Below are 288,358 nucleotides of genomic sequence, written 5' to 3'. Positions count from 1 at the left end.
TTCTTGCACCGTGGCCTATAGTGAAGAGAACATTTGCATCCCGTATTTCGGTCAAGTTAAAGCATACATGTCTAGCCGAAAGGACTGACATTTTCGAAAGGTCTTTTGAATGCGCAAGAAGGAAAAGATCTGTGGGCTTAAGAGAGCGGGATTCAGTAGACTAGAAGCATGCTATGTTGATTTAGGCCACAATAGAAAAAGCGCCAAAGGTACTGTTTCATATTGCATTCTGTCGTAATATTCGAGGCTTCTCACTGCAGAATAGAGATTGATGCAATAAAACCTGACAGGGCGTCTGCCGTTAAGAGGTAACTCATTACCATAGGATATCCTGGCTACTATTTAGACAAAAGAACGAAGGGAAAAGTCATGGAGTGGGGCCGCGAAAAAGCAGAGATTGAATGAAGTGAGGTAGGAAAGGCCTTAGATTTTTCTTCATTACCTGAGTGGAATTAAAGTTTTGCGCGTCTATGCAACTGAATCAGCTGGCAAGTTTATTCGTACTCCCTCTAATTCTTGTTAGTGGAGTGTATTTCCTTGGATCCGGCACACAATAGCCACCTGCTTCTACAAGCGCAAGTTCTGAGATTGGCCAGAAATTGAGACTATTTATTTCTGACCGTTTTGTGCGCTAAAGAAATATAATATAGGTTAGACGTCCAAGCATCCTGCGGACACGAAAAACGTGACTTAATTGACTTCCCACAGTGCGTGTCACAATTAATAAATTTTCTTCATTAGTATTTGTATTACCATTTTCTCTAATCGAAAAACGGGCGTTTAATAAGTGCTAGTGTTGTTACTTTTGCTATTCGGAATACCGTTCTTCCTGATTGATATAACTGCATACTCCACAGCTCATAAGCGCATTACGTTTTGTATTTTCGAAAGGGCCATTATATTTCCCACTGCAGTGCAAATATTTTCGGGCCCCAGAAGGGAAAAAATTAGAGTGTCTTTAAAGGTATTTCTTAAGAAATGAATGGAGAAAGCATACTCTTCCTACTCTTATCATTCGCGTCTTTCTCCTGCCTCCTCCCTTAATAATTTCTCTTCCCTTCTTGCTCTTGGCCTCTCATTTGAGTCATGACTAGTCATTAATAGCCATGTTAAGTGATTTCTAATCAATTATAGTCATTAAAAAAATGTCGTTAGGCATATTAGTCATTTGTAATCATTAGTAGTCATTTCAATCGTTACTACTCATTACTAAGCATTTTTAGTCAATTCTTATCAACTGGCTTTACAAGTCGAAGTGAGATATACTGGTTATTTGTGATCATTAATAGTCATTAGAAATAATTAGTCAATAATAAGCATTTTTAATTATTTCTAGTCAATTGCACTTGTGAAGCGTCATCGATAGACATCGATCATTAGTAGCGAATAAAAGTCGTAGCCAGGGACAGGCGGGTATTAAACGCAGTGTAGAGGCAGCTTGGTGTATGCCCTACTTTTTCTACAAATTATGATGCCGACACCCGGGAAGGTAATGTGAGCTCCTCCAACGATCCTTCCTGGAGGTAGCAAGAGGAACGCCAACGACCCTCCAGGAAGATACCGAAAGCTGCGCCATCGAACCCCACCGGAAATATAGAAGAGGACTACATAGAGACCCCATGGGCCGCATCAAAAGGAAACGCGTTATTCAACGTCAACGAGCTTTTCTGACTTAGGTGTTATATCGGGCAAGAGAGCTTTTGAATTCAAACGCAGCAAATATCCTTGCGCTAAAGCTTATTCAAGCAAGACTACAAGCATACAACGACGGCTTGCGTGTACTGAACGAGAAGCTGCAGGCTTTTAAAGGCGACTTTGTGCAAAAGAGGCCGCAGCTGCTCTAGAGTAAGATATAACTGCCTCTAAGATAATGACGCTTCTCTGTCACCACATCGAGACCCTTCAGGCGCCTGCTGTCGACAGCAATTGTTCTACGAAGACCGCTGTTTTACCGGAGATTTCGCCGAATCACCTTTCGACTTAACCGTTGATTCTGTCACTGAGCTTAAAGAAAAACAAGTCCAAAGTTCTACCGTGGTCACAAAGGCGTTAGCGGAGAAACCTAATTACATTCAGACGTTGCTCAGAGTCATGGATCAGAGCAATAACTAAGTGTGCCCAGAGCAAAGCCGTCAGTCACCGAGAAGCGGATGCCGTACTGTGGCATCCACCCCTTGAAGAAGCGTATCACAATCTCGAACCTACCCAGACGGGGCTCTCCGAGACTAAAAACATTGCATCGAGCCAGTTACACGCGTTCAAAAGGCGGGCAGACGCTTCCTTGTACAAGCGAGATTGTTTTCGAACCGCTATCGGAAGAATACTCTGAAAGAGCGACATGTTGCTCGTCTACCTGATGTCATACCCTTGGAGCGAGCATCGAAAGGAATTCAGAAGCAAACAATAGAGAACGATGGAAGTGCATTCAATGACTCTATGCAAGACAAAGTCAACGGCAGATAGCTTCCCTCGAAGAACTCAGAAGTGGGCCCTAAAAAAGAGGCAGAGCTACAAAACGAAGAGTTTATTTCTGATCTTATGAAAACAATGCAAGAAATGCATACTGTAACGCAGCGAGCACTTATGCAGCTCCCACAGTTGTTGAGAGAAGAAAGCTGCCCATCAAGTACCCTGTAAAAGTAGCGGCCGCTGTTTCATAAACACAGGAAAAAACAAAGGTTATTGAGCTGTGAAAGAACACGATGGAGACCGAAGGTTGTGTCAAAGTATTGCGCTGCGTTGTACTATACTGTATGCTTGAGTATTGTCAGTGTTGACGTCAAGGATGTGTGCGTAGAACTTTGAGCTGTACAGTGAACTCACCATGTTAGGAAGGTAAAGAAGATCAAATCCGATTAGGCCTAAATTTCAGTTGGCCTAATCTGCAATAAATACATCACAGTACACGGTCCCTAGGTGCAGCGCATTTGGCGAAAGCGTCCCTAACGGCAACGACAAAATATAGAACTCGAGCTCATTGCAACTTCCAAGGCAAATGTAATGGAAAACAGTTGTTCATTATGTGAACAAGGACTCAGCTAGGCAAACCTCACAACCCAAGCGATGGAAAGCGCCCTTCATCAAGCAGCTTAAATTATACAAAATTGGTGCAGGGGAGGCACCGGGAGAGCGCTGCACTTAGCAAACACGATCCTTTTATGACAGAAAAGGTAGGAGCTGAAATTTTGGAGCACTCGCTAATTTATGCAGCCCCGCGTGCACACGCCAGTGCTGACTCGTCGTCTATACGCTCGACATCGACCATCTCTCTTTTGCTTCTGACTGTTGGCTCAGCTGCATAAACGGTTCGAAAACATTGCTGGTATACGTAGCTGCCTCCTATTTTCATCAGTGTGTGAATACTACTTAGTGAGATTGCTTTTCATGCGATGGTGGAACTAGGCTTAAAGCATACTGACTGAATATTTAATACTATGGCGTGTTTTCATGGGCGGTCTATAGGTCGTTTAGCAGGTATGCACGTGCGGCCAATCGCGGCTGTAGTTACATGTTGCAAGGCGTAAAAAAACATCAAACAGTATAAATGCATATTCGACGTGAGTTTATGGACTCGTTCTCAGGAAGCCGGTGTATTTTAGTCAAAATCGCATCCGGCTATAGAATAAAAGGGGGGGGGGGGGGGGGTCGCGTGCTAGCCTGGAAAAGATACGCTTTTTTTACTTATTTTCTTTCTCACTCGTGAGGACACATCCTCTTTGCAGCCCATTATGAGAGATCCGGTCTACGCCACTCATGATGTAAAAAATTCTTCGCATTAGCAGTTCTACAATTCAGGATGTAGCTGCTGTACGTCTTAACAGGTGTGCGTTAGTACAGTTATGTAGGAAGTTCTGCAATGGCCGGATGCCTCGAAAAGTCAAGCACGCCTCTGGCCGCCTCTCTTAACTGGTGACATGGCTACGCAGTGATTGATGAGCGGCTTGCGTGACGACGCGAGTGGACGTCAAATGGCCAATTTGGCAGGTGGTCAAACTAGTTCCTCCTTTGAGTTTGTTGGGCATGTTGGAAATTGACTCACCTGAACTCTTGCCCTCCAAATCATACTTGCTACTCCATGGCAGCTCAGTCCAGCATGTTCGTAGGCTTGGTTAAAAAGGAATTCATAATTCTCTCGGGTGAACATCTTTTAAGAGGTTAGTTCGTTACTACAGGCTAATATGCTTATTAACTTATTATGATGCAGCGGTGGCGTAGAGGCAGAACATCCGCCTCGCATTCAAGATAACAGTGGTTCGAATACCGGTTTGAACGGTTCGAAATTTTCGAATCCCGGTTCGAAAGATTTGATTAAGAAACGCCTAAATATGAAAGCTTTTAATCTAACAGACTGAATGAAATTGGCAGAGATATCAAAGCTAATCTGTAAGCGCAAAATGGCCGATATAAGGAAGCGTAACATGGAGAAAGTTGAGCATGCTGTAAAGAAGGCGGGAAGCCTTAAAGCGATGAAAATGAAATTGGGCATAGGCAAAAATAAGATGTATGCGCTTAGACACAAGGATGGCAATGTCATCCCGAATATGGACAAGATAGTTAAATTAGCAGAGGAGTTCTATACTGATCTCTACAGTAGCCAAAGAAGTCAGGTCAATAATGAGATTGTCAGTAGGGAAAAGCAGTCAGACATTCCGCCAGTGACGAATGACGAGGTTAAGAAAGCGTTAGAAGCTATAAGAAAGGGATAGCAGTTGGATAGTATCAGGTAACTGTAGATTAGCTGAAGGACGGGGAGATATCGGGCTAGGAAAACTGGCCACCCTTTTTACACAGTGCCTGGTGTCATCAACGGTACCGGAACCACGGAAGAACGCAAACATTATCGGAATTCATAAAAAAGGGTACACTACGGACATGAAAAATTCCAGGCTAAACAGCTTACTGTCTGTTAGGTATAAAGTATTTACTAAGGTAATACCTAATAGAATTGGGACAACTTTAGACTGCAACCATGCAAAAGATCCAGCAGGTTTTCGGAAAGGGTACTCTACTATCGATCATATTCATGCCATCAACCAGGTCATAGAAAAAATGCTCGAAACATAATCAACTGATATACATAGCTTTCAGTGATCACAAAAAACCAAGGCGGACATGCAGACATTGCGAAATCAGGGTATAGACAAGCCGTACGGGAAAGTGCCGGAAGATATATATAGTGGCTACACAGCAACCATAGTTCTGCATAAAGAAAGTAACAAAGTTCCTATAAAGAAAGGTGTTAGGAAATGAGACACAATCTGTCCAGTACTATTCACAGCTTGCTTAGAATAAGTATTTCGAGACTTCGAATGGGAGCAATTAGGGGTAAGGGTAGATAGAGCAACCTCAGTAATCTGCGATTTGCTGATGACATTGCCTCGCTAAGTGACTCTGGAGATGAACTGCAAAGCATTATTGATGATCTAGATAGGAAAACTAGAAAAGTAGGCTTGAAGGTCTGTATTCAGAAGACTAAGGTAATGTTCAACAACCTCGGGAAAAAACAGCAGTTTAGATTAAGTAGGCGAATCTGTCTACTTAGGACAGGTAGTAACCGCAGATCCAGACGATGAAAGTGAAATAAGGAGAATAAGATTGGAATGGAGCGTATTAGGCAATCACTCGCATATTATGACTAGAAGATTACCGGTATCACTCAAGAGGAAAGTATGCAACAGTTGCATCTTACCTGTACTCACCTATAGGGCTGAAACATGGAGGCTAACAAAGAGGGTTTTACTTAAGTTGAGGACAACGCAAAGGCCTATGGAACGAAAAATTATGGCGGTAACGTTAAGAAATAGGAAGCGTGCAGAGTGGGTAAGAGAAATAACTCAAGTTACTGACATTCTAGTGGAAATCAAGAAGAAGAAGAAGAATAAGAAATGGGCATGGGCAGGACATGTAGTGCAGAGAGGATAACCGTTGCTCGCTTAGGGTAACAAACTGGACTGCAAGGGAAGGAAAGCGTAGCAGGGGGCGGCAGAAAATTAGGTACGCGGATGAGGTTAAGAAGTTCGCAGGGGTCAAGGGAATGTAGCTTGCACAGGACCGGGTTAACTTGGGGAATGTAGGAAAGGCCTTCGCCTTGCACTGGGCGTAGTCAGGATGAGGTTTTGCGGGGCAATAAAGGCACACATTAAAATGACTGGTAATAATAAGGGGCATCGAAAGTGCGCGATACAGGGCCCACAAAAGTAAACCGTTGGGCAGCAATCATTAAGGATACCTGGCCAAACCCTTAAAGGCAGACCTTAGTAGCACAAGCGCCTCTCAAGCCATAAAATACCTCTGTCAATCGAACGAATCATGAGAATATACATCTTCCTCCACAACCAGGGAGCAATCAAATCTGTTAGAGACAGTGGGCACTTCCGCCATCGCTCGGCGGCGCCGAACCAACCCCACAGAGATTGACGCCGGCTGCTGCCATATTTTTGCGGGATGAAGCGGGCGGCCGCTTTGGCCGCAAGGCCTGAACAACGTCGCCAGGAGTGAGCGCCGAGGGAAGGTCTCTTACCACCAGCTTATGATATCATTATAGTTCATGGGCAATAATATAAGCAAATAGCAACTTCGAGAAGAGTACCGTTCATGCGCATATGTGCCACGAATATGATTGATTGTTTATGAATCTTTCATATCCAGAGTTGTTGTCTTGATTCTTAGATGGTCTTCGTTGATACCTCTCTAAGATCAATTTTGCAGATTCCTTTACATCTGTTTTACGTATACGTCAGCGGAGTATCACTTCAAGCAAATAACAGCTCCTATCGAGTATATATGTCAGTCTGAATCATAATATTCTCCGCAGGCCTTGGGCGCTTTAGAAGCCGTGCCACGCGGCGTCGCAAGCACTGCGACCACGTTGTTAGATACCGAGTTCTGACAAACACGAATATATCTCTGGCGTCCATACACATTCTTGCAACCGTCCATGAATCGTATTTACCGGATATTTTTTCAGAATCTAACAGGCACTGAAAATGCTAGGTTGACCTTGTTCTATGGGAACAGATCGAAGCAGTGGAGGCATTGTCTAGCCACAGCCGATGTACACATATTGTGAGCGAGAAAAAGACCGTACAGGAACTATTGGTTCTGTTAATTCAGCTCGCTCTTCCATATAAAGGCAATATAGGAAACCTAGCTGTCTCAAAACCGAATAGAGCTGAAAGTTTGGATCTGCCCATGGTCTGAAGACGCTAGCATAGCAACTACAGCATATCGTTTCACAGTTCGCATACGTTAAAGTGCGCCTGTCTTGAAAAGCAGGGGCGGGTGCTTAAGTTGGAAATATAGACTAAGGGGAGCGGAAGCTTTGTGATCAAAATGTATATTAAGAATAGCATTTGGTTTTCAACTTCAGGATAGTTTCACGCCGGTGAGATTTAACGAGGCGAAATGCTTTTGATGGAAGTGGCAGTAAACGTGTCTGTCAGACAAACGTATCACTGTGCCTTAAGCATAGAGACTGTCCCACCGGTAAAAATGCTAACACAAAAAATGCTGTCAGCGACGCTTGAAGCAATTAAAAAAGGAAGTTGAGTTTGGAGAGATTTATTTGTTCGCATGTGCTCTATTTTAGAATATAAATGTTTTGAGGGGGTAGGATATTTAGAAGACCTTAGCTGCATTTTTCAGAACCGATATGACGCACAGGTATTAATGGCATCAAAATACTCTTTTCATCTATTTTTAATAGCGAGGGCGTTTGGGTTTCAGAGGAATTCTCTTCTTTTTTTCTTTCTTCAGAACGACATATCTGCAGGTTAACTTACATTCTTCCCGGAAAGTATTAGGCAAAGTAAACAAAATGTTCCAAACCTTTTACTCAAAACCTTTCGAGCTTTAAAACGAGTATCAATGCTTCAAGCGATAACAATATGTAGAACAGGAATGTATTAAATAACAACAAAATCTAACACAGCATCCAAAAGCATTGCTAGTCCACACAAAAGCACATTCGCTTAGAAACTTCCCAAGGTGACTTCTTTATGGACTGTCCGCAAATAATATGCCCTAAATCATGAAGCAAGCAACCTAAACAATTACAAATCTTAGTGCCATATTAGGTATTCCACTGATTTACTCTTGGTGGCAGCGAGAACTTTACATAAGCTCCGCTGTCATTTATCTTTTTGCGGTCACCGAATAAAGGTGCTTCCTCTATGCCTATGCTGCCTGCCCGGTCATTCAGTTGGGTGCAGTGGGCCGACCAAGTGGTGCCTGATCGGCTTATAATGCCAAGCACAACTTTCACGCTGAACTTCAGCATTTTCATGCATGAAATGTTCTGCTAAGCTTCTCTTTGGAGTTCAGTTAAAGCGGAGTTAACGGATAGCGAGAGATTATACACTAATCGGAAAATAAGCTTACTACTCGGACTTTGTTTAGGAAGCCATATTTAAGGCAGAAGAAATCCCTAAATGAGCTCATTATACCATGTTAGGCAGGCATGGGCGATGGTGTGTTTGAGTTTCGGTGAATGTGTGCATAAAAAGGTGCGGGGCCCGGGGTTTACCTTAATCCTCGGACCTGCTGCTAACGCTCTAAAATTTCTGCGTACGAAAGAGCTTAAGCGTGCCCTCTGATACATGTAAAGCTGAAAAGCCATTTTAACGCGAAAATGGCAGGCATTCAAACGCACACGCGTTGACGAATACTGATAATGACGTGATTCTGTAGGTTGCATATTTGAGTACGTTTTAGTGCTTGCTGCAACACAGGTCGATAAAAGCAATATCTAAATTTTTTATTCGGCGAGTGACCTGTATGTTGATGAAAATATTTGCTTTGGTTTTCGGCACAGGCAATCTAAAAGGAGAAGGAGACTTCTTCCGCACTGACTGAAAAGACAGCATGGATTCTTCTGAGACACACAGTATGGCTTTTGTGCAGGAAACAATGCATGTTTTTTATAACCACGAAGTGGTAGTATGGTGGCTATGGTGTAATGGTGGCTGGTAGTATTGACGACGATAGTTTATGGCGCAAAAAGTGGATTCAGTAGCCTCTACAACAACAAAAAAACACAAATGCTCAATCATTTCCTTGAAGTTTTCTGGAAAGTAAACAACTCGTACACATCGTACATGAATAAACCTGTGATTATGTACGAGCCAACGTGTTCCAGGTGGAAGTTTGGACACAATGCAAATTTCAGCATAATATAGTCAAGTAAAATTCGGGGTGAATATTTCGGTATTCTCGTGTGGGAGGGACGACTGTTCAGATGTCTAGCCGAGAAGGCGGTACCTCTTGTATGTTACAGTAAGCTACATGCTACATGGCATTTTACTGAATCGCCAAGTATGAGGGAAGAAAACGATCATATAAAATTAGTATTTTTCAATGACTCGAGTTTGATGAATCCATGCCAAAAACTGTCGTAGCCTATCAAATAAAAGAACAGAAACTCTAGCACACTGAGATGGAATTACCTGGCATGATAGACTGGCATGCTTTTTAGCAAGTAATACTATGCAGACAACGCCTTACGACAGATATTATTCTGCATTTAGACCCATAAGACTCTAAACGTTCGGTTTCAGTTCAAGTCAGTGAACACCTAATGTGCGAGGTAAGTAGAGCTAATCAACTGAAAGATATCAAGCATTTCAGAACTATTCTGCGGAAGATATCAGAGCAATACATCACCTCTTCCTGCTTCTCGGCCCCGTTACCGGAATAAATTTTTGGCAAATGTGAACAGAAGTGAAAAAAGCGTGTTATTATCTTGGCTTCTCGGTTAAGAAACAGAGAGGGGTTAAACGCCGCTGAACCGAATGTTGAAGGAGCTCAAACGAGAGAAGACGTTGCATTGGTTTGGACGTAGATGGCTTTCTTTGCGCTTATTTTCTTTTTGTATGTTTTCAGTTGATGCGGAACTAAGACTTGGAATCAATGGCCACACGCAGTTGCTAATGCCGTCTCGATAGTGGCTGGCTTTCGCCCTTACTAAGATTCTGGGTAACGGGATACTCTGGCTTCTCTTTTTTCGGTGGTATCGGCAGCCTGTCTGGCTCGGGCGCGAGTGCCTAGGTTAAATGAAGTAGTAGTACAGATCGAACGTGATGAAGATGATGACGTTCACTGCACTACGTGAGGGTGTGTTGCAGTTTTACACGAGGCATGATCAGCTTTTGAGCCAAGCTTTCTGATACTTAAGGTGGTAAATTTTTGCTCTGACATTTATATCAGTAGCTCTAATACTCCATGTAAAAACCCGGAATAGGTCTCGCTCCGTCAAGCTGATTTTTTAGCATAGCCAAAGTGGAAGCTAGCACTTGTAGCTTAGCCAAGGCTCGCTTGGAGTAGCGTGCTATGGTGAACTGGCGCAGGACATGGCTTACTGAGCGTTTGACGATGACCACTTTGTCAATAATCTTGACCATCATCATCAACATGATTTTTACGCAAGATTTTCAATGATATTGATACGTGGCAAGGCTAGTTCACGAAGGTTAGTCCAGGCTGGCACCGCGCACAGAGCACAGAAACACAGCAGCGTCGACCTTATTCTAGCATCAATCGTTGCTACCACTTTGTCTTCTTTTGTGTCACTGTTGCTGATCGTTGTCATCTTCAAGTTCCAGCGATGCAAGGCATATATGTCACAATATAATTAATCATGTGACTGATGATGCGATGACGTCAGCAAATCGCGAACTAAATGTCGATAAAAGCGGCACCTAAACCAAGACGACAGATAAAGCAAATCTGCCTACCAATGTTCTCGTCCTTTGCCAAACCAAGAAAACCCTAGAAATTGCTTGGCAAATATGATTTAACACGTTCCATTGCTCCTATATTTTTTTTTCATAAAATTCCTATGATGTTTCTAGTGTGCTGCATTTTATATTGGCTGTCTCAGCACGCGCAATTGCCCTTCGAGAACGTTGGACATTGGAATCAACTCTACCTGCTGTAGAAGAGTGCAGCTGTACTTACTTTCTTTACAAGAGTACAATAAAACACACTGGTTCCTCTGCAGCATTACTGCACTCCATGCGAAAAATGGCGGACGTTTACCTCCATTTAAATTTCGTTATTATTTCCGAAAATACCCGCCGCGAATATTCAGTGGTAAGGTAGACGCTCGACCGGCTATTGAACTCAGGTACCCGGGTTCGAGCAGGACCGGTTCCAGACCCTTCCTGTCATTTCAATCAATCAGCCTTTGTTTTCGCCGGAATAGAAGGCAGACGAGGCCATAAGAAAAAAAAAAAACTCCAACGAGCTTTACGAGCGTCTGGCACCATTGTGCACCGCGATAATAGCAGCGGGACAAATGATGCCACGGCCAAAGCCAGATTATTTACAGGCAGAGAAAAGAACACCACATAAACGAGCACAACCACCTAGTTTCTTATTTTTTTTTAGGCGAAAGCGCTGCAAGAGCTCATATATGGTCAGTCAGTGGGAAGTGATTTTCTCTGTAGCTCTCTCTTGTGGCTGGCGCAGTCTCGTCTGGAGACTACGCGTTGGAGCCGCTATACTGGACTTAGTTACTCGCTTGAGGTCACGTGGTTGTGAAACCATGAAGCAGCTTAATTAGGAAGTCATCGTTACTGCACAAGCAAGAGCGGAAAAGGTTATTCAGTGGAACAGATAGGACAATATGAGTATGTGGTTTTGAACGTTTGAGGGCTTTCAGGCTACCATTGCGTCCTAGAGCAAAGAATTGAACATCGCGCCACTCCTTCATGTAACCTAGGTAAATGCAGCATACACATACGCCATCTGGCCAAGTACGGTCGAGGTCCGCTAATGTAGGGCGAAGCGAATCCACCATGACGGATCTCGTTATACTTTGGCATCACTGCACATCAGCAGACCCAAATACACCTATGGAGTTTTTGCACCTAGGCCTCCGCGAGAGATATTCTACTCATTCAATCGTTTCACATTAATGAGAAGGTATTTCGTCCTTTGCTCTGCCTGCTTGAACTCCATCTGAGCCGAAGTACAATGCAGCTAACTAAAAATAAATAAACAGCACTCTATAAGCTATTGCTAACTGTCGATGTTGGCAGTGAAATGGTTAGACCGCATAAATATCATTATGGTGCTTATACGTATTCGCAAAACTGGCAAATCAAATTAAGCTAACATAGTAAGTAAATCTCAGGTCATATCACAAAGATAGGGCGTGCCTGAACTTTTTTACGCTGTGTGGCACAGGCGGTACATTTTCGGTACATGTCTGCTAATTGCCACGTTTAAAAATGCCAGTGACGACACCACTTTTTATCACATCGACTAAAATACCTATGTAAACTGCCGTGCTGACACAAGCTACACATTGAGATCACTTTTGCAGAGGTCCCTTGATATAGAACCTGTCGAGCGATGAGTCTTTCAAGAAAAACAAGAACAAAATATACCGTTTAGCATCTGCCTGCGCTTCCCTGTAAATTTGTGAGTATACCTCACCAGAGAAGCGCATAGCAGATGTATTGAACCGGTGCACATTTTATGGACAAAACCCTTGGGAGCTAAGCAAGGGGGTTTAATTGAACACAGAAAGTGCGCAGTGAGTTATCGAATGGACAATTATAGGAAAACGTTAACAGAGAAGAAGTGAGGAGCACTGAACAAGGGTTGGGGAGAAGCCTCAGTTCGCAAGCCAAGCCAGCATTTCGGCAAGAGGACTTATCTTCGTCTGAGCAGCGCCATCAACACTGGCAGGGCTTAAGTGAGATTATGCTTTCGAAGGAGAAAAGTCAGGGAGGGAGGAGAAAGCAGCGTGGCCAGGAGTGAAAATGTTTTCTTTGGCATAAATGTGTATGATCCTGTAACCGGTGATCCTATGATTTGAACATTAAAAATAAAAAGCGTCATCAGCAGAAGTGTAATGATATAAATAGATGGGGGTAGGAGGGGTGGGAGCCTGCACATAAAGAAGGTTCAATGCTGACACGTGCTTCTTGAAAGCGGATAGGCATTCCAAAGCTACTTGATAAGCAATACTGGTGTAGAGGAATAATTATCTAGAGCTCTCCGGAAATAGGAGAGACAATTACAAAAAAAAAAAAGACAGAATAATAACAAATCAGTCTAAACCGTACCTTCAAAGTGTAATGTTCTCTAATTATTAGAAGAAAAGAATTCAAGGGAAACCAAAATAAATTGATAAACAGTACATTCGCGTAGACTTACGCGGATATATTCATGGAAGCTATTGAATCCAATATATTAAATTCATTCCAGAACAAATCGTCATATATATTCGCTATATTCATGCGGCAGCATGGATAAGAATCATTTCAATCCTTCGTCACTTTTTTAACAGCCATCAAAACAGCGTTAAATTTACTTCTCACTCTTCGCAGTTCAAAGTCAATTTCCTTGGGAGTATGGTGTCTGTGGAAAATGAAAACGTTTAACTTCCTTGTACAGAAAAAAAAAATAGATCATCAACAATACGTAGATTTTACGAGTTCTTAGCAAAGACATTCTAAGAAAGCAATAATTGTAGGACGGGAGACGTGGCTGAGAAGTATATAAACCGATATTAATGATTATTTGAACGGATTAGAGTCATTGAAAGCAACACTAATTCAAACAAACTATCCCTCCCTTAATATGGCCCTCGAGAAAGCAACCACTTTAAACCGCAACTATGTGTTCACAAACCGACCAAACGCCACACTGAACGCCAGTCTTCTTTTATAAAGAAATAGTCCTATTCCAGGCTCAACATAAAAAGTATTCTGAGGAAATACCGCTCCATGCGAACACGGGAGGAACGTCTGAAAACATGTTCCCCGAGGCAGCAAGGGTGACATACAAACGTAATAGAAACCTCCGAGATATTATGTCTTCTAAAGACGACAACAAAAGTGCGACACAACTACACCCTTGCTCTCGACCCAGATGTAAGATTTACAAAGACATGACGGCCAAAAGTACTGCAAGCTTCTTCACTTTTCAAATAGAATTAATCTTTAATTGCACTTTTTCAAAGGTTGCCTACATGCTAGAAGACTCCTTTTTTTCATAAAAATACATCAGAGAGACAGGGCAATCAAAGAACATCCAGCTAAATGTAATCAGGCAGACACAAGCAGATACTTTACGAAAGCAGTTTCCCAGTTTTTCAAAGTAATGCTAGCCATCAGTTAGATGAAACTGTAATATTTATCGTCTTGTCAGCCTACGAATCGTCAAAGGACAAAATATATAATGAGGCATATCTAGTGCAGAAATGTAGAACGCTATAACCAACATGAAATACACATCTCCAAAAGGAGCATTACAATCACTTAAATATATGCACTTGGTGCCTCAACTGGTCGGGAAACAATCCCATAAAGCGGTCATTGTAGTTCGTTTAAAGCACGTGCTTGACGCCACTCTCCTTCCGCCGTCCTCGTCCCCACAAGAGGATAAGCTGCACACGTTTCTCCAAACATGTCTCCTACTTGCCATTTATTACTTCAGCTCACCCTTGAATCCCTTTCTTCAGATAATAGAACTATTGGCAGATATGGTTCATACTGATTTGTTATTACTTTTTTCTTTCAATTCTTATTTTCTCCTCCTTTTGGAAAGCTCCTGAAAACTGCTGTATTACGTATCAGGTCCCTCTAGAATGCCTGTCCCCTTTCAAGAAACACCTGTCAGCTTCGAACCTGCTTTAGGAGTCGACTCATGTAATTTACCTCCAATTGTAGGTTTTCCTGCCACTGACGCTCTTTTCATTTTTTCAGGTCACAGCATGAGCAGTTCTAGGCTCACAATAATTCATACCCAAGCAAACAGTATTTCACTCCTTGTCCTGATTCTTTCTGCCTCTTCTCCGGCTTCTCCTGTTCGGAAACCACAAGGGTCTTTGGCAAAACTCGCCCGTGATGATCGCGCTATCCAGACGAAGACAAGTCCCCTTGTCGGAACTTTGGCTCGGCTGCCTACTGAGGCTCCCCCCTCTACTCTTAATCAGTGTTCTCTCGTACTGTGTAGCCATAATCTTTCTCTCCTTCTACCCAGGAAGTGAAGACAGTTTGTCAAGGAACAAACGTATACAACTGACATTCCAGTCATAGTCAAAAAGATAAAATGGGCGTGGCAGGCGGCGTAATGCCAAGGCCGGAAGACCGACGGTCCCAATGGTGACCGTCTGATTTCTAAGTGAAAGCAACCGTAGCAGATGACAGCAAAAAGCTAAGTGGGCGGATGAGATCAGGAAACTTTTGTTAAGATAGCGGCCGCTCGACAAGACCGGGTTCGTAGCAGAGATATGGGAGAGGCCTCTGCCATGATGATGACTATGAAGAAACATGTCACATGACAGGCTCAGGATGGCTTCATATACTTGGCGCAGACCCTCATCGTCCGGGGAAACATTTCTGGCACATTGGCTAGCCGACGAATATATGCGATAAGCGCTTTACTCGGCTTTTAGAGGATAAAAATGTTTGGATATGGTAAGGGTTGGGTGAGATTGTATATAGATCGAGAGTACAAACTGGTACACTCAGCACCGTTGCTTAACGGGCGCAATGCATTAGTAGTCAGGTATTCTGAACACATATTAAAGCACTTCAACCACCTTTTTACTGTACCACTTTGATGCTTTAACTCTTTTACTTATTTTCACTAATAATACAGCATTTATGATTTTCCCAACGTGCACATTTAGATTTTATTCCGATACGCTTGTGATACGAAAACAGTTTCTTAAAGGAGTCTCTAATAATTTTAAGATAGCGGCAGCTCGAACAAGGCCGGGTTCATAGCAGAGATATGGGAGAGACCTCTGCTCTGATAATGACTATGAAGAAGCATGTCACATGACAGGCTGAGGATGGCTTCGAATACTTGGCGCATACGCTCATCGTCCGGGAAGCCTTTCTGGCATATTGGCTAGCCGACGAATGCGGGCGATTTGTGTTTTACTCGGATTTTTAGAGGATTAAGTATCTTGAAAATGTTTAGGGCATGATGAGGTGGTACATAGATCAAGAGTACAAACTGGTAGCACCGCTGCTTAATAAGCGCAATGCGTTAGTAGTCAGGCATTCTGAACATCTATTAAAGCACTTAAACCTTCTTTTTACTATAGCACTTTGGCGCATTAAAGTATTTACTTATTTGCACTAATAAAACAGCATATTTGATTTTTCCCATGTGCACCTTTAGATTGTATTCCGAGACGCTAGTGACAAGGAAACAGACTCCTAAATAGGTATCTAATAACTTCCTTTTCTTTATGTCAAGAAATTACCAGCATGGGAAGATTCAATATTTGTTCTACATATATGGGTTGCCTTTTCAATTTCCCCCAGGAGCGAGTTGGATCAAAATTCATCTTTTAAAGACCTTTGAGGTAAACTGTGAGACCATACAACAGGTTGGTGCACTGTGCCTTTGACGGTTTTCAAATGCACCTGAGATACTCTAAAGCAGCGGAACAACGTTTCTGTACAATTAAATAGTTAGAACATAGAGCGGTCACTGCTTCCGGGTACGCACTTGCTTATGCATTTTATAGGCAATGCTATTGTATTCTGAATTATCTTAACATTTGTCCTTGAAGCTAGGAGTATTAAGCTAAAAGTCCGCAGTAAAAACACGGTACTGAAGAACACAAGAACAAATGTAAACATTGGCAAATGATTTAAATTTGAAGAATATGTATTCATGCCTGCAAATTTGTCACCTAAGCGCGTGCCATCTGCAGTTAGAGGTATCACATATGCAATCATCATTTAAGTCTTGTATTAAAAAAGATTTTTTTTTTTTTTGGCTGGGAGTTCGCGGTGGCGCCAACGCACCGACACCAACGGCGGCTAACCGAAGTGCTCCTGCGATGTGCCTTTCCATTCGACACCGAAACGGACAGTGCTCAGCTCGGAAACCCACGGTGGCGCAAATCACCGAACAGCGGGGGCGTACCACTCTGCTGCTTCCTGTGGGTGTGCGTCCACAGCCTGAGCCCACAAGGGCCCATGTGCTTGTTGCCCCGCGGTGACGCCCTGGCGGCCAAGCGTCACCGCGGGTTCGGGACTTGTTTCGACGATGCCATGCCATCGCAGTCATCGAAGCGCCCATGGTTGGCTGGGATGTCCCACGGTGGCGCCACTCACCGACACCCGCTGCATCCAGCTACGGTGCTCTTGTGGGTGGGCCCCTCTGAGCTCAGGTTGGAGACACACGGCGCACGGGCCAACGTTTGCCAAGTCAACGAAGCTCTGGCGCCGCTCGGAGTCCGCGGTGTCGCAACACACCGACACCCATGGGCCTACAAAGGTGCTCCTGCGGGATCCTGTTTTGGCGTACATATGGAAAGCACTTGGCTCGGAAACCCACAGTGTCGCCACTCACCGACACGCCACTTGGGCGTGCTCCTGTGGGATGAAATGTTCCATATATGGGCGGTAGGCAGCTTCGGCCAACCTGGCCTGCAACTGCCATTGCCCGTGCTAATCGCCATACACGCCTGCCATCAGCAGTGCTTTCTCTACCAACGAGCTATGATATGGCGACAATGGAAGAGCAGTGTTGTCTCTTATAAACCATAACCGACATCTGACGTGAGCATGAAGCGGTGGCATAGTAGTTGCAGGCTGTGTAAACTTCGGGAGCAAAATTAAAGTAGGTTTCGCACCCATAGGAATATAATAAAACATACAGTCTTGATCAAACGTCCCGAAGCCAAAGAACTCGTGCTTAGCCGGAAATTATTGTCGACACGCTGTCAGTAAAGGGCAAATGGCATTTAAAATGCTAGGAAATAATTGCTTACCAAAGCAAGAAATTATGACTAAGCATTTAATGGTTCTTTCGTGTTTAACGGCACTCTGACGTTTTTATTTTGCGCCTGAGAGGCAAATGACGTGGCTTCAGGTCTGTTGACCATGACTGTACATTTTTAAAGCGGTATTCTGATTTCAAAGCACGCCTGCGACGTCGTGATAATATTTATATAAAGAAAAAAATTATAATTTCCAGGTGGCGTATTCAAAACGCCGAGACATCGATTCGCCTCTGTGGCAGTCGCCCGTCGCGAGCCCTATGTTAAACCATGCTACCTAATATCCTATTTACTAAGCGATGGCTTATATAGTTCACTCCACCAAAAGCCGCCAGGGTTGTAGCAGGAGTGGTATAGTTGTAATTGTCGGTACTGCTTGTGGGAAATAATTCAGAACTGTGTAAAAAAAAAAACTTTTCATGCTAATTTGTGTTTTTATTAATTGATGAGTGAATAGCGTGTAATGGGCGATGACGAAGGAATGAAGTCATTGTGTGATTAGTAAACGGGTAAATTAAATAAAAGAAAAAAAGATATTGAATGGTTTGAAATGTGTCAATACGCACTGCATTATCTAATGATTGATGAAGGTAATTAAAGAATGAGACTGCGTAACTGATAAATTATTTCATAAAGTGGGGTTCAAATGTGTCAAAATGCTCAGTTTACACCGCCGTGATGGTGCAGTGGTTAAGATGCCCGACTACTGTGCCGAAGCACCCGGGTTCGATCCCGACCGCCCGCGGCTGCGTTTCGATGCAGGCGAAACGGAGTGGCGTCCAAGTGTTATGCAATGCCAGTGCACGTTAAAGATCCCCAGGAAGTGGAAATCACGGAAGCCCTCCAGAACGGCACCCCTTTCTCTTTACGCTTTTACTCTCCTTCCTTCCTTCCTTCCTTCCTTCCTTCCTTCCTTCCTTCCTTCCTTCCTTCCTTCCTTCCTTCCTTCCTTCCTTCCTTCCTTCCTTCCTTCCTTCCTTCCTTCCTTCCTTCCTTCCTTCCTTCCTTCCTTCCTTCCTTCCTTCCTTCCTTCCTTCCTTCCTTCCTTCCTTCCTTCCTTCCTTCCTTCCTTCCTTCCTTCCTTCCTTCCTTCCTTCCTTCCTTCCCTTGATTCGCGGGTAAGGTATCCGCGGAGAAAGTGCGATAGATACGTTAAGGTATCCACGAAAAAAGTGTGATGGATACGGTGCCTTTCCCTTCCTGTGAACCAATTCTATATTATATATAAAATGTTCAGAACGGAAAGCTAGTGCCTAATAATGCTAATAAAGAAAAGTTATAGTGTAAATGACCATTTTACCTGTATTAAATTGCAGAAAAGGGTTTGCAATAGAGAAAGAGGGAGAGTATGGTGGAAATATTTATTGCTCTCACAAAAATTAAACGTTTCGTTCAGAGGGCTAGTATCTTAGTTCAGGGCTTTAGTGACCACGGCTGCAACACGTCTGATCAACTAACAGGTGGTCGCGCCATCCTCCGCTGAGCAGCGCTGCTTCCTACTGCTCGAAAGAGAATGCGGAAGGGGGCGTACTTTATATGCCGGCGTTGCGTATTTTTGCGTGCTTGAAAAGAAGAATTCCTGTCGGATGTCGCAGGTAGAATTTTTGGAAAGAAAAAGCTCCAGGTGGTAAGGGCATTCATTCATTCATTCATTCATTCATTCATAAACCTTTAGTCATGAGGATGACCTGAGGCCTAGAGGGGAAGGGTAGAAAAAAGGAACCTGTATGGACATCTCCCAAGAGATTGCAGGGTGCGGGTCAAGTGGATGGGGGCCGGCAGTGGGAAGGCAGCGAAGGCAATGTAGGTCAGGCGGGTCCGGGAAAAGAGGCCTGAAGAGGCCGGAAAAAGTAGCAGCTAAGATGGAAAGGTAGATTTAAGGAACGAGAAATTTTTTAGAGAAGGGATCACTAAAAATTTGAATCAGGAGACAGCAGATTAGAGGGAACGAGAGAAGCCTAGGTGCTTGTCGCGAGGGTTTAAAGCATGGGCAGGTGTAGCCAACCTAAAATCGAACGTGTAAAATAGATGCTCGGGTATCAGTGGGAACTTTCCCAAGGACGAGAATGAGCGCTTTACTGAAGGAAGCCAAGGAAAAACAGTTGAAGAATCCCGCAGGGCGTGACCTAGTGATGGCAGCAGGGGGCTGAACGATATCCCCAACGGTGACGCCGCACAAGTCGTAGACAAAGATAGCACAAGCAGCTGAAGATATCAGGTCGATAGCACTGCAGATGCAGATTGTTGTTCACACACTGCCAGAGGTGCGAGGACCGAACAGGAAGGTGGAAAGGGGCGTGATGGTGGTCAGTAATTAGATAAGAAAGTTAAGCCTGGAGAAAAAGTTGAAATAAATGCACGGAGCAGGCTTTGGCAAAAGGTTTCAACGAGACCGCATTCATTTCAATGGAAAGGTGAGCGAAGAAATTGGCTGGCGCCTGACGGTCCGTGTAAGCCAACAAAATGGCGAAGAGAAGGTTCAGAAACAAAAGTACGAAAGAGGCATTTAACACCACGATAAGTTAGTGACATTCGAGGGGATATAAAGAGAGGGAAATGGCAAGAAATAGAACAAAAGTTATTAGCCGACGAAATATGTGCTGCCCTCTATGCGAGACACATCTCACGGACCTAGAAGCACCAACATCTATCAATGGCTACGTGTGGGAAGGGTGCATTAGAACAACGGAAAGGAGGGGGAATGCGTAGATATGTTATTACAACACGGAAAAAATTGGCAACGAATGATATCATCGGGCAAAGAATCTATCTCTGACCAGCAACAATTTCCGGTAGAAGCTGGCTAGCGGTATTTTATATGGGGACTGGGGACAAATGCAGGCAAGAAAACAAGCATGTGGTTAATTGCCTATTTGACGATATGAACCATTTGGGAGGCGATACAGATGTTATACTGGTGAGAGACTTCAACAGCCATATCGAGGATCTTGATGGATACATGGAGTGCGACGGGAAGTTAATGCTAGACATCTATGAGCGACCCGCGTATTTATTGTAAACAGAGAAACTAAATGTGAGGGACAAATCACGCGGGAATTTCGGAACAGGCAGATGATTATTCACGGCTGCCGATTGTCGAAGGGAATCTATAGCGAGCTCACAAATATAGAAGCAGGCGTTGACGGGCTGGGAAGTGGAGGAAAGTGCAGGAAAGGCAATGCAGGAAAGCAAAAAGGAAAATGGAAATGCACAAAAGGCCAAGCGAAAACCCGCTATTAAAGGACGGAGAAATAGCGGCAATAGCAGCACATATAGAAGGCGCAATAAAAGAAGAACAATGGAAAAGTTGGATTATAATCTGGTAGTATTATAAGTACAAAAATGAAGGAAGTAAAACTCAGAAACCTGGCCAAATTACGCGGAAAGGTTGTAGAGCTGCGTTTCCTCTGTTTAGTATATGCGGACAATGTTATACATTACAGATAGCGAGGAAAGCTTGCAAATTGTAATTAATTCTTACGGCGTCAAAGAAGACACTCCAGGCTTGAATTTAAGCGCAATTAGGTCGGCTCTGACGGTTTTCAGCGGCTGACACGATCAGGTGCCTAAATACATGACCAAGAAATACCAAAATATCACAGGTTATGAGCAAGAGAAAGACTGACACTCACGGAAAATCACGAACAGTATGTTACTGAAAAATGTCGAAAATATTCCGCGATAATGAAGCATATGCATTATGGGGATACAACGGCTATGAGGTGCGGAGGGCTATTTGGGAAGGAATTATGAACCAGGGTTACTTCTCCTATTGCGGTTTTGAGCCTAAATGGAAAGGTAGTATCGAGATTAGATATAAATCAGAGGGCCTTTATGGCAAAATCACAAACGAGGCGGTACAGGGAGAGTAGAGCTGAACAACATTCGAATTACGGAAAGCTTAGATTAAAAAAATATACATTTCAAGAACCCGAAGAAAACAGACAGGAGGGGGGCAACTAAATTATCTAAATACCTATACCTAAAAGCATTGGCTATGAGTTATCTAGAAAAATAAATACCAAGTATACAGGGCGCAACGACTCAGGAATAAAGAGTGTTAAACAATAGGCGAAAACACAGAAGGCAAAAATAGAATAAATAAGAAACCAGCGAAGTGTAGAAATACATCAAAACTAGAAAATACATATCAGGAAGGAATCATTCTTTTATAACTCAAGAGACAGAGCCCTACCTTTTGAAGCTAGATTTGGATGCCTTAAACACGAAGATACCAAAATATTTAACAACGAAGATGGGAAATGTGGAATATGCGTAAAATCTTGAGAAAAAATTTTATCATTGCACACGCGAATGGGCTGGCATAGATCCGGATGTCGATGCAGGCGCAACCACCCTCCGAGGACTTATAGTTTGCTGATACCTGTGGTATGGTATATGAATCTGTGGTGTAGGAAGCAAAAAAGGGTTGGCAGATTGCTTGAAGAATGCACAGGCGGCCACATATGAAGGAAAATTCATATATGCCAGTGCAGATGGAAATGAGCCACGGGCACGATGCTTTACGAGCACTGCGTGAAAATACCTGACTGTTGACGAGTGTAATGCTGTTGTAATTTACTAGTGAACAAGCCGATATATATTATGCGTATTACTTTCCCTCTGTGCTCGAAATATTCTGTTGTTCATTGAAACCAGCTGAAATTTTCTGGTATATTCCCTTTGTAGTTGCTGAAACAGAAATCTACACGAAATTGTGCCTGTCTAGATGCATATGAGTAAGGTTCTCTATGGCTTCGTGAGCAAAGGCGTCAATCAGCATTTGGATATCATCATGCCGAGCCCCGAAAGAAAATCGGAAACGGCCTCTTGGTTCACATAATTTCAAAGCTAGAATAAAATTTTTAGAGCATTACAAGCGTCGCGAAGGTATTCTACTGACTTGGCCACGCTACGAACGCTTGTTTGGAATCAAGCAGGATATATGACAGTCTTGTGGTCACTGGCTTTCCCGCTTTTATGCATACCCTACCCACTGCTCCCGTGAAACTTGCAGCCGTTGTGCGTTCGAGGTTGTGTTCTGGGAGGCCTTTGTTGGTATTTTATGTGACATTCCATCGCGAATCAGCATCTGAGGACATTGCAAAAACGACCGCACAATGCGTTTGTGTTGGAAAAAATAATGGATATAATCAACTACTTGGCCAGTGATCGGTTCAGAAATGCTGCACTTGGGAAAACGTTTGCCGCCTTAAGAGCAGTCGGACAAGTACTTGTGATGCCCTTAAAACAAAGCGGCTGCGCAAGCTAAAACAAGAAAATATAAAGTGGTTTTCCACTAGCTAGTAAAAAGCAGTTCCATTATTTGCACGCATAATGGGCAAGTGGTCTATGGGCATTGCTTATAAATTTCGAGTCGTACTTCAAAAAATAGAAAGTATTCACCCTTTTTTTTTTTGTGCGAAAAAGTTGTTCGCACAGTGTTGCGTTCTCGTTATTACTTAGATTCGGTATATCGCATTCCGCGGAGACTTAAAAACTGCGTGGCCGCCTGTCCCGTCGTGACCGAAGCACGGAAGCAGACTGGGAAGTGCTGAACCCACTCTGTGTTTAAAAAAAAATCGTGATAAACAGAACACACTTTCCCGGTTATTGCCATTGGAAATATGCGAAGATGCTACACCTCATTCGGGTTTTACTAGAATGATGTCCGGAGAAACGAAAGGAAGAAGAGAAGAAGTAGGAAAAAGAAGAACACAAGAAGAAGAGGCCGTATAGGAAGAACAGAAGGAAGACACGCCTGTAATGCTTTATTTCGATTCCTTCTACACAGACCGCCAAGAGATACCTAGAGATAAATTTCGTGTACGTGTGGCGTCGTATCCCCATAACCTAAAAACGTCACAATACTTGGTTAAGTGACCCAGCTCAGAGCCGTACTAATAACTATGCGAAAACAGAGGACTCCATCCTTTACCTAACTTTCAATAAAGAGTTGTAGAACATCATCACATAATGAACAATAATGCGGGAAGCAAGCACATTAGGGTGCAAAATATTTCGTCTACGTGTGCGGTTTTACTGACTGCAAGACATACAACGATAGCGGCATTGCTGCCTGAAACTTCGCGATGAAACCCATTTGGTCGTTGCCAAAAGAAAGTGTCATTCTGCTTGACGCTGCGGTGTCTTTCACGGCTGTATTGTCGTGCACACGAAGTGTTTCGATCCGTTCCGTCTTCTCCTTCTTTCACTTAGTTGCAGCTTCACGTCAGGAAGGACATTTGATGTTAGGCCCCAGGACACAAATAGAGCAGGAAACAGAACATTTTGCTGGTTTTGATCCACGTCAGAAATCCGAGGGCAAGGAAGAGAAAACGCGGTGGGCCTTGAAATGAAAAATATATAGCGTGATGCTGAAGTAAGTGCTGTTTCGAGGCTGTGCTCAACAATAAAGACATTGGGTTTTCTTCTAATGGATTGATGTGTTTTTGCTACCGGTTAAATGTTTCTAATCCCTTGCGTATGTTATATCAATACTAAGGGTTCTACTAGAAAAAAAAGATAAATGAAGAGGGAGTGTGATATAAAAAAAGGCGATTCCTGTGTGTGAAACTGGCCACAAAAATTTTCAAATTGCAATTGCATGAGCTAATCAAAACACAGTGATCATGCTCGAGAAAAGTAGAAAAGAAAAAAGAAGAAGTTTTATTAAATATTTAACTCATACTTAGGTCTTGTAAGGAGCGGTAAGTGGCTGCTGTTTGCATTTCAATAGAGCATAACTAAAGCGAAAGAAACGGAGCATCAAGTAACGGTTTTGTCGACCTCAGGGTTTGTTTCTGCTTTTGTTTTTATCTGCATAGCAATGCTGTCCCAATAGTTGTAGGACGCCCAATATGTCGTTAAATTTCTCTCGTCTAAACTATATGAGTGTCGACACGAAACCCCAGCCTGCAGAACGTGTAACTTGGCCAATGACAGCAGAAACAAAGTTTGGTCCTCAATTAACCTTCGTGCTGCCTTACTTCGTACGAATGATACATTTTATGGCTAATTTTAGAAGGGTTTCGTGGTTACTGAAGAGTAACTCCTTTTTCTAGCATTCGTGTCCAACAAGCATCTTACAGGCATTATCTCTCTAACGCTGCTAGAACGCGGCGTTATGTTTTTCAGTTTCATCATATCAGCCTCAAGCACGGAGGAATAAGAAAATGTTGAGTTTGTTTCCGTTCCTCTTCATGCAAACAACTTCTTTGCAATGTCATTGAATTTTTGAAATCTACTAAACTTTGTGTCGATATTTCAGCTGAGTGCGCGCTCGAATGCCGCGCGTCGTAAATTGTGGTAATAAGGTCAATTTCCTTTACGGTATTATGTCCGCAAAACATATCACTGTTTGATAAGTAAAAAAATCGAGCTTCCTCGATAGCGCATGGCTAGTGCCTAGCGAGCGCTCCTGACTAGACTCGGTGGTCTCGGACTACTGTTGGCCCTGTTTTAGTTTCCAAGTTTGTCAAAGCAACCCTACATTAGAAATGCATTAAAAAGACATCGCTTGCATTTTATGACATCGGGAATTGGGGCAAACAAACGCAATCAGCTTTCATATCTTACTGTAATGGTTCAATATTTGTTACCGTATACGAGCGTAAGATATCTAGAGAAGCGAAATTAGATTTCATGTGTACTTGCAAACTTTGACATTATAACATTCTCTCTTAATGAAACTAATAATAAAAATGTAATGTGTTTATACTTTATTTACCTTAAATTCATTTGCATTAATATCAACCCGCAGTAGTTGCCAGGACGTATCTCTGAGGTTTAGATAAAAAGGCCTCAAATTAATTTAGACAAAATGGTTCCTCTTTTATACGAAAGTGTAATATGCATAGTTTTAAATACGCAGTTGACACTCAACAGCACACAATCTGCCCGTGTATTAAAAGAAATTTATGTCGCTCATGACATCGGTGTATCATCACAAAAAAGTCAGTGTAAGAAAATAGATGAAATAGGTAGTTAGATTGAACGCATGTACGGACATAATTATATCAGTTTCAATGAAACCAATTCTCTCACAGTATTCACGCCCGTATGTAGTAAGCAGAAAGATCAGCTCCGCAAAGACTGCAGCAGAAAGAACGCTGCCGCTTCAGAGAGTAAATAATAATTATACAAGACCTTGCTCACTCGATTAAATTCAGTAGTAGTTCAGCAAAAAACAATAAAGCTCCCCAGTGACACGTCGGAACAAATTATGGTCGAGGAATCCGACTATTAATTAGCAGAATGTATTAGCGAACGCGCGGGAATAATTTTTCGCATGATGACTGATGGCGTCGAGTTTGTGGATGAGTTCCTGCGAACTAGCGCACCTGCTGTTGAATTGCCGGCAGCCTGTGTGCTTTACTGCGACCCCCCCCCCCCCCCCCTCCTCTTCCCAACACGAGAAGCAGGCCGTCTGACAGGAGGTGACGAATAGCGTTTGGCACATTTGCAAATTGAGAAAAAATATTTTAAAACTTGCTTAATTTGTTTGAAAGAAGTAGCATTCTGGGTAAAACGTTTGATTATCTGCCATCATGTGTCCGCTTCCAAACTGACACAGGTTCCACCTTCGACTTGCACCTGCAAAATGCCACATGGTTTTGCGTATGGGTTGTACAGCGCACGGATTCACATGGGAAATGACCATTTTCAATGCTCAGTGCAAGAGGTTCACAGTTTCGCTCACAGAGACATATCAGCTGTCACTTTTATATGTTGATTTCAGCGTAATACTTTGTAGCAAATGGTCGTTGATGTACACCAATAAAGAAATTCGAGCAAGACCCTGGCGGTTTCCTAGCCCTCTGAAGCAGCGGCAGAAAGAGAAAAATGTTAATTTTGTGCTGCCACTCTGCCGGAGGTCGCTGCAGGTCATGTTGCGCTGCCTTTTCTGATGTGTGTTGTGTCAGACCCACATCGGACACCGAGTCTTTTTCTCACAGAACCGCTCTAGTGCTTACGCATTTCTGAATGTTTGTAGAAGCGGTGCACATGTACTTTGCATCAGCTGTTCCGACGTACACAATCTTCTCCCCATTCTGCTGCTTGGCTGTTTATGTACTCAGTCGACCAATTTCTCAGTGAGCACACATGAGTGTGTCGATCTTGTGAGCTTCTCCAGCTCATGGTCAACATTTGCTCTGATTCTTTACTTGCCGCATTTCCAGAGTTACCATGGGTGCTGTTATGTAATTTTGCTGCTGCTTCTTAATGAGTGTCACCAAAACAAAAATGATCTTTACTGCTACTTGTTGAGTGAAACACCGCCTCAGTGTGTTGTGTTATGCTAATGTATTCTTTGTGTCAGTCCACTCAAGAGCGAGGACTGCCTGCAGCACAGTTTATGTAACCAGCGAAAACGTGAATTACAGCGTGTGTGCTTATAAAGAAGAGATACAGTAGAGTGTTAAAAAAGGTTAGTGGGTGGGGGACGGACATAGCTTGGTATCGGTTTTTATGCCGGATATTTTGTTAGTCATGTAATGAGACGAAATTCGATCCCAATAATGTAGGTCACTTGTTCCTAAACATTATAAAAGAAGTTGGTGAAGATTTAGTTCACTATCAAAGCACTGTGTGGTATCAGTAGATGTTACCTAAAGAAGTCGTGTGATGGCCGTTAATATAACCGTCCGGAGACATCGACAATTTTGTTGTGTTCTTATATTGCTTTTTAATCAAGTCGAATGTACATACCACGGTAGCATCATGAAACGCGTGCTTGAGTTGCGGTCCTAAGGACACAATTATAGTTATACCAGTGGATAACACAACCTTACCTTAAATATTCATGCCTGGTGCTGAAACTGAACCCATCTGTAAATTCCAGCTACACCAACAAACATTACATGTTCGGCCGAACGAGACCTGCTAAGCTACACCTGTATGATGGGGAATACCAAGGATTACTGAAAGTTCTCAAGATGGAATTTACAGAAATACATATACAGCCTAATTTGGAAATAAGTATTGGGTTTCTTAAGTTCAGTCCTGTTTGATTGTCCCCTTCTTTGTTTAAATGAAGAGAGTCTGAGGTAAACTTCATTTAGTGACTGTTCATTGCAGACAATTATATCACGAACTTTTGATGTACAGGCTTCCGCTTGCTTGCCATCACGAGGGGCTGCCACAATTAGGGGCTGAATGACCTCAAGTATATTCGTTGGGATAAACACCCGGAGATTAGAAAGCGATTGTGGCATATTTTATCAACCACACATCTGCTAATGGCCTTTTAAGCAGATATATAGACATGGTAAGGTCACAGTGCACTAGCTGTTTTTTATCTAGAGCAGACGCAAATTATTCGCCACCAAAAAGTAATTCCTGGCGCTTTACAAGATCATGCTTGATATTTGAGTAGATAGCGTTCAATTGGCCGGCCATGCATTCCAAAAGTACGTACTGCGATAAAAAAACGAAAGAAAACAATTTTTACCTGTTCTTAAGTGTCGAGTGCAGCACAATGTAATTCAATTCGATACTCTAGTTGAACTCAAAATAAGCCTGCCCATAAAAAATGATTCATTGACAAAAACTTTGTTACCTCCATTCGGTATTTGTTTGGCATAACAGGCAGCTTTTCTAGCACGTGCGAAGGGTGTTTTCTCCACCACTATATTAAAGGGAAAAATTTGCTTTCCTGTTTCGTTGGTCGGTGTTTCAGGATCACTATTTAAAACTGCGTTTTCGAAACCACTAAGCGTTCAAAACACAGGAATAGGCGAAACGTATTCAGTGACATAAGTTCAGCTGCCTAAAATAACCATGTTGAAAATAGACGAAAGGTAATTACTTAGTGTATTTTTTAGATTCATCAAGGCGTACGGAAACGACGAAGATATGGTGGCTTTGTCTAAGATGTATAAAAAGACGTTTCTTGCGTAAAAGTGGGAGCAGTGCAAACTCGCACCAGACAACTGAATTATGAGCCGAAAAAACAGTGAGACATTGTACTACTGTGACAACGAATTTGCCACACATCGTGCAATATTCTTTCGGACACCATGGCGTTTGTCTAAGGCCCTCTGTTGCGTATAATTTCGATGAGAGATTTTAAGAATAGTTCCCTTTCATTAATGCTCACGGTTGTCACACTGCGTCAACAGTGAGAATCGGTAAGTACCTACTGCACGTTCGCCGCTAGTCGAAGACAGGGAGTACAGGCATAACATCTGTAAAAACTGTAATCCTCTTCCGGTCAGTTTTTCCGTACTTGAAGACCTTGGGCGCTGCAGTTCCAGTTGTTCAAATAATGTTCAAGATTCTAAGTGAGCTAGCTGCGTGTAAGCGCTGGGCTCGACGGAAGCGTGAGAAATGAGTTTTGGAGTTAAACGCACTAGGCATTCTTCTTATCTGAGAGGTTTCCTTTCTCTAACGCTCCCTTCCTGAAATGAATGATCCATACGCGGACCAAGAGAAATGTGCACAAGACGAATAAAAGTTCACGGAAGTAGGTGCCGTCTGGGTCGATAACGACATTTGTGATCTATGTTCGCAATGTCACACTCGTACCCCGTATTGTAAAACTCTCAAGATGAAAAGAAAAAACTGAATAAATGTGAGAGAAAGCCGCACCCTAAACAGCATGATGCTGGGCACACACGTGCCCAGCAACATGCACGAAGAAGAACTGGAACTGCATGGATTGCGATTATCAAGTTAAAAAACGCAGCAATTTTGAAGTTTGTTTTCAGCACATACGAAATAATGCTAGAGAATAACCAAGAAGGATCTACAAAAAGCAATATATTATTGGTACTATAATGGAGAGGCCCTGATTGGACAATGTAGCTTTAAAGTGAGCTCCAGAGTAGCTGTGTACAAGTTTCGCTTGAATTGTAGGTTGAGTGCTGCTTCTGAAGTAATATAAAAATACAGGGCAGTGAAAAAATGAATGAGTGATTTAAAAAAGATGCATCAGAACCTGTGCTCATAAGCAGAATGTGGAAATTAGTGGGAAGAAAATAATATCCATGACGTAATATTCGTCCGGTGTCAAGCTATATCTTAGGGCCTCTTTCTGACCGATAGAAAGCTTCGGAGTGAAAAAGATTTACCTCTCACTAAGAAGGATATACTCCCTAAAAGGTTATCACTTGTGACCGAATCGGACTGACGGCACGAGTGCCGTGTATCGGACAAGTGTTTTGCGCGGAAAAATTAAATAGACGGTTGTGTGAAGCTAGTTACCCCTTCATAGCTAAAATTAGCATTACTTGTACAGGACCACAAAAGACGCAAATAATATTGCTCTAGAAGAAATCTTTCTGAAACAACAGAGAATGGTCTCCACACCGTCCTCTCTTATCAAGTACGATGCAGTATAATTTGCGACTTTGGCTTTTAAAATAAACTTTGAATGTGAGTCTAAAAAGCTGTAGTGAAAGCTTCTACAATGCTTCGTACTTTGCACATCGCCACAAAAGGGACACGAAGTTTTAAAGCGAGAGCTTTATAGCCTCGCAGAGCCAAGGTCGTCGGCATCGGCAATTTGACCTCAGGTGCGGGTGGGAGGTGCCGACGCCGCTCTTATTTTTCTGATGCTTCTCGTTTCTTTTACTTCCACCATTTGCTGCTTCTCCTTCAAACCTCTGAACTACTTTATTCGTACCAGTAAATATCTCCAGAAATATACCACATTGCCTTACACAATGCCACATAGCCTTTGAGTCTTCTGCCTGCCCTTTCCCTCCAGCGCCACTGCGGCCAATCTGGTTTGCATCATTGGATCTACATCCTCAAAATAATTTCGGTACATTTGTTTTGTCTAGGCCCGGCTATGGTGTCCTTGAGACTCGCAGACACCAATGGAAGAGCCGCGTGCTGGAATCAGTCCTTCAGTTGCTTCACGCTAACGTTCGAAGACAGCCATGGAGGAATTAAACCATAGCAAACCGCGTATCAACCCGGTTAATCAAACTTCCGCTCTCTAAACTAGGTTAAGCTCTATGTGAGTCTAACCTGGCTTAGCAATAAAGAATAACCAAGCATAACAAATCTTTAGCTTGCATAGCAGAGCTAAGCCGCAGTTAGCTTTGTTATTTATTTATTTACCAAATTCTGCAGGCCCTTAGTGGGCTCTAGAGGGAGGGGCGTAATAAATGCAGTATTGTGGGCCATCGGTTAAACAAAACCCGATTATGGAAGATAGCTATCAAGTATTTTACAATTAGACATGTTCCACACTAACAAGAAAGTATGCACAAATGATCAACACAACTATGCATAAGACACCACAAATTTGCCGCTCAGTTCAGTTCAGTCGTTCAGTCGTGTCCGACTCTTCATGACCCTATGGACCATATCACGCCATGCTTTCCTGTCTCTCACTATCTTCCTAACATCACATAACTCCATCTGCAGCGCCTCGAGGATGTCACTAGAATCAGTTAAAAAATCCTATCGGAAGGCAGTTTTTCCATTCGTCAATAGTACGCGGTAAAAGCAATACTTGAATGCATTCATTCTCGCTTGATAACGAGTTAAAGATTATGCAAGATGATGTCTTTTTCGACAAGTTGTAATGGGCATGAGGTTAAGTTTAGGACTGGTAGAAAGTTTGTACATTTTGAAGAGAAATAGGAATTTTAATCTCAGGATTTCCCGCAGCGTTTGCTGCTGTTGGATGCAATTTTCTTTCATTAATATGGCGGGAGAATCAGATGTGCGATATATTTGAATAGGGAAGCGCGCTCCTTTACGCTGAATGTTCTGTAATGCCTTAATATTCGTCTTTGTGAGAGGTTCCCAGACAGTGCAGGCATACTGTAGCCTAGGACAGATGAGGCTGTAGTAAGCTAATTGCTTTACTCCGGAAGGAACATGTTTAAGTTTGTTTCGAAGAAGACGAAGTTTTTTATAGGAAAATTATCATGTATTAGCAATATGACTGTTCCAACTTAGATTGTTTGTTATGGTAACAGCAAGATATTTATATTCTCTTACTTCTACGAGATGGTGTCATGGAAAGGCGTAGGGAAATGAGTTTAACAGTACGCAGTACTGGGCGAGTTAGAATTAGTTCATTTTTTGGAATAGCGCAAACGAGACAAGGGACAGAAGAAAGAGTAGACGACACGAGCGTTTTGTAACAACTGAAAGTTTATTTAAAAACACATTAACTAGATAAGGAGAAAGCGCGCAAACATAAATAGAAAAGAAAACATCAAAGATTAAGCTTCGAAGAAAGGTACCATTATCAATGCAGGCTCTCTCATTATCCTGTAACGTAACCAAAGGTTTCGCCACACACGTGTCTGGGTTCTTAGCTATGCAGTAAACTTCAAAAATCTCTCTGCCTGTCTGGTTGCTGCTGTAGTATTTGATTGGTGCGTTATGCAAGTCAGGCGGACAAGGTTCATCATTAAGGTCCTGCAATCACGGCAGTTCAGCACGAGGTTACTGGAGGGAAATTTTTTAACAGCAAGGAAATTTTCCTGCTCTTTCAGTCTGATTTGATGCACCTGCTGGTTTGACCATAATGTATTCTTTTGCATGCCAAAGAAACCCTGTACCGGACTTCATTTTTGCAGTCCGCGAACTTATCTGCGTGTAACACAGTGCAGTGACGGCTGTCCCTTCTGGACGAGGCTGGCTCCAGTTTATTATGCAATGCAGCGCACACATTTCCAACCTTATGGTCGGCAGAGAACGCAACCTGTGCGTTGTGCCGCGCTGCGATCTACTTTGGACGATGCAAGACATCGTGGAGATGCGGTATGCATGCGACCTTTTTTCGGAGCTCATCCTGCTGCCCTCGAGGACCCGGTGCCACCCTAAACGTAAGCTTGATCACTAGTCTAACCTTGCAAGAATGTCCTCAGGATATCCTGCTTCACGTATTCTGGCCAACTGGCCGTGCAGACCCTCCATTGGATAGTGACATGTGAAATCGAGGGATGTTGACAGGCGACTTATCGCTATCCCGTCCGTTCATTTTAGATGATATTAAAGAACCCTATGTGGCCGTAATTAACAGGACCACTTTAGTACTGGATCACTTATAACCTGAGTTGCCTCAGAACATTAAACCTCCCATATGACAAAGAAATAACACACCTCGGACTCTGAAGGTTAATTTTGAGCAGTGCCCAACACTTCCGTTGTAATGTTGTCTAAAAATGATAATCGTCGCGCATAAATTCTTGTTTCCAACAAAGCTTTGAAGAAGAAGTAAATTCACCCACTTCAAGGAATGCCTCGATGCAGATTTTGTGTGGAAATTTAATGTTCCTCGGCAGGTTGTAAATCCCGATTGCTTGGTTTCCCGCTGAAAATTGTTCACACGACATCCTGTTTGATGCCGCGCTGAAGGGAGTGAGTAAAACGAAATAAAAAGTCACGTTTCTTTCCTGCTTGCGCATGCTTTTCATCATACATTTTCGCAGCATGTTCTCCTGGCTCGATGCTTTTTGCAGCGCCCATGATATCTTTGACGGCGTAGGAAACCATGACTAACCGTAATTTATCAGCGCAACACAATGGGACAAACAGGAGAAAGGACAGCATGATCCGTGCCGCGTTGTTCTTTATCCTCGTTTTTCTGTTGTGTTGCGCTCATATATTACTCTTCGTCATGGATCACCCACTCGCCAAATCAGCCGCACCTCTACAGTAGAAGCCCAGCTGGGTTCGCACAGTCAAAAAGCAGAAATCAAAAGCAAGAGAAAATATTGGTTCACTGAAACGTAGGGGTTATCAAGATTGGCTTGGTACGGAGTACGCATTCTATGCAAGATATTCGTAAAGTAGCGACGCGTTGGAGCAAGCGTGCTTGTCAGCTGCGCGGCGATGACAACCAAAATGGACTCTATTGTATGCATTATACCTGCGGGCACTCTTTAACAGACAGCCTCGTAGGTTTTGGTGTCGAGAAAACATAGCCGAAAAGCTGCCACGCTCTCCACTAAGATTACTTTCCTCTTTGACTAAGTCTCTAAGCCCTGAAGTCCATGTGACACGTAGCAAGAAAAACTGACTGTGTGTGCGTATACTTCCTCGTGCCGTTTTATCGCTGAGGCGTTTTTAACAAAGCTCCTGCAATCTGCCTTTTTCACAAAATGTGGCGCCCTCTGACAGTGGTTGAAAATTCGTCTGCTACTGGTTGAAAACATCCTTGGGAGATGCAGCTGCCAGCGAAATGACGGTACGTGTTCTTGACAGCTACCGCCAGCTATCGCATACGCCTGTGATGAATATTAACTACGCATGGTCTCCGAAATAAGTTCCGGCTCCGCCGATCGCGAAGGCCAGAAACTGCGCATGCGCAGCTTGGGTTGGTGGTTTGTTTTCAATCAGGGGAGAGGCGCGCATGCGCATAGCGGCCTTGTGAAAAAGGCGGAGTGTGTCTCCTCCCACAAAGCACATCGGAAGGACACTCATTGCCAACTATGTTGAGCTTCTTATGCAGTGGATAGCGGCCACTGGCAATGCTTATTCGCAAAGAAAGCTAGCACACTGTTATACCAAGGAACACGCGTGGCGTTCTGAATTTTGTTGCTTTGCTCTGTTCGAGGGAAGTTCAAGCTGTCCCAGAGCAAAAATAAATTCTACAGAACGAAAGAAAGATTTTTATTCTGAATTCTTTGCCTGCACTGAAGCAGCATAAAAAAAAATTTTCCATCGAGAGATGGTTAGGCAACCAACTATATGCAGTTCTCTTTCACTGTGTGGTACAACTTGGGAAGAAGCGCCTTATCAAAACAACACGCAGGGCAGTATGTGTGGTGTCGACTACTAGAGCACGCTTGCCTGAATACACGTAGGTAAGTAAAAATAGTGACAACAATTTCGAGACTTCTGCAGAAACCACAAATTGAAATATAACAAGCATAATTCAGAGCAGTAATGCAATTCTTTAGATAAATGGCCGCTCCGATATCTTCTATTAAACTGCAAGTTTTTTTCCACATCAAAATTAACGTTAAGTGGTGGCTAAACTGCTCAGCGGAGAAGGTAGTGAGCTACCCTTACTGCATTCACCCTTACAGAGCCCTTTTCTTACGCCAGCAAACACGGGTAAAGCACGGGAGGACTTTTTGTAATGTGGTCTGCGGCAGATGCTCTCGTGCCAGGTGGTATGAAACTTTCTTCAAAGCTACCTTAGGGACAATTATGGCCTGAAAAACGACTGCTACGTAAAGGAAGATTTTGTGTGGAAGATAAAACGTGCTCTGTAAGGGTACTTATATTCAAGCCGGTCGCTTAGCCTTGACGTCAGTATATAGCAAAATAAAAGCACAAGACCTGCTCCGCTAAATGTTTTCATTTAAGTGTTGTGGTTTAACGGACGATTTCCGGTGGTCACTGTCTTTCCTACATCATCATCATCATCATCATCATCATCTTCGTTTCTGTCGCCTGAGGCCCCACCTTCCGCTTGGCCCGACCTTGCGTACCGTACCATAAAACGTTACATCGTACTAGCACTCTATCATCATCATCATCATCATCATCAGCCTGATTATACCCACTGCTGCGAAGGCCTCTCCCATATTTCTCCACTTAACCCGGTTCTGTACTAGCTGCATCCACTTGACCCCTGCGAACTTCTTAATCTCATCCGCCCACCTAACTTCTTTCCTACAGTGTTTTATCAAATGAGATTGAGAAAACCGGTCGTTTTTTAAAACAAGTCTTGATAATCACTATCATATATCAGATGTCTCAAGGACACTCTCAAAAACAAAATCAAAAACAGTTGTTCATTCATGCAGGACTTGCGGCAGCAATGTCAATGTATCGTTATCTCTGGTGGGCGGTTTACGCTGCCAAGCGTGTCATGAGGCGACTCGGGGTGTTCTGGTTTCCTTGGAAATTTGGGGGATTCCGAACAGTTACCCAGTAAACGCACAGACTTCAAAGGTTTGCAAAATCGGCAGGCCGTGGCGTCCTGAAAAACTAAAAAAAAAAAACACACGAATACACCATACAAAGCTTGAAAATTTTCGGTCAACGAAACAATGCGGTTACAGTGAATAGGCGTGGAAAAGTGAAGAATACATAAAAGCATCAAATATGAAGCGTTAATAATGACCGTAGACGTACATGAGGCCGAAATGTAAAGAACTAGGGCACCTCCCATTAAGAGACGCAGGGCATAAAAGCAGCAAACAGGGCTTCAGCTAACGCTTCAGCTAAGCTTCAGCTAACGATGTCAACCCCACAGATGAATATTGTATTGGGAAACCGGACTTGTTGTAAACCAGCTGGTTTTATTCCATCATTTATACCAGATTGTTCGCACTTACACAGCGAAAGCCGGTGGTCTTCAATGAAGAAAACATGTTTCCCTGTGCCCCTTAAATATGGCGCGAAGAAGGGAGGGGTAAGCAGTATTCCTTATGGTCTAATATTAGCGATGAACATAGTGGAGGTTATCGTAATACTCAGAATTGGTGTACTATTGCAGGAAGCCGAGCGGGTTGTTGCTCCTTTATAAAGTACTGCACAGCAGAAAGTTATACACGTTTTATAAGGGCAACTCATTTCGTCGTCACATTCCTGTGATTGACATTCCCGTATGCTCAAAAGAACAGAAAATTAAAACAAAATTGATACATTGCCGCGTTCAACGATGCGTGTGTGTAGAACTCCTGCTTTCGCCACCAAAAGGCGGCTAGCAGTAATGAAGAAATTATAATAATAAGCAAATTAATAACTTTTTCTCTTTGCGTGTTAGGTAAATGCGTACAGCTATCATTACAGAGCTATTCGAACAGCTTCCTTTGGAGAATATGTGTGGAGTAAATGCGAATTGGGTGTTTTCTCTGTCAAGCATATTAAAAAAAAAAAAGGATTTTTGTACATTTTAAATTATTTGCTTTGGGCCAACCAGACTTAAATTTTCGGACTAATGACCTGAGCAGGAGTTATGTTTGAAAATGCATAAGCCTCAATTCCACGTTACATACAGTATGCAACGTCTGGTCTCTGCTTTGTGTTGGAGGGAGCAAACAATGTCAACCTTATTAGCTAACTGCAGAAAACTTTGTTTTCGCGTAGAGTTATTTAATTCTTTGGTTGCTGAACAGGATTCGGGTTTCTGCTTTATGTAGATGTCGATAAATCACTCAGCAGGTGAAAAGTAATTGCAGAGACAACAGAGCTTATGCATGCAACTGCATGCATTTCACAAAACTATGCACAAATTATATCATTAGATAATAGTAACATATAATTGGGCTACACTAGGTGACCCAAAAGCTGATGATGAACATAAAACGAAAACAAACATGAAACTAGGAGATTTCACGTGACTTATTTTTCTCAGCACCGTAATCAGTCAGTCTTGCATCTTAAAATTTGTTTTGTATTACTTACCAAGATGGGACGATTTAGAAATAACAAAATATTCCACCGCAGACGATTTGGCACAAACAACACGTTGAAGAAGTGCCTTATACACTCGCTACAAGCACTGATGAAGATGCTAACAGAATTTGATACCGCCATTTAATGACTGCATTCAATATATCTGGAGCACATAATGAGCTGCTAACCTTAGGATTTTTGGAGTTATCTTAATTCAATGCGCTGAGCTGCAAATAATGCGCAAGTATAAATGAGACATTTTTTCCCCGGGAACATCAATTAAAACAAAATAATAATAAGATTCCAAGATTCATTTTGTCTCATTGAATAACAACAATGCTGAGTTGTAAGAATAAAATACTAGCCAATGATCTTTTGTTCTTTGTAATCAGGTGCATTATAACAATAATACATGTGATTCTGTTGTATGAAAAGCTTATGTACATCCCGTAATAACACTCAAATGAATACATTAGCTCTCGGACGCAAACATGAATGTTCCTATTAGAGATCGTTTCACCGACTGCACTCCTCATAAACACAAATGTAGCAGGTGTACAAAGAATTTGTGTTGGATACCATGTGTCTGATGAATGCTGAGCTATTCGTGTAGTTTTATATAAAAAAAAAAAAACAAAATGTTGCAATAATGCCACTTATATACGAAAAAAAGATAAAATATTGACGAAGCATGCTGATTTTGTTTCTATTTTCCTGATGTGCCTTGCTCGAGGTAATGTATTTCTCAGGTGCGTTTTCTGGATCATTTTCTACTAAAACGGCCTAGGGAACGATATCTATATGATTACGATAGCAGAATGAGAGACTTATTTTGGAAGTTCGTATTGATTTTAGGGGTGGTTCTTCCATTTGCAAAGGACTGAGATAATAGTGCAGATAAGACAGCTGTGGGTACCGTCGTATTCTCAAAAGACGTTGCAGCCCGTTTATTATTTCGCACGAGAAGAAAGAACGTGCGGTCTCGTTAGCACATGTTGAAATTTGTACCGCAATATACCCAGCCGCACATAAAATGATGTGCGGAAGTCCGTTCTGTTATGGTACGCAATTACAGGGCCTAAATTAGGAGCAGTAAAGAGTGGGATCTAACGCTATTATATAAGTTGATCAAGCTCATCAGCGCAAATTACATAAATTTGTTCAAAAAATGGCAGTTTTTTTCCATCTATCGTGGTACCGGAAAATTCAGCATTACTTGACCTTTATTGTAATTTTATTGTTGACAACATAGTCCTGACGTCAAGATAAGTATTGTAAGTATGGTGAGTAATGTTGATATGTTAATAATCGTTGTGCGGGTAACCAAGAAATTGTAGAAGGGACGTAGCGAGACGTATGCATATGAACACCTCCCATAACCTTCACAACCTTTCACGAAATTATATGATTTATGAGTGGAGTAAAATACAAATTCTTTTCGTTTTACATGTCAGGTATAAACCAAACAAGGGAGGTGACGAGGAGGAATCGTTGAATTGGGCTTAAAATCAGCGCACTGCCTAAAGCTAGCTGATTAGCGTACTTTAACATACGTGGTAGTAAAAACGTACCGATATAAATTGCCATATATAAACAGGCGCACCAGTTCGGACAAATAAAAATTTCTGACGATTACGTTACTTCCTAATGCGAAATTTCAGCGCAGTTCATCAGCTGTTTCACCTTTTCGATAGACTAGGTAACGATTTCGAGCAAGACACGTATGTGCAATTACAAACTTTTTTTTTTAATTCTTCACACGTATTCTTTCAAGAAACACTCACCTAACAGCTCTTGGCTGTCATGAAAGAAGCTTTTTGCTCAGAGAAATGAAGAGAGCAATTAGGTTATCGGCAGGTTGCGGGAGGCAGCGCGTGGGCCCATAGGAATGTTTAGCGACGAACAGATAGCAGCGACTGACTGATGCCGCTGACGCCGCTAGCGGGCGAAGAGAACATGACTCTGCGTTTCGGCATGTGATGCACGCACCGTGATCCGCTGACAGCGAGCCAGCGTTTCGGTAACCGGAGAGCACCTTTGCCGTCACGCAGGAACAGGGGGGTATAAGCAGCGGCGAAGGGGTGAGCGCGCGCAGCAATCAATAACAAGCGCGGTCGGCGCCACGCAGAAAGGGGGCGGCTGAGCTGGGGTACTGAAAACGGGACGGAGCTGCTTACTAGGACAAAGCTGACGCCGACGAGACACCCAGGAACGGGCGCCAAAGAGCTGTGCTCTAAACATGGATTGTTGGCCGAACGTTGACCACTACCACCCACCGAACGTTGCTCTTTGCCTCAGGAACACTGTTAGTGCAGTGAAGCCAGCTTTGGCGATCATTTAGAGTGGTTTCTGCTGCGATCATTTCTGCTGGTGGTTCAGCAGCAAAGATCTGAATTGTGAAAAATCTAGGTACGTATCGAGACACCTTATATTTGCAATGGGCAGCGAATGGGAACACACTTTCTCGGGTATGATAAAACGGCAAATTATACCCCGCGGGCAAACAACTGAGGAGCACAATGACGCAGTAACAAGAACAATAAAAATATTGAAGATAAGTAAATGAATGAAAGAAGGTACAAAGTTAAGTACAGGACCTCATCGTATGCAGGAGAACGTACTGAACACCCTATATATATCTAAGCACACTGGAGAACGAAGAAGGAGACTATAGCAGCTTTGCTAATAAAGGCTAATGTTTATGCTAGGGTTAACGGGAAAGTTGCAACTACGCAATGAAGAAACGGGGACTGACTCAAAAATATGCTTTTCAAAGATATCGGCAGAGGAGAACTTCAACCATTTCATGTCACAGTCTTGAAAATATGGCCGCGTACTTAGCAAAGATGGCCTCGTAGCTGGTTTCACTAAACCAAGATAGAGCGACAGGTCCGGTCACCTCGGAAATGAGTGTTCCGTGACAAATAATGATAAATGTGACTTGATAAAAAATATGCACAAATTTCTGATAGTTGTCTTGCGTAAGTGGCTGTAAATTTGTATGCACATACGGCAGCCAAGGCGCCCTATATATGGAATGTTCTAAAAGGTACTGGTATATTCGAAATAATTTTATATGAAGGCAATTTTCGAAGTTTTCGTGGATCGCGGAGTGGAATAGAAGTGGAAGTTTAACACTAAAAATGCCTTAAATATGCATTTGAAGCAGCTTGTTTTTCCCTTTTGTTGCAAGAAATAGTCGAGTCACAGGGGCCTACATACGCTAGTGGTAACTAGGAGCGTAAAATTTAGGGTTCCTCTTTCTTTCTTACATCTTATCAATTTACTTTATCACATCGACAGTCGTGATTAGGAGCACCTGTTCTAATATCACCATATTTCCTGCTTCATATGAATAGCAGTTTTTGAAATAGTAATGAGTAGTAGTGCCCCAATCATGTATTTTCGCTCCCTCAAAACTCTTTATTAACAGTCCTTCAGAACTGCAATGTTCTTAGGATCAACAATTTACGACGCTGCCCTGCATAACGCATTTTATGTTTCATTGGTACTCAAGATTTCTAATCTGAACGCTTTTGTACTAAAATATACAGAGAGTAAAAAATGCTTCCTCATCGCGTAACCGACGCTGGGGAAGATGTGGCAGCACAGGAGAATACCAGAAAAGAGAGCAGTCAACAGAGCAGCGTATATAGCCGGTTTGACTGAACGACATCGCCAATATTCTTGAACAAGAAACCTTTGTTCAATAGTCGAACGTGTTTTGTATCAAGTACCTTTGTTAAGAATCATTTTAAGACAATAAAAAAATAAAGTACGTTTAGACTGTACACACCATGCTACCTTAATGCAGCCAAAAGAATAACTTTCTGAAGTCCATATGTCTGTAGAGATATTTAGTGTATCGTTGTGTGCGCTATACATATCAACGCTGTTATGTGCTTACTGGGGGTCATAGATAGGATAATGCCACTATGGCACTGCTACTGAGAGTATCGTATATTACAAACCCTTGCTGTATCGTTGAAGTTCGCTTCCTGTTTCTAGAGGAGCTTCATTGTGTGCATAACATGAAAGATGCAGAGCTCCATAATAGGTCCGCTATCATAGTTTTAACTATAGAGGGACGCGTTATTTAAAAATATACATTGTAAAACCATTAATCCTTTCGTAACTACGACGCATTATGTTTTTGTTGAAATGTTTAGTTTTGTATAGCTTCAGATTTTGCTTGTTAAGACCAAAACAATGCGTTCATATATAATAATACGTATTGCGCACACCAGGAATTTTGTGGAGAAAAGTGGAAGTAAAATTTAACTTCCACACCAATTAAAATTCAATGCTTTTTGTAAGAACTAGGCTGCCTTTTGGAAGGTCATCTGCCTGTCATAGCTAATGCGAATTTGAAGTAAAGGGCTGTTTTCGCGGATGCGCAAAGTAGGGACGTTTTATATATATTAATCTATACAAACGAGAGCGTAACAAATCAGCTGTGGTTTAACTACAATTAAGCCTTATGGGTATACAAAGCTACGGTCCCCTGGCTTCTTTAGCTTATAGCCTAGGTTTAGCCTAGGTTTAGCTTATAGTGGAGCACACAGGTTAGGGAACGGCCTTAACTTTATTTATCCCAATGAAGACGCTTCAAAAATCAGTAAAGTAGTAAGACTTGGTTTCCATCCGTTCAATTACATGGTTTGAATCTGCATTGCTTCTCTGTAGTTCCACGTCTCGGCTACTTCCCCACTGCGTTGTATCGGCTTATTGCTGCTTGCTCAACTCCAGTAGAAACCGCTGTTCAGTACCCTCGATTAATGCAGGATCACTCTCGGAGTCTTTATTAAAACCCCCCGAAAGTAGAACCAGCTCCCGCGCGCCACAGCTAAGCAACCTGCTGGCCACTACAGCCAGGGCAGTCTCGGCACTCGTCTGAGCATGAACATGAACTCATGGCCTAGGTCTCGGTGTATACCACGGGACAGTTCCTAGGTAACGGCGCGACGCTCCGCGGAGCATACGGCACACGGTGCAACGGTGTCATGCCGATAGCTTGAAAGCCTAGCGCAGTGTAGCTTTCGCTACAAAAAACGCGTTGATTAAATATGAATGTGTATCTTTTATGAACAATGAGAGGTTATCCTTGCGTAGTGGTACGATGCGTATCCGCTGAATAAGAGGAATAATATCTGTACCATTCGAAGTATTCTGAATTACGTAAAGTGTTTTAAGCATACATTTTTTCTTCATAACTAAACTATGGCTTGAGAAAAATAATGCTGCAAAACCTTCAATTTTAGACGTGTTTATGTAACGCGTAAACAAGTACAGAAATTTTGACATGATGCTTGTTCCTCCAGAAATTAAGAGCTTTACTACCCTGCTTAAGGGTCTGCTTAAATGTGGAACAAAAATGTTCAACTTACATACGGCACTTAAGCTTTCATAGAAAGATGAATTCTGTATCTTTGACATTAGTGTTTAAAGCATTCAATCAAAGAAGACTTATAGGCGGACTTCTATCCTGGCCAAGGCCGGCACGTCGCCTTGCGGTGAGAGGCATAGCTCTTGGGGAGGGTGCAGGCCAGGGTGTCATTGGAAATTCCAGCTGGTTGAATTACATCAAAAAAGCTCTCCTCTATGACATCTCCTACCGCCAATAGCACTTTAAAAAGGTAAATGAAATTGAAAACTAAACTATACCTTCCTGAGCTTCACCTAAATTTACCTGCTCTACTGTAGCTTGTCGCTTTGGCTCGAAAAGCTAATCTTTTCCCAGGAAGAGCTTTCAGCGACATTTCTTGGAAAAGAGATTACCCATTCTTCTCCCTGGTGTGTTTAAAATGCTGCAATTATATTTTGAATTTAACAGTGACAGAGTTATTCATGCATGCGTGATGCGTGCAACGTTTTTGTTTGACACATTGCAGCAGTGATCCTTGTCTAGGTGAGCGATATTGAAGACCAAATACAAACACACAGTGCAGATATTGTGTTGTTACGGCAGTTTCCCGCCCACATTCGCTTTCCCTAGGTATCGCTTCAGTAGAATTGCTTTGTTTCCAGATTGTTGCTTCTCGTAAACATTTGCTTTCAATTTATGCCAGCGGGCATAAACATGTGACATGGAATAGGAGTAAGGTCGCGCTATCGGCCTCCGAGCTAGCGCAAACGGCTGGTCGCACAAAAGTACACCCTTAACTATACCATTTCTAGAGGCTTTCCTGTGAATCCATGTGTAGGCATGGTAGGCTACGGTATTCAATATAGAGTCTGCTGAATTTTAAAATTTCAGAAAACAGTCCAGTTTAAGAAGATAACTAACCATATTTTACAGCAATTTTCTTGCACAAAACTGTCGCGATTGGGGTCTCGGCACGGAAGCCGCGTCTTAAATTGGCACGAAATATGCTTCTAATTCCTTCGAATATGATTGTGCCTATTTTGCGTCTGAGATACTAATTACTGTGACGTTGTAAGCTAAAACATTAAAAGACCGCCGAAAATAACTAGAAAGACGCTCTGTAAAAAAGCTATGGGAACACACCTCAGCGGTACCACGCCTCACTGGTCGTCAAATTATCTCGGAGTTCGATTCCCAGCTCCAAGGAGCTGCCGGCAGTGACAGCTCCTGCCATGTCACATGGACTCATGACGTCACATAACCCCAATACCTACGAAGGTTTCGGGTCATGTCATAAGTCAGGTTTAACCTAGCCATGTCGTGACGTTTCGCTCTATGGAGGCAACCCTAGGTTTTATGAAGAAAGGGGCGCTCAGCACAATCGCGTTTGAAACAGACCGTCCTCTAAGCTAAAAACAGCTAGAAGCTTATGCTAAAGGGGCTTCAAGTAAATACCGAGATAAACAAATACGCAAGGGTGAGTTCTCAAAAGAAAATATGTCAACAAGCTTCTCGCACAAATTTCAGGGTCCTCTTCTGTGTAGTTTGAGATTAGTACGAAAGTTCGGTACAGTTTGTGAGCAATGAGTGTTGCGATCGGAATACAGAATATGAAAACATTAAGCGAAGTTCACCGTTATCGTAACATGCTGTTGTCATTTTCATCCAAACAATCCTTGAATCTTTTTTTGGTAGCTTACAAAAATGTGCAATAATGATATAAGGAACCGTACTATAGATGACACAGCTCCAGCATTAAATTCTTTTATCCGACTGTAGAATTTCAAAGTAGAATCAAGGCAGCTGGAAGCGTTGCTTAAAAACATACCGTTTTTTGTCAACCAGAGTTGTTAGAAAAGCGTACGATGCCAGGGTCGCAAACCTATAGGCTAACAGCAATGGATCTGAAGGCTGATATTCCCCTTATTTATACATGATGTCATCTGAAGAACGACGTCTAAAACGCCCTCAGCTACAACGAACTTGAAAGAATTCCTTTTCCGTATACAGCTGCAACAATATCGCTCGCGTTTACTGTTTTTTTTTTCCTCCGACAAAAGTAAATATAAGAAAACTTATTATATTATTAATTTTCTTTCAATTAACAGGCGAAGAATCCCAACTTTGACATCGGCTGCACTGTACCATCCAGGAGGCTGTCGTTCATGCTTAGATCTCGGAACTTTTCTGTCTTTTATCTTAGTGTTATATAACGTTCACTTAAGCAACACCTTTTAGGCCTTCGAAGGAGAAATAAATTTTTATGAGTTTTATCTGCTCTGAACTCATTTTTTGCCGTAATAGTGTTTAATTAAAATTATTTGGGAAATGCAAAAAGTGCGCGTCGAAGAAAAAGAACACAATGTAATTTAATTCGTTCACTTTTCTCAAAGAAGGTTTTCCGTAGAGTGCAAAATTTGAACATATATTTTGTGCCTGTTCGTTTCGCGTTTTGCTGCTTTTTATTTTACCGTCGCACGTGATGCCTACAAAATAATGGCACGTCTCATATTTTAATTTGAGAGGTACTGTATTAAGAGAGTTTGATCCTTGTCATATTACAAAAACGAATAGAAAGAAAAATAGCATGATGATTACCCTAAGTTTACACCCAAATATTCTTATGAGCACATGTCACAAAGTTGAAATGAAATGCTCCTCCTATCGCTGTCAGATGATTTTTATCAATAAACGTTACTGGCCATAAAAGCATGCTGTTTTCTTAGTAAACTTCCACCGAAGAATACGAAAGGACGCATGAACATAAAATGAAGTTTAACATATTAGCATGTTTCAAGCATCAAGAGTGTTCGATAATGATTGCCTCTTCTGCCTGTGCCCTCGCTGCTGTGTCTATGTGTTTATTGGGTGTAGGTGCAGCGCCAGAAATGGCTCGGTGACATATCGACAAGACAGGTTTCAATTCATGACTAACGTACACTTCTATCCAATGTGCAGCTGGTTTGAGGTATGTCAGATGGCAATGCCGTTAGAGAAGGACTAAAATGGTTCACTGCAGAAACGACCGGCTGCGTTCGATACTAATATTTGACAAATTGACGGAATATCGACTGCTTCTGTTCCAATAAACCAAAGCTTTTGACCAATGGCAAGCTTTGTTAGCACGCAACAAAAGATACCAAAACATAATAAGGCAGTGGCAACGACCAAACCGACAGTGGCTTGCAAATGGCCGTATAAAGGAACACAAAGCCTGGCCATCGCCGTTGCCGAAAGAGGCATTTCTATGGCAGCAATCTGTTGCAGCGGAAAGCGGTAGGAAAAGAACGTATATCGCTCTTCCGGAATACTGCCGTGTTGCCCCTGGGAATAGAAGACCTGCGTTGTAACGTTCCTCACCGTGGCGTCAATGCAAGTGTCGCAAGGTATGGGTGCGAAATAAAAGAGCTGCTTCTCAGGCCATTCCTGCGGAAATGGAGCGATCCCCCCCCCCCCCCTGAAGCTTGCATTACGAAGATACGTGCATGGCCATTTTCTTTCCTCGTGCAATATTGCGGAAAAAATAAATAAAATACTGCATGTAGATTTACAGCAATTATCAAGCGTTTGAAAAGCAGCTGCCTGTGCTTTGCGTGGGTGCCACGCCTCAGCCCACCTCGGTGATGTGCGTCGGTCAAAAAGAGCAACTGACCGACCCCAAAAGTATTACAAGTTTCAGAACCAATTGCTTATTGTGCCTTCCAAGCAATAGGTTTTCTTAACATTTCATGTACTAGTAGTAGGATGAGGTCATTCCGGGCATAACGTATTAAGCGTGAAATGCTTCACGAGGATCAGATTTTGAGTCGCTGCTCTAAGAAATCCATTATTTCCACATATACATTATATACTGAGTTCGTCAATATATAGGGCGGCCAATAACTGCTGACATCGAAGTACGGCGGGTCACTTCTTTATGAAGAGAAACAATAATATGCAGGAGAGCCGACCCAATGTCACCACCTCTGTAATGGTAAACTTTGCGAAATTTTGATGCGATTCCTTCACGTTTATACGCTCTCCGCTCGCAAACAGGTTCACGCTATTAATTAAGCGCAAAATTTAAGTTTGCACGAACAAAAAAATGCTTTTTGGTCTATAATGGATAAAAACATGTCTTTCCTGATTCCTAACGTACAAACAAATAATAGGTTCGGGTGGATTAAGGGATATTATTCTTTTAAACTTTAATTTAAAGTCACACTGTTGCTCCTGAGGTTAGATGTATATTGAAATTCGTACCTTAGTCACATCGGGTCATGCACTGATCTTTTAGATTTCGCGCGTTTTGTTTGCACTAGTAGAAAATGACGCTAACATCAGTTCCAGGCATCGATGTCTGCAAACATGACAAGAAATTGAAGTATCAATCGTTCTATCAAGCAATACATCTAAGAGGAAATAGACGGATAAAATTATGCAGTGATCGCACTAGGCTAGAAGACCACGAGGAGATTCATACTCAGAAGAAATATCGTTCTGGACATAATAGGATGATGGCATTTTAAATACAGCTTGCCCCATAAAGGCGGTTTAGAGCGAGGGGGAGGGGGGAATAACAGGTCTGGTCGTAGAAGGCAGTCACTTAGCAAAATTAGAAAAAAATTTTTTCCGGTGCCTGAAATAAAGTGCGTCATAAAAGACACACAAAAGAAAAGATATTTACTGATGCACCGAAATGACTACACTGCATTTTCCTGATGTGCAGAGCATAAAGGTCAACATTTATAGATAACCTAGCTGAAAGAGACGATCGCCTCAAAAAATATCAATGGCAGTTCGTGAAAATGCTGAAAATGGCTAGAATATTTTGTTCAAATCATTTTTCTTCCCCTGACAGTAAACGCAATATTCCTAGGGACTAAAATGCCAGTAAGCCGCTATTTTATCCATAGAACGGCCGTTTCTCCATAAAATATAGTATGCCGTCATCCATTACAGTCAACACTGCTGCCATCTATATTGCTCGGAATCTGTGAAGATAGAAAAATATCCGTCAAGGTTTCTCAGTGTCGTGCGTCTGCATTCTCAACATGCAAAGCCGCAGTGAAGCTTTATGTGTCACCAATTTCTCAAGGCTTATTACCCTCCCATTTAGGAGTCCGCAAAACCCTTGCTTTATACCAAAGAGTTAGTAACACCAGCTTTGCTCTGCTGCACTAAAAAACGTTAACGCTGGACTGTCCTGCTCCGTAAACTTATTGGAATGCTTACGCTGATTGCTGTTGAAAACCAAGCTGGTTTAATCACTAGTATTCAGTGATGGTCGTAGAACTCTCGCAGTGAAGTAATTATCGTTGGAAGGGGCACCCAAGTACAGCGGTTGGTACTTTGTGAATGCACGCCTGTCCTGTTCCATGGGCAACCCTAAAAAAGTTTGTTCTTTTCTGTCCCAATGATGTCAACTTCAGTTTTTGCGGTGGAGAAACCTAGAAGTACGCCTACATATGCCTTAAGAACAGGGGCGTGACGTCCTGTGACATTCTGAAACGCACCCTTATTAGGCACATATTTAAATTTTAACTGGTCAATGACAGAGAAGGTTATGGAATGGAATCGTTTTAATATTCCCCCCTAAATTTTGTTACCAGATTCACTGAAGTAGTCATCGAGAGTTTATTTGGCAGTACTAAAAGCGGCTGTAATTTGGAGAGCTTTTTTGGTTTTCCTTATGCGTTTCATGCTCATGTCTTTACCGCTCAGCTCTTTTTGTACTTGAATTAAGCCCCTAATGCACAGAGACACACATAAAAAGCGGCGCTGCTGTGAATTTAAAGCGAATTCTGCTTTGCGTATAATTGCGAGTATCTCAGCAGTCATGAGCAATATAAAGATTATTGAAAACGAATGAGGGATACGGTTTTTAGATCGATGTTCATAACCTATTTTCCTCTTTCATCAGTTATCCATCAATAATGAAATAGCAGATGCCTATAGTGACATCATATATATATATGTTGTCTAGATACAAATGCCAACAGAAAGCTTTGCTGGGGTGGCCGTCATAAATGCCTGTCGAATAGTGACGCGAATGTATTCCCCAGCATTGTCTTCTCCATCCTTTTGCATCTCAGCGAAAAAGGTCTATAACACATGATGCTGACTCATGCGCAAATTCGCTTAATTGAAAAATGAAGATGGCGTATTTTATTATTTAATTTGAACATCACAGAATGGCAAAAAAACCTCGGTAGGGAACTCATTTCCTCTTTGCCAAATGGAAGTCTTATCCTCACTAAAGCAGCAACTATTTTCACGGCTCAATTGCTCAACATAATGACGGTTTCAATCAGTTCAGACGTATTTTTCTCTGAAAAAGGTTTATTGTTTGCACTCATGGATGTTTTAGTACCTGCTTCAAAATTCCAGAGAAAGCGCCAAAAAACTCATATGCTGTCTCCAACGGTTTCAGCCAATCGCATTTGCGGATTGTAAGAAAACGGAGAAAAAGTGGCGTTGTATGCTGAGAGGTAAATGAAAAAGCAAGACGCGGAAGCAGTATGGATGTGAACTGTAAGCCTGTGTTTCACGATAAATGGCTTGCTTTTCAGAATTTCGGGACAAGCGGAAGAAATTTTAGAGTGGTGCCGCTTTTTATGGTTGTTTGAAATTCAAAGTCTTGTATTTATGTTTGACTTCTATTTGAAATTTCATCGTGTTCACAAATATTACTGCAGAGAGGCGCAGGCTCAGTAAAAAAGTAGCTTGACATATACGGCATGGGGTAGACAATTTATCAGAATTCAGAATGCATCTTCAAGCACAAGTGAAATCAGTGATGCGTGAAGGGAAAGCCAGTGAAGAAGCAAGACATAAAAATATGGTTATTAAAACTCAATGAAAGAGTTTGTGATAGGTTCATCTGGCGGTAATTTTTATATGGTTTCAATTGAATACGCATTAAAAAAAGCAGCAGCTGCAAGAAAACATTACATCATAGTTTTCGTGCTTTATATATTTGCCTAGAGTATTCATTAGCAAAGGTAATATTTAAGTGCATGTGAAGACTGCACAAACTCAACAGACCATCATGGCGGATAAGCGGGTGTCTGCGGAAAATATATTTCTGCATGAATGGCCTCGAATCTATCGACAATGGTGGAAAACTGTAAATCCCGGGGCTATGTTTACTTTCTCTTCATGGAAAATATACGAGTTATTAAAAATTTGATTTTAGTAGCAGGGAAGGTTTTGTTGACTTATTGGTGGAGTGCCCATATGGTGATATTTAAAGTAGCTCTGGTTTTTCGTGCAGATATATCTTTAGACAAAGTAGACGACGGTGATTTGTCTACATATTCAGCCTTCCCATCTTAAAGTATATTCGCAAGGAAATAAATAGATGACTATTTATTTCGGAGCCATTTTAAGCATGACATGCTTTTAGCTCCCGTTGCAGGCGACCTAAAGAGTTGACGTCACGCAAGAACTGAGAGCCAACATCCAGGTACCGAAACGAAATCGTCCGGGCATCTAACGAGATTTAGGGAGAAAAGTTCTCCGCTCTCTGCGCCTTTGTAGAGGACCGGCATGAGTCCCAGAATAAGTCTGTATGTACCCGTAAGAGGTCTTCTCGACGCCAAAAATTTCCCCTCATCCAGATTTACCGAAAATGCACCCATCATAATTAGAGAACTGCCAGTTCAGAGATGGCCTCCAAATTTAGGTAGGCCACCTCAACATGTGGTACCCCGCATTCTCAAAATTGAAATGTCTTTATATCTCGACACGCGAACTGTGCAGAGAACGAGAGGTCGCCCACACAGTGCTAACTCTCAACAAATCTATTGTAAGGAAATGTATCTGTATATGCCCTCAGCATCGCCGGGATATCACTAGGCATACGTAATACCACCGGGCCGCAAGGTGAGCAAATTTCAAAACTTATGGTAACGCAAACGCTTTCTAATCGGTCTATCTTTTCCGCTTCAAATATTTCCCGCATGGCCTTATTCATGTTTTTACCCATTAGATCAGTCTTGCAGTAGACAAGAGTACATCATTTGCACTTATTGCAATACAGTACGACAAGTCATTTAGTTCATTTTTTTCTTTACATTGCACTTGTGTCCTTGAAGGCAATAACTGATACGTTTGCCTTACATATTGCATATTACACGAAAGTGGCATCTGGTGCACCATACCTTTCCTATATTCCTATATAGTCCCTATATTCCTATATAGGTATGGTACGCCATACCTTCCCTAAATTGTAACCCTGTATACCCTCTATACCGTTTTCGGAACTGAAAGAACAGCGCATACATCTATCCTCTTCGCAATACCGTTCAAATTATAGGATACGGTGTGCGTATACGGAAGAACTGCAAGATTTTTTTCCATTCTTCACGCGCAACTCAAGCGGAATGCTTGCTTATTCGTGTTTAACTTTGTCACAGAGATTTTGCAACAGATATATGCAGATAACCAAGGCAGACAGCGAACGAAAACCTAGTTTGCATTTGCTGAAAACTACTGCACATCAAAGGAAGACAAGCCTTTCAAATGAGGTTTGAAGTCAGATTTTCTGACACTGTGACCAGTTTGGAATGTGTTGAATGAAAGAAAGCAAAGGCTTGCTTTGATGTGGTTCACATATCCAGCAGGTGGGCCTAATTAAAAACCATGCTAATGTACAGAAAACTAAGCCTCTAGCTAGACGGTAGCTAATAGGTCAATCAAGCGGGTTGAACTTTTCTCTCAACATTGTTAGCACCTTAACCGTCCAGGATTCAACTGAATCCTGGGCAGTGCCAATAAAGATTAAAAAAAAAAAAAAAACGTCCACACATTTGAATGCCTTTGCTACCTGCATGTGTCTAAGTGCTCTGTGTAATATTTGTCTAATTTAACCAAAACGAATTTACTATCGGGGCGATATAAGATACGACACAATGTCTAACTTTTTCAAGTGGGTCTTATCATTTCGCAGTGCAGAAGTAGACCTCAATTAAAAAGATAAATGTTATCTAGCGGTAACTACTTAATTTTAGAAGCCGACCCTTCCAAGCACTTCAGTGTATTCTTCCACAAACTTATGTAACATATCAAATGGTAGTGAATAATAAAGGTCTTTTGTACAGATTGAGAATGCGCGCAGGCTGTTACTATTTTCAGATTGCACAATGTCCAATACCTCACTGGAGTTGTTTACATTGAATGGGCCATCTATTTTAAGTAGATTGAGCTTGCATTCCGGAATTGAAGACATCTCTATATTCTCTAAAATTGACCTTGTCCGAATTTGACAAAATGTTGTGCCCGAAATAATGCGAGTATCGACAGTCCAGGGGTGAACTGCAAATTTACGTGGACCACCGTAAAACTTTGAACATCAATACTCGCGAAATATTACTTCGTCCGAATGTGACCAAAATTTGTGTCAACCTAACTTGAGATCGGTCATCTCAGTGGTGACTCCCAAAAACAGGTGCACAGCTTCCGAAATTTGTCATGATTCGTTATTATTCACTAGTAGGAGGTAAGAAGTGCCTTACTGAAGGCAATAGCTTTGCAACTTTTAAGCCACAAAGAATACTGCTCGCCCCTTCCGGCAACCCCACGGTTATGCAGTCGGTAAGGAAGGCGACAAGACTACCAGAGATTTTCAAACCATTTCATGCTTAGTATGGTTTCTTTATAGGATTTAGCGTCAAAGAGGCTCAGGCTATGACAGACGCTATTTCATGCTTACATCTGATATTGATTACGGCAGAAGCAGTAAATTTTGCTTGTGAAATTGCGTCCCGTTGAACATAATGGCATTTTTTTTTCTGTAGCATCTTTGCCCACTAAAAAAAGCTTCTGTACTTATAATTTGCTTGTTTACAAGAGCTAGAAATTTACCTAAGCGTATAAGGCACAAATAATTTTCTTAGTGGTCATGCTGTTAATAAAAATACTGTTCTCACGCCAAAAGGCCGGGGCGAATATAAAAAGCGCAAAAAGATGTACATTATATTAGTTCCAATCGAAAAACAAAGATGAAGAAAGAAAATCATACACTGAGCTGTCAAGCTTCTCAGTGCAAGTGGTGTGGTTGGTATACTTAACATAATCTTCGAATGACGTTCATGTATCTTCGGCAATACACGTGTTTAAACGTTGTTAGCAACATACTGCGCACTCCAGAACTCATGAAAGAAGCGTGACATTTCCACTGCTTATAAGAACGACCTTCCACATAGGATAGAAGACAAGAAGCAACCGAAGCAGTTATAGCTACAAGGCCTCCACTCTCTCAGTCCACGTAAGGACGGCGGTTATTGAATAGCCGTTGCACCCTCGAATGTGCGTCCATTGTATAATGTTGTGAGTTGACAGTTATTATACTGTGATAGTGTGGCTTGCAGTGTGTAATGGTTATTTAGAAAAATAACTATTCCCGATTGAAGTCCGTAACACATCAAAATGATGTCCGGTCGTCTTCAACGCTATTCGATAAGATTTGCCCAATAAAAAGCAGAAAGCACTAAATTAGCAGTTGAAGCTCGATGAAGCAGTGAAGGACTCCGTCTGCGCTTGGGGCGTCTTATGGAGCGCATGACAGCGTTTCTGCTCTAGATGTTGCAGATATTCCCATATTTAGCAACTTCTACATTGCTAGTGCTGAAGGCGCCGCTGACGTTGGTAGGATGCAAACTAATATTATTCGCTTTTTTCAAAGCAAACAAATGATAACCCAGATTCGGGCCTAACAACAAACTGCAGTGCATTTATCATCGCATTGTCCGTCGGTACTGCGCTTTGATATCTGAAGCATTTTTTTGGAAAACTACTTCCCTCGAGCTTTTCAAAGCTATCGAAGGACAATGTTTCGCTTTTTCCCCGTTATAGAGCGAATAGTGTATTGACTCAGATAAAAAGATGCCACAATAAAAATTGAATTATAAAACAACAGTTACTGTAGGCTCAGACGAAAGCGTCGTTTTTCTCGCTTTTGCTCTGTTTGCTGTTGAATTGGAGCCGTTGCTAGGCTCCAATTCAGGACATTCCAAATTAATGAAGAATGGGATGATAAACACATGCTTATTAAATGCGTTGAAGAAATCTTGTTACCACGGCATGGGCAAGAGTTTTGAAAGACAAGTGACGAGAATTGCTAAGGCCGGTTATCGGGAGTCAGTTATTATTGAGGCCAGTTGCCGGGTACTGAAGAGCCTTAAAAGAACGCACAGACTGAAATCCCTGCCCAGCATGGGTGAGAGGAAGAGGAAGGTTGCAGTGGTACCGTATGTGCACAGAAGTTCGCATGGCCTCAACAATGTTGGCAAGAGGTATAATGTGGACGTTGCACTGACCGCCCCGCTCAAGATGAAGAGGATCTGCCCGGCTATTCAAAGGGAAAGAGAAGCGAAGAAGCAAGAATGTGGGGTGAAACATAGAAACCCATATGTTGGATGCAAGACAGGTGTTGTGTGCAGGCTTCCACTCTCTTGTGGAGCCAGTTATATAGGACAGACATGACAATGTATTAATAAAAGACTACAGGAACACTGTAACAACTTCGAAAGTGGAAAGGACAAAACGTTTTTGGTATCACATTGCCAGTCATGTGAAATAATGAAGAAGGAGAAGAAGAAGTGCACTCCTAAGTTTGACAGTGTTAAGATTTTATATCGCCACAAAGAGAAGATAACGAGAGAGATAGTGGAATCGTATTTTATTTCAACGGACAATAAGTGTGTCAGCAAGACTTCTCTTGCTCTTTCAAGCAAAGAGGTGTCTTTTTTAAGTGATTTTTTAAAGTAATTTTTTTATGCAGCAGGTGAACCCAGGGGTTGTTTCACGTGACTGTTTCATTTTCTTCATGTTTGTTTTTCTGGGCCTTGGAGCAAACGGCTTAGGCTTAGTTGTGAGTCAGCGCTTGTACTGTGGCTTTCTTGTTTCTTGTCCCTTGTCTTCGTGTTCGCGCTGTTTATATTAATAATGAATAAGTACCAACTCGCCCAACAAAGTATCTTGGTTTGCTCTGTTTGTATTCTCGAATTCTGGAATATCTAATTGTCATCGAATATCGACCTGACGTCAAAAAACAATGCCAATTAGGGGTTTTATGTCCCTTTTTGCATGCGGAGAAGATATCGATAATCAAGGTATCCAGAATGCTTTTTTCTCTAATGGCATAATATATTGCTGTATCATAGGTATGGTTTGGCAAGAGCGAACAGGTTTCCCTATATTTTGGTCAGATGTTAGAGCTTGTCAGTTGGGGGGTGAGGGATTCGGCATTTAGCACGGTGAAACGCATGCTCCAGCTGGTATGGCGTGTTTCTATCCAAAGCAGCACTATAAGGAAGCTACGTGAACTTTGGTCGAGGTGCAATTGAAGTTTGTGCGTTGATACACTCGCCCCAGTTCAGGTGCTTCAGCATATTTCGATAGCAGATACCGGGGCAGCAAAAATCTTTTCCTTCCTTTATAATTTTTATTTTATATTATTATAATATTAAAGAACTACTTACTAATACTACTTGATACAAACCTGGAAGAAGTGATAATTATGAGTATTTTTGCTTGTCTTCCAGAGTCAATATTGCATTCATTTAGATATGGAATGGCAGGTTACGCAACATGAAACATGTATGCAAATACAAAAATGTAATCAGTCACTGGCAACGCGTCGAATAATCGGCAAGTGACTGAATAGGTGTACAGTTTAAGAAGCTGTGACGCAGTACTTCTTCCGCTATCTTGCAGCAAAACCTGCAGCTATTTCGCCAGCTTTATAAAAAAGAACGTCTACCACTGTAGCAGCTGTCTCCTGAGGCTGGTGGTGGCGCAGTCTGTCGTTACCAATGAGATGCTTCAGAATTTCGATCACTGTCACTGGAAGCCTCAGGAAATACTTATATGTCCCCGTTCAGAAATCACTCTCACAGGCGCAAGAAGTCTATGCATTAAACTGCCTCTCTTTGTAGACATGTGTCTGTATCTGATATGTCCTTTCTAGCATTGAATTGACCTCGCCTCAAGGTAATTGTACTGTAATTCACTGCGTCCGTAAGTTTCTAGTTAAACAATTTGTTTTTGCTGACAGAAGCGTTTTCAATGAAAAGTCGCAATGTGGATTGCCGCCATGACAGCTGTTGAACAACAAAAGCAAAAAAAAAAAAGTTACTGGCTTGTGCAAATTGCGGCCGGCTTGTCCATTTCTTTCGTTTGCCCTTTTGCGCCTTTTTGTAGACGGGAGTCACAGCAGGCGTCCCAGAGCGTTTAATACTGCCTTAAGATTTAGCTCTTACCTCTGATCCACTCTCACAATAAAAGTTCTAAACTTACGAACATGGCGAAGCGTGGCTGTCAAAAACACGCACAGTGCTGTGCCGAGGAATGACGTCCGGGACTGCGTTCCCAACAAAACTGTAAAAAAAAAAAAAAAAAGAGATTTCTGTTTTCCTTAGGTTTTTCTTTCCGTCATCAGCATTGAACTGTGTGCTGTTTTCAAAGGCGAGAGTTGTACTACAGTGTTGTTTACCTTCGAAGTACGAACTTCATTTTCAGCGTTTCGTGAATGTTTTAATGCTTTCTGCCCTTGATTTGTTTACTGCCACTTTAGGACGGCGTGCACGCAAATGGTTTGCAAGACAAGCGCCCAGTAGCCTCACCTGAAAGCACGCGGTGTTTTTGTTTTTCGAAAAAAAAAATTGGAAAACATAGTTAGATACATGTAGACCATACATAAAGACAACACGAATCCCATCCAGACTGTTGTCGCATTACGTCAGCGTGCAGCAATTTGTAGCAAACATGTAGAATTCTCACAAAACCACAACTTTGACATGCCGGTATTTACGAGACTTCTCGATAGAGGCTCTCGTTATTTCACTCTTCAGAACGTTCACTTGTCCGCTCCATAAACAATGAAACCGGTACAGAGCGAAACCGAAAAAAAGTTGTCCGAAGAGAACTTTTAAGGCACAATAGTTAGCCGTTTCCCAGCTCTTTTGACATAGTGATGTTTAACATCTACAGCTGAAACACTATAACATTGGTCGGACTGGACCATTGGTCGATCCCCCCCATTGTAACAAATCTATAAATAAAGAAATAATGAATATCAAACGTGACAAATAAAACCCTTATATTGGCACTTTAACCTGGCAACGTGTTATTCTGTACCTACCCTTTATCTAGTGAGGTTAGTCTAGCAGTGCTGTTAGGGGAATTCGCGGGCTTTTAATGGGATTTAACAGGGCGTATTGCGATTAGCAGGACCATGAAAAAATAGAGTGTACCAAACGAACCAAACAATGGGCACGTATATTGTGCTCTCGTGGTTTAGCCAAGAGATCTGAACTAGACGTATGATTGCCGGCCATTAGGCATACATATTGTAACAAAAAAGCGCTCTAGAATAAACGGAAGGTGGCAGGTATTGTAATAAAGACAAATAAGCGGCATGAATTTGAGCTTGTCGAGCCTTGGGCACCCAATTCTAGTAAAAATTTCCAAGTAGTCAAAAACTGCATTAAGACGTAGAATCAGTAACGGCTGAATAAAAAAAAAATGCGGGGATGCTTAGAAATTAGATTTTGAAGATAAGAGCCTGCTTGCACGTTTCTTTGAACTATTCTTTATCTTTTATTCGCACTATATCACATCCACCCCTATATCACCCTCACAGGGTATGCTTTAATCACCAAACCAAAAAACTTCCACATAAAGTTCTTGAAAGCCGTAAAGACGTGCGGTTTTCTGAGCCGCCCTAGCTTTCCTGCCACCTTCTCGGCCTTCTTTTCCCGCGACTAGGGTCTGGTGAGTCGTCACCCAGAATGATGCCGTAAACAAGGAGGTAGAGTGTGCTAAGAGTGTGCGGCCGGTGTTCTCAGCATGCTTTATGGGCACCGCGGTTGCCTGTTTGCTTAACGTCCTATGGCACCGCAGTTAACATTTCCCTCAACTCTGACTGCTCTTCGTCGTTCGGTCTCAGAACCTTCAGCCCGCGTCGCCATTTCTCTTTCCCACAGCGCCCGTTTTTCTGCAGGTCACAAGTGACTTTTAAGCATAGATATCTAAGTCTTCTGCCCTAATACGGTAAGCGGAGAAGTCCACTTTGCTAGAGCAGGAGAATTATGAACGCGTTCTCAGGAAGTCGGAGTAATGTAGCGGTTACCAATGAAGACAAAAGTTTAATGGTTGGCATGCTCGGCGGGGGCAATTAAGCATAGTGGTTCAAACCTTTGTCGAGGTGCTGCTAATTTATTTTCATTTCTCGAAACTTCAATCTTTTTTTCTGCCTCACAACTCGAACTTGAAAAAGCGATCTAAAGCCTTACAAGCACAGTATACTGTACTAATAGGCAGCTTTCTGCAGCAAGATAGGCAAAAAGCAGGTCGGTGACCAGGCATTAGGTGAACCTGGTACATTATCCAGAAATAGCGCGGGGATAGGGGGACGGAGCGGTGATGAGTGGAATTCACACAAATGTAATTATTTACAAATCATAAAGGCCTTCTTCAGCGAACGCATTAGTCGGATGTGACATGAAGATGAAGGCCGAATAGGTAGATAAAATATTAAAAGATGTCAAATTTTGCTGCTACCCTGATATTTTGCTGGAAGTATAAGTTATCCGAAAAGTGGAAAGGTTTTTATTTCATCCACATTTAAAGAAGGAACGAAAGAAAGTAGTTGCGAAGAACCCCGTTAATGCTTGAGTGGGGAGAGGCAAAGTAGAGGAATTCAGTCTGTCAGCACAGAAGATGATCAGCTTTCATTGTGGCAGACTACCGTAGTTCGGAGACAAATAACCATAGTTTTGCAGATGTAATTACTGAGCGTGGAGTAGAAATACAACGTTGGGTAGCTAAACAGAAATTTGGAAAACATTCTAGGAAGCCATGAGATCTGACTGAGAAATGATAATGCATAATTGTTTGAAAGCAACATACAAGATAGAACTGGCACAGATATATTAAATTCTATCAATAAGCGTAAGGAATACCAAAATACCAAAATATATTATAAATAATATTGCGCATGCTTAAAAGACAGGCAATAACAGAAACGTGGTAAAGAAACTAATCATGCAAACAGACAAGACAGGCAAAGAGATTACCAATATGAATGAGATTATGAAAGACGCTGACGAGTTGGCTAGGCAATAGCTGCAGCAATCAGAGTGCTTTTGATAGTGAAAATGGCCAGGCTCTGTCGGTAAAAAAGAATAATTGAATATTAATGTGGAAGCAATGGAATAAAAGAGAAGACTGCTGGGCCGCATCAGTTATAAGCAAATTTTTTCCAGGAAACAGGAGAGATCAGAAATGAAAAACTGGCCATGCTGCATACTCAATGCGTTTCGACAAATAGAGTATCAGATTCATGGATTACGGTAGCATTATATTAATCCATAAGAAGGGGAACACCGGAGACAAGAAATATTGGAGACTGCTCACTTGACCATTCATCGCTTATAATGTACTCAAAAAGGCAATTGGTGATGTAATAAGAACCAACGTATTCTTCTTCATATAACCGAAGGCTCGGGTATTGTTTCGTAAAGGCTACTGTACAATTTATCCTATACACACTATAGGAGCTCATACACATATACCCGGTATAACCATAGCGGAATATACATATCAGTCATAAATTATTAAGTGAAAGAATTTGCCGGAATTTCAACCTCACAAGTGATGCAGGAATTGCGGAATAAAGGGGTAAACTGGTCATTTAATTAACAGAATAGAACTGTACCTATATTCTTACTGTTCTTACTGACGGACAAAGTACGGCCGTACTTATACCGCGTTCGCCTAGCAGCCACTCATGCACTACGTCTTGATGTCGCGTCGTCCGATCGATACACGTGAGTATATACGATACCATAATTCCTTTTCGCACTTTCGAACGCGCGCACAAAATCACATTTCCGTGTTCCGGAGCTATTTTAATCCAGAGCGTTCTGTGTTCCTCTCAGTTCAGGTCGTTTTCTGCTCATTCATATATATATATATATATATATATATATATATATATATGAAGGGAAGAAGCCAACAGTCGGCGAGGCCAAGGAAAGCGTTGGGGATGGTACTTGATGTATTTTTTTAATGTTTTCTTGGATAATCGCAGAAATTAGTAATGTAATCTGTTTAGGGGAAAGATATTTAGACACAAAGTAGAAGAAAAAACAACGTGCCGATGGTGGGATCCGAACCCACGACCTCCGAATAACGCGTCCGGTGCTCTTCCAACTGAGCTACATCGGCCGCTGTCCCCCCTGCTACTTTTCTTGGGTATTTATGTTGTCTGTATACGAAACTTGAGAGTGTTCACCAGCGCCACCGTCAGCCATAGCGACGGACGTGGGACGTCCTTTGTTACCGCCAGCGTCACGTAGAACGTGATCAAGGGCGAGGGCGAAAGCTGTGCTAGAACCCTCTTACGCTACCTATGGCTTCAAGACTGCCAGAACCGAGACCCCCGTAAGCTACAAGCAGATCAATCACGGGGAAATGAGAGTGCTCTTTATAATACATGAAGGAAAGAAGCCAACAGTCGGCGAGGCCAAGGAACGCGTTGGGGATGGTACTTGACGTATTTTTTTTTTAATGTTTACTTGGATAATCGCAGAAATTAGTAATGTAATCTGTTTAGGGGAAAGATATTTAGACACAAAGTAGAAGAAAAAACAACGTGCCGATGGTGGGATCCGAACCCACGACCTCCGAATAACGCGTCCGGTGCTCTTCCAACTGAGCTACATCGGCCGCTGTCCCCCCTGCTACTTTTCTTGGGTATTTATGTTGTCTGTATACGAAACTTGAGAGTGTTCACAATATATATATATATATATATATATATATATATATATATATATATATATATATATATATATATATATGAAGGAAAGAAGCCAGCAGTCGGCGAGGCCAAGGAAAGCGTTGGGGATGGTACTTTAATGTCTTTTTTTTAATGTTTACTTGGATAAGCACAGAAATTAGTAATGTAATCTGTTTAGGGGAAAGATAATTAGACACAAAGTAGAAGAAAAAACAACGTGCCGATGGTGGGATCCGAACCCACGACCTCCGAATAACGCGTCCGGTGCTCTACCAACTGAGCTACATCGGCCGCTGTCCCCCCTGCTACTTTCTTGGGTATTTATGTTGTCTGTATACGAACATTGAGAGTGTTCACCAGCGCCACCCTCAGCCATAGCGGCGGACGTGGGACGTCCTGTGTTACCGCCAGCGTCACGTAGAACGTGATCAAGAGCGAGGGTGAAAGCTGTGCTAGAACTCTCTTACGCTACCTATGGCTTCAAGACTGCCAAGGACGTCCCACGTCCGCCGCTATGGCTGAGGGTGGCGCTGGTGAACACTCTCAATGTTCGTATGCAGACAACATAAATACCCAAGAAAGTAGCAGGGGGGACAGCGGCCGATGTAGCTCAGTTGGTAGAGCACCGGACGCGTTATTCGGAGGTCGTGGGTTCGGATCCCACCATCGGCACGTTGTTTTTTCTTCTACTTTGTGTCTAAATATCTTTCCCCTAAACAGATTACATTACTAATTTCTGTGCTTATCCAAGTAAACATTAAAAAAAAGACATTAAAGTACCATCCCCAACGCTTTCCTTGGCCTCGCCGACTGCAGGCTTCTTTCCTTCATGTATTATAACGAGCACCCTCATTTCCCCTTGATTGATCTGCTTATATATATATATATATATATATATATATATATATTTCATTTCGGAATATGTGCTTTGGCTCCTCCTTCAGAGCAAGCTAAGGTATAGCAAGTGTATTACCGCCTCTAACCGACGCGCTGTGACATTCGCGAGGCAGCGTTGATAATCGCGCTTAGCCCCAGGCGCTTCGAGCCATAATGCGTTGCCAGACGTCGAACGCGTACCGGGAGCTACTGCTACGTACAGTCATGGGGAAAATGTCACCGAACGTGGATACACAAAAATTGGCTTCATCTTTACGTGGTCTCTGTAGTCGATCACCTTGAGGCCGATTTCGTCGATGCAGACCTTAAGGCTAACTGGTTTTCAATAAACTTTTATGCTACTGCACATACATAGATTTTTCTTTACAAAAGGGAAGGAGGTTGTGGTGAAGGGTGGCTGATCCTGGCCCTAATGGCGCTGGGACAGGTAGGTCACCACCACTTGCAGCGGGGGCTAGCCTGCCACCAATTTTTTCTGTTGTAGGCCGTCGTTGCACCCGCCACTGCTTCGGTGGTGGACGACGGCTGATGCGGCGCGAGCTTTTCTCTCCCTCTTCTTTTTCTTCATTCTCTGTGTTCTCTTCTGCCCACACGAGGCAGTGGAGGTGGCTCAGCTACAGAGCTAGTAGTAGGCCCATGCAGTTTCTTTGCCTTCTTCCTACAGCCACAACAACAACAACTTTAGGGAAGGCACGCCACTATAAGACTGGTTTTGGAAACTTTCGTATCGGGATCGCCTGGCATTAAACGCTTAAAAGCGGTGATGATATTTCCCGTCCTTCTCCCATTAAAAAGCAACGCACTCATAAAATTCTGGCGAGGAATGAAACAAATAGTATGGCTACAGAAGCGTTCCCTGAGGCGCTGCCGCAATTTTTCCTACTAATCAAAAGCTTAAAAAAAAGTACTTGACAAACCTTGAAGCTCACATGTGATGTACTTCGCACCTCGCGCTAAATGTTGGAGGCCAATGAAGATTTCGTGGCTCCGGAAGCTAGCAACTGAGGCGCAAAATAGGAAAACATCGCATTGGCATGCAACTGGAAGAGCATAGCGAAATTGGCTGCTCGCAGTGCTGTTACTCCCCTCCATCAATGAGAATCTCAAATGTCTCTCAGCTAAACGCTGCGATGTCGGTTTGGGACTATATTTTATTTTCCTCCAGAGGATGGAACACTGCTGTGCCAGCTAATCTGGTACTCAAATAGCATTGGTACCATATTTATTCGTCTTCGTATGACCAAGGAAGTACTGAGGCCTCTCCTATATTACCGCAAGTTACTGTGTCCTGCGTTGGTCGCGAGTGACGTATGCACGGAAGTTTTATAATCATACGCACACGTGACTCTGCTGCGTCTTCTACGCGTTTCTTTTCGCTTATATCATATTTATTGCATACCACTGGTTATCTCGCATTTGCAATACGTGTCGTGCCATCGCTCATTTTTGTTCCTCACTTTCAACGTGGATATCATTACGTCGCAGTGTTTTTAGACTTAGTCTGTTCTCATCCAGGCTGCTTACTCTGTACATATTTAAATTACCAGCTAACAGAGCGTAATGCAGGAACCACAATATTCACCTAATTTGAGCCTGTCTCTGCGGTAGTCCGGAAAACCTTAATCTGGGAATAACGATTTGAAATTCAGAAAAAATGGTCGTGAAATGCGTGACAAAAAGGAGTTCACAACCGTATTACGCACCTCAGCTTTTAACAAAATTCTTGTCTAGAATTATTTCCAATGCCCTGTTCCTATTCGACATTGACCGCCAGTCCGGGCGAGCACTTGGAGCAGTGCATTCTGAATGTTTTCATATAAAAGAGAACTTTAGAAATATAAATTTTATCCACATGGCAACAAAGGAAGCCTTCAAAGGTTTGTCCCTGCATGTTAAAACTTCTTGTCAGACTAACCCAAAGTTTGCCGGAGCTCGCCTGATAGCCCCGCAAGTTAACCACTTTTATATTGTTAGCAGTGGTAACACGTCGGGGTGAGATGTCAAAATTTCTTCATTTGCTAAACTTTTAAGACATTTTAACTTCACTACATAGCAAAATTACTGACCTCACCAGGCTGCAGTTTATTCCCATTAATTTGGTAAATACCTCCTCCACGTCCCTAATTCCGCTTAACAATCTGTATATTAAAGTTTTCAACCTACCGTTTCTTAAAAATTAGGATGGTGGCATTGTTCGTATCAAGATCAGGTACTGTTCGCCTTGCGATGAACTTTGTCTACTTAGTGTACTCAACGCTGCTCAAGAAATCCGCTCTAACCTGATCTTCAGCTGTAGCTGTCTCGTTCTCATTGTTTGTAAGGCTCCTTTTATTTCTTCTTAGTGCAGGAGACATCTCAGATTGCTCTGCACATTTCTTTGTACCAATTTGCGCCTGACGCAGTTTATAATTTATTTAATAGGGTTGCCCGCTTACAACTGCTTACAACTGTCTTATGAGCAATAAAAGAGCCGTTGCAATGTTTTAATTTTTCTTTTGGGAGGGGGGGGGACGAATGTACATCTGATTTTCCCCAGTTTATGGTTTCTTCTTGAACCTCTCGTTAGTCTCCCAACCACGGGTCCTTCCTTTTCTTCTGTGTAGCATTTTGCTAGAGCAAAACAATATATATGCCGTCTCAATCTGGAAACCATTCAGTGCTTCTACAAGTTCCTGAAACCTTTTTCATTACCATATCCTATCATTATAACGTGCACTATATTCAATTTATACTTGCTGATGGGCTTTAATGTGAGCCTACTCATTACATTTGTCAATGGTACCGGGTCCACAATCTTTTCGAGGTTATAGCTCTTCACATTTCCACGTAATTGCTCGAGATTTGTTTCTCAAGAAGATATTGTCAGCTCCTTGCTTTGCAACCATACTCCCTATTTCTGATTCGTACTCCGTACTAAATCTGATATTTATTTCTTAAAGCCGAGTATGAATTGAAGAACAAAATCGTCAATGCCTTTACTATTTGTTTTAGATTAAACTGATTGATACGGCTCTTCCTTAGCTGTTTCTATCACAGGCAGTTAAAATCTAGCCTAACTCTAGACCTCACCGTATAGTAGTTACTACATCGTACCTCGCCTGTCAAGTCTACATTATGCGCTGCGTAAGTTTCCTGCACTTTATAAAATCTATAACTATCAGTCTCGTCATTCTTTCTCTTCCAGATTCACTCCCGGCTCAACCTTCTCTTATCTGCTCAGCCCCCAGAAGCTAGAGACGGAAATAATAACATTTGTATGCCACGTTTAGAGACACACCTTGTCCAAAACGTGTCTCCCACAGGGGTGAGCGAGTGAAAACCGCTTCCCATCTTCTTCATAATTTATCTGTAGTACGCAACGGTCGAAATCTACATGGCTAACTTTGCTACGTTTACTCTGACATGAAAGCTAAGCAATTTATACCGCAGCATTCACTGATATTCATAAATCAGTGTTTCACTTTCATCAGTGTGCGTTAAAATTCCATAGAAGTGAATCCCTTCTCCTCACCAAATCTATTCCAGAGGCTGCCAATAACGAGCTGCCATAATGTCATCGTCAACGTAAAACAATCCTGCTGCTGGCGGAGACTCTGCTTCCGAAGCAACGTTTTCTCTCTGTCTTCCGTCCAGTCGTGCATGGAGCCGCAGAACATTGAGCAATTATTCTTAAGATGCGTTCTTTCCTCATCATAGACAGCACGTAGCCTTGCCCCTTGTGCTTTCCATGTATTGTGAACAGGCTCTTGTGGCAACGCAGCAGCAGTTCGCTCCTGCTGCCGTTTGTTGGATCTGGCATTTATGTTGTATTCTTTAACGCGATTTCTCAAGTCTTTAAATTAGATGAATGGATCGATAATTTCACAACGCACGTACCACCAGAACCATGGCCTACTTGGTTTCAGCAGTCTAGTAAGGAAACCTCAGTTCCTGATAACTCGAGACACGCTGGTTGGAGCAAGGGACTACTTCTACTTCACGCTGATAGTGACCACTAATTAAGACCACGCTATAAAAATATTCAGAAGAATCAGAAAGGCGTGGAGAGCATTCTACATGTTCTTAAGAGCATGAGTAGCAGACAAACTGCTTTCCTCAAGAGTAAAGTATAATAGTTACACCTTGGCGGTACTCTTCTCTTCTGAGGGGTAGAGATGTCGAGGCTAAGAAAGAAGGGCCCAATGTAAATGGAGCAGAGTACATGAAGCTGTAGGAAGTAGAAGTTTCGGTGCAACGATGAGAGAGAGACCCTAGTAATATTTTACCTCAAAAAGCGCAAAAGAAAATAGGCACATTTTTTTCCCTAGGGCCCCAGAAGTTCTAATTGGTATGAGTGAACAGAATATCTCAATAATTTATATGTTATATAAGAATACACCAGGAATCTATGTAATTCGCTGAACACGATGCAGTTGACAGCGCGTGAATTCGCAATAATAAAAAAATTCGTTGTAGACGCTCGTCACACATATTAATGACAGGCAATATTTTAAATTTCAAGGAAACACGTACAGAAAAATAACTTCACCTTCTTCTAGATGAGGGCATAACTGAAACTCCTAGTAATAAAATTAAATGCATATATCATGAAAGTTGTGTGTGCAAACACGTTAATTTGAGAATATTTTTAGAGATTAGATATAGTTTCTTTAATTGTGGACTTTAAAGGCCGCGCTCGTGCGGAATGCCACGTGCGTTTCCTTACACGTGATTATTAAATAGAAAAAAAGCATTACATGTTTGAAAGCTTGTGTTTGGATACATTGAAAGGGCTATGTGAGGCTATAAATTAATGTAATACCTGTTGGATCACTACGAACGAGCGCTTTCCGTAACTAGCTGCAAGAAATAATGTACTGTACTGGGAATTATAGCAGTATTAATAGGGAGTATCAAAAGTTGATTTAAATTCATTTAATGAGGGATAGTGGCTTCTCAGAGATATTATCGTGAACATAGCGCTGCCAGGTGGTATGGCTGGCACAGTTATGGCCACGCAGTGAGTGAACGTAGGGCTTCCTGACGTTACGTTTGGCAGGCGCTGCCACTCGGGCCTCTCCTTTCACATGGGAGGATGATATCACAATCAGCCTGCAAAGACCCTTGCATTCACGTTATCCCTAGGCCGTTCATACGGCTCGGTTAAAGCGGAGATTCATTAGATGAATAGTGAAAATCTGGGCTATTGGTACGTCATGAAGAGAGGAACAGTCGAAAAGGACAAGGACAAAAGGAGAGACGTACAACCCGAAGAATGAACTTTAAACCAACCCTGCAGAAGTCTTACCTGCCTCCAGCACTCAGACTTCCAAATCGTGACCACCCGCTTCTAGTGACCAAAAGGATGTGCCAGAATACTAAAGAAGGCCACAAGCTCCCTGTTAGCAGAGTTCACCTTGAGGCAGTGGGAGAGAGTGTGCGCTGAGCACGTGATGGACGCAATTACGCTTACACAGAACATAGCCAAGCTGGTAGGTGAGCACATATTTAAAAATACGCCCAGCGAAGAAGAGAATCATTGCAGAAGACTAGAAATCTAGGTTAGTTGGTACATTATGAAGAGGGGAAGCAGTCGGAAAGGAAAAGGACAAGAATAGAAACGTTCGAAAAAGTCCGAGGACTGGTGGCAGTTGAAACTTCTATATGATTGGTTACTAGTTCAGTCGTCGTGAATACGTTCATTGAGAACCGGATGGTATGCAAGGTGTCTTGACACACGTTGTTTTGACGCGCTCCAAAGTGATAACAGTTTTGAGGAAGACATCTGGAATGTTTCAGTTGATGTTTCCTACCCGGTTCATCCTTTTCTCCTGATCATGTAAACGTCAGTTCATATAGAAAGGTATCCTATAAGATTCCATGCTTCAGAAAACACACAGACCCGTACACTCTCTATTACCTCGAACAGCGCGAAGTGTCTCTTGCTTGATCAAGTCGACCTGTCGTAAATTGAATCCATGCCATAATTTTGGATGCATGCTATGCCTCGAGACTTCTTTTCTCTGGCTTCGAATGAAATGGGCTTCGAATGAAATGGGTTTCGAATGAAATGTTGTATTCTCTGCTCATTGTAATGAACAAGGCCTGTCTTTAAATGATCGGAAAAAAGAAAGCACATTCGCTATCCCACTGAAAAGCAGTCAAAGTTGTCCATCCAACGCGCAAAAACAAGAAATATCAGCGTGATTGCTTTCGGGAGCGGCAATTAAGAACAGTAACCTCGGAAGAGGACCAAAAGAGCTTTGATTAAATCCCTTCACGACACGCCGATTTAAACAGCATGAATTATATGTGTTTCAGCTCTGCTACCAAATGCCATTACGCATTCTCTTGCACGGCAGCGCAAATGACATGCGTGATTAAAAGTAAATTTCCTCAAAAACGGTGCTTTATTTATGACAACAAAACATGGGCAAGTGCGCATTGATTCCTGCATTGCAATAACCTAGGCTTAGCACGGATTAGGTCCCTAAATTCTGGTTTCTGAGTTTGATAAATCCCGACAGAAAAAACAGGACCGAATGAGTACACATTAACAGTATCGAAAGAGGAGTAATGAGCGTGTGCTTGAGCTCGCCGATTTAAAAAGCGTTTCGCGTTAACGAGAAAGTGCTGCCCAATTCAAAGCCTTCACTGCACGACGCTCTAATGAACAATGCCTGAACAGCCTTTCTGGCATTGACAGGTGCTGCGGAATGGCTCTTTGGACGTTTTTGTTTTTTTCTTCTACAGACGTGAAGACAAAAGAACGAAAGAAAACAGGTTCGGTGCTTTCTCAAACTTTCTCGTGCCTCTCTTGTCTATGGGTTTCAATGGAAAAGAAGTAATTGTTCATTTTATATAAAATTGCGACCGTCAAGTGTGTGATCTGTATTATTTTCTTATTGCAATTTTTTGCAGTCTAGCCAGCGCTGTTTTAGATAAATTTAGTTTTTTGTGGCATTTTTTTAAAAACATGAACTTACGGTATTGCATTCCAGGTAATATTACTTCAGCGATATTAGTTCCCATAATGCGCTGAGAATAAAATCTCTATTAATTAAGATAAAAGGAATAAGCGGATTCAAATCTTCTAGGGGCACTTTGGACCACTAAAGTGCTAGAAGGCGAAAGCCTTTGTTTAAAACTCATCTGGTTTCTGCTTTACTGCACCTGCTTCTGTACGCTGGGTGGTGCGGCGTTCCAGGAAGCGCCAAATAAAAGGCGCAGGTATGGGCACCTGGATCGATTGCCCGGCGGGATCAGCTTCGCATGCGTGAATCGCTATCGATAATGACCAGACGCGACGTCATGACCGGATGTGTCGTCAAAATGTCGTCACTCCGGGGTATTAGCCGTTACCGGATATGAAGTCGTGATGACGTCACATCCGGTCATGGCCGACGACGTCACCTGGTGATGACGTCACAACCTCGCAGTATCTCACGGAATCTCGTGAATTGGCAGACTTTCTTGGATGCACGTATGGACGGACACGCTCATGAGACATCAGCCATTAAAGGCGTTTGCCTTAAATTGCCACTCAAAACGTGTTTCTCACTGCGGGTGACACTTCACCTGCCAGACGTCTAGTGTGTCTTGCGATCCGTTCCGTGCTTAAGGACAGCTCATGAAGGCGTCCGTAGAAAGTGCGAAGAAACTGTGCACGAAACGTGTCCGCGATATTCCGTGGGATATCGGGATATAGTGACCGATATTTAGGTTAGTGATAATCATAGTCATTCAATACAGAGAGAGAGGGTCTTTCTTCATATTTACTAAAGAGAGAGATATAGAGTTCTTTATCACTGAGAGAGAAAGAGAGTAAGAGGGTCTCCCTTGAGAGGAGCTTCCTCCCTTCCTCCTCCATTTCCTTTTTCCTTTCATTCCAGCGAGAATGAAAGCACAGAGTGAGATAGAAGGGAGAGTCTCTATCGCTAGTCCTTCCTCCCTCTCTAGAGAGAGAATAGAAAGTGAAAAAGAGGGAACGAATCTATCCCCCTTACCCTGTCCAGAGAGAGAATGTCTTTCTCTCTCGAGAAAGCTTCACCATTTCAAGGATTGCAGCAGTCCGGCCAAAATTCTTTCGCCTTGCTGCACTGAAGGTGCCTTAAGTGCTGCCTTGTAATTTTTAACACCGCAATTTTTAACAACTCCTCGCTAACAAAGATAAAATGTGGGGACCGCTTTCGAACGGCTTAGTGTGGTGGATATCTAAAGTTTGAGCATTCGAGCATTTTCAAATAAAATGATTTTGGAAATAAATTCAGATCGAATATCACTTGAAATACTCCAAGGGCTTAGTAAATAATGGGGGCCGTTATTTGTATGAACAATAAACCATGCTACTCTTCTGGCAGTAATATTTCTTTGGCTTGGTTATATCCAGCCGGGAGTAACTAGTTCTAGTCTGAGCTTGTTTTCCGTCTGTAATGTAGCCTGACCCTTTTTCAGTAAACACCTTCTGTTTGCATGTCTCTATGTGCGAAGTGCGTGTTCGTATTCTATGTTCCTGTGTACCATGTTGCCAAGTGAAATGAACGTATTTTTTAAATAAGATACACTTCGATACTCTACAGAAACCGATGCAGGCCTGTTGAGGGCATGACGGTATTCTATGCAATATTTTCTTTCCAACAGTATAAATTAGTTATTACATAATATCTGACTACATATATATATTCATTTCTGCAAAAGGCTATCAATTCAGAAGTTTTGGATTTTCTTTATAAGTAGCTGATAGATAGCTCCCCTTCATGGATCACTGCCTTGTCGTGGCGGAGGGGCTTGCGAAACTCGATGAAGTCGTGAGCTCTGCTGTGTTGGGCCACCCAAGATAGACAGGTCACGGCAGAGAGTTCTGACAAAATGTGATTCACTGGAGAAGGTAATGGCAACCCACTCGAGTATTTCCTGCCAAAAAAACCCTATGGCCAGTCACAATACCATTGTTCAGTCGATATTGTCGACCATAAACCCTGACTGCTCATTGGAGGGTCAAATTCTAAAGTTAAAGCTCGGCTACTTTGGTCATCTGATGAGAAGAGAGGAGTCGCTGGAGAAAGATTTGATGTTGGGAAAGGTTGCGGGTAGCCGGAGAAGGGGTAGGCAGCGAACGCGATAGTTAGATGGCATCCCCGAGGCACTGCAGATGAAGTTATGTGATGTTAGGAAGATAGTGAGAGACCGGAAAGCATGGCGTGACATGGTCGATAGGGTCACGAAGAGTCGGACCCGACTGAACTGAACTGATAGGTAGTTGCACAACAAAGTACCGTTTATGCTGCTTTGTTTATCCGCATTGGAAGAAAGCTGTCGCAGATTAGGCTGCGGGAGCATATATCTTGATAAATGCCCATGAAAAGCGGATTTTGGGCTCCGAGAGGTGTGATGTCAGGCTAGAGTAGCTCCGCTTTGCCATTGAAGCATACTTTATGGCGCATGTTGCGCTGCAGTAAGCTAGAGAAACAGTTGCATAAAAACGGTAACTCAGTACAAAAGTTTCAATGAGCTCCTATTTAGTACTAATGTTGAGAGTGTTTTGTGAAGTCAAAAAATTTAAAAGTTATTATGGTTGCATCAAATTTTCTGCTCGGAGAACAAAAACAAATACCACTTGCCAGGTCACGCGCTTAAGAGGAACATTAAGTTGAGTTTATTTCACTGGGAGGAGGCAGTATCTCTCTCTATATATATATATAGGCGATGCCCAGTAGGCTTCCCTACTTGTGGGAAGGGGAACAAAGGGAGAAAAATGAAAGAAAGTGCGTGAAGGAAAGGAGTCTTTAACATGTCCTGAGATCTATAGTGAAAGGGTCTAAAGAGCGTACACTTAAAGTCAACTCAAACCCGAGTCCTTTATAAACGTAACGGGCACCCTCACTGATTTCCTTTGTCAAATGTGGAATAAAATGTTTTCAAATATGAAACAACATTTCCTGTTTGTAGTGGTTGCCAAAAAACGCCTAGCCCACTCAGCAAAATTTGTACCGCTTGTTTATAGCGGGGGTTTACATCTAGAACGTGTAATCTTTTGCCTAATATTGCACACAAATTGATGGCATACCATTTAATGGTAATCTTTGACTGTAAACTTAGGAAGACAGTTGTTACTCAGAAACCTCTATTTAGCGATTATGCGGCAAAGTATTATACGGCATTAAATTTCAATCAAATGATTTATTTATCACTGGTATGCTTGGAAGTACGGCTCGAGTGTTTTCTGGGACGCGCGAGTGTACGCGCACGAATATTCGCAAACGGGGCCGCTGATTGGAGCCTTTGGCTCTCTCGTGTGATATCCTCGAAGGCGAAACCTTAATGGCCCCAATTTTTCTTTTACCGATTGTAAAACGTTGATTCCTATTTGCTATATAGTCAGGCAGCTGATTTCTTGCTTTTGTTAGCATTTCAATCTTGCCTTCCTAAACTATATCGGGCTTCCCTTACGCTGAACAAGGCAAACAGGTTCATATACCTCCTCTAAGTAATATGTTTCTGTTTTTGGTTTTGGAATTGATGCCTCATGGTTGCACATTTGACTCGGAGAAGGTGCACATGAAGTTGTCAGTATTTCTAAACATTGAAATTACTTAGCGTCCATTAATCCAAATAAAAGAGTTTGTTGAGTGCTCCTTTTGTACAGAAGTGCACACCGTCCATCAGTAATGCCAGAACAGTGATGGAGGGATGGTATCAGCGCTTCGAGGTTGGGCATATAAGGTGTCAATTCATTAGCCGGCCTGCTTTTTCCTAACAAACGCCGAAAGCAACATAAAAAACTTCGCTGAACATAGCAATACATGACAAGGAAAGCTAAATGAAGTAAAATCAAGCTGCACAAGTACTAAACTTTTATTCCGTATTTCCATCAATGCTTAGCCAAGCTAAATCCATGGTAATTGTTTCCCTATTGGGGTTTTGCAGTTATAGTTTCCTTGTTACAAAACAGCGAATTCTGAACACTTCATCTGAGTTCTACAGAAACAAGATTAAAGCAGAAGCTTTTTCAACTGCAGTAAAAAATATTTAGCTTCCCTGTTTCTTCCTAATCGGCGACCACAGAATTTATGACGAATCATTTCATCCTCGAATAACAGCTGCCTCTTTCATACGTGGATGGTAGTGTTCGAAAGGCATATAATCCCCAGAGGTTAGTCAGGACTTTCTCGTTTCGCCAATCTGTGTTCGCCTGAAGCCCTGCGAAGAGTGAGCTGCATGAGGCTAGCCTTTAACATCGCTTTACAAGCAAGATGACAGAGCTGTCGAAAAGCACCTCATTATGGACAGAAATTTCTACAGGCTAGCTTGAGCTCGTTTCGGTCTTCGTGCGGCGTTTAGGGACCGCGTTTATCCATTTCGTGGTCATTAGTGCCACGAGGCTAAATTTCGCCCCCCCCCCCCCTCCCTTTGTGATCTTCGCATGCGGTCTTTCTAAAGGACACAAATAATGTACAATTTCTGAAGGCATCACTTTTTAGGAACTCTGTGTTATACGAAAAAGTAATTATCGCTGTTTATTATATTCCCCTCAAGTGATAGACCGCAAAAATATTAGCAAGCTAACGTCTGGCACTCAGTGTTGCGGGCCCCCACAGCCCCTTTCAGTGTTTCAAATAACGCGCGCTTTTTCTATTGCTTTTGATGTTTGCCCGGGTAGCGCGAGCGCGCATTAGCGAGCTGCTAATCGTGGGGCGGCATGTTATCGGCGCGGAAACGAGGGCAGATAAGCGCATCGGAAGCAAGGCTCGCGGCTTTTCCCCGGCGGCAGGCCAGCGAGCGTCGCGGGCCTGCGGAATGTGAATGGATGACGGAACGAAGACCTGACTTGCCGAAGACGGAAGCGATGCCTGCAAGAAGGGCTAGGCTTATTTTCTTGAGTTGCCGCTACTCGAGGAGCAATGTTTTTGTCTACCGCCGTTGGCGCTTCCGCCCTATCACTCGTCCTATTCGCGCAGCAGTGTTTTATCGTGCCGCGCTAAAGCCCTGACCCTTGTCTGTTTTATTTTGGTGGTCCATTGCAGCGCAGTGGCGCTCAATATTTTTTCTCGGTTTTAATGCTTTTCCGTTTATCCGGAATAAACATGTTTTTAAGAGAGACTGGACTTGACTCGTTGGAAGAGACCATGGCTTGCGGGCCTGTTTTCAACTTCAGTGTATAAGACAGCTATAAGAATCTGGATGTGCAACTAGCGTATACTCAGCTATCAACACGCACATCTATGTCGTTTCCGCCTACACAGCTGGTTAAAACACATCGATTTGTCAATTGCACTTCAAGAAACGTTTCCAAAAACTTTGATTATATAAAATGTTAAAGTTAAAGAGACAACTAAATAGCTACAAAGGCCGCTAATAAACGTTTTGAATGTGTAGATGGAATGCTTCCGGGCATTCGCCCAAAGTACAACTCTTTGCAACAAAACCAGAGATTTATTATGATTAAAAAAAATATTGCCTTTTTTGAAATTTGTGGGCTTCGCGGTTCTTATGTGGCGGTAGATTTGGAACTATTCCGCCTTGAGATCATACGTCACAACTACGGAGAGTGATAGATTGCCATTGGAAGCAGCCACGATGGCCACTACGTCACGGACACACTTTAAGTAGCTGCGAAAGTTGCCTTCTCGAGTGCTACCTGCACTGAAGACGTCAATCTCTGAGCGTGGCGCTTCTTTCGCGGGGTTAGCCCAGAAGATGGTGGCGTCTGACTGAAAGAGCTCGCCGGCACCCGAGGGCGAAAAGCGCACGAGCTTGTCGGATTCAACATCCTACCAAATGAGCACTTCTGCTTCAGACCATATTTCTGGAGCAGCACATGAAATAGGCGGCGTCAACCTTCGAGTACTGACCGAAGGTGCAGCAGCACCGCACTGCAGTCTCGTCGCTTCTTTGCCACATCGTTCATATATGCGGCGCGTTGATAATTAAATAAAAAGTGCGTCAGAAAAAAAGGGCTGTCCTCAGCTTTATCGTTAAAGTACAAAAATTCGCACCGGTTAGTGTAGTTATCGATGCCGCCAGGTTACCGCAGAGATGTCATGTGTGAGTGCTGCGGCCCACGGCACTCCGGCCGTGCCCTGCTGCCGGGTCATCGCTAGCGCCTTGCTTGTTTGTCATCGAAGCCACGGCGAACGGCGCTTTAGAATCGACCGCTTGGCTGCCTCTCTAGCGTAGCCGCTCGCGTGCGCCTGTGCACTATTCTTGCGTGTAGCCGCGGAAATCGGTTACAACCTGCGCTGCCGAACTGCATTTGTGGAGTTGCTTTGTTGATCTTTTGCGCTGTCGATTCTGGTTCGGGCGATGCATACACATGAGATTAAACACGCGTGCACGTTACGTATGGGCACTTCCTAAACGATGTGTGAAAGGATTAAAAAAGAACACTATTCTACACTTTTGTTCATCTCGATTCTTAAGATTCGCGGATAAGTAATTCGTGCTCACCTGTAATTCGATATCCAAAGTGTAGCAATCATCAGTGCGTGCTCTCGCCGATGATACGTGTACATTCCATTTGTTATCAACCACAAGAGATGCCTCTCGCCGACCATCGTGAAAGCGCTCGTTCTGGCAAAAAACAACGACGGCATGTCTGCACGCGTGCAACTCGCAGGCTCGTCTGCCGCCATTCATGCATAGTCGCAGCTATCGCGTTAACTCCGCGGGGAAACCTTCCTCCGTTTGTCAAACCGCAGAAGACGCTGCCAAAGCTACAGACACCAGAGATTGACCGGCAGTGCGAGAGAAGAAAGGGGCCTTGTAGAAAGGCGTACTAGGCAGGAGTGCAGCTATTGGCGCTGTATGGGACAGGCATATAAAAGGAAGTGCGTCTCCGCGGCGGCCGCCGGTGTCGACTGCAGCCCGCCCACCTGCGCATGCGCTCGCGAACGGCTCGTGTCTTTCGGGCTGATGACGCACACTTTTCCAGGAGGTCAAGAAACTGTAGAAATCGGCGGCCGAGAAAGACACCAGACAAAGACACGAGGCTTATCCCGTGACTATGCAAGCGCACACGGGAAATGCAGAGACTGATAAATGCGTGAGTGAGGCTCGAGAAAATGGGCGTGACAATCAGAAGTCTGCGAATCCAGCATCACCCGATGACGTTTTCAGGGGCAGGGCGGTGTTACCTAGCAGTTTTCTTCGATTTTTTTTTCTGGTGTCTCGGAATGTTGAATCGAGAGGGGAGAAGAAGAGCGCTACTTCTATTTTCCGATATCTCCAGCTCAATGAAGCTAGCTGAAAAATTCTTGAGATGAATTGACTCGTGAAGGAGGACCTATCTGTCGCCCGCTTTGATTTACCTCATTTTAGGCATTTCATTGTTCCTTGTCAATCCATGTTTTCTGGTGCTTTGTAATTTAGGCGTAACTCCAAATGCTTTTGTCTATTTATGCATGCACCCTCAAGTGAGCGATTGCATGTATATCCAATACACGTTATTTCCAAGGCATTGCTATGACAAGTCATAATTCAATGCTATAGAATAATAACATAAAAACGAGACACTCGCGCATATTTCACACGCTTACCTCATTATTGTCATATGGTAGGTACAAGGACGTAGGCAACAATTGGAGACTTGGATTTCACTGAAATGAACTCTTTTTTTGCTATGATTTCAGCTCCGCAAGAAAATAATTAGCCAGCTTGCCGCGGCGATAGCAACAATTGTGTTCGCTGATAGTCGGGCTAACGAATAAACGTTGCACTCTGTAGTCATCAATTTAAAGTCAACGCAGAAACGTCTAAGTAAACTAGCCAAGGTATACTGGAAAATTCCGGAATAATACAAAAACGTGTCCTCGCCTGCAATCATTCCAGATTAATCTCGGGGGATTTTGCCCTAAAACAAAAGTGATAAAGGCGCGTTTCGCGATACCAGCATGAAAAAACAATAGCATCGGTAAACCTAATGTGAAGCGATAGCTAAGGCAGAGGCGCGTTGTGCGCCTGAAATATAATATATACTCGAGATTGATGTAAGCGATTATTTCTCTTGCCACGCATGTTCTCACGCGTTAAGCTACTTCGCACGAGAGTCGATCTTTAACCTCGACTTTGACCTTGACGTTTGATGGCAACATAGCCTAACAGAGTGGTTGTAGAAGTTCCAACATAACCTCAAAGCTGTTTTAAGGTCACCGGAAGCACACGGTGACCTTTCAGTTCTGTCTGAAAAAGGGTGTTTTGATTGAGAATGATTTAAGTGGTCTCAATATAAGCTTATCCCGTAAAGTTCTATTACTTGAGAATTTCATTAGCGTATGGGTAACGGCAGGAAAACATTCAGGCGAAGTAAGCGAAGCTCCCTTCTTTGAATTTAACTTCATTACTAAACATTTTTAGCACTATCTAGTAAATCTTGCGCATACGCTTTTGCGTTCTTTGAAAGATGAATAATTCAGGAATGATTAGGTTTTAAAAGTAGTGACGAAGAAAACGCATCGCACTAGTGTTGCAATGAAGAATCCCTGTAAGTCTAAGCTCTATATTTTAAACTTAAAAACAGTGGATCCCAAACTGACACTTTAATTACATATCGTTCTATACGTTTGAAGAGAAATCGCCTGAGTAATATAAATTGAAAATGTGTATATTCTGAACTTTACGTAAACTAATAGGGCTGCGTACAACCTACAAAATCAATGTAAAGATCTGCGCGGAGAAAATTCACCTTTCACCTTCAGTGTCTAAGTAAAATAATTAATTCAGTGCGGAAGATTCCTGCACCTTAGTTATAGTCTATGAAGTTGTCATAAAAAAGTCAAGACCTTGCGGTGCGAGCGTATAGTGTGAAATGTAACAAGCTATTTGTTTCGGAACCTTTATGACGTTTCATTGTACAAAATTTTATTCTTGAATAGTCTAAACCGCAACAAAGTACGACCACTATATTACGAATTCACGTTCATCCCAAGAAATCATCGCTAGAATACAGAGAAAAAGTTATTTTAGTTTGTTCTCGAAATTCTATAACATGGGACTATATAACAGTGTGATATTCACCACGACACTACTGAGTGAACAAGTGCGGTTTCCGTAAAATGACATTGTTAGTACCACGTACTCGAAATAGGTGCTTGGAAACTGCACAAATTGCATATTCTTGCGTTGCGTTGTGCAACCTGGGAATATTATCTTCCTTTTCTTTTCCGGCCAGGGCGCCAGAATAACCCGCAGTCTACACGAAGACCATCTCTTGCGAGACATAAATGTACGTGTGTTCTTGCCCGCGTTTTCAGCAGATGACAACAACAACTGCTCTTTTTGAAGATGATACCTCTTCCTTATGCAAGGCCAATAGTATACAGCTTGCGCTTGGATGAGTTCAGGCACTCCAGCTCCTAGAACATATGCTGGATTTCTTTCCGTTATGTCCTAGTTAGTTTCGGGCAGGAAGGGTTGTTACTATTTGGGTGTAAAAAGATGTAGTCGTACTCTTACGTTAGTCTGCGCTGAATAAAAAGCAAAAGAGTCAGTGCGTAAATATGTTTACATTGCGCAGCAGCTTTAATGCCACCACGAGGCAGCATTCTCCAATTTTTTTAGAACTGGCCAGCCTTCTGAATTTGATTTTTCATGCAAATGAGGTTCGGTTTCTTTATGTCTATGCTCACGAGAATGTAATGCACTCGCAAAACTTGACCTTCACTATAGTTCACGTCGAAAGGGGTGGTCTTGCAACCCGACGTTTTGAGATTGCCTCCTCCCCACAACTTTTTTTTTTTGGTCCTAGATACCACCGACAGCGTTTCCAATCAATATTCAGCCACAAAAACTAGTACATCATGAATGACGTAGTGTGTACGCACGAGAGAGCGATTTCAACTAGTGAGAAGTTGGCACTAAAGTGGCAAATTTGATCTGCGTAACCTGTCATTAAAACTGTGGTAGAATAACTATAAATGGAGCTCAACCTTTTGGTCCACCTAGAAGACTATTTTGGCCGAGTTAGGTTGGGTCTTCCCACCTCGCGTAAACTTCGTGTCGTCCCGGGCCGACGTTAATGGGCACAACGCCGTGGTAAATTATTTAGGAGAGGACATAATAAACTGCTACAAATATGTGAACGCATTAAAATGTTCTCTAGTGTCTCCGTGCTTTACGCCTTCTACAAGTTGTAGCCAAGAACTTTACCGACGCCACAGAAAATGTAAATCACCTCCATGCAGAATAGATACTTCGAAGAAAAAACGTTTACACGACATCATGCTCGGCGCGAATAAAGTTGCTGATGAGCTTACCCGTGTAATCGGAGGTCAGCTTCCTCATGTTTGAGACGAAAGTATTTACGAGAGATGAGTATTCTCGCCACCCATTCTTCCAGCCGCTTGCTTTCAGAACTCCGTTTAACCTGGCCTCTACCTGCATCAGAAATCAACATCCTGAAGCCGCGCAAAGAGCTTGGGCAGCCCCAAATTATTCGCCGTTTACTTGACGAAAAAAGGAGAAAGGCACTACCCAGAAGCCCTATATAAGAATTATCAAAAAGACCTCCTCCGACACCACTGTAGATCTCTGTGAGACCACTGAGGGCTGCAAAATAGGGAATGCCAAAACATTCCTACTCGCCATAACATTCATGCACTAAGCTATATTTGCTGTCTTTGTGTCCTTCAATTTTTTGTGGCTTCCTTCTTCAACCCGTCACCCGCCGGTGAGTGGAGAAAAAATTACGAGTGACTTTAGCGACTAAAGTAGTGAAAGGAGAAAGCCTGAGTGCCGCATTCTGGTGCGCAACTGGCACTAATCAGTAGGTAATTAATTAGTCATTAGGCTGGAAAATGAGCAGTTAATTATTCATTGTTCAGTTAAATAATGATTTTCTGAATTAGCGAATGATTGGTAACTACTCAATTTGATAATTATTACAATTAGTTATTAATTGGTAATTGATGATTGGTTGCCATATGGTCATATAAGGCACGCAATTGCGCATAGAAACAGAAACCCCTGTATTACGAGTGTGGCTACAATTCTGGTCCACGTGACTTCGTTCGTACGCCTTGTTTAAAATTGGGTTTTATTAATGCGAAAGCATAAGATGGCTATGTTCACGAAATCACCCGCAAAATCTGTATCCGAAATTTGTGCACAAAATATTCCACTGCAAGTTTGTATACGGCAATATCAACTGCTGACCTCTTCAGTCTATGACGCTAGAAGTCATGTAAGTCATGAGACATTAAAACTGCTGCGTACATGTCATACACCCAAGTCATGAGTCGATCGAGAATTTAGGGGAATCGCCAAAGTGTGGTACATTTGGTAGAGTGAATAATTACTCACTGACATCCACCCAAGCGCAGCAATACGACTCCAAAGACGAGCTACGCAGCTTTCTCAGAAACATATTAGGGAACGAAACATTAGTAGTAATTTGAGAATCGAACCCGGGACTACCGCCTTTCTGGAGCAATAACAATTCTCTCTCGCCCTACCAAGTGATCTGCTTACCCTCATGGTTAGCTCAGCTGGTAAAGCGAGTAGCCTGGAAAGCCGGTGGTCCTGGGTTCTACCCTCTGACCATATTGAATTTTTGCAAGGAATTATTGCCAATATATTGATACGGGCCAGAAGGCTAGCACAGGAAACCACAGCAGGTGATGAGAGACGTAAGTGTTCAGGCAAGCACCAACAGTTCAAATTCAAGTTCAAATTCCCCTGGATGCGAATGAGCATGTCCCAGTGCAAATATATTTTGCCTCTGGCCCTGACACCCTCCGCTGTGTCGTTTACCATGTTGACAGCAGAAGTCCTTCCGAGGAGGTGCGAGCAAACATTCGCTGTTCAACTCACTCAGTGTTGCAAGCACGGCCTCTGGGGCGCAGGGGTTCATACCTACTCACCCTACAAGGCCCGCTGACTTTGCCTGAGTACCTAACCTATTATGGTGCGATTATCAAACCACAGCCCTTCCGACCTCGTCGTATATTTTGTTATCACTGCCATAAAGAAGGGCACATGCAAAATACCTGCCCTAATCCGGCAGCCGTGACAGACATGAATGAACCAATAGCGCTTTGTGCCCTATGCAAATCGGCGGACTATGACATGCGCTCCCCTGCTTGTCCAAAGAAGAAGAGAACGAGGCCGTCGCGCAAGCCGCCTGGAAAAGCAGATATTCCTACAAGTAATCGCTTCGCTGCTCTTACATGTGATGAAAGCGACTTCCTTGCACTTCCTTTACTTGACCCACCTGCTCATCATACGTCTTCTCAGCATGGTTCATACGCACAAGCGACCCACCCTCGTGGATCAAATGGTACACCAAAACGGCCAGTGCACCAATCACATGTCGATGCCGCAAATGAAGACGCTGTTTTAGACAATGACATTGCAGAGGCTCGCCAACGTCTAGACGAACTCACCCAGCTCCGAGAACAGCGTCGCTCTCACCCCTCTCGAAGAACTATAATACCTCGTGATAAGATTTCAAATGAATCACCTCCAATAAGCAACAAACCACAATCACGTGCAGACAGCCCGTTAACCCCGAATACCCCGACAGTGAATAAAATATTAGCCCTTATGGAGCAGGTGACCTCCCTCATCGTAGAAGCTCTTCGGCCTTGCAATGGATAATGCACTGTCTCTGGTGGTGCAGTGGAATTGTCGAGGCTTTGCGAATAAGGCCTCTGAAGTGAACATCCGTCTTCGCGACAAAAAGCTAAAGGCGTGGGCCTTCTTACTTCAAGAGCATAACTCACTTCCTCGCCTTTCAGGATTCTGCGCTTACCATTCACCTTCCATTCCTGATCGCCGTTGTATCACCTCTTCCCACAGCCCAGGTAAATCTGCAATTTATATTCACACTTCAGTTCCCCACACACCGATCGACCTTTCACGCTGGTGTAACACACGCCAAGAGGTGGTAGCACTTCTAGTTAAGCCTGTACGCACGCCACTTATACTAGTTTCCTTTTATGGCCGTCCTGGTTCCGCATCTCCTAATCTTGGATGGGTTCGTTTTCTGCGTTCTACCTACTCGGGTATCTCTATTCTAGTCGGTGGAGACTTCAATGGCGCACACACCTCGTGCGGTTACCCATCGGATTCTCCCAGGGGTGCACACATCCAGGGAAGCTTTCCAGATAATTCTTTTCATCTTTTAAACCACCCGCATACATCTACCCGTCCACGAGGTGGGCCTTATTCACCTGATTTGACTTGGTGGTTAGGCCCTGGTAGCCCTCGCTGGGCTGTTAAACCAGATACCTGGGGTAGTGATCACAGTCCTATCTTTATCTCTCTCACTCCTTCGCGGATACGTAAAATACGCCGTAGCGTACGAATAACATCTTGGGACTCTGTACGCGCAGACAATCGCTTATCTGATTTCACCCCATCATCAGCATTGTCTACTCTCTCTGCTGTTCTTGCGTCCCACAAGATTACCACCACTGTAAATAAAGACGAGCCAAACCCGGACATCCACCTCCTGAATCTATGGGCTCTGCGTCGCCAGGCAGATCATTATGCTGCTCGTAACCCCGATGACCCATCGGCTATCCCCGCTCTTCACCGGGCTACCGCGCGTGCGAGACGGTATGAAAAGCGTCTAGGAAGGCAACGTTGGGCTTCATGGTGTGAGCGCCTGTCCGCCAAACAGAGTAATCGACAACTTTGGAGAGTGTTTCACGCCATGGAGCGCTCTTCTCAAGTTTCTGATTACACAGAGAGCATTCGCCTTGCTATGAATGTAGATGAGGACACATTTGCAAAACAGGCGGCCAGACAGTTTTTTCCCCACTATGATTCCACCTCAACTTCTCCACCTTGCTTACCGGTTACCGAACTCCCCGATGCGATTACTTCCGCAACTTGGAAGGGACTGCTTTGCAGGCCCTGCTTGATGCATTCAATGACGTGTGGCATTCTGGTGTCATGCCGGACGAGTGGAAGCATTCTATTGTTGTTCCAATACCGAAGTCAGGTCATCCTCCAGTATCTCTCTCGGCCCTTCGTCCAATTTCCCTGACGCCAACAATCTGCAAGCTTTACGAAAGCATTCTCGCCACTCGCTTATCGTGGTGGTTGGAATCCCATGATTGTTATCCAGAATCCCAAATTGGCTTCCGCCCGCATATAGGAACGGAGGACGGCCTTGCTACTTTGGCTGCTGACGTGCTTCACCGCTCTCCGCACAGTCATCTTGTTAGAACTGTGATCGCTACAGATATAACAAAGGCATATGATAACATCCCATTCTTGCCTCCCTACAAACTCTTGGTCTTCCTCACAGGTTTCTCCTCGCCATTCACGCCTTTCTAACAAATAGAACATTCAGTGTGCGTGTCCATGGAAAGCCCTTTGGTCACTTCCCCTGAAACAGAGGAGTGCCCCAGGGCTCCGTTCTCGCCCCTACTTTATTTAATGTGGCCTTCATTCCACTTATTCGAGCCCTAGAGGCCATCCCTTCTATACGCGTGCTTGCGTATGCCGATGATATAACCTTATGGTGCTGCCACCCAGATACGTCTGTCCATCAGGCGGCCCTCCAGCATGCGCTGGATGTATTGACATTTCGCCTCCCTCCTTTGGGCCTAACTCTTTCGCATACAAAATCCTGATTCATTCGAATTGGAAATAAAGCTGGCTTACGGAAAGCTCCCACTATAAATTTTATGATAGATAATACCCCAATTCCTCAGGTACAAACCGTTCGCATTCTTGGTCTTCTTCTACATTCCTCTGGGACTGGCACACCGTGGCTGACAGCCATCCGTAAGACCGCTCACGCTTCTTTAGGTTTCATTCGTCGCATAGCTATGCGCTCTCGCGGCGCGCGTGCTCACACGGCCCTCCAGCTTGTTCGCTCTGTCCTCCAGCCACGTATAATATACCAGGCACAGTTTCAACGTCTCACCCGCAGACAGTGGGACTCCCTTGAGGCCATCAATCGTGAGGCTATGCGTGCAATAACGTACCTTCCCCGCCTAACACCCATACCAGTACTTCAGGAGTATACCCAGCTAAATACGCTCGCTGAACTCGTTGATCAGCGGATGGCAAACAGAGCTCGCAAACAGTCTTTACAACTACATCATTTAAAGACACTACCTCCATGGTCGTACTGCCAGCTCACGGACAATCGCCCCACTGCTTCCCCGTCGTTATCATCCGCACATCTGCCTGAAGGGTGCATATTATATACCGATGCATCACATACTGCAGAGCGAGGATTTACTGCTGTGTATAGTCCCTCTCATCCGCATCTCAACACTCACGTGACATATACCGCGGATACGTGCACCCCTTTGGCACTGGAACTTACAATGCTATACAATTTACAATGCTATACATTGCCTTCCACCAGTTCCTACATTCAATGCAGTTCATCTTTACACAGACTCTCTCACTGCCCTTAAACAGCTTAAGGCCGTTCGACGCACATTCCAAATAACACAGTCCATACATTTGCTATGTTCAAAGTACCCATGTCCTATTCGCATACACTGAATTCGCGGCCATGCTCGCGATCCACATAACATACAAGCAGATGCTATGACGCATATAAACACATCAGACGATCCACCACCTTCCCCTCTTCCCCCAGATCCGTTCCTGTCCCACGCTTCCGATTCGCAAGTTCTGCGCCAGCGAACACGCGCTCTCATTCCTCCGTGTTCGCACCCTCTCCCCCGTAGTCTTACTCGGCAGGAGGAGGTGGCAGTGCGCCAGATCCGGCCAGGGGCGGCTCTGACCCCATCTGTTCGACAACGATGGCGGGAAAAAGACCTACCAGTGACTGACAGGTGCCCTCACTGTGAGACTCCACCTGACGTCTGCGATGTGCGCCACTTGTTGTGGACGTGTCCATCAACAACGCACATTAGGCAACGAATAATCATGAAGGTGGGCCTGCGGTGGAATAGCGATAGTGATTATGAGATATGGACAATGGACAATCGCTATACTGCCAACCTTCTCGAATACATAAGCACAACTGGACTGCACTCCTTCTTTTAACTTTCTATCTCCTGCATCCCATTCCCCCTTTCTCAACTTATGCCTTGTGGCAAACTCTTCGAAAAAAAAAAAAAGCACCAGCAGTTGCTTCAGCTTCGTCGTTTCTCACACTATTTTCCATCGTCGTCCTCTTCGGTGGCATATACGCAACAATATAATATTATATATATATATATATATATATATATATATATATATATATATATATATATATATATATATATATATATATATATATATATATATATATATATATATATATATATATATATACTGATTGTGCATAGGCGAATCGAATTGAGAGTAAAAAGAACAAATTTTGTGTTATTGGAAAAACGATCAATACATGATGGAGCCTCACCTGTGCTAACTTGCTTACGAATCAAGTTACAATTAACAGTAAACCAAAACTATAGACTCCAGCAGCAGTGGCATTCAGATTCTCACCTAATATGTAAAGTCACACCTTTGTTCCTCGCGTGACAACAACGCAGTATGACAGTTTCAGCAGATAATCGCAGCTGAGCAGGATGTTATATTATAGAGAACTTGCCAAATGTAACCATCTCGATATAAATAAATAAAAGTTCTGTTATACTGTAGGCGGAAACGTTAAGGAATAAGTGATTAAGCGCTAAGCAAAAATAATCCTGGAGGGGAGCCGGAGACTGGAAACGTAAACGCTGTTGGGATATGTCGGTAAGGTAAAAGGTAAATGCCCTCAAAGTCATTGTGATCGACCAATGTGATGGAGGTTTCAGTAGAGGGTGCTCATGTCTTGGTCCATATCGACAGTAATGCATTTATGGTTGACATGAAAGAGAATCTCAGCTTTAAGTTGCGCAACATTATAATATTTTGCATAAGCTTTGTTTTAGTTTGCTCTCGATGCATATGTAAGGTACATTTGGTAGCATGTGCAACCGGAGTAGCCATTCAGGTGTTTCTTTGGAGGCAACAGCATCTCCTTAAGCAATAGATTTCAAGTGCAATATTAATGAGTCAACAACTGCTCTCGGCCTTACCGAGCTTCATTAGAGACTTTGGGATCCGTAATAACAGGGCCACTGACTCTAGAGCAGTGTGCACGCCATCTAGAGTACGCAGTAGTCTTAGGACTAACACCTTTTCTTGGTGGATTCCTTTCCGACAGTCGCGTCGACCTTACCTCGCCTGAAGTCGTAGTTTCTGGCTACTTTCTTCCAATATCCTTCACTCTCATTACTACAGCAGGGCATGATGGTGCACTACGCAGCACTCATTTAATAGTGTGCTGTAATTGTCATATTAGAAGTGAGAATTTGTTCGCCCTTTAGATTTCTTGATTAGCTAACTGAGATGCATAAAATGTTTTGTGTAGGTTATATTTAAATTTTGTTTACCTAGTTAGATTCTGATGAAGGAAAGAAGCCAACAGTCGGCAAGGCCAAGGAAAGCGTTGGGGATGGTACTTTGTCATTTTTTTAATGTTTACTTGGATAATCACATAGATTAGTAATGTAATCTGTTTAGGGGAAAGATAATTAAACACAAAATAGAAGAAAAAACAACGTGCCGATGGTGGGAACCGAACCCACGACCTCCGAATAACGCGTCCGGTGCTCTACCAACTGAGCTACATCGGCCGCTGTGCCCCCTGCTACTTTCTTGGGTATTTATGTGGTCTGTATACGAACCTTGAGAGTGTTCACCAGCGCCACCCTCAGCCAAGGCGGCGGACGTGGAACGTCCTTTGTTACCGCCAGCGTCACGTAGAACGTGATCAACAGCGAGGGCGAAAGCTGTGCTAGAACCCTCTTACGCTACCTATGGCTTCAAGACTGCCAGAACCGAGACCCCCGTAAGCTACAAGCAGATCAATCAAGGGGAAATGAGGGTGCTCGTTATAATACATGAAGGAAAGAAGCCAACAGTCGGCGAGGCCAAGGAAAGCGTTGGGGATGGTACTTTATGTCATTTTTTTAATGTTTACTTGGATAATCACAGAGATTAGTAATGTAATCTGTTTAGGGGAAAGATAATTAAACACAAAGTAGAAGAAAAAACAACGTGGGAACCGAACCCTGATGGAATTTTAGAAATGACTAAAAAAACGGCGCAGGATAAAAGCAAAAGTTATTATTAATTGCTTTGTCTTTTTCTAACACGTTTACGTCCGCAAGCCAATATCTAATATAGCACAATATCAATTTTGTTTATATATTGACACGGTGCAGTCTTTGTCTTTCTGCTACGCTGATCGCGAGCGTGTGTGCCTCCTCGAGGCGAGGAAACCGAAGTTCTCACGTTGAAGGGGGCCTGCTAGTTTTCTGCCGCTCTGTGCACTGTGACTTCTGTGTCCCGCGGTGCCTTCTGACCAGACTTCACACCGTGGCAATAATTACGTCCTAACGATGCCATTATTTGTGAATATCAGCTTGGCTTCCTTAAGTATAAGCAGTCGGATCAAATGTTCGGTTTCGCACAAAGTAGAAAGCGATACAATGCACCGCTCTACTGATCTCCTGCCTTTCTATTGAACAGGGAAAAACTTTAAGGAAAAGTATTCGCACTGTTGTAGTGTTCGCCGAAACGTGGGCAATATTTCAGGCTTGAACAAAAGTGCACTCTGCGCACCGCTACTAAAAGGAGGTAGCGGTCAACACTTAATGAGGCCAGCATAAAAATATCAGTCGCAAGTCCGACGCAGCTAATATATTGCTCTCAGCATTAAAATAATTATTTGCTCCAGCCTGCTTCAAACAACACGTTTCTAACCGCATGTAGAACGCAGCCTTCCTTAGCAAAAACGGCCGCCTTTTGAAGACTGCCTATCGATTTCTTCAGTTCAGATGCCAGTTCTCGCAAGTTTCCTGTCACGGTACGCTACTCTCAAAGAGCAAGACTCGGTTAGTGGGCGCACAAAAGCGTACGTACCCTAAATAAAGGTAGCCGCGCTTCCCTTTAGGGAATTCTATAGCTCCTACCCTGGTCGATTCATGGGATGCATACAGAGCTCCCACCCCTCCGAGAACACAAAGGAAAAGCATCAATTGTTCTCGGTATTAAACGTGCCTTTCCATTAGATGGGAGTCTGAATGCCACTGCTGATTGAGTCTATAGTTTTGTTTTATTGTTACCTACAACTTGATTTGTAAGCAAGTTAGCACAGGTGAGGCTCCGTCATGTATTGATTATTTTCCCAATAGCGCAAATATTTGTTATTTTTACTCCCAATCCGATTCGCCTATGAACGTTAAGTGTCGGTGGGGTCTGCGAAGGGGAAAAGGTTTTCATGGAAAAATGTTTTCACAGTGGTTCCTACTAGTTGTTGAGCTCAGTGAGAACAAAATATTTCTTTTCATCCATCCTGTTTTTCTCACCGTCCCCAAAATCATCCTGCCACCAGGCCGGCACAGTGGCCGTTTTGTCGCCGGGATATTCTCAGCACGTAGCGCGTAACCGGCTTGGTAGCGACACAGTGGAAACTATTATCAATATTCAACAAAGAAAATTGGATCAGCCAATGACTAGACTTCAAAAGCATCAAAAGCAAATGTTTGCAAATTCATTAAGATTCTTTCTTATAAAGTGTCTGCGTATTTGTTGCAATGCCTACTGGAGATACAAGGACCCTCTCGCTACAAAGCGAAGGGAGTTTATAATTTTGAGCAGTCTCGTAGAAAGCCGTATTCCGAGTGCATTAGAGGTTTCATTTCAGATTATTGCACGCAATGAAACAGTGCGTCGACGCCTGTTATTATGTATCACTGCGTAGGCGCAGCCGCTATGAACCCTGGTTGCAATCGTCGATTATTATTAGTGGAACGTTATTACGCAACTCAAGCATTCATAATAAGTCCTCAACGCATTCCCCAAATGCCAAAATACTAGTTTAAACCAACTGCCTTTGATGGAATAAAGAAAAAACATCTTTCATTTCCTATGCGATGCGTGCCAGCCAGGGTAGCACAGGACCGTGGTCCAAACCTCCGTGCCGACAAATATATTTTGTCCAATTATTTTATTTTCTGGTAATCATACGCACCTCCGTCTCTATGAATATCACCGAGTGGGACAACGTAAACTGCAAAGACTTCAGAATGATTTTTTCCCAATGAGGCTACTGATGTTTCCTCATTAAAACGTTCCACCTCAATGGGTATGATCAAGAACAACTACTAGAGCAATGTCAGACGGCTTTTAGCGTAATGGTGATAGTAATCGTTTCTCATTAAAACGTTAGACCTTTATGGAAATCGTCGAGCACAACAACCCAACCATATAACCACCAAACGGGTTTTACCTAATGGGGCTGGTAAAGGTTTTCTCATTAAAAAGCAACTGGGAACAGTTAGCCCGGCCTTTTAAAGTTATGATGCGGCAATCGGGGGCGGCCCTTGTGGAATTACATACGCACCCGAATATTTCTACTCCCTTGGGCAAGGATCCCTAAATATATGATTACATTGTTTCACCCACACTCATAACAAAGAGTTGGAGGCTATGTGCCCCCTTAGTGCAACCACCCAAGAAGAAGAGGAATAGTAAACGTTTACTTGTTCCCTTTTCAAATTCTTCAGCATAGTACGGTGACAGGAAAGGAACTGGCTTTAATAAAGGAATGACTTTCTGTGCATTCCCATGCATGGCGCGATAAGCTAGGGCGGTGGCATTCAAAGCTGTTCCTTTTCTAAAGCCCGTGGTGGATCGAATCGCTCTGAAGGGCTGTTTTTGTTTCTTTTTAATGCCGTTACCAAGACAATGAAGCAACGCTTCATCATCATCATCATTATCAATTATCAATTTTTGACGCTTAGACCGTAGCCAGTCCAATATATGAGAGAGGGAAGCAAGAAGATATGCTCCTGGTAATATATTTTTACCAGTGAAAAACTAACGTAATGCCATGGTAACTTCGGAAATTTCTTTGGAACCATAAAAATTGTACAACGTAAGAGCCAAACGGACGAGATCAATTATGCATATTGGTGGGCGTACACTAACACAATATATACAATGATTTAATAAACGCAATACGCTCAAAGTATTACGTAGACACAAAATAACAATATCTGTTAACGAGATTGTTAATCTGTTAATGAAATTGGCAGTAGTGAAGAACAACCCGATGTTCCGCCAGTAACGAGTGATGAGGCTAAGAAGGCTTTGGACATTATGAAAAGGTGAAAAGCAGCAGAGGGGGATAAGGTAACTACAGATTTATTGAAGGATGGGGCGATATCGTGCTAAGAAAACTGGCCACCCTGCATACGCAATGCCTGATGGCATCGATTGCACCGCAATCATGTTAGAACGCTAATATTATTTTAATTCACATGAAAGAGGACGCTAAGGACTTGAAAAATTGCAAGCCAATCAGCTTACTATTTGTTACGTATAAGGTGTGTACTAAGGTAATCGCTAACGTAATCAGGACAGTCTTAGACTTTAATCAAGCAAACGATCAAGCAGGTTTTCATAAAGCTACTCCAATATTGATCTTATCCATATCATCAAATAGATGATAAAAAAAATGCTCGGAATAAAGTCAGCCCTAATACACAGCATTCATTGATTACGAAAAAGCACTTGACTATGTTGAAACCTCGGACATTATGCAGGCATTGCGAAATTAGGGTATTTACGAGCTGTATGTGAAAGTACTGGAAGATATCTACAGTGGCTGCACAGCAACCATATTCTGCATAAGGAAAGCGACAAAATTTCAATAAATAAAGGTATTAGGCAAGGACACACGACTCCAAAGTACTACTCACAGCTTGCTTAGAGGAAGTATTACGATAATTGGAATGGGAGCAGTTAGGCAAACGGTTGATGAATAACACCTCAGTAACCAGCGATTCGCTGATGGCATTGCCTCGCTAAGAACTCAGGAGAGAAATTGCGAAGATTCATTTTTATGACCTAGACAGGAATAGCAGAAAGGTAGGCTTGAATATAATATGCAGATGACAAAGGTATAGCTCAGCAATATCTGGAAGGAACAGCAGTCTAAATTAGATATAGCGAAGCACTGGAAGTTGGAACATTTGTCTACTAAGGACAGATAGTAACCCGGAGACCCGGATCATGAAATGAAAATAACTAGAAGAATAAGATTGGGATGTAGCGCATGTGGCAAGTACTCGCAGATTATGGCTGGCAGCTTACAGGTATCGTATGCAACAGTTGCATCTTACCTGTACTCACCTATGGGGCTGAAGCGTTTAGGCTAACCAAGAGGGTTCTACTTATTTGAGGACAACACAGAGGGATATGGAATAAAATATGGTAGGTGTAACGTGAGAAATAGGAAGCGTACAGATTTGGTCAGAGATTAACTCGAGTTATTGATAATATGGTGGAAATAAAGAAGAAATGGGCACGGGCAGGGCATTTATTGGATGGTAGCTTAGGATGACAAATTCGATTCCGAGGGATAAGAAGTGTACCAGGTGGCGGCAGAAAGTTAGGTAGGCGGATAAAGTTGAGATGCTCGCAGGGGACAAATGGATGTAGCTAGCACAGGACCGGGTTAGTTGGAGGAATGTGGAAGAAGCTTTCGCCCTGCAGTGGATACAATTCGGCTAATGATAATGATGATGATCTTAGTAAAGTTGAGTTCAATTTAGTCGTTCAGTCATGTCAGACTCTTCGTGACCCTGTGGACCATGTCACGCCACGCTTTCCGGTTTTTCACTATCTTTCTAACATCCCATAACTTCATCTGCAGCGCCTTGAGCATGCTATCTAACCATCGCGTTCGCTGCCTACCCCTTCTCCGACGACCCTCAATCTTTCCCAACATCAAATCTTTCTCCAGCGACTCCTCTCTTCTTGTCAGATAACCGAAGTAGCTGAGCTTTAACTTTAAAATTTGACCCTCCAATGAGCAGTCAAGGTTTATGGCCGACAATATCGACTGATTTGATCTTCTGGCCGTCCAAGGAACTCTCAAGAGTCTCCGCCAGCACCACAATTCAAACCCTCAATTCTTCAGCGGTCAGCCTTCTTCACAGTCCAACTCTCGCATTCATACATCACAACTTAGTAAAGTTGTGATGTATGGATGCGTACTCTAACTTTAACTTACTCTAACTTAGTACTCTAACTTAGCAAAGTTAGAGTACTAAAAAAGCAAAAATTTAATTTGAGGCAGAACGAAGTAGTGAAGGAAAACTGGAAGTCAAATGTTCGTTTCATTTAGAAAAATGCGCTGATATTAAAGGTCTACATTTCCATTTGTCATGTTTGTGGACGATTGATTTGATAATAATCCTGAAGCAAATTGTGGAACCTGTTATACACTGCAGACCAAAAGAATTGAAAAGCTGAAGTGATCGCGCGGCTTGTACTAAAAGGGTGGCTCGAAGGTCTGCGCGATTATAATAAAATTTTGAAACACCCCAACCGCAATGTTTTTCTTCGCAGTTCATCGTTTCGAGCGAACTTTTCTCCAGACGCTATGAAAAGGATTGGCATTTGCTTCTCAAGTGGGTGGACAATTCGTTCTAGGCACGTTTTGTACCACTGACGTAGATATGAAGTACCACTTTATCTCAGGCTTATCGAAGAGTTCTGTTGCGTGTTGTGTTTTTTGATGCATAAGCAATAAGGCTATCATGCGCAAGAGCAAGGATAGAAGTACTTTAGTAGCCAGAGCTTTCAACGTTTGACATGGTAATATTGCGCCCGGGCTTAATTCCTCACTCTCTCTTTACTTTCTGGAATGTTATTTTTTTTTGTTTCTTTAGATGCGCTATTACTACTTGATTAAATATGTAACTGAAACAACAACATATCCGTTTATCGAAATTTTAAATTCATTAACATCATTTACTGGATATTTACTCATTTTTCGCTGTGTTCGCTTAATTTGCGGCCTAAACTCTGACCAACGTTTCTTTACACATTCAGTTGGAAAACAGCGCTGGCGCAGCACTGTACGAAGCGGTCCAAATAGCTGACTGGTCAGGCATAAGGTCCATCATAAGGTAAACGTAGCGCCCTTTTATGCGATGACTTTAGGATGGATTCCTGTATGCGATTTGGTATCTTCCGGTTTTAAGCGCTTCGGCAGGCGGCGGCTCTTGTATATATAAACAAATAACATATATATATATATATATATATATATATATATATATATATATATATATATATATATAAAATTCTATAATATAAAATATCATCCATATTAATATTAAGGCAATATTATTAGGCGTACCAAGTTTGTAAAGTTGTTCCACATAGGTGAGCCTTGAGCTCCAGTCTCGAAATCTGCTTTCGACTGCCAGGCGCATATTGCCTTTCTAATTGTCGCCTAAAACCGTCAGTCACATTAACGCATTTACACCTGTTGTCAGATACCATTCGCCCAAAAAGCCAATTTTTCCACCTGGGCAGTGATCATTACCTTATATCTACTACCATTACCTTTGGTTCTTACCAAAGGAAACGACATAAAACTCTCCTCAATGACTGGGACAGATTCCGCACCTTCCGTGACCAAACAGCACCATCTAGAATCGAGAACCTGGACGAGTGGATTTCCGCCCTTCTAGAGGATATTACCCACCATACTGAAGAGACCCAAGAAGAAATAAACGAAACAACACCAGACAAACACCTCCTGCACCTGCGGCAGGCCCGAAATTCAATCCAAGCACGCTGGAAAACCGCGTCCTAAAATTGAAAATTGCGCTGCTTGACCAACGCATTGAGGAATGCAGCCTAAAGCTAGCCCACCAACAATGGGTACAGGTATGTGATAATATACAAGGAACGTTAGATCTTGCTCGCACTCGGAACTTACTGTGGTACCTTCTTGACCCAGCCAACTCCAAATCTACCTAATTAGACAGCCTACCAACCCTAATGTACAGGTACCCGGGAACCGACGGAGATCTCCTCCGAGACCTACAAACAATATACATAAGCTCCCATCCCTCGATCACCATTAAAACGTATGCGGGGCCCGCAAATCCAGAACTTGACGCAACTATCGCCGAGGCCGAAGTACGCTTCTCTATAACACAGCTTCGCGTAAACTCTGCCCCCGGTGCGGACGGTGTTACCAACAAATCTCTACGAAACGTGGACGATGTGTCAATTACAGCAGTTACAAATTACATGAATGAATGTTGGGTGGAAATCCGAATTCCTGGAGCATGCGAAGGTAACATTCATAGTTAAACCGGGCAAACGACTAGCCCTTGCAAACCTCAGGTCCATCTCTTTAACATCACGTATAGGAAAACTAATGGAGCATATTATCCTCAATCGCCTCCACACCTATGTCTAGGATCGCCGTCTCCTAACACCCACAATGTTGGGCTTCCGTTCTCGACTCTCAACAAACGATGTCATGCTGCAACTTTCCCCCACATAATACAACCGCCCATTGGATATAGCACCAAAGCTATTCTATGCCTTGACATAGCCAAGGCATTTGATAATGTAACACATGCAGCTATACTTAACAACCTCCACGCAATAAATCTCGGTCCGAGGACCTTCAACTACGTAAGAGCTTTCCTCACAGGTCGAACAGCCGAACTAAATTTTGGAACCCACAAATCTGACACTATCTCACATGGCAGCCGCGGCACCCTACAGGGGTCCGTGCTGCTCCCCTTCCTCTTTAACGTCCCTCTTATCACCCCCGGGCGAAGTGAACCGTATACCCATTCTGTCCCACACGTTATACGCTGACGACATAACGCTGTGGGTCACATCAGGAAATGACGCAGAAATAGAAGAAACCCTACAGGCAGCTGTGGACACCGTCACCGAATGCGTAGAGAGGACCGGTCTACCCCGCTCCCCAACAAAATTACAACTCCTGTTCATGCGTGATAAACCAGGCACACGGGGCCATACTCAAATCCGGGTGCACGTTAAGGACAACTTATACCGGAGGTGCCCATCATACAGGTTCTTGGAATTTACCTCCAGAAGAACGGCCGAAACACGGAGTCCCTCAATCGCCTAAAGGCTAGCGTCTCTCAGACAGTGCGCTTCATACATCGAATCGCTAACCGGTATTCGGGTGTGAAGGAAACTGATCTCGTCCGCCTGGTCCGGGCATTTCTCATTAGTAGAATTACCTACACACTACCCGACCTCAAATGTAACGCAGCAGAAACACAACGTGTTCATTGCATGATCAGACGGGCGTTCAAGTCCGCACTTGATCTCCCTATAAACATCTCCACGGAACGCTTCAATGCCCTCGGAGTCCACACAATTCTTAGCGAGCTTATATAGAGGCCCACCTCACCTCTCATTACGAAATGCTAACCCACACACCGACCGGACGCTTTATCCTTGACACTATCTCAATCGGTTACCCCGCAACAAGAGAGGACAAAGTGTCACTTCAATGAGCCTTAAATAAAGTTAAATTGGTTCACAGGAAGGGAAAGGCGCAGTAACTGTCACACTTGCTTTGTGGACACCCGAACCGCGCCGTAAGGGAAGGGAGGAAGGTGGGAATGAAAGTGGAAAGAGAGAAAGAGGAGCCGTAGTGGAGGGCTACGAAGTAATTTCGACCACCTGGGGATCTTTAACGTGCGCTGACATCGCACAGCACACGGACGCCACTTCGTTTCGCCTCCATCGAAACGCAGCCGCCGCGGTCGGGTTTGAACCCGGGAACTCCGGCACAGTAGTCGGGCGTCTTACCACTGCACCACCCCGGCGGGGCCCAATGAGCCTGTAAACCCCCTTCAAAATCCTACCTCTCCTGAAGAATATGCACCCTGAATTTCATTCAGACAGGCGAGTAGAAAGAGCCAAAGCCCTACACAAGCAATATCAGTCCAATCAAGACGGGGTCTATGTCAATGCAGCCGAACACGCGGATCGTAATGCATTCACAACTCACGGCCGGTTCAATCATTACCGACTACCCGGAGAAAGCGGAGGAGGCGGTACTTGCCGTCGCGATAAGCTCAACTTTAACCCTTCGTATAACTATCGACTCGAAAACTGCAATAAGAAATTAGAGAAAAGGCAAGATATCCCCTATAGCACTCAAATTGCTACTTGCCTCTCAAACAACTCACAGTTCAATACAGCTAATCTGGACATCAGCGTATTCTTCCCTTCCTGGTAATGAGGCTGCCCAAAATTTCCCCCTAAGTCTCTTCAGCCGGGCGACGGGACAACCCACTCTTCGAGAGTGGTTCATTGCAGGAGCACAGGTGTATCCCTGAAAGCATTAACGCCTACGTAACCTATTTAGCGATTACGTCACCAATTGAAATGCGCCCCGTCGGGGTGGCGCAATGGTTAGGGCGCTCGACTACTGTGCCCAAGGACGCGGGATCGAATCCCGGCCTCGGCGGCCGCTTTTCGATGGGGGCGAAAAGCTAGGCGCCCGTGTGCTGTGCGATGTCAGTGCACGTTAAAGAATCCCAGGTGGTCGAAATTTCCGGAGTCCTCCACTACGGCGTCTCTCATAGACTGAGTCGCTTCGGGACGTTGCACCCCACAAAGCAAACTAAACGAACCAACTAGCAAAAGAAAGCTTCGCATTCTATACTGGAATCTTTCATCACGTCGATTTTCAAAACATGTTAATAATAATAATAATAATTGGTTCACTGGAAAAGAAAGGCGAAGTACCTGTCACATTTGTTCTGTGGACACCTGACCGCACCGTAAGGGAAGAGAGGAAGACGGGATTGAAAGCGGAAAGAGAGAAAGGGGTGCCGTAGTGGAGGGCGCCGGAGTAATTTTGACCACCTGGGGATCTTTAACCTGAACGGACACAACACAGCGCACTTAATACATGTTAAACTTTCCTTTAGACGAGCTACCTCGTGCAAGTACATATTTGAATGGGACCAATGCAGTGGAAACGTTCGAAGGCAAATTTCATTTCGCTTCAAAAAAAAGAAGGGTGAAAAAAAAAACACCTCCAAATGCATATGAACCAAAGTGCTGCCACAAATTCACTCCTGACGGACCCAAATGCACACCTATGCGTACCTTCCACATACTTATATAAAGCGGTAGACATCATACTGATTTTCGGAATAACTTTCACAATATTGCTTAATCCAAACGTTTCTGTATGCTCTCTCCAGTGTAGGTGACACTCCACTCATCAGCCTGCGTCATTTTATTACTTGAAAATGACTAAAAGCAGTTCAAGACATAAATGTGGAACTAGTTTATTGTAGTAATCAGCGACTGATGGCAGATTGGCATTTTAGGATGGGCTTGATTTGCTGGGTTTAAATTCGGAAAGCGACGCCTTAGTGGAGTACGCCGACAATTTTGACCACCTGCAGTTCGTTAACATGCACTGACATCGCACAGCACAACAAACCCAAACCGTACCGCCTGCATCGAAACGCTGCCGCGGGGGGTCGGGTTCAAACATGGGTACTCCGGTACAGGAGTAGGGCGTCGTAATCCACTACACCACCACTGCGTTGTTATTCTTGTTGCCACTGTAGGGAAAAGGAAAAAGAAGTTTGCTGTGGCTCAACTTGGTTAAGCCCGGGTAATTGCGAAAGCAATTGGTCCTGCTTATACATAGACCAACCAGTTCGGCTAAACATTCAAGCTACGCCTAGTTGAGCCAAACGTAGCCAGGCGGTTCTTCTGTTTCTTCAGCACGGCGCCGCCGCTTGGCTGCAGCACAACGTTCCAGCCTCGCCTTATACGCATCATCCGACATACCGTAAGGCTGCGCCCCGACTACTGCGAGGAGTCTTGCGGAAGGGTGGCAGTTCCAGGCCAGAGCTGGGACGGTAGGTCAACGCCGCTTGCGGCTGGGCTAGTCAGCCACCGATTTTTATCTACTGTAGGCCGTCATTGCACCCGACACTGCTTCGGCGGTGGATGACGGCTGTTTTTGCGGCGCGCGTCTTTCTCTTTCACTTCTTTTTCCTTTCTTCTCTGTTTTCCGTTCTGTCCGCACGAGACAGCGGAGGTGGCTCAGCTACAGAGCCAGTAGCAGGCCCGTGCATTTTCTTTTCCTTCTTCCTACAGCCACAACAACAGGAGCCGAGCCACAGCCCCATTTGTCCTCCTAGCGTGACATCACAAAACAGCGAGCGCCCTCTCTCGGCTGGGACACAGCGCCGTGTATAGACTCGCCGCCACCATCCGATGGCGCGATCTGGGTCCCCGTCTCTCGGTCTGGCGCGACGTCACAAACAGCGAGCTCCCTCTCTCGGCTGCGACACAGCGCCGTGTATGAACTCGCTGCCACCATCCGATGGCGCGAGCTGGGGCCCCGTCTATCGGTCTGGCGTGACGTCACACGGCCACGTGAAAGGTCATGCATGGAGGCATTACGACACGCCAAAGGCTCGAAATGCTAACAATATTGCTTTCGCAATAAAAATGCACGGGCCTGCTAGTGGCTCTGTAGTTGAGCCACCTCATCTGCCTCGGGCTGACAGAAGAGAAATCAAAGTAAGAAAGAAAGAAAATTTGCCAACGATTACGTTACTTCCTAATGCAAAATTTGAGCGCAGTTCTTCACCTGTTTCACCTTTTTCGATAGAGGCAGATTTCAAGCAAGACATGTATGTACTATTACAGACAAGTATTTTATTTTTTACACATATTCCTTTAACAAACACTCCACTAACAGTTATTGACTGTCATGAAGGAAGCTCAGTGGTTGGAGAAATGAAGAGAGCAATTAAGTTATCAGGAGGTTGCGGGAGGCAGTGCGTGGGCCCATAGAAACGTTGCGCGGCGAAGAGACTAATGCCACAAGCTGCAGACGAAAAGAAAGAATCTTCGCAAATATCTTAAACTGGCTTGAAAACGTAGTCAAAGTTAGCAAGCGTCTCATCGAATTTATAGCAGCATGTTTTAAAGGGAAATGAGGGCGGGTTAGATCCTGACCAGGCCTTCTTGTAAATTCAAGGGACGATCGGCTAGAGATCCGTACTCTCACACTAGTTTATATACGCAACTTACATTAAAACATGATGCTTTACTCTGTGAGTGTGTGAATTCTCTGTTTTTGCATATGTTACCCTGCAGTATGGTGTGGGCGCTCGCATTATTCATGAATTATTTTAGCAGTGTGTACCATGTGTGGTCACGTCTTCCATTTGAGCTCTGAAGCGTTCCTTTCATAATTGATTCACAGGAATGGAATGGCGTTGTATTTGTCACACTTGCTTCTGGGGACATGTGAATCATGCAGTAATGGAGGGAAGTAAGGTGGGAGTGAAAGTGGAGTTGGTTACAATGGAAATTCGCAGTACCTGTCACACTTGTTTCTGTGGACATCCGAATTGCACCGTAAGGGAAGGAAAGTAGGAGTGAAAAATGGAGCTTGTTACTAGGGACAACGCCGACGCCGCGAGGCCCAGGACCGGGCGCCAAAGAGCTGCGCTCTAAAAAAAAGTAGAGGGAGAAAGAAAGACGTGCGTCATAACAACCTTCGTCCGCCACCTAAACGGTTGCGGGTTCAACGACCGATTGCCACAGGTACAGCCGCCAGTGGCAGTTGGCCCCTGCGTGGGCCTCCCATTTCTAGCCCCGTAGGGCCAGGAAAAGCCACCCTTCCCCTCCTTCCCCCTCCCCCCAAATACGGGACGGGTACAGATGGCGTACACGCAATGTTATCCTTGGTGAAACAGGAGTGTTTGAAAATTACCTTGACATACCCGAGGTTTAACGGAGCTTTAGTAAATTATTTTAGTAAATTAGTAGTCACTTTTTAGTTAAAGTTTTAGTAGTTAATTAGTAAATTTGGCGAATTTTGCGTTCAAAGAAATGAAAATTGGTTTGGTTTTGAAGGCAATAAAGGCGCACTGCGTGTCTAGGTTGTCGGTCGACGCCTTTAATTATTAACAAAACCAATTTAGAGGCACATATGCCCTCGCCTAGAATTCATAGAGAAAACTATAGCTTCCCACTTTACGACCAGATGGATGCCTGGTTGGAAGCGAAATTATCTGACACCACACTGAACGCGATTCAATGAAATCTTTGACGCATTCATGTTATATTTTGGTATCCCATTCATCATACATACGAATACTTTCGGATGAATTCGTTATTATTGTCAAAACCAACGTAGTAATATGCTGACGTTATTTGAAGTTTTCTTAGTAACGATAGTATACTTTACTTTTTAACAATTATTTTCAGATATCGAGGCATTGCAGTTTTTCGTAGTAAAAGAGTTAAATAGTCCTTACTTGAACAATGGAGCAGACATTAAGAAGTGTCTATGATTTCGGTCGGCTCATTAATAGCCGATAATAGCCTTTGCAAGCGTGAGTATTATATAACAAACGAAATATTTCCGCAGGGAATTTATTTCAAGCGGTGCAAGGGGACTTTTTGCTTCTGCTGCGTTAGGCGTGTGTAAGTTTATTTAATGCTTGATTTTCTGCCTCCATTAAAAGCACCATTCTAGATGGCAATTTAAAAGTGACTTTAGGGGTTTTTCTACGGTTAAAGTTCTCTTTCACAACATAAGCGGCGGAAGCCTAGTTTCTTCAGAAGCCTTACCTCAATTTCGCCTTGTAAGCCTAGCACTGCACCATTGTGTTGAGGCAAACTGTATTGTTGTGTCCCCATGTTTTTTGCGGGAACCTGAACCATGGGATTTAAATCTTCTATAATCGGCCTCAATTGGTTTCCAAAATATTGAGAAAATCAGTATTGTGCGGATGGATCCGTTTGCTTAGGGGGCTTGAACCGTGTACTTTTTTTATTACGGCATATACGGCGCCAGATGATTTTCAGCATACTGGACAGCAGAGTTTTAAGAGGAGGAATGCGTTGCCTTAAGGTTACTAGCTCAAAGCAACTAAAACAAGGTATACAGCTTTCGCTCGATATTTAAGAACAAGCGCAGTAAATTCCTACCGTTATTTAACCGCAGTGGTAGCTGTCTTGACCCTTAGCGACAAAAAAGACGCATCCTCTTCGCGTATTCGCTCCGAACCAGTTTATCTCAAGGACGCAAGAAGATCGCTCTGTACACACGCAACTAAAGTGAAAGTGCCTGCGAGCAAGAGTTGTCTCTCACCGCTTCGAGACAGAGTGTATTTCTTCGGAAGCAGTTCCTTCAGTGCGCCTCTAATAGTGATGGACAGGAGTTGGTGTCGGAATATATGTTCCGTTTCCCCCTCTCGTCAGCCACCAGAACAGCTAGGATCAAATGTGGCACACAGCGAAGCCATGCAACGGAGCGCTCAGCCTGCTTAGATAGCCCCGAAAGACAAGTAGGGTGTTTGCAGCCTCCTCTGGAGAGCGTAAAGAAAAAAGAGCATCAACGCATGTGAGTAACGAAACGCTGAAAGACAAGAGGTAGTGAGATTGCTCCTCACACGCTGCCCGAAATAAATCTAGCCCTCGAATAAGCGAATGTTGCCGGAAGGGTATTGGACTTCAAGACATATATTGTTCTGCCAGGAAGCGGATTGGATTTTGCTTTTGTTAGCCCTGTTTAAATATTCGTAGCAACTCGACCAAATTTCTTTTGTTTGGGGCTTCATACGTGACGAAACGTTCACAGCAGTGTTTGTTGCCCTTTTCTGTGATGCATTCAGAAACCTAACATAGTTTTAGACTGAAAACTACATTTTAGTCATTGGCATTATTCACGACCCAGTTCTCGTCCCTTTCAGTGACACGCGCTCCGCTCACTCCGTTGTGTTAACCAGTGAGTGCACACAGCTACCTCAAAATACTCAGCACAATGAGTTCCTTGGAACAGGTACGTGAAATAATGCCACTGCGGCGGCACCAGCAAGTTAGGAACGGACACCCCTGTGCCAGAGTTACTAAACACTTCTTAAACAGACTGGAAGCACATTACGCGGGTACATAGCTACAAATATCTTTTCCCCCCATCCTAAGACTTTTTTTCTCTCTTTATGCATAGAGAAATAAGAAATTTGATCGGCAGTGGTGAAGTGATATTTTTGCAGTGAGTTCTAATTATCCCTTTGCAATTAACTGTAGACTACACCAGGTGCCACCACACCAAGCGAGCGATCATGTGTGTGCATCGCTATGCAACACACAATATGACATTCTGCGACTGGTCACATGATATATGAATTCATCATCGTGGTCAACAACACACAGCGGGAGTTTATCCTTGTGGATCACTGCGAGAAAATAAAAAAAAAAAAACAGTGCACGACATGGTATATATTCGCGCTATTTCTGTGGTATGTATCCTCGAGCGGGCTAGGACGCATTGTCGCCCTCCACGTGAAATCCATAGCGTGTATTATAATGTATACTATAGTGTGTCTGCAGCACGGAGCAAGGTAAGAGAGGAGCGACTCTAGCGCGCTGCAATGCATTCGGCGTAGGCCGATTTTGCTACGCGAACGCCGAGCCCGCGTCCAGCGCTCAGCTTCGCAATGCACTCTCTCCCTCCGCTCCCCTTTCCTCGGCGACGTGGCTTTGGTCACGCTTTCCGCCTCTCTCTATCTTCCTTGCAGAAACGGCTTTAAAATCTTTCGGTTCCATGTATTCCTATGAGCGCTAACACTACTTTTCACCTCCAGTCAGCCCAGCATGGCGACAGAAACGCCACCGCATCGTGCTTACGTCACAGTTCGGTGCTCGTCTATAAACACATGCCTATTATGTGCAAAAGTTGATGGCAATAGTTAAAAAAAGCCTTGAGAACATAGTGAACAAGGCTTTATCACAATATTTTTTGTTCACTTTTCTACACTTATGACGGTTGCACAGTTATTGAACCGCACGTCACAGAGATTATCATAAGCGAAGACCTCATTTCTTCCTTTGCAGATTCTTAGGCCATGTTGATTGAAATAAATTTGGATATAATCGCCCTTGATTTATTAGCGCTAGAAGTGACAGGCTAAGTGAGTTATTAGGCATATAAAAGCCATATAGGGCACTTCCGCTGGAATAGAAAACCTCCATATATTAAGACAAGCTGCTTTAGAAATGAAGTATTCCGCAGAATGTTATAGTGTTGTCTAAAAATCATGAAAAAGTTGAAAATAAGTGAAAATATTAACTTAATTAGCAGTTGCTAAAATTTTTCTTTTGTTATTGAAAGATTGTTTAAATTGGCAAAAATATATCCGCATTGAAGAAACTAAGCTACTACTATTATGATTTAGTTTTAAAAGCTGTCCGCTCTAATCAAGAAAATATAGACGCTACCATCGTGCAATGATATAGGGAAGTGCTTCTCAAATGTTGTCCGCGAAGCGCAAGTGCATCCAAGCACACAAAAGCAAAGCCGCGCGATAGCTCTGGCATGTTTAGACACAGTTTTGCAGGTTTAAAAGAACAGATATTCAAAGCCGTCTTTAGATTCTCAAAGCGAAACAAACGCGACGGATGCGTTGAAATGGTGAGTGCGCGCCGCAAAAGAGAGAGAGACAGCGTAGTACTGGTTCCTTTATGCCGGCATTCGTGAAACTCAACCTGTGGCTGCGCTGCTGGACTGGGCTGCGAGACAAAAATTTGAGGACACTTTGGCGACTAAAGTGATGAAAGGCGAAAGCCTAAGTAGGGGTGGAGGGGGTGAAGGGTGGCAGTTCCTGGCTCTACGGGGCTGGGACGGTAGGTCCACGCCGCTTGCGGCGGGGGCTAGCCAGCCACCGAATCTTATCTATTGTCGGCCGTCATTGCACCCGCCACTTTTTCGGTGGTGGACGAAGGCTGTTGTTGCGGAGCGTATCTTTCTCTCCCTTTTCTTTTTCTTCCTTCCCTATTTTCTCTTCTGTCCGCACGAGGCAGCGGAGGTGGCTCAGCTACAGAGCCTATCTGCGAATATGGAATATGCGAATATGAAATGAATATGCTCACCATTAAACCGAATTACTGAATTGTATTCTTGTCCGATTAACTATTACTATTATCCCTGAATGGTATTGGAAGTTTCTAGCCGGCTGTTAGTAACAGCCACGTTACTTTTTAAAATTTTTAGAACGCGACTGTCCTTGGTGCCATGGCTCAACGTATTTCGTCTACCGCGCGCACTTTTCAAAAAGTGCTTCTTTATGCGTGCTGTGAAGCTACGTAGATCATAACCTCACATCATGGCAGCCGTAATGTTACCCCTCTGCTGTTTGGTCAGACCAGCGAGTACTGCAGGATAGGCCCGGCGCGCGAGGGCAAATGGCAACTGGATTGTGGAGTGATTTCTAGGGACAGAAGTAGCTTTGAAGTGCGCGCTTTTCGAAGAAAGCTTGCGGTGAAACTCAATTCGGTGAGCCAAAGCGCCGAGGGAAGCTGCGGTTACAACATTTGAAGAACGTAGCACATTTCTATAACTACCGGCTACAAATCTCAAATTGCATTCAGGCGCCCACATGTAAGATTAAGAAAGCAAACTACTACTAAAAATTAATTACCAGCTTAAGCCCTCACCCCTTTTCACCTTTTTGGTGGGAGGTACGAATGCTTATGAAATCCCTTTGAAGGAATTTAAAATTAGAATATACATTTTTTTAAATTCTGTTCTGCCTTAGCTTAAACATTAAGTATACTTGATGCCGCCGGCCACTACACCTCCAAACACCGCTGTCATGTGGTCAAATTAATTTTCTCTACTTTTACACCTGTAAGTTGTTACACGTTTAAGTATAAGTTAATTACAATTCACTTTCAATATTTAATTTGAAAACTTGGCAGCTGGCTCTTGACAGTAGATTTGTGAGACGCTTTAAGCGAAGATAACAGCTGTTTAAAATGTTACAAATGTAGTGCTAGCGCAGTAACGTCCGGAAGACATTTAGGTTCGTCATAAGATTTTGCGCTCTGGTGTTGTGTGGCACAGACCTTCTCAGATGCGAACACGTTTGTTGGCATCACGCAGTACTTTTAGCCCTTGTTGGACGATTTTACTTCAGACGGAGGTTTTTGTAGGGCCGAGGAATATCGCTTCGATTTTAAGACCAGATCATTCGTACAATTTCTTAGGCGATAAACTGCGTCTAACGTCATTACTTCGTCACTATCCGACTCGATCGATCAGGATTTTCCAGTCAAGCTGACGACGGGTTTTTCCACTAAAAAAAGCGCCTTTTATGCAAACGTAGTCAGTAAAGCTGAGACAGTGCAATAGGCTGCAGAGAGAGGACGGAAAAATTCTGGCATGTTTTAAGGACTGGTGCAGGATATATCGTGTACTGTAGAACTTATCGCTAATGAAACGCCCGCTTGGACAACAAAGAAGCGCGGGTGCGCGCCATAGTTTGGTTATTATATGAAAGGGTCCTCGACAACTTTTTCACGAGCCCTTGGGGAGGATAAAAATGGGGTCAAAATATATAAGAACTCGCCTTCAGTGAATTTCAGAAGCGCTTTGTCGTCTTAATGGGCTTTTTTAAATGTTTACCTGTGACTAGTGTTGCTGCATTAACGTCTTTTAATAAATAAAACAAACAATATTAGTTCTTTTAAACTGGCTTGCAAGAAAGAAAAATGTTTTCGGCAAAAGACAAAAAGGCCAGACAGCTGAAGGACGCAGCAGAAGCACTAGAGGTAGAAGTGTTTTTCAAACTGAATACCCGATGTCTGAGTAGCTTTTTTGAAACTAACAGCCAAGAAAGCAGCACGTGCCATAAATGACAAAACTTTAACTTCAGTTACAGGCAGTCCTGGGTCGCGAAGAGCAGAACATGCGACGTTTAGTAGCGCGTAGCCTTTCACACTTCAAGAAAAAAGCAAAATGTTTGAGAAACCATCATCACGTCCTGTGCCCTTATGATGCAAAACAACGAGGCAGCGCGCCCAGGAAATATGATATTTTCCTTTCACGTTCATCTGTAATCGTCATTTTTCTGCCAGCACGACTTTCCACATGTCACAACACGTGTTATTGTAGTGTACTCGCTCCCTTCGGCCGAAGTGTAGGGCAGCAGTCCAGAATTGTTTGCAAGAAATATTCTTTGGCGTGAACATTGAAAGTGGTCTCCAACCACTTTGTGCTTTTTTTTTCTTTACGGAAGTGCCGCGCCGTCTGTTGCGACAAACAACTCCGCGAACGTGTGTAGTGTCTCCAACCACTTTGTGCTTTTTTTTTCTTTACGGAAGTGCTGCGCCGTCTGTTGCGACAAACAACTCCGCGAACGTGTGTAGTGTACTGAGCCCACCTACTTGCATGCGCAAGAACGGCACTGTTTCTTTAGCACTAAATAATTAGTTTTTAACTCCAAGTTGAGCTGAGATCTAAGCCCAGAATAAACCTAGTGCCGAAAGCGCCGAAAACAAAATGAAATATTGTTAAAACCTTTCTTTTAATGTTTAAACAATAAAGAAGAATTATCAGGAAGAACAATCAGCACGAGTGACAAAGGGGGGTGCGCATTGTGTTAAGCAGAGTACCAATATGCGAATATGGTGATTAGAAAACACACATATGTTACAGTACTTTCCCCATACCTTGTCAAGATGATAATAATTAGAGTGAGATTAAGAGGGATAATGCTTGTTTTACCGGTGAGAAGAATATAAATATTCCCTTCCGCCTTTTAACCTCGATAATAAACACATTTTATACCTATTGTAAACAAATTTCCTCCAAAGCGAACAATTTATTCGCTGTGGTTGGCGCACGATAGCGTTGTCACTTGTGCACACTGACACACAACCCAACACAACCAAACCCAACGGAAACAATCTAGACTATATCCATCTGTTCGCTTCTTGAAAGCCCGGTGGTAATTTGGGAGATTTGGTTCTTTAAGAATTAAAAAACTAACATATCCACTAGTAAATTGTTTCTTATGAGTAAACAGAAATGAAACAGTGAGCGTATAGCATGAGACAGCGGAAAGTGGGTTGGTCGGTCGCTCGGAGGACTCCACAAATTTCGACCACATTCTTCTTTGACGTGCATTGACGTCACGCAGCACACGAACGCCTTTCTTTTCGTCTCCATCAAAAAACTGCCGCCGCGGCAAGGATTCGATCCCGCTTGCTTGGGCTCAGCCGTCGATGTAAATAACCACTGAGCCACCGGGGTGGGGCCAAACAATGGAAAGTGCTTTTTCTAGACCTTGAAAACTTTGCATACGAACATATGTGATTTACAACGATCACTTTTCCCCTCAGATGGCATGTTATGTCATTCTTTGGGAAAATAAAACGGTCTGTGAAGTGCGCATGTCCGATGCGAAGGCGATATAAAACATCACTTAATTGCTCTTGGTGTGATAATAGCTTTCATTGTCCTATGATAAGGCTTAAAGGTGTTGCGTATTGTTTACTTTAGCATTTCATATAGAAAGCCATGGATCTCTCAGATTCGAGTGTAAAAACATTATATCTTTTTACGGCATCTAAGTCATTATCTCGCTGTGGTCCGGGCTTTTGGAGCGCATACATCGGCTGTTGCTATTCCTTCTATTCCAACATGGCTTTATATTCTCATTTCATTCAGTGGGTGGAAGTATTACTGTTTCTTGATGTTGTCTCTTATTATTTTTCTCTAAAGCAACATAGGCTGCATAACACTCGCCAGTAAAGATGAATGCACAGTGAGATAGTAGAACTGTTTCTTGTTCACTTGGTTCGTAACATCGTGCATATAGACTTAATGTGTAATGAAGGTTGGGACAATTTAACTTAAAAATTTCATTTTTACTGCGCAGAGCATTGTGCTTACAACACACCCTTGAGGTACTTCATTTGCCACCGATAAAGTTTTGACAGGGTTGAGCCCAAGCATACACGATACGACCTATCACACAAGAAGACTCTTATACAGTTGCTCATCCAGCAGGGGATTTGAAGCTTGACTAGGCTTTTAGGATCTCAAAACTGCAAGCGATGTCATATGTCTTCTATGAATCAAAAATACTGACGGCTGTTTGTGTGCAAGAACCCATCTGACACTATTCTACAGGGGCACTGAATGGCGCGTTGTGAGCAACATGCCTTTCAAAACCGCACTGATCAATATTGCTAAGATCATGGACTTCCAGCATGAAGATTATAATGTAATATCCACTACACACAATTTTGAAAGGATTTCGCAAGAGAATTAATAAGGCTGTGTCTCAAGCAGTAGGGGAGATTGGTGATTTTCTGGGTTAAGGAAATGGAACGACGTCCCATGACCAAGTGATTACCCTTGAAATCAACAGCTGCCTTCGCGTACTGTGTACAGGACATCCGTGGTAATAGTGCGTTGACTGTGGCATGGCATGCAGGGGTTGTTCGTGGCAACACCTCCACCGATACTAAGTGCTTGAGGAAGGTTTTCACATTCGCAAAAGAGAGAATCACTGTGTTAACGATGCTTCAATAATTTTGTACTCCTCCGAGCGCGCCTCCCTGAAAAGCTATCTGTAAGATGTGCACTGTCTTTTACGCGCATGCTAGTTTTTCTTCAGGTTTATTCGGTGTCTGTTTTTATGCTATTTCTCGGCTGATTATCGTCTTATCGGTTCTTTCAGCCAATACTAGTTATGTAATGAGAATTCCCTTTCTTTTAAGAAGGCTGTGGTTGCCCTAGTGTCACGTGCATGCGATGTGCAGCCCTATATTGTTAACTACTGCGGAAATAAAACCAGGCGTTAGTAGCATTCGTGTTTGCAGTCCTTTCCTCTGTCCTCGTCCTTTTGCGCTACCTTTGTATTCTAAAAATCACCTGTATTTACACTTTGTATTTACATTTTTACTCTTCTAGGAAGCCCTGTTGGGCCGAGGTCTTCGCAATCTGTACGTCACATGGTTGAGCCCTTTATCCATCGAACTTGAAAAAGTGGCAATATTGTGTTCACGATCGCAGGCTCGCTGAACTTGATGCTGTTGTAGCTGTTTTGGAAGCACGGCTGTCGTATGGCCTCTTCGTTCCACAGCTATTTCTTCCTTTTGTTGGCTTCATCATGCCGTCACTTCCGCGTTGGCTACTCGTATAGCAGAGCTCCATTTCTTCCCTTTGAGTTAGAAACTGACAAGACTGTCCTCATGGAAGTTCGAGACATCCATAGTACCGATTGCGTCTCGGCAATCTGCAGATTTAAAGTTATTTCTACAATTCCTGGGGCTACGCTGGATCAGACACATCTTTTTTTTTTTTTAACTTTGTCACGAAGAGCCGATTTTTGGAACAGTTTAGCTGACAAGCGTTGCCACGCATCTGTGACGCCTGAGAAGATGAAAACAAGACTGCGAAGATGAATGTTACTGAAACAGATAATGAGAGAAATATCTGCAGTGCTGCAATAATCGTTCAAAAGAACATCGTTCTCATAATCGCAGCATCAAAAACGATACACTTCGCGTTACACGGAAAGCAAGTAAGCAAGTGATGATTTAACTTGGTCCGGACTAGTTTGCATAAGACGACTGAAATTCCAATATATTCCTTTGTATTCACTGACCCTCTGTATCGAATCTAGAAACGCTATCAAAGATGCTCAGGGTATCCGCATAGCTTTACCTCTGACTTCAAAAAATGAAAACTCTTAGTCGCGTAAAATAAATGATCGTAAAGATTCCCATTGTGTCTTGCTTATTGGGGATTGCTTTCCAAGTTATAATATATAAATAAGTATTAAGTCTTCCTACGCAGCGACGTTTCGAACCTCTCTTCATTGCCAATCGCAGAATTACAAAGGCCAAACTCCAGCCAGCTCATTAATGTTCCTTAATCTTTAAACTTCATAAGATACAGTCCATCAAAACTTTTCTACTTTCAAAATTCCTATCATTCTAAATGTCACATATTCATTGTCCTAAATCCTTGCACCAAATGCGGCTAACTATACTCATTACGTTGGCGCGAGCAGCCTGTCCCTTCCAAGCCCTCTCCTGAACTACAATAATTGGAATTTATTTACTTCGCACTTATATTAGCATATAGTCACAAGGGGGCACAGAATAGGCGTTTCATTCAGTAAGATTTTCTATAGGTATGGCACGCACTGTGCCTGCAATGGAGAAGTAAAAATTACTAACCAGTCTCGGTAACTATGGACCAAAAGCGAATTACTTGTGCTAAGATGAAGGGTTTCACTGTAGTTTGAGCTTGAGTTCGAGAGTTTGTTTTCATGGCGAAGCACGATTCCGACAAAGATTGGCGACATTGGTGACTGCGGACCGTAATGGTGGTCGACGGCAGTTTTGCACCACTTAACAAATCCCAAGAGTGTAATGTTACACCGATGTGTCCTGAATCCATTGTGCTCGGTTCGAAGCTGACAATAGAGAGGACATGTTCCGCGCCCTGAAGACATCTGGCGCTGCATAGTTATACACAAACACAACACACACACAAGTTCCGCGCAACAGTTTGAGACGTTCCGATAAACTGGTGCGATGGGAAGAAGGCATGATGGTGTAATGAGCAGAAAAGAGAAGCGATTCTTCTGGCTCCGCCGCGGGACCAAGACCCATTTGCGGCCATGAACTGTTTTATTTTATTTCACATGCAAAGAGGGGCTTCAAACAAAACCCTATCGCCAAAACCCGAGACGCGAGTTTTATCACTTGAGTGCTCAAAAAGGTGAATTGTTAGAAAACGCATTTGTGGTCGCGGCTGTATCTTCAGTGCGGTTTTTGTTCGCAAACTCCGAGTTTTTGTTGGAAGTTGTACACGCACAACACCACACTCCACGCGGTATAAGTAACAGCACAAGGAACTTAGGTTAAAAGCAAGGAATGACATTATTGTAAACCGTGCGGGGCAAACACAAGAGGCGTCATACTACGCCGCTTCTAGAGAGAGAATCCTCATTCGCACTGCAAAAATTATTGATTTCTTGAGGCACCTCCAGATACCCTGGCTTCCCCAAAGTTACCTGCGTGCGCTTGAGGTGAACACGAACGGCGCCAAACCATGTCTTTGTCTCTATTCTTTTCAGGGCCAATTGTAAACTCCGATGTTGCTGCTATATAGGACCCTCGGCTAGCGAAGGAGCCTGGCGAAATGCGGAAGCCTAAACCATACAGTGGTTTGCTCGTCCGGTTGTAGTAGAGGGAAGGACTTCAGATATCGATGAATTGGCGGAGACAGAAAGTGGGGGCATGACATGGTTGGAAGATTTATTTGACAACTGGCATTCAAGGGTCGCTGCTTTGAGGCGTAAACAGATGTGGTGTCTGCAACGAAAATAAAAGCGTTTAGAACTTGCGACTCCACCTGATTACTCAATAAAGGTGTTTGTAAGAGCATTCCAACGACTTCCAAAATGTTTCGCGATGGACAAATACAAATACCGCAGTCTACAAGTCAGGGGAGATGAAAGGGGAACCCGATTTAGACAGCGATGATGGAGTGCATGTGGATCGCTGAGGATGACATGCAGCTGCACAGCCGCATGTTTGGGTTTTGCTTTATTCATTTTTTCTGCGATGTATTTTGATGTCTGTAAAAACCTTGTAATAAATAAAAAATCGTATGCTTGAAAGAGCGCAGGCAAGGAGAGGGGATGTCGAGCCGAACATTTCTGCCAGAAGTCGAAAACCAATAAACATTAAAGTCTGCGCTAGTAAATTTTTGTAAATGTGGCGTAAGTGCTATCAGCTTAGAATAACGCACCGAGGAGCTGTTGAAACTGTAGGCTAACTATATGAAAAGCGTTCAAATAGAAACATACATGCTGATGAGACTACTTCAAATGAAGTGAGAATCCTGCAATCCATGGAGTGACCTACAGAGCTGAAATGTGTGAGCTTAGTGCACGGCTCCATATTCTGTAGCATATAGATATCTTCCCTGACACGTAGTTACTTATCTGTTCATGTGAGTGCAACGAGCCTTCCAATTACCAGAGGCTTCATTCTGAACGAGAAGAAAATTTGAGCTTTTAAGATTGCTTGATAATTTGCTTTGAGGATGAAAGCAAATTATGGTTTTCTTATTTTATTTTTCGCGTGCTATTTCCGAATGTCGTTTCGGGATTCCTTGAAGTAATGCAAGAAACATCGTCTCCTTGTAAAAACATGTTGTTCCTTTTTTTTTCTTTTTTTTTTTGAACGAACTGGTTTCCAGCACGAACGCTACGCCTTCAGAATAAAATCTGCGACCATTTGGAAATGACGCCAAACTTTCTGCAACACGGGCTAACTCCATTTGCATTTTTCTTACGGTCCGCTTAAGTTTCATGGTTACTGTTGTGTGCACGACCCCGAAAATATTTCGTGGTACATCCATGGTGCATGAACCCAGAGAAGAATATATGATATGCAAATTGAAGAGGTTGCAAGTTGCAGGAAAGATGTTTACCCGGGGTTTCTGCCTTGGAGCAAATACAGATGCAGTGCAAAATACATATTTCACCAAGGTCGGGATGCTACGCCTTGCTCCGAAGGATTTGCGATGTCCTTTCTCAGTTTCACGCAGCATTTCCATAAATGACTGGGAAGGCATGCGATGCGAAAGAACGTTTGAGTGCAGCACCTTTTTTGCACTCAGGTTCCTGGCAACCGCTCGTCAGGTTAACAAAAATCGATAAATTTCAATTAAACAGGTAGTCCTAACTTATAGGCCTCGAATGGTTTTCTTTTATATATGAGGAAATTTATTTTCTCTACTTGCTTTTTTCAAGATGTTTTCTTTTTATTTTGCCTCAAATCTGCTATCTTCTTCTACCAGTCATCTTTTTTCTGTATTCATGGAATGTTTTATGCTTTAATAGCACGGCGCCGAATTGACGAGGCGAAGGATACACGCCATTCAGTCCTGAAGTTGATTCGTCGGAGAGCCCTATATCTAATCTGTACCGGCAGGATCCACCTTTGAATTCTCTCTCGGTGGAATCAAGTCAAGTATTCATAAAACTTTACATATCTCCTTTTGTTCTCTAGCTGGTAAGGCTGTGCTTCATCGGGCCTGCATTCAAAAGTAATATTTCATGTTTCTGTGAAGCGGACATTGATTAGCGCCTTATGCTTAAGCCATATCCTTATTATACTCGACTATAGCACCGTTTGCATTTAGCATTTCCTTTTTCTTTGGCCGTTTCCGTTTGATTTGCAGAGCACACTACTACTCGCAACGTCTGTTGCACAGCTTCGTACACCGATTGCTTTCCTCTTACGATGGTTTTTGCCTTCCACCCTAGAGTTTTGCTCTCCGGAAGCTCTACTTCCGGTAATCTTCTTACGGTTATGTTTTTGGCATGTCATAAATTATTAGAAACGATTTGCCATAGTTTATCCAAAAGCGACTGATCTGGATTGCTTCGATCCGAAAAAGAGAAAATAATTTTGCCTTATAAACTGCTGTTTCCCTTCATCGTAAGATCAATTTTATTCCGCGAGGTCTCAGTTCGCACTTGTTCAAAGACATAAAATTGGAGAGCGTTCAGTTCGAAAGGTAGTAACCCACTTTTATATTAACGGATAGCTGCAGCTAGTCTCTGAACTCGGTTAGTGCATAAGACGTAGGAGAATGGTGGCACCGTCCGAAAAAACTGCCACAAAAGGCAAAATACTAGGCGCTCATCAAATGCAGCACAACGTTTTAAGAAAGCGGTCCTTAGCGCATAAATTTCTGCCTATCTCAAGGATAGCCAAAAGTTAGACACACAAGACAATAGACACACGAGAAAATCTCTACGAATCTCAAGGGAATTGCTTATCTCAAATGTTTACCTATCCCTGCCTTCGAACGTGCCGTAGCCAGCTCGCCCACTGCTCTCGCGTGTGCGGAAACAGTTGGAAACTGGTAAACATGTATCGGCTTAGAAGCGTGCGCTAAGTTTGCGTAGCTGCTAGTGCAGCGAACAATGCAACAAGTCTTGCCCGTACTTAATCTCAACGGGCATATTCATTTCACTGAAAACTTTTCTGGGTACTAGTGGGAATCGACCTATTTCAGGCAAAAACTTCTAAATGACTTTTCGGAGCTTTGCATTACTACTGATTGCCTCAGGTAATTTTCTGGGACCTCGCAATCAATCAAAGAAAATGTTTGATAATACCTGTCAGTACTAATATGTGCTTAGGCACACAAAGTTGCTGAAGTTAAGAAATGAGACTATTATAAGGCTTGAGCCAAAAAATTAAGTACCAAATCTCAATTTCGTATACCGATTTATGGAAAATTATGTAAAGCTGCGCCTCTTTCGATTTATAATAGGTGTGCGAAAATTTACTTCCTGGTGAGTGCATAGCGTACTGTGGCAGCTAGATGAATATGTTTACTCATCTGTATTAAACTCTGACTGGTCGTTTTATCCCGTTTATATGCAGGTACAATATAAAAGGTCATATAATGTTAAACAGTACCTTGTGTTGCACTGCCCCATTTTGTGGATTTTCAACGTGGTGCCTGCGAGAAATATTTTATATTATCAAGCACATAAAGTAAGCAGGTCTACCTTATAGCCTTTTACACCATTTTAACCGGAATTTCTTTATTGCGTGTAGGTAACTGCGCACCCTTATTATCTTCTACAGAAGCGCGCGGCTCAGTTAGGAAAAACATATTTCTTCCTTCTGGTCACGGTACGAATACACACTGCTGTATGATACTTTTCGAACACATAAATAATTAAGTCAAGTATTTCTGGTGGGGAAGTCACAGACCGGAGAGATTGCTCGAAATATTGAGGAGGTTTCCCAAATCCAGTCGATATCAATAAGAGGTTTATTTTTTGGAACTTTCGACAATATCCGTGAGAGATTTAGAGCGTTATTTCTAAGAACTTTCGAGTTGCGTTTAGGAAATGGCTTCAGAACATATCGAGCTCGTAGTACCCCTTTCTTAGTAATGAGGATGCCTGCGTCTGATAAATAAGAGAGGCTATTTAGGCAGGCTAGACTTATTTATCGGATTGAAGAGATAGAGCAACAGCTACTACAACTGTCACTGGGTAGTGTGATGCTAGGAAATATATTATTTTGCTAAATCAGAAGATAGTCCGCTCGGCTTGACCCGGTTTGAAATCAAATCTTGAATTCAAAGTCCCTGCAACAAAACGACCTTTTCGTTCACAGGTAAGTTGCATCAAAATATAAATCTGTGGATTGTTACGGAACACGATAGAAAATTATAATCTGGTACCTTCTCAAAGTAATTTTATACAGAGTGTATTTCTCTAATCTGCGCATTGTTCCCTGCGCGTGATGGTAACTAGCGTTCCGCCGTACTATGCAAATTCAAGTAAGTCATGTGACATCTGTATAAATGAGCTTGAGTGGCATAAAAGAGCTGTGCAGCAATCTGCATCAACTTCTGTTGAACAACTTTGCACCACAGAGGCTCATCAGGATAGCAAGGAAACAAAAATGTAAAAAAAAAAAACTTTGTGAAGTTCATTTACTTCAACCTTTCGAATATTTATTCTTGCTCTTTTCTTGTGGGTCATCGCAGGCTTCTCATATTATAATGCATAAGACGTCCCCCATTTTTCATAACGAATTCCTTTTTTTATGCTTGACCATGGTTTTTATTTCGGTGGGGAAAGCTACGTTCTTCTTTCCACTTTCGCATCACAAATTGTTCTTCAGTTACTAAAACAAAAGTGTATAGTATGGATGCTGTACCGGGTGTCGAAAAAATTTTAATAACTGCGATGACCCAGTCTCGGCTTTGTGATCGCAAAACCGGCCACATGTTTGACCTGTTTGATCTCCGAATAGCACCGGTTTGTCCGACACGTGTTCTACACTGTAGAGAGTGGAACATCCTTGGTCGCCTGGTGTATCAAGCTCTTCAGCACGAGCGCTAACCCAGACCCGGTTTAACCCCGGCGACTTCCGAACAGGGCTGGTGTCGCCGATATGAAACACTATATCGGACGTGGGTTAACCTTTTAAGGCCCTGTACAAACCCGTTATGCGCAAATGGGAGTGGTATGCAACTTGCGTTTTCCAGGATCCCGTTTCTCTAGGTACAGGGTTTTCCAGTTGGGAAATCAGGGAATTCCGTTGTAATCCCGGCGTTCTCAGCGAACATGTAATCGAACGCTCGCACCTTACTTTGAAATTTATGAAGGAAACACACGCACTGTAATGCATGAGCCGGCGTAGAAGGAATTTTGTGTGACTTTACCCGCATTTTCAAGAAGCGCTTCAACGCCGTGCTCCCAGGGTGTATTTCAACGGACGGGGGTATAACGCAAATATTGCGAAAAGAAGGCTCACTGCCGTCTTGCAGGTCCACCTAAAGGGTTTCGTTGTCTGAAGTTTCATTGCTAAATGATGTGAAAAAAAAAATTATATAATACATCCACAATTTTTATCTGTTGCCAACGGGCCATGTAATGGAGGAGCACCGACTTGTCTTCTGGTTATGCGTTCTATTTACCCATCGTTCTATATGAGTAAAGCCTCCTATCGATATCTGCCAGAAGAGAGTAATCCCATTGCTACGCACTAAGTGATTGATTGAGTAGCTTGTAGATCTCGTGTAATATGGGCTGCTCATAAAACGATACCCAGTGGGCCTAGACAGAATACTCATTTGAAGTTTTTTTTTGGCCCAGCATCTACAGGCGGTCCTGGCTAGCCTTCGGAGCCTCCTCATAAATATGGGTGCCTGCAGGATATATGTGCGCAAAGCACATAAGAAATGACTTCTGCTAGAGGGGTCTTTTATCTCGTCTTATTTCGCAGACCAACGCTTCGATCGAAGAAGGAAATTAAACGGCCTTTCATATTTTCCAAATACGAAATTGTTCAACTAAAAAGCACCTATATTCCCACAAGAATATTTTATTCTAAGTAATCACTTCTCAAAAGGCACAGGAGTGCTCGGAATTAATTAGTTATAGCGTGAATATGCAGAATTATTCTTCCCTAATAGTCCTTACAGATACGCTTCCAGAAAGGAGGCTATACAAGTGGAGATCATCGCTCATCGGATTCCGGTGCAGGCAGGTGTTGTTAAATAGTGCAGCACCAAATTTTAATGCGGTTGCTAGGAGTTTATAACCTTTCATTTATCGTAAGCAGGTCGTCCAATGAAGCCAAGCGTCCCTGTGGGTTACAGGTAAAATCAACAGTTATAGACTACTAAACTGAAACTTACAGAGTGCTTTAAATTTAAGATATAGCAGCCCAGATTGCATTGAAAGCATATCCCTCTTTATATTCGAGACTTTATTGCTTAATTAGGCCGGTGTCTCTATTTTCTGCCTGCCATCGATAGAGGTAGTTTAACAATGCTTGTTGCCGCACATCCCTGAGTAACCATTATTGATTCTAGCAAGTTTCTTAAAATAGTTCGCTTCAAATATGATATTTTTGAGGTACTTTCTTTACTTCTGCAGATTTGCTTTAATAATTTTGATGGCACTTATCAAGCACAACAAATCAGAGAAAAACGGAGAAATCAATTTCCAAAGTGCAAGTCTTATGTAGCGCCAAATATAATTCAGGTTCTGGTCTTCGGGAGATGTGCAAGGCTTTCCTTCACCTTTCATAAACAGTTTTTCAGCTTTGAGTAACTTTTTTCTTTTTTATATTTTATCGTTTCATCGTGCTTTGAACCCAGAAGCTTTTACTTACTCTTGTTTCGACTTATTGTTTGCTTTTACGGTTTTCGAGAATTTTTGAAATGTCTTCTGAAGTGGCGTAGAGGGTGAAAAAGGCAAACAAAACCTGATTTACCTTAATAGGTAATCAAACGCACAAAAAAGGTATTATAAGCACAATTTTATCGTAAGTGGAGCGCTTAAAAAATACTCATACTCCCTTCTGATTAAATCAGTCCTTCTCGCTAGAGATATTTCTTAAATTGCGTCCGAGGTAAAGGGAAGACAGCGCATAACTCATATTGCAGAAATAGCATGCATCCATGCTGATCATGTCGAGAACATTAAACGGAAGAAAAAGATAGGGTGATGGGAATTCAAGCATCTGCGCACTTCATTGCCGCTTCGCATAAAGAATTATCATTGAACCCTTTGTTAAATGCGCCCAAAAGACATAGAAAAGCAAGTAAAATGATGCGCAACAAAGACAACAATTGCGAAATCAGCCACAAGTGAAAGATGAGTTATGAGTGCAAGTGCGATTTCATATATAATTTTAAAAGACAGCATAAGCGAGAATGGGCGACTCGTAACCAGACAAAAATCACAAATCAACGATCTCAAAAAAGGGGTCAGGTAACGGTCATCGATTTCAGAAAAGCATATCTGTAAAATATAAGAATTCATTTGGTTGTGTTCATGAAACCGACCAACATTATTTTCTATTTTGTTAGCGCACCTCTACTTTATGTCGCTACATTAACTATTATGCTTTAAATACGGCAACACAACGCATGCCTACGTGCTTCATTTGTTACGCTCACGAACAAGAAAGCCATGCACCTCGAAGCGATCGTTGCTTCAGTCTAAGCTGAAGTCTTTCGAAGCGCTAAGATAGAAGTGAAATAATCGATAGAGAAATTGAATGCTTTAATGGTAGTCATGTATTAACTCCAACGTCATCTCTTCAGGCACAACCGTCTCTGTCTCCTTTTACGCTAAAATAGAACTGTCATGCTGTTGTGTGGCTGAGAGGGTTTGACAATATTTTATGAAGAGAAGTCTCAGCATCAAAGGCTACAGCTTCACATTGGCGAAGTCAACCACGCTTCTCTTTGTTTTTTGAGCGTCGTTTTCATAGTCAGCTAGGAATTCGTAATTTTGTTTCACTGTAATGACGTGTGATTTTCTACCTATGCTGTGTTCTTAAATTTCTGTATGACATAGAACACTTGGTATCCTCTGTTTTGGTAGTTAAATCGGCGGGTACAAGCAAATATTGATTAAGGTGTCCTTGTGTCAAACTTCTAATGATCTTTCGTGGGCCCAAAAACAGCTGAACAACTCGGCAGGGGCCGAAACTGCAAAATTAATTGGCGATTGTCCCTAGTGCGACGTCAATAGTCAAATCATAAACAATTTTAATTATTTCTTTAAAGAGAAGAACATTCACGCTGCTCTGAGCGGAAAATGTGAGTAACAACAACCAGGCGGATAAAATGGTCGGAACGTATATCTGTGCAAACCAGGCAGGAAACGCTGCCACAATGTGCTAGGCAAATAAAGGGCTTTTTTTTTTTTTGCCTTGTGGCGCAAGACAACCCCGCAATCTTGAAAAAAGACATCAGAATAACACCGAAATTGAAGTTTTCAGAAGGTAAAGAAGCAATAATTCTCGTGCATATGCAAAAAAACTCTGTCTACCACAAGAGCTATATCGGCTGCTTGTTGGGTCCTTGCGCATATCTTATTTGCGTGTTTTTGTCTTTCTATTTCCGTGCCAATAATGATTTCCTCTCGAGTAAGACTTCATCACACTGCGCCGAATGTGAAGACCAAATAATATTTTTGCCCATATAAGTCGTCCTACCAGAATATGCTCATTGGAGCATATAACGCGAACCAGTACATAGCATCAATGTTTTCTGAAGGTTACACATTCCCCCTTTTTCATGTGAGAATTCACGCCGCATTACATGCGCTTCACTGCGGGACCGTCAAGAGAGCAACCGAATCTTATTTTGTATTGTCGAATTGTACGCGATAGTGGGTACAGAAAAAAACTTTTTCCTCGGCTTCGAAGAATATTGGGTGTTCTTCGAAATTCCGCCAAACTACTTTATCCAAATTATTTCAGTACTTGCTTTTTATTGCTTCTATGGAAACTAATCCAATTATCGAATAATAAATAGCCCTCTAGCTTAAAACTGCGCTTTTTGTCCTCACGATTGCACTGGACACCATAGGCGCATAAAAGCACCCCTATTAAGAATCTAACGCACTAAACACACTAAAAATATGTTGCATCGTTTACGTAAGCAATCTAGTTTCTTTAGAGCTCGTTATTTGTCTTTGTTCTTTATATTTCAGCTGTTTGTGTTTGCGTTTATTGAGCGTTTGCCATCTATTCGACCCTTCCGGAAATCCTTGCCCTTGTTCGGATGTTTTCCCCGCTTCCCATTTGCTTCACCTAAGTCTCTCGGAAAGGGCCTTTTGCAGCTGTTAGTTGAAGAATAAAGAGCACATATACTTTAGCGGTGTTCCATATATAGAAGATTCTGGACAATCTTCATTACAAGCTGTGTTTTTATGGGCGAGAGCCTGTGAGCGAGAGCCTACTACTATCTTGTTGCTTGCACCTGTGGCACAGAACGGCCTGTGTATGAGTAGCACCTTTCCAGACCTCCTCAAGTGTCTCTTATTACCGCGGCCTGAGTCAGTAACTGAAGGAACACTGTCAGCACCTAAAAAAAGAAAAAAAAAAAAAAACGGCCTAATTGCGAGATCGGGAATGGTAACTATCGTTGAATGTCATTTCTATTTGTCTATTCACTCCGCTAAAAGAGGATTTTTTTTTTAATTGCGTATCAAGTTAAGACAAAGACTCTGAAAGGATTCATCTGTGCAGAAGCCGAGGCTAGCTTTCAACGGAAACACATCTACCGTCCCTGCTCCCAGCTCAATAACCAAATCTTTTTTCATGTGCTGTTACTATGACAACAGCTTCATCTTTCATTTTTTATGTTTTGTCTCTCGTTGTTTTACGAGCACGTTCAAGACCTTGAGGTGATATAGACACAATGTAGCTACTAACAAAAGGAAACAAATGCACTTAAGCTCCCTATGTCTGCTCTCCGAATAACGGACCTGGATTGCATATAATGGAAGTAATTATTCGCCTTCTTTACCGATGAGTGAGAGCTAAACAGGCAAAGTTATAGGTTGTGGCCAGCTTTCAAGACGCCTGGGTCAATATTCCCAAGGGCCTCGCATGTGCGTGCTGTTTTTCTTCAATTTCCCTTCACATATGATGAAATGCCTTCCCCCGTGCTCTGCTATATGCAAAAAGCTTGCATCAGCCGAATATTTTCTCATTATTTTCAAAAAAGACTGCGAAAGGAATCGAGACCTTGGTGTATCAAAGCATGGTTTTACTAAGAAATTTGAAGTGACGCAATTTATGCTTACAGAGAAAGGTTTGAGTCAATTTTATGCACAAAAACTTCCGACGGTACTACTGCCTGGCTGCCTCATAACTTTGCTCTAGAACGTCTTCGTTCCATATTGGTCTGCTTTTTGCTGGCTCATTCAAAGAATTCATTAACAGTTCTTTTTAGGCGAGTTGGTTCGTCATTAGTCTATCTTTCTTCGTTGTGTGTGTTAGCGATGTTTCAAATTTTCTTATAGTCACTCAAATAACTAGATTACTCAGTATAATAGAACGATCTTGCCTCTAAATGTTTTCCTATGCCGGAGGTTATTTACAAAGCTTGTGTGTCGATGTCCTGGGAACTATAAGGTATATTAGATCGTCTCTAAAAGGCAAAGCATTTAAAACCTGTAAACAAGACTGCATGAAGTGTTTATGCATCGCTTTTTAATGCGCAGCCTGCGTAAACTGATAGATTCTAAAATTTGTGATTTCTGCGGAATAAAAATACACCTTGTACACAACTACATGTAGAAGTGAAAAACATTCCCAGAAAACATTTTTCCCAAGCCAAGCAGTGCTATCAAAAGCCAATGTACGGAAGGCAGAGCGGCTGTAATCAAACGCTGCTCCAGGAGTAACAGTGAGACAGACAGAATTATGTGGAAAAAAAAAAGAATAATTGAAAGAAAAATAAAAGAATGTGCAGAATGGCCACACCTAAAGAAAGCGACATAGAGGTGAGCTGGAACACCAAAGTGTTCTGTTAGAATCATGTCAAGAAAATAAAATAAATGAACGGCATTTTCGAGCAAAGTGCTTGACCAAACCTAAGTGGCGTGCAGTAGATGAGCTGTGCAGCCGAAAATCCGCAGAATATCGAGACTTCTGGCTAGGGGCAGGCCACTGAAAAAAAATTATAAAGGGCACTCAAGAAGAATAGAAAATTGTACAGGAACCTTTTGGAAGTACAGCCTCTACTCTGCACTCATTGACAGTGTACTAGCCATGCAACAAAACATCTGCGCAGACACATGATTGTCAGAAACCATTGACTTCATGTTGTCTACTGCAGTGGCAAAGAAAGTAACATGTTTCCGGAGAAATGGATCGATTTTACATAGGAAGGGAGGGGGCGGTGGAGCTTGATCAGTGCCGCTAGGTCATAGAGAAAAATATAGGTCACCAGACGGTTTGAACATCACGACATAGACGGAAAAAGATTAACACGTTAGAGCATTGTGCCCTGGACATCTTCCAATTTCGGCGCGCCTGGTTTCGAGCTAACCCTTCTATAAGGCCAAAAAATGGCATTGAAAGAGGCAGCGATTGCCGTACTTTAGTCATTCATCACAACCGACTCTCATCCTGCCTAAATAAATGTAACTGAAAAACGTCAGACCTAGTTTTGTTGTTCAAAAGAATTCTAGGCGGTATTTGTATCACACGCCCATACGCTGCTACTAATGCAGCGTATCAAACTCGAATATAGAGTAGAATACTGTTAAAATAGCTCTGGAACCCAGCCAGACGCTACCACACATCAATTTGTAAAGAACCCCACCTATCCTAACTACATTTCCCGCTCGCCGCTATTGAGCCCACGCTACTTAGCCAGTTGATCTAACCTCCCATCGCTATTAAAATTACATCCTCTTACCTGATTAACCTGTTTAGCGCATCTCAACGACGACCTGCAACCATGGTCCGCGTGGCCGTCAATATATTCGGCGCCTAAATTAGGACTTGCGTCTTTTTTCCGCTCGCAACGCATGGCTCGAGCTGGCACTCACTATTTCAAGAACGCATACTGCGTGACTCGATTTTTGGATAAGTTTCGGGCTAATGTGGACACCAACGCAGCAATTATATTTCAAGCGATCAGAATATTTGGAGAAATGTGCTGTATTTGATGACCAATTTCACGATGTGTTCACCTCTTTTGCATTGGACAGAAGATTAAGAATAGATGGGAGTCGCTCACCTGTGGCCTGCTGTTCTGAATAATAAGATATTTGGTAAACGAAGATATGACAGTACCGCATTGATTCTGTTGCAGTGAGGAATACAGTGAAAACCACACACAGAAAGGATGCAATGGACGCGACAAGTAAAACGATAAAATGAGTTTTCAAGTTCGGACAAAAAAAAAAAAACAAGATTTTTTTAGAGACTGCAATCGAGCACTTTTGGCTTCAGCTTGATGAAGAGGCTTCTGATGTTTGGAAACGTTAGAGTACACAGGAGATATGACTGTGAAGTTATGTGATGTGACATGTCTGTGATGTAACTGTACTGTCATCACCCATCCCTCTCTTACCCACAACTTTTATACCCATCTACCCATCTCCCCCAGTGCAGGGTAGCAAACCAGTTCCTTTACCGGTTAACCTCCCTGCCTTTCCTCCTCATCTTCCTCCTCCTCCTACTTAGAGTACACACGATACGTCTTCCCATAAGCATGTATACTTCAGTGTCTCATATTTAGGTAAAACTCACCATTCCTTAAAAATGATAAAAATAAGCCAAAGGCATGTCAAATCATAAATACATGCGAGCTCTGTTAATTCGCATTTATGTCATTCATTTTTCTGCCTTTATCTCTGGCAGATTCAAAGAAATTGGAACCACCAGTGCCAGTTACCTAATTTACGAGCGTTTCCTTATGCGTACCATTCAGGAAAAATTTCTCCAAGGCCCGGCACATACTAGTACGTACGTATGACACTATTCTGCAAATGTACTTTCCCAAGACAGGCATAAAAGTTCTGCTGGAACCAAGCGCTGAATAATCCTCTGAAATAAGCTGCAAATGACGTTCTAGAAGAAACAGCACGGCTTGAAAAATAATACGAATGGTCCCTCTGCAATCAGACGTGATAAGTGGGAGATTACCATGGCAACAATGTGCCACCGTAATCTTTGACGGTAAATCTTTCCTCGCGTAATTACAACCTTAATTCTTCACGGGCTTCTTTGAATAATTCATGAGCCGTTACGCTTTCACGTTGACTACGAGTGCTCGCCATACACAACAGTCTTCTTACTAATTGGCTGCAACGAACTGCCATTGTGTAAGACATCAGCTTATGAGGGACGTTAATCTCTAAATATATGGACTGCGGAAGTACTTCTCTTTATGTTATTCGAAATCACATCTCATTTAAGCAGATTAGTGAGAAAATTGTTAATATAATTGACGGACGAAACTAACGCTTCTGTTATTTACTGTCACATTTCTAACAAATGACTTTTTTCCTTTGAGTGTTTAAAGTATTTGCATAAGCTACAAGAACTCATCGAGAGTAACCTTTTCTTAGATTGGACAGATTGGTTCATCTTCACCTTGTCTTTATTTTTACGTTTGTTAATTAAGGGGGATGCATTTATAGGCTCATGACCGCGGACAAGATTTGTGTGTACGTGGAGGCTGTTACACCGGCATTATGAATTGATGATGAGTAAACAAATGACTTTATGAGGAAGAGGGGGCAAATGCATCCGTGCGCAAAATGTGTTGATGTGGAATGTTTAGTTAATTGGAATTGAAAATGTCAATTACGCGTCAAAATACCCAACGACGATGATATAGTGTGCAGACGTCAAAACAGCCATGGACGTTGAAATTGTGCAAAACATGTTGGAATGAACAAAAAAGAAATGAGAAAAAGTAGAAATAGTAAAAAAGAAACAAATAGAAAATGGACAAAAAAAGTGAAATAAAGAAGCAAATTTGTGAAAAGCGGCAAATGAGTGCAGAGATTCGCAGGAAAAGCTTTCGCCTTACCGTCCTTGAGAGATTTAAGTGCCTCCAATAAATTTTTCACTCGACATGCAAGAACAGAGTATTTCTCTAGTGTATAATTTTCTTCTTCAGTGAAATTATTTGGTGATTCTACTAGTCTACAAAATGCATATTAGTGAGAATATTTCCAATTTTCAAATATCCGGCTATTTATTCTGCAATCAATAAAATTGTGTATATTCAAATTTAGTCAATGAAAAATTTGTACATACGGCACAAATATTGAACATGGCTAAATCAATATTTCTTCGACTGCTGCTTCGATGCATTAAAAAATTCGTTTCGATCTAATAGCCGACGCTTCTGCTATTGATCGTAGCAGGAATGAGGTTGGCGGCCCAGCTATCTCGCGGCGCTATACGAGCTAGGTTCTTGTAATACCACCGAGACTGAGCAACACGGAAGTGTTGAAGTATGTTTATAAATACGTCCTGAGGCCTGCTTTCGCAGGCATGACACAAATACAACTCATGCCACTCTCATGTACCATGATGGAGAGTTAGTTTATTTGCTGTCGTCGTGAATAGTAAATGGAATATAATGTGCACAGAGGAACTGGAGATCAGAATGGCTTGGTGTGGAGTATATTTTTAGGGTGGTGAGTTATACACATTTTTATAGCTTGAGGTATAACTGCACACAATATTATTCTGTGCCTTTGCGCTGTCACTAACGGCCCGCGTTAATACTCACTTCTCAATACGGATCCTCTAAGCAGCCACATCTTGCAATTATTCTATTCGAGTGCGGGTGCTTTTTATGACTGCTGTCAAGATTTTTGTTCAATAAAGTTTTAAGCTGCATTATTTGTAATCGGCTTATTCTTACACAGTAATTTTTAACCATTTTAACTCCCTTCCGCTTCCTGAAATGCGACCGCATGTCTGACATGGGTTTTCTGTGATTGATCGATTATTTTCCGTCATTAATTTGAGTGCTTAGGCTGCGGACAGTGCTTTATTCAGCGAATCATTCTTGCAATGTGCGGTCCCGAAAGGTTTTGGCAGTTCCATCCACGACAAAGATATAAAGGCCGCCCGCGTTCATGGACTCTACCTGCTTTTCTACTGTAGATGACATTTACATGAGCAAGGAGCACAAATGGGTAGTATTTCTCAAACGAGCACTAGCTGATTTCATAGCCCCGACAAAGGTCAGTATGTCAGCTCACAATCATCAGCCCGCTCGGCTGTTTCTCAAAGCGGAAGACGACGCATAACTCGTTTCGGCTAACTTCGGAGCTCGTTTCGTTAAGGGAGTGGTCCTCTACGAATTGTCGAGGACCACTCCCTCCCGTAGCAGCGCCTCATCAGAGACACGATGCTCGATCTATCTTGTCCAAGCTCACAGCGCTAGGTTCCCCCAGTAATATTTTACTTCGTATTCTCCTGTTCCTCTCCTGTGTGCTGAGTTCAAATTTTGAGCTACGGAAGCGCTGATGATGGATCGAAAATAAATGCCGGATTAGGTAACAAAGTGTAGGGCGGAAGTGAGACGTAGTGGTTTTTATTTTTTTTTTCTCTTGTTAAGGTATTTGTACTAGATGACTCGCGAAGTACATGAAGTTTTGTTTTATCACTTCGCAAACCCCATCCATCTGCTGTCAGTGAACCTCACATGCGTTAGGTCATGCACTGAGCATCTCAAAGCATTGTTTTCTTTTTAACCATTGTCACTTTGCAGAACTTCTATGCCGAGATCAAGAAAATGCAAAGCAGGTCGAAATGGCTTTCCTTAACGCGTCCCATGAACCAAGCGGAAACATATTTTTTACCTTTTCTATCTGGAATATTATCTATCATATTTTCATCTAACAAATGACGTACGATGTGCAGCAATAGTGGATATCCTCAAGAGCACATTTTTCGCATTAAGCGCCCTGACAAAACGATGGCATGTTTTTTTTTTACTTCTTTCCTTTGTTCGGAGCCCTCAATCTTGGCTGTCATCAGTTTACCTGTTAGCAAGACTAGATGGGGTAGCATCAATTAATTACATAGCTGTCTGAAGCTAGATCGCACAATTTAGTCGCCTCCAAAATAGTGCTAATAGCACAAAGAAAGCGAGTGTGATTACTGAACGGTTTTAGCGATGATAAAGGAACAACACTGAGGAATCTTTATTTTAGACCGATTAGTTCGCATGAAACGCAAGCTTCTTGAAGGGAAAACGAAAGTGAACTGAGCAGAAGTCTCCGTTTTGGATACTCCTCTTTTCTACTGCCGGAAAGAAGGAGCATTGAGTACAGCTCGCAATTACATATTCCTCGGCTTACTGGCTGGTGGTTCCACGCGTTTTAGAGTAGAATCAGCAATTTTACAACGCTGACATCGACCATATGCCTGTAGCATATTATCGCAATTCGTTGCGCAAGGAACAGCACCCAGTTTTCGACATTTGTATAACGACGTTTTAATCACTATTCCGTTATAACAATACCTAAATGTTGCCCACTTTCAGCTAGCTACATTGCATGCCAGAGGAAATAATTTTCTCTGATCAGTTCATTGGGAGCTTCCGATAATAGACCGAAGTAAAATCCTATAAGCTGATATGAATTGGAGCTTACAGTCCTTCCATACATTAGAGTGCCGCCCTCATCTCAGATCCTGTTAAAAAAAAATGGCAGTGAGCTCCAAATACGCACACAAAAAGACATGATTAGATAAATATATTCTTTTGAGTGGAACAGAAAAAAATACCGCCTCACGAGGTGCTTTTCTAACGCTGTAGTTTTAAAGGGAACTTTATGCAAAAAAACCGGCGTTAGAGTCAGCGTAATCGGCGACCAATCACGAGGAGGTAGGTGACAGCTTACAGGACCGAATGCTGACTCTTTAATTGTTTTTGCGACTTAACGAGACCACATGGTATCACAAATCTTAGAGGAGGCAGATGGTTGAATTAAGAATCAAACTTCCAGTCCTCTAGGAATGCCGAGAAGAGGCCACACGGGAACACTGATTGGAGTTGGTTTGAGGGAGGCTTTATATGTCAGGTAGACGTGGTAGCCTGTGTCATCGCGTCACACCCTATTTCGATTAAGGCAATATTCGATCACTCCTGTGAACTTCGTGCTGTCAATGTATATAAGTCGAATCCAACTTATTTTCGTATAACAGAAGTCTTCCATTAGAGCATTCCTGTTATTTTCAGCTTCGTTCAATAATAATAATAATAATAATAATAATAATAATAATAATAATAATAATAATAATAATAATAATAATAATAATAATAATAATAATAATAATAATAATAATAATAATAATAATAATAATAATAATAATAATAATGGGTTTACTGGAAGGTACAGGTTCAGTATCTATCACGATTTTATTGTGGACAGCTGAACCATGTCGCAAGGAAAGGGAGGAAAGTGGGAGTGAAAATGGAAATACAGAAAAGGGTGCCATAATAGAGAGGGCTGCGGAGTAGGGTCTACCGCCTGAGAAATTTTACCGGGCAGTGAGGATGGCTTTGCCTCGCCCTACGGGGCTGGGACGGGTTGGTAAACGCCGCTTACGTCGAAGGCTTTTCTGCCACTGAATGATTACTAACGGGGAATACGACCCCGCATGTCCAAATTGTAACAACGGAGAACCCGCCACTCAGGCGCACATCCTCTGGGGATGCGTAAATAACCCGCCCCCAAGGGCCCTCCTGCCAGCTCCCTCTGCGGAAAGCTGGCACCAACTCCTTACCAAGCCAGATAGGAACACACAACTTTCACTCATTTCGTGGGCCCAAGATGTCGCCCCCACCTGGGGGCCACACAGGACCCATCTGCCCTAATTCACGACATCTGGGGCAAATAAAGTTGTCTCTCTCTCTATCTTTTGTAGGCCGTCATTGCGCTCGTCACCGCTTCGGTGTTGGACGACGGCTGTTGCGATGCGCATCTTTCTCTTTGTCTCTGTTTTCTCTCTTCTATATTTTCTCTTCTTTCCGTACATGGCAGCGGAGGTAGGAGCCAGTAGCAGGCGCCGTGCATTTCTTTTCCTAGTTTCTACAGTCGCAATAACAACAACAATGACATCCCACAGCACAAGAGGTCCACAGAAATTTAGGTGTGACAGATATTTGCAGAGGCTGCTCCTCAACCATTGTATAATGCTCTTTTATACTTCAGTTAACAAGCAACGCATGTGCACATGGCATGAAAAAAAAAATTAAAAGAGCACTGCAGAATCTGCATTGGAGTAATGCGAAAGCACGGAGGCAGGTGTTGGTTGCTTCTGGTTGCTTCAGTTGCTTGATTCAGCTGTGACAGATTTTCTCTTCCTGGGCTCCAAAATTATCCCGGAAGGAGACTGCAGCCATGAAATTAGGAGACGCCTGCTTCTGGTAAAGTGAACCATGACTAGTCTTGACCGCCTAATAAAAAGCAGAGACATTATTCTGCCAACCGAGATCCCTATAACTCGTGCTATCGTCTTTCCAGTTGTGATGTATGGATGCGAGAGTTGGACTGTGCAGGCTGACCGCCGAAAAACTGACGCGTTTGAATTGTGGTGCTGACGGAGAATCTTGAGAGTTCCTTGGACGGCCAGAAGGTCAAATCAGTCGATATTGTCGACCATAAACCCTGACTGCTCATTGGAGGGTCAAATTCTAAAGTTAAAGCTCAGCTACTTTGGTCATCTGATGAGGAGAGTAGTCGCTGGAGAAAGATTTGATGTTGGGAAAGGTTGAGGGTCACCTGAAAAGGGGTAGGCAGCGAACGCAATGGTTAGATGGCATCCTCGAGGCGCGTCAGATGAAGTTATGTGTTAGGAAGAGAGTGAGAGACCGGATAGCGTCGCCTGATATGGTCCATAGGGTCGCGAAGAGTCGGACACGACTGAACGACTGAACTGGACTGAACTGAACTTTCATATTGCGCGCCAATCCTTGCTATGGGCGCTATGCCATTTTTTCGGCTCTACTTCCGGTTGCGTGATGTCACATCCTTGACATCAAATCCACTACGCACTCCTTTCTCGTATCGGCTTTCACTCCCACCTTCCTCCCTTCCCTTACGCTCGGTTCAGGTCCTCAGAATAAGTGTGGCAGATACTGCGCCTTTCCTTTCCTGTGAACAAGTTATTCTAATTAGTTACCTAAATAACCTATTAACCTATTTTTTTCGGGAACAACATTACGTCACCTTCTATCGATAGACACCACTAATTGACCACTACCAGTTCTTAATTACACGCTCGACTACTGTTCCCAAGGACGCGGGATCTAATCCCGGCCTCGGCGGCCGCTTTTCGGTGGAGGCGAAGAGCAAGGCGCCCGTGTGTTGTGCGATGTCAGTGCACGTTAAAGAACCCCACGTGGTCGAAATTTCTGCAGTCCTCTACTACGGCATCTCTCATAGCCTGAGTCGCGTTTGGACGTTAAACCCCACAAACCAATTACTTACAATTGCTTCGGACACGATTTTGCGGGCACGGTCTGCGGACACGGCCTGCGGACACGAACTGCGGACACGGCCTGTGGACACGGTCTGCTGAGAGAAATCTGTGAACATAGCAAAATAATGCTTTCGCATTATTAATAACAAGGAACATGAAACGACCATCACAGCATACAGTGACAATTTCAAAGGGACACTGTTGACACTTTGAAGACGCAAGCAAAGTGAGCAAAAGAAATATACAATGCCAGAGCCGGTATCTAATCAAGCAAAAAATCTAGAATTTGGAAACATAAAAGCTCTCACAATAGACTGCAACTATTATATAAAAAAGATAGAATAGTTTGATGCTACCGAAACGAATGTCGAGTGATAGCTCTGTTAACGTAAAACACATTGCTGGTTTAAACTATAATTTTATTCGACTCTTTCTCACTGTAACGATTACGAACATAGCCTCGTGAGCCCTACTGTAAACAGTCTCTGTGCGTATGTTTGTTACTGAAATTCAAAATTGATCTAGAAGAACGAAAACAGGCAGTATCCCTCACACTTCTGTGTGTACAGCTGAAAAACGCCGAAGAGAAGAGAGGAAGAAAGTACCAAAAGAGACAGAGGTGCCAAAGTTCAGGGCTCTGAAAATAGGTTGGTGGTTGATCCTGTGGGTGTTAATTACCGCTTAATTGTTAATTTAAACTAAACATTGATTGCTATGCTAAATGTTGAGATCATATATCCCTGAATAGCATATGCTGTGTATTATTGTACCTTACTATCAAGAAAGATAGGCTAGTGGGGATTATAGTGTCTTGCTCTTAAATTAGGGTAAGTCTTGTGTATTGTGAGAACTGTGCATATACTGTAGGTCACTGCCGCTTGCGGCGGGGGCTAGCCTGCCACTATATTTTTATCTGTTGTAGGCCGTCATTGCACCCGCCACCAATTCGTGGGTGGACGACGGCTGTTGCGACACGCGTCTTTCTCCGCCTTTTCTTTTTCTTTACTTTCTCTTCTGCCCGCATGAGGCAGAAGAGGTGGCTCAGCTACAGAGCCAGTAGCAGGTCAGTACATTTTCCTTTTCTTCTTTCTTCCGTTGCGACATCAACAGCAGCTCCGAAAAATATAGGGGCCTGCTATTTTATGCGGCCGCTGTCCGCACACTGCCCGCCCATCAAATCTGGCATCAACTTGCGCTACTAATATTTATTTGGCAACACTGCAAGAAAGGCATTCGTATAGAGCTAGTGCACAAGAAAATAGTGTTCCTACACGTCTGTCAGACTGAAACATTTGAGACGTCGCTACATCAAGTATTAAAAGAGCCCTTGGTCTCCCGCGCTGTGCTTAAAGGGCCACTGTCCAGGGAAGGCCCTTTTAAACAAAGGAGCCGAGTGTTTCGATCAGGTACCGGAGATAGTCTGTGCAAAATGCTACAGTGACACGCGCGCCGCAAAGCATCGAAAATACAATTCAAAGCTCTCTCATGCTCTCCTTTGGGAAGCCAGCCTCCCCGCTTCCTGCGCTGGCCCGACGGGCCACGATAATGACGTACGTATCGGGAACGATGTCCATTGGTCCGTCTCGCTGACTGACGGGAGAAGGATGGGTGTCTACCGCTCGCAGCGCGCTTTTCCCTCGCCACGGCCAGACTGAATCCAGCGGCGCGCGCTCCCTCAACCGTTTTTTTTTTTCGCGCTCGCGGAGAGCCACGCCCCACCTCCCGCCAAACGCGGAGGAGGAAGGGGAATTTGTATTGCGGAGGCTAGACGACCTCGGGCAGGAGAGTGAAAAACCTTTGCGAGGGAACGGAAGGAGAGAGGCATGACAGAATCGGGTGATTGCGGTGGCTGTAACTGCGTTATTAGTTACTCTTTTCAAAAACATTTTGCGGCCTTGCGTTCTAGGGGCGAAGTCTCACAGTCACCGGGGAAGAAAATATTTTCGACCGGAGGGTGGACAGTGGGCCTTTAAAATGCTAGACTCCTGCATCTGGGCATCCATACCACATGGGATGAGATCGCTGAAGCGGTGCGCACTTCACAGCTAGAGCGGCTCCACCCAACATGCACAGGCAGATCTATGCTAGAAAAACTAGGTATCGGCACTTGCGGAGGCGTCCAGCCAAAATCTGAAATAGACCTTGCATTACGGGGCAGGCTATAGATACCCCCGCTGCCAAAATACATGCATCCCGAACACCATTAGGAGCTTCTAGAAAAGAGAACTCAAATGCTCAGTATGAAATTTAGCCGCCTGCAGCCGCAGGAAGTAGCATTTGTAGATAGATGCTGCAAGAGGGACAAGACTTTTATGGTTGCAGCGGTATACGAGCAGGTCGGGTATATAGATCACCGCGGTTACCCTGAAAACTAGATCTCCGGCGATGTCAGCGCACGTAAAAGATCCCCAGGTGGTCGAAATTACTCCGTAGCCCTCCACTACGACTACTCTTTCTCTCTTTCCACTTCACTCCCACCTTCCTCCCTATCCTTACGGCGCGGTTGAGGTGTCCATAGAAACAAGTGTGACAGATACTGCGCCTTTCCCTTCCTGTGAACCAACTATTCATCGCCTGGCGTCGCTTTCAGACTGGGACATTCCCACACCCTCTCCTGGTGAACCATATGCTCCCAGCAGAAAGATCAGAAGTCTGTATAAACTGTTGCTCGAGAGGAATCCTCCGACAGATAATCTGAAACTCCTCCTTTCCTTTCAAAAAGGGCCTAAATCTGACGCCGCAACTCAGGGAGACCATGCTGCGCTGCTCAGACCGTGGGCTCCAGCTAGCCGCCATCCAGCTGGCCTGGGAAGCCGCTGGCCAACGTCTGCCAGCCTGCGTCTGAGGCGGGCCCTCGCCATCCATCCCAAGCGACGGGGGGCCGCAGCTCCTTCATCCGCTGATTTAAATAAAAAGTTCTACTCTCTCTCTCTCTGCCTCTATGTCAAAGTGTGAGTGAGTGAGCGAGTGAAAAACTATTAAGCTCTAGATTGGCTTGTCTTCTGCGGTTTTCAGATGGCGTCGTCCATCGTCTAACACAAAGGTCGGTTGACCTTAGTCCAGGGCTTCGCTGGATGCTGCTGCCAGTTGTGCTCGCCGAATCAGACCTTGGTCGACTCGGCGATCGCTGGAGAGCACTCCCTCCCATTGCTCCGCACTCGGGTTTGTTATAACGGGTACCACGCTATCCTCTGGCATTCCCACGTTATGGGGTACAGCGCGGGTGGTTCTTGGCATCAAGGGCATTTGTCAGTGTATTGTGTGGGATACATTTTGTTGAGTATGTGTAGGTTCGCGTACGAGCCCGTTTGTATCTGCCTTCATGCGACTTCATGCTCTGCTAAGGGAGTTGTGTGGTGGTGGATACCGCTTTCTGCAGCCCTTGTAATGGCTTAGTATTGCCGAATAATCTTGGGGTACAGGTTCGTTCCCCTCGAGGTCGCCTACGTTGGATGCTCGGCAATAAGTGTACCCTCGAGCTATCCTCTCCGCCTCTTGGTTCCCTGTTACTCCCGCGTGTGCCAGCGTCCATACTATCGTATGCTTGATTGGTTCTTCGTTTGGTTGTGTCATGTGGCCCCCAGAGCAAAGTATGCGGAGCGCTCTGTGCCCGATTCTGCCGCGAATATAGTTGCGGCATGCTGTTTGTGAGTCTGTATGGATTGTTAGAGACCGTTTAGATCGATAGCCCTCCGCTGCCGCTAGGGCGACGGCCGCTTCCTCAGCCTCGACTATAGTACAGTCTTGTAGTGATGCGCTGGTGATCTCGCGTAGCGTCAAGTCAATCACCGTTGTTACCACGTTGCTGTTGAGCTGCTCCGCTGTTCTGGTGTATGTGGCTGCGTCCACATATATCGTCGTTTCTCGGCGTGCTAATGTCTTTTGTAGGTATTCAGCCCTTGCATCTCTGCGTGATTTGTGTAGGTTGGAATCCATGTTCCTGGGTATGAGCGTTACTCTTTGTGTGTGGCGATATTCGTCCGGGATTGTTTGTGTCCTCTATATCTCTTGAATTTGATCGGCGCGGCCCAGTTTCTTAAGCAGCTCCCTGCCAGGTGGGGTCTGCTGTAGTCTGAGCACTTGGATTACTAGTTCTGCCTCTCTCAATTCATCGAAAGTGTTGTGTAGTCCTAGGGCTTGGAGCTTTTCGGTTGAAGTGCTGTGAGGAAGGTGGAGTGCGGTTTTGTAGGCTTTGCGTAGAATCACGTCCGCCTGTTGTACCTCACTCTTGATTGGGTTGTAGTAGGGGAGGCTGACTACCAGGCTTCTAACCAGCTGGAGTGTGTCCTCCTCTCGCATGCCATGACGTCTGCGTGAGATGCGCGTGATCATGCGGGTCATGTCAGAAAATGTATGCTAGAATTTCGCTATTTGAGTTGTGTAGCAGTTTGCGCTTGGCCTTTTTAAGTTTTTTTTTTGTTTTGTTTATGGACGGACGAAATGCCCGCTTTAAAGGTAGCGTTCAACAGTTTCAGTGACCACCATGTCGTATGAGTTATGTTGGGGTCATACCAGTCTTGAAACGACGCTTAACAACGCCAGGTTTTAAGTTGATTACCAAGGAAGCAAATTTTACCTCGAAAAACATTGACATATTTCTTCTAATTGGTTCACAGGAAAGTAAAAGCTCAGTACCTGTCGTTTTGGGAACACCTGATTATCGCCTTAAGGGAGAAAGATGTTAGTGAAAGTGGAAGGAGAGAACGAGTTGCTGTAGTGGAAGACTGCGGAGTACCACCTGGGGATCTTTGATGTGCACTGACATCAAAGATCCTCAAGTGGTCGAAACTCATTGTACCCGCCACCGCTTAGTGGTGGATGACGGCTGTTGTTGCCGCGTGCGTCTTTCTCCCGCTCTTCTTATTCTTCTCCATTTTTTCTTCTGGCCGCACGAGGCAGCGGAGGTGGCTTATCTACAAAGCCAGCAGCAGGCCCGTGCATTTTCTTTTCTTTTTTCCTACAGCCACAACAACAATGGACATCGCACAGCGCAATGACGCCTCTTTTGTTTCGCCCCCACCGAAATGCAGCCGCCGGCGGTCGGACCGAGCCCGAGTACTTCGGTACTTAGGTTTTCTGGAAAAGACGGAGCACTATCAAATTGAGTGCAACGCGATGACCGGCTTTATCTAGGGTGGTGAACATTTATCTTCATTTGTAACTCAGTTTATAAGGAAAGGCGCCGTAAAACCGTCCAGGCTAACTGACTAGTGCCACAGTGACCAGGCTTGGGCTTCCGCCACAGACTTCCGGGATCGCAGACCGGGATCGCCTTAGACGACAGAAAATTCTGCTGGCAACCGGAGTGATCAGGCTTGGGCTTTCGCCACAGACTTCCAAGGTTCCAGACCCGGATTGACCCGATCCTGGCTCCAGACGCATCTGCCTGAACTACAGGACTCAGGTGCAGTTGATCTTGGACCTTCCCAACAGCTGTGATGAAGTGGCCACCAGCCTGGTGGCCGAGCGCTTGTGGCCCGCGTATAAACCAGACGCTGCTCCGGCCATCTGAAGTACGCGTATGAGACGCGTAACTGTTGAATCCAGGTTACAGCGTAAATTCCTGCTGTAGAGCGGCCGTCGACCCGACTCGCCGACCTGGGCATCGCCTCCTCTAGAAAGCTACCTGCTGTATGCGCCAAAAACCTGCTGCCCTTACCTTTGCCTTTTTCTCCTTTCCACTTGAGGTAATATCTAGCGATCCTTACGGCGCCCGGCTGCAGCACACATTTGCGCATGCGCTTTCCGGACAGCCGTACCCTCATTGGCTTCGACACCGCACTACCCCAACCTCCTTTATAAAGATAAGGGCGTATCTGGCACCATCTAAGGAGATATGTTATGGAGATATGGAGATATGTTATGACGCACATACCCTCACGATGCATTGTTTGAAGAGATGCCCCATATCGGCGTGTGAGGCGTTGAATTTGGTGCCTGCTACACTACCCGTGGCTGAAGGAATAAACGCACAATTTATAATGCCATAACAATACATACATTTTGAATGCAACCATAGTAGTAATAAACAGCATTCATAGCAGGCAAGATTATATAAATAAAATTAAATGGGATTGAGTATTTTGGATAATCACAATTGCGACAGAGAGAGGTTTGTTTTCTCGGTCTAAACATGCTCGTGTATACTACAAAGACATGTGGGGAAGCAAGGAAACAACGTTCTACGACGCTGAATTTGATAGTTTTGTTAGAAATAGCTAAAATATGCATTAACCATTTCTTACCATAATTACTCCTCATTGTCTATTCATTGGTAGTATTAGATAAGCTTGTACCCATTCTCCATAAAACTCAAGTTTCTATTTGGCATGTTGATGATATCATTATCTTTCGGCATTATTATACGTTAGAGCATGTTATCACCCTAAGGCGATAATTTTATAAGGCCAATGCCTTGTCCAGGAACTAGCATGCCTGTGTATTTATGTTGTAATTTCCACGCCTATGTTGCGTTGCTGATAATACTTCACGGAACTCCGCGACAGCAAGTAGGATGCGTGAAATGTTGCGATCCAATGTCCCCTTTATCCATTACCTTATCTCTTCCTCCATAGTCCGGTCTAGATTAGCACCCACTATAAATGATGGCGCCATTCTTCAATGTGGGGAAGAGTTATGAACATTAAAGGGTCGTCGATGGCACTTTAAACGTTATGCTAAATGGTTATCAAGTGCATATGTGTGGCCATGCGTCTCATTGTGAGTGTGTGTGATCTCGAAAACCTACTGTGAGTAACCTTTATTGATTGGGCGATTTATCATTTATAAGTACGCAAGTAAGACAACTAAATGTTTTATGTTCAGCCTATAGCACTATGCTGATATCTTAAAACAAGCAGAAAAAAGTGTTGACTGGAGGAGATGAATTTACTACCCAGTTCTATGCGGAACTTGACACTGGTAACCAGAGTTCATTTCCGTTGAAAAACTCCAAACACTAACAGAAATAGCACGCGAGGTAACGGCGAGCCTATTTCCGCAAAACTTGCTCTTTTAAAATGCATTCACAGATTTCTAGAGGCTTATTACAATTTTGAAGAAACGACTGAGCAGGAACATGGTATGATAAATTACTTGTAATTTTTTCAGTCAAAAGGAATATATAGTTGCATCAAAAATGATTGTGATGTTTAGCACGACATAAAACCCAGTACAACAAACCGAATGTTTATCGTGCATATAAGAAAGTTATTGCGGGATGAGGATGCGATGGGATAACAATGGCATATTTTCAGAATTTTAGGACCATGCAGTGAATCGGCGGCTATAAGCCACCGCGAGTTTATTCAATACACGCTTAAGAATTTAAAGCTATTGCCGTATTGTTCGCGGGAACATTTCAACGGCTTTCTCTATATGGTCTTAATACAGTTATTACAGTAATTTTCTAATTTTATCATCCAAACGCAGCTACACGACTACAAATAAAACCTATAAATCTTCTACAATTACTTCAAAGCTCAATTAAAATGCTTCCTGCTTCGGGGTTCCAGCCCTGCACAACCACCTGTCCAGAGTTCTCGATTTCCCAAGTGATCTGCCGAGGACAGCTAACCATTCAGATGGTACGGCTATAATTGAATGCAGCGTTGATTACCTGTTTGCAGAAATGCTCTAAGAGGAAATATGTCTGTAATGAGTGAGCGTTTGCTTGTTAGCGCCCGACTAAACATATGCATACAGTTACAAACCAAAGGTAAGCCCCTTGAATACAATCTCTTCCCGGCCAAGAATTCGAGTCAAGATTCGAGAAAGGCATGATAATGTAGCTTATCGACTCTCTTAACTCGCCAGTTAAACCATTTTATATTTGGTGGACTACTTTGTTCACGCTCAGTGCCTTTTAATATGCACCTCTTCATCCAAGATTACTAAACCGTGGCTGAAGTGAAGTCAAATTTGGGGTTTTATCTATAGTGAGTAAGCTCCTTTGAGCACTTCAAGCCAAATTTCAAATTCCGGATCTTCCATTGAATCTTAATTTATGCAGTAATTTATAGGGATTTTTATTTGCTTCTACCTCTTTTGTGTGCCTACAGAAACTCCGGATCAGAGTGTCTGAGGAATTCTTGACGCATTCATTCCTAAGAAGTTGATTCACGAGACCCTATTGCCGAAGTTTGGCTTTTTCTTCTAGGGCGTGAAAAGTGAAACTCGTCCGACGGTCCCACTCCATAGCATTTCGCAATATCTACTCAGGAGTGAAAGTCGGCCCTTAGATATTCGGCGACAGCTGGGCTCAGGCGTGAGTGCAGAGAAAAGTGCCCCTACATCAACCCGTCAGAGGATGCTGAAGCACGAGTAAAGCTAAGTTAAGAAGTTATGAGTGGATTTCTTTTACGTGGTGTGGAAGTCGAGAATAAAGTAATTAGGAGCCAAAGTCAGCTGTGTGAAGAAATCCGGGCATGTCCAAATTGCAGCTACCTCGAACAACGCTGAAATTGGGAATAGTACATTTTACATCTTTTCGGATTCGAGATTTCAAAACAATATTACAAATGGTAAAGAGGCACTAAACTTCTGAGGTGCGTTGCCATTGTTCAAGACTAAATTCAGAAGTTATCGGAAAATCTTGCGCCTCTGCGCTAACTTCAAGACAATTTATTAAAAACCATTCTATTACTAACCTCCTACTGCAAAGACTGGATAGGGTCTTTAAAGAGGTGTTTTTCTAGAAAACGCAGCACTGTTCTTATTAAGTGTAAGACGCAGAACCTATGAGGTTTCGTTCGCAAGCAACAGTAGATAATATCTTCATTTTCCCTTCTGAACAGTTTTTCTTAACTTTGCTTCTCACTGGACTAAAAAAATTTGTCCTCCTTCAACAAAGATAATTTTTCTTTCTCGCTTAAATATTCCTTCTCTAGTTCGGGTTCAGCGGGCTCTCAGAAATGTACTGTGACATTAGAAATCTCATCTGCAGCAACTAAAACTTAGCAGTCTAAGAAACAAAACTTCAATCAATTCCTGCTACTTTAATAGCTCGAAACAGCACTCGTTGCAATCTCTGCCGCGAAGTTACTTGCGTACTACATATATTTATTTATTTATTTATTTATTTGAAAATACCTTACAGGCCCATTAGGCATTGTGTAAGGGGGACATCAAATCTATACAGTGCAATATATACATAAAATGTAAGGAAACAGGCAAAAATACAAAAGTAATTAATATATGAACAAACAAAATAGTACGACGCGGAAATTATTATATCATTAAGAAAAAGAAATACGCGACACAGATTAAAGCACAATGGTACGCACACAGAATAAGCACGACAGAAAGCAAGCGGCACACAGTGCCCCGAATGGCGCTTAAAAAAAAATGGTAAGAAAAAAAAGATGGAAAGAGTACATAGGCACACACAAGTAAATAAAACCCATCAAGACATTTAACAGCTGCAACAAATTTCATAAAAATGTATATATAAGACAAATAAGGCAAAATGAAGGCTCAGTGATATAATGTGATGAGTTGGCGATGGAACGCTTCTAGATTAGGAAGAGAAGTGATAATGTCTGGCAGGTTATTCCATAATCTGATGGCTCGTGGAAATGCTGATGAGTTGAAGGCTAATGTGTCATCATATATTCTTGTAAAACTGAGGTGATTGTGTAATCGCTTGGACGTGCGGGATGGAACATCGAGGTGATGCGGACAGGATCGATTGGTGTATACATACTTGTGAAATAGTGTTAGGAGGGCGATGTCGCGGCGTGTACCTAAGGATTCTAAGGAAAGGTTACTTTTAATCACAGTGACACTTGAATGGTAGATATAGTTTCGAGATATGAATCGTGCTGCCCTATTTTGGATGGATTCTATTGCGGTGATCATGTTGTTATGATAGGGAGACCAAATGGACGTTGCAAATTCAAGTTGTGGACGAACAAAAGTAAGGTAAGCTAGTTTACGAATATTAGCAGGAGAATTCCTGTGATTACGTCGTAGGTACCCTAATGACTGTGAGGCGGCAGCGCATATGGATGTAATATGGAAGGACCATGAAAGATCAGAGGAAAGATTAACACCGAGGTATTTGTAATGGGATACGACAGTCAGTAAATCGTCTTGAATGCGGTATGGAAAGCTGGAATTGTTTCGTTTGCGGCTAAATGATATTATTTTGCGCTTCGATGCGTTAAGGGTCATTAACCATGCGTTGCACCATTCGTTAATAAGAAGCAGATCTGATTGGAGCGCCAGGTGGTCATCAAAAGATTTAATGGGGCGATATATGATGCAATCATCCGCGAAAATTCGCATACAAGAGGATATATTAGTAGGTAAATCATTTATATAAATAAGAAATAATAAGGGTCCGAGCACGCTACCTTGCGGCACACCGGAGATAACAGGGGAAAGATTAGAACACAGATTGTTAACAAATACGAACTGTTGCCGATGCGAAAGGAAGTTACGAAGCCATGTTAAAGTTAACGAGTCTAGACGGAGTGATGATAATTTTGAAATCAGGCGGCAGGGAGCTACCCGGTCGAAAGCTTTGGCGAAGTCAAGGAATATACAATCAGTTTGAAGGCTTTCGTCCATATGGAAATGCAAGTTCGAATTACTGTGTTTCGCAGGAATGACCCTTCCTAAATCCATGTTGATTAGTATAGAAAAAGTTGTTCTGCTCAAGATGACTGAAAACGTGAGATGAAATTATGTGTTCAAGCATTTTATCTTCCAATCCGCGGGCAGCGATTCACTAGTTAAAGATTGGCGAAAAATATGAAATAAAAATTTACTAGAGATTGCAATGGTGTTCTTTAAGAATTTAGAATTAATGCCATGAACACCAGCTGAAGTAGATACCTTAAGGTTATTTCTGAGAGAGATGATACCTTCCTCAGTTATTTCAATGGGTGTCATGTAGCGGAAATTAATGTTGGGTACCTCCGGTATGTTAGAGCTATCTTCGGAAGAGAATAGAGATGAAAAGTATGTGTTGAATATTGCTGGACATTTAATATCTGAAACTGGAATGTTGTTACATTGTAGAGATATGGAGCCTCCACCCCGATCTGGACATATATGTTTCCAAAACTTTTGGGGATTAGTTTTTATAAGGGAAGGAAGGTCGTGTGAAAAGTACTTATTTTTCGCGGAGGCTAAGGCGGAGCAATATGTTTTTAGTGTGTCACTGTATTTATTCCAAGCAGAACTGGTGCACGCATGCTTAGCAGTCTGATATAACCGCTTTTTCGTATTTCGCAGTTGCTTAAGCCTCCTGGTTTACTGATATAGTTTACTGATATAGTGCCCTGGAGAAATAATTGAGGTTTTACTAAGCAGCACGTCGCAAGTATAGAGCTACAAATGTTACAAAATGCCTGCTGACCGGGAACATTCGAAATAAATATTTACCGCCATAAAAAATAAGTTCTTATACCTTTTCTGACATGTGTGTGTAAAATGTTTCATACATTATGCCACAACAATGACAGCTAGGTTAACGCATAGCACAAACTAACTTGTAGAAATAGCTGCCTACTACTGTCATCTTGTTGCAGTCTTACAAAAAAAGGTAGAAAAAGGTAGTAAATGGAGCTTGTCAGTTGACTTTCACTACACTCCCTAAAACTACATTGCACAAAAACTTCCAAGATATTTTGCGACCTCGTTGCTCATTGCAAGCTTGCTAATAAGCTTTATTTATTACAGAAACGACGAGCACAGCGTAAATGATGAAGGGAGTGTGAATAGGTTTGTGTTACAATTACATTTGTTCTGTCTATCACCTGGAAACATATTCACTGTTTGTTCAGTTGCGTTTAAAATAGTGCGAGCCACCGGTTTTAACCAGATTTCTGGATTTGGATGTACAGGAAAGGAATTACTACGCACGCATGCAGAGTGAGGTTGTCGTGATTCTGGGTCCGTTCTTCATTTCATTATCATCACCCTGACTATACCCACTGCAAGGCAAGGGCCTCGCCCATATTTGTCCTATTAACCCTGTTCGGTGCTAGCTGCGTGCACTGGATTCCTGCAAGACCCTTAGCCACATCCAGCCAGCTCATTTTCTAGGCTTTCCTTTCTGGGAATCCAATGTGCTACTCTTTTCGACCATCGGGCATCATCAATACGCAGTATATCTCCAGCCCATGCCCATTTCTTCTTAACACCAGAATGTCATTACCTTGTATTATTCACCTAACATACTTTGCACGTTTCCCAACTCAACACCACACCTGCCATTTTTGGTTCCATAGCTCTCTGAGGTGTCCTAAACGTAAGTACAACCCTTTTCTTTAATCTCCACATTTCGTTCAATGGATGAATACTGGTAAGATACAACTGTTATATTCTTTTCTTTTGAGAGATACCGGTCACTTGCTAGTCATGGTCCGCGAGTGCTGAAGAATGCGCTCTACCCCATAATAAAGCCCATATGTTTTTTTTTCCATTTCAACTTCCTGTTCATAATTTTTGGGGTTGCATTTTACAAGTTTTTCTTACCACCACATGGAGTTGTGCCTTAATAAAAATGCATTATATCTTGCGGACCCATCATATCGACAGTGCATGTACGGTCCAAGGCTAGATCATTATTGCCGGTAAACTGCTCTAATCTTACTTTGGTTTCGGGCCCTTATCACAATAAAAGTGTGTTATTTGTGTTTCCTCATACGCCTGTAATAGCGAATTACCTGCAGATGTCGTATACGCTGTAAGCAGCAATGGAACCATCATGTCAAAGTTGGATTGCGGCTTTCATAGATACCGATAGATTCAAATTGCGTTAGCGTTAGATTTCCTCTAATAGAAAGCCACCGGTCACACGCTAAACGTGAATAGGCTGAAGAAGTCTGAGGCATGAAGCTTTTAATGTTCAACAGACTTCGTCCTAACGTCAATGGTGAGATGGCCATTTCTGGTGTCTAGCGGGGGTTCGAGAGGTCTTGCACATTTATTTTTACTTTCATTTCTTGTTTACGGAAATTTTCACAACACAGCAGTAAGATATGACACAAATTTCAAAGTGCACATTAGAATATTGCCGCGAAACCTTCAAAACAGTATTTGTTGTTTTTTTAACAGCCGCCGGCATACAGACTTGTCACTTTGATTCTGGACCGCGTATCAGTTCCGTAATCTTTGTTTGTTAATGCTCGATGTCGCGAGTCACACCTTTATCAGTTTTGTTGTAGCGCAAGATGCACCGAGATCCGTCTCGAAGGTTCCGGCCACTCGGGTGTCTTTCCACAATGTTCCAGCCCGTGCTGGTAGCTGTTTGCGACGTTATCTAGATTGTTCTGTGCAGCCTTTACATTGAGCGTTGCCGAGTTTGACGGGCATTCTTTGTTCGACGATCGACGAGCACGTTTGTTTCTATCGCCGCCGCCGAGTTGCTTAGTTCTTTTGCGGGGCGCAAGTCAGCCCAAATAAACAGTTTCTTTAGTGCAATCATCGACCCTTCAATTGTGTCGTCGACCTCGTCACCACTACGTGACAATATTAACAGAATGAGTTTGGTGATAAATAAAACATATTATTAGAGCGTGCGACTCGATAGAGGAATTTTCCTGGAAAGAAAAGTCTTTTTACCAGCCGGTAAGGGTCTATACAAACAACGAATTTACGGGTTTGCAGCACTTTCTGCGGTAATGTCCTTATGCTAAGTTTCATGACAACATATAAATAGGGGCATAGTATGGGCGGTATCGTTCTGGTGCCAATCATGACCTCTTGCAACCTTGCGCTTTTTTCAGCATTGGCAATTTGGTAACCAACACGCATATATTTCTGGACATCTGTTAAATCTCGAAATATTTCCACTCACATCTTATTCAGAGTACCACTAACCTACGCAGCTACTGTGGCACTGCAACGCTTAGGCCTTATGTTCGGCTTTGTGTAAATAGAGGTAAGTATACGAAAATATTAGTATAATAGAGCGATGTTTTAAATATGATGAAACTACTACGCGAGCCACCAGCCATTGAACTCATTGCGTCACATTCAACAATAGCCCTTGAGGGTGCTACTAATTGACCGCAAGTATTCCACACCGAAAGAATGCAAATCTGAGCAGAGAAGTAGAAGGCCTGTTTGCTATAATTGAACTGTGACACACGTTGAAGCATTATATGTTCAATATATCCTCGTATGCCCTGGCCAGCTTCTTCTCGGTCAGCCTTACAAAAGTCTTTTTTTATTTTAGATCTGCTAGACTCTGACCAAAAATATCGCAGCCGAAGTTACAGAAGAGCTCACTTTCACTGAAAAGTTTTTCAAGCACTTAACTGCTTGTATTTATGGTTCTGTTGCTCATGAAAAATATGAGAATGTGTGTCATAAGAATATGCGGGGCGTCTTTACGCCCCAAAAACAAGCAGCAACTTCTTATGACACACATTCATTTGAATGGCAGAGTGGCACAACCAGGCTTCAATTCTGTTATGCAGGTTTTTTTTTTTTTTAATTTTAAGGCATCGCAGATTTATTCTATGTTGGTGTACTGGAAGTTAAGATCTTTTTTTTAGTTGATATTTATTGCTTCAGGGCATCAGTAGGGTATGAGATGAAGGATGAATAAATGTTTAAATGAATGGAAATAGGCTGGCTGATTTTATGAAGCCCAGAAGTGAGCGATGATGAGGTCCCTGCGTCCATGTGACGTATGAGGCAGGATTGGTTGCTGAAAGGCCAACTATGCTCAGGTGCCGGATTCGTGTTGGCTTGAGTGCTGGGCAGTCCCACACCAAGTGGTGGATGTCGGCCTCGACATCTTCGTTTTTACAGATCGGGCATCCTGGGCGAGGATATAAGCGTTGGAAGTATGACCACGTCCTAGTTAAGAAATTAAGATCTCAAATGCACAAATTAGGTAATTTCCTAAGGCTTCTGATAGTACTAGTTCTCTTAACGAATTCCTATTTCGTCGAATTTGAGGGAGCGCCGTGATTAACATCTAACTTGGAAATCTCTTCTGAGCTGCAAAGGGAATGCCACATTTTGTATGCGTAAAATAGACATTATAAAGTTCTTTTCTTTCAGTTGTAGTGGTCATGTTGCTTAGATACTAAGCCATTTAGCAGGATACAATTGCGCTTGTTGAAGTGCCGTATATGTAAGTAGAAAACGTCTGGGTTAATTTTATTTCAAAGAATTCCTAAACTCTGAGGATGCGTAACTATCCTGGCCGCAAAGTGACGAAGAAAATTGCCTTGTGCTGTAAAGCTTTGTTTAGGGTGCAAGTATTCATGCACAAAAATATTCGTGCACCACACGAAGATATACACAGAAGCAATGCCGGAGGAGAGGCGTATAAGCATTTCCTCTTGTGCTAATACGCGTGAAGAACGTGAGTGCATGGCAGCAGAAACGATGCATTTGCGCTAGCAGTTATGTGCTTAGGAACTCTTAGATCGAGCGTTACATCACTGAGGCCAATACGTTCCTCTCATTTCTTCACCTTTTAAATAATATAATTGCAGCTATGATCTTATACTAGGAAAAATACAGTATCAGGCTTTTGATGAATTAGTGTTCCAAAGAATTAGGAAATGGATGTATGCAGCTAAAAACGGCCTTTATAGCTGTCCACTTATGGCAGAGCTGAATGAAATTCCTGCCATTCAGCTCTGCGATGGGTGGACAGGCATAAAGGAAGCTTATGACGCATTCAATTCGTAGATCGTGAACGGACTGCCCGCAACGTGACACAGCACTTGAATTCGGCAGCGAGCTCGGCCCATTACTCGCGTTAAGAACATTCGCTCTCTGGATCGAGCAACATGCTTGCAACCCTCGCTACCGCCTGACAGAGGAAGTACCCAGTCCTCTTTATGCTCTGCTACTGGCGTCCTCTGCAACAGAGGGGAATGTGGTATGATTCCCTCGCAGCATGGTGTTTTTTGTGGCCAAACTCAGGCAGGCTTTTGGCGTAAGCATCTACTCCGCTGAGCCGTCCGAACTGCTCTACAATAAAATATATGACCAGCCATTGGTTCCTATAGGCCATTCAAACAGGCGGCTCGCAATCTCCACATCCCATCTAAATAGCCTTTTGCACAACGTAACGCAAACATTTTTCAGGGTGCTGTAGATCTGCGATTATATTGCGCCATGTAACAAAAAGTAGGTTTTTTTCCATAGTGACTGCGATTTCCCCCGTTGTCCTTAGTTTGTTGCAAAACCATTTCAACAGCCTTTCTTCCACAAATGCTGGAGAGACGCAAAAGAGAGCAGATTTTTTATAAATAGAACAAAAACAAGAGTTGAAAAGAAGCCTCAGTTCGTGACCCAACGTTTCAACAAAACAAGCGGCATTCGTTTAGATATGACAAGTCCTTAGGAAAGATCATGTAGCAAAATGAGGCTTCACCTCAGATGTTCAAGGCTTTTTGTAGCTTTTTTATTATGAAAATATAGCAGGCCGTAATGTAAATACATGTCTCTTGGTCTCGTGCACAACAACAAACTGTGCAATATTTCAGAAAAGGATCCATTGAGTCATATGCATCTGTCTTGTTAAGCAAAATGACTAGAAATTCTGTCTTTCTTTCCAATTACTTGAGCTCTTATCTCCTTTTGCTCCATCATTAACTTGTTCCCAACTCTCCTCATACCTGTGTACAATGAAAATTGCCCAGGAGCTGAATGAGCCTGTGTACACAAATGAGGCTAGCGAGTACACCCGATTTTCAGAACGACCTCTCGCCTAAACTACTGATGTAAAAAATAATGCCAGAAGAAAAGTAGAATATATTTTCAGCTCATTTTATGTTAAAAAGCTTACTTCATAGTGGAAGAGCCGGCAGTTCTAATGCGGTGGACGCAGAAAATTTGTTTAGCCATAAACTTAAAACTTATCGCGCTATCTTCGAGGCATCTTCATTGTAGAAAGTACTATGTCCGCCACGTTGAATACGCCATAACAGGCAGTTGGTATGTGACGCGAATAGCAGAAAGCAATGGGCGCGGCCTCAAGCAAGCATGTAGTGCCGGGTGCGGGAAACAGCTGTTGTTCTCCTGGTTACCTAGCTTCGTTAATATTATTGAATGAACTGCAGTAGAAAGTAAACAAGCATTAACTTAAAAAGAAAGTCGGTAATGCGATGTGTCCTCAAAACTAAATTAGGTTCCATAACAGTCTACTGTGTGCGGTTTATTGATCAGTGAAACATATGCAAACGACAAAAAACTGTAGCCGCATTAATATCTTAAAATGTATGTCCCCAACTGCAGAATAGCTTTGCATACAGAATTGTTAATCACCAGAAGGTGCTTCGATCGTTAGATATACAGAGCAATGTCTCTACAGGAGAGGGTATATTAAAGTTTCTGTTTTAATTCAAGGGATGGCATGACTGTGGGCCATCTGTGTAAGAGCCGTCATTCTTTATGCTCTACGCGGTAACTCCGTTAAAAAGCTCGTTCACCAGGCAATGAAACAAAATATTTTAAGATGTTCCAGCTGAATGCAGGTGCAGATGTTCTCGTTCTGTGTGCTCTGCCTCAGCTGCCTATAACGATTGAATTATTTTTAGGTCCCTAAACAGCCTCAGTCAGCAGCTGATAAAGGATTGCCAGAACACGCGTAACAAGCTCAATCCATGATACCTGGGAGCTAACACTGCCAAGGATTCAATTTTGTTTTAGCTTAGCGGATGGAAATCCTACGTATAATCTCCTACAAAAAGTTAGCAAGTTACTTGTGTATATCTGTCTAAGTGGTTTTCGTGAAGCGCTTTTCGGAAATGGGTTTTCAGAGTGCTCCGGCCACCAGTATTTATTGCTACTGCCCTTTTGAGTAATAATTCGCGTAGAAAAAACAATTCTAACACACAGACGCAAGTGCTCATGGTCTTACAAAAAGTCTTGAAGCTAATCTTTGATACTAATTCTTGTAGCTCGCCTCGGTTTGCATTAATCGTCATTAAATTATTGCCCTCTACGAAGAAGTTTACTAAGATCATTCATAAACGAATTTAAATAGGGCTCTTAAATACATAAAAAACGTAGGCACCGTCTCTGTAGATTAGCATCCCTACTTTCATGCTTTTGTTAAGTAAAGTTTTCGTAAGTTTTTGCCGTAAAATATATTATGAAACAAATATAACTTATTGATTCTTTTAAACGCATGCTTCAGCAAATTATTGCGTCAAACAAAGTATTTGGCATGGCTGCAGCAATTTTTCTAGTAAAATTTATACATGAATGCCGGGATTTTTTTTTCTATAAAATGGCAATGTCTGTACATGACGATTTTCGGTAGTCTTCATTCTGTACTAGTTCTAGATATTGGTTTGTAGTCGAACTACTTAGTGTACTACAGTGCTTGTATATCCTTTGCACGTTGCGGATGGACAGCGATTCCCAAAGTTAGATTATGACAGTGACCTAAAAATTTTACTATCAGTAGAGTTAGGTTTAGATTTGCCACAGCTTTTCTTAAATTCTGGAGATATAGTGCACCTCGCTTCTCTGGCATGTCTTAATTTAATAAATGATTTATCGCATATGCTTCTGTTCCATAGCGTATTCCAAGCTACTTCTAGTCTTTTAGGAAGAATTTAACCATCGTCTACCCGAAAAATTGAATTGCCCAATTATTCAACGGTGTCGCGGATTTTCGTCCCCAATTTTATGACGTCGCTTGTGCTTAAGGCTCTAAAATACCTTCCCTAAAAAGCATTCTATAGGCTACAGTAGGGCTTTTAAGCGAATAATATGCTTTGTATACTTTTATATTCTCAATCAATCTAGCTTTTTTTGCCACAGTGCCTAAAAAAATGGATGGATTTTACTTTGTTTCAGTTGTTCAAGTGCCAGCTACTTTGTTCGAGTTACACGTCTTTGTTTCAAAACTCCCCTATTATTCAGACGCATGACCATACGAAAAATGATAAAATCGGTTATTTTCTTCTTGCATTCAAACATGTACAGTATGCCGAAGTACCTAATGAAAGGGCGCAAAATATCAAGCATTCATTTTCTGTAAGAGCCTGCTTCACTACCAAGATTACATTTTAGCGTAAAAGACCTGCAGCAGTAATTCTTAAAAGCTATGTTCACACCATTTCAAACCCGACCGGTACTGGTGGCAGCAACTGTGGAGGCTGATCACATGTTTGAATACTGCACTGCCAATGACTGGTAGACCGAGCTGAAGAGTGAGGACCTGCGGGCACAAATGTTCCTCCCAGGCAGAACTAATAAGCGAGCTGAAATTATGTGATCAGCTCCAGTATTCGATTTTAGCCTGCGTGCGCTAGAACAGAGATTGTTTATTCAAAGGGAATAATGTTTATTTTTCTTCTCCCTATCCTTTCGCTGAGGCCAAAAATAAGCAAAGATTTATAAAGAAAACAATAATTAGAGTGTTGGATATAAGCAGGCATCGCTCATAATGAAAGTGTGGTTTCATTCGAGCTTTGAAGGAGAAAGTGCTAACTTTGCACGGTCTAGCCACTACAGCAAGAACTTCAGCAGCTGCTGTAATTAAGTCTGATAGCGACCGAAGGCTCAGGCTGTTAGTCGTCGCGCTCGCATCCAAGCTGCCGACAGCTCGAAGTACGATGGAAGCGGCGTTGTTGTCGAACGCCCATAGAAATGGCAGCCGGCATATTGTCACGGGAAGCAGCCGCCGAACAAAGCCGTCCTTCCTAGAGGTGGTGTCTATGTAGCTAAGCCGTGTAAACATTCCTCTTTTTTTGTCCGCATATGCGAACCACGCAGGCGTTGCCCTTTTTTGCTTTTCATGCGTCCCACAATATTTCACCCCAGTTTCTGCCCATAATTGTAGGCGGGATGCTGCCAATAGGCCGCATACGCCCGACTGAGCATTGCTACCATGACGCCCAGGTATAAATATTTTGTCAAAACAGGGCAAGTATGCGAGTAAGCATATTGGTACAGAGTAGTAGCATGAATAAAATAAAACAAATGAAACTCGCTTTAGGAGGACGAAAAAGCTATGCGTGTGAGTGGAGGTGTCGTCTGGCTCGGGTGCCCCGTTTTTTTTTCTCACTGATGTTGCTTTACGTGGTGACATCCAGAGTGTTCTATTTCGATGGAAAGTGCGGTTTGAATCCTCCGGGATCGCCGAACCAATGACGCGCCCCGGAACATCAGCGTAGCCACCCTCTTGCTGGACTTTCGCCACTGCTCGTTACCATGCTGCCACCGGCTGAATTTAGCTGTGTGCTTCTCACCACCTCAAGTCAGGCGGCTTCCGGCGTTTATTCACCATACCGAGAGCCCTGCCCTCTCGCTGGGGCAGCAGGAGAGGACTTTGACGAGTGGCTTCGCAACTACCAACGGGTAAGCCGCTACATCCGTTGCAACTCCGCCGCTCAACCTGATAACGTCGTGTTTTACTCACCAACACTGCCGTTATCTGATTTGAAAATTACGACGACAAGCTAACGACATGGGAGCGCTTTGTTTACTGAACTAAGAAGTGTTTCGGTGACTCATCAGCACGCAAGAAACGGCATGCCTCAAATTGAAGAGGTCCTCCAATTGTGCAAGACCATCAACTCAAGCATGGTGGATGAGTATCAGCGTAAATAGAATTGCGATGCACATGGGCGTTTATCAGCAGCAGATTGTGCGGAACTTCCATTAACTTTAAAATTTCTTCAAGTGGTGTTAGCTATACAGCCACCCCCAGTGTGCACTGCATATAACAATAAACTCATCTGAATTGTGTGATAAAACCGCGTATCATACGGTATATGAGATTCAATGGATTCAAACAACATCGTTGCATAAACGCTGAAAAAATAACAGTGATCGATGTTTCTTGCAACTCTATAGGAGATATATTTGAGATCATTTCCACGGATAATGGAAGGTACTTCAAGTAATGTGCAGCGGACTGTTGTATGATACGGCCCTTATAAGTGTTCCTTACTATTTGTTGTTTGTGGCACAAGATATTAATACCATTCTTCATCACCAGTGATAGGTAACGACAACAGGAATACATACATGTAGAGAATAGACGTCTGGTACAACATTGCGAATTGCTTTATTTGTTCACGCTATTCAGTCACTGATGTTTAAGCTCAGTGAGAGTATTTACCCTATGGCGAGGCGTCACGAACGCGAAAAAATTGGTCGAAATAGGCGGAGATGCATGAGGGACGGCAGTGCGTGGATGGGCGATTTCTAGCAAGAACCGTGGATAGTGAGTACCGGGAAACTGGTGTTTCTGGAGCCCATCTGGCTTAGCCACTTTGTCTTTTAATCCGATTTAAGAACTGCCTTTCTTTTTACCCTGATTTGAGAGCTACCACTTTGTGAGGAATTTCGTGGAGGTCATCAATAGTGAATTCACGACGGGTGTCGCTTTGTGGGGTGTAGGAGGCATAGATGGATGGCGCATATGGAAAGCGAGGGCAAGTAAGGGTAGGATGCCTAGGTGGCTTGAGGGTTATGACAGGTGGATTGAAGACGGAGAAATAACAGATGTATAGTGCTTCGGACAGTGAACACTTTATACTTGCCGCTGTTGCTCACAAGAGCAAGCATTCATCTTCTGCGGCCCTAGCACTACATCGCAGTGAAAGCTGACAAAGAGTAACGTAGAGGCAATGTTTCGCAACAAATATCATTGTTATATGCGATTACTGACAGCGCGAGAATTAGGGAAAAAAGCGGGAGCCTCTACAAAGAGCGCCGGTTACATGACCAGAATGCGAAGTCAAAATATTGCTAAAGCTTGAGCAATAACCTCAGATCTTCCAGTTACTACGAAAAACGGGCATTGCGCGGTGTTTTCCGAACTACCGTCATTTCTGAGGCTGCTTGGAATACATGTGTTATACAGAAACTCAAAGCTTAGATAGAAACCTCATCGCCACTGCAGTAACCGTATAGACTAGCGGCGTGCCTACGGGCTTGCGAAAGCGCGACCGAACTCATAAATTATTCAAAGGTATCGTGTCGTGAAACCCCGTCGAACTCAAATATAGGAACACAGAAAGAAGGTGAAAGCGAAAAGCCATGTACAATGAGCTGTAGGGAAAGCAAGCGACATGTAAGATTTTCCGGAAGGCTGAGTATAAAACAGGTGACAGGGAAGTTCGGGGAAAGAAGTGTGTTGCGAGATCCATTTGTCGAGAGCCGTCCAAGTTCAAAACAGTTCCCGGAACCGCGCTGCTTCCTGTCGCTTTCTGTAATCCTTATAATCCTCAAAGTACGCGTCGTATAGTGCCGGAAAGAAGTATCCGAAACTAGATTTTATGCAGGCAGTATGATAGAAGTGTTTTTCTTGGTTTAATATCCCGTGACATTTAAGCACTTCGCAGCGTTGTTCTCTTCTCCCTGTCCTATCACAAACCGACATTGTGTAGCAAGAACGGATAAACGGTAATATCGATCTAATGTTCAAAAAGTGAACTCCTCTTATCGGCTTTGATATTTTGCTAAACTGGGTGAAATATAGCCTTAAAAATAAATTGTACGAACTTCACTTTTCTTCGATAGCCTATGTAATCGGTGTGGCTCAGAAAGCCGTCGCTGTAATCCAGGATTGAGGAAAACGCATCGGATTAGGCGCTCTATTCTATTTCAAACTTCCATCCAAGAGTTCTTTGTAGTAACTTCGCGGTGGTGTCCACCATTTAGCTTCCTATTTAGCATTCCTATACAAGTCACTGACAAGCGAGAAAGAAAGATAGCTCTCAAGTAAGACATGGAAATGGGCCAGAGTGTCCATATAACAAAAAAAAAATTTGAAATTGTGTGGAGCAGATGAGACGAATAAATAGTCAAGTTGTGAATTTTCTAAAACACATGCTCCACATTTATTTCCCTAAAAACTAAACTATGTAATGACGCTTAAATCTGCCAAAATCTGTCTCAGTCTCTCAATCCCGAAAATTTACAGAATGACAAGGCGGTGTTAAAAGTGCCATCGCATCTACTCCTAAGACGAAGCCTGAGCGACCTCTTAATTTGTTTAATCAGGAGATGGAATTATTTTTTTTTTCAAACCTTATGTTTAGAATTTCTTGATGTTAAGACAGGTGCGGCCATTAATCACTTCGGTGGACCCAGCTGCTTCATCAAACACGCGATGAGTTTCAGCTATCTTAGAGGGACACTCTTGTGTTATGAACATCATGTGCATGATTTCATGAATGTTCATGATTTTTCGCAACCTCTCAAGAAGTGAGAGAAATTCCGCATGCTATTTTTTATCATACCAGGTGCATGTGGTGGAGTATTGAATGAAGGGCATTAGGACTGCTAATAATAAATAACAGAAAGTTGTTGCAGGATCAAGAAAGAGCTTCGTTGACTCCTTTTTGTCACGATTTAATGGACACGTAAACAATTTACGCTATACATTAAGCAGAGTGGCTAAGAACAAGCACGCATTACTTCTCTCGCATCAAAGGATCAGTTCATCGATAGAGGTGTCAAGTAGGCACACGAAGCAAATGTTCGATTTCGGTATTCCTATTATACATACCTCCATGCGGCAAAGCATATCAATCAATTCAGTTTAATCCAGTGCAGGAAGCAGCAGATGAAGGGGGAATAAGTGCACTTCACCACTTAGGTGTGGTTAAATCTTTTGGCGCTTATGGCTTCGGAAACAGGCTTTTAATGATACGTTCACATCCCGCATGCCCATTTTTTCCTTTTATTAAATAAATGTCTGCTTAGCGTTGCATTTACCAGCGAATGGAATTAACGTCGCCTGCGAGATTACGATGTATAAGGACGGGCCTCACTAGTTACCTTCATATTACCGTCCCATTTGTATAAGGAATGTCTGCAAAATTCTGGGCCTACTTTGTACAAAAACATTAGGAACCATCTCAGTGCAAATTTCATAGTACATCTAAACCATCATGCTTCCAGCAAGAAAAATCCAGCCTCAGCTAAATGAATTTGCTCAAGAGTTTTTCGAAGTTTTGGAATGCGCTAGCGTTATTAACAAGGTGTTCTTAAGTTTAAATAAGGCTGTTGATGTGGCTGACTATCTATTACTAGGGAAGAGGCTGCGTTGTTTAAATGTCCATGCCAAGCTCGTAGATTGGATCAGGTAATACGTAAGTGTAAGGTATCAGTATGTAACAATAATTAAAGCCAATTCAAATGTACCTTGCGTCACATAAGCCGGCCCTCAAAGGTCAATTTTTCACCTTGCTTTTTATTATGCCTGATAATGATGTAGCGTATAATGCTATTTCTGCATTTGACTGTTCGCTGGTAAATACTTGAAGTAGTGTGCAGTGAGAAATTTCCAGGATTCACATGCTTCACAAAAAGAGCTGGGTATAATTAATCAGAACTTGCTGTTGGACGAGTTGGCTCATAGTGGACAAAGAAATAGGATGCGAAAAAGGGACGACCCCTGTAGAGGAAAGCACAGGACAGGCGGAGAACAACTAAATTTTATTGAAAGCACACGCATGTTTACATGCATCTTCCTCAACACAGGCGCATTGATGGATCAGAAGCAGAGACAAAGGCAACAGATAAACTAGGCAAATTTATGGGAGATCTTTAAACAGTGGCGCCAAGAAAACACATCTCCCTTCGATACAGTTTGATAATAGTATCACTAATGCAATCAGCCCCCGTTTTTGTAATATGGTTAGCCTCCAGGAATTCCATTGCCCTCAATTATCAACTTGTGTAAAGATGGAAGGGCAAGGGAACTCCTACCATTTTGGCGACCAGAGTTGGACTTCGTGAACAATCCGTATGGTAGCTTTCGTAACACAACGCCAGACTTAAACGAGTTTTACCGCCATCAATTTTATTTCCAGTAGGCTCGCCGAAAAAAAAAAAAAACCTAGGTGCAGAAAAAATATATTGTTGCCTTCCTTTATGCACTGCATTGACGCAGAAGCTGCGGAATGCTGCATAGATGCTAAGCAAAATATCAAAACTTTAAACTACAATCCCTGCAACAACCCTCAGTAGAGACCAGTCATCTTTGTAACACGTCAATTGTAACATTATTTGTAAACTGATTTCTTTTGCAACAACGAATGGCATATGCGAAGAGTACGCCTGAACTCACGAACAGCGGTACCAAACTACATGCAAGCAAGTAGAAAGAACAGTATATTTTAGAATAAGGCGCGTTAAGTTGCTATCTATGTAGTTAGAAAATTTTGTATTCTTTCTACCACAGAATGTTCCCCAATCCTGAAGTTCTGATTTAATGATTGCACGCAATGCATAGGGGGCTGGCTGGGAAACCAGTATCTATTATCACCATGTTCTCTTTCCGAATTCCCCGTAAATACATTGTGAGCTTTCATTAAACTTTTTTTTTTCGTTCGGATGTACACTGAAAACTCATTATTTCTGATTGAGTGGCTAGAACGCTTTCATTAGAGAGTCCTCATTGCGTAAATTACCTTCCTGCGCCGAAGCATCGCTCTGCGTGAGCAACACGCTTAACCGCTCGATACACATTTGAACGCGCAGGTTTAGGTTTCTGTCGCTGGTTTGCAGAAATAGCACTGCCTCAATGACTACTGCATAAACATCTTTCATTAACTTTTATTTGATAAACGTTTCTCTTTCATTTAGGGCGCAGAAACGGCGTGGGTAGCTTGGCAGAACTAATTGTCTTTGATCACGTAAGCGTAAGTACGTGCTCAAGGATAATGGTCCGAGTGAACAGAATCACCTCATGATTACTTAGTCCGTCACTTACTGTTGAAGCAAGATATATTGGTGCGCGATATTTGCAAAATAATTGGGAGGTATTCAGTTCGGCGGTACTCATCAGAGAGGACTGGCCGTTAATTTAGATATATAGGGATATTCTTATCGGCTGCGGTAGCAGTAACGCTTTGCGAACAAACACGCACCATTGGTTGACAATTGCAACTTTTGGTGAAATATATTGACGAATGTTCTGAAACTGCCTTTTTTAAAAAAGTTCAGATAAGAGCCCCGGAAGCTTTACCGTCAAAGTGTTCGGAGGAAGACCTAGTGTGGTTTTGATCCCGTTTCTGATTATGATGATAATTTTGTCTTTTTCTGCTCTGCTCAGGTTGAGATATGGGAAAACGTATGACACATAATGTATGACGAAAGCCTAAACCAATCTCAAAAGATTGGTCTCCTTCATCACGCATGCTTGTTGGAACTGCGTTTGAGTAGCCAACATGTCTGGCTGGTACGTGCTTCAAGTCTCATGAATATTTGAGTGTTTTTGGCGCTCGCTTGTATCCGCAGCCATGGCTAATACTGTCTACGAATGGAATGGCGTTGACATTCATTCGTAAAGCAATGTCAAATCCCTCTTCTTTTTCCTTCTTTGAGATGACAGAAAATTTGGAGGACGCTTAAGCTTCGCCTTTAAGAATGGAACGTGATATCGTTATAAATCGCACCCCGTTCCTACCGTCTACTCATTTGCCTGTCGCGCATTTGAGTGACACAAGGAAGTAGTTCACATGATACAACACTCGTTAACTTGTCCAAAGCATGACTGTTTGGTAATTACTTGTTCTGAAACGTGATTCTGACATTTGGGTCGTAGAAGCGCTGCCAGCCACCTTGCCGAAATGCGTGGGTTGTTGTTGTTGTTGTTGTCCAAATAACTTATGGCACATACCCACACAGGGGGATCGGCCAAGATTTGGGTAGCAAAGAATTTTTTTTTAATATATTTCATAAAAAAATGATTTGAGGGGTAGAGGAAAGGAAACAAAACGGGAAATAAGTCAAATATAAAATGAAAAGTGGTAACACTCACGGGAGATTGACAGTATAATTGTAGAACAAGTGATGTTTAAATATTTAGCAAGGCAAACGATTTCAGTCCAGTAAAAAATTTTGCATGGCGGTAATAACAGACCGTGACTGTGCCCAAGGATGGTGGCGCCAAATGATAACAATGTCGGGCTGCTTAAACTAAGGGCAAGCTGTTGCAATGGCCTTTCCTTCAACTGTTTTCTCAACGTAGTGAAGCGGCGTCAAAACAATAAAAAGTGATCTAATGTTTCTTGTTCACCGCAAAATGCGCAGACGGGAGACAGTGCCAAACCAGACCAGTAAAGATAGAAATTTAAAGGTGGGATACGGCATCGTAGCCTTGTTAGTGAAATCTCTGGGTCTTAAGTTGCAGTCGTAGTTCGTCGGCAACGTCGTTGCCGATCCGAGCCAGCGCGATCATAAAGCTTCTTACTCTTACCTAGAGGGAAAGCTGTGCTGCCGTATATGGGCGTTTACATGGAGTTTCCAGACGGCCAGTTCAGCCACCATGGGCGCTCAAAGCATCATGGGCCGGAGAGCTATCGAGTGCAGAACTACAACTTTTGGCCAAAACTAATGCAAAGATAAACGTTGTTCTACCGTAAATAATGTCCCATCATTCAATATTGTGACTATAGATTACAAAAAGAGAGAGAAACAGAATGCCAGTGTGATATTTATCCGATATAAGCGATGGCTCTTTCTCCTATTGGCTTAGTTTTGAGTAGCACAAATACCAATATTTAGCACTTAATAGGCAAACTTTGAAATAAAAAAAAATGTTATGAAAATATTTATCGTCGTGCAATCACTTAAGGAAGTTTTTAGTGGCATTTCGGGAAACAGAAATCATTTATTGGCGACGTCTGCTTTTGCGCCTTCGCTACTATGGCTTTCGCGGTCTATGTACGCATCTTCAGATGATGATGATAACGAAAAAGAAACATCGCAGTAACGCCACTCCACGCACCCGAGAAAAACCGACTGTCCAGCATCAAGTAGCACACCGGCCCATGATTCTTAGCGTGCCCATGGTGGCTGAAGTGCAGCGCCCTCAGCTTTCCCTATAGTTAGTGTAAGGAACTCTATGAGCGCGATGAAGATCTCGGAGGCCATGTCCTGTCTATTTTATTCCGTGCGCCACACGCATGATGGCGCTACGTGCACGCCAAGCGAAGAGGAAGTACATCGGAAATCTAATTTGCCACTCGCTTAACTGCGTATTCGGTAATTCTGTAATTTACATGCTCATAACTATTATTATACGCCACAATACAATTATCTAAGGGGCATTTCTGAGACAACACCGCAATCAATAGACGCGCCTCTGTTCATTTCAAACTATCTAGCTGGCGTGGCGGAGTGGTTAGCGTACTCGTCTCGCTCCCTGGAGGCTCACGTTCGGTTCCTCAGGTCGGCGATTTTTCCTACTCGTTTTTATTTATTAATGCTTCTGGAATTTTGCGCTCACAGCCAACGCGGGACGGTGGCCGTCGACGACGACACCGACTTTTCTGCGATCCGGGGCCCTTAACGCTCTCGCGTTAAAAAGAGCAACTTATGTTTCTACCCAGCATTTTAACCCAGTCGGCTGGAGATATTCCTCTATTATATCCATGCCCCCCCCCCATGAAGTGTGCTTTAAATTTGTCCACCACTCCCCTTTTTGCACCCGCAACGGCACATCGTCCACATAAATGATGTCATGCAGGTTTTTGATTCCCTTCAGCTGTCCTGGGAGCTCAATCATTGCTACTTTAAACGGGGTCAGAGAAAAGATGGACCCTTGTGGCATCCCTATAATGCGTGATTGAATATTTTAGAGGGACTGTCTCCCGAGGCTGTTGGTAGCATTTTGATTTTGGAGGAAACTCCTCACATGGTTGTATATCTTCGATGCCAATGTTAAGCGCGTTAAGGTGCTTAAGTATGGCTACGTGTTTGACATTATCGAAAGATTTGGAGGAAAATATTATACCGACTTGCAGGGCGCTTTTCAACATTCATTTAGACTGCCGCGTACTGCGCGTGGCAAGTGTGGGGAGTCTGCCAAATATTTATTCACCTCACTTTGAAAAACTATAATGACAACGTAATTCAATAACATAATGCACATAAACTATATATAAGGTAAATCATAATAAAACAGCTTACAAGCGAGAAGGAAAAAAAGCAAATCAGTCGTGGTTCGACGTTGTCGAACCTGAATATCGAGCCTTAGCTCTGAGTTACTTAGCAATATGGGAAAACGCTAGGGTTGCATGTTTACGTAAGTTGTTTATTAATGACACTTTTTACACACGATATAGCACAATTTTATTTCAAATCGGCTGAGGTCAAAGTTGTGTGCTTTGCAGGCTAAATTTGGAGACCGTCATCGTGTTTACCATAGTATAATTAGGCTGGATAGCGATTTTGGTCCACATTGGCTGAAGGTTTTAAAAATTTTGGTGGTAACCCAGGCCAAATACGGTGATCACATTCGTGTCCGGCACAATCGAATGCGGTTGGAATTCGCTTTTAGTCCAAGTAGGCCAATGTCAAGTATCGATGGTGGCCCAAGACAAATTTGGTAGTGACCATTGTGTTGGTCATAGCCTATTTAGGTTTGTCATAGAAATGTTTTACGCATGGTGACCCACCCGGGGAGACACGGCTGTCAGAGCAATGGCGTACGTGACTAGCGACTGTATTACTTTGTTAGAGGTCACGTCCCGGCATCATTTGACCTTCAGGAATGGTATCAGTACAGCTGACGCTATAGAAAGACATACCGTAATCGGCCTACCTCATGAATTCAGGTCCACCGCTGCACCCGTAGTGCGGCGACTAGTCTAGCGTTTGCGAAAGCAGTAGCTTGCTTTCAGCTTTGCTGCTTAGTGGGCTGTTCTTCCGTGACCCTAGCCACAATCCCCGACGTTGCCCTACTATTTGCGTCGTGGGATCGCCAAAAGGCGGCGCTCTTCGTACGCTAGGAAATCAATAGGAGGTCCCCTACAGAAGTCATAAGTAGATGGTAAGATAAGTAGATGGTAAGATAAGTAGATGGTACACCAGACAGCTGTCTCAGGGGAAGAGACAAGATAAGAAACGTGAAATCATGAAACCCTCTCAATTACCAGAGAAAGTAAAGCAGACAGTGCTTTCGTAATTATTAGTGAACGTAAATCAATCGACCTAAGAACGAAGAATATGCAGAGACTTCAGCCTTCTTTGAATTAAAAATGTTGTCTTAAAGCGGTCAAGAGGGAACTCTAGATGACAAAAATGGCATGAATGAGCGATGTAAAAAGCGGGGCAATGTGCTACTGTCTCATGACGTCCTGTCGCTAACCCACTAGTTCTTGTAATATGGTCGTGCACTTGCCGCTTGGCCTACACTGCATCGTCACCGCTGCACACCAGCACAACATCCGTGTCTGTCCCGTGCGTAACACTATGATGCAAAAGTTACTTTGGTACATTAAAATAAAGCGGACAGCCTTTAATCCCCAGCAGGCATAATAAAATGCCTTCAGGATGGATTCTTCAAGATACATAATGTTACGTGGCGACAAGCAAGAAGACGAGCATGGCGACAGGGGGAAAAATGATTTATTGGCTGGCCTAGCGCTAGGGCTTTTCTCGCGTCACTGCCGATATTCGCAACACTTCCAGGGGCCATTGAGCAATCGTCTCGATCGGTTCGTTGAATTCGGTGGCGTCGTGAAGGTAAGGATGTTGAAGAAAAGACAGAAGAGAAATATTTGCTTGCCACCACGATAACGATGACCACAATAATGCTTGGGTGATCCGCCTCTTTCCCTGGAGTTCTTCAACCATCCGGCACCAAAGTACTGATGGGACCGATGATTCGAAGTCGCATCGGGTGGCTAGGCGGGGATTGCGTTTTCATGTCCTTCGGTTCCTTTGGGTTCTTCGGGTCTTCACTCTGGTGTCGGCGCTGTTGGTTCGTCTGTGCACCTTGTCTTTAGATCCGGGCTGGGGGCGGAGCGGATGTAGTTGCATCTTGTCGGGTCTGGGCAGGAAGGGCTGCGGCGAAGCTGCGCGGCGATACCCCCGGCTCTCGGTTGATGGTACTGGCATATGGATGGATCGACGCTCCAAGGTGAGGATGGGGATGACCTAACCCACACCTCCATCGAAAATGCTACGTGGCGAAAGCAAGAAGACGGTACAGCATGGCGACAGGGTGAACGATGATTCAATAGCTGTCCTAGCGCGAGGGCTCCTCTGTCGTCACATCTGATCTTCGCAACAATATTTGGGGAAGATTCTGAAAGCTACCAGCTGTTACAGGACACCTTTTCCCTCTCTTGAGCCCCAAACAACAAGTGACATAAAAGCCAGCAACCATGACTACACATTACTCTTGCGTTTTATTGTGCCTACTGTCTGACATACCCCGATTGCCGAACATGGTCCCGATGTATAATTTTTGTTATTTTTATTCAGCGAAAGTTATGTTAATGTTTAGAAAATATCTGGATCGCCGCCACGCCGGAATTCGACACTCTTAATTCTAGCTTCTTAATCAGCGCCATACCAGGTGTGTTTTTATCATTTTATTTAGTATCTTTTACGAAACGGGGATAGGTACTGTGCGCGTGAAGATTACAACTCTCATTTCTGCCGCTGTACTGCGCAGCGCGACCGATAAAATCTTTCGTTTGTCGCCACTGTGCCATCAGTAATTTGTAGTTATCCTTGAACTGTGTGGTTCTTCTGTATCGTATGTTCTGACATTGCAAATGCTACGATATATTTATCACCTCATCCTTCGGTTCCTTGTATGATTATTTGTATTGTGTTTATTATTATTTGTGCGTACTTCATGATTAAATGATTCCGTGCTGTAGGATATTTTGTATGTAAAGTAAATAAAAATACACTTTCCTGCGATTGCAGCCAAAGTCTCGTAATCAAAAATTCAGGACATTTTCTTCTTCTCTATACTGACTCAAAGGTTACCCCAAAAGTGGTAGCAAGTGGTTCACCTTCAAATAGACGGTAAGATTGAAACATTCATTCTTTGCAATTAAACAAAGCGCTGGAATCCTTGACGCACCTCTGACAACTCTTGTCCTTCAAATGCGTGCGCCAAAAAAAATGAGGTTTTTCGGCCACCAGCTGTTTATCTCGTGATTCTTAACAAAACTTTATAAATAACCTATTCATGCGGACAATGAGAAAGGCGGTGACAGAGGAGGATCAAATTACTCAAACGCCCTGAAATTGGCTAATTTCTTTCATTATGTCAACGTTCTGGTCTTACAGTCTTTTTTCTTCAATACAGCGACTTTGTTGCTTTTACTTTGGTGTCCTTGTTCACCCCGAACATCTGCTAAACAACTGCTTCCAATTTACCGATATAGCTGAAATAATGCAGAATACTGCCAAATTTCATATGCTAGCAAATATTATAGTGAACAGCTGCAGCGTCCTCATTTGATGAGGCAATCAGAATGAAGCAAGGAAATTTTTCCATAGAGAAAAAAAAATACAAAAACAAGGAAATCAAAGCAGTGGAATAAGTCTGCAACATAAACTATGCAGAAGTCGTTATTGTCGTACTATCTAAAAAGAAAGCCTGTAAAAATGACCAATGAGTTCATTTCTTCCGGTAATTGCCTCCTGACATGTTGTTGGGACCGGAAGTGAGTATTTCCAGGATTTGAAGCTTAGCAGGTCTTATTTTCTGTGAGAATGAATCTGCAGATTCAAAGAACACTAGCATTGGGAGGCTAGGGCTTATTACGGTGAGAAAAACTGTGGAAAATAAAATTAAGTAAAATTAAATCATTATCGGGCTAGTTCTTCCCCAATTTAGCGGCACTGAAGCTCTACCATTCTCTATGGAACGGCGCTTTCATGTTTTCATGCGTGAAGTGCGTAGTGAATTGACTTATTAATCGAAATTCATTAATTGGAAACACTTCGCTTGCAAGGCTTTTCAACTGGTATGTAAAGGCAACAACTCAGTATTGATTATTAGAAGCATTTCGATTAATTGCGTGTTTATAAGAGGTGTCTAAAATCGCTCTCAAATTTTGCGAATTTTTGCACTTCTTTCGATTTGCTCTTTTTTGCAATGAAAAGCAAGCAAAATGCACTTGATAATTATGAGGTGTACTGTTCTTGGTTCAAAATAAAACTGTCTTAAATACTGCAGCAAACGTGGAATAGCATGCATTTAAAGGTAGCCTTCTTAAGGCAATGTAAATAGAACAAACAATAACAGGAAGTACGGTATTTCATTGGTTCCCCCATCATGAGAAACGTTTCGCAATTTGGTAGCAGCAAACTATATTCTTATTGATTGCTGTGGCGCAAGTTATTGGTAGCAAAAATGTGGAGATTCAATTAACATTCAAACAATTTCACTAGCGTTAGCTATCCGTCCTAGCTGTTGTCGCTGTTGTCGCGTCGATCTTGACTCGCTTCTGCGGTTTGGTTTCGCAAGCGGGCTAGTCTGTCCTCTCGTGGTTCCATGATCTCGGCAGCTTGTCTGGCAGGGCTTCGGTTTATGACTTTAGCGAGATGGTATATACCTATGGCGTGTTTAGTTAGGTTAAATGAACTAGCGGTGCAGATGGAACTTCATGACGATGACGATGTTCAGCGCACTTGCTCAGTGTGTTGCAGTTTTACACGAGGCATGATCGGCTGTGACGATAGCAAAATGCTTTCGGTCCTAGTCTATAAACACAATGATTGAAGACGGTGGTGTTTGCTCATCATCGCGAGATGAAACATTTGGCGTATGATTACGGGGCGCTGTGTGTGGAAAGCATTAGATTCTTGGTGCGGGAATAGCACGTTATATCCAAAAGAAACGCGCAATTCCTCTCTAATAAACACAGTAGAGCCAACGCTTTAAAGGATGCCTCATGCCTTTCAGATTTATAAAGAGAGCTTCGTTTTGCACTATATCCCAACTCTCGCGGAGAAGACAGTTCTGATAAAAAATCAAGCACTTTTATTTTTTAGCAGGCTGAATCACTTCACAATAGCGTTCTTAAGCACTGCCGCTGTACCGAAGAATAGCAGCGCTTTTATAGTAGAGTCAACGCTTGAGACGACTGCGCAGTCCTAACAAACTAATTACTTACATCGTCCTGCGAACAACATCAAGTAGTAACTAAGTAATGTGCGTGCAGCCTGCATTAGAAATTGCAGCCCGCCACCGACCCTTCGAACTATCATCAGTAAAGATATTGAATTTTATGGCCTTAGAAAGTAGCGATGTTTGTCTAGATTCTGGATACAACCTCGCCGAGATCCACTCAGGCATTTTGGTCCTCCTTCGTTATTAATAAGTGTGACTACCCAAATCTCCTATGTTATTTATTTTTATTTTAGGACTTCAACTTTGCCGAGCACACTCTGACGGCTTCTCTCTTTTCTACGATTTACAGAATGAAAGCATTGCTCACTCTTTTCCGGCGCCACTTAGGGAGCATTGTGTATGTTATTTTAGACGCTATTAGAGCAGATGTGCTTCCTAATGTGGGCGGGACCTAACAACGCCTTGACATATATATGATATGATATGACATATATATGATATGATATGATATATATGACATATGTTATGACGCCTTTACAGGCGAGGCATTGAAGACAGGATTATAATATGCTCATCTGCGAATGAGGGAGTGAGGAGGGCTCTTTCAAAGCACGATTTGGTGCTACAGATCACTGAACACCGAGGCGGGATTGACAACAACTGCGCTCTGCGATCGTTGAAAAACTGAATGATCAACGCTGTCGACCACGATTAATTAAAAGTCAATTAAAAGCATGTAAAGGACTTTTGAAATGACAAGCTGGAAGGGTCTTCGACGATAATGAACACTGTAGAAGTAGTACAGGGTGGTTACCTTTATTAAGCAGAAATCTGATCATCTCACGTAGCGAAGGGATGAGATCCCGTTGCCAGTTGTGAATACGAGAAGATAAAAATAAAAAATAAATATCAGCGGCGAAGAGAATAATGCCCTACTTACGGCATTGTTCACGATAAAAAATGTAAATTTAGAACGTGCAGTGTGCTTCCGAAAGTATGGGCTATAATATTACTAAATACATAATTTAGTTATTTTATTTCTTTATTTTTTATTTATTTACTATAGCTTTAAAGACCCGCAGATAGAATTGCATAAGAAGAGAAAAATATTGTACAATCACTTATAAGGAAGGATGCAAAGAACAGCAGGCGTACACAGAAGAAACAGCGGAACAAAATGCATTGTAATTGTTTACACGCAATGTCGCTCGGCAGCTCGTTTCAAAGTTCAATAGCCCAAAGCAAAGGCGAGAATTAAAGGTCATTTTTTTTAACCTGCACCACCTACACCAGTGCAGCAAAAATCCATTGTAGGGGTAGGATATTTGCTACACTGGTGTAGCTGGTGCAGGTTAAACAAATGGCCCTTTTGAACAAGTAGTCCTGCAATACGGTATGTATTATTTGAAATGATGGTTGGTGCTATGAAATATGAACGATGCAGGGCGAAAATGTTGAAATCGAAAAGTAGAAGGGCTGGGATAGTGTTTGAAGGAATATAGAAGTAAACAGATGCGCCTGCGCTGGTGAAGTGTTCGCATACTCAGGGAGGTGCGTAGCTGTACAAAACTTGGGAGTGTACTTGCTTCTTGTAAAATGAATCCCACGATTCTGCAACGATTCCAGAAACTGCGTTAAGTAAACCTGATGTGGATTCAAATATTATAGGCATTCTCGAGCTTAGGTGTGACTAAAGTGTTGTATACCGGAATTTGTGTGTCAGGTGTAGCCATGTGAACCGTTTTTCGAATCAGTCCTAATGTTTTACTCCCTTTGCTACTGACCGTATTGAGTTGAAATATTGGTATGGGCACAAAGTCCGTAACACCGAATGGAGGATACAATCATTCTATTATTATAGGCATCATAACTGGCATACAAATATATGGACAATGTTGATGAGAAGCACGTCAGACGCGGCGCACTATCAGTTTACATTTTAATGTATTTCACTGACCTGATAGCACATAATAGTATGCCCGGCTGATGATGTTTCTAGCTAGCGAATGCTTAACATGTCCGATAAGAAGAAACCAGTATATAAGCTACCGCTCATGATCAAGGCAGAGAGAAAAAAAGAGATAAAAACTGAAGACAATATTGAAAAGGAAACATAACGAGGAACATAGCAAGGATAAATATTTAGAGTCAGCCAAGAACGTTCCGCATTAGAAAACAGATTTCAATAATGTAGAACGACATAAATGACACTTTTATAGCACAAGCTGGCTCTCTTAAGCTATCCAAATAAAAAGTAAATGAACCAGTTCAAAAAAGCACTTTGCTGAGATACTTGGTTTTCTGATTAAAATCCAAACTGACGGCGGAAACAAAGTGCGACTCACTAAGAAATAAAGAACATGCGCTTCACTACAACTGCGATTATCCTTATCGACAAGCCACGAAAAAACTTCGGCCATAATTTTACCTTCTTCATAATTTTTTTTTTCGCATTACGCCGCTCTAATTCAAGATAGCAAAAACGTGGGGAGCACGTAGATACGTATGGCAGCAGGAAAAAAAACTGTTGTGTATTTTCAAGAAATATATAGTACAAACACAAAAATGAGCTTGGTGCTAAAACGCCTTACTGAAGGAATTACTGACATATGCGCTCATTTACTATCGTTTTATATTTTGGGAATTTTATTTCATTCTTTTTTTTTTTAATGAGAGCGGTTGGTCGGAATGCATTACATTTACTTCTCGAATAACACCATGAACCAATTAGTATGTAAAGGACCTTATAAAGTACTGGCACGCTGAATTAGTCGGGTTGGATGTAGTTTATCTTGCGCCAAATTAACGAAGAACCAAATTTGAACAATACCCAATTGCCAAGTTACGGCCGAAAGGCGGGTATAAAAGTAGAGTACAGACAAAATTGGCAGAGTCTTTCTTTGTTTTCAGGCCGAAAGTAGCGCGGGCGCAGGCGCCTTGTTGACAATGTTAATTACAAATTCTGGTACGAAATAGAGGCACATTCTCTTGTACATCCGGATAAAAAGCCATGCGTTCGGGCGGAGAATACATTCAAAAATAGTGTGCACAAAGAACACGTATTGAGGTAAAATTTATTAATGTGCTAAATACTTAATGACCAGCAGAATGGAAAGTTTGGCTAGTTGAAAGCTGTTCATGATGGATAAGAGGGTGCAGACGGAACGTAGACACAGAGAAGAATACAAAACTTAATGATGGTATGCCGGCAAGCAATACTTTTTGATCGAGTCGCTTGCCCAAATATTTCTTTACTCATCACGATCATAATGTATGAAGCCTGGGTTAATGTATGATGCCTCCGGTGTTGTTGTAATCTGAGCGAGATCGATGTTTATGCGCAACACCACATTTCCTACAAAATTAACTCGTTGCTGTGCTTTGCGCGCATCAATTTAATATACATCAGTCCCTATTCGTGGCGCAATTTTATTTCTGTGATTCCACTGCAGGAAATAGGCGCCACCAGCACGGCAGAAAACCGTAATTATGGTGTTATTTCACCAACCACCAGCAAATAAAATCTACGCCACCAAACCCATCCGAAACAAAAGATTGCGGTCAGTTACGAGAGCATTCAGGCACTGAAAGCGGCATGGCCTGGCACATATTTCTTGCTGTCAGAATATCAGATATCCTTGTGCGGTGGGCGCTACGAGAAACTGTGAAGTGCTGTCATGAGCAATATGAGCAGCAACACGCGAACGCGTGACAAATAGCCTCGAGACATACTTTTGGCAACAAGCTGCGGCCTCGGTCGAAAAAAAGTGGCAAGAGTGCCGCGGTTCCGCTAACTGTAGCCACTACCGCCTTGCTAGCATTACAGCGAAACGGTAGCTGATTGCGAGGCATTGGCCGCTCGCGATGATAAGGCAGTTGTGGAGCGCCGATCGTGTACCGTGCTGTCTGTAGTTATGCGTCAAATACAAATGGTAACCTTTTCTTTCTTTCTTTATGTAAGTTTGTGTTTGTGGCAAGCATGCTGCAACGAACATTTTCTGACCAACGTTTTAAATTAGCACACCTTCGACTACATACGACCTGTCAATAACCGTCGGAACAGTCTTGTAGACTACTGGCTAAGCGTTATCATCTCGCTGACGTTGCTAATCGTGCTACGCATCAAAATAGAAGTAGGAAAAAGCGGTGCAAAACTAGAGGCAGGCATTGACGAAGAAGGGGACATTCGACTGACTCAACTGCGGTTAAGGGATGCCGAAAGGCGGCAGCGAAGGAAGTTGCAGGAAGCCGCTGCAGCTTGGGCCTCCGCCGCGACTTCGGCTTCAACACAGCATAACCAAGCATAAAAAGATATCGGAGTGAGGAGATCTTGTTGCAGAACCAGACCTAGTGCTTTGAGAGTTTACGTTGTGTAATGGAGAATGCCTTGAAGACAATAACCTCGCAGACAAATTTGTTCAATTTTCTGCCGTGATAATGTCAATATAGCCAAAACAATGCACATGTTTGTGTTTTCCTGAGAAAAATAATTTGTCTCGTGCTCAGTAGCTGGTATTGTCAGAATTAACAGGTGCTTTTTTATTGGGCTTTTAGTAGGATATCGGTTACAGATATGTGCTCTGCCTGGTGATTACAAGGACAAGATTAAAAGGGATAAATGTTCCAGACCCTCAAAATTAATGACATTTGCTGTCGGGCATCTAGCTGCATGCGCGCAGCACTGCCAGTTTTGAACTTTTTGTCTGAAAAAAAAAAATCAACAGGCGCCTCGTACCTAGAATTGTGGGCAAAAACCGGCTCACGAAAAAGAGGAAAAAAATTAGAAGACACGAGTCTTATTTTTGAAGCTGCAGGTAACACACTTGCAGAGGCACCGGGGTCGCAGAAAGGCACAAAAATGTTGGAACACAAGCGCGCTTTTTGCTTACATATAGAGTTGCCCGAACGAAACGATATGAGCACAGTTTGCTACAGCGTGCATATAGTCTAAATTTGAAGAGTACAGTAATAAACTTCCACCGCGGCATCTAGGAGAAAATACAACATATGTGTGAACGCTTAACGTAAGAATTGGCAGATATGTGCAATAGGTATCCTTTTTCAAGCATATTACAATTCTTGGGACCATACAATCATAGAACGTTTTAACTCACGTTTATAAGGCGAAAGTTTTATATCCCAATTTGCAAAACATAACCCCCCCCCCCCCCCCTCTTACAAAATTCAGCGTGACATGACTGGGGGAGTTATTTTGTAGCAGTGGTCTTGAAGAAATACATTTAAGTACAGACACTTCACCGTTATTATGTGTTTACTGAAATCCAACCCATTCTCTTCCCTTATGCGTCCTTACTACACTTCGTGATTCATTTCAGGGCTTTGTAGAAATTTTATGTCACCTACGTAATATTTACAGCGAAACCTCTAGACAGCTATAACGTTTACCTCTTTGTCTATGTCTCGTGTGGCAACGTCACGCAAAGGAGCGCTGCGACGCTTGCATTGCCACAGCAGGCAGAGGAACATGAGAACGTATACGCAAGGTGCACGACGCAATGGCGAAACGTGATAAGCAGCTTGCTGTAAATAAGGTTTAATTCGCTTCAACGTATGTAATATAAAAAATACAATTTTTTCCTACAGAATCTGAAGATGCGGGAAACCGAAACGAAAGACCAGAGAGAAAATAGGCACGGCAGAAGATAAGAGGGGCTGCTGAAACACTGCAAAGAGGGTAGCTCTCGACAATAGACTATACCATGATTAAACCTGCCTAAAGTTTTTTTTTCTTATTATTTACTAAATGCCAGTCATTGCATCACTTATCCCATCACGTTTGCTGTCTTGTAAGCTGCTTTTCAATCCATATTTATGAAGAAATTGCACTTCACTCCACAAAACAATTTAGAACATTTTTCTTTATTTCAAACACCAAATACCGCGAAGATATAGTTCGCAATTTCTCACGTAGCGTTTCATTATTTTTGCTTTGCATTCTGAGATTCCTAATCACGAGAGGCCAGATGAAAGTGCCATTAATGACCTTTAAGTCTCGTGTCCTGTACGGTTTACACCTCGGAAGTTTGTGTGCAGCATGGCGCCAAGAGCACAAAAGATTCAGTTTACTTTTATGATGCAACCGCGAACGAAATAAAGCTTGTTTTATACCGGAGAAGGAAACAAGGGTGAAAATCGCGCTTTTCTTCTCGACGGGTTGCGCCTGGTAATGGATGTGGGTTACATAGCTTGCGTAAAAGGATAGAACTGGTAGAAGAGAATTGAAAAGCGGAAGCGACGTTAGAAGGTTTTCTGTGTGTGATGAAGGGTTCCCGAAACGATCATGGCCACATCCAGGCTGGCATCAAGAAATAAAAATGATAGAATGTTCCTGGATAGCATGTAATGGTCAAACGTCTCCTTACCGTTTACTCAAATGTTTTTGTTTCTGTATTATACCTGACTACATACAAATTCACCGATACGGCCAAGAATAAAGCCTGATGCCAGAAAACTGATTTCTGCACAAAACAAAGGAATGCACAAATCGTTTTGTACATACATAGAATTTTATAAATGCATTTTTCAGCAATATGCTCCAGTATTAAGCGGAACACCATAATAGATTGATGAAATAAAGCTCTGTGTCCTTCTTGCCCGCTTTCTTTCCCGCGCATGCGCATTTGCAATAAAGCGACAGCCATAGCTACAAATGCAACAGGGTCACTATTACCATGTTAAATCTTTACCTTGCGCTAAAGATGTTTTTAACTGTAGTTTAAAAGCCAACGCAATCATCTCGAAATAATAACGTAACGAACGCTGTAGAACAAAGCCTGGCCTAAAGGAGACTTCTTGGCGGCAATCTCTTCAGATTATGCCTAGGAACTAGATATGACGTCTACTTGCTCTTCGATGAGAAATTCGTTTCTGCGCGCACCTATGTGAAGAACAGGCTTGACAACTCTGCTGACAACCTTGTGTCGACAACGATGAGGTATTAAAGGCTTCCTCCTTAATATGCTGCGACTGATGGGGTCGTTGAATATTTATTAGACACTGCAGTACGGGATAGGGGAAAGTACAGGGAAGAAATGAAAGCACGAAGCTTTGCGAAAACATTACATAGATGAAAAGTCTTGTCTACATGAAGGGACAGAAAATTTGTGCTGACAAATTAGAAAGCATATAGATGCCCGCAAAACAATTATGAGAGCCTGCATTTCCACAGAACGAGCACGCTTAAAAAAAACAAATATATAAGTATTTAATACCACTACTTGTGGAACTCGAGTGCGGCGTCATGGGTGCAGGTCAAACGGTGATTACTTTGCAACTGATGGGGAAGTGATCCTGTGAAATAAAGAGGTTTTTCGATCGCTTTCCCTTAATATCGGCTCCAGGTTTCTGCAGCTGTACAGAATTGTTCTTGATACACCACCCGCATGTCCATTCAATGAACGACAAGGAGCACCACTATTTATCAATTTAGGGTGGTGGCCTGGAGCAAACTGGAGAAAAAACGAGTACTGAAAATTAATAAGCTTTCATGTGCCTTTGAACAGCAGCGCAAATAATTTTTAGCGCTTTCAGCTTAGTTGCATACTTTTAAGTTTATGAACAGTACCGTTTTTGAACTATCAAATCCGGTAATTAGATTTTTGAAACAAGTGTGTTGCTTTCTCTGCTTTTCGCTTCATAGGTCTCATAATTATTTGTTTTCAGAACATAAAACAATGCCTGTTAAGCATTCACTCGCTACTCATTCTGTTCTAACATCCGCCGTCTGCTGGCTTCTAGCTCCGGCGTTTCCTCTTTCGACATCGCCTGTGAAAGAACACTGGAGACAAACGAGTTAGCGTCGATTGCTGCAGAATACTTTCATGGCATCGTAATATTGGTCGTCGCGTTGGCAGTCAAGCTAACTGCATCGCTCTTTTGCAACAATCTGTGAGCCAAAATTTCGACACCTAGTGCCACATGAGCGTACACCGGTAATTTAGTGCTATATCAACCGCAAGAAGTTCTGGTGCTATCGCTTGAGACCACTATCAGATATTTTGTACAGAAATAGACCGACAAAAATACGTATTTTTATTTTTTTCCTGAATTGAGACGTTATATTTTTTTTCTTGCAGTTTGCACATAATGTGAGGTCACAGAGTGTCTTCAGGCGTAAAAATGTATCGCAAAGAAAAATTAGGAGTGAAGCAAGACTTGAAAGAGAGGCCTAAGATTTTCAGTAAAATAAAAGTTCGTAGCATGCCCCTGCAATAATTTCAGTTGCTTGATAATAGTTCATTAGATGTCAGCAAATAACTACTCTACTTCGCAGTTAGGAAATACACATACTTCATGAGCGCACCAAAAGATAAACTGTCAGCGCGAGCATATTTTCAGCCTTTTTTGAACATACCCAATATTTTTTTTTTTTTCAGGGATGAAAGAACGATTGCGCCCTGTATACTTAAACGGAATTACGGTACCATTATTGGATTAAAGTGATGGTTGCTTTGAAGTTTTATTTGTATTATATCGCCTACAGGCTGGAGCTGAGTTTATTATATTATTTTAAAAGGCGACTTTCGTTTGAATGTACCATTCAAATCCTTCTGACTCAATCCTCAGCTCATTTCCGTTATCATAGACTGGACAAAAATATGCCTCAAAAAATGAAAACGAGGCATTAAGAAAGAAGTCGAAAGTTCACAAGCGCATGTTTTTGCGTAAATTGCTTACTACCACGATAGGCTTTCTATATTTTTATTAAGTATAGGTTTCGGAAGGAAATGTCGTTTGCCGCATTCACAAAAACTTGTTTTAGTGCCTAGGAGAAAAGACAGCGATATATATATTATTACAACTCAGTTCACTGTAAAATGTTCCGCATTATACTTGCTCACATCTCTCATATTGTTATGTTATTTCGGCAGGAGTACCTATTTTATTATTTTTGACTGCATATTTATTGGTCCCAAATTGCTATTTATATTGCTTCGAGTCACTGAAGAAAATAAGTTTTGTATATCGAAGAATCAGAAAGGAAACAAAGTTGTTCGACATGTATGTATCTTCCGAAAATCTGGCAGTCAGGCTTTCTGTGCTTAAAATAGTAAATGAGATGTGCGAGGTGCGTGTAACATTTGGTTAGTGAAATATTCTTCCCAATTTTTGAATATATTCTGCATTTAGTTAAAATAATTACTGGGTTTTATGTTGAGATTTTCCAGATTCAACTGTTGATTTTTTTTCCTGTTTCTTCTGTTAGACGGCTGTCTAATTCAATTATCGTCTCTTAACGTGGTTTTACAGGTATTACTGTTATATTTTACTTCGACATCTACGCTTGTTAACAATACCTTCAACAAATATTTGAAGCCCCAAAAAATGTATCTCTTCTTTTATTTTGCATATCGCGCCAAGCATTTCTATCACTTTCGCTGATGAGAGAATGAGATGCATAGATGGCTTAGAGGGTTGGCTAAATAAAGCCAGCGCATTCAATACAAGTAAAAATGCATTACAGCGAATATCTGCCGCATGCTTGCGTTTGATTAGTCGTGCCTATGGCAAGAAGCAGGCAACCAAAATTTGTGCGCCTATATATTCGTGTGTATGGGGCTACCCGCGCACACAAACAGCAGCAAAAAGCAATAAAACGTTCCGCCTACCACTCTGCGCGCATCTCAGTGAAAAAGCGCAAAACCTCCCTCGCAGGCTGTCAGCAAAAATAGGCTGTCAACTCCACATGTCAGCAGGATTTTCCTCGTCCAAGCATCGATAAAGACTGACGCCATGAGCTCAAGCCACTTCGCGCCAGACACGACGAGATGCAGTAATATCGCTAGAGGCTTCGACGAGATGGATCGACGCGTACTCCAGTGCCTTGTATGCAGGCTTCGGTGGAATGGGCAAACAAGCAGACTCACTGGAAGCAATTCCGAGCGAGCCATCCGGAAGGAGTGACACGAGTGCTCGTGCGTCTCTTCCAGCGTCGAGAATAAACATGCCACAAGAACGCACCCCTGCTTCACGGGAAGAAACCTTCAGAATGAGTTCAGATTTCACTCACGGGGATCTGTTGTTTTTCATTCGGTGCTATAATTTATGCACATCCGAAGAAGCAGCTATTGGTGCGTGGTGGAGGCGGGAATTTGACATTTTAATTCAAGGTTTAGTTGCCTTTCTCCTCTGGGAACGCCTATGCTATATTCAATTTCCGGCATCAATTGAGCGCATTCCGCAACTTGAGCTTGTTGGCTCGGTTTCAAGTGAGATAATTTCTGACTGTTTATTCATTTTTGTATATTTTTGTTACAGTTCTGCGTCAAGTAAATATGTAGCATTTAAGCAAAGCCAAGTGTCTGGGTTTTGTTTTGTCTTCAGCCTCAAATTAAATTAGTGCCCAAGAAGTTGGGCTAGGGGTTTAACGTGGAGTGATCCTACCCGGGTTTACGCTTCACGTAAAGAGGCACTTAATACCTTCATTGAAAATTGAAAATTATTCGGATTATCTACGTCCGCCATCTGGTATAGCCGCTTTCGAACTATGTGCATCACCCGAGGCGACAGTATTGTAAACATGCAATAACAGAACGTGCAAACACCTGCCCACTTCTTCCCAATGACTGCACATCATGAATGACTGCTATTAACCTCTAGACGTTCACATGAGACCCTTATACTTCGGCATAAATGAGTCCAATCACCCAGTCGAAGGCATGCATCATGCTTTTTCCAGCAGCTGGGAAAGAAAGGATTTTTAAAAATTGCATCGTGAGTGAACGTGCTCGATCCTTGTGGCTAGAGTCCTTGCGTGACAGGCAAAATGCAAACTCTTTATCAGCCATTGCTAAGGTTTGTCTTGAACTGTTGAACTTAATTCTACCTGGATCAGGTGGCATACTGTTCTTCTGTTCTTTCTGTTTGTTTTTAAAACACGTGTCGGCAGAAAAACCTAACTCCACTTCCCTCGTGATCATTTATGCTTACGAGGGAAGGAAGGGAAGGAGGGAAGGAAGGGAAGGAGAACCTTTTAAGGTTCTCAAATTCGACAATATCACATCAACTGTGCCTCGGCAACCGCCTCTTGGTGTCCGATCACCAACACCGACGTGTAGCTCAAGCAATGCTACTCTGGGTTTTGCTCAAAGCAAAATAGCGCAGAAGCGATCTTTATACGAAGGTGAAAGGCGGGACGCATTCGTTAGCTGTGGATAGCTACCGTCAGTTAGGGAACATAGCATGACCAAAATTAGTACGGCTTTCTGTACTACACCGTACCTCACTGACCACATGCATATTGCGAACGTTAGACGTAACTTATAGCATTACTGAGGCACTTATAAATGTTGGTGGTAGTAGCAGTACTGCTGCATTATGAGTTCTGTAGATCACGATATGACGGAACTTGCACGGGCTGCAACACACGGCAAGTGGTTTACTTGCCCAAATGCAATAAGCGATTCATTGCAACATCAAAATGTGTTTATGTAAATAGAAATAAATTAACAAAAAACAAGGAAAACATGATGCTATAGTAAAAACGTTTACCGCCTGAAAAGAAAATATACATTTTTGGTCACTATACAGCAGCAGAAATCGCTCATTACCAACACGCGTCATTCTTTGTCACACTTCTCTACTTGTACTGCTGTCGCATAACGGTACTAATGGTGCAGTGGTATCTTGGTACACCCTAAACTAGAATTATTTATTGATAAAGAAATAGGGAGTACCATCCTGCAGTGCACTCTTTATCAGGGTATTCTGCATGATTCTTAGGACAGGAGTTCGTTACTAAAATAAGGAACAGCCAATGTGGCAACGCAAGCAATTTTCTCTTTAAAAAAGAGCCAAGTATTTGCAGTTATCAAGCTCAAAACCGATGCTTCAATGTCCTAACTTTTAACTTCAAAGCTGGTGTGTCGCGGTTGCACATTTTCTTCTATTCCTGAGCGAATACATTACTATAGTAGAAGCTTGGAATATTTTTCTCTCGCCTACACATTATAACTGCGTATACGGGCAACTATGTGATCCAAATCAACCCTGATGCCCACGCAACATAGGATGCCCTCTATGTAGGGGATGCCCCCAAAAAGACGGCACAACATGGCGACAGGATGAACGGTGATTTAATGACTGGCCTAGCGCGAGGGCTCCTCTCGCGCCGCTGCGAATATTCTTCTTCGCAACAATAAATTCGGACCAACATTTAAAAAGTACATTCACCGCATAAGAGTATTTGCTAATGATTTAGTTACTTCCACGGATATACATGGTTTTGGGACTTAGTTATTTAGAATAAGGTGTTAATAATGAGCTCACAGAACTATTGCTAAGACCAAGTCTATGAAGTTCATCAGCACAAAAAACATATTTTTGAAGTATTCAACAACCTGCATATGCTTTGAAATAATAGTCAGTCTTCAAAGCGAATTTGTGCTATTATATTAATACAATATATAATTACTCGATACGCAGTGCAGAGGATTAATATTATAGAGGGAATAGTATCTGAAGTATACAAAAAAATTGGTTTGAGGCTTCATGAATTGACGTTTGGCAAAATCTAATTTATAAGAAATGAATAGTACTAACGTGGAGTATGCAATTTAAAATCTTGAAATATAACCGATATCTCTTCCAAAAATATTAATAGAAGCAAACTATGCTCGACAGTGCGCAGATTTTCTGTCACAACGCACGTGTAGTACAGGCTAAAGAAGTGGACTGTAACTGCGCAGGGAGTAGGGTTAACACCATCCGCCATGTTCAATTTCACCAGGTCGACGAACCTAAAGTTACGTTTTAATATTGCATACACTTCATCCTCACTGACAGAATTGAAAGTTTGATACATTTAGAAGTTATAGTTTAGCGCACAGACCCATAGGTAGTCTTAACGCGAACGAATTGTTTTTTTATTTAACTGAGTGTTTCTTTTGTCTTTAGTATTTCAGCGTCTGCCTTTACAAGATGTAGGTGCTTGCTTACTACCTCACGTGCGATATCTCGCTGCACTTTGGTTGACACTTATACTATTCTGTCGTCCTTTCGCAAGCTTACAGCAGGTCACGCCTTATGAGTGGTGTGACCACGAGCTGTGGACAGATGTCATCATTAGCTGTCAATCAATAATAAAAAAACAAAATTTTGCCCATACCAGGAGTTGAGCCACCATTGTTCTGTCTCCCAGCCGAAGGTGCTAACAGCTACCCTACGCCGATTTCCTGCGAACGGGTCAAAATACTCCTCTGGCGCAAGCCCACTGGTGGGCGCTGAAAGAAAATAATAAAGGTAAGACTGATAATGAAAGTATGTAAATACGTAAGTAAGCATTCAACACAGAAAAACAAAATACGAGAAAATGAAATAAAAAAAAAACATGATAAAATACGAAAAAACACAAAAAATAACTAATAAGCAAACTAGAGTATATAGAACATATCTAAAAACTAGAGTAATGCTCTAAACGTCGGGAAAGCAAGGAAACCGTAGCCTATAACAGAAATTGGTCCAGAAATGCTTTCACATTTCCGTACGTAAGAGCATTTTAGTGCACCCCTAAAATTTTAGCTGCAGAGGTGTTGCGGGATATGAGATCGTTGCGGAATTTCAAATCTTTAAAATAAAAATCGATATCAAGACAACAATTTGGAAGAAAACAGCTATCTAAACTGACAATTGCTGCTTACTGTTTTCCTAAAAACGTGTAACTAAGATAAATATATGGTGAACTTATCTTTCGAAATTTGGTTCAAGCAATATAAACCAGTGTGCTCTAGATGTCAAAGTATTTTTCTCAGTAGTCCGTGCAATTTAAAACCCAAAATGTGCACGAGTTCAAAATTTTCGAGGGCAGAAGTGCGGTATGACCTTTTTTTTTTTTAATTATGCCCCAAATTTGCGGTAACAGTGCCGTCTAGAGTATTTATTGGCTTTTTGATAAAGGTTATATGCATGGCACCAGGGCACTGTGCAGTGTAAGCACACATTAACCTCCTAGCGTGGTCGAAATGACCAGGACAGCTCCACTGCATCATCCCTAGTTGCATGAATTACCTTGGGACTTATGCAAGCTCCTCTAAATATCTGCTGTATTGAAAGGCAGCGATTACAAACTTGAATTCATATACTCGAAATCACTTTGGTTGAAAAATCATTGCAATAACTTCTATGACGGTATATATTTAGATATTGGGGCCTTTACGTAAAGTGTGATCGATTAACAATCTTGAGGCAGCGCAAAGTAGTTTATAACTCGTCTATGCAAACGTTTCCATTCGACTGTTCGAATTCTGAAGTTCCTCTATGTTATTTATGCCCGTCTAGAAGATGAATGTTGAAAAATCATACAGATTGATAACGCCTAATTAACACTTCCTTTCCTGCTCAGAAAATTAATTTATTAAAGCGTTGCTGTGAGTAAGGCTTCTTTCTCGGGCAGGTCTTTATTTGAAGTTTTGAACCCCACCAGTCTACTCAGTCTACTTGCTTACAGTAAGGTATAAATCAGGCTTTATCGTGAGAACAGGCCCGGATCGGTCCCGGGTTTGAAGCCGCTTGAAGCCGCCAGGGCTTGAAGCCCTTGGCTAGGTTTGGGCTTTTAGCCTTCAGCCATGAGCCGGGTTCGATCCTCAAAATGAAGTCACTGTTGTCCGCTATTTTACATACAAGAAGAGAGCGTTGGCAGCATTGAGCCACTTGGTTGTCGAAAACCTGTGCCTTTCGACTGCATGTGATCGCTTACAATTTCCCGCCGTTTTCTTCTCCATTGATCCAGGCAGCATCGGTGACGCGAACAGTGCGGATCTCAGACAACTATATAAATATCAGTGCTAGGTATTTCTAGGAATTATTTCAGCGCTAAGTGTCTATTGATAACTATATCGCATAGCCCTTTTTCCTTTACAGTCACTATTCGAAAGCAGACATTAGGTGATTTGTTGAGGTGTGACGCAGCTGCGATCTTTTGTGTACTGATCTTATATTGATGAGTGATTCTGAACGCTTTATTTAACGAGCCGGCAGCATCGTCATCATATCATTAAGTGTTTTAGGCGATGATACCGTTCAATACAAATTAAGTAGAGAAAGTCAACCCAGTAACAATATCATGGAAACCGCTGTGCACCTTGGGCGTCCGCCACCATATCAGCTGCACGACAATCAATCACGGCAAGCTAAAGGACGTATAGTGTAATCTCACAAAATACAACGGAACTTAAGTTCTGCTGCATTACATGACAAAAGTTCTTCAGTGATGGCTGTTAGAAGGAGCTACTTACAAGTAAAAGAAATTGGTAGCTTCCATACCACTTCTCATTCTCTATTTATTTTGCTTCTTGATCATAAAATTCACCAAATAGCACAGCACACTTTAGAGTACATATATGGCACAAATCTCGAAAAAGAATCAGCCGAGGTAAAATATTTTTCCTCGCGTATTTTTCTCACTCAACACCAAGTAACCTAATAAAAGGGGCAAGTGTCCTGAAAGTCCTTTAGTTTCAACCAAGGTGCCGTAAGGCAAAGAACTGCCATATATTCTGTGCATTATATGCAAATGGGTTGTCTCAATGTATGCCAGGGCTCATCTCTGTTTCTTTACGAGACAGAGGGAGCAGCGAAATTGGAGTCTGGTCCCGAGGGCGCAGTTTAGGGCAATTCATTAATTAACGCACGTGCGTGTATTAACGTACTGCTCCTTTCATCCGGGAAGCTGGATGTTCATTTTATTGGGCAGAGTTGGTTTGATACTTTTTGCCGCTTTCTTCTCTGAAACAACACCCCGAAACATGGTTCCATTAGCGACAGCAAAGAAAGCGCACATTCTCAACCCTCTTTTCGCCGCCGGGGGCACTAAGCCCGACACCAGCGGCAGTTCGGGAAACACAAACCACAACTGACGCTGACGAAGTGGCTGCCTTGTTTGAGCTCCCCACCAACACTCTGTGCGAGCGTCCCATCTTCAGCCTTTGTTGCGTGAAATAATCTCAGAACTAGCGTTAAGCGGTGAATAGTTAAGTTGTTGCCTGTTATCTACAGGTCCATAGTTATAGATAAGGCAGAAAGCGAAGGCGGTAGATGATTACAGTGCATGATAGAAAACTGATACTCTGTTTGCGGCAGCGATAGCTCACAGGCGTGAATGTACGACCGTAGACACCGCTGCAGTTCAATTCTAGTTAACCCATTCTGTCACTGAGATATGAATGAGCTATTCATGCATATCGAAGGCCATCCTTCGAGTGTCGGCTGCGAAAACTACGGGTCCCCCATAGACCTTTTTTTTCTATCTTTATGAATATTTTGAAATGCTGTATGCATTATAGTGACAACAATATTATTCGTTAAAACACTGATTACTGCTTGCTCTTCGGGATTTAATCTCATTAACCATCTTGCAGAGCACAATGAAATTCCCAGAGCAATTTGTGGGTTAAAGAGAACGGTTACCCTATTAATGAAATAAATGTATTTATATCCATCACCGCAGAACTCTTAGCTTTCGTAACAATACATGAAAAAGCAGAACTCTATATATCGAAAGGAGCCGATTAATATATCTGGGCGAAACGGCTACAAAGCGCTTCAGATAGCCCGCACATATTGAATAGGCATGTGTAACTATTCATATTAGAAAATGGTGAGTCAAAATCTGCTTCAATGAGTATTAGAAAACATTCTAAACAAAATTATTATTATCCCAATTTTCTGACTCGTTTATTAAGTCGGCAAGAGGCTCGAAAGAAAATTTCGGCGATGACTTAGTAGGGTAGCCAGAGTACGAGATTGGATGAGCCACACAGAGCGGCAGTTGGTACGGGGCTGCGAGCAGAAATTTTCTTGTATCGCAGTTATCACTAGAATCTCGCTGTAGATAAGTGATCGCTTTATCCAAACATGTATTATTTAAGAGATCAACTGATTGTAGAATGCTACTTCATAAGACGTTAGCTCGTAAAAAGAATCCGCCGTGCCAGTACCGAATGACTGTGGCAGGCAGTTTGACTTGTGTCGTGTGCATCCGATTTTGAATCATATCCCCTGGTACTCACGAGGCCAAACGCCTTCATCAGAAGCATCCTGTGTCCAAGCAGTACAACGTGAAACGTTCTGAGTACAGATGCGTGCTCAGATTCAGAAGGGGCGCCAAATTGCAGGGTACAATTTATAACGAAGGGCCCTATCCTCATAAGAAATCGGTGTGGAATCAGTGTGCTGTTTTTCGTTGAATAGTTTGTGAACACAACAACGCAGCACTACCCACCAGCCACTGCTGCAAAGAATGCATTAAGTACGAGACGGTTTTTTCACGATCGATGCAGTTTGCCTTTGTGCTGTGCGATGTGAGTGCATGTTAAAGAACCCCAGGCGGTCGAAATTTCCGGAGTTCTCAACTACGGCATCTTTCATAGCCTGAGTCGCTTTGGGACCTTAAACCCCACCAAATCAAACCAAGCCGATGCAGTTTTCAAGCAAGCTATTGACCGGGCAGCAATTTATTCTAGGTTTCTGCTGCAGTAAGCACTAGGACCTTTGTAGTGAGAAGCTCTAGACCATGTATTATTTTATACTAAATAAAAGGTTGCACATTATACTACATTTTCAATGGCAACCCATAATAGGTACTAAGTATACATTGTTAAAAGCACTACGACCTACTTAGTACCAATCTCTAGGCGAGGTAGTATTGCCTACTACATAGAAGATAGCATATTCTACTACCCTTCAACGGCAAGCTATAATACAAGAAGGTGTAGGTGTTCACTAACCTACTACTAACTGGCGCTAGTTCTGTTCACTAACTTCCTGAGGTAGTAAATATCACTAGCTGTATTTGTACTACCACGTGTTACTAAGAAAGTAGTGATCTATGTGACAAGTAAAAGATTAGTAGTTACTTAGTGAATTCTTCAACATTTTCTTAAGAGTGCAGGCTGGAGAATAAGCTTTCTTTTTTTTTTTTTTGGCGCATTATGGAAAAAAACAAACTTCCTGCTTCCTGATATCACTGAAGTGTAACGTTATGATACGTGCTGAAATTGTGTTTTTAATATTTGTAGTGCGCCGCAACGCACAGGACAGACTGCCAAAGAAATGCGATGAACTAGGATCTCTACAATACGAAAGAGAAAAGTAAACGCTTCCCGTCGTTAAATTTCTGTATATATTAATAGATCGGGTTAAACCTTGTATTGTTTCAAAACTTTCGTTAAAAACAACCTTTTTTTTAAATGCTATTCGCGAATATTTATCGGTAGGATGGCGCAATTCGTGGTTTGAGGGCTCTTAAGTCAATCTGCAGTTTAATTCCATCTCTTCAGAAGAACTAGTGCGTAAAAAATGGGCTAGTCGATAGTTCGCCTTATCGTTTTCGAGCCACCCTCATCAATTATTCCAGAGAATATGTCTCATATCGTGGGAAGAAAAATTATTTACCGACCATGTTCGTCCTGCACTCCTGGAGCGCGATGAACTAATGCAGCACCTTGGCTGTTCCATAAAACAATTCTCTAACGCTTCCGATTATTTACCGTTATTGTACATTTTGTGAGCAAGATATATTTCGCTTGGGAATTGAAATCAGCCTTTTCTGCCACGAACATATCTGTAATTCACGGAAAGAAAGCATTGTGAGTACGTGCCGTACAGTAATACTGGAAAGCATAGTTTACTATGTTCATCCCTCAAAATCTTCGGAAACCTCCGAAGAAGGCAGCTATATATTATTATTCTGATGTGTGATGTGCACAACTACGACAATGATGTGGTCATTGATGCTTTCTCTGCATAACAGCCCGTTCTTATAATGGCTCCACGAGCACACGCTTCTGCGTTGGAAATGCTGGCATCGCCTCTTATTCCACTGCTGTATGCTTCAACAACTTCACTCTTCTCAATGAGGTAAAACCGGTGAGCATGTTATTGGGAGAAACACGAAGCCATTACATGCAAATAATCACCTCTAGTCACCAGAAATTGATGTATATGTTAATCTTGGATCTGTGTTCTCCTGAATTTAGTTACTCCCTTAATCACGACTCCATTAATATTTCCCGCCGTTATTTTAGTAATATTAGCATCAGACATACGTATCATAGCGTACGCGGGTACCAGACATAGTTATAAGCCCCGCTTCAATCAAGCGGTGCAATCGTCCCTGCCTAAAATAAGGGCCGCATGTCTGACTCATGGTAAAAGCATCCCAGGTTCAACTCTCAATATCACCTTTCCATTTCGCAGATGCCAAGATAGGAGCTGCCGACTAGGCTAGCAATCAATTCCACTTTCATGCCCATAGCTTAGGCGTCCTGCCAACGCCACATACCGGAGGCATTCCCGTGGTTTTCCGTTTATAATGCCGGCTACAGCACCGACACCCGCAAAGTTTTCAGTAAATGGGAGCCTTAAATGCCACCGTCAGTTAAAATTTCTCATAAATAATGGGAGTGTTTGGTATCTGTATGTAGTGATAGAGTTCTAAAAGTTCTGGCAGGACACTTCTCATAACACGAATTCTCTCGTCCGCAGCTCACTTCGCGAATCCTCGCTCGCGTCTGTGCACTTTGCAACTAACCCAGTTACTATTTCTTTAGTTTTCTATTCTCTCCCAAACATCTTTACCAAGCAGTCGTCAGCTACCAAATTATTGATTCGCCGCCCTACAATGACATAAAGCCGTGCTCAACTAAGTCTTATGATTGTGCCAACTTGGTCTAGGGGTAACATGTTTAACTTCTAGGGCAAGGCTCAAGTAAGGCACAATTCTCCTGATCCTCCGATCTGAATGAGAAACCCCAGCTGCCAGACCAAGCGAAATCAGCCATGGAGGAAGAAAACAACTTAGGAGAGGCCCTTGCCATTCCCAATGCATTGGAGAAAGTGTGGCGGAAGTGACGTCAAACTTTAGGGTTAGCCAAGTCTGGCCATTAGCAACGGCATCGCTGTTGCTATGAAAACTCGGGCCACTAGCAGCAGCGTTGCTAAGGGCCCGAGGTACGTGAGCGTCGCGGAGACAGAAAATGCGAAGGGTAAAGGAGGAGGAGAGACACTGCGGCGTCCGGTCGCGGCGCCGCCGCGCGGCCGTGCCGGCTTCAAACAAGTAACGTCAGGGCCTCTCCTAAGTTCTTTCCTTCCTCCATGGAAATCAGCCATGATACGTCACTGCAGGACGTCACACAACTCTGTGACCAATGGGTACCCAGACATGTTCGCTCACTGACGCCACCTTCTAGAGCCTTGCCTGTGATTTTTCCCTCACATATCTGACGCTTGCAACACCGACGTCGCATTTTCTGGGAAACACAGCCTTTAACGATATGCATTGATATTGCGGCCGACCTGGACGTTGTGTCTCGACTAGTCACAGATTCCTCCTCTGTGTGTACCCAAGCGTATAGGACAAGATAAGGTTAAAGTGGTCTTTCAGAATCCCAACGCTTCCCTTCACCAGACTGTATGAGATGTCAATGATCCCGATGCTATGACGAATTGTGGAATGTCGAAAGGAATCAAGCGCCGCAGTTTGGCTAATACCAACTGCGATGGGCCACACTAGAATACCCGCCGGATGCGCCAAGTCGATGGCGACGCCATTGAAATGAGGGACAAGTGCTTAAGAGCTGTGCGCTAAATATAGCGCATGGCTGACTTCGCTTTTTTTGCGTGATCCTCACTAATGTATTTGATTATTCAATTGAAAAATTGAGCATACAAAACGTTTTATCATGCGTGCTGTCTCCTCTCCTCGAATGTTAAGTTCTCTTCCGGTCTAAAGATTCTTCAAAAAATAATTTCCCCGTGTGGTACCACATTCAACAATTCGAAATGAACATGGAACGTACCCGTGAACCTAGAATTCGTACTCGCTGAAGGCATCATACACGTAGGGAAAAAAAAAAAAAGCTCTGTGAGACGCACTGAATCTGAACGGAAGATGAAACAGCTCGAAGAAGTGCAGCGTTGTAGCCCTCTCCTAAAGAGAGACGTAAAGATGCACAGGCTCGTGCTGGGAAAGAAACGAAGTCTGAAGGAAAATAAACGGCACTGCCAGAAACGAAATGCGCACCAGTACTGCTGCCCTGTGTCCCAGGTATATTGACAGTTACTTCGTCGCGCCGACAGGGGCGAGAGATACGAGAGAAAAAGAAACAATGAAACAATCTGCTGGCATCGCGACATATGAGTGAGAAATAGGCAGGTAAATTGCGAGTTCCATGCCAAAGACTGCTAGAAGTAGAGAGAAACGAATTGATGTTTCTCGTGTTTTGTAAGCTTCCCCCTTCTCTGGTATCAGTCTGTTCTTATGTAACCTTTCCAATAAGACGAAAAAGGACGCAGGTTTCGTGCTAACACGGTACGCTACTTGGCGACGCGATGGCGTTATAGTGGTCCCGTAAGAATGTGAGGCGTTATGTAGCAGGAACTGGTGGGATTCCTTCGGTGCATAACATATTTTTGGTCCCCATTTATTCACGTCCAGTATGTTCCTGACGTCAACGGTTAGGTTCTGACGTATCGGCCAACAGTGGCTGATTCATTGCCAAGAAAAGGTATCTTTTTGACACTAGTGAATCGAATCGAACGAGTGCGACGGCGAGCAATCGCTGAGAGCGTAGCGTGATTCAAAGCTGTTGGAATAGGCTTATATAATGCCCATAAATTTCTTTGTGAAAATAGCTTCCAGTTCTCACTTGACAATTTCACTTAAAAGCTCACTTTAGAATGCAAGAAGTGGAATGCGCAATCTCCTTTTCTCCCTTTTCGTTTTAGCGCCCACCGGTCTCCTCCGTGCCCCTACAGCGCCTTTCAGGCGTCCACGGAAAACGTCTGATGGTACTGCGCTTTCAGTTTCTTCTAAACCACGTTTCGATGGTGGCGAAACGAAGAGGCGTCCGTGTGCTGTGCGATGTCAGCGCACGTTAAAGACCCCCGGTGGTCGAAATTACTCCGTAGCCTTACACTACGAACCCTCTTTCTCTCTTTCCACTTTCACTCCACCATTTCCTAGGGTGCCTCGATGCGCGCGGAGGGGGGCGCGCATCGCAGAACGAAAATGACAATTTACAGCAGGTAAGTGATCTAAATTATTATGCAACACTTAGTGTGAATCATTGATAATGATAATAATTAGGAAATGTTAGAATGTGCAAGTGAGTAAATTATTGTTTAAAAATATTGAAATAAGAAAATATTTCAAAGATGTGGGCACAAAATTGTTACAATGCGCAGAATGAAAATTTATTGTTTGAATACGCTCATTAAGATTTTGTATATATGTATAGCAGATAATTATTTAAAATTTTGAAAAAATGAAAAAATGCGTACAAAGGACACAAACAACTAAGAAATGAAAGGCACTGTCTGTTCAAGCTCGGAAGCAATATATAAAGAAATAAAAATTCAGTAAGAAAGAAAAGAAAAACAGCAAAAAGTTTAAAAAGTGGAAACAACGTACGTCTGTGTGAAACGCTATCGCCTCATAAACCTAACAACGGAGCTTAAGTGTCCAGGTAATTTTATTCTGATTATTGTCCCTTTATTCATCATTTAGTAGCGCCAGAGTCCCTTTTCCTTCCTGCAGTCTCATCGAGACTTTATTACTCTTCAAGGAAAGATGGAGAAGTCCAGCTTCGCGCGCGAGCGAATTTTCTTCGTAATCGGATTAAACGGAAGAATAGATTGAATAACGCTGATAACGCTGCACATAATAAACGTGGTGCATGTGTCACAGTACAAGTTTCTATTGGTATCCAGGTGTCCTCGAAAGTAGAGGTAGATGATGAACGGGAAATCTCAAATCTAACAGGCACCACAGTCAACTGAAAAGAATGATTTGGAGATATTGATTTAAAGGGCAGTTTATAGCTATAGCAAAGCGAATACCAAGATTTAACATTTTATTTAATTGTGCAGCATGTCACATTGTTCACGAGTAGAAGGGACACCAAACTAAAAAATTCTACTAGTAAGTGCTTGAACGAAGTCTGCACACACGCACGAGGCAAAAGTAAAGTCATCCGCAATACATTGTGTAATGAGCCCGGAAGCCGGATTAGAAGGTGCGCCACTTAACTGTAGGGGCTGGTTTTAGCCTTTTTCTGCACAATTAAAACCCTCTTCTCCTAAATGCTCTAATTACGTTATTCTTTGTTAGTATCATGCAAAGGATAACCCTGTGCACAAAAGTGCTTTTCAACTTGCCAGGTACTGGTTAGTTTTACTTGGTATATAGAGTTGAAACCCCATAGCGCATCAGGCTATGATGGGCGCCATTTTAGATGGCTGCCGAAGTTTGGATCATAGTGTTAGAAGTTTAGTAGCGGTTTAGATCACCTGGAGTTCATTAGCGTGCACCAAAGTCGCAAAGCACACGTGCGTCTTGGGTTTCGCCTCCAACGAACAGCAGCCTCCACGGCCGGGTTCGATTCCGCATCTTTTGACACAGTAGTCAAGATCCACATCCACTGTGCAGAGCGTGGAAAGGGAAGGTAGTTCAAAATTGCTAATTCAAGCTCGTGCTTATTAACCGAACTGAGCCTGATTACAGGTGACCTCTTCAGCCTCACAACATTAAGCACATCTTCAACAAACTAAAACTGATGATCCTTCTATTAGGCGGCTGAGGTGCTCTTACTTGAAAAAATATAGTTTTTAGGCGTATATGTTTTTAAAACGTGTAAAGATTCGAATGCTTGAATTCGAATTATTTACGTTCTTTTCGACCATATTCTAATGAAATAATGCTCGTAAAGTTTATATATTTGACAGCAAGCGAATACCGTCTGCCTTCATTATGTCATCCAAAACCACAGCAGGGGCAAAATACCGGCGGCAAATACCCTTCAATTATGTTTACGGACTAAGAAAATATGTCGCCATATTTACTTTAGCCTATGGGCTTCATCGCATAAAAACGACGCATTCGGATTTTGCAAGACGTGCACCTAACGCAAAAGCCCGTAAGTACGCTTTTCTACAAACAATAAATACTAAAACATTAAGGCCATCACCTCTTTCATTATGTGCTCTGCGCCCCAAGCCTACTGCATATCTGTCACTTTCACAACTCTAGTGTAAATACCAAATGCAGTTCTCGCGAGTATCCAAAAAGGGCCACATGCGAAACTCGTTATAGAACTCAAAAAGCAGCGTCTGAGTTCAGATACTACCAGAAATGCTGACGACTATGAAAATATACCACAAACTGTACTTTGCTCAGTAGCCTCAGCCCCTCTCTGTAAGTGAGACAGAAAGCGGGATCTCAATACCAGACCCCTAGTAGGTAGGCAAAAATATGCATTCAAGTTCGCCAGTTGACTGGGCACGGCGGCAAACGGTTCTCGGTTGCCGAACGTCTCTTCGCTGGTTCTTTATAAACTTTCCCGATGCATTCTAACCGTTTCAAAACATATGTGATCTGATTTCTTGGCGAATGCAGCAATTTTGCTTTGCGAAACCTCCACCTGTACGATTCTGAGACACCGCAAGATTGGAAGCTCGCTTTGCTACGCTTTCGATTAATATATATTTGATCCAGGGCATAAAATATGCCAATGTGACGTAAAATGCTGAAAAATTGCTGCTGGCATTTCTGGAATTTGGCTGGAAACTGCCAGTGGGGTAACTCCGGGTGATTGGGAGATCGCGTTTTTGAATCTGGTGATTCGTTTCTCAGATACTGCTGGCATTTTTTGGAGTACCCAGAAGTTAAGATTGATGACCTCAGTTTAAAGCTGTGTGTCGTTGTATTTACTTGGTTAAGCTGCTTATTGTTCGTGCAGAATCTATTTTTTTTACCGTTTTATTCTCCCCAATTTTTTATAGGGTCACAAAGAGTCAGACAAGACTGAATGTCTGAAATGAACTGAATCGATCCGGATGTATTTTTCTGCATGTCGTGTTTTTGTGCACATTTCTCACTGTATCTTTACCTTTCTGCCATTACAAAGACCATACTAGGTATAAAAGAACGATTAGGCTAGTAGTCTTTTCGAATTTCGTTTGTTGCAGAAACGCTTGAAATATATTTGTGTATTCAAAGGCTTTGTTGTCGTACGTAAGTGAAAATTCAGTACTCGTAGATATCTAATGTTCATAGTACCTAACACGATCTAAGGACCGAAATAAATAAGCATGGGCGACCCGAATAGGAGAGAACTGAAGAAAATGTACAAAAAGCAGACAATTTCAAATTGTTAAAGCGTAGTTTTATACTACGGAGAAAGTTGAGCCGTAAATACAGCATAAAACAAAGATTTATTTACAAAAATTGAAGCAGCAACGAGAAATTGATTTATAGAATGTGGTCCGAAGATGGGTCCAGAATATAGCTGATTTCAGTCTTTGAGGCATCAATTTTTTGTCATATTTAAACACATTAGTGAAGGTGAAGATGACGGCCTATACAATACGAGTACGCCAATCTCTTAAAACGATGAATAATTATCCTCAATCTGATGTGAGAATGTGCGAGGTCGCAGGAGACTCGCACAAGGCGGGAGCCAGTGCTATTCAAAATGCAGCACTGCGGAAAACTTCTTCTGATAAGAATATTTTAGTGCGTAGCACTTCTGACTTAATCGCGGATTTCGCTGTTGTAGTCGATGGTCACCGCGTGTGGTGTGAAGAGAGGTCAGGACGAGGCTGCGCCGTGTTTTTTATTGGTGTCGCTATGAATGAATCCAGACAGTCTCGTACTGCGGTCTAAGCAGTGCTCCTTCGTGTTTGAGTAACAATGCGAGTGTGATGTATTTGTTTTCTTTTCGGTGTTTCTCTAGACTTGGGTAGTGGTATGCAAATGAATTCTGTTGATGATATGACATTCATTTACAACCACTTGCTATTTTCGAAGAGTAATAAAATATAGCGATTTCAAACAGTGCCCTGTTCAAAGAGAATGCTTTTTCGGTTCCGATACGCTTGTGTTCAAAACGAATAGCTGTGTAAGGCGCTGGGAATGATATTATTGTAAATCTGTGCTTATTCAAAGTTCGAACCTTACATGACTTGCCTGAATTAAGTGGTCAATATATGCTGGCGTGTGTAGATAAGTACGCAGTGCACTGACTTCCACGATATAAAATACTCGTCGCGGCATCACGACGCAACGTTTTGCAAACCAATTGTATTGACCCCAATGCGTGCAATGCTATTTTCGTTGGAATTACGACTTCAAGCGAAATAATGCCGCATTCAAAATATTTGATTTGTCTGCTGTACACTATGAAAATTAGTTTACGAAACAAAAATGAAGACTTTTTTCTTTGTTTGGCTTGGCGCAAATGAGTAATATAGCGACAAGGAAGTAAATTCATTTGGCCATCTTAGCCCAAGTGAGAATAACCACAATCATGGATCTCTCTTCGGTATTGTACTTGTTTGCCATTTTTATATTATAAATGTAATAAGCTGATTCAGACACTCTACAAAAGATAAATATATTCCTGTGTACAATCGTTTTCATGAACCGTATAATAAATGAACGGTCAGCAATGGCTGTAATTGTTTTGTTTGTTTTTTTCTACCAATATATTCCCAGAGTTAGCACTTTTCAAACAATGAAATAAAGTTAGGACTGCGTCCTCTTACGAGCTGTGAAAATTAACTTTTTGCCTACCTGGAAAGTAAATGGTTTTCGACAGAATCATGTGGACCTTACAGAAGAAAGTCAAGATAACGAATTCAAACAAAAAGGATTGGAAAACTATTCGGCAAAGACAAGATTTGATTGACAAAGAAATGCACTTTTAGCTCTATATAAAGTTTACAACTATGAACGAGAACACTATTATCAAAACTGGAACCCTACCACGCTTTCGTATGTTAGGCAACTATATTTCATAATGTTGTCTTGTTCAAGGCAATCGTTCTATAGCACACGGAAATACTCTTGCGGAAAAGTCTGGTTGACATGTGATTTCGTGCAAACAAAACAAGCGCTAGTGCTCTCTGAAACTTGCAGCTTCTGTATATGTACGCAGTGAATAAAAGGCTGCAGAGGGATACTAATTGGATGTTCGTTCCCAAACACGCGCTCAGAAAACAGGATCTTTTGTTTCCAAATTTGAGCCTTCACGTCTGGTAATACAATTAGGAAGCCTGTTGGCGTTCTGAACACTATAATGAAGTCTCGAAGCTCCGAAAGTTTAGTATCCCTACTCCGGAAAGTAAACAAATGTGCTTTTCTATCAGTATGCCGAAGAACGTTACTTGTGAAGCTGGACTCTGATTATATAAACAAGCACTGCGAAGGTAAAAATAAACATTGAGAGCTGTAGAATGCACGTTTCTTTACCAGAAGCCGGGGAGACAGTTTAAAAGCAAGGTGCACATGCGTGCGATTTCCCCCAGCCTACATGGCATACGCGGCGCGACTTTCTCTGGTCGCGCCAAACGCACCACCGTAAGGCCAAGAACGTTGCGATCGTTTCTGTGTTTTCGCTCATAAATAACGGTATATGCATCAACGGCCTAGACGCTGGCTGCTTGCCGAGGAAATCGCGTCTTTTTGAAGAGCACATAAAAGTCTGCTTGATTATGTTGTACACCACGTTGCTATTCAGCTTCAGAATAACGTCAGAAAAAAAAATGGCTTGTTCAAAAAGCTCGACTTGCTCGAGTAGCATTTGCTTAGTCTCTGAGGCGCCCTCTAGACTACATGACACAGCTCATGCCCACGCAACGCACTTCTTGTTTACGGAGAAAGTTCAAGGAAAAACTTTCAGCATACAAGAATGGCCGAGTGCCTCATTGTTATGCGCATAATATGTCGGCCTTTTTTCAAGCAGAGGATTACTTTCATTTAAATAAACTTTCTGCTATACAACAAGCCACGGCACAACAGCAATCCTAAAGAAGAATAGCAGATGACCTATACAAAGTACTTTACTATAACGCCTACTTCTTGAGAAGAGGCTTAGAAGTCATCGGTGCGTAGCCTTCGGCGCGTAGTTCTTTTGCAATTCCATGTGAAGGAAACCATTGTCACTCTATCTTCGCCTGTACTGATTCAAGTGATGCGGACAGATTGGGCCTCGACTGCAAAAATACTTTGGTAGTGTTCAGTTAACAAAATGTTGATGATTTCGTATGCACTGTAGCTGCTTTAATGAAAATAACCTTCCAGCTTTGCACTGCGAGGTTTCTCAATGACTAAGGCGCACAACTATTGAACCCGAACGCGCGACGCCGGTTGTCAATATTTAGTTAAGGCCTGTTATTTTGGCACGCTGGTAGTTCAGTCGCATTGTGAAGAGCCCGAAAAAGCCATTAATCTGGGGCACAAGTGAATAGACAGAAATAAGGAAAGCTCCTGTTTTATGTCTTTTTTGTCATCTGTCCTGTAGTCTTGAGGGTTTTGCGCAGTTCAGTGTGAAACGAAAAATCTTTCTATATCATTACTAAGCGGAGCTTATAACTCAGCGTCCTTCATTCGTGCAGACTTACCTGCTCACTAATACACAGCAAGCCTTTCAGACGACTGCACATTTCTCCCATTTGATGGCATGACACTGCACACGCAAATTCCTATCTGTGAAGTGTAGACGTCCTCGTTCGGGTCCTGCTAATCAAAAATCTCCACACACATAAGTGTGACACTTATGTATCTCTGACTAAACTAGTCCTTCCATTTAATTAATTTGTCATTTTGTCGCCTCACTATCTGCAAATCGTCGTAACTAGTATGGGCACTTAATTCGCACCAGTTAAAGCAGAAACATTCATAGGAGCTCCCGAATACAAATTACTACCTCCTTTCGGCAGAAACCTTTACATAGGCCACATTCGCGAGATCTTCGACATACGGCAGCATAGATCAAGAACACGAAAAGTCATTTGTGTCTAATATTAACTGTGATCACAAAAGCATCAATTTTAGTTCAACGAAAAACGTAGCTTGAAGACAGGACTAGGCAGACGAGGACAAGACAGAGCTACAACTTACAACTGAATGTGAATGGTACGACGAAAAAACGTCCCTAGTCCTGTCTTAACGTTTCATTTTTTTCGTTGAACTATGACCAACTGCCCCCACAGTATACCCTGTTAAAAAAGCATCAAATTTACTGTCAGTCTTCCCGACTGAAAGCCAGATTCCTCGACACCACTATGCACGTGGAAAAAAGAATACTGAAGATTTCATCAGCCATTTTCGAAGAATTTGCAAACAAGGTATATTTGTAAGACATGTGACATAGCTTCGAAGCGTATGTTCGGATGATGACTACCTGAAAAATCTGTAATTCTTAAATATAACACTAATTCAAAAAACGTATTCCTGCACAATTCAAAATATGTCCCTCGGAGAAGCAAACACTGTAAAATGCAACGATGGGCTGAAAAATAATCATGAGCCACCTTTTATCGACAGCAATTTGAATAATGAAACACTCCAACGTTCTTTCCAACATAAGATTATGCCGAAGTACCTCCCTCCCCCCGTGTTACCACTCGCTGAAGAAAATATTTCAGGATGCATCAACCATGACATACAAACGGAACTGAAATCTAAGATAGATAACGCAGATCAAACGCGGAAACAAGCATCCAACTCATCGACATATTTTTCCCCATGCGAATCTAAGAAGTACAAAAATTTAGTTGCACCAGGGAAGAAAAGCAGCGGAATCAATTTTACATTTTCTAAAAAATAAGGTTTTTAAGAGCACATCGTAAACTTATATTTCTTCTAATATGCCCTTTTTACCAGAAAACAGGGCAATCTATATGAGCATAAGAATCAACGGTAAACGTGCCGATCACAGTAAAAGCCTCCGTAAAGCAGTTCCTCGACATTTTCATGAAAATGGCCATAAACGTGATAGAAATAAATTCTTTAACGTCCAGTCAGACTTTTAATCCTCAAGGCATCAAAAATAGAAAACACATGGAGGCTTTTCTAATTTCAAACATTCCCACCAGCAGGGTCTTACATCTGGAATGGAAAATTTAAATTTCTAAATTATTTCCTGCCTACACCATAGTCATTCTGGCAGGCAATCACAGTTTGTGTCGCACGATTTTATGCAGCCTTTTTCATGATGACAGTGGCAGTTAGCTCACTTCGCATGCATTTCAGAAGAAGCTCTTAATTTGCTTACATTCGTTCGCTGTTTCTCCCCTCCAGTCGTTCCCGAGGTTTTAAGAACAGCTCTCCACAATGGAGAAAGCAGTTGGAAACTTGGATCCCATAATATTTCAGATCGTACCCGGGTAAACTTTAAACACGAAGAAAACAACTGCACCAACTTAGCTCGTAATTTCGATGGTCATCACGGCGTACTGCTGCTGCTGCTGAGTGATTTATCGCTGGCATATATAAAAGAAAAACATCGGGGGAGAGGGAATACCAGGGTTACTGCTCCTTCAAATTGTTGTTTTGTGCATTCCTATTCATTATATATAATTTTTTTCCTGCTTAGTGCACGTTTTTCTAATGCAATGGAGACTAAGACACGGAGCCTTACTCGTAGAAACGTAGCGCATGATACCATCGAAAATTCGTGGATATTATGAGAGTTGTGCACGCAGTGAAAGACACATGGCAAAATGAGTAATCATAGTCATATGACCTAGCTAGGCCTCCATCCTAGCGCGATGGGCCTCATCATGCAATTATTCCCAGTCGTTGTATTATATCCCAAGTTATCCACAGAATGTTTCCGCTTAAGAGAAGCCATAAACGACCGCTTGGAAGCAGTCAATAGAGAGGCAATGCGAGCCATCACTGGCCTCCCTCGCCTGACATTTATTCCCACTCTCCAAGCGGAGGCTCAGCTGAACACCACTGATGAGCTCGTCGAGCAGCGTCGTGCAGCTCGCTACCTGAAGCGTGAAGCTATTCCTGCAGCGTCTGCATTAGCTCATTATTTTGATTCGTCTTGTACACTGCTTGAAGCAACGCCTTCGGAACCTCCATGGAATCGGCCACAGATGACAAATAACCGTCCGCTACGAAAACAGCGCCAAGTTCAACATTCGGTGCAAGAAGCTGTGCCAGATCATTACACAGACACTACAGGGGCACTTAAGCTTAAGTAAACGCGAGCACTGACTATGAGATTTTACATACTATGCTCATTTGTCCATTGTTTCCGGAAATACGCCACATATGTTCATATAGAACGGAAGCAACGCATCTTCCTTCTCTAATAGCAGAGCTCGTTGCCATTCGCGACGTTCTGTCTACATTAGCAGACAGCCTATATGCTGCCCCCGACCATTCTGATCTTGCATACAGAATCAAGCCAAGCAGTCCGAGCATTACGGAGTATAGCTAATACCTTCGACGTCATCAACGATATCTGCAGGATTGTGCAAACATATACTTGCCTTGTGCGTGTGGTGTGGGCTCCCCAACCTACTCTCCGTCTCACAGAAACTGATGATGCATCCTGTTCCCAGAAAGTGACATATCCTCTGCCTATGTTAAAGTTGTTCGCAGGAGCTGCAGTAGTGCCTGCAAAAGAATTTCTTTGCCGCTCCACGCGTGCTTTAATTCCACCGTGTGGATCACACCTTCCCGGCGGTTTAACTCGCCGTGAGGAGGTGGCGCTGAGAAGAATCCGCGTGGGTGCTGCGTTAACGCCTGCTGTAAAATCTTCTTGGACCACCCAGACTACTCCCACGAACTGCCCTTTCTGCCCCTGCTATGGAGGCCACACTAGACCACTTCCTAACAACTTGTCCTGGTCTTCGCGTGGTCCGCAAAACACACCTTAGAAGCCACTCTTACCACCCTACCAGACCGCCCGACACAGGGGTATGGACACATGGCCCATACCACCGAGAGCTGTTGGCATTCATTGCTGCCACAGGCCTGCATCAATATATTTAAACCCTTATGCCGAAGGGCGTACTTGCGCAATAAAATAAAAAAAAGAAGCCATAAAAAAATACCGCATACCATTGCGATTAGGAAACGCTACCTTGCAAAAATGCGAGAGACGCCATTGATTGTATTGCGCTGCGCTGTAGAGTGTACATTCGCTTCATTTTTTTTTTTCGAGTGCCAAGCATGGCTATCAAGTAACGACAGCGCTCAAGGCATTTTCAGGAGTGCGGGTTACACCATTGACGGAGGCCAAAATATAATACCTAAGCGAGAGCAACGAAGGTCAAATAGCTCTTTCAGCAATCCGAAGAACAAACATATACGCGGACGTCATTACTTATGTATATATGTTTTCCTATGGCAAACAAATGCGGGGCGACATGGCATGCTGGCGTCCACCTTTTATATAGAGAGCCAGAGTGCATATATGCACCTGAGGTGCTCGCCAGCCAAGACCCGTCTATCCAGTAGTACTATTCCATAAAGCATCTCTGCTGTCAGGGGTCACCTCCTTCTACGTATGTCAGTTACAGGTCCACCCCGTTTCCATTACCGCCCACCGCACAGAGACGGTCAGCAGCTTACCTTACGCGCGGCGATTCCATATCTTGTTGCCGAGCATGGCCACTGGTGTGGACTTAAGGGTGTGCGAAATAAGAGAAGCTACAAAAAGAAAATGTTGTTGCGAGGCTGAGGAGGCGATGACTACCAGAAGACGCGGTAATGGAATCACTCCGTGTCTTGTTCGAAGATGGAACGGGATGTCTGAATGCGGAGGTGCGACGCCAGAGCTACTGAGGATGCGTGAATTCTGCCCTGAGGCTCCGCTCTCTTGCCGTCCTCGTGCAACCTTTCTTTCCGGCTTTCGTTGCCTTCGTAGTGCAAACAGGAAAGTCCTTCATTGATCTCGACGCCACTGTCAGCTTATCTGCCTCCAAGTTCTAAATGGAATTCGATGTCCAGAGCGCGTCAGAAGCGCCTAAAGCATTGGAAGCGCCGTGAAATATACATCTGATGCGAGAGAAATTTTCATTTTAGACTTCACTCTATATTGGGTGGTAACGATGTCCTCGCAAGAGCGCACGATAATGTATGAATAGAATAGTTTTGTTCGGTTTGTGGAGTTAACGTCCCAAAGCGACTCACACATAAAATTTCGGTGGCAGGCTAGCCCCCGCCGCAAGCGGCGGTGACTTATCTGTCCCAAGCTTCATCAAGGGAGATCTGAAGTGGGCCCGCTGTTGCTAGAGTGTTTTCATGGCACCAGTTATCAGCCTCGGGCCGTACAAAAATGGTTTTGCGTTAAGGCGGCTGTAAATTATTCAATACAAAGTTTTCAATCCTTGTGTCAAATTCGAGGCTAATTTTTTCTACTATTTATATATAACATGAACCCAAAAAAGAAGTATGTTGAAGAGTAAATCGTCCTACTGCTTTCAGAAATTTGCAACTGAATACTTTCTTCGGGGGAACGTCCTGGTTCTCCGCTGAGATAGTTCTCCCAGTTCTTAGCACAAACTATCTGATGGGATACAAGAACAGGAGCCAGCGGTGGCGACTATATGTTATATATCAGCCGAAATGTGAGAAATGAAAGCAAATAAAAACAGAGCTATCATGGAACAAATAAAACATCACCGCTGTCCAACTTGGGTGAAGCCGTGGTGCTGCGTGTTCGCGTAAAACAGTTCAAGATCAATATGTGCCTGCCCTGTACCCAACGAGCTTTATCTTTTACGTAAGGAAACCGGTATATAGACATGTAAGTAGGGTACTTAGAGCTAGTTCAATATTATTACGTTTTATTGCATAAAAAAAGTGGTAAGACGCCCGACTACTATGCCAGAGTTCCCGGGTTCAATCCCGACTGTCGGCGGCTGGGTTTCGATGGAGGCGTAACGAAGTGGCGTCCGTGTGCTGTGCGACGTCAGCACACGTTAAAAGATTCCCAGGTGGTCGAAATTATTCCGGAGCCCTCCACTATGGAACCCCTTTCTCTCTTTCTGCTTTTACCCCCAGCTGCCTCCCTTCCCTTACGGCTCGGGTCAAGTGTCCACAGAACAAGTGTGACAATACTTCGCCTTTTCTTTCGCGCGGGCCCCGCCGGGGTGGCGCAGAGGTAAGACGCCCGACTACTGTGCCGGAGTTCCCGGGTTCGAACCCGACCTCGGCGGCTGCGTTTCGATGGAGGCGAAACGAAGTGGCGTCCGTGTGCTGTGCGATGTCAGCGCTAGTTAAAGATCCCCAGGTGGTCGAAATTACTCCGTAGCCCTCCACTACGGCTCCCCTTTCTCTCTTTACACTTTCACTCCCACCTTCCTCCCTTCCCTTACGGCGCGGTTCAGGTGCCCACAGAGCAAGTGTGACAGATACTGCGCCTTTCCATTCCTGTGAACCAACCAACCAATCTTTCGTGTGGACCAATTACATAAGCAAAAAATTATAAATGGCGGAATCGCAGCATCGTGGAAGCTTCCACCAAACAAAAAGACAGGCATATTGAAGTGTAATGAAGAGGTGGAGCCTGGAGAGACGCAGTGTGTCACATCCCTAGCTGGTAGTCTTCGTCTGCGCCAATAGCTAGGACAAAATCACCAGTCAGGGCATGGCCAAGACACCTGGCAACTACCACCCACCCGAGGGGCGCTCATAGGGAAGACCCCAATGTACGCTGCGCAAGTTGTCATGAGTTACAGATATATGAACCCAGCTTTAACAAATCTGTACAATTCTAACTGCGTGGCTTAAGAGTACAGTACCGAACTCTAGACTGAACAATCCCTGAAGGATAATAATAATAAAAATAGCAATATAGTATTAACAATACAATAATAATAATAGCTGGTTCAGACGAAAGGACAGGAACAGTATTTGTCACACTTGTTCTGCGGACACCTGAACCGTGCCGTAAGGGAAGGAAGGAATGAAGGTAGGAGTGAAAGCGGGTAGAGGGAAAGGGGTGCCGTATTGGAGTGCTTCGCCGATTAAACAGCGCCCGGTCATGTCAACTATCAACCATCCCCTGCCAGTGACATCCTCAAAGGTCAAAGGTCGAGGCTTCACAGATACCACCCCGTTTTTCAAATTACCCTGTGTAGTAATGCTTATTCACTAAATCGATTACCAAAAAGGGATCTAAACTAAGCTGTCACCTAATATGAAGGTGGTGTGAAGTTTACGAAAAAGATTATCCCTTCTGTATTGTTGGTCAACAGGGTGACATTAACATCCGCGTAGAGATATCTGTGCACAGGGGAGCAAAAGGCGCAGTGGAAATGAAAGTACAAACACTGTATGAGAAAAAAATTAAATCATAAGATGTTTTTTGGCTTCGTATTTACGGTGTTTAAGTTCCCAAAGCTACTCGGGCTATGATGGGTGACGTGGTTGTGAGTTCCGGATATCCTTATCACCTGGAATTCCTTGACTTGCACTTCCACCACTTAGTGTACAGTCGCCTTGCATGTCTGCCATACCAAACTGTAGCCTCCGAGACAAGGTTCTAACTCTTGTATTCCGGCTAAATAGTCGGGTGCTCTGAACGCTCCACTGCCGCTATAGATGCATACACGCGAGCGCAACGACTGGAAGCACACTCTTTCAAATGCATGATTTAGCTTTAGAAGCATTCGGTAGCATCCGACAAAAGCGTGTCTTTATTATCAAATAACTAGACTGCTATAGAACACCCTCTGGCTTCGTATCCGTCTCACCGACTACTCAAGAAAGGTCTGACACTGTGAATGCCGGTTAAGCCGCTGCTTGAGTGACACGCTGTGAACCAGCTACAGTTTTAAGTAGACGTGTCACACAGACTACTTTATCACTCATAAAGGTTGAAGAATGGGCGAGTTTGTAAGCATTCATTTTAAACCAGCCAAAAGAAACGACACAGAATAGAAGCAAACAAGACGAGGCTGGACTAACGACGGAAGTTTTATTGAAGGAATGAAGACAACGAAGACTCGCAATGAAATACGCAACCGCAATACCCTAACCAGGGAAAGGGCAGGAACAATTCAAAGTCATGGTCTTACTATCGAGTTATCAAAAAGAGCGAATTTCTTACTGTGAAGGTTAACCGGATTCTTAGCTACACACGTGTCCTTAGCCTTAACGATGTAAAAAGCCTCAACTATATCCTGGGGATCTTTAACGTGCGCTGACATCGCACAGCACACGGACGCCTCTTCGTTTCGCCTCCATCGAAACGCAGCCACCAAGGTCGGGATTGAACCCGGGTACACTGGCACAGCAGTCAGACATCTTACCACTGCACCACCCCGGCGGTGATTCTTGAATGTTTGTTTTACAGATGTGCATATCTTTTAATGATGGATGTTAACAATAAGGAATTTTTCTTCCTGAAACAAGGGTGTATTTGCGTGGGCCAGAAAGCCTGAGTGCCTGAGATCAATATTTCAAAAAGAGGTCTAAAAACTGGACATTTTGTTCATATAGTGCTTAACGTACGCTTCAAACGCGCTGAGCGTTCATCGCATGCGGCGTATGATTCGAGAAGAAGCAGAACCAACTTCAATGTCTGGCAGCCAGCCTGCAAATGAGCAAGGGAACTGTCCTACAAAGGCCGTTGCATCCCTCTCTGTAGCCGAGTCGCTTGCCAACGCTCATTAACGCGGGGCACGTATATCACAGGTAGGCCAGGCACGGTTTCTTCATTAAAGCGCACACTCGTTCGTTGCTGTGCTTCTTTGAACGAGGCATACCAGTCGCTATCCATTGTCCAGGCTGGCACTCTGCACAGCAGCCTGCGCACAGGAAGCACGAGTGAGGACTACGTGCTGAAACGCGTGTCAGCCTAAGGGAATGTGAAAACAGGGCATAGGGAAGACCAGGGAGCTAACGTTCAAAAGCAGCCAACATGCGAGGCAGACGTTGTTTACCTAGAACCTCTGCTGACAATGATTAAGGCGCGGTACAGGTATATCTCACCACAGCAGCGGGAAGTAGAGGTGCGTGTTTACACAATGAGCGATGACAGAGAGCCATCCTGGTCATAACAAATTTCCACCATGTTTTTTGCGAAAGCATCCTTGTCAACATGCTTTGCAATTAAGCCCGAAAACACATCTGCTTAGTTAATAATTCTGCATGTAAGAGTGTATGTTCAATAATGAAGTTGCTGAGTAGACTGTAAGTGCATACTCTAGGTAGTGTAGGCATAGTCAAGAGAAGTCAGCTTGCCCGAATTGGTTGTTCTTATCAACGGATCTCTAATTACTCAGTGAAAGTATATGCGTTTTGCTGGCTCATTAAGAAAGAGAACCTTTGTATAACAATATATTATGTCTAACAGAAACGCATGCATATAAATACAAAGCTTATCATGACACAAATAAAATCAAGAAGGGCTTCAAGAGGTGACACAGTCTCAAAATTGCACTTTGTGAGCTTTCCTTCTCCGATATTTTCCAATATTGTGTTGCCCAGTGCCGCAGGCAGAAGAAGTAAAAAATAAAAAGTCACGATTTCTCGAGAATTGTAGTATATTTAATATTGTCCAGTTGCCTAATTAATGCTTTGTATAGATGACTCAGCTCAGTGCCTGAGTGACAAATGTTTTAGGACTTACACCCATCTACATTGAGGTGATATTTGTGTTCGTTCGTTGGATGCCTCCTCCGTGAGTGTCCGCCGCTTTAAACTATAAAAAATATCTATCCATCGGAAATCGAACCACTATCCCTCCGATTCCTAGCCGAGTGCGTTGAGCACTACGCCAAGCCGGGCTGTTTCTTAGTTATTGCATGAGAAAGCTTCCGTAAAGTAAAGAAAAACTTCATTTACTGAAATGTTTTCATGTCTCAAGTCACCGGGCTGCTTAATACGAGCCCGCCATATCCCTAACCCGACACAGCGCTACCTTCGAAACAGCCAGGCTCGTGAGAAGCCAATCTTAATTCACTTTGTTTAGCGTGAGGATGACAGTAGTGGTGACAATGACACGCGATGTAATTAATGATGATGACAATGATGGTAGGAGCGATGATAATGAGGATGCAGTTAGTGATAAAGGATGGTAGTAGGGATGAAAATGATGGCGAATTTATTTGATAACGATATTACAAAGCTAGTTTATTTATTTACGACAGCCTGCTCTCATTTGAAATCCACAACTCGCTCAGCTTGATGTATCGTTGGAGGGTTACCCAGAACAGCACTCACACCGCAGTCTTAGTGAATGCCAGTGGTTGTCTTAGGTACACGCAGTGTTCATATCACTCTAGTGTAAAATGTTTCTAAGAAAGGTGTACATTTTTGTTGCTGACGTAGAGAACCAATGTACCTTCTTGCAGGAATGGTTTTGTCGCTAAGAAATCCACTGTAAATTAGGCCTGTTGTGCTTAAAACATTTGTGCTACAGACAACGCATCTTCAGTCTGTATCTAACCCATCAAGATGAAAGCAGCAAAATAAACCAGTGTGACTACACTAAGATCCGCGAAGGCAGCTGTGAATCTATTTCTGCGCGACAATCCAGCGAGGCCAGTAGCAGAAGAGGTGCTCCAGAAATTTATCGATTACTGCGATCGCTACCGGGAGCACTTATATTGAACTTCAATTTAAAAAACAAAAAACAAAACTACGCCGTGTTCAGGTGAGAAATTTGAAGGCGAGTTTACGCAATTAGGAATGCACACTTAACATTAGTTTTTTTTATTTGTGAGCCTGGAAAGATCATGAGAGTGTACCTCTGAGATGTGCCATCGTTGGCAAAAGTAACCTACCAGTCGCACTAGTGGCCGCAGGTGGCTGGCAGCCGAAAAACGGTGCGGCGGTTCTGGCCGCTAGTCTCTCCTTCACGTGCAGGAGAAAGATTGGCTGACGCACCCCTCTTTCCTTGTTCTCCTTTCGGGGATAAGAGAGCTAGCAGTGCGCGAAAGTTGCTCCTTCAACCTCCTTTCTCTCGCACCCATGGAGCAGGGAACAGATATATCATAATCGAAGCGTCGCTTCAAGACGTCAAGCCCTTTCCGTCGCTTCTTGGTTGTTCGCTTATTATTGCCAAAGGTGGTACGAGATCAACAGTTTTGCAGTGCTACTAACTCAGTTCAGTTCAGTCGTTCAGTCGTGTCCGACTCTTCGTGACCCTATGGACTATGTCACGCCACGCTTTCCGGTCTCTCACTATCTTCCTAACATCACATAACTTCATCTGCAGTGCCTCGAGGATGTTATCTAACCATCGCGTTCGCTGCCTACCCCTTCTCCGGCGACCCTCAACCTTTCCCAACATGAAATCTTTCTCCAGCGACTCCTCTCTTCTCATCTGATGACAAAGTAGCTGAGCTTTAACTTTAGAATTTGACCCTCCAATGAGCAGTCACGGTTTGTGGTCGACAATATCGACTGATTTGATCTTCTGGCAGTCCAAAGAACTCTCAAGAGTATTCGCCAGCACTACAATTTAAACGCGTCAATTCTTCGGCGGTCAACCTTTTTCACAGTCAAACTCTCGCATCCATACATCGCAACTAGAAAGACCATAGCACGAGTTATAGGGATCTTGGTTGGCAGACTAATGCCTCTGCTCTTTACTAGGCGGTCAAGGCTAACGATTGCTCTCTTTCCCAGAAGCAGGCGTCTCCTAATTTCATGGCTGCAGTCTCCTTCCGAGGTAATCTTGGAGCCCAAGAAGTGCAAATCTGTCCCCGCTTCCACGTCTTGTCCATTGATGCTCCAGGACTTGATAGGGCAAGACGCCATGATCTTTGTCTTTTTAATGTCCAGTTTAAGCCCAAACTTCTCACTCTCTTCTGATTTGATTTAAAACTGATCTGAATTAAAAATAAACGGAACACATTTGAGCATCGCCGCTGCCTTGAATATTTTTAATCAACGTTCTGCTTTGTATGACCTGGTAAGAGCAACTCCTTCAAAAATATCTAGAGACAGGATCCTAAAATATAGTTCTAACGCGTTTGTCGCAATTACGTTTAGGTAAAATATGTAGGCTAAGTGGTAATGCTGCTGTCATGCGATGACATTCATTCTGAAAGGTGAACGGGTCACAGCGAACTCCATTCTTCGATTACGACAGTCCAGGCCGCCGCAGTCTTTTTGTCCTCTGGTGCCATCGCCCGTAAGCCGTCTCTCGCAACAACCCGTAATTAATGCTCCTATTAGTAACAGGCATTACGAATGCCATCACTTTCAATTAACGGAGTAATTACCAGCTTGAACCTTGGGGACCCAAAGAATGTTGCAGTTTTTGCACCGACAGAGGTCTGCGATGGAAGAAGAAAATGAACCCGCCAGTAAACGAGCAACAGTGAGCATTCCTTCTCGTTGGAAAGGGTCCATTTTCTGCAATGCGTAATCAAGGTGTACCGTGGAAATCAGCCAAAGGTCTTCGAGTCCTTTTTTGAAGTTAAAAAGGGAGTAGTGAGACTCGAAAGGAAGAAAACCGAAAACATGAAAAAGACCATTGCTTCGAGAACCCTAAACATGAAGTTAACGACACTCATTTAAGGTCGGGTCAAAAATCCTGCGTGCGAAGCTTTTTCAAAGCGTGCAGCCATCTGTTTTAGGAACATGGTTGTGAGACAAATTAATTTATCTACAGGCGAAGTCGGCTTCGCGAAAACATGAAAAATAAATTCGGAACATCACTTTGCAAATAATATATATACAGAAGCGAATACTTAGTATATGTTGGGTGGATTGTAAATCTTAAAGTTGAAATCATTTGATAACATTTGGTAAAGTGTAACTGTTCATGTGATCAGCATAATGGTACTTGTTTAGGAGCATATAGGAGCATTAAATATTGGACCCTTTCATTCTGTGGTGTTCGTCTTTGTTATAGAGTATTCGGTAATATGGTACTGATTCGCGCCCGTCATTAAAAACTTAACGCAAATAAAGCATTCATTTTTTGGAGGCCTTTATGTGAAAATTTAGGACCTGTTTAGCCACATGACGAACTTCAGTATATTTTGCCTGAAAGAGCATAATACTCCGAGTCTCTAGAAGAGGTATTCGGGGGGAAAAACATTGACGAGATCCGTATTTGTATTTCTCTGGTTTTCCAATGACGCAGGTAAAATACATTGACACTGGGCAGGTAACATGACTCTTTGAAGTAAGATGGCACTTTAAAATGTTTGATTACAAATACCGCTCTGCAGTTTCATATCTTGCGCGGCACGCACACTGTTACATATTTTCGAAACATCGCCCTGAGCGAAAAAAGGGTTGTAAAAAGCGGCAGTATTGACAATGTTCAATTTAATGTATCAGTTCAAAGCTTGTTAGCAAGCACTCCATTGCTTAGCAGTTTTGCTTGTACGTACGCCACATTCCTGCACTGGCGGACTGGTCAGCTCCGTTTTTTGCATCCTTAGTTAATATTCAGAGGTTATCAAAAGTTCTGCGCCTTTGCCGCCATCTCTCTCTTAAAGCGATCATGTGCATTAGGCTCATGTAAACGAAATATATTATTTCATGGTTGTTTTTACTCAGGCCATTAAAAGAGCCGAATAATGCATGAAGTTCTTCGCACTGTTGTGGAAATTAGCGCTCCTCGTTGCATAGGGTTATGCATTTGAATTGCCTAAGATATGTGTTATTTTTCTGACCATCAGAAGGTTGCACAAGCGCTGTCATTTTGGCTTTCGTTTCCATTCCTTCGCGGATCCTAGATTGGCTATTGTGAATGAATAAGTTGTCAAAACGTAATTTTTTTAATCAAACTTCTTCATCCTTTCTTTACAATGCTGTTCATTGCGCAAAGGAAAGAGAAAAATCGTTAATGAACTGGGACATACAAGGCTCTATATGGAAGAAAAATGACTTCAAAATATATTCTCTACCTAATATTTGTCCGCACACGTAAACATGCAAGCTTGCCTAACTCCCCTGAGTACGTACCGCTTTGGACATATAGTGGAGGACTTGCTTTGATGTCAAATGAAAATTAAGAAATCTGCTTTTAAGCTGCCCTTTCTTCCACGTTGGGGATGATCGGAATACTCGCTGCCCTTCAACAATTTCCAGACATGGAGAACAGCTACTCTTAACATAGAGCAAATATGATGAAACCTCAGTACTTAAGAGGGATATTTTGTGGCATTACTTTGGTCGAGAATACTCTTGTCAGTCCTGGCGAACGCCATGAACTAAACATGACATGAAACTTAGACAGAGCCAGCACAAAGCAAGTAGCCTGTTTGGCAAAGGCCTACCCTCTTGTTTGCAGTGAAAGACACGCTAATCTCTCCGACAAGACGTGCTGTAGAGAGTAAAACAGGTAAGAAAAACAAAGAAGATCTAAAGCTGTGTTTTTCAGAGTGGCAAGGTAAACATGAGATTTCTACCAAGGTACGCAAAGGCATGTTCGGTAAGCCAAAGATGAGCGGGGCTTACGGTGTGAAAATATTATTGCAGCTGAAACCCACCATGTAGGTTTCGCTCCCACACTTGGAACAAGCTGCAGCTGCAGGATAATATTCTTCCTGAAACTTTTCTTTATCCTTCAGATAATTTTGTTGGAAATAAACCCTAAGAAAGTTCGGTTGGTACGCTTAAGATGCAGACTGAGTTGTAAGGTGCTGGACTGTGATGAACGGAGCAGTGTTTAAGACGAGAGGTCGGTCGGAAGAACTGGCACGGGTGCTGCAGCCAGATTTTCATCTACCTGTGGAAAACTAGTTGTCAGCCGAATGTCGAAATTGAAAACGTTTAAACTGGTTTAAAATTTAGCGTTCCCGGCATGGCAAACATTTTAGTAGCGGGAGTCGCTGCAAAGGAATTCCTGCACGCTTTCGCCTCAGAACGCTAGCTGGTAGAAGGATACTTCGACTGTTCACGTCGAGCTTCGGACACCGTCGCCTTAGGGCGTTCGTAGAAGGCTGGCGGAGACAATTTTCTTGCGGAAAATAAAAAAAAACTAAGCTTTTGTTGATGATGCAGCAGGTTTTAAACAGAAAATGTAAGAATATTTGGCAAAGTGGACTCAAAAGTGTTTGGTACTACGAACTTTGTCAGAGCGGGAACACGTGCAGCAAAACAGCAGTACAGTTAGGTTGTGCCATACTTGGCATGAATATGGTTACACACTCAAAAGCTCCCGCTATAGAATTGAAGCTCGATCCTGCTTGACTTCAAGCTGCTTCCTCAAGCGCTCTTGAGATTGCAAGCACAGTCGAAAGCGGTCGATCCTCAACACCCTCGTCGTCGTCGTCCTCATCATCATCATCAGCCTGACTATACCCACTGCAGGGCGAAGGCCTCTCCCATATTTCTCCACTTAACCCGGTTCTGTGCTAGCTGCATCCACATGACCCCTGCGAACTTCTTAACCTCATCCTCCCACCTAACTTTCTGCCGCCCCCTGCTACGCTTTCCTTCCCTTGAAATCCAGTTTGTTACCCTAAGAGGCCATCGGTTATCCTCTCTTCGCCCTACATGTCCTGCCCATGCCCATTTCTTCTTCTCAATTTCCACTAGAATGTCGGTAACTTATGTTATTTCTCTGACGCACCCTGCACGCTTCCCGTCTCTTAATGTTACCTCTACCATTTTTCGTTACATAGCCATCTGGGTTGTCCTCAACTTAAGTAGAACTCTCTTGGTTAGCCTCCACGTTTCAGCCCCATAGGTGAGTACAGGTAAGATGAAACTGTTGTATACTTTCCGCTTGAGCGATACCGGTAAGCTGGTAGTCATAACCTGATGACTGAGCAATTTCAGAGCGTCATCATCAGCGAGCTCTAAAACGCACACAAAGAAAGTTTCTCAATGCTCATTGAAAACGCCCGTGTAGCACGGGACGCTTCAATCCTTCTTGAAAACAGTTCAATGAGGATCAAAAGGGACCGTCTGACAGAGGTATTAATCATCACACTAGTGTTCAGGAATGTTCGATTGAAATCCAAACCTCCGATCTCTTAGAAGAAAAACTATAGTTGGCAGCAACTCTCTGTCCTGTGGTTTCCTATTGTGACAGAGACAACAGAAAAATCAGCGCCATGTCATGTGAGGGGCCGGTTACCACCTGTCATTGCCATGCTCGTGATTATTTGTTTCTCTCAACGGCGACATCGCATTTTTGGCCTAACGGGGTATTTGCTACTGTAGCTTTAATAGGCTGGTTTAGTCACTATTATCTTAGCCGTTAGTAATATGAGGTCGATCTGCCATTTATTGTTTTTGCTCTTCGGTTAGTGTCACGTGTAATATCCGCCGTGCTCTCAGCAAGATAGTCTGGTAGCACATACTCATCATTTCGAAGTCCTGTTCTTTAGATTTTTCCCCGGCGTGAAAAGCAATTTAGGATGATTTTCCTTTCAACGCGGACTACGTTTTTTGACCCACAATAGAAAACGGGCCCAAACATGATAGAATATTTCAAGCATAAGGCTTATTGCAAGCTTCCACCTAAAGCTGCCATTTGTCAAGATTTTCGGCAAGGCTATCCTAAAGTTAGATAGGAGGCAAAGAGAAATGTGACCGCTTCCATAACAGCGCTCCTATAGCTGTACCGAGGACTGCAAAAGAAAACGCAGAAACACTTTGCAACCCTCTTACTTGACACCCGATACATTTTGGGATTTAGACACGCTTTAAATCCTCTAAAACGGCTTTAGGGGTGCTCAAAATAACACCACATGCTCCTCTGGATTTACAGAACGAAGGAGGCAGAAATGGGAATTTGTTAGCTGCTTTCGGACAGGAAACAAACGCCCAGAAGCCAGAGCTCGGTTTCGCGTATATTTCACTGCCGCTCAGTGTTAGGGCTAGCTCAGCACTCTTTGGAAAACATAGAAAGCTAAGCCCTCCGAAGCCCACGATATATGTCCAAATGCGCTCTCGCCGGTGCGTTGCTTTGTTGAAGCGCCTCCTTCTTTTATTGACATATGTTCACTGTGTTCTAAATTACTCCGCACAACACATCGATGTATTGCCTGCTGAAATATCGTTTGTATAAACATGGAGGATTGCAGATGCAGTCATTCGTGACCCAGAGTCAGACCCGAGCTTTAGCCGTATCTGCTGTAACGATCAATTTTAAGTGTTTTTTCTGCGCCACAAAAAGAAAGCTGAACGGTTGTGCCCTATGGATTGTTTGATAATGATAAGTGACGCTACGCTTTTACGAAATTTTGAATATATAGACATTCCTTCGAAATACGTCAAAGGTGCGGCGTAGTGGAGTCAACTACGAAACATATTGAACGGTTTAAGTTAATTATATGCTGACCGGAAAGTAAAAAGGCAACATTTCTAGAGAGAATTTAGATATGCGTTGAAGTACGTTGATTTCGCTCGTATATTGCACAAACCCATTATCCTCCGCAGTACCGGCGTATTGGCGCAAGCTTTATACATTTCTTCCATCGCCAAACCTAAACTGACTTAAGATCAAGAAATATACCGCCAGCCTGAGTAGTAGATTTTAAGCAGCAGTAGGCATACAGTATAAAAACACGTTCCGAGAGAAAAAAAATAATTGAAACCTAACACAAACCAACGTTAAGCCATGAAGAAATAAATAAAATGGCAAGACAGAATTCTAAATTGGAGAAAAAAACGTGTTGCAACGCAAGAACTCAAACGCAATCCAAGTTGACCCCATAAACTGAATGCTAGTCAGTTAACGAAAATTAGTGGATGTATTCAGATATTTGGAACAGCGCGTGGCAGAATGATAATAACAGAGATAACCAGATAAGGTATTGCGAGCCTTTCAACTATTATTTAGGAATGTTTGTTTTAAGGGGACATTTATTATTACTCTTAGCGTTAATTTGTAACCTGTTACGCGAGGGTAGTGGTTATAATGTGAAGCGTTTTATCAATAAATAATTGGTTGCGATGAAGCAAGTGAGAGAGCTTCATCACTTCAAAGTAAAGTCTTGACGCCATGCTTCCCAAGTTGGCATCTAATACAGCTGAGTTGAGGAATTGTTATAAGAGAAATAATGACTATAAACCTCTTTCTTTCTAAAAAAAAACAAAACATACGTGCTATCTACGTGGCCACTCGCAATGGCGCAAACTATCTGTCACTTGGCAGGGTGCCAAAACAAATCTCATGTACCGTGGTGGGTCCGCCACATCTGATGTAGAAGTGGAAATTCTTTTTCTGAGAAAAGCGCGAAGGAGGCCGAGCAGATATTGCTTTTAGAGTAAACGCCACGTTAATTCCATGGTGTTGTGGTGGTTAGCTTTGCAATACCTTTGACCCTCCCGTATCTTCGGCACGCGCTGTGAAATGATAGCACATGGGACTTCCTCGCATTATGCGTGAAAATTCGCCTGCACTAGACGCAATAAAATGGCGTCTTCTTGCTCGAGAGCCGAGCGCCGGGAATGTTTGCTAAGACTTAATGAAAAAACTAGCTTGGAGTGAGGGTAAAGCTTACTATGTCTTCAAAGTGCAGTCATCTAAATGGCTGTGAAAAAAGGTGAATAGAGCAAAGCAGGAACATGGAACGAATTTCTCTACCTAATCGTTTAGCCATAATCTTGGCATTTGATATTAACGTTTTAGTAAATGGGGGCTCTAAGATATCCCACAGTGTGGCAGGACAGTTCCAACAAACCTAACGTGAAACCGTGTCGTGTGACGTGCAGTGGCAGGACACGGCTTAGGATCCATGCTGCGGCGACTGATCGTCCAAGTGCGCAAAATGAGGCATGCGACGTTGTTGCTGTACGCACGTTATAAACTTCCAGACGCCCATTATGCCGGTGCTCGGCTCCGGCATAGCGACCTCGAGACATTTCTTGGCTGTTAATCTACCATTATGTTGTATATCTCATTCGGCCTATCTAGTTTAGATGCCATCTCTTTAACGCCGAAGATGTCTACCTGGAAGTTCCAAGCAGCACAAGCGTTTGGAAAGATGATCTAGCAACTAACCTTTGATTTATGATTATGAACGTCTTGCATTATTGTTTGCATGAGGGTCTCCCCTCGCGGCCGAGAATCGAATTTTTGCCCTCGGGGTGAGCAGGCGGGTGCCGTGACTCACAGGCACTGCGTAAATGTCCCGTTAAAAGCGTGCAGGAAATATGGCTGACCAATCAGCGAGAAGGACCTTAAAGAATGTCAGGTGAGACCTCTCAATCAGTCTGCTTAGTATGAAAAGACTAGAAGCTGTCTACTGCATTACCTAAAGATGTTTAGAGGCAAGCATTGCCAGCGACAGTACATGCCAAACATGTCAGGCTGGGCTTCAGATATTGCTGGGACTCTAGCCTCGGCTGCTGTGACGGAAGTTCAGTGATTATAGTCAAGGTCACGTAGTGTACGTCGAATCTCTTGGGCTTTGAACCAAAGCACTCGTCCCGAGTAGAACCGCATGTCCAAGCAGTAAGGTTATCCGAGAGCGCTTTCCCGAGCTAGTTAAAACTAAATAACAGCGGCGGATGACAAAGTCATCTAAACGTTAGTGGGCTTTCCTCCATCTATGAGAGGTGCTAGCATCTTCTACGTCTCTTGTAAGCACAATCCATTTTTACGCCTTCTTTCGGTAAATAGAGAATCTCAGTTTTGTGCACAACTTGTGAAACTTTTTTCAATACATTACGGGGGACACTAACACTCCGCCTTAATGGGTATGACACGATAGCGTAGGCTACCAGCCCGCATATAAAGTCTTGCTTTAATCGAGCCGCACGAACGTGCCTGCGTAGCCTTTAGAGGTAATGTGAACGCAAGTATCTTGGTAGGCTGATTCTGATATCACCCTCCCATATAAAAGGAGAGGCCTCAGTTGGCAGCTCCTGCCAAACGTAATGTGAGGCAACCCTACGTCCAGTTAATGCTAGGCTAAGTCAGCTGCCACCTACCTGCCTGTCAACGCCATGCTGGTGATTGATCGCTCACAATGCAAATGCCGGTGGACAGCCGTTGACGCCAGCTGCCGGCGCCTTATTTTCGCTTCAACGCTATTGACCCAAACCAAAGGCGTCAAAAATGCGTATAAATGCGTCAAAACAAAGGACGTTAGGTACATAAAGCAGTATAAAATGCGTTGGGTCAAATATTACAATGGATATATAAGCGTTGAAATTTACCTTATAAAAGAGTGCAACCATATTTTGTTTTTTTATTGCCACCAAAATATATAGGAAAGAGGCAAAAACTTAGACAATTCAGCCCTCGCTCACGAAAAGGGTGACGAGCGCTACGCAACCAACTCCTTGGCACAAGCCTGTTGACGGCGGGATACTGTGTTATAACCTCACCGGCACAACAGCGGAAAATCTCGAAGCAGGGTGTTTCACAAAAACCAAGATGGCAGTCCTCACGTCGCCTCCTCACCCTCGCTTTTGTCGTTATCTGAAGCAATCTCTAGCTCAAAAACAAAATCAAGGCTGACTAGCGCGCCTACCTGATGATGGAAAACCAACTAGTCGCCATTACAGCATTGCTCAAGACTGACTGCCGGTCGGACACTAGTTCCAGAACATCAATCTGCTGTCTGAACATCTCGGAGAAGGCTCCATTTCTTGGAACATCGCCTCCTCCGGCGCTCTTCACATGCAGAGACATTAAGAAATATCAGCTGCCAGGCTTAAAATACGGGCAAAAGGCCAAAGGTACGGTTTTCTTATGCGCACCTACCACCTACCATCTACCACCCACTGGGGATGAAGTTTCAATCAACACACATGACGACCGTAAACCGTGTTTGGCGACGCAAATAGTACAACATAGGGTCAGACGAGTGTGACTCGTCTTTGGCGATATTGGTACAGAGTCTCGCGACGAGTAGACCGTGAAGTTGGCGTTTGGAAGGTTAAACGTGAGGCCTAAGTGTCTCTGAAATTTGTATCGTGTACACACAAAAAATGACTGCAGAGTTATTTTTCTTAAAGTGCAGAGTGTCATAATTTTATCTACTGCCTTTTTTTTTTCAGAGAAGAACATACAGTGTAAACCTTCCGCAGAAATTTCGAAAACAGAAACTACCCAGTGTCTGCGTTTAGTTGTAAAATATTTGCAATGCATATGCAGCGTTTGTGTTTGTGTTTTACATAAATACGCACTACGAAACACAAGAGCCGTTGAACCTTTCCAGAATAAATTCTCGACGCATGCATCGGTATTGGCAAACAAGCAGTTCGCAAAATTGCTTTGACAGCAGAAAAAAGATAGCCACGGCAAAGACCTTTTCATGGTTCCAATACTTTCTGTTCTCAATCAATATTACAGAATAAAAGAGAAGACATGGAAGCCTATGCATCTTGCTGACACATTCGCTTGAAATATTGCGCTTTCGCAAGTGCTTTTGTGTTCTTACGCTTTGCATGAGTTGTCTTCTCTTTTCTTCCCTAATGAGAGAAAGTGTATTGCGCAAATTCTCATTTTTATGCAAAGCCGTAAACACTTTCTTATTTTTTGCAACAGCTTGAGGGCCGCCAGTGGGTTGAAAGCTTCGCCAGGTATCTTTTCTAAAATACAGGCACTTTATATATAAAGCACTCTGAACAGTGCGCCTTGGGTGACAAAGACATATGTGTGCCATTCATCTTGTGCGCAACCTGACAGTTGACTCTTTGCTGCATCACACCAAAAGAGCGCACCCTGTTTCTCTAAAACTGCGCAAAAAGGAGAAGGTGATGCAGCTCTATCCAGCCTACTGTCTTCTCTTCAACAGCGGTTGCACCACGCAAAATGAATTCAACAAAGATGTTGCGAATTTTTTAGTAATCGCATTTATTGCTCACCTATTTCAACTTATGTGTCCGCTTTTCAGCGAAAATGAATCGTTTCACAGCTCAAATTATTATCTGGTTTGCGAAGACGTGCCGGCACTAAGCATGCGATATTAGATGAATTTGTCAGAATGGAGTCATGAGATTCCATTGGGGCAAAAAACGGCACAAGCATCGACAACTCTCTGAAGAAGATCAAATAAGTTAGGGTTGTTTACGGCGCGAAGATAGGTAGGTCAGTTAAACGTATAAAATTACTTAGTAACCACCACATAAATCTATTTTCTGTCAACACATTTTGGGAGACAAGAATATGTTTTACTGGGGTTAATATTGCGAAGGTTGAAATTTACTGGCATAGAAACTATTCTTTTTTCCTTCTTCGCGCATACAGCGCCCTATAAGAGGTATCAACATCAGCAACATGTCTGGTACAGTTCCCTTTTTTAGTGCTCAAAAAACCCACATTTATAAAGAGCAGAATATATAGTTTCAACATATGCTCACTACGTTTAGTGAAATTTGTTTCAATCGAATAAAGTGAAGTAACAACATCTGATGCCGTTTCGAGAGAACGGATCTGGAGGTCAAGGTAAATTTACAAGAACACCTTCTTCAACAAAAATCTTCCGCATGCTATTTCCCACTTTCTCCTGCACCCATTTTAGAAATATATTACCAAGTAACATAAATATTTCGCAAATCAAAGAAAACAGTTAAGTTAAATTGGTTCACAGGAAGGGAAAGGCGCAGTAACTGTCACACTTGCTCTGTGGACACCCGAACCGCGCCGTAAGGGAAGGGAGGAAAGGGGAGTGAAAGTGGAAAGAGAGAAAGAGTAGCCGTAGTGGAGGGCTACGGAGGAATTTCGACCACCTGGGGATCTTTAACGTGCGCTGACATCGCACAGCACACGACGCCTCTTCGTTTCGCCTCCATCGAAACGCAGCCGCCGTGGTCGGGTTCGAACCCGGGAACTCCGGCACAGTAGTCGGGTGTCTTACCACTGCACCACCCCGGCGGGGCACAAAGAAAACAGAGGATCCAAACATGCACGAGGATCCAAACACGCACTTGCGTATAATCAAAAGTATGAGCCATTTATCCAGCCGAATAAAGAAGCTGATCCCAAAGTGTTTCCGCAAAAACCTATCGAATAGAGTACGCACTTGATCGAAACGTTTTATTTTGTAATTGTAAAGATACATATTAGCTCGCTTGTCCTAATTTCAAGGCAGTGGCATAGCGTTTAAAAGTTAACGTTCAGTATGTAATGAAACGCTGCATGCCCATCATATGAGTCATCTCTTTGGAAGGTGAAGCCACTGCATAACTTCAGCGTCTTTGTATTTATCGAACTCTTTGGAAAGCTTTGCGGCAGTAGCAGCCGAAAAAATCTCAAAAAAGATCTTTCATAAGAAAAATCTTTTGTTTTTGCCAGTGTGAGTTTTCAGCAAAGGCGAGACGCAAAAGATTGACCGGACACTGGAAAAATGATAGCAATAATTTGAGCCGACATACATTTTCCGGAACTTCTCTTACGACTACTTAATAAGGCCAGTTGCATTATAACATGTATTGAACCGATTGAAATAAGTGTGGGTACTTCATAATTGTTGCAAGTTTAGACGCATGAACGAAAACTAAATTGCCTTGATTAATGAGTAAACATACTCTCTTTGACAGGCACATGTATTGGGGTGGAAAAACGCACAACTTTCAATGACGAAAACAGAATATTTACGACCAGAAGGCCCGCCGGGGTGGTGCCGTGGTAAGACGCCCGACTACTGTGCCGGAGTACCCGGGTTCGAACCCGACCTCGGCGGCTGCGTTTCGATGGAGGCGAAACGAAGAGGCGTCGTGTGCTGTGCGATGTCAGCGCACGTTAAAGATCCCCTAGGTGGTCGAAATTACTCCGTAGCCCTCCACTACGGCTACTCTTTCTCTCTTTCCACTTTCACTCCCACCTTCCTCCCTTCCCTTACGGCGCGGCTGGGGTGTCCACAGAAAACAAGTGAGACAGTTACCGTGCCTTTCACTTCCTATAAATAAATAAAAAAATCACCTGAAGCATAATTGCATTTAGTTTTCTAATACGCGCTTAAGAGAACGTGAACCAGTAGAAAATAACAATATTTTTTTTTTTCACATGAAAAGAAAAGCGCAGTTCTGTAACACTTGCTCTGTGGATATCGGTACCGCGCTGTAAGGAAAGGGAGGAAGGGGAAAGTGAAAGTGGAAAGAGAAATGGGAGCCATAGTGGAGGGCTACGGAGTAATTTCGACCACCTGGGGATCTTTAACGTGCGCTGACATCGCACAGCACACGGACGCCACTTCGTTTCGCCTCCATCTTCACTATAAAACTCCACCATCTAAATATCGATCTACACCAGCGCTGAGACGACAGCGACAGCTGCCTTAGGAAACATCATGGTCGTTGATACTTTCTGCTGTTAACACCGAGCGTAAAAATACAAATCTTGCCGTCCACAACTGCACCACGACGGGACGAAAAATAGTACGGGTGTAGGATTATCGCGGTTAAAATTAGGCTCTATTATGAATGGCTGCAGATCAGCCAAACATATGTACAGAGACATGCACCGAATGATTTGCGCACTTAGAATGGCACGCACCTCATCCACGGCGAGGCGGAGTAAGCAAACTCCGCCGAAGCATTTGTCAATACCCATCCTCTCACCACTCAGGTAGTCAGCACGCGTTAAGAACCCCAGGTGATCGAAATTTTCAAAGCCCTCCACTGCGGCATCTCACAGCTCAAAACCAAATGCGCAAGTGAAATTGTTTTTTTTTTTTAATAAATATTTTGCCTAATACGACATGGCTGCCTTAGTCAGTCAGCGCAGTGGTATTGTGCGGCCATCCCATTCGAAGCGCACTTATGTGAAAAAATGCAATCTGTGAAGTTCCCCCGTTCGTCGCAAAGCGACACCGTGCACCGACCCCTTTTATAGTCGCTATATAGGCTATAACCCCTGGTGACGGCGATGCGGCCAGAGAGACGCTTGAAGAGATGCGCATTTGACACTGTGCATGTGGTGAATATGAGGTAATATCTGACCCACAAATGTCTTCGCCATTACAAACATGTGTGAGAATCAAGGTATGCACGTGAATAAATGTTATTAAGTCAATTATACACAGGAAACATTTTGTTTCTGAAACACAACACGATTGAGAAGCAGCTTTCTTTGGGGCGTGGTATTCTCGCGTCTTTGTGTCGAGCATTCCCCGTGCCTTAAGATATGTGCATTGCGGATAGTCAAATGCAACGGTGTCTAAACTTTTGCGTAGCCATATTGTCATTATTGTTTCTATGCGGTCACTTTTACTTTCAAAACGAAAATTATTTAATCTTGGAGACTGCTGCATTCTCGTATCAAGCGCTTTTTTCCCAGACGTCTTCCTGTTCAGGCAACATGGTGGCCATAATTTTGAAGTGAATTTTCTCCGGACTAATGTGGGAGGCAGAGATTCATTATTTGAAGCCTTCGCATGCGGGTCATGTTTACAACGTTAAAGCGTTCGGCCGAGGATCCCAGGGATGGAGGTTCGATTTCCGGAGAGGGCCTGATTTATTAATGCGAAAGAAATAGTACGTCAGGTTTCGACACGTCGCGTAGTGCGTGGCCGCAGTCACGAATGACCTTGAACAGCTGTTAAGAAGAAGAAAAATGCTTGGTCACCTGCAGGTAATGTTTTCGCTCCATATTTGGTTTAGCAGCGTTGAACTCTTCTCATTTTTTATAGCGAAAGCAATACTGCTCTCATTTTCAAGCCTTCGCGTAACCCGGCCACAGTTACGTCTTACCCACGTGACGCTCTGACATAACACTCCACGTTACACACTGGCTGGCAGGAGCTGCCAACTTGGGTCTCTCGTTTCACGTGGGACGGCTATGTCGGAATCAACCTGTTAGGAACCTAGCATTCATGTTACCCCTATAGGCCACTAAGGCACGTTCATATGGGTTGGTTAAAGCGGGGCTTTATGTGGGCTGACGAAGAAGAAACAGGGAAGGAGAACGCTCGGTCACCCGCAGCTAATGCTTTTGCTCAATATTTGGTTCAGCGGCGTTGAACCCTTGTAATTTTTATCTGTCATTCTCAAGGTACAAAAGGAGAATTTGGTTTGGTTTGGTTTGTGGGGTTTAACGTCCCAAAGCGACTCAGGCTATGAGAGATGCCGTAGTGGAGGACTCCGGAAATTTCGACCACCTGGGGTTCTTTAACGTGCACTGATATCGCACAGCACATGGGCGCCTTGGTTTTCGCCTCCATCGAAAAGCGGCCGCCGAGGCCGGGATTCGATCCCGCGTCCTTGGGCACAGTAGTCGAGCGCCGTAACCGCTGCGCCACCCCGGCGGGGCACAAAAGGAGAATTAGGTGTGCGTTTCACGTACTCGGGCGTGGCGGAGGAGAGAGAAGACTGCGTTTTAATCGGTCGCGTTTTTGATGGCCTCCGCCGAAATGGATTAATCGGCCATTGGCCGAGATACTGTTGCGGCACCTGCCGCCAGTAATACTTATTGTACCATCCTTCCCCGTCTACCTGCGTTAAACTGGTTTTCAACTCCAAGTTGTTTTATTTCCAAACTCGCCGGCCGTCCCTACCGTGCCTAGGACTAGTGAGATGCCTTAAGTGGCGTCATAGAGCTCATCAATATTAGTTCCATCGGACAGTTCTTAATGTCTCGTGTGTGGTCGGTGACCCGAAAGACAGCGCTGGCCAGAGCTAAGCTCGTGAGCGCCGGAGAGTTGCAAGTGAAAGGCCGTCGTTGTCATGATATTGACCCTGAAACAAAGATTCTGAAACTCAAGCTTCTTTGGCTTCCCGAACATATGGAAGACTTATATACATCCGTTAAACCTTTCGTGCTTGTAGTAAAGTTACCCCCATCAGAGTGGTGCATTGGAGAGTATCGAAAATGGATGTGATGCGGACATTTTTAGTCGGGACATTTCCCTGACTCTTGCTGATGGCGTCACTGGGAATGACGTGCCCCATATTTTGACAGTTCGTGGTCTGAAGCGCCTGGTGTTAGTGCAAGGTAGACCTCCCCTGTGTCTAAGCTGCAACAAGGTTGGTCTTATGACGACACTGCCATTCCCCTCGTTGTAATCAATGAATGTCCGCGATTCGGCCATACTACAGGAGCGCGCAGTGTCCTACGCGGCTAAATTGCGCAGTGGTAGCCATGTTATGGATGACGCTCTGCAAGAACATGTAATAGAGGTTTTGGATGCTACTGGTGGTATGGCAATAAAGTCTACTGAATCAGGGACTGGCCTCCCAATGCCAAGTGAGGAAATTACTGCCATGTAGCGTGAGCCCACCCAGCATTCATACTCTGATCAGCGGACAACAGATGCGTGGCAGAAATGTGGTAGAAATGTGGCGCAACAAACACAAACACAAGAGAAGATACACAACACACGCGCACACTACCAACTGTAATAAGAATCTGAAAATACTTCCTCTTCACCACTCCTCCTCTTCTACACTCAGGTACATCTCATCTTCCTCTTCTCATATTCCTCTTCTTTGACAAGGGGATAGTGGCACTTTCTTCCTCGCCGACCATAAACATCGTCCAAATATGACAGTCACAAATTCTACACTGTCTTGGCAGAGCTTGGCGGACCAGACGCCTGTAATTCGCTGCGTCACTGATGGCACTCTTGATGTGCGTGCACGCGCTGTGCGCTAGCCAGAAGACAAATGTGCTGCTGTGGCTGCGGTGCCGAGTGTCTGCGCTGCTGAAATTCCTAATGCCACTGTCGGATACAACCCTGGAGGAAGCTAGCTGCCAACCTGGTAGTGATGGCAACTATGGTTTGGATGTGTCATGTCCAAGTGTGGCCACGAAGCGTGGCGTGTCTATAAGTTCTGCCTCCTTTGAAGGAGACGCTGATCCTGCAAAACACACGCCCCACCACCGGAAGTCGAACAGCGAGAAACATCTGTGCACTCCATATCGAGGAGAAAGCGTACAAGTTCCAGGTAGTTATTACTTTCCAGATTGGTGCCACACATCGGGCATGCTTGACTTATTGCAATTTGGTCACCATGGCGCGCGCCTACAGGCCATTGTCTTCAAACAGTCTGCGTAGTCAACAGCTGTTCAACTCGAAATGAAATGGACTGACAAAGAACACGGAGACGAGCGTGATTTGCCCCCAGGCCGAATCGAATCGATTAGCTTTGCTGGCCAGTGCTACATTATGCGCCTACGTCATCGCCGCATCACGAGCAGCCTGCAACTCGCTAGCATTATATTGTATTCGGACATTAAGTAATTGCCTGGTTTCTTTAATTAAGCCTTGAAAAGAGCAAGCTTTTCTGAACAACCTCCAACTAACACAGCTGTTTAATCTTTTAGCGTGTTAACTTGCAACCATGCTCCATTAATTAGTCAACAAAGACAGCAACGTTTAACTCTGAACACCGCTGCAGCATCGATTGTGCTTTACCGTTCGTGGTAGCAAGCGTGATAATTAAAAGCTCCAACAGCAGTGCTCCTTAATGCGCCGCGCTAATTTGTCGTCTTGCTGTTTTTCCGGATTGGCTTCTTTAAAGCGTCCTGTTTTTTCGTTTGCTGATTTCTCACTGGGATATTTTGTTGTTATGTTTTTTGTGCACTGCTCTGACATATGTTTCTTTTTCATGTTGTGTTACGTTTAGTACCGCCTTTCACATGAGCATCCGTGGGTGGAATCCATGGCCTGGAAAAGTTTTGGCGACCTATGCTTCTTATGAACATCCCGACGTTATTTGCTTGTATGTGTGTGTATTACATTCGTGACGTTTTCCTCTACCAGTCCACTACTACAGTAACCTCATAGCAGTTGCAGTATGTTTAAATAAATATAACCCATCGCGTTTGGCTTCGCGTCTCATACCCATCATAAATAAATGCACAAAGCTTATTTATTACAAAACTATGCACGTGTTATTGTCGTTCCTTTGTTTCTGGTTTACGTTGAAAATTTTTATAATAATGAAAAGGATTACGAAGTATTTAAGGCGAGCAACATATAGAGAAGAAAACTGTTTTTGTTATTGCGGTTGTTTTTCATATTGAGACAAACAATACCTGCTTTACGCAATTAATAATATAGCGTGATTGCTGTGAAGAGCTCAAAACGTTTTCCTGGTGTATGGATCGCTTTCTTTAGAGGTGCTCATCAGTGGATTTTATATAGAATGTAATCACAACAGAGCCATGAATAAAGGTATAAATTGCGCTACTAGTACGTGTCACCAATTGTAAACTCTTGAACAGCTAGCTTGAGCAGCCACTTCCTATGGGGAGATATCCAGCTTCATTACAATATTAAGACAATACTCACCTGAAAATAAATAATATTAATCAACAAACAAATCATAATTTCTTATTCAGCACTTTTAAAAGCCAGGAAGAAGGATTTACATACTTAAATAAGGAAAAATTGTACTCCATTATTGCACTAGAAAAAAAGTCTCTTTTGTCCTATATTCTTGTTACTTTGTCCGCTTCTAGAATTATAATTGTTAACCTCGCGGAGTATTGTTTTGTGTCGCTTCTACAGGGGCACTGCATGATAAGGCGGACATAATTTAGATGGTAAGCCTAATTCATTATTTAAATTTTCGTTGACCTTGGCTACTCAATTTATATTATTTTAGCGCCAATGGTCAGATGCGAAACTGAAGGCTGTCAAAGTCAAACGTGAGTGTATTTTTCGCTATGTTAGTATCCGCAAAACTGGCCAGAAATATCTAATTTCAGAAATAGTTATTTCTACCTTTTTCACTTGGCTTTTGTTATTGGCTTCCTTTGATATTAACGTCACGGCGCACACTATCTTAGCTGTCATCAAACCAGCTCTTACTTGATCGAACACACAACAGCTTTCTATGCCATTGTGCGTTAATAATTCTAGTAACGCCAGTTTTTATGTGGGGAACGTGGGAAAATCAAAATCAATGCATTTCGGAAACTAAGTATTTGTGGTGTGCATTTTTATCGAAATATCCAATCGCGAACATTTAAATACTTCTCTTTCCATCAGTGATAATGGCGTTACAATTCGCTACACAATCTAGCCCTGTAATAAACAAATATATATATATATCCACAATGTCCGCTTTGCTAATTGTCCTGGTGCAGAGACAGTACTAATATTATATCGCAGATGTTAAAAATACTTGCAATGTTTAAAAATACCCTGTATGTGTTTCTTTACCAACATGCACAATTTTAAATACGCTGGGCCCTTTCATACGTTACTCAAATAAGTGCCGAAGATTTCAAGCAAAATGAAATCATATTGCATATGGAATCGATCTCACGTTGAAAAATTTACAAATATAACGTGGCTGTAGGTAGGTCCGGAAGAAGTTTCAGAAGCTTATCCTTGCTGCGGACCAAGTTCTACTTTTAAGTACTTTTTTATGGCCCATGTGGAGAAAAAGCAGATAAGAAAACCAGAAGTATTCGAGCTAGAAGAAAAAGCACTGCTCAGTATAAACAACAAAAAACGATCTTCGGCCAGTCCACTGGAATAAATAAGGCAAGCGTTAAGCGAGAATAAATATGCCGCGTACCGACACGGCTGGAAGGAATGTTTACGCAAGCGGTGCATATGTATACTCAATCGATCTCCCACAAAGTATGGCCTTATTGATCGCTGCGCATTTGCCAGTTTATTTATTTATTCCCGTTTACAAAGGGTCGATGCGAATTTGGCAGTGAGTCGTTGTCTTAAATCGTTCCCCGCTGGTAACCCTATTCTCTGTGATCATCAGCTTGCTTCTTTCCGGTCCTTTCCCCAGCTACAGGCGTTCCTACTGCTTCTACCCAATGAAACTAAATAAAGCTGCCTATGCTGCATACATGTGCTCGTGTGGGTTAATTTGGTTGGGAGCATTGTCACTATTACATAAGGCTTTCGCGTCAGTCCCCATTGAATTCGAGAAGACTGCTTAATGAGTACTTTGTATACAGAGTGAAAGCGTAGAGCACAGCCAATGTGACTTTAAGAAATGCGCAGCACTTCACAACGTAACTTGCTGGCTAATGAATGACCTAGATTTTTACCAGCTGTCGCTTGGCACGTTTTTCAGGCATTAGGAGCTCGAACATTCATTCGAAACCAGTGCTAAGGTAAAAAATCAAGTGTTTGCGATTGCATTTGGCAACTACAAAAGGTATAGAACAATATTTCTTTAAGAATCACTCAACGTCATCTAACGATATTACAGTGGGAGACCTCCAAGCAATCGCTCTACAAGATTACTTCATTTAGCTTGCTACCAGCGTTGTAAGTAATATGTAGTACATTTCACTTTAATACTCAGAGCATGCCAATTATTCCAGAAGCTGCTTTTGGTCAAGGTACTCTCCTCGCAAATTAATAAAACGGAAGTGACAATTCAATTTAGTCAGTGAAGCATCATGACCTGTAGCGTTACTCAAAGCAGACTGAAAGTTTTTATTCATGGATTTGATTGATCTGTTATCTTCGAGCATAGTAAGTGGTTAAAACTCTAATGTAACCAATATATATATACGCTTGTTGTCAGAATGATTTGCGTATGCCTCAGTATACGTAGAGCTTCTCCCCAAAAATAAATGCCTTACTAATGTTTTGTGCTTTCATCGCTTGGATTTTTACATCCCAGAAGGCAGGTAAGAGTTTGTTTATGCCCCCTTAGCATGTACCGCGATGAACTGAGTGAATTCTGTGGACAGTGGACGGCTACGTTGAAATCAATATGAGCAATCGTCTTAAAAGGAATTAGGCTGGAGTTAAAACCCACTGTGCTGACCTTATTTCGATTAGGATGGATTACGGTAAAATAAAGGTAAATAATTTATAGAATAGTTAAGATACAGTGGATTGTGGTGTAACAGGCTGGATTAAGATTGATTTTTCAATTCGGATTTAAAATAGTTGGTGCTTTCGCCCTAAGAGTGCGTAAGTAGTCATACGTGTCTCCTTAGAGTTTATGACAATTTTTGGATAGGTGTTAGCCTAAAGGTAAAGCTTGCAACTTAGTGCACTACTTCGTGAGAAAGATATCATTAGATGCAAACAGCCAAAGCAGAGAGGAGTGCCTGCAGTGCTGTTTAACTCGCAGAAAGGCAGTTGGCGTCTTGAAATGTGCTGCACCTTTGCCCTAAATATTTTTTTGTCTTCAATACCTAAGGGAGAATAAAAACCTTTATGTCGTCAACGTTAGAGTCCACACTCCGAGAAAAACCTCGTGGCATTACTCATCGTTCACAAACCCTTCGTGTATAGAGAGCGTCCTGCGTCTTTCAAATCCCTTACTGCTGAGAAAACTGTCCTTCACCGGTCAAGGAAATTCCTGTTTTGTCCAGAGAGAATAAGTGTCCAATGAGATCACTGACTCCACTCCAATTAGCGCTTGAGCAGGTAATATGATGTCTTCACGTCATCAACCTCTTGAATGATCTCCACATATTTTAGAGTGGTTCGCAGATAATCTGGAAGGAAGCCGGTCACATAGTCTGGTGCTGATTGGTTGGCATGTGATGTCACTACAGCCCGACATATGGCTGAGTGCACAGGTGCTAAGGGGGAGGGACAGGCTTCTGCATCATTCTAAGATCGAACGTATGGTCGCAATCCCAGCCAAACGGCCTAAATGCGTCTTTGAAGCAATAGAATCAGTTTCGCTGAGAGAAAAAAATGCGGTCAAGTGGAATCAAACCGCATGTCGTTTGATAGTCAGCTCGTTGCGCTAGCTCTACACATAAAATAATTATCGCTTTTTTTCATTAACCTAATGACGTATTCCGTAGAATAGAGATCAGTGGCTGCTATCTGCACTACAATTGAATATTTTGCATCGCAGTCAAATTAGTTAACATTTGTACAAATAATTGCCACTTGTACACAATCCTCCTAATAGCCTAAATAATTTTCTACCACGTAGCTCAATTCAGTTCAGTTCAGGCGTTCAGTCGTGTCCGACTCTTCGTGACCCTATGGACCATGTCACGCCACGCTTTCCTATCTCTCACCATGCATCTTCCTAACATCACATAACTTCATCTGCAGTGCCTCGAGGATGCCATCTAACCATCGCGTTCGCTGCCTACCCCTTCTCCGGCGACCCTCAACCTTTCCCAACATCAAATCTTTCTCTCTTCTCATCAGATGACCAAAGTAGCTAAGCTTTAACTTTAGAATTTGACCCTCCAATGAGCAGTCAGGGTTCATGGTCGACAATATCGACTGATTTGATCTTCTGGCAGTCCAAGGAACTCTTAAGAGTCTTCGCCAGCACCACAATTCAAACGCGTCAATTCTTCGGCGGTCAGCCTTTTTCACAGTCCAACTCTCGCATCCATACATCACAACTGGAAAGACCATAGCACGGGTTATACGGATCTTGGTTGGCAGACCAATGTCTCTGCTCTTTACTAGGCGGTCAAGGCTAACCATTGCTCTCTTTCCCAGAAGCAGGCGTCTCCTAATTTCATGGCTGCAGTCTCCTTCCGAGGTAATCTTGGCGCCCAAGAACAGAAAATCTGTCACAGCTTCCACTTCTTGTCCATTGATGCTCCAGGACTTGATAGGGCAAGACGTCATGATCTTCGTCTTTTTAATGTTCAGTTTAAGCCCAAACTTCTCACTCTCTTCTTGTACGCGCATCAGAAGTCTCTTGAGTTCCACATCACTTTCTGCCATTAAAGTGGTATCATCCGCATATCTAAGGTTGTTGATACGTTTTCCAGCGATCTTCACTCCAGCTGAAGACTCGTCCGGACCGGCCTTCCTCATGATGCACTCTGCATATAGGTTAAATAGGCAGGGCGACAGTATGCAGCCTTGCCTCACCCCTTTCTCAATCGGAAACCAATCAGTAAGACCATGCCCAGTTCTGACTGTGGCCTCTTGACCTTCATAAAGGTTCCTGAGGAGACAGATGAGGTGAATTGGAACTCCCATCTCTTGGAGAGCTTGCCACAATCTGCTGTGATCTACGCAGTCAAACGCTTTCGCATAATCAATAAAGCAGAAGTAAATGGGTTTCTGGAACTCTCTTGCTTTTTCCATGATCCAGCGAAGGTTGGCAATTTGGTCTCTAGTTCCTCTGCCCTTGCGAAACCCAGCTTGCACGTCCGGAAGCTCCCGATCCACATACTGCTGCAGCCTACCTTGCAGGATTTTTAACATCACCTTGCTAGCATGCGAAATAAGCGTGATCGTGCGGTAGTTGGAACAATCTTTGGCACTGCCTTTCTTTGGAATGGGGATGTAAACTGACCTCCTCCAATCCTGTGGCCACTGCAGGGTTGTCCAAATCTTTTGACATAATGTATGCAGTGTGTTAACAGCGTCGTGGTTGAGGTTTTGAAGCAACTCAGCTGGAATACCATCAATTCCGCTAGCTTTGTTCTTAGCAAGGCTGGCTAAGGCCCATTCAACTTCACTCTGCAGGATGCCCGGCTCGAGATCAGTAATCACAACCGTCCTATGTTGGGTTTGCACATCCGGGTCCTTCTTGTACAGTTCTTCTGTGTATTCCTGCCACCTCTTCTTTATCTCTGAGGCTTCAGTGAGGTCCTTGCCTCGTTTGTCCTTTATCATGCCCAGCTTAGCACAGAAGCTTCCTTTGATATCTTTGATTGTCTTATACAGAGCTCTTGTGTTCCTTAATTGGCTGTTGTCCTCAACTGCTTGACACTGTATGTTCAGGAAGGCATTCTTATCTCTCCTTGCTATTTTCTGAAAATCCGCATTGAGAACCTTGTATCTTTCTCTTTCCCCCATACCTTTTGCCATCCTCCTTTCCTCAGCTATTTGCAAAGCCTCTTCAGATAATCAGTTTGCTTTTTTGCATTTCTTTTGCTTTGGAACTACCTTAGTAGCAACTTCTTGTATTATATCACGAACATCAGTCCACATCTCTTCGGGCTCTTTGTCTTCTAGATCTAATTCTTGAAATCGATTCCTCACTTCCACAGCATATTCTAATGGGATCTGATCCAGATCATACCTGAAAGGCCTTCTAGTTTTCTGCGTTTTCCTCAATCGAAGCTTAATTTTGGCAACAAGAAGCTGATGATCGGTGCCACAATCGGCCCCAGGCCTTGTTTTTACTGCTTGTATAGCGCTTCTCCATCTCTGCCGGCAAATAATATAATCGATCTGATTCCTGTACAGACCGTCCGGTGAAATCCATGTGTACAGGCGCCTCTTGTGCTGTTGAAAATGAGTATTCGCTATGGTCAGGTTGTTTTCTTGACAGTACTCTACTAGCCTCTGCCCAGCTTCATTTGGCTCACCAAGACCGAATTTGCCTGTAATTCCGGATATTTCTTCACTCCCGACCTTAGCATTCCAGTCTCCTATGAGAAAAACGACGTCTGATGATGGGGTGCGGTCTAAAAGGCCTTGTAGGTCCGCATAAAATCTCTCAACGTCAGCTTCTTCAGCAGCAGTGGTCGGTGCATAGACTTCGATAACTGTTATGTTGAAAGGGTGACCTTGGATCCGAAGTGAAATCATTCGGTCATTTTTGGGGTTGTACCCTAGCACTGCTTTGCCCATTCTTCTGTTTACTATGAGAGCGACCCCATTCCTTCTCTTGGATTCGTGCCCACAATAAAAGACATAATGGTCGCCGGAGTTAAATTCTCCCATTCCGGTCCACTTGAGCTCGCTGATACCCAAGATATCAATGTTCAATCTGTCCATTTCTCGCTTGACGATATCCAGTTTACCTTGCGTCATAGATCTTACATTCCATGTTGCTATGTGATATATCTCCTTGCAACATCGGACTTTCCGGTCGCTCCCCGACACATCCACAACTGAGCGTCCTTTTGGCTTTAGCCCAGCCGCTTCATTCGTCCTGGAGCTACTAGGAATCGCCCTTTGTTCATCCCCAGTAACATGTGGGACGCCTTCCAACCTGGGGGGCTCATCTTCCGGCGCCATATAGATAATGGTATTGTGACCGGCCATAGGGTTTTCTTGGCAGGAAATACTGGAGTGGGTTGCCATTACCTTCTCCAGTGAATCACATTTTGTCAGAACTCTCTGCCGTGACCTGTCTATCTTGGGTGGCCCTACACAGCAGAGCTCACGACTTCATCGAGTTTCGCAAGCCCTTCCGCCACGACAAGGCAGTGATCCATGAAGGGGATCACTGCCGTAGCTCAATACTTCGCCCAAATAATTGGTACTGTGATTAACACAGGTAAGACCAATCATTTTACAACTAACTAAAGATAAAATTCAGCCTATGGGGCTGAAACGTGGAGGCTAACCAAGAGAGTCCTACTTAAGTTGAGGACAACCCAGAGGGCTATGGAACGAAAAATGTTAGGGGTAACATTAAGAGATAGAAAGCGTGCAGAGTGGGTCAGAGAAATAACTCAAGTTACCGACATTCTAGTAGAAATTAAGAAGAAGAAATGGGCATGGGCAGGCCATGTAGTGCGAAGAGAGGATAACCGATGGTCGCTGAGGGTAACAAACTGGATTCCAAGGGAAGGAAAGCGTAGCAGGGGGCGGCAGAAAGTTAGGTGGGCGGATGAGATTAAGAAGTTCGCAGGGGTCAAGTGGATGCAGCTAGCACAGAACCGGTTTAAGTGGAGAAATATGGGAGAGGCCTTCGCCCTGCAGTGGGTATAATCAGGCTGATGATGATGATGAAAGATAAAATTTATTAATGATGACATATATGGCTTGGTGTTGTCGAAGCAATGTCAGCAGTTCTTGGCGTTGGTTCGGCGTGAGGTTAGGATTAATAGTCTTTGTGAGAACTGAAAGAGAGACGTCTGTCGAAACACGGTGCTGAGGCTGAGGGGCGGTGAGCACCATCAAGGACAAAGGTTGAACATCCACCTTGCAGGGGAGAGAAGTTCCTTTTCGGAGCACGAGGGATTCACGTGAAGTGTTAGTGGCCGCTACTGTCGCTGAGCCGTTGCAGAACCTCACAAGACTAGACGGGAAGGCGATACCGCGTTCAAGATGACGATAAGATAGTGCGATGAGTACGTCCCCGTCAGCGATGTGGTCAGAAACAACGGTAAGCAGTTTTTCGCGCTGAGGAGGCAGAACAGTATCAGCGGCGGCAACGAGGGGATGATGTGGTTCAGAAACTTCAGATGAAAAATCGCTTTCTGTCATATGGATAACACGGTCGCCACAAGAAATTAATGCCGAAGCGGTTGACAAAAAATCCCATCCAAAAATTATCAGATGCGCACATGGAGAGAGCACAGCAAACTGCACATGATGGCGGACGCCGTCAATAACAACTCGTACGGTGCACTTTGCTAAAGGGCGCAAAGGGACGTCATTGGCTCCACGGAGTTCAGGCCCATCATATGGTGTCGTAACTTTTCGCAAACGGTAGCACAAATCAGCGTGAATGACAGAAATTGCAGTCCCTGTATCAATTAATGCTTCTACCGGTAATCCTTCAGCGAAAACAGGAATCACATTATACGGGCGATCTGGAGGACTTTTGGTAAGTTCGCTGACTGCAGTTTGACCTCCGGAAACTGCAACGCTTAGTTTTCCGGATGGCGGACAGGGAGAGTTGTTGCGGGTCGGAGAGGGGAAACTGAGCGGCGGTATGGGGATAGGGACCGACGTCGGGACGCATGGGTTCCACGAGGCTCAGACGAGGATTCTGGAGGTGGAGATGATCTTCGAGGTGGGCTGGACATAGGAGGTCGTCGCTGATAATATGAGGGTACGTCACTTTCGAATGCGTCATAACCACGCCGCTCGTTCTGAATACGGCGACGGCAGAAGCGGGATATATGTCCTCGTATTCCACAGTAGTAGCACACTGGGCGAGAGGGGCGCCAGGGTGCGTAATAGTGTGGCGTAGGCTGAGCCGTCGTCACGGCGTTGATGTGGTTGTAGGGCGATGCCAGTTGGGGCGGCGGAACAAAAGGAGGGGGTGATGCTGCGACATGCGCGTAAGTCGATGCTTGGCGGGGTGCAGGAGGGTCGGACGGCATAGGTCGCGTGATTGTTGCCAGCTCATCTTTAATGATGTTGCGTAGACCGGCGTCATTAGAAGGTACGGAAGAATGATCGCACCCGTGTCGACAGACAGGCTTGAGGGCTTGGAGCTCCTCCCGGATGATGGCTCGAATCAGTGCCCGTAGATCCAGGTCAGCATAGGTCGGGCCTGTAGCAATGCTGGGCTGCAATCGGGAGGACTGCAGCTGGTCGATGCGTTGGCAGGTTGCAATAATGGCGTCAACAGTAGAAGGATTCTGGGCAATCAGGGTATTATAAGCCACAGAATTAATTCCTTTTAAGATGTGGTGTACGCGTTCAGGTTCCGGCATGGTGGGACTAACACGCCGGCAGAGTGCAAGTATGGCCTCTATGTAAGACGCGTACGACTCATCGGGACCTTGGAGGCGAGAGGCGAGCTTGTTCTTCGCGACCTCAGTGCGAACTGCTGGGTCGGCGAAATATTGGCGGAACTGCTGCTTGAATGTTGTCCAGTTAGTGGTGTGGGGTTCGCGGTTAATAAACCAGGTTCTGGCGACCTCAATGAGGTAGAAAGAAACGTTCAGAAATTTTAGAGCGTCGTCCCACCGGTTGTAGTTACTGCAGCGTTCATAGGTGTCCAGCCAGTCATCGACGTCTTCGTCGCGACGACCAGCGAACAGCGGCGGGTCGCGTTGTCGTGCGGGCATAGTCGGAGGGGGTGGTGCAGCCGAGGTAGAGGGTCCTGCCGATTCTTGGGTGCTCTCGGTAGACATAACGATGGTGGCAGGCGGTAAACAGCGACCGGAACGTAGCTCCAGCGAGAGGCAGGGCACAAAACAGCAAGGGGATCAATTCTCACCTCCACCACTTGTGGAAGAAGGCTAGGTCAAGACGGCGAGGTCGTGGCGGCAAGGACAGCGAAGCCTTGCCCAGCGTTTTAATCCGGTCACCAACCCAGGCACGCGCCAGAGCCGGCGCCGCGGGCGATGATGATGGTATGTACAAATGAAAGAAGATGATGATGGCATGTACAAATGAAAGAAGGTCCACAGAAGGCTCACAATATATATATATATATATATATATATATATATATATATATATATATATATACATATATATATATATATATATATATATATATATATATATATATATATATATATATATATATATGGCAGTGCTATCGTATCAAGAAAGAAAAATACATAGGCGCCGTCTAAGCTCTCAAATAATGATTGCGGTGTTAGTGCGTATATCAAACTTTCTCCTAATGATTCCACAGTTTAAGAGTACCAACTTAAACTACCCCAAATCTCTGTGAACGCAGTTGCTAGAGTCGAGACTGCCGGTGGCTACGGGCTTATTGCTGACGGCCAGTAGGTGCACACACAGAATACCAAAAAATCCGTCCCCCTACCTGGGCCGGCTATTTATACCATTGTGGTGGCAGTGATGTACAGATTGCCGTGACCCCCTGTTGGTTATAATATGCAACACTTTTTCTCCCCTTTGGATCGCTACTAAGCGATAATTGGTACCCATACATTTCGGGCACTCGCCCGGTCCTAGTGGATCCCCGCAGGGGCCTTGGCTGCTGTGTGATAGTCTGTTCGCTTACTGATCCCTCTCCCGATGGCACTGACGAGTGCACTGACGTGCCGGTCTCTAATGTACCTTCACTCGATGAAATTTCGGGTACCGTCTCTCTTTGAGTCTCTGCGTTCGCAGACAGCAGCATCTTGGACCAGAAAACCCTTGACGTTTCCACTTTACATCTTATTTGATCTGCGTGACAAAACCGAAGAACTCCACCTACCCGTATCAGGAAAGTCACTTTTGACACCTTAACAATTTTCCAAACCACAAGTTCACCCTTTCGTTTCGAAAGGTGCGGACATATAACTCTTCGCCTGGCATAAACTCGCGGCTGTTTATCCTTCTCGCATCTGCCGTAAACTTATTTTTCTCAATTCTGTTTTTCCACACCGTCATTTCTCATGGCTTTAGTATGGACAGTCTGGTTCAAATTTTTCGTCCGAGAAACAATTAGCAGGGCACTGATTCTGTGAATGAATGAGGCGTTGTGTTGTATGAAAATAGAAAATTATTAATGCGGTGCTGTAAAGACCGCTTTCGGCCGGCTCTCTAATCTTCGAGCTGCAATTTCAAGATACTCCTCTTTGTGGTCTGCACAAGTCTTTCCACTGCACCGTTGTATTGAAGGCGATATGGTGGCTTGAAAATTGACTTTACACCATTTTGTTCTAAGAAGTGTTGAAATTCACTGGATCTGAATTGCAGGCCGTTTCTTGCCACCACAACATTAGTTAGGCCATACTCCGCGAAACTGTTGCTTATCGCCTCCACCGTGGCCAAGGCTGACGTGCCATGCATTCCTTTTTGCATTCCATCGATTTAGAGTAGGCGTCTACCCCCCCCAGCAGCAGCAATGATTTCCCTTCTACTTGTGCAAAATCCAAATGAGCCCTTTCCCAAGAATTTGCAGCAGTTGGCCAGGGTTGAATTAGTACTGACTGCACAGAATTTTGCACACTTTGGCAGATCTCTCATGCACGTACTATGTCCTCCAAATCTGTATCAAGATTTGGCCACCAAATCCAACTTCGGGCCTGCAATAATATTTTTGTCATTCCTGGGAGGCTCTCATGCATTAAAGACAGAACATTTGGCCTGAGGGCTGTCGGGATAGCAACCCGCATGTTCCACAACAAACATTCCTGCTCTATTCACAGCTCATGTCGACGATTAAAATAAGGGCGAGATTGCTGTTCTGTTTCTTGCGGCCAACTCTTCCACGTCATGTCGACTACTGCTCTGTAAACCTCATCCCTGCTTTTTTCTTCAGCTACTTTCTGGGCTGTGAAGGGAACCTTCGATAGTGACGAGAAAATATTTTTTATTCGTCGCCAACAGTTGCTTCCAACGGAAGCCTTGATAAACCGTCTGCGTGGCCTACTTGTCAACACTTCTTGTAGTTGATCACATACTGATAAGAAGCCGAGAAATTTTGCCATCGCTAAACTTTTTCGATCGCCGCTTTACTGCCGTGTCTCCTCGAATCAAACGACTGCGTCAGCGGCTGATAGTCACTATTTCGAAGTGCCTACCCAGTAAGTATTTGTGAAGCTTTTTAATACCAAATATTATGGCTAACGCTTCGCGCTGAATTTGTGCATAGCTTCTTTCGGTCGCTGTATGCGTGCGGGACGCGGAAGCGATCGGTCTCTCGTCGTGACCCTCAGTATGTGCGAGCACCGCTCCGAGGTCATAGGCCGATGCGTCACACGTCAGGCGGCGCGGTTTGTTCCCATCGTACAAAGCTAGCACTGACTCCTCGCATAGAAGTAACTTGCATTTCTGAAAGCTGCTCTCACACTCTTTTGTTCGCTCCCACGAACAGTCTTTTCTGAGCAGCTGGTAGAGTGGTTCTATGTCGCTGCTCTTTGAGAAAGCGTAAAAATTAACCAGTCCTAGGAAAGCCTTTAGCTCAGGGACGCTAGTCGAAGTTGAAGCCTTCAATGCGGCTTCTACTTTATCTTAAGTTGGATCAATGCCGACTGCGTCAGTTTCATGACCTAGGTAGCGGACGCGGTGTTTCATATCTTGACGTTTATCGGCGTTGCCAAGTATGCCATGCGTCCGCAGTCTCTGTATCACCTCTTCAGTATGTCTCAGGCACTCGTGTTTGGTTGTTTTGTCATGAGAACATCATCGAGATAGCACACTGTGCCCTCCAAGCCAACCAATGTCCGATTCCTTACCGATTGAAAAATGGCACGTGCGCCCGCGACACCGAACTTAAACGCGTGAAGTAAAAAAAGGCTGAGGTGTGTATTTATCGTTAGCAACTCTTGCGAATGGCTATATTTCAAGTTGCAAGTACGCTTTCGATAAATCCAGTACACTGAAACAAGTCCCCCCTGCCAATGACGCAAACACATCTTCCGGCAATGGCAGCGGTTAATGAGCTACGGTTATACGGGAGTTTTGGAACACATGGTAGTCGCCACATAGCCTGACGGCTTCTTCGTCACTCTTCAGAACTGCTTCAACAGGCGTTGCCCATTAGCTTTCGCGTATCGCGTACAACACACCTGCCGTTTCTAATTCCTACAGCTCTTTTTCAACTTTCTCTCAGGGCGTATGGCACTGGCCTGGCTTTATAGAATTCAAGTTGTACTCCCTGCTTCAAAACAATAGAGCCCAGGAATCCTTTTATAGTTCCAATTGGGCTCGTGAATACGTCCTTCTACTTGTCTAGCAGCTCTTCCTGTTTGTTGATTGCGTTCACTCTCAAGACCTGTGACCAGTATAGGCGATTGTGATGCAACCAGTTTCGGCTAAGCAATGCCGGTACCGTGCGCCCTTGTTCATTTGCAGCTACCACTAGAAGTGCCCTCATTAGTTGCAGTTTCAGTGACCCTGCCCTTTAATGGCCCACTTGAGCCGTTGTATGTCCGTAATCGAAATGGCATACGCTAATATGACAGATGTCCAAAATATTTGACAAATTTATCTTCTGGAATAATAGATATCGCTGAGACTGTACCTATTTCTATATCAATGATTTTCACGTTTACGTTCATGCCAACTTTGTACGGATGAATTCTTTCTCCTAGCACGTACAATTCTAATCTAGCCACCTCCACCCTATTGAAATTGCTTTGCCTTGTAGCCACATGCTAGCTAAATGTCTTGTCCGAGAGCAATTATAGCACCTTACCTTGTTGTGCCGACAGCCCTGCTGGTGGTGGTGACCCCCACAACTAAAGCACGACGGTATTCTGTCCTTGGCAGTGGACACTTTCCCTGCGCCCTCCGTCCCACGTCGCCGATTGTGGCTGGTCGACTGCATAGTCCCTGCACTGTCAACACGTTACCTCTTCCTCCGGTTCTCGTATCACGCTGGGTCGTGGTAGCATCTCCTTCGCGTGGCTCTCAGCGGCTTCCATAGAGTAGCGATAACGCAAGCTTTATCCCACGTTAAGCCCTTGCCGTCTTTGGCGGCTAGAAGCTTGCACTGAATAGCCTCGCTGCGCACACCCAGGACAAGCTGGTCCCTCAGTGCCTCAGACAAAAACGTTCCAAACAAGCAGTTTGTCGCCAATCGCTTCAGTTCTACGATGAAGTCATCAATTGTCTCCCGGAATCCCTGTGTGCGTTTATGGAAGGTATACCGCTCTTGTGACTATCGAACGCTTCAGCGCGCAACGATTCTGAAGCGCTGTTTTATCTCTAGATAACTCTTCTTTTCGGGAGCGTCCGGTAACATCAAGTTCCGCAAAGTGGTTTATGCGTCGTCATCCAGTATAGTGATAAGCACGTCCGTCTTGCTTTACTCGTCCAGCTTATTCACTCTCGCGAAGGCCTCGAATCGCTCAAGGTAGATAGGCATGTTACTTGGTGGTGCAGAATTCTGACAGACGCCCAATGTACTACGCTGCTGATTCTTGGGCGGCGTTCATGACGGCTGGTGAGTTTTGTTGCTTGAGTCAAGGCCGGCAGGTTCGTGGTATCTTCGTCGCCATCGTTAGAGTAGAGACGGCCTGGTGGGAACTGGTTTATTGTCAACGGCGTGTTGGTACACACACAGGACACCAAAGAACGCGCCCCCTACCTGGGGAACACCACCTAGACTAAGAGAAGACCAGCGCAAGTCCCACTTTCCACTAGTTCTATATCACGACGGTAAGATCTGGGGATAGATAGGCGGCGCCGAGCGCAAGCGTACGCAAGCAAGGCGATCTGGGACGACTCGGCGTGAGTGTGCGAGTTTTCAGCCTGTGTTTGCTGTGTTCCCAATCCGTGCTGCAAAGACGCTTGCGAGCAAGGTATCTACAATGTCTGGGTGTTGTTGTGCGCCAAAATGTCGCTCTAACTATGCCAATGGACCCAAAGCGCAAGTGTACACGTATCGTCGGACTCGGCTCAAAATGCAGCGTGGACAAAGGCTGTGCCATGGAAAAACTTATTACCGATGAAGTGCACTGAGTTAAGAAAGTGTTCTTGTTTGCTTCCTAATACTCGTGCTGCTATTCACCACTATTTGATTTGGCACAGTGTATTAAAGCGTAGGCGTGCCCATATCGAGCACACAATTTGGACAGCGCAGTTACTAATAATCGAGTAGCATTTGCCCTTGTTTTGAGTGCGGAACAAAATTGTTTTGGAACCTAAATTATTTTCTTATGGAAACAATTTTATTTCGCTAGTGGCCACGTGATCGCGGTTGCTGTATTAAATGACTGGTTTAAAGCCGAGTTAGCTGCTCGCTGCGTTAATATACTCATGGCAATCGCTGCTTCTAGCATGAGCTGTTTTTTTTTATATTTACGTTACAGCTTTGTGACCAGCACTTCCGTGAAAGCGACCTCGTATTCACGACAAGCTACATCGAGTGTCAGCAAGGTCACCGTTCTGAGTAATATCTCTGCCCACCGTCCTCATCTTTATCTATCCATCTAACAATAAATGTGCTCTCAGATGAATTTTGTGCCCGTCTTAATGTTTATTCAAGTAACTCTGAATGAAGGTGAAAATTTCCTCGCAGCTTCATTTCTGCCATTGAAACAAATGCCAGGTGGATTGTGTCAAACTTCTCATGTACTTCAAAACATTGACAATATTAGATAACACAGGTAACACAAGTAAACCTTCTTCATCGCTAGCACAAAAATTTCGAGAAGTAGCTCCAGAGCAGCGTTGAATAAAAAAAAAATGCAACCGCGTAGGGTGAAGCCGAGTTTCAGTAAAATCTCACTGCGATGACGTCACATAAGCTTGCACAGGCCTTGTAGTAGTCTAGGAGCTGCTGACTTGGGTAGGCTATTTATACCATTGTGGGTGCGCTGAGGTACAGATGACCGGGGGCCCCTGCTGGTTATAATATGCAACAGCAGTATATTTCTGTGCAAGAGAATCACTTCAAATCGTTTCTTACCTCCGAGTGAGTTGAGAAATACAGGCTCGTCACGTTACTGCTTCCCAAACGTGCCTAGATCATCGATGCATTGGCAGTCTCCCGTAGCAAGACAGTAGAAAAATACAAATTCCGAGCTCTGTCAGGCGTACAAATAATAACGCGGTTCATGTTCGAACTGCAATGGACTATGAGCATCTTCAGTCGAACTATTCCTACTACAGGAGAAACGCTTCTTCCGCATACCTCCGAATACTACGGTCCCATGCGAGATGGACGCACCTCGCATCTACGAACTTTGTAATCTCATATGCCCTCATAATACTGCCTTCGCCTGCTACGCTTGCCTTGAGTATAGTAGTCCACTTTATTACCCTTAATACCACTCATTATCATCTCTTCGCATTATATGTCCTCAATATGCACATTTGTTTCCTCGATTTCTACTAGAATGCAAGAAACTCTTGTTTATTTTCTTTCCCACTGATTACGCTTCCTGGCTCTGAACGCTAAAACTAAAGATAAAGCTTGCAACTTAGTGCACGACCTAATGAGAAAAATATCATTAGATGCAAACAGCGTGCCTGCTGTGCTGTTTAGCCGGCAGAAAGGCAGTTGGCCTCGATAGATGTGCTGCACCTTTGCCCTAAATATTTTTTTTCTCTTTAATACGTGTATCTCTGTCGAGTTACAACTACCATTTTTATTGCAGAGATCCGTAATTCAAGAGAAATCCTTTCCGTTACTCTCGACATTCCTACCTAATAGGTGACCACCGCTAGGATAGAGCTGTTGTATAATGTCCTTTTGACAGATATTTGCAAGCTGCTACTAAAGGTTACAATACTTCTCAAATGCGCTCCACAAAAACTGATTTTTTGGTCTATTTTGCTTTCTTGGTCCGGCTCTACAGTCACTGCAAGTTCTAAGTAGATGTATTCCGTTACTAGTTGCAGTGCTTCGATACCTATTACAAACTGGTGTTTCTTTCTGAGGCCATTGAACGTCAATTTAGGTTTTTTATATATTAATTTCCCTTCTCATTTGCAAGTCTGCGTCATAATCACCCTTTGCAAACTAGCAACAAATGCCATCAAAGCATCGCAGATTACTTAGGCTTTCTATATCAAACATTATCTCTAATTGCTCCCATTTGAGATCTGTGAACGTGCTTGGTACGTGTCAGCAAGAGGTATTAACAGATAGCACTGGAAAGATTGTGTCTCCTTAGTTTACACCCTTCTTTACTGGCTTTTTATTGCATTTGCTGCGGAGGACGATGCTCTCTCTGCAGCTACTATAATTTCTCGAACCGCTTTCACATGTGGTTCATCTTCACATATCACCATCCACTGAAACGCTATTATGCAAATGTGCTACTATATGTTTTAATTTATTTAAATTTGTTCCTATCGGATCAACTTTGTGAGTTTCCTCGCAAAAAACAAAATAGTTGCCTTGTATCTATCAACGCTAGGTAAACAGCAAAACAATTTTTTCTTGTAGAACTCCGTGTAGCTGTGTGTTCATATCACTTGTTTCACAATTCGCTGTTGCTTTCTTTTGAACAGCCTCACTAACTTTGTTAAAACTTAATTATTTTGTGGCACCAGCGTTATAGCCCTGCAGTGTTAGTACAGCTTCTATAAAATCTTCAGGATTATTGCTGCTTTAAAACCAATAATAATAACAACACTCCCAGCTTGGAATTGAATCAAACGCTGAATGCAATATCTAAGCTTAATTTATTCGAAACAAAGAATTTTTCGAACTATTTGACAGTTTATATTTAAAGAAACAGCACCAAGAAAACCCTACTATCGAGAAGCACATGTCTTCACTTTTTTGTAGTAATGATCAATTTACAAGAATTGAACAAAAAAGTTCACATGAATATCTTTATTGGTTCATCAAAGAAAAGGCACATTTGTTCTCTTACGCGCGAAGTTTTATTGCAGGGCTTGGTACGGGCTTTAAATTTTTTCATATGTTATAAGAAAGAAGTTTAGGGCATACATTTTTTCTGGTTCCACGTAAACCCGAACGCATTTTTCGTATTGTCTGCCAGGCTGTCAAGGTAGCCAGCGTGCACTTAATGCTCCGTTCTACTTCAGAACTATTTCATAACGTCAGGTAAGGATTTTGAGCCGATGGTTTTAAATATGCATGGTGGAGACGCCATGATGCGTTGAGAACTGTGCACTTTGGGCAACAAAAGACAAATGTTCCTGCTTCCCCTTCCTTGACACTGAACGGTTCACTGCTCGCCCTCATATTTAAAGAAGCATTCTTTTCCTTTCAAGTGCTAAAAAGCATACCATCCAAAAGCTATATCCTGTCTTGCGTCTTCATCTTTTTCCTCGCTTGCTGCGTCAAACCAGTTAGGGCTAGAATTTGATACCTTTTGAAACACTTCAATTTTATTCTCACTCTATGCGTGTTTTGCAACACACTATAAGCGCAAAAGGAGAGGCAGGTTTTCAATCTCAGACTGCAAGCATCCATAGAGCGCGCATATGTCTGAGTGCAAATGATCATTAATGATTATTTAGGGCTTTGCAGTATAGGTAGAAGAAACTTAAAATGACACTTGAAATTACGTTGTGGCGCAGAGTAGTGCAGCTATGGTTAATTGATTTCGGCATAGGCAGGCAGGAACACCTCTCCAGCACTGTATTTTATCGCAGGTAGTAACCGACAACAGATGTTAAGATGATGTGCCGAAGTGCACCTTGTCCGCTTCACTGATGTATAGTGAGTAGCCATCGAGAAGATTTAGTAGATCACTGCAATAGAGAAGGATCCTTCGCTTCAGATGCATGCCGGGAGAAACCGTCGACCGCAGGCTGTGAGTCCGTCAAGTACAGACTGCCTGTATGCAACTACTGTATCCCGGTTAGAAAAAAAATTATTCATGCGCGATAAGTTGAATTTGTCCGTAAGGAAAAAATATTTTCGTTACCAGAAGTTGCTCGATATAAATTGAATGGTGAAGTACTGTTCAGCAACCCTCATCGAAAGACCAAGTCCGGAGAGACTCCCTCAATCTCCCTTGGGACGTAGCAGGAGAGAGGTGGAATCAATAGGAGAAAAGATTTTTGTTGGGAATGGGTTTGACAGTTTGGAAAAAATATTGACAGTGACGGAATGGTTCTAAAGCTCCAATCAAGCCGAGCGCTCATTTGGGCTTTCGCAGAGGGCGAGCACTGGCTTTAGCCAAATATGCCGCTGCATTGTTGTTGTGCAAGATTAAACTGCGCGAAAAAAACACGGACAGAGACAGAAAACACGTACGCACACAGAGCGCAGAGTGCGCTCTGTGTGCGTACGTGTTTTCTGTCTCTGTCCGTGTTTTTTTCGCGCAGTTTAATCATGGACGACAAGTAAAACTAGCCCGCCAGAAAACCCTTCTTGTTGTTGTGGCTGTAGGAAGAAGGAAAATAAAATGCACGGGCCTGCTACTGGCTCTGTCTGAGCAACCTCCCCTGCCTCATGCGGACAGAAGAGAGAACGTAGAGAAAAAAGAAAAAAAATTGCCCACATAATTACGTTACTTCCTAATCCGGAATTTGAGCGCACCTCATCAGCTGTTTCACATTTTCGATAGATTGAGGCAAAGATTTCGAGCAAGACACGTATGTACAATTACAGATAACTTTTTTTTAATTTTTCACACGTATTCCTTCAAGAAACACTCCACTAACAGTTCTTGACTGTCAAGAAAGAAGCTTTGTGGTCGGAGAAATGAAGAGAGCAATTGAGTTATCGGGAGTTTGCGGGAAGCAATGCATGGGCCCAGAGAAACATTACGCGGCGAACAGATAGCAGCGACGGACTAATGCCGTTGAGCTGACGCCGCTAGCGAGTGACAACGGGGTGCACGCAACCGGAAAGCACCCTCGCCGCCACGCAGGTAAAAGTGGGGACCCCCTCCTCCTCTTTCTGCATGGCAGCGTCGGTGAAGGGGATCTTTGCCCCGCCGGGGTGCGTATTTGGGTTTGCTCGGTACGGTGGCTGCGCAAGGGACAAAACGACAGAAGAGATGAAGAAAGCGGGCTGTTCCGACTAGCATCTACCGCCCCCAGGAGCCGAGCAGCCTAGCGATTAGCGGTGCATGCTTTCTCAATGGGTGTCATGAAAGACGCGACACTAACTTGAGAGAACCTATATAACTATTACTACTACTACTACTAAATAATAATAATAATAATACACACAGTAATATTTATCTGCTAATGATTATTATTAATATTATTATTAGTAGTTGTAATAGTAGTAGTATAGAGGAAGACTCGTTTTACGAAGTTGGCACTGAATTGTCTGTAGGTAACGGCCGAATTAACTGGCTAAATATTATCTTTATAGTTTTAATGAATAATAATAATAATAATTGGTTCACAGGAAGGGAAAGGCGCAGTGCCTGTCACACTTGTGTCTGTGGACACCTCAACACTCCGTAGCCCTCCACTATGGCTCCTCTTTCTCTCTTTCCACGTTAACTCCCACCTTCATCCCTTCCCTTACGGCGCGGTTCAGGTGTCCACAGACACAAGTGTGACAGATACTGCGCCTTTCCCTTCCTGTGAATCAATTACTAATATTATTATTATTATTAATTAAAACTGTGAAGATAACATTTAGCCAGTTAATTCGCCCGTTGCATACAGTGCCAACTTCGTGAAACGGGTCTTCCTCTATACTACTACTACTACTAATACTACTACTACTAATATTAATATTAATAAGAAGAGAAATAATAATAATAGTTGTAGTAGCAATAGTAGTAGTAGTAGTATAGGCTTTCTCAAGCTAGTGCCGCGTCCAGCATGACGCCCATTTATAAAGCATGCGCCGCTAATCGCTAGGCTGCTCGGCTCCTGGGGGCGGTAGATGCTAGTCGGAACAGCCCGCTTTCTTCGTCTCTTCTGTCGTTTTGTCCCTTGCGGAGCCACCGTACCAAGCAAACCCAAATACGCCGCCGGCGTGGCACAGTGGTAAGACGCCCGACTACTGTCCGGAATTCCCGGGTTCGAACCCGACGTCGGCGGTTGCGTTTCGATGGAGGCGAAACGAAGAGGCGTCCGTGTGCTGTGCGATGTCAGCGCACGTTAAAGATCCCAGGTGGTCGAAATTACTCCGTAGCCCTCCACTGCGGCTCCTCTTTCTCTCTTTCCACTTTAACTCCCACCTTCCTCCCTTCCCTGACGGCGCAGTTCAGGTGTCCACAGAAAACAAGTGAGAAAGTTACCGCGCCTTTCCCTTCCAGTGAACCAATTATTAAGGGGATCTTGAACGTGCGCTGACATCGCACAGCACACGGACCCCTCTTAGTTTCGTCTCCATCGAAACGCAGCCGCCGAGGTCGGGTTCGAAACCTGTGCCGAAGTACCCAGGTTCAAACCTGACCTCGGCGGCTGCGTTTCGATGGAGGCGTAACGAAGAGGCGTCCGTGTGCTGTGCGATGTCAGTGCGCGTTAAAGATCCCCAGGTGGTCGAAATTACTCCGCAGCCCTCCACTATGACTCCTATTTCTTTCCACTTTCACTCCCACCTTCCTCCCTTCCCTTACGGCGTGGTTGAGGTGTCCACAGAGAACAAGTGAGAGAGTTACCGCGCCTTTCCCTTCCTATAAATCAATCAAGGGGAGCCGTAATGGAGGGCTACGGAGAAATTTCGACCACCTGGGGTTCTTCAACGTGCGCTTTAAGCGGAAACGTTTCGCTTTAAAAGGAATGATGCTTCGTTAATAAGTTACACTTACTAACCGACCAGACGAGATTTCATCAAACCTCAGATTTTATGTGTAATTTAGTCATATCCGCTTCAATCCACAATACAATTTTTCTACAAACAAAATGTTTTTTATGCCTACGCGCAATGTCAAACCAATCGTGTTGTGTCTCATTGACTTAGAGACTCTTCAGGGTAAAGTAACAGCAAAAACCTTTTGCTGACCTAAAAAAACCTTTTGCTGCGAGCTCTGCTGTGTAGGGCCAGCCAAGATAGACCGGTAACGGCAGAGAGTTGTGACAAAATGCGATTCATCGAAGAAGGTAATGGCAACCCACTCCAGTATTTCCTGCCAAGAAAACCCTATGACCAGTCACAATAGCATAAATGATGTGGCGCCGGAAGATGAGCCCCCCAGGTTGGAAGGCGTCCCACATGTTACTGGGGATGAACAAAGGGTGATTCCTAGTAGCTCCAGAACGAATGAAGCGGCTGGGCTAAAGCCAAAAGGACACTCAGTTGTGGATGTGTCGGGAAGCGAGCGGAATGTCCGATGTTGCAAGGAGATATATCACATAGCAACATGGAATGTAAGATCTATGACGCAAGGTAAACCGGATATCGTCAAGCGAGAAATGGACAGGTTGAACATTGATATCTTGGATATCAGCGAGCTCAAGTGGAACGGAATGGGAGAATTTAATTCTGGCGCCCATTATGTCTTTTATTGTGGGCACGAATCCAGGAGAAGGAATGGGGTCGCTCTCGTAGTAAATAGAAGAATCGGCAAAGCAGTGCTAGGGTACAACCCCAAAAAAGACCGAATGATTTCACTTCGGACCCAAGGTCACCCTTTCAACATAACAGTTATCCAAGTCTACTGCTGAACTACTGCTGAAGAAGCTGACGTTGAGAGATTTTATGCTGACCTGCAATGCCTTTTAGACCGCACTCAATCATCAGACGTCCTTTTTCTCATAGTAGACTGGAATGCTAAGGGGGGAGTGAAGAAACATCCGGAATTACAGGCAAGTTCTGTCTTGGTGAGCCAAATGAAGCTGGGCAGAGGCTATACAGTTTTGTCAAGAAAACAACCTGGCTATAGCGAATACTAATTTTCAAGAGCACTAGAGGCGCCTGTACACATAAGCAGGAACAGGAACGGTCTGTACAGGAATCAAATTGATTATATTCTTTGACGGCAGAGACGGAGAAGCGCTACACAAGCAGTAAAACAAGGCCTGGAGCCGATTGTGGCACCGAGCATCAGCTTCTTGTTGCCAAATTTAAGCTTTGATTGAGGAGAACGCAGAAAACTAGAATGCCTTTCAGGTATGATCTGGATCAAATTTCATCTGAATATGCTGTGGAAATAAGGAATCAATTTCAAAAATTAGATCTAGAAGACACAGAGCCCGAAGAGATGTGGACTGATGTTGGTGACATGATACAAGAAATTGCTACTAAGGTAGATCCAAAGCAAGAGGAATGCAAGAAAGGAAACTGGTTATCGGAAGAGGTTTTGCAAATAGCTGAGGAAAGGAGGACGGCAAAGGTTATGGGGGGAAAGAGAGAGATGTAAGGTTGTCAATGCGGATTTTCAGAAAATAGCAAGCAGAGATAAGAATGTATGCCTTACATAGAGTGCCAAGCAGTTGAGGACAACAGCCAATTGAGGAACACAAGAGCTCTGCATAAGACAATCAAAGATATCAAAGGAAGCTTCTGTGCTAAGCTAGGCGTGATAAAGGACAAACGAACCAGTGACCTCACTGAAGCCTCAGAGATAAATAAGAAGTGGCAGGAATACACAGAAGAACTGTACAAGAAGGACCCGGATGTGCAAACCCAACATAAGACGGTTGGGATTACTGATCTCGAGCCAGGCATCTTGAAGAGTGAAGTTGAGTGGTCCTTAGCTAGCCTTGCTAAGAACAAAGCTAGTGGAATTGATGACATTCCAGCTGAGTTGCTTCAAAACCTCAACCATGACGACGCTGTTAACGTTATGTAAACATTATGTCAGCAAATTTGGACAACCCTGCAGTGGCCACAGGGTTGGAGGAGGTCTGTTTACATCCCCATTCCAAAGAAAGGCAGTGCCAAATATTGTTCCAACTATTGCACGATCGCGCTTATTTCGCATGCTAGCAAGGTGATGTTGAAAATCCTCCAAGGTAGGCTGCAGCAGTATGTGGATCGGGAGCTTCCGGACGTGCAAGCTGGGTTTCGCAAGGGCAGAGGAACTAGAGACCAAATTGCCAACCTTGGCTGGATCATGGAAAAAGCAAGAGAGTTCCAGAAACCCATCTACTTCTGCTTTATTGATTATGCGAAAGCGTTTGACTGCGTAGATCACAGCAGATTGTGGCAAGCTCTCCAAGAAATGGGAGTTCCAATTCACCTCATCCGTCTCCTCAGGAACCTGTATGAAGGGCAAGAAGCCAAAGTCAGAACTGGGCATGGTCTTACTGATTGGTTTTCGATTGCGAAATGAGTGAGACAAGGCTGCATACTGGCGTCCTGCCTATTTAACCTATATGCTGAGTGCATTATGAGGAAGGCTAGTCTGGACGAGTCTTCAGCTGGAGTGAAGATTGCTGGGAAACGCATCAACAACCTTAGATATGCGGATGATACCACTTTAATGGCAGAAAGTGAAGTGGAACTCAGGAGACTTCTGATGCGCGTAGGAGAAGAGAGTGAGAAGTTTGGGCTTAAACTGAACATTAAAAAGACAAAGATCATGGCGTCTTGCCCTATCAAGTCCTGGAGCATCAAGGGACAAGAAGTGGAAGCTGTGACAGACTTTCTCTTCTTGGGCTCCAAGATTACCCCGGAAGGAGACTGCAGCCATGAAATTAGGAGACGCCTGCTTCTGGGAAAGAAAGCCATGGCTAGCCTTGGCCGCCTAGTAAAGGGTAGAGACATTACACTGCCAACCAAGATCCGTATAACTCGTGCTATGGTCTTTCCAGTTGTGATGTATGGATGCGAGAGTTGAACTGTGAAGAAGGCTGACCCCCGATGAATTACGCGTTTGAATTGTGGTGCCGGCGGAGACTCTTGAGAGTTCCTTGGACGGCCCGGCCAGAAGATCAAATCAGTCAATATCGTCGACCATAAACCCTGACTGCTCATGGGAGGTTCAAATTCTAAAGCTAAAGCTCAGCTACTTAGGTTCATCTGACCAGAAGAGAGGAGTCGCTGGAGAAAGATTTGATGTTGGGAAAGGTTGAGGGTCAACGGAGAAGGGGTAGGCAGCGAACGCGATGGTTAGATGGCATCCTCGAGGCGCTGCAGATGAAGTTAAGTGATGCTGGGAAGATAGTGAGAGACCAGAAAGCGTGGTGTGATATGGTCCATAGGGTCTCGAAGAGTCGGACACGACTGAACGACTGACCTGAACTGAACTGAACTGAATGAAAGATGTGAATATTTCATGAGTACTGAACTCAAGAAAGCATTCGAACTATTCTCTCTTTTTGGGCAGCATTGGCGAACGTCTCATAATTGACCGCTGCTGATACATACTTGATCATGTGCTGAAAAAATTGTTTATGTCTGAATAGCACGACGCGAAATCACTGATGCATTTAATGTCACTCGTGGGCCATTTCATTGAATGATTAAAGTTATACAAAACTGCTCTTCTGTATGTGTTGTGATGAATGTCTAAACTTATGACAGAAACAAACTCGGCGTTGCTGAATTAAACTGCACACTTTTGAAAATAAGAAAATGTCGCCCGATATTGCTTAAAAAGGAAAACATGCACATTCTATATAAAACGAAGCGTATCGAGGCGATGGGGTGCTTTGCGTGCTTTCTTTTTTCGGTACACTGAGCTTTGTTTTTCTTCATTTATTCTATGTTGATTGATATATTAGACATCGATTTTTTATTTCACTTTATTCCACTCAGGAGGGCAGCACAATACAAGGAAACAAACTGTTAATAAAAACTTTGCTTCACTATAGCAGCCGCATGGCACAGCTTGTTATTTCAATGAGGAAATATGAAAAAAATGTTTGGAGCCAACAGCATGCTTCGTTTTCTTTTTTGTTTTATTTGGGTGCGATGTTTCAGTTTCCCTTGATTTAATGGCAATTGAATGACAGTTCATTTTTAATTCCACGTGGAGTGACGACTGTATCAGGGCAGAACAATACAAGACTGCAAGTGGTCAATCATGGAAATCACAGCATAGTAGGCACCTACATTAACGAAAGCCTTCACCGAATACGAAATACAGATGGAGACCATTGGCTGTAACAGGGAGCCAAAGGTAAGGTCCGTTAGCCAATACGCCTGTCCCCTGATCGCTTTTCCAAGACCGGCTAATAATGCATCATGTTATCAAAACAGCCGCTAATTTTGCACAATAAAATGATTGTGTACTTGAAAATACAGATACAGGACATCTTAAGCAGGCGAGGAAATGATTTGCGGCGTTAAAAAGATCACGGTCTGAAAAAGACAATAGAAAGAAATGTGATATAATCTAGGAATAAATACCCCTTGCGTATAGAATATACTTTGCTTCCAACAAGTACAACTACGCATTTAAATGGATGGTAGGTAATATACATTTTATGCTTCTCTATGAATTATACCTTTCTTTTCTCGAGCTTCGAGTATTTCGTTCTCCAAATGTATTATTTGGACGATGTAAAGTTGTGACTAAAATGAAGAGAGCTGGAACTGAGGTCTCTGCACAATTTGGTTTAGGTTAAAAATCAACATGCTTATATCTAAGAAAAGAGAGGTTAAACTGAAGAACTGACATACGCTGCTTAGAATAAGTTAACCTGTCCGTTGCACAAAATCACACTAAATTATTACCTTCTCTGCTTGGAAATACTGCTATTTGTTGTGTGTGTGCACGTAGAGTTAGATGAAGAAGCAGTGTGATAAAAATGATTTTGGATCGTGTGTTTGATTATAGATTATAGAGAGCACCAGTGAAGAGAAACTTTTCCTTTGTCAGCTGAAATCCGCAGGCTACGTATACCTCGCGGGAAATGATGTTGACCAAGGGCTCGTGCCTAGTGTGGGTACAGTGGCAGCGATAATTTTACTCTTTCTGTTCAAATTGTAAATTTAACTCCTTTGATCTCGTTTCGCAGCAGGATTTTAGTTGCAAAATATTGTTGTGTATAGTACCGTCCGTGCGTAAGTATCACGAGGAAGAAGAAAGCGTAAATTGGTACAGTGCCTGCCTTAACAAAGGTAGGTTTGATCTGCGGGAGGAATAATATTTATCTAATAGAATGGGTTCGCTGAGCCAGGCGCAGAAAAATTCCTTCTTAAATGGAGGAGCAGATCCTCCGCATCAAAGCTACACTAAGTAGCACTAAGCAATATATGCATGCTCTGTTTGCTCAAAGCAGGAAATTACGATCCGCGTCACATCTATCCTTTCAGTGTTTATTACCTTTTAGTTAGGGTTGATTTACCAGTTGATTTGGAAGATTTACCACATTCTTTCGGGATACCAAGGTTAATGCTGTATGACGTTTGTTATTTTTTAGTTCTTCACAATTAAGTTTTTTTTTTTAGAGTGGCGGAAGGAGAGGGGGGCGGGGGTAGGTGCCTTTGTTATACTTAAAAGTTGTCTTTACGCTACCTGGAAGCTGAAGTGTCCCACACAAAGTAACGAAATGCCCTCGTGCGCGATATTTGTCGAACCGAAAGCTTTGCTAGGCACAGAAGATTCGTCTACGTCGTTGGCGGCATGAACAATCTCAGTTAAAATTCACTGGTTCAAGCAGATATCGTTCAATGGACTATGCGGAGTGCGATGTCACGCGTCACGTGATCTGGGGAAGCTCGCACCTCGACGGCAATAACGCTGGACTGGGCCAGCCGGCCTTTGTCGGCTGGGAAGACAGGCGGGGAGAGGGAGGGGGGGGGGGGAGAGGCATGTCGGCTTATATGAAGCCAGAACCAGACAAGTCACGCGCTAAAGGAAAGCGCACATCCTGCGCCACTCGCGTGGAGGCTTTATGTAGATGCAATATCGTCTTTCGCATAATTATTGTGAAGGGCTGAGGAATATCCTTGTCTGCGGAGGTACGAGGACCCGCACAGAGTACAGCTCGACGTTAAAACGTCATGCCTTAATTTTCAATTGCAGTACTTTTTTTAAGCTTGGAACGAATTTCAGAAACGCTTTAATGAAGCTCAGGAACTGTTACAGAATGTAGAATGTACTGTTACAGAAGGAATGTAGATATCGTTGTATGGAGTACATAACGCATTGCTGCGGAAGTCAAATCCCGATGTGAGTTTGGTCGAATTATGCTCTGAGAAAGTAGATAAAATGCCACTAAAATTTTCCACTAATGTAAAGCGCGAGCGTTTGGGCTGGTTTATGTCTGTTTACAATTCTTAACTACGCTTTCAGTAGCCGCTGAACAAATAGATAGTGATTTACGTTTGAAATATGGCAGTCGTTTGTTGAGCGCTGGGTCTTGCAGTCCAAATGTTGAAGCCGTTTGTCAAAGCAAAAAAATTATTTTACTTGCTGCGAATTGATTACTTAGCGATTTTTTCTCTTTTCTTAATTTTTCCTATTCTAAGTTGCTTGATTGACCAAGTTTCTGTAAATTGTTACTGTTTACTTTCTTTTTTTTTTGATTTGGTATTGGATCAATTTCGATACCAAGATATTTTTTCAGCAATAGTACCTACTGATCTGAAAAACTTAAAATTGTCTTGGCAGCACTCTTTCTCTATTTCTTCCTGTGCGGATCCATTGAATTAGTTTGCGACCCCGTAATTCACTTTCCTGGACAGCAGCATTTGGAGAAGAAAATCCGGCTGTTAGTTTAGATTGCAGTGAGAACTTTGACGGGCTCGGCAGCATTTTTTTATTTATCTAGAGAACAGTGCTTGCATTGAAAGATGCCACATCTCCTCATTGCGATGTCTCCCCCACTCACGAAATCGCCAGTGTGTTTAATCAGGTGTCTAAAATAACGTGCTTAGTCAGTTTTACTTTTAAACGTTGCGGCAAAATGTATTTGCGGAGCAACGCAACTGCTGACAGTTTAGTTTGTGATCAAGGTCTATCTGCGTTCAGGGCAGTTCCAGCACAATTCTGAACCGCCTCGTGCGGATAAGAACTCTGGGCAATATATTCAGATGCAATTCACTCATAAATGAGATATATCACTGCGTTTGCACTATAAAAACGAATGCTATGCACGTAGCGTGAGTATCAAGAAACAAGATAGTCACCGTAAGAATTTTGAAAAATGACAATATATACTTTTTTTAAACACCCCCTTTCTTGCATTGGCACATTTCTCTTTGATTTATTTTTGCAGACAGGTAGAACCAGAACCGGTGAATTGAAAGTGCAGATAAGGCTGTATGTAGGCTGTCAAGCAATTTATCATTTTGTGTTGATATCGAAATTTGCGTATGTCTTATTGTTAGAAGTGCAAACTTGAATGCAATAGGACTTTTATCGAAATATTTTGTTAATATTCTTGCATCCAGTGGTAAACTCGATGCAAGAATATTATCATGCCAGAAACGCATACAGGAAGTGTAACACTAAGTATTTACTTATCAGTACATGTAAAAGTAGATGGCAGACCAATGCACGCAAAATACAAACCTATGAGGATATATCAAAGAGAGCAGACGGGGAAAAAGACAGTAACTATTCCATATTTTCACACCCTTACCAATGCTTTCCTCTCCGGAGTCCTGCATATTATAATTCTAGTAGGCGTTCCCGAAAAATTTGTGAGGCAATTTGTTATCTCGATTTTTCTTCGAAACCAACTATTATGGCGCATCTGCTGAAAAGTAGGCAATCTGATCGCTTTTCTTGAACTAAGGTTGTTGGCTACAATAAACTGCACATATATTATCAATGGAGATTCTACTGGGTAGTTCAACGCGTAGAAATACAAACGTTCACCACATCATTGCTCTCAGTGTGTGTGCAGAGATATTCAAATGCTCGACTCTTAATTGTTGGCTGTTTGCAATAATAACTGTGAAATTTATTCCTTCCTTACTTCCGCTATTACAACATTAGAGTAATTTACAGTTTTCATCCCATTTCATCCAAAACACCTTCAAGATTCCAACTAAAAGCACAAGTCAGAAATAGATGCCTTATGCAGACTTGCTGCTCTCGCGTCATACATTAGAGGATATTTGAAAATGTAAGACAAGAAAAATTTGTATAAGGAAGCTCAATTCCGCAGGCCTATTTCAATGTATCGTCCAACACCCTCGGCATAGAGCATTGCATTCGTGGCATTTTTCTTCAAGGATCGTTTTAAAGCTGACCATACTGATATATATTATCATGCAGAAGTAAAAATTACTTGTGTCATGTACTTTCTTCCCTCTTCTTCAGCGTGCAACGAATTACCAAATATCCATGAACAGTTCTGCACATACCGTAAACCTAATCTAGATTGGGATTATTATCATGAGCTAGACGTTATTACTAAGCTTACTTTTATTTATAATGAATGGATTTAGAAGGTCATATAGTTTGACAAGATGGACACACATACGGCCAGTATTCAGCTACTGAAATAAACCAAAACATGCATCTGGGGCTAAAACTTTATCACGCACACTGGAGTCATTTGACGATGATTTTTGGCCGATGTAGTGGCGTTGAAAAGAAAAAGATAAAACTGCACAGTTCAACATTTCATCACATTGAAATAACTGTGGTCATCATGTACAATAACTAATCAGCCATGAGGGGGCCAATGAAATAATATTAGCTGCTTAGAAATAGTGATACATTGGAACGTTCGAAAAGCAAGAAACATATGATAATATTGGGGAGCTGTAAGCTACTTTCTTGCATCACCCACTTAATTCCTTGTACAATATTTCGTTTTAAGTTCGCAAATTTATTACGCTCCGAATAAGAATTATCAAGCAAATGCGAACCTTTTCGAACAGCCTGTTTCTACCAGGAGCCAATGGGTGGAGTCATGCGTTTTTTTTTTTTTGGAAGTAAAGGCCAAATTAGATTACTAAACTATTTGCTGGTCAAATATATAATGCCGAAAAAGACACCTCTAGGAGAAAAACGCTTAAAAGTTGTTCAAAGTTACAGATCAAAAGCCCCATATCAGTCATTGGATGTCTGTCACTCTTTTTCTTCATGAGCACTTTTCTAACCGTAGCAAGAAAGTGTACACGTACTTGTGGCACTTTAGCACGACCGATAGCTCATGAGGCACATTTTATCCTTGAAGTCAAGAAGCGCCTGAAGCGTCGCGCTGGACAAGCAAAAATAGCAAAAGCAGACAGAAAGTTATCATTTAATCATACCTTAACCACTTTCTTGACCAGCACGTTCACTCGCGGTATGTACTCTGAGACAGCTTTGTTGAAAATTGTACAGAAGAAAGTTCTCCATCTCGAATAAATAGGATATAGTATAAAAGTTAACCATTTTGCTTGCGGTTATCGCTGCATCCAATTGCATTATTGCTATCATCAAAGAGCAAAACCACCCATCTCCACTTGCGTTTCTCGTGGTCTCAATTCAATATATGTGACTAAAAAGAAAAAACGAAGGAATCAACAAAAGGATATCACCTAAAACGCCACTCTGTTTTTAGAAAATAGAAAACAATAGGATCATTTTCATTGGTATTTATCCTCTTCATTTCTTACGCTTTGCCCTATTTTGTTACTAACTAGAAGTGCCGATGATATCTTCATGTTTTTCTGGCAACTATTTGAAGCAAAAGACTGAATTGTTAAGCGCATAAGTTTAATATAATGCTAGACATGTAACGATGCAGTCAGTTCATAAATCTAATTTCGTTTTCTCCCAACTCCAGCTCGACAGCCGAGTCCTGATAACGTTTGGGTCCGTGTAGAAAAATGAGAGACAGTTGAAAAACGAAAACAGCTAGTGATGTTCTGCGAAGTAAATATAAACGATCGCAGTATTGTTCGCTGAGCGGTAAACAAGCTTTTTCATGGTTAAAACAAAGGCACTTTTGTTAACCCACAACAAAAATGTGGTTTTGAATTCTTTAGGTTCATGTTGAAAGTCTTGCAGAGGTTAGAGGCTAGCTGACTATGGCAAGGATAACATCAGAAGCACTACGACAGTTATATGCCGAGATTCAGAGCGCAGTCTGGAAGAAGCAGTAGCAAATGGGATGACTTTGGGAGCCTGTATTCAGAAAGCACTTGACAAATTCTATTCTGCTAAAACTCTACACGAAATGTCTATGAGGGATTACAAGTGAGATGCGTCTATTCGTATTAATTCAGAGGCCCCATACGGCGATCGATTGAATAATGCCGTAAACGTCCGCAGAATTTCGGCAGAGACACAAGTTCTAATTTCTGATGCCAGCACTAGAAAGTAATTATTTTTGCCAGCTTTTGACCAATATAGAGGAGTTGGCCTGTAAGCTCAGTATTTTCTGTAACAAAGGGCAACCAAACACTTGTTCACTTAGTCACTTATTACTTTGTTCACTTAGTCTTGAGCTCTGCACCAGCCTGTGGACATACTCAAGTGGCGTGGTACATTTGTTGCACATAACATGGCAATTATAGCGGAAATAGGCAGAGAGCTTCTCTGTGACATACCGATGTATCTGCCAGTGGGGCTAATATATCATTTGTGAATCTACTTCGTGACACTAAATAAAGAGATACTTACTCTAAAGCGTTTTTGAAGTTCCTGATTCCTATGACTTTGTGAGCAACTTTCGAGGATGAAAATAAGTAGTTGAGGATTATGACCTAATAATTAGGTCATTTGGCTTCGTTTATTTATATGTCACTTCCACATGCTTATATTGTTTTCATCTGTGAGTGATTAAGATGGTTGGTTAACTGATCTTTGGACCATATTTATGAACCTTCGGCCAGGGTTTATTTCTCAGTTAGTATAACATTAATGCTCATTGTTAGGGATTATATTGCATCTATTGTCAGCATCCTTTACTTGTGTATTCTCACCTGTAGTGCTCTGCATCGTGCGTTCAAGCAATCTTTTTATCTCTGTTAGTTAGTCGGTTTCTGTTGACTTAGCTGTCCTTAAGAAAAGGGGCATATGGGGCTGGTGCAATGCATGAATGCGCTTTAATGTGTATATCAGAAATCAACTGAATAATGTTAACCAATTACCATGTTAAATAGTTTTGATAATTAATAACAACATTTAGGCGCCTACTTGGAAGCACCGTTTTTACAGCAGTCTAGGGCGCCCCCGATTCTAATACGCACCCAATTTACAAGATCGAAAGATAAACTCCAAGCCTTGATTCCAACGCGCAGCTGGCCGATTGTCGGGAGAAATTGGCCATGAGCTGCCATGAGCTCACTTTCAAAGCCTGGAAAAATGCTCGCTTGCGGACCGTGGCGGCCTTTGCTTGATGTCTTGTTCTGAAATATTGATGCTTTGTCAGCAAGTCTTCGCCAGGCACGGACGCAAGTCTCAGGGACGCCAGAATGACGACCTGCTTCCCTATTTCCGCTCTGTTCAAAAATGTTTTGCACTTAAAACTGTTTTTGCAGCTTGTACCGCGCGTCTTCGTTGCCACTGCGGCATTCATTCTCGGAAAAGAGAGCATACGGACCGGACAAAAACACCGCACCGATTACAAATTGCTCCTGCGACGCCGAAGCCGACAATAACAAGAACACGTGCTGCTATGGTCTCCAACTGCATGTGAGCTGCCGCACCCGCATTAATGGCGATGGCGATGAGCACCTATGGGACAGTTTCAGTTTGTACTTGAATCTAATGGGCATGCGGTTTTAGCTCCTTTTTTTTTTGTCGAAAAAAGGTGAGCTTTGAAATTAAGTAAATACGGTACAGATTTAAAACTGGCTGTATATAATACCTATACCTGTACGTTTTACAAATTAAAAAAAAAAGCAGCAATGGTAGCCACAGCACGTCAAAACATTTTAGCTACCTTGAGCCAAAAGACCCATGCTTTAAAAAGCTCCGATCTCTAAGCACCGCTCACAGCGCAATCAATCAATGGTTTGAATGTACGTTGTCATGTTTATCAAGACTAGGTTGCAGGGCAGGTCCCTGCAGGCTGCTTCAGCCCAAGTAGGGCGTAACACTAAAGGTGACTAAATCGCCTTTAACTTTTGATGAAAGGAGGTGCGGTGGGGATTGGAAAGTATGCGGATTGTTTTTTCGTGGACTACAGCTTCGAGGGGCAGCCATGTTTTTAGAATGCTAAAAACTTATATATCTGGTGCTATGAGTGGATACAGATAATTAATAGCGCCTAAAGGCCGGATTGTAATAGTCAAAATGTATTTTGTCGGTAATTACCTAAGTAGTTCAGGAATCAACATTAATATTTCGCTTCATCATGTCCCGTAAGCGCTGCTGTAATTGCATTGCATAAGTCCTCTTGTCAAACTTGCATTCTGTGTAGCCACCTCCTAGCAAAAAAAAACCCTTATGAGTCACAATAACCTCATGCAGATTTCTCATACTAACTTATACTAAACTCGTATAAATCTCATATAATCTCATACAAATATCATTCAACATATGAGAAGTATACGAGATTGTATGATATTTGTATGAGTTTAGTATGAGAAATCTGTTGAGGTTACTGTGACTGATACGAATTTTTCGCTGGTCCTTTTTCTTGTTCTACCATGGAGCTGCCTTTATACCTCGAAAAGCCAATTTTTGAAATTTAGTATGTGGTTTCCTTGAAACACCTAGTGTATTTCCTGCCCAGATCCAGCAGTCTTTACTTTAGCAATTTATTTGATCCCATTTAGGATGAGTGGCCATGGAAGGCGACGTAATATATAGTGCTGTTCTACGCTTGCGTACAGGAAGAACGCCGTGACCATGTTCCTGAAGAGCTAGGGACGCAAATAAACGAACTATTCCTCAGTGATCTGCGATTAGGTGCGCAGTGGGTAGAAAAACAAGCTCATTGATAGAACTTACAGGGTCAAACTGTGACCAAGCGGCCACAGTAGAAAGAAGAGCAATGAAAACAACTAATACGACAGCGTCGAAATACAGTGAACGAATCCACGGACTGCAGTATTTTTAACATCATCCTCCAGGCTATTGTTGGCACCCACACTGTCGAAGTTTATTCGTAAAGAGCATGCGGTGGTGCAATTGGCAAGTGCACTGTGAGCATTCGCTTATTTGTGTCGCTTTCAAAACTGCAGTAATGCACTGGGCACGCATCGGCCATCTGCATAACGCACTCAAGGCAGTAAACAAATTATATACCTGTACAAGTGGCGATAACACTGACGTGTGCACGAAACTGCAGAGCAATAATATTCAACATGTGAGGCAGCCATCTAAATTCAAGCTTATCATCCTTGTTTCATGCATTCAAACAGGATAGATTTTTGTTTATTCTCTAAATAAGAATGAAAGTATGGGTACGCTTCCGTTATATGAACATTTCAACCTTAAGAGCTAACATCTTGAGAGTACACATTAGAAATAACGCACGTCATACCAGAATCATGTCGGACAAACAAAAAAACCTATGGTCATACTCTGAATTTAGCCAGCAAACGCGTATTTCCGCATCCAGTCTGCATAAAAAATTTTGCTGCAGCGGCTCGGATTTGAATCGGTTTCCATCGTATCTGCAACGATGCCACAGCTAGTAAGCCCAGTGGTGGGTGAGTCTTCGACTCTTCCATAATGGAAAAGTTTTGGTGTCGGATGTTCCTAGGTTTCCGTACCTCTCTGCATGTTTGGCTGTTCTTGACAGCTTATTCGCTCGCATACGTGGTCGATAAAGCACGCGTGAAACAAGGACACGTGGAAGCACCTAGGGGGAACGTGGGAGAAAAGAGTTTGGTTTAAGGAAAAGAGAGGAGAACGTGATCTCGAAGCAACGCAAAATAGGTAACAGTTCTGCGCCTCTTAAGCGGGCATTTTTTTAGGAATATTTCACCTAGTCTTACTGGCATCATCTAATTGATCGGTGTTTTTCACTTTGCCCGAACCCCTTATCGTTTCGCTTGGCTTTCAAATCGAAGCCCAAACATAATCGGCGTATAGCCAGTGCTCTATGTTTCAATGGCTGACAAGAAGTTGGTGGATGAAAGACATACTAGAGGAAAGATAAAGCAGTCAGCTGACGCACATAGTAAAAGGCTCTAAAAGTCGCGAGGCAACTCAGTTAATGCCTGAAGATGGTTCCTAGAATAAACATTTTAAAGCCCTGTCAAACAGTCGCTTTATTTTAGCCACAATTTTCAGCGGAGGACTAACCGATCAATAACTAGTGCCCCAGAGGTGTACTGTCGCAACATTAAAATATATAGCCATTGCTCCGCGGACATTGCCCATTCCATAGAATACCGAAATGAAAAATTCAGAAGTATGATCTCTAATTGTGCTGAGCACAACTGGTACTGAATATATGTTCTTGTTCCACCGTCCAGGTTTTTCTTTACATTGATATTTGCTCATGTTTTATATCTAGGAGGTGCTTTTTCCGCTTGACTTAATCTAGCGAAGACAAAATGCTCAATAGATAGCTGAATATTTTTGAAAATTCCTCTGATTAGACCTGCACCACTGTTGTAATTTACTTGGCGTTTCAATTCTTTAATATTTACTACATAAGTAGTTTTTCTAAAGCGGATTGAAATCTGAAAAAAGGAAACAATTTGCAGCTTTTGGCAAATAGCCGAAATTAGTTAAACTGTCTGTACTCAAGCCGTGAAACTTTATGCAGGTATAAATGACAATACCCCGCCGGGGTGGCGCAGTGGTTACGGCGCTCGACTACTGTTTCCAAGGATGCGGGATCGAATCCCGGCCTCGGCGGCCGCTTTTCGATGGAGGCGAAAAGCAAGGGGCCCGTGTACTGTGCGATGTCAGTGCACGTTAAAGAACCCCAGGTGGTCGAAATTTCCGGAGTCCTCCACTACGGCGTCTCTCATAGCCTGAGTCACTTTGGGACGTTAAACCCCACAAACCAACCAACCAAATGACAAGTATAAGTTTGCAGGTATAAAGAGCAAGCAAGCCAATGCCATCTACAACACAGACGACACGGGGGACAGTATGGTGTTACATTGAGGTTCATTTGTCTCACAGTTAGCAGGAAGGTATGCTTGCAACGTCTCCACCTTGCGTAGATTACGGAAATGTGCGAATTGCAAATATTTCAGTCAAGTTAAAATATATGCGCTTTCGGATATGATAGTAAGTAAAGCTATCTTATCATGATTCGCCTATGTTGTTATTATAGGTCTAGCTTATGAATGCAAAAGTTATATAGAGGGGACCAAGTGTATTCTGGTGGCCTTATTAACGAAAATATATTGTGCAGATTTTATGTGTGTGTCTTAACCACTTGGAGACATATTGTTTTGTGTCCCCTAATCAAGCAAATTTCAAAAACCAACATGTTCGCGAGATTATTTTTGAAATGCCAACAGACATCAGGCATCCATAGGTATCACTACACGTCAATGAGTATACAGCGAGGCGAATGTTCTGGTTTGACGCGATAGATCACCTCACCATGAAAAAAGAAATTATATTCAGTATTTGTGATATAGTTCACTTTAACTGGCCTGAGTCAAAAATTTATTCCATGGAATTTCATCGCATCTGGAGTTGTCAAGTAACAAATGCGCGCTCTCAAGCATAACTTTCGGGAGCACCCTTTAATTGTAAGCCAACTGTTGGATATAGTAAGATAATGTTAAGCACATGTTGATGGCTCGCCTGACTCCGGCCGCAGAAACTGATAGCAATCGAATCAAAGCCATAACCCCGAGCCCGGCCTTCATCTGCAGTAGTATTATCCTATCTCCTTTATATATTATCATTGTTACACCTGCACTTCATGCTTAGATATATAACCGATTCAGTAACCAATCATCTGTTTCGCAGTGAATTCGCTCCAACCGCAGCGGTCGCACTAGGCAGTATATACGAGGCGATATTTTTTACTTTACTGACCACTTTTCCCCAATCAGATATTTTTATTATTAGTTACGATTAATTTTACTCCGTCTTTCTCCCACGATAGTACAGAAAAACCATTTCCAAAATATTCTGGCCTTGGCTTTGCGGGCACTTGAAGCCAAACGTCACGAGCATGATTGCACTGTTTGGTCGGTGGGACATGGGAGTCTCAGCGCTGTTGTAGGTTTTACTTTGAGACGCTTTATGGACACGCAAGTCTCAGTTTATAAACACTTGGGTCACTAGTCTGTGGTTAGTCATATGCCCGGTGGGCACTTCCGTAGTGCTTGGTTAATGCGAGGCTTAATATTTAGGTCGGGTGGTTTGCCGAATGGTGTGGTAATCTTCGACTGAATGGAGTTGAATCTCGGTGACGTAATAGAGGATACATTTAAGGTATTCGATACTAATTTAGCAATTTTCAATGTTCATACGCACTGAGAAAGATCCAACAGAGAAGCTGGCAGACGGCGCCCAAAATAGCTGTCGCGACATACTATTGAAGGCGGCGCTAGGGGTTATTCTATTAGATGTTGTTTTTTGCCCAGGAATTTCTACTTGTTTTGTTCGCGGTCACTGAAATACGCCTAATTTTGGTCGTAGTGATTATTTCACAATTGTCTAAAAGTAATTCCGCTGGATTAAGTGGGATTGCTTTTTTACCTCACTTCACCTCACATAGGGTTGCAAAAGCAGAAGAGGGCAATCTCACTGTAACGTCATAGCAAACTAGACTGAGAAAATTGCCATGCCATTTGAATATTTCTTTTTGCGCATAACACAAACGCAAATAGCACATCGTCCCTGAAAGTTTGGTGTGCAACTCATTTCGTCGATCACAATCAGAAGTCTCATTTTCTCTGACGTTGTGCTGGATTTTACGGGTCGATTGCTCCGAACACTGATGCTTGATATGTGTTTTGTCTTGACGTTGAAATTGCTTGGTTTGATAAAAGACAGGACTTCTATTAAAGCTGTGCCTCTGATATCAAATAGCGCAGAAAAGCCGTAGGGCATTCTCTATGGCTTTAGCTAGCCCGGAAGTCGCAGGATATACGGGTCGCAATAAAGCATTGTACGACAGAAGGCAATCTGTAATATGGGGAACCGCAGTAAAGGCTTGACTGTGAGCCATGCTCTTGGCGATAAAGCCCTTTGAATTTCTCCTTTGAATAACTACTGGGTGAAGAAATATTGAGGGTCGTAATTTGTTCCACTAGTTTAAAAAGCATAAACTCGCTTTTATGTTTGGTAACTACGATAGCTTTTTCTGGCAAAATGTTGCTTATTATAGAATACCAAGTAAATAGAAATAGTTATTTGTGGTGTGTGGCTTGCTGCAGATTACTCTTAGGCTATCAGTGCATGTGAGAAAGGAGGAAAGAGATGGTGGAGAACAATAGCATGGTTTAGTAAATATGACGTTTTACTATCCTTTCCAGTGGTGTATAGTTCTCGAACCCAGCGGCAAGGGCCATTTCCATTTACTGTGAGTATATAAACAAGCCGGAAGAAGCTTGCTTGATCACTTTCTTTTCTTCGTGACGGCGTGTTTTTTCTTGAAACGTTCCTTAGCACCTGATAAAGGCATCGTAAAACCATCCGTGCCTGGCCATTATAATAATTTTGAGTGAAATAGGACAGTGTTGACGGAAGCAAGTCGGCGAACATACCTTTCTTCAGCAGCAACGATAGCGGATGAAAATTTTAAAACTAAAGAAATATGCTGTCTTGGTTCGCTCATAATACTCAAAGATTCTTCACCTATAAAGTGCCCGATTCTAGCCTTATCAAGGAACGACAGTTTTTGTTTCATCTTCAGTTCGGTAGAATTTTCGTGTTTTATTATCTTTTTAAGCACAGCCTTATCTTCCTCTCTGATATGTGGAATACCTGGTTTGTCATAATGAAGCAGTAAATAGAGTTCTACCGGGAGCACTAAAACCTCATCCCCAGCTGCCACTCCAATAAACAAATGAATAATGCCATCATACAAATTTTAGATGAGCTCATTAAGAGCGACTGAAAGGAAGAAAATAACAAGAAAATGAAGACTGGCGTATCCTGTAACAGTTCTCCCACGTTCTTTGCGAATATGGTGCGGGCGAAGAAAAACAAAACGTCAGCCGCCCTTCAATAGAAAACCGGAATACTTAGTTATAGGGAACTTCAACGCAGGCCGCAATGTTGAATTACGAAAAAAACAAAAACAGGCATAACAGTTTCTTCATTTAGCGTTTCCAAAGTGGTATACCGTTGGATCCATTTTAATTGAGTCAAATTGTCGTTCTGGTGTTGGGACTGCTTTCTTAGTTCCTTACTTCGAGCTTGCTGACATTGATGCCGATATATAACACGTGCGATATGCCATTAGGGCTTCAGTTTTCATTCGCGTGCATACATGCCGTTTTCATTTCGTCTTATGAAGTTGTATTCATATGCAGGCACAGCACACCTCCAGGAACACTGCCAGCATCGTAACTATTCTCGCGGTTTCTGCATGGCCCTTCTTCATCTTCCGCGGGACATAAATGTCAGCGGCAAACAGTCGTTTACCGTTAACAGCTTGAGCAACTTCTATGGGAGTCAATGCATGCCAGAATATAAGGATTCATTACCCTGTCTTCTTTTTCGAATCTATCTGGATGCTCTGGCATCGGTTACTGCTGTGCGGTGACGAAAGAAAAATTTTCAACGGTCTATGAAAAACGAATTATCCATTAGCTCATCGGCGGCTGAAACTCTTCATTCGCTGCGCACGCGTTACAGTGCGCCTATTATGAGCGAGGGCTTGAGAAGAATGGCGCAGGTCATCATCGCCACGAACACGATCGACATTGTGGCTTGAGAATCTAGCCTCTTGCTCCTAACTTGTGATGCTACCGTGAGGCGAGAGAGAAGCCGAATGAATTGCAAATAAAATAAGACATTTGTGTATAACACCGACGCTGGTCTGTTTTATAAAGCGGTCACCTGAACATATTTGAAACAGCTGACTTCAAATATTGAGAGCTCGACGATAATGAGACTGGTATGAAAAATGTTGCGCATTACCGCTTCGCGGCTTTTGCCTGCTTTGTTTAAAGACTGTACAATAAATATTATATAATAAAAATATACTATCAGCTTCTGCAAGTTCAAATTCTTGTTGACTGTTTATATTCGATGCACACTTTAGAAAATTTGTCTGCACAAAATGGCTGCATGTGTAAATATGTGAAATCACTGCTACCTACTTCGATGCCGGGAAATATTCTGATTTGGCGGAACGCTAGAAAATTCTAAATCAATAACCCTCACTGCATGAGACACAGTAGCTCGTTTTCGGGTCCTCATTAATGCTTTCTATAAAATGCAGGCTTTTGCCTGCTTTGTTTAAAGCCTGTACAATGAATATTATATAATAAAAATATACTATCAGCTTCTGCAAGTTCAAAATCTTCTTGACTGTTTATATTCGATGCACACTTTAGAAAATTTGTCTACACAAAATGGCTGCATGTGTAAATATGTGAAATCACTGCTACCTACTTCGATGCCGGGAAATGTTCTGATTTGGCGGAACGCTAGAAAATTCTAAATCAATAACCCCCACTGCATGAGACACATTAGCTCGTTGTCAGGTCCTCATTAATGGTTTCTATAAAAAGATACCATCAAAACAGATGTAACATAACCATTAGGACCGAAGCAATCCTCCAACCTCGAACCATACAAATCAGTCACTGTACTGCTTCATGATAGAATATTGTAATTCAGAAGTGGCCTTCGGTTAAAGTTGCAATTAACAGAGACAGACATGCATTATTAAATAATTTTAGAAGTGTCAGCAAAATTTATATCGCACCAATATAAGTTTATATATTTCACCAGACAAATTCTTAGAAAAAATTTTTATTTGTTGTATATACTGAGTGACTACGTTTATGTTCGCTGGTTTTATTTTAAATCCATTGCAAGCGAATGGTCACTGTGGTTGGTGCAGGTGCACTGAAGCCGCAATCTGCATATTTTTAGACGCTAAAGGTGATTTTTATTACGTGTTTTTAATTTATGTGGGTATGGTTCTAAGACAAAATCCAAGGCTCCAAACAAATGAGGGTGAATGCACTTTAGAAATTTATATATTTGGTGTTTTAGCGGAAAATATTGGGTGATGGACAATAGAATTAAAACCTCTTTCAGGTTACCGAATGACGCAGCAACAAATTCATGCGCCTGCTCCAGTTATGGAAACAAAATTTCTTCTAGCGCTTCAACACAACAAATTCCTAATAATCGCTGGCTGTATCTGAATATATGTAAAACAAGTAAAATTAATTGCGCGGACAAGCTGGTGCACTGCTCTTAAAAGGAAAGATTAACAGCGCTAACAAATAGAAACTCACAAATAGGCACAGAGGACAGGCGCTGTCCCGTGTGCCTATTTGTGAGTGTCTATTTGTTAGCGCCGTTAATCTTTCCTTTTAAGACTATATGTAAATGCGAGCGATAACATTTTGTACATCTATTAGAATTTCAGAAAACCAAACTGATAGCATACGATTTGGAAAGATGGCGGTGAATTGATCAACTACTCGAAGTGGGAAGGATGTTGATAATGAAGCATTTTTTTATTCATAACGGCACGAAGGAACGCGAACATAAAAAAAAAAATACAACACAGCGACAATTGACGTTCGTTCTTGCGTTGCGTGTTTTCTTCTCTTGCGTTCACGTTCCTTCGCTTCCATTATGAATACATAAAGTCACAAACATGGCCAAGAATATGTTTTACTCAATCGAAAATCGGACGCGGAGAATGCTCCCAAGGATAACTTTCGGAGATAGAGAAAATTTACAGTTTTATGTCTTGAGATCATAAAAGTTTCAAGTGAGTCCTTGCAGATGAAGGTGCATTACTTTCCGCGAAAATTAACTTTCCATGTGTGCTACTAGATAACGGATAGTCAATGGTATGCTTCTCAAGAACGTGTGCATCTCCCAGTGAAATACTGGGGGGGACATGGCTCGAACTTAGTGATGCAAGCGAAAGCTGTGTTAAGCATGGCTATGTATGGTTTCATGTTTTGAATTAGGGAGACGATGAAGCTTCGCTTTGAGTTTAGTCGCGATAGCCCCTGTAATACTGCATTTTCATTCTGGGATTCTTTGTTTAAATTAAGCTTAGGGGAAAGGTAAAAAACAGATGTACGCGATAAGGGACAAGGCGGGCAACGTCATCACGAATATGGACAAGATAGTCAAAGTAGCCGAGGAGTTCTATACAGATCTCTACAGTAGCCAAAGTAGTCAGGACCGTAATGAGATTGGCGGTAGGGAAAAACAGTCAGACGTTCCACCAGTGACGAAGGACGAGGTCAAGAAAGCACTAGAAATCAGCTGGACAGGATAAGATAACTACAGATTTACTGAAGGACGGGGGGGATATAGTGCTAGAAAAACTGGCCACCCTGTATACGCAGTGCCTGGTGTCATCAACGGTACCGGAACCATGGAAGAATGCAAACATTATTCTCATTCATAAAAAAGGGGACTCTAAGGACCTTAAAACTTACAGACCAATCAGCTTACTGTCTGTTACGTGTACGGTATTTACTAAGGTAATCGCTAATAGAATCAGGACAACCTTAGACTGCAATAAAGCAAAGGATCAAGCTGGTTTTCGGAAACGGTACTCTACTGTCGATCAAATCCATACCAGCAATCAGGTGATAGAAAAATGCTCGGAATATAACCAGCTTTTATACATAGCATTCATTGATTACGAAAAAGCATTTGACTCAGTTGAAACCTCAGCAGTGATGCAGGCATTGCGAAATCAGGGGGTGGACGAGCCGTACGTGAAAGTGCTGGAAGATAGTGTCTGCACAGCAACCATAGTTCTACATAAAGAAAGTTACAAAATTCTATAAAGAAAGGTGTTAGGCAAGGAGACACAGTCTCCCCAGTACTAGTCACAGCTTGCTTAGAGGAAGTATTCAGAGACTTGGAATAGGAGCAGTTAGGGATAAGGGTAGATGGAGAATACTTCAGTAATCTGCTATTTTCTGATGACATTGCCTTGCTATGCAACTCGGGGGATGAACTGCAAATAATGATTGATTACCTAGACAGGAAAAGTAGAAAGGTAGGCTTGAAAATCAATATGCACAAGACTACGGTAATGTTCAACAGCCACAGGAAGGAACAGCAGTTTACATTAGGTAGCGAAGTACTGGAAGTAGTAAGCGAATATGTCTACTTAGGACAGGTAGTAACCGCAGATCCAGACCATGAAAAGGGAATAACAAGAAGAATAAGATTGGGATGGAGCGCATTTGGCGAGCACTCGCAGATTATGACTAGCAGCTCACCGGTATCGCTCAAGAGGAAAGTATACAACAGTTGCATCTTACCTGTACTCACCTATGGGGCTGAAACGGGGAGGCTAACCAAGAGAGTTCTACTTAAGTTAAGGACAACCCAGAGAACTATGGAACGGCAAATGGTAGGGGTAACGTTAAGAGATAAGAAGCGTGCAGAGTGGGTCAGAGAAATAACTCAAGTTACCGACATTCTAGTGCAAATTAAGAAGAAATGGGCACGGGCAGGACATGTAGTGCGAAGAAAGGATAACCGATGGTCGCTTAGGGTAACAAACGGGATTTCAAGGAAGGAAAGCGTAGCAGGGGGTGGCAGAAAGTTAGGTGGGCGGATGAAGTTAAGAAGTTCGCAGGGGTCAAGTGGATGCAGCTTGCACAGGACCGGGTTAAGTGAAGAAATAAGGGAGAGGCGTTCGCCCTGCAGTGGGTATAGTCTGGCTGACGATGATGATGATGATGATGATAGGGGAAAGAAAGCACATTATCATTTGGGTGGACCTCACAAAATTGCTGACATTTACATTCAATCAGGTCAAGATCCAACCACTTTCTTGAAGGTCAATCGGTCAGACAGGTTGACCTTGGCTAATACATCATGTATTGAAGCTTTTGCTTTAAAACACAGGGCCAGGGTTCCCTGCCCAGAGTGCTGTCATGACTGCCTCCTGCTAACAACCGACCTCCATGTGCTCCGGGTTCCTGACACTCGTGTGAAGAAAACGTTTTCTTCATTCAAAACCCAATTTAACTGTTGCTATAGTTGAATTCACAAGGAAACTGCCACACGTACATATTTTCGCATCCTGCACGCGGGGGGATAGCAGTATACAATCTGCTCCCAATTCCGTGCACTAGCCCCTTGTACCTAATGGTGGTAGAAACTCTGCTTTACCGGTTTAGATTATTGTAGAATGAAATTTAGTGGCATCTAGCGCACTAATATACTGACGCGGTATCTAAATTGTGTTTAAAATTATTTTATAATTTATTTTATATCAAAGAATAGTGAAGAGACGCCGATGCATGCTGTCTGTTCAATTCAATTTTGCTACAAGGGAGGCATCACATGGATTATAGACTCTGATGGTTAGAGAAATAATGAATTGAAATTACACAGCCATTGTTGTTTTTTATACAACCCACAAAATTATATTGTGAAATTGCAGCCTGATGTCATTCAAAATGAGTCACCCTTATAAATTTGGTTTTCGGCAGTGTGGGTTGAAATATAGAACGTCAAAAATTACCTATAACAATGCTAGTTGTGTTCACTTTTCAGCATTGTCATTTATAAAAAAGGAGGTCCTGCGATTGACATCTCGCCAGAATCACGTTAAATTTTGAAATATTTTTTGCTCTTCACGTCCATAATAAAAAGCTTGTCAGTTGCTCTAATTCCTTATTCATATATTCGTTAAGATCTGCAATATCTAATGCTAGCCTTGTTATACAGCCGACATGCGCCGATGGTTTCGAAAGCACAGGCCAATATTGAACAATTTTAAGCACTTGTTATCAAACTAACTCTTAACTAGGTCAACTGCTCATCAGCATTCCATTGTCAAGTATGCTTCAGAACAGACCAAGTCTTTCGCCATCAAGATGCCTCGCTCGTCCTGTGTGTTAGTATGTGCCCGGTAAACAAGACCATTTTGTCTCGTGCCACGCAGAAATGAGAGGTTATTGTTTCACAGGCGGACAAGAGCATAGGGCCCGTATTCTAAGTTTGAGCCGTTTCATAACTATTGTTTCTGCTGTTTTCGCCCTCATCTGATCGGTGGAAACGCCGGAATCGGAAGTGGTGGGCAATCGAGCTGACATCCGATTTCGCTGTCTCCACCAATCAGAGGGCTCAAAAAAAAAAAAAAAAAAAGAGGGCGAAGACGGCATTTCTGAAAACGACTCAAATTCGGAATGCGAGCCCAGATTTAGAGTTCCAGCTAACGGGCCTTAGCACCTCATGATTCTCTTGTCCAGCAAACATCTACGTGCATATCCGGTCGACGGCCAGAGACCCGAATGCATACATTATTCATCCAAAATTTGCTTCAAAATATAAAAACAAATGCTTTAAAAACCAAATCACTTGGAAGATAAAATAAGTCTAGCTACACTGGGACAATACTCGACACTACAAAATAAACCTTGCCTACAAAACAGAACACAAATTAAGTAGAAATTCAAATTTAAACTGCACAAGGATCAAATCAATGTGCAGGTACGATGTGCCTCCTGGTGTGGCTGTTGAAAACATTTGAAATCTTCCGTTCACACTTCATATCTGTAAAGAGCACTGAATTGCGAATTAACCACCGGACAATATCAAAGCTGCCTGCATATATATTTTCGGAATGATACTTCCGTCAACATTTTTTGATCTCGCTACCTGTCAGTGACGCCTCAGTTGCTCCTTAGGCAATATGAAAGCGCTGAGAGCCACATTTGTCCTAGGGCCCTTTTGCGGAAAGATATGACTTTTCCGTGTGGATGCAACGCAAGTACCCCTGAAGCAAGGAACTCTAATAGGTAAAGCATGCATATAACATGAATAAATTGAAATACGCCGCGTACATCAGAAACACTCAAAGAAAAGAATGAACAGTTATAGTGTGCACACGAGGACGAAGGGGCTTCTGCTGGCTCATTAGTCAAAGTAAGAGTGGAGTTAAGCGATAACAATGTCTACCCTACTTACATCACTGCAAGTAATGTTTTATGTAGAGCATATAAATATTTGATGCAACCTACAACGACCTATATCGCCTATTGACCGCGCTCGCATTGCCATATTTATTTATTACCTCTCCGAGAAGTCTCAGTCTGAGGTGGAGAGTTAGTACCGATCTTCACCTCTTTCGCATTTTAGCGTACTTTTTCTGTTGCTTGCTTCCTCCTCTTGAAACGTTTCCCACAAGACGAAAACTGTTAGCCCTGTTTCTTGGTAGCGATTAAAACAATTTGTCCTTTTTGTTTACATGGTTCTTCATGCGTGGAACATCTGTGCACTATATTTTTATCAGACAATAAAGCGCTTGCGTAAGGTGGCTCAGGAACACAATGTCTAATAGGATTCCATTTTGCTAACAAATAAGTAACCTTTCTTTCAACTGTCGCTTAATGCACCTTGATGAAAGTTCAGTGTTAGTTTCTCATATTTAAATACTGTGGTCAATAATAAAGTACAGTTATTTTATTAACAGTATTTATCATTGTTAACCTACTTCTAATCCATAGCCTCTTCAGAAGAAGGCGACTACTTTTATTGTAATATTGCAAAACTCCTCAAAACTCAATCACCTCTGAGTTCTGCATCCACGACATTTCTGATGTGGACATCTGTACGTTCTTGTTGAGGTTATCCACGAAATTTGTAAGGTGGCGTTTTTCTGTTCGGGCCGCGTTACGAAGAACGCGTATGCTATCCCAGTGTGTAATTTTAAGTTTCCGCTTTACACGGGGTGTTATGAAGGCGCTACCGAGAGATATCTCTGTGTTCGTCAATTGGCATTGTGTGATGGTTTTCGTGATTGTGAGATCGGAGGTGGTGTTCTTCTGTACACTGTAGTTCTGTACAGTTCTTCTGTCGCATGTAATTTTCTGTATCATTGGCGAGGGTTACGCCCTTGTTATGGAGAAGTGTACAGGGTCGGGCGCCTTTAGTGCAGTGCTTAGCGCTGATTTGAAAGGGTTTTTTTCTTGACCGCTATTGGAGGAGCAGTTTTCCCTTTTTGGCGGCTGTAGAAATTTAGAATATATAGACTTGGTCCTTTCAGCTCTTTGGGAAGCACCTTTATAATCGTAAGTTGACATCAGCAACATCGATATGGTTATTTGCTGTGTAGTTGCCGTCAATCACTGTCGCCAGTTCGTACTGGCCACAGTTTGTTGATGTATAAGGGGCGTAATTGAGCAATTTTACAGGGGAGTTTGTTTTCTGCAATGCATTACCGTTGTGTTTAATCGCCTGGAAGTGATTGAATATTGATCTGCAGATTACTACGCTTCGAGCGAAAGTCTTGGGCATTAATCATTAAAATGCGATAATTAAAGTTATTTAGTGTGTTTTAGTTATTCAGCTAGATAGAAGAGTCAGAATATTGTGCCCGCGCGGCTGAGAGTTGGTTCTTTCGACTATTTTCCCTAATTTCAAAACTCGTTGTTTTCACAAATATTTTTTTAAGTTCTCTGAAACACCTGCTACGCTCGCAGCTGCTGCTCCCTGCAGCTTATACCTAAGGATATTCATCGTGACGTGGCCTTTCAAGTTTCCTAAACTGTTACTAAGTTTTTTAAAGGTAATTTTAAACCCATCAATGGCAACTAATTGAAGGAACTTGAAGATGGTAGCGAACTGTTGGACACAACCTGGCCCTGATAGGCCAGAAGGCCCACCAGGGTCCCTGAAAAAAGGCACAAGAGACACGAGACTGAAACGCCTGTCTTTTGTGCTGAAAATCCTGGATGTGGCATAGAAGACAGCCGCAGCAAGTCGTTAAAATATATATGTTTACAAAGAAATAAACGAGCCTCCTGGTTTCCATGGTCAGCATGCCCGCGTAGTTGGAGCGCTTGGCCTGGGTACAAAAATGAAAACAGCAGGCATGAGCGAAGCACTGGCTTTACAATGGTTTTTCGCCATTGTTGGAAAATGCTTCTTTTATATTACAACAATAAAAAGAACATCTATAAATGGATAACATTTTTTTGGAAAAGAAAAGAAGAAAAAAAAGGGCGAAGCTAGGCATTGGCGTACAATCGGCATAGACCGGCACCTGAGCGGTGGTGGCGGCGGCAGCTGCTTAGCAATTCTGGTACCTACTCTAGCTCCAAAGCGGTCTTATTTGCACAAACTGTCCCACACGGCAATCCGCAAGTCAACGGTCCACCGTTGTCGCCGGCACTACTCTGTCTGCTGCTAGGGATTCGTTGCTGGTAGCACTCCCGACTTGCTATGCCGCCGGTCAACTCCTCTGTGAACGTAGACAATTTCGCCTACACTACCCCGAACCTGGCGGGCATCGCCCGCATCACCCGTAGCACAGTAGTAGGCGACTGTGGTGCTCTCCATGCAAGCTTGCTTTTCGATGTTATTTTTCCCCTTCGGCTGACCTCGAAGAAAATCTTCATTAAGCTTCTTCTTGCCGGCCACTTTCGCGTCCAAACAGCAGCTTCTCGTCTAGGCCATAAAGAGACAAGACAAGAAGCTAAGAAGCTCGAGAGCCATCTCTCGAGCGCCCATGCAGCGGACATACCAAGTAGAGGGAGCGATAAAGAAGAAAACCTCTTTGCCAGTTTTCATTTTTTCTTCTTTTTTATCCTTCTGTCTACGACGGGGCCACACCATTTCCTCCTCATACATCCTTGCTCTTACTCCCATCCACCTACGTTGTCTTATACTTTCCTGGTCGCTTTGACTGAGTACCTTGGACTTCGTCCACGCGACGGCGCTAGGTGTGCTCAGTATAACGGCTCAGATCATAAAACGAATTTTAGTGAAAGTTGTCGCTGAAACACTAGACAATCTACGAGTACATTATACGTGAAATTAAAATTGAGCTAAATCCTGCTAGTGTATAGACGAAAATGAGCCGAGCTCATTCCTCAGAGCCTTTTAGAGGGTATTCTTTACGATTCAGGGTGCAAATTCAGATTCCGTCTAGCTGATCAGTATTACCTTGAGCTGGGCCCGAATGACCTTGAATACCGGCATACTATCTCATCCTTTCAACTAAATAACTTAACAAATAACCAAATCGTGGAATGAACAGACGGCGTCCAAAAATTGAGACATACTGCGCCGTTCCTCCAAAACACATTTAAAGCGAAGAGGCGTCCATCTGCTTGCGATGCCAGTTCAGTGCTTCCCCAGGTGGTCAATACTCTTAAACTCTCCTATAGGCACCTCTTCATTTCTAAATTCACTCCCACCTTCCTCCATTCTCTTCCGGAGCGGGTTAGGTGTCCAAAAAAATAGTGACAAAATTTCCGCCTTTTCTTTCCTGCAAAGTAATTTATTTATAGAAATATAAAATGCCCGACAACTATTTCTGAGTACTCTGCCGCTAGCCACTTCGTTTCTACGTTCTATTTGTATAAATAAATTGGTTTACAGGAAAGTAAAGGTAGAATATGTCACATATTTCGGCACACTGGAATTTCGACATGATATTGCCACTGAGCGTTGCCAGGTGGCGCATGACTGAGGTGTGAAAGGAGGACGAAGTTGAAAAGTGTCGCTTGCGCGTTTGCGTCTGTGCTGCTGTGTTGTTGTGTGTGGGCTATCTTCCCCCTGCTATCGTTGGTACCCGCCGGGGTGGCATAGTGGTAAGACGCCCGACTACTGTCCGGCATTCCCGGGTTCGAACCCGACCTCGGCGGCTGCGTTTCGATGGAGGCAAAACGAAGAGGCGTCCGTGTGCTGTGCGATGTCAGCGCACGTTAAAGATCCCCAGGTGGTCGAAATTACTCCGTAGTCCTCCACTACGGCTCCTCTTTCTCTCTTTCCACTTTAACTCCTCCCTTCCCTCACGGCGCGGTTCAGGTGTCCACAGAAAACGAGTGAGACAGTTACCGCGCCTTTCCCTTCCAGTGAACCAATTATTATTATTATTATTATTATTATTATTATTATTATTATCACCATGTACGTGGCAATACTTTTTCTGGCGCAATGGACAGATTCCTGTTTAAACTTTTCGATTCCGACTACCGTGCCGGAGCTGCTGGGCTCGAACCCGAGCGCCAGCGGCTGCGTTTCGATGGAGGTGAAAGAGAGAGGCGTCCGTGTACTGTGCTATGTCGGTGCACGATAAATTGATCTCGAGGGGGTCGAATATTTCCGTAGCCCTTCACTGCGGCTCCTCTTTCTTTCTCGTTCTCTCTCTCCCTCCACTTTCACTTAAACTTCCCCCTTTCCCCCATCCTTTACGGCACTATTCAAGAGACGGCCCCGCCGGGGAGGTGCAGTGGTAAGACGCCCGACTACTGTGCCGGAGCACCCGGGTTCGAACCCGACCTCGGCGGCTGCGTTTCGATGGAGGCGAAACGAAGAGGCGTCCATATGCTGTGCGATGTCAGCTCAGCGCACGTTAAAGATCCCCAGGTGGTCGAAATTACTCCGTAGCCCTCTACTACGGCTCGTCTTTCTCTCTTTCCACTTTCACTCCCACCTTCCTCCCTTCCCTTACGGCGCGGTTGAGGTGTCTACAGAAAACAAGTGAGACAGTTACCGCGCCTTTCCCTTCCTATACAAAGAAAAAAAGAGTGTCAACAGAAAGTGTGGCAGATACACCTTTCCTTTCATGTGAACCAATTTATAATATATACAAATATAAACATTACGACATGAAGATTATTACTGCTAATTGGTTGGCAGGAAGGAAAAGACAAAGTATCTGCCACACTTGTTTCGGTGGACACCTGAACCGAGCCGTAAGGAAAAAGAAGAAAGTGGGAGTGAAAGTGGAAAGAGTTGAGAAGGCGGGGTTGAAGTAAAAAAATCAAAATTGGTTTATAGGAGCCGAAAGGCGCAGTGATTGTCACACTGCTCCGCCGTAAGGGAGGAAGATGGGAATGAATGAATAGGAGGAGTGTCGTTGTGGACGGCTGCGGAATTGTTTCGATCAGCTGAAGACTTTAACGTCCAGAGACATGGTAAAGCGTAAAGCACGCGGACACCTATGCGTTGGCACCCACCGAAATTCGGCTGCTGCGGCTGGGCTTCAATGGCGGCGAAACGCAGAGGCACTATTGCGTCTACTCAGGTCCATGCTTGAACGTCCCCCTAGTTAAACCATCGAACCTTCTACAACTACGTTAAACCATGAAAACTCATGCATAACAGCGCTTCTGTTTGTGTAACTAAGTTCAAGCCATGCTTAAACTTTAAATTGGTTTACAGGAAATAAAAATCGCATCGTCTAGCACAATTTTTTCCCTGTGGACACCTGTACCTAGCCGTAAGGAAAGGGAGAAAGATGGGAATGAAAGTGAATAGGTTGGTTGTTTGGTTTCTGGGGTTTAACGTCCCAAAGCAACTCAGGCTATCAGAGACGCCGTAGTGGAGGACTCCGGAAGTTTCGACCGCCTGGGATTCTTTAACGTGCACTGACATCGCACAGCACACGGGCGCCTTGCCTTTCGCCTCCATCGAAAAGCGGCCGCCGAGGCCGGGATTCGATCCCGCGTCCTCGGGAACAGTAGTCGAGCGCCGTAACCACTGCGCCACCCCGGCGGGTGAATAAAAGAGGAGACATAGATGAGGGCTTCTGAGTAATTTCGACGACCTTGGGATCTTTAACGTGCACTGTCATCTCAATACACAGGGACGCCTCTCCATTTCGGCTTCGTGTGCTGTGCGATGACGGTACACTAAAAATCTCCAGGGGGTCAAAATTACTCCGTAGCCCTTCAATCCCCCTGGATTTTTAAGGCGAAAGCCTCCCAAGTATCATGAAGCGAAAATCTGTGGGCGGGAGCTGTGCACGTGACCTGCTCACTCGCAAATAGCGGATATGTGAAGAGGTGGGTTAAGAATGAAATCAATAGATGGCGATAGGTGATGAATAAAAGTTATAGACATTGATAGAGTGAATGACTAATGCTAATGACTAATAATAGTGATAAATTATGATTAAAATAACTTTTCATCATCATCATCATCAGCCCGACTGTACCCACTGCAGGGCGAAGGCCTCTCCCATATTTCTCCAGTTAACCCGGTTCTGTGCTAGCTGCATCCACTTGACCCCTGCGAACTTCTTAATCTCATCCGCCCACCTAACTTTCTGCCGCCCCCTGCTACGCTTTCCTTCCCTTGGAATCCAGTTTGTTACCCTCAGCGACCATCGGTTATCCTCTCTTCGCACTGCATGTCCTGCCCATGTCCATTTCTTCTTCTTAATTCCCGCTACAATGTCGGTAACTCGAGTTATTTCTCTGACCCACTCTGCACGCTTTATATCTCCTGATGTTACCTACCATTTTTCGTTCCATATCCCTCTTAAAATAACTTTTATTCGTCAATATTTCAAACTACGCCTTGAAATGACCGCAACGGATTGGAAACAAGCAAAATGCTTAGCGATGAGTGGTAATAACTGCAATGACTAGGCATGCCTCATCATGACTACAAAATTAGGCTTTCGATTTTTAAGACGCATATCTAGGAGACCCTCTAATTTTTTGTGTGTCACATTGAGCCTCACAACTTGCGCTGTTTATATCGTGGTTTCATTTATTTCTTACCCAGCTCTACTGCGATCGATGGTTTAGTGTACGAGAACGTTTCCTCAGGATGGTGGGCCTGTGGCGGAACTAAGAAGGTGACTAGAAAATGTAAACGATGGAAAATCGCTACGCGGCAACCTTTATTATTGCAAGTGCAAACTCTTCACTCCTTATAGCTTCTACGTTCCCTTCCTCATTTCTGACTATGCCTTATGAAGATTAATGGAAGATCTTAGCACTTAAAACAGCGATAACGATAGGGTCATTAGCCTTATGTCGAGGGAGCAAAGATTCGCTTCGGTAGTGGCATTCGCTTCGTTAATTTATTGTCACTAACAAAATCGTAGACGCAGGGATAAAATGAAAGTACAAGTAGTTGTCTAGTCATTTAGTGTACCGTCTGCGTGCATTTTTTTCGGAATGAATGATTAATTTTGAATGCCGCAGTGAAGTGCATAATAATTTAGACCCAATAATTTCTAGCTATACCTTACTATTCCGCAGCCGCTGTGGGAACACAAGAAAACAGTGCTGTCTCATCCGCGCTTGTAACACAAGCGTTCGTGATTGCGCACTCTAATGTTCAATAAGTTTTCTATTTACATCGCAGAATTTACATCTTTAAGAACTATTTTCATAATTGGGAGTGAATTAATACCGCAGAACGTTTTCGAAATAAACGTGGCCAAATATATGAACGATCCTATCGAAGAAGGCCAAATTTACATCTATAGGAGAATTAGGATGATCACATTTAACCTTCTTTTCAGTTCTTGTTTAGGCGAATTTGGCTCATTCCGAAAATAAAATGGGCGAGGTTAGTTGGGTGAGCCTAGTTGCGCTAAGCAAAAGCACCATTCTGGTAAGTTTTGTTTGGTTAGGCTAGGTTTAGATATGGGCAGACATGGTTTTGCAACAATAAAATTGTTAAGACTGTGGACTCGAAGACGCCATCGACTACAAGGCTACAAGAGGGAACACTTGATGCTTCATCTGCCGTCAGACGTCAAGTGGTGGTGCAAAATAAGTGGATACCACGGTTAAGCTACATATGCCACACTGCGATCTCTGGCTGGTTCAAGGTCAAGCGACTTGCCAGGTTGACCTTGGGTAATGCACAAAGTAGTGAAGCTTTCGCTCCAAAAAAATCAACCTATTTTTTAGTACTCCGTATTCTTACCGCCCTTTCTGATGACATATTGAGGCACTGAAATGTGGTGTGTGTTGCCCCTGAATCGCGCCTCAGATGATAAGTGTTCATATCGAATAGCTTTTTCCTTGAACAAATTAATGAGATATACGACAGTTTATTGGCCAGGGATGCCTGATTTTTGAAACAAGAAAATATTTAAGAGGAAAATTTAAATACGATTCTGCACGCGCCGTGGCCTTCCGCCATCAATCCGTTTTAAAGACTACACTCGCATCACCCATTCATCCATCCATTCATTCGCGTTTCCGCGAAAACTAGTCCATGGCAGTAGTTCGTTTTCTACGAATACCTTAATTTTAGTACGCGATTTCCTGATTCTGGTGATGCTCTTCGAAAACAAAAGCAGAAGCGAAACTTGGTGCATTCACTCCACCAATGTGCAACAACGAACATGCACGGTTCATAAAAAGGAAGAAAAAAATGCCTCGGGAAATGAAATCCCCCTGTAATAAAGTTGAAAGCCCCGCTGCCTGCTAACAAACAAGACAATGCAAGCCATCGGTAATATATTTGAAGGCAAAGAGCAATTTATAGGCGACGAGGGGGCTCCAATTTGCACAAATCCCTTTATTTTTTTTTATTTTTTTTTTTTACCCGCCGGGGTGGCGCAGTGGTTACGGCGCTCGACTACTGTTCCCAAGGATGCGGGATCGAATCCCGGCCTCGGCGGCCGCTATTCGATGGAGGCGAAAAGCAAAGCGCCCGTGTGCTGTGCGATGTCAGTGCACGTTAAAGAACCCCAGGTGGTCGAAATTTCCGGAGTCCTCCACTACGGCGTCTCTCATAGTCTGAGTTGCTTTGGGACGTTAAACCCGACAAACCAACCAACCAACCTTTATTTTTTTTTTTATTGCAAAAGCAATACTACGCCAGGTTTGGGCCCGTCGCGTAGTCCATGGCTGCAGCCACGAATGACCTTGAATAGCCGCGAAGAAGACAAAGAAGAACAAGAAGAAGAACGCTCTGTCGCCCACAGCTAATGCTTTAGCTCCATATTTGGTTCAGCAGCGTTGAACTTTTAATTTTTGCTTCGAGGAAAATAAATGATTATGAAGCCATTGGAAAACGCGTTGGTGGAAACATGAAATTATCTCGAGTGTTGGTGAGGATGATGATGATTATCGAGGAATATGTGCCTGCACGTTTACACGTTTAGAAAGAACAACTGACGAACGCACCCCCCCCCCCCCCCCCATTAAAAGCTCTTCAGCCAAATGGAATCTCGCTTATAGTGGAAGTCATGACATCGCTGTTAATCGGTTACTCAGAAATAATTACAATGTATTCGCCAGCTTCTAGACATTTTACACTAGCACGTCCAAGGAATTAAACAAAACGTCCCGACTGTCGTCGACGTCATCGACTGGAGGGCCTCATTTGAAGGGCATATTTCGCTATGGTGACTTTCATGACCTAAGGTGGCCACCTCAAGATATCCATACGGCGGCATTATGGAGGACTGCTTCGGATGGCTACACTCTAAGTCAGCGATCTCTATAGGTTGAATCGCTCTTCCTGAAAAATTTCACGTAATAAAGTGTCTATTTCTTGATGGTGGTAACCTCGCGGGAGTCAAATAGTCCTTCGTTTCTTGAATAAATGAAAGAAAAACAAAAAATTGTTCCCTGTAGTTTGAAAGTACAGGCGTGAAAACAGAGCGGTTGAAGACTTTAACGCGGTTCAATTAAGGGGGGTGGGGAGGGGGATTGTATTCGAAATCGCCCTAATCGACGATGAATAATTTTGTACACATGTACCACAAAACACAAGCAAGCTATTTTTTTTTAGTTTACCACTATTGTGAGCAATCATCGTTGCATGTCAAGCTATTATTGAGGACTGATTCTCGGCGAGCAGCCCTCCAGCAGGTGACGTACCTGCCAGTGTAAGGAATACATCGTGTGCCGTCCCAGCCGCAGAACGGATCCAGTACACAGGACACGCATTCCATGTGACGCCTTTCGCACGCATCCAGGCGGTACTGGCGGACGGCGTCGTCACTAAACACGTAAAGGCTGTTGCGCTGCGTATCATATAGTAATAACAGAAAAAACTATGAAAACAGTGCACTACGATGTAGAATAATGTAAAGAGAATGTATTGGGTGCATATATACACACAAAAACACACATTACTCGCAGACCAAAGACTATACAAAACACTCTATGATACATATACATAATAAACTGAAAAGCATGATTCCCCAGAGAGGGGAAAACAATAGAAGGGGGGGGGGATCCAATAAAGGATGACAGGCATCTCTTCTCTCCCGTACAACATAGAAGCGCCTGTTCCAGCGCCGCAGAAACCGCGGCTCGCCGTCCGTTTCTAACGGTCGTCATGGTCAGCAAACAGAAAGTTTCAATAGTCTACCGAGCTTCATGGACACATTCTGCTTGGCTATTGTTTAAAACGCTAGTAACAAATCTTGTTGGCGTTTTCAAATTATTATTTTTTTTTCGTCCGTGGAAAGGCATGCGAAAGTTTTATAGGCGAGCGAGGGGAAATTTTCCACGCCCTCCTCGAATCATTTAACTAATCAGCGGCTTATATTTTAGCCTGTAATATTTCTATACAACGATGCTGTCCACACGGTAATTTTAATGCCTCGTTGCTTCGCTGCGTTTGTGTTGAGTGCGACGCTGTGTTCCTACGTTATTTTTGAAGCGAAACACATTAATGGTTTCACATTTTGCATCCCAGTTAGGGGGCACACGGGCAGCAAAATTACAATCCGCCCTTCTTCATTTCGCCTCAGCGGCGTGTGGTTGCCATGGTGATAGTCGCATGAGCGTAGCGCCCTCTGCCTCGCGTACGCAGCAGATAGGGAGAGACTGTCCCTGAAGTTTAATGTGATAGAGAGGAGTATCCCTAGCCACGGCCATGTAAACATGAGGGGAACGCGGCGTCACTGTTTGATATGACGTCACGCAACCGATATTGACTCGCCTATAGGGCTACTCTCGTGACATCAAAGCTGACGTTAATACGCAGTCGTCGCCATATCTGCGTTCTGTTCTTACTGGTGCGGTCGGCGGCTCGGCGGCTCATTTGCGTCCGTTTTCTCTGTCACTCCACCTCATGCTAGCACTTATAATGAAAACTAAATCAGAATCATTGTGAGAGCTCTAACTATCTGGTGGTGGTTAAAACATTTATAAATAACAATTAAATGTTTACAGAGAGGTGTTTGGGTTCGAGACTTATCGGTCTCCTCCCCTCACAATACTAGGTGGAGCCCCTATTGCGGGGCCCCATTGGCAAGCAACGCCTCCCGCGGCCTCAAGACCAAGGCCTTTTGAGCCTTGAGGTCTTGACAGCCGAGCAGGGCCGCTTCCCAGTCCTCTCTAGTTGGATTGGGGTTGGGGGGAATGGATGGGTTTGACTGGCACGCCCAGACCATGTGGAAGGTGTCAGCCACTTCTCCACAGTATTGGAACGCACCATCGAAGGACGGATTGAAATGCTTAAGCACCGCCGCGCACAGTATAGTATTGGTAAAAATTTTGATGAGGAGGCGCTCATCAGCGTGATCCAGTCCCTTACAAGGGGCCGGGTAGCGCCTGTGCTCCTCCTTGTAGCAATCGGGGATGCCATTGAATGTAAGGGCTAGATTGTCTGATTGGGAGTAGGCGGGCGGCCTGATCGGCCTCTTCGTTTCCCTTGAGTGCCTGGTGACCGGGTGCCCAAATGAGGTTATGCAGAGTATGTATCGGCAGCTAGATTGCAGTATACGCCGGGCAAGCAGGGGAGCCCATCCCAGCCTATAGTTCCGACAGGCCCCTCGCTAGTCGGTGATGATGTGTTTCGAATTGGGAGTACTGATAGAGCGACAGCAAACTCCTGCGTGTGAGTTGTGCTGTAGGCTTTGAAAGTTAGCCCGTTAACCGTGTTTGTGTTGTGTATGACTGCAGCCGTATACCAGGCCCCGTGATATGGGCCGGCAACATCCATATAATACACGTGTTGCTGGTGACCATAGAATCGCTCCAACGCTTCCGCGCGCCCCTGGCGACGACAGTTATGGTCTTCTTTGGACATGTTGCGGGGAAGGGGTCGGACCCGGAGGGCGCGTCTCCAAAATTTTGGCACTTTCACCCTTTCCTCAATGTGGTAATCGTGTTTGATGTGTTGTCAGTCCAAGAGGCGGCGACCGGACGTGGTCTGTGTAAGACGCGTGTATTGGTTTAGTAAGTGGGCGTCTCGTAGCTCCCGGAAGGTGTTCACCACGCCCACCTGGAAAGTCTGCGCGATGTTGAAGGAAGAAGGAAAAGAAAATGGACGGGCCTGCTACTGAATGTGTAGCTGAGCCACCTCCGCTGCCTCGTGCGGACAGAAGAGAATATATAGAAGAAAGAAAAAGAAGAGGGAGAGAAAGACGGTGGCAGGCGAGCCCCCACCGCAAGCGGCAGTGACCTACCAGTCCCGGACCTGTAGGGTCAGGAGCAGTCATCCTCTACCCGTCTGCGCGATGCAGCAGAGACCGATCCATAAAAAATAGACTGTGTGGAATTACCCCGCGTTTGCAGTTGATCCTTGTGTTCCTGGCTGGCTTCGCCACAAGGAACCAACTAAAAGTTGCCAGATCAGCCGAAGAACACAGCTCATTAAAAGCGGTTGGTATAGAGATCCGTGGCTGATGTAGAAGAACCCGCTCGATGTGCAGTTACATGCGTGCTGTAAAATGGTTCTCCCGGCTATATTGCTGAATCCTTGCAATTCAAATGTCGCCAAAAACGGGCTTTTGATTTTTTATACCGTCTTGTTAGGAGCACTTGCCTGATTCGATCAGAAGAAGCCGGATGCTTGCATTGTCTGTGAATTCAACGGAACGAAACTTGCTGTTAAAGCTATGGCACCGTTAGCGCCCGCTCTTGTGTTAAGGGCTCAAAATTATTTTTTACGATGCACAAACAAAACTCTTCAAATTTAGTGCAGTTTTGGTCAAAAATAAGTTGTGCTTGTTATTATTGATAAAGAAGTGCGTAAAGCTCTGCAAACGTTCCGCAAGACAACTATTATTGTCTACGCTTCTTCATCGAATCTGTATTTCCTTTGTCCTGCAAACAGCATGAGATCGCGCAACAGGTGCCATCGCTAAGACAGCAGTCTGCTTTGCTTCGCAGCTGACACAGACGATGCGAACATCCGCCGTCTTCTGATCGAATGAGGCAAGTACCCCAAGCACATTTGGTATCAAAAAGTTTTCACTACCAGATGAGATTTCTGCGCGAAATTTGAGCTACAAGGATTAGGCGATTTAGATGAAAGGAGCACACCACGCGTTATTTATGAATCAGTTATTTATGAATCACCCTCAACGTTTGTCGACCCGTCCTTTGAAGGCATCAATTGCCGAAAAACACGACTCGAAGGTGTTGATGACTCCCTGCATGTGGAAGACTGCAAATGGTGAGCCATTTTGTCTCTATACGTGACCGCGCTGCTCTTTTACCTGAAATACGACCTGCAAATGCGTGAAGAACAGTCGTGCACGGATCATGGCAACAGATGGCTTCCAGGGCAAATCTTGAAGATTTCAGCCCAGCCCACTGCTGACATAGATTTCCCATCTTCCGTGATATCCATGAGGTTGAGCGTGCCACCCATAAGTGACGTCACATCTCGGAATGTTGTTTCGTTCGGCCAGAGTCATTCGTGTGAACCTTCGGACTCTAAAACGGCCACGCGGTCTCTGTGAAGCTTGTACGAATGCTGAAAGCGCTAAGCACTCTGGGTAATCTGAGGAAGTCCGTCATTTTCCTGTACAGTGCAGCAGTCGACCGGGGAGCGGGCCGCGCAAATAGCGACAAAACGATGATTTATTGTCGTGGACTGTAACAGCCGAACGCCGACTAAAGCGCAAAAGCTTAAATTCCGACTAGATGACTGCGGGGCTTTCAAAATACCAAAGGTACGCTTGCACGGTTGCGACAATTAGCGAAGGAGCGATCGAAACATCGCAGGCGAGAATGGCTTGCACGCATCAACAGTCGTTGCATTCACATCAGTCCAGACAAATAGCAATTGTGTGCACGTCGTGTAGTGTTAGGTAAGTAAACGATTATCGATGTACAGCTGCCCGTACATCGCACTGGTCACTTTGCTTACTTTTTCGCAGCCTTGAACCTTGCGGCTTAAGTCTGCAGCTGCTCCGCGGTAACTTAGTTTTTATGCATGCATGCCATGCAAAACGATAGGGCCTAGAGAAGCTGGCTGTCATCGAAAAGCTTAGATGGCCGACATATAAAGTGAACAGCTAGGTGAAGCTAGTATGGTTAGCTACTGCAGCGATTTGTGCCCCCTATGTACAAAATTCTAGGCGCAGGCATAAAAACACGGCAACCCCGGAGCCGCTCCCGACTTAAACCGCAAGACACTTGGCTGCGAAGAAGTAAACAAATTGACCAGTGCGACGTACGTACTGCCGTACATCGATAATCGTTTGCGTACCAGACACGAAATGCCGGGCACACACTTGCTATTGGTCCGGACTGCTGTGAATGTCACGTCTGTTGATGCGTGCAAGCCATTCTCGCCTGTGACGTTCCGATCGCTCCTTGTTCTTGCCGCATTCGTGCAAGAGTACGTTTGGTAGCTTGAAAAACCCTCACTCGTTTTGTCCGGACTTAAGCTTAGTGTGTGTTGGGCAGTTACAGCCTACAACCGCACATAAACCATCCCTTTCGTCCTATTTTCGCGGTCCACTTCGCGATCGGTTGCTGCGTTGTACAGGAAAATGGCGGACTACACAAGAATACCCAGAATGCATAGCGCTTTCAGCGTTTGTGCAAGCTGCCTATAGGTTCGACATGCTTTTCGGTATGCACAAAGATGGCAGAGTGCGTCACAATTACCTCCAAAGCACCGCGCACTGCATATAAATGAATGCCTGGATGGATGGATGGATGGATGGATGGATGGATGGATGGATGGATGGATGGATGGATGGATGGATGGATGGATGGATGGATGGAATATAGGAGCGTCCCCTTTGAAACGGGGTGGTAGCAGTAGCTATCATGCTCATTTTTCTCCATATATCTTAATTATTGATTTAGAATGGTTAACTAAACTATCATTCTATTTATTAAATTTTGCTCCTACATTACTAACATTATGTCACTTCTCTGCTTTTAAGCCACCAATCTTCCAGCCGTTTTTTGCTAGTTTCCACCGCCGGTTTATTCACCCGGCCACTGTTATCTCTAAACCCCAGAGTTTCAGGAACAGTGATTGCGCCTGCATCAACTTCCGGATGGATACCATTGCATTCCAGTATAATATGGTCAATTGTTTCCCTGGGGTTTCCACATACAGCACATGTGTCATCTCCATTGTTAAACTTCTTTTTGTAGCTGCGTGTTCTAAGGCACCCTGATCTAGCTTCAAAAAGTAGGGCACTGCCTCTTGAGTTATCAAGGAAATCTTCCTTCCTGATCTGCATTTTCCACTTTCGGTATAATTCCACACTCTGTTTTTTTCCATCGAATTTATTCAATTTTTACCTTCTGTGTTTTTCACCTGTTGCTTAATGCTCTTTATTTCTCCGTCCTTGTTACTAGCATACTTACTAGTTAGTTTCCTAGTTCTTTTCCTCCATTGTGAGTCAACGCTTTTTAGGTACAGGTATTTAAATACCTTAGCTGCCCATCTGTTACTGTCCAATTTCCTCAGGCGTTCCTCATATAATATTTTACTCTGAGCTGCCCGTACTTCGAAAGATGCTCAGCCCATATCTCCCTGTACCGCCTCATTTGTAGTTTTGCAGTGGGCACCTAGTGCTAATCGTCCAATGGATCTGTGATTTGTTTCTAATGTCGACTGTACCTCTGATTTTAGGCACGAAACCGCATTTCCGAAAGTAAGTCCGGGCACCATAATTCCTTTCCAAATACCCCTCAATACCTCATACCTATTGTATCCCCACAATGCCTTATGCTTCATTATCCCGGCATTCTTTCGCCCTTTGGCCTTAAGTGATTGCTCATGCTTTCCAATGTATGCCAATCCTTCGTTTACCCATACCCCCAAATATTTATATTCTGCTACTCCGGGTATTTCAAGGCCTTGAATTTTAAGACCCTGATCAGTTGAGCAGTTGAAAATCATCAGACCCGACTTAACTGCGCTGAAACTGAAGCCTAGAGCATCCCCTTCGTCTCCGCAATACTTAACTAGAGTTTGCAATTCTTCCAGACTCTCAGCTAGCAGCACAATATCGTCTGCATACATCAAACCGGGGAGGCGCTGCTATACCGCCTTTCCACCTAATCTGTATGACAGGTTAAAACCTAGGTTACTGTCTTGTATCCTCCGTTCCAGGCTTATCATATAAAGCATGAACAGCACCGGTGATAGAGGACAGCCTTGTCTTAATCCTTTGCATACTTTGACATCCTCCGTACTCCTTATCCCTTCCCACGTAATTTCTACTTTGTTATCCCGGTATATTTCCTGTAGGAACTCTATTATCTCATAACCGCTACCTTCTTTTAATATGTTCCACAGAAGTTCCCTGCTTACGTTGTCGTACGCCCCGTTTATGTCCAGGAAGGCCAAATACAAAGGTCTATTTTCCACTCTAGATATTTCGATGCATTGGGTAAGCACGAACAGGCAATCATCTAAGCGCCTACCATTTCTAAAGCCGTTCGGAAGTTCTCCGAGTATCTTGTTACTTTCAACCCATGCTTGCACCTTTAATTTCACCGCCTGCATGGCTAACCTGTACATTACAGATGTTATGGTAATCGGCCTGTAGGATTTTATGTGCATCCTTTCTCCTTTCCCTTTATAAATCAAATTCATTTTACTCTGCCGCCAGCTGTCCGGAATTTGCTTATTCGCTATGACTGTTTCCAAAGCTTTTAACAACGTTTCCTTACTTTTTGGACCGAGTTCATTAATCAGCTTGATCGGAATTCCATCTATTCCTGTAGATGTGTTTTTAGGAATATTTTTTTTCTGCCTTTTTCCAGTTTAGATTGGTCAGTTCTAAGGTGCTTTGTATTCTGCTACCTTATGATTCCCTATACTACTTCCCTACCCTATATGATTCCTCGCCACCTAGCGGCCTCCGCGAGAAACCTCTGAAGCCGAGTCTGCACAGCGTAATTGCGTCTCATTAACGGTTGGGTCCCACAACTTCTTTCTCCTCACTGGTTGCCTCTCAGCGGGTTAAACGGCGATAGTTACCGAAAGGTGTCTCTGAACGCAACCTAAAGGTAACACACACTCACTGACTGCAAGAAATGATTACGGCGAAGGTAATTGATTACTGAGAGATCGAGAGACCGGAAAGCGTGGCGTGACATGGTCCATAGGGTCACGAAGAGTCGGACACGACTGAACGACTGAACTGAACTGAATTGATTACTGTTACCATTGTCATGCCATCACCTCGTGGCTCTGTTGATGGCTTATTTTAAATCCGCTATTATTCCTCTTTAGAAATCTGCCGCCAGGTGACGCTGCTCAGAGGACCCTACCATCAATAAATCAATAATTAAGATATAGGGAGAACAATGAGCATGATAGCTACTACTACCACCCCATTTCAAAGGGGATGCTCCTATATTCCATCCATCCATCCATACCATTGAGGGAACGGAATGACGCGCCTGCACAGTAGTGATTATTATTTATACATACCTGTTACTCGTACTTTGTGAAACAACATCTCTGATTTGACTTTTCGTAATTGCGCCACGTGAAAGTAAGAAAACAAAAAATAGAAAGTCGAAAGTGTTCTAGTGTGTACCATTTTACGTGCTTTCTCGCTACAAAGTCCACACATTATGCTTTGTCATTTCTCCTGGTAAGTATGCAGTCGACGCGCTGCACAGTACATTATGGAATAAAAAATACAGCACTGGAAATATGGAAACAAAGTGACCGTGACCGCGCTCATTTGTTCGAACCATTCAACTAGGGGCGATTTCTTCTATCTTGGTAATCGTCAACTTACCTTGTCATCAGTAATTTAATTTCGCGTGAAGTCTGCTTGGCGCACGGAATTCAGTATGGTTCATTGACGACGATTTCAGAACCGCGGTCATCCAATTCGATCAGACAGAAGTGGCTGGCCGCTATAATCCGATCGCCGTTGACTGCGTACCGAGATTTCCACACCACAATATAGAAATCGAATCACGGCACCAAACGCCGCCGAGAACATTTATTTGTTTATGTTGTGCAGTGTTGCCACGCAGGTAACTTTTTTGCTGTTACAAATAGAATTTCCATGGATTCTGTTGACGGTAGTGAAAGTGCGGTGTTGCAGTGACGACTGCGTTTAATCTGTAGTCTTTGAGGTGTGCCGGAAATGCGATCAAACCAAAGACCGCAAAATAGGGCTGAATGCGCAAGTGAGCGCAGATAGTCTAAAACAGGCCGATCAGATGGCCAACCACGCAGACAGGCGCCTTTGAAACGCCAAAACAGGACCGTCACTCAAGAGATTCATACTATTATGCCATCAGCTTTCGCTATTAATGCACTGAGCACCGATGATTAGCTCTACTAACTTCAGAGCGCATCTCTTGGCGCCCTGTCCTGAATTGCACGTCGTTGTGGTTTATGCCATCGCTGGAGTAGTAGTCGGCGAACCAGCTACTGCCAACCGTGCCAGTTAGTGGCACAATGAAACAACAGGTGACAGAGCTTAGAGATTTAAATCCTCCTCTGGTTTTTTGGAGAGAGGGTGAGAAACAGCGGGTGGCCCAGTGGCTTGTGTTGTGTGCAGAAAGCGAAGCAATGCACAACCGGAACGGAGCTGTCTTGGGAAGAACAGAGGAGGTGGCTGCCGTGCTTGGAAGTAAAAGAGAATGGTGCTACGAGGACGAACTGAAGGACGACTACCGTGATCGTGAAGACAGAATTTTATGGTGAGAGCGAAGAAACGCACCTCACGTGAAGGGCGATAATGCATGAAAGGCGAAAGGCATGAAGGGTGCAATTGGATAGTGAGAGTAAGCGAAAGAAAATGGAAAGATGTACATGTAGGCTGAAAAGTGAAGGCGGAGGGGTATAGCGCTCAGTTTGTGGCGGTTTATACGTAATATTTGAGGGGCAGAGCTTAGCCTGCTTCCTACTCAGCGAAAAACCCTGAGTCGATATTGTAGCTAGAGTTGTTAGAGCGAATCCACGAGCGTGCTTCTGACATGAGGAAATTGGCCGGGGGCAAATTACCAGATATGAGCGCCCAGTTCAAAAACGTTAAGGGGTGCCTAATCCCTCCACCAAAGTTAATAAAAGCCTATACGTAATCTCCCTCCCCCCCTCCCCCCTCTACCCCGCCTCCATTTGTCATGTTTGAGAGTGGACGCGTTTTAGAATTTCCTCAGAAAACACACGACATATTTGCTCGAAGAATCTGGGGGCTGTTTAATAACATCGTCTGAACATATACTTGTCATAGAGCAAACGGACATACCGGAATTTAGACTCCGCTAGTGTACTTTGGTCATCTGATGAGAAGAGAGGAGTCGCTGGAGAAAGATTTGATGCTGGGAAAGGTTGAGGGTCGCCAGAGAAGGGGTAGGCAGCGAACGCGATGGTTAGATGGCATCCTAGAGGCACTGCAGATGAAGTTTTGTGATGTTAGGAAGATAGTGAGAGACCGGAAAGCGTGGCGTGACATGGTTCATAGGGCCACGAAGAGTCGGACACGACTGAACGACTGAACCGAACTGAACTGAGTCTAGGAAATGACAGGACGCACACCGTCCGTCAAAACCAAGGACGAGCATTCGTGTTAAACAAATATCTAGAGTGGTCAATGTTTTGGATAATTCGATAGCGCAAGGCGATTGGCTGCGTGTGAGCACAAAGAACAGATGGGGCTTGTTCAGAAGCCGCTCGAAAATGCTAACCGTACGTACGCTAATGGTTTTGTGTATTCATACAGCAAAACGAATTGAAGCTCAGTTAAGGCAGAGTTTCTACAAAAGTTTAGATATTACGTTCTATATGCTGAGCTAAAGTACGGCAAATAATATGACTCTGAGGTCTGTCATAATGCGGGGAACTAAATATCTTCAAAATGGTGGCACCTGTACAAAATGAGGTCGCTACTGAACTGGCACGTAACTAAACTTTACCACGCTCAAATAATCAGTAATATATATTTGATTTTTATGAAAAAATTTCACATTTACAAAGGCAGAATATTTACATTTTATCCATTTGTAAAATAGAAGGATACACTTGGTCATGTATCCCATACCTCTTGATTTTAGTTTACAGAATAAATTTACATTTTTATGAGATGGCGTATGCAGCTTTTTCCACCAAGAAGCCGCCGCTGCCGTAGACAGTGGTGGAAAAATAATCGGCTTGGCACTGAAAATAGGGTGCATACATAAGCTCCGCCTTTAAGTGCATTATGGTACAGCGTTAAGGGCTCCCGTCTCGTTCGTGTACATGCAATTTCCTTTAAATTAGGGTGAACACTCAAGCCGGGCTTTCGCATCTACAAGGCAAAGCTTAAGCTCCCTCTTAATCTTTTACGGAAAAATTAAAAGTTTACACAATGAAGAATGTATAAGTTTAAGTACTTAACAGAAATTTCCTTTTTAAAAGGACGTGTACTCGTATATATGTTTTTATATATGACACTTTTATGCAATATAAAGGCATTTACGTTTCATATGCGTTTTAGAGCCTTAAGCTGGGGGAATTTCTCGATGAGATCTTCAACACTGACCGGCCTGAGAACTTCGCGTCTCTATACGACCGGCAGAGATCAAATTACTGAGGTGGCTGTCAGCTGTCATAATCTGTAACTAACAATGTATTACTTCTGTCACAGCTTTCACAGTTAACGCTTGGATGAATAAAACGCAAAGCTGACCTCAACAGCCGTAATGGTAGAGGTGAGTTAGTTTAGCTGGTACAAGCTGAGTATCAGCTCAAAACCAACTATAGAACCCGTTGATTCCACTTGACTACAAACTGGAACCAGCTTACTTCTAACTGGCAAGTACCTGGAACCAGTTAATACCAGTTGAGTACTAACTGGGGCAAGTTGAAACCAGTTAGTGCCTGCTAAAATCATTCTGGGTTTCTTTTTAAAATCTCTTTGGGCGAGTACAAAATTTTGTACTTTGACTGGCGAAATATGAGGCGGATTTTGCAGTTAAGCGTACGATGCGACGAAGAGCTTTTGAAGCATTCGACATTGCAATACAAAAGCCTCATTTTTTATCACGGAAAATAAGGAATAATATAATTCAATTATTTTGCGGATCAAACGTCAAAATCCGCCATTTCATCTTTTACCTCTCGAAGGGCCCCTGGGAACGGAGAGCGCGATTCATTTGAACCCTTTGAACCCTCGATAATTCGGACCTGTAAACAGGTCGAGTGCAATGAAGGCACGTAGGAGCTATATAGATTACTGTCCGAGGCGGCAACTGCCACACGGGAAGGTGAAATTGGTGTTGAATTCAGAACTCTTGGTTGGCGAGTAATACTTGCAACCCCAATACATAGGCCATGCAGGGGCGTGCGGATGGCTAGGTTAAAACGGGGATTTATATCTATGGCGGGCATTTTTTTAAATATCGGCACGTATGTCGGCGCTTACTTTTATTAATAAAATAAATGAGAGAGGTTTAGGTTGTCAGTTAAGGAATGGATGCATGAAGTACAGACTCTAGGTGAACATATAGCCTATATGTCTCTCTCAAATGACTTGCCTCATCGTATCGAAAAACAAAGAAACCTGAAGCGCTGCGCTCAAATGTCCCATTGGTAAGCATTGTAATCGTCGGTCAATTATTTATCGATAAGAGTTTGACTCGCATACATACCTTTAGCGACACCAATAGTTTTCGTATCGGCTCCGCAGAGACCATAAAAGTGTCCACCAGGACGGCAGGGCTCGGCACCTGGCTACCGGCCGCGTACTCTTGGACCAGCTTCATGACCGTGCCGTCCACTGGAAATCGGGGCACTGTGTCACCAACTGCTTCGCGCGGGTAGCTTGGAAAGCAGTGTTTCAAAAGTATGAAGGTCGGCGCTTGGTTCACCCGTGTTTCAGTGTCATTACAGGACTGTCTGATCAATCTGCCCTCTCTGTACTAGTTTGCGTGCTGGTGGTGAGAACGAGTGATTGTCACGTTCACTAGCTCCTATGCTGGGATTTCCTGCATCTGCCTTTTGTCTCATTTCAAAACGTTATTATTGGCGCGCGGAGCATGATTCGCGAGCTCTATCCGTTTGGTCCCGCGGAAATCCCTCATCCCTGATGTGGACGGATCTTCACTCTTAATTCAATATACTTAGACTACGGCGCAGCATGTGCGAGAAACATCTAGCCCCTAGATCTGAAGTGACACTATTGTATTTTTATTTAGAGTAATAACGGCCATTCATGACCACACATGCAGCATTGTTTTGATATCTATAGAGCACTGACAACAATAATCGACTGCATTCCGAGCACCTCTAAACTAAAATACCAAGAAAGAGATTTAGTGTAAAAATATACATTACACAG

General features: G+C 43.2%; 1 non-coding gene across 1 annotated transcript; it reads left to right on the top strand.

The window, feature by feature from the left end:
* Nucleotides 1-60,842: 60,842 nt before the first annotated feature.
* On the top strand, nt 60,843-60,915 carry TRNAT-CGU (transfer RNA threonine (anticodon CGU)). Its single transcript has one exon. It is a non-coding gene; the product is annotated as a tRNA-Thr (tRNA).
* Nucleotides 60,916-288,358: the final 227,443 nt, after the last annotated feature.

The sequence above is a fragment of the Amblyomma maculatum genome, chromosome 9, assembly GCF_055883805.1.
Source record: "Amblyomma maculatum isolate TAMU_Amacu chromosome 9, ASM5588380v1, whole genome shotgun sequence".
NCBI lineage: Eukaryota > Metazoa > Arthropoda > Arachnida > Ixodida > Ixodidae > Amblyomma > Amblyomma maculatum.
The sequence above is the reverse complement of the archived record's forward strand: the minus strand, read 5'-3'. Positions and strand labels throughout refer to the sequence as shown.